Source organism: Lathamus discolor, chromosome 13 (genome assembly GCF_037157495.1).
Source record: "Lathamus discolor isolate bLatDis1 chromosome 13, bLatDis1.hap1, whole genome shotgun sequence".
NCBI lineage: Eukaryota > Metazoa > Chordata > Aves > Psittaciformes > Psittacidae > Lathamus > Lathamus discolor.
This window is the reverse complement of record NC_088896.1, coordinates 6,563,132-6,847,879: the sequence shown is the minus strand read 5'-3', so window position 1 is coordinate 6,847,879 and position 284,748 is coordinate 6,563,132. Positions and strand designations below refer to the sequence as shown.

The following is a 284,748-nucleotide window of genomic DNA, read 5'->3' as shown; positions in this document are numbered from 1 at the left end:
CTCCTTGCTAATTCCAGCCTATGTGCGGCTCCAGCAGGAATGAGTGTATTATTTTTGTTTCAAGGCACTTCTGCTCCAGAGCATAAAGTTACTCAGCATTTGCAGGACCAGGTCATGGTGGGTATTTTTATGCCGTGTCTATTTTGCTCTGCCTCGGACTGACCCCATTACTGATGCTTCCAGTGAGCAGGGGGTGAACGCAAACAGTGCTTTGCTTGTACTTTGCAAATCAAAAGAGTTTTAGTTCTGTTTGCAAAAATGTATTCATGTTCAGATGTTCTTTGTGCAGAACTGAAAGCACCTGAACCCCTGCCAGGGAAGGTTTGGTGAGCAGAGAGTGTAGGAGCCTGGCTACCCCATCTTGTATAAACACGCTGGTGTTTTTGGAAGCAGACCTAGAGGAGTTTGCAAATGCATTTATTTAAGCAGCCCAGCTGCTCCTACCAATAATGGATTCACAGACTAATTGTGTATTTACTCAGCTCACAGGCCACTGAGTTTTACATGTTACATGATTTGCACAAATCGATGAGTAGCGTAGACACACAAGCTCACATCTGGAGCACATGAGCCGTGAAGAAGGGATTTGCACAGTGACCTAGTTAGCACCTAGCAGCATCTGGATCTTCAAATCTGATATTTGTCTTTCTTTTCTTGCAATGAACTGTTAGATGTTATAAGGCAGATTGCAGCAGTGCCCATTTCATAGGGCTGCATGACTCCTTCAGGATGCAGCTACCCAGAGAGCGAGGCTTGGAGCTGCTTCACTTCCCTGGCTGGCCAAGAAGGAAAACTCCAGATTACATATGACCGTAGCACAGCTGGACTGGGGACCTGTCCCACTCACTGCTTTGCCAGGTACATGGAGGTGCATTTTAATTCTAGCTATGGAAAAGTAGGGAAAAGAAATCCTTAGCCAGAAAAACTAGACCCTTATATGGGACATATGGAACAGAAGCAAACCCAAGGTCCTATATAGAAGTACCCTTCTGAGCCCTTCAGGGTGTCTGAATCATAGGATCACAGAATGGTTTGGGTTGGAAAGGACCTTAAGGTCATCCAGTTCCAACCCCCTGCCATGGGCAGGGATGTTTCACACTAGCCCGTGTCACCCAAGGCTCCGTCCAACCTGGCCTGGGGTCCCTATTTCTAGTTATGTGTCCATCTCAATGTTTACAAATATGTAAAGGGTTGGTGTCAGGATGATGGAGCTAGGCTTTTTTCAGTGATATCCAGTGATAGGACAAGGGGCAATGGGTGTAAACTGGAGCATAGGAAGTTCCACGTTAACATCAGGAAGAACTTCTTTACTGTAAGAGTGACAGAGCACTGGAACAGGTTGCCCAGGGGGGTTGTGGAGTCTCCTACACTGGAGATATTCAAGGCCCGCCTGGACAAGTTCCTGTGTGATGTACTGTAGGTTACCCTGCTCTTGCGGGGGGGTTGGACTAGATGATCTTTTGAGGTCCCTTCCAACCCTTGGGATTCTGTGATTCTGTGATCTCCCATCGCTTTCTCCTCTGACAACCCCTGAGGCTCTAGAAACCCCCCCTTCTTGCCAGAATCCTTTCTACAAGCAGCACTTTTCCCACCTGGCTCAGGAATGCTTGTGGAATGCAATCTCAGATGGTCGGGCATGAGCGATTGCCCTGGAGCTTGATTTAGGGAGCTGTGCTCGCCCAGCAAAATCCAGGCGCTGTTCCTGCGATACGCTCGCTTGAGCAGCCTGGTGAGAAAAGTGGAGGCCAGGAACTTAGATTTTATGACCTTGTAATGGCCAGAGGCTCAAACCCGTGATGGAAGCCTCACTGGTCAAGGCAATTACTAAAAACATGAGGAAGGAAAAAACCCCGCAGCCCCCGAACCTGTCCTTTCTCCAGATTGCCAACTAAACAACCTGTGAGCTGCAATAATTCTGCAAAAGATGCTCTCAGGAGTGGTTTTTACAGAGAAAACGGTCATAAATAATGATAAAAAAATGCATGTGTGTGTATTTTACAAAGCAAGGGGAAAAATTCCGTCCTCTTCAAGCCCATGGTCTGTGAATAATTTGTGAACAAGAGAAGCAGCTCCATCTATCTTGCACAGTGTTTGTTACAAATCATTTGCTCAGGTGTAAATCTTCCTGCCAGGGTGGGAGCAGCAAATCCTCCTTCAGTTTTGGTCTGCTGAAAAACTTCCATAGCTAAACATGAGAAATTGGATCAGCAAGTAACACATTTAGAAGGGCATCGTGGGATGGATCTATTCCTGGTGCCCGTGATGGAGGTGCTGGGTGATGGTCCTTATGAGGGGTGATGGTCCTTATGAGGGGTGATGGTCCTTATGAGGCTGGGGGTGGCTGTGGGGCAGGATTCCTGGCCGGCACACATTGCTGAGCCACAGAGGCTTTTGCAGGCAAACAAAAGCCAAGCCAAAAAGACCATCCCCAAACCCCTCTTCCCTCCCAGAACACCCTCAGCACGCAAGCAAAGAGCTGCTACCCAAGGGAAATGCATCAGAGCATCCCATCTCTTTTTAGAGCTCATGGAAAGTCCCTAGGTGTCAACCCTGCTCCTCCTGACCCTCCTGTGAGTCTCATCAGGATTGATAGAGCTCCAAAAGCTCCTGCTTTGGAGATTCTGTGGCTAAGTGAGGCCTTAAACTTCCATTCACAAATAAAAGTGAGAAAAAGAGTTTAATGCTGGTGGTGGCAAAGGGAAGTGTAAGCCTGGGAGCGCCGAAAGGCTCTGCCATCTGAAGGCAAATGAAAAGGGTGATCGCAGCACCCAAGAATTTATTTATTTAAAAGCTATAACAAGGTTCCAAAGTGACACTGGGAGATGTGACTCATGGTGCCTAAATGCTCCTGTTTGCCAGCATGCTTAGATGTTGCTGGGACTGATAGGCCAACAAATAAGAGTTGCAGAAAGGTGGCTCAGCCCTTCCAGCCTCTATGGCAAAGACCAAGGATGTTCCACTGGGCAGAGGCACCGAGGGACCACTTGCTCCGTCCCATCACCCATCTGTTTGGGCTGTACGCTCCACACAGGTGAGTTGCAGCTCTCCATCACTGTTTGCAAAGTGTGACCCCTTCTAGGCAACCCCGTAATACAAACACATTAAGTAAAACCAAGCACAGATGTGGGCTGGACAGTCGAGGAGAAAAATGCCCACCATGGTATCTTCAGCACCATCAGAGACCCAATAGATAAGGGGATTTTGGTGTAAGTCCTGTTTATCACACCTGATAGATGAGTAGATCTGAGGAAGCCATTAACTTTTTCCCTTTTAATCTAAGCTTACTCTGTGCTGACTCTGGTCAAACCTGCTGTATCCACATCCAGCCCCTCCAGCGCTGCGGCTCTGGTGGCTCCTTCCCCAAAATGCCAAACCAGCTGATAAAAGCAGCAGTTCCATTATGTCAGAGATAAGATCCTTTTGCCCATCTCTTGATGAGATGACTTTTGGAGTGAGCTAGCACAGTAAAAATTGTGAATTGCAAATAATATAATCAAATCTACAATTTGAGTTTCGTCCTGAGTTAATTACCTCAGTACTGTACATCTGGTAGCTACAACAAATCACAGCAGAAATGGAGAATCTGATTGCAATATTCACTTTTTGGATGATCTGCAGGTCAAGTATTATTCACTGAAGAGATTCATGAATAATTCTGCATAACTGGACCAATATATTTAGAAACTGTGCAATCTGCAAACAGGGAGAGGAAAAAGCCTCAAATAAATTATACATTGTGCCTTTTTCCTGCAGCTCTGGAAATGGATTTGATTGCCTTATCACACTCCCTGCTATGTCTATTTTTCCCCTCCGATAAACCCCAGTATCTCTCCTGATAAATTACTAACCCAACAAGGATTGAATCAGTCGAACAGAACCGGTCATCCTGCTCATAGCGAGTTGCTTTCCACTTGGAAAATCTAAATCATCCAGCCACGTGTGTGTGAAGCAGTTTGATTAACTGGGGCGAGGCGAATCTAACCCCAACCGGAGGATGCTGCGCTTCAAAAGGCAAAGTAACCCAGGCGCAGGATGCGCGGAGCGGTGCCTGCGAGGTCCCCAATCCGTGATGCCACACGCCACCTCGTGTCGGGCGCAGGGAGTAGCTGGGTGCTCCTGCCCCAATTTCCAGCCATCTGACGTCATTTCAGGGCTGCGGGGGGAGTTTTGCTTGGTTTTATTTCTTTGAACCCTTTGGGAGTGTGAGGAAGAGCTTGGGTCCTCCATGGTGCTGCTATTGCATGTTGGGTGCCGGGGCTTGCGTTTGGCTCATGTAATTAAATTACATGTTGGATGGAGAACCTGACCCGGCCTGTTTGTATGGCGAGTCCTGCTAAGGACACTGGGATCTCTGCCCCGCTGCTGTGTATTATATCCTACTTGTACCTTGCTTTCTGTCCAGGCATGGAGTGACTTGGCCAAGGCCAGCTTTGGAGTCATTACCAGATGGGGCTTCGTGATTCCCAAGCACCATAGACACAGGAACTGGAAGCACCTTTTAAAAAGACTCCAGGCTCCAGATTTGGAAGGATTTGTGACTGTGACCATTGTCCTTCCTGCAGCACCCGTGTGTGCTTATGGAGACAGACGGAGGTAAGGTTCCTATCTTGATGAGGTTTGACTTTATGGGGTTGGGATGTGGCTGAGATCTTTCTGGTGATCTGAGGAGCAAGTCTCTCATAGCAAGTAGCATTTTTATAGCAAGGTAGTAGCCAGCCTGGTCTGGTGTGCAAGTGCTGCTGGGTTTCTCGGATGTCCGTAGGCTTTTGTGCTTGTAAATGGGAGTGTTGCAAGTTGTCAAGCTGCTGGTGCTGCTCTGAGAGGTGTGATGTGCAGGGCCTGCTCAGAGGGCTGCCTGCATGCTGGGGGCAGGCTGGGCTGGCTGGCCTTGTCAGATCCGTGTGAGAATGGATCAAATGGGAGCAGCTTGTCTGAAGCTGTCATAGGAATGCGCAGCTAGGACTTGCTTTCCCCCCTGATGTGTGTATTAATCAATATTGCATTTCATCTGCTGTTTTATCATCCTGACACCTGGTATTACGATGCCTATCTACAGTTCCTTACAATCAGCTTGTGTTTTTGCAGCCCTAAATAACTTGATCTCAACAACAATCTTTGTAACCCACCCCTCTTCCAGACCATCTGCATCAGGCAGCCCAGAGCCTTGCACAGGTCCCTTGGGATGCTGCCGATGACTTCCCTCCATTGTGAAAACTGACCTTTTGGTCTCACCCTTTCTTTCCGATGTTTCAGCCAGTTGTCGGCTCAAGGGACTGCCTTACCTCTCCCAGCAGGACAGGTAGATGTCTTCAAAAGCCTTGGGTGAGGAAGTTACTCTGAGGCTTTGATCCAAGTCAGCTCTATCAGCTGGACCATCTCTGGCCTCATGAGTGCTTCAGAGAAAGTTCAGTGTTCGGGAGCATCACTTCCCTCCGTTAAAGGCCACGGGCTCTTTCCATCGTATTTATCATTCAGCTGTGACTTTTGTCCTCTATTACGGTTTCTACCAGACGTGCAAGGCTTTCATACCCAGCTCCTAGGAACCCTTTTCTAAAATTAGCCCCATGTTTTTCACCTCTGGTCCTGCCACAGACCGAAACAAAGGTTATCCACTGCGGTTAATGGTTAAGCAATTTTTCATGTGAGCACTTTTACCCTTGGGTGAATACGATCTCATCCTGGGTATTTATTACTGTTGGGTTTCTATTTATTTCAAGCAGTAGAGGAAGTCATGTCCTTTACCCATGTTACAATACTCCCCCTTGGTTTGGGTGTGTTAGGAATGGAGGGAAGGAGGAAGAGAAGGCACAAACCCCTTTATGGGTAGTTCCTTTTCATGCCAGTTGATCCAGTCCAACTACCATGTTGTCATGCCAGGTTAAGGTGAAACAATGCTCCCCCTCCTCCCTCTAAAGGAATCTTTTTCTCTTTTCTCCAGCCTCTTCCTTTCCTCCTGCGTTTCTTCCCGTCACTGGGACAGAAAACACCAAAATCACAGAGTTTCCTGACTTTGAACCCCCAACAGCCTTTGAAAGACTTTCCATTTGCTTCTTAAACACTCAGGCCTGAATATCACATCATGTGCCCAGCCATAAATAGCTGTGAATTAAACAGGCTGCGCTGCTTTTTTGGCTAATAGATATGTCCACTATTGCCGCAGCGTTATCTTCACATCCCACCGGTGTTTGCGTTGTAGATCAGGAGCGCCAGCTGACTTCTCCTTTTCCAAGATTTAAAGAGCTGGAAGGACACTTGCTCAGTTGCACAACCTCCGTTCAGGGTGTTTCTCAGGTCCTGGCCATGGGGCTCGGTTTTTGTCCTTTGACAGCCCCTGTAAATCAATAAGGCAGTTGGAGGTCACTTGTAGTCAATCAGTAACAAGTGCTGGCGGAGGGGAAAACACTAAATATTTGGTCTAAAAACAGGGCTCTGAACTCAGGGCGAGGTTTTCCCAGCCCTGCCTTTGGAAACCTGGCTCGGGGCAGAAACCCAGCCTGGCCGTGGTCTCCTCCTGGGAATTACCTGCGCGGGGAATGCCACAGCAGTGCACACTGCCTGACTTACAGCAGCCCAGGGTGCAGCGTGCTTTGGGTGGAGGAAGCGGGTCTTGCGGTGCAAGGTGCTAATTCGGTGCCAGCTGAATTACCCGTCCTTCATCAGCCACCTCCTTCAGGAGCCAAGACCCATGGCCAGGCAGTAATTCTCACAGGGGTCCCGAATTCCTTTTGAAACAACTGGGAACTAAGCTCTTAAATACCTTTGCTGCCTGAATCATATTCCAGTGGCGTCAGCACCTCTGTTTGCTCCCAGCTCTGGGGCTGGTTGCCTGTAAAATCTTCTGCCTGAGCTCACCTCAAGGCCCTGCAATGAGAACACACTCAGTTCCCTCTTCCCTTTGACCTCAGCTGCTCTGGGCTTTGCAGCGATGCAGGATCCTATCTCTGAGTAATCATCCAGCCATCTCTCCATGCGTGCTCACGGGGGGGCCCTCATGCCCTGCACCGCCAGCTGTACAAATGCATCAGGCTCTATATGTAGTCTGGACGTGCTCTAACAGTCCGGGCAAGCCATCACTTTTTCAGTGCTATTTTCCCCCCCTGTTAATAGATCTGGGCTGACAGTTTGCACAATAACCTGTGACTCATTTTTGGATCCATATGCTGGTTTCCATTGAGATTTAGCGGCAGGGTTGGCAGATTTATGTGTTGCACGTTACATCTTCACTGCAGAGGAGGTGGGCACGTTGTGCTGCGCTCTCCTCCTGCCTCCCAGAACTGTCCATAGCATCCATCCCTGAGTTCCTGCAGGTCTTGGGCCCAGCTAACTTGGGTCTGCTCCCCTGCTGCTTCCCTGGCCAGTGTCTGCACACAGAGGAGAGCTTTGACAGCGGCCACTGGCCATGGCCACATGGAGCTGGCATCCTTCCTCCAGCTCTTCCTCGGAGCCTCACGCGGGCACTCCTGCCCCTTCCCACCCTGCTGCTGTGCAAGGAGAGGAGTCAATCAGGCTTTCCCGTTTCTCTGTCTTTCACATATTTAATACAAACTTTAAACACTGGCATTGCCTCCCAGCTTTCTGACAACCTAGAGAGATGTGCCCAGAGAGCAGGGTGGAAAACCGAGTGCGTGAGCAACACAAAAGGGATTTTCTGATCAGGAGCTGCATGCAAGTACCTATTTAGGCTTGCAAAGGCTTTAACAACATCCTCCAGTGCTTGCCCTGTGCGTAGGTTTTCCTCAGGCGGGCTGACTGGTCAGACTTGAATTTTAGGCTTCTTAAGGATTTAATAAGAGGCTGAACTGGAATACTGGCTTTGACTGGAGAGCTACATTCTTCAAGGTCAGAAGGTGGAGAGGGTTAGTCCTGTGCCATGGGGAGGTGCGGTGCTCCCAGGATGGCCCAGTGAGCAGACAAGGGGATGCCCATTGCACTTCTGCAGTGACATCCTACAGGCACCACAGGGCTCAGAACCCCACAGGCTTGGGCAGGAGCTTCGCGAGTGTGGCAGTTCTGTGTCTGGGAGCTGGGCTGGCCTGTTCAGTGTCCTTCTTCCACTGCACCACATTGGAAAACTGACCCAAAATGTTCCCCATGCAAGGAAGTCCTTGCACACCAGAACTGCAGCAGACCATTCGTGCTTAAGAGTGCAGTGAGCATGCATGCTTAGTTCCCAAGGGTTTCAACCAGGAGTAAAAGCTAAGATGGCATTTTAGACCCCAGGCTTACGCACCGTAACGTGCTAGCTGGAGGAGCAATGAATCGTGTGCTTTCTCCTCTCAGCTACATTTGCATCCCAGCTCTTCTGGAACAACTGGGTACACGTCTCCCAAGTCCCTCCAACCCTCCCACACTTGCAAAATCCCTTAGCTTTTGGGGAAAAAAAAAGAGCCATATAAAGCCAGTCTTTATTAAACCACTCTCCAATGCTGCTGTGTTAGAAAGGATGGCAGGAACATGCCACTTCCTACGGCTCGCTTGCAAAACGACAGATGAGCCATCGGAACAGCGGCACTTGTCACAGCCAGGGATGATCCGGCTGAGGTGCCAGCTGCTCCAGAGGGCATCTCCCAGGGGCCTTCACAAGGGCATGCACAAGCAGTATGGATCTTTCATTGGAGTTTTTCTCCCATAGGAAAGGTACAGCTGAAACCCAAGCGGGTGTTTTCTTGCTCAGCAAATCCAATCCGGGCTCCTCTCCCTCCCGCCCAGCTATTGACATTCTACAAATAACTGGAGTTTTAGAGCATTTTGGGCATAACCCAAGGCCAGACCACTGGGAGAGGAACCCAGTTCTTCATCACGCTGTGGTCTCTGTCTATGGGTCAGCTGCCAGTGCAGGGCATGGAAAGCCTTCACAGGAACCAGAGCTGGACTCATATTCAGTGCTGTTACCCTCACTTTCTCCCTTGAACAGTGAAATCCCCACCATGCACAGGCTTCAGGGGGCTTAGAGCCCCACACATCGTACTGAAGGCCAGCATCTGCCTTTTTAATCTCTTTCCCTTATCATACCAAGCCCCAACACTTGTCTGCATCCCCAGCACTGGGCACCAACCCGTGATGCAAGCCCGTTAGATGGCACCATGGGGTAGTGCTCGCTGCACCTTCCTTCCTCTCACCCAGACGTGTCTTGACACTGGTCCAGCCTTGAACCGGCCTTTTGTGCAAGGCAGAAAGCTCTGGGCACCGCCGTAGTAACTCGCTGCACCCACCTAACAAAGAGCAACGATAAGGCTCGCCATGCCACGCTCGCGCCTCTTCCCTGCAAGGACAGTCCTCAGCAGGGATTTTCCAGGATCAGCCTTTTCTTTATTGACGGATTTCTGCATAGGCAAATGTTACACTGCTGGGGACACACAAATGTTAAAATGATCAATCCTACGTGTATGCACACGCTCACTCCCACAGCCCGTGCTGCTGTTCTTGGGGTATTTGAACATGTGTATATACAGTGGCCTGGAGGGAAATGTTTGCTGTGGTTTGAAGGAGTGTTCTAACAGGGTCTCACTGATGAATGCCTCTAAAGAGTGTCCCCTCTGTGTGTCTGTGTCCGTGCAGTTCAGTTTCAGCAGCTCTGTGTCTGTGTAACACAGTCTGCAGAGTGCGTATTGCCCTTTGAGTTCTGTTCTGACTCCTCTTGCTTTACTCTTTCACCTACAAAAGAAGGATTTCTAATGAAAGTAAGCAATACATTGCTGCACGAGCTCAGGTGTAAAGGGTTTTCACAAGCAGGACAACTGGCAGCACGCTGCCATCCTTCTGCCTTGGAGTTTTGTGATAGAGAATATACTGATTAAAGCAAAAATAGGGAAGTGCAATGCAATGAGGGTGTTTGCTGACCTTGTTCTGATGACTGAAAAGTCATTTCAGGGTGAGAATGTGCCTTGAGCTTCTACAGGGACCTGTTGTCCTGGGCATAGGATCAAGGGAGATTTTCATCCAGTAGGGATTGCAAGATAGGTAGTAGTTGCCATTTAAAAACGAGGTACGTTCCAAAGAAAACAGCTAGGAAGGTTTCAGTTACAAGAAGCAAATTCATAATGCGTGGATTGGTTAAATGTGCACAGTTGTAAATACAGACAATAATTTACAAGCTTTTCTCTTGAAATACTAGTGCTGCTATAAGGAGACAAGCATGTGACTTACTTATAAAGACTTACCATAGCATTTCCATACTGTAAATGAGCCTGATTAAGTTGACATTAGCTATTACTTGAGCTGCGTTCCAATTAGCTAAACAAATGCTATGAATTCCGTCATTTCTGATGGAAGCTACACAAAACTTCTCTAATTACTGCAGTGAGTCATCTAGTTAAATGGTACTTCTATACGGACAAATTGATTTCAATGCGAGATTAATAGCCTTTTGCTGCTGTTTTACGTGCTTGCCAAAGACCATACTACATTGTTGCTAAGCATCATTAATGGATTAAAAGAAAGGTTCTGCATAATTCCTACAGTGGATCTTCAAGCAGCTTGTTTAGTTCGTGCACTAGCCTAGCGCTTGTTAGCCCTACGTAACACATGGGTCTGGGAGGCCGCCACGTGTGAAAGAGGTTAATGCAATCCCAGGAACTCTTTCAAAAGCTCACAGGTTTTCTTATGGATGACTTCGCGGAGCTTCCGCACGCGCCGGATGCTGGAGGTGCCCACAAAGCTGTCTGGCTGCAGGACAGCCATGCCGTTGTGGACGTCTCCCATGATGATGAGCTGGCCATCCACCGTGGTCATGTTGGGACATGGGCAGCTCCAGTCCATGTTCAAAAGGGTGATTTCTAGGGGTTCTTTCCCCAGGAATTTTAATCCCATTTTTTCATCTTTGAGAATCTCCTCCACTGTCACCAGGGCATGTCCCGAGTCTTGGTCTTCGGTCAGCTCTGTTATCCGGCCCAGGATAACAAAATCACTTTTGCAGAAGCTGGTCACCAGCTTCTGGCGTGGTTTGCAAGCTTTGCAGTGCGTGTTCTTTGGGAAAGGGCACATCTCTTCACAGGCCTCCCGGCTCTCGAAGTTGTTCTCATTGCCTCCACACCCGCCATAGATGAAGGACTGGCACTGTTTCGTCAAGCTGTTGTAGGCCCATCGGGGCTCATAGGCTTTGCAGTGCCCTTGGAGGGCTGGCAGGTTGCAGATGTTGATGGGGCCGTTCATGCACGTTAACATACAGTTCTCGTAGGTCTCGAAGTGGTTGAGGTTGCTGTTACAGTTCCCGTAGATGAAAGTAAAGCAGTTGTTTTTCTTTGCATCGTAGTACCACCTGGTCTGCTCTTCCCCACAGTCTTCGCTGTCCGGCTGCTTCAGGCACTCATCGGTTGGAAAATGTGTTTTGTTTTGGGAAGCTTCTTTGGATGTGGGTTCCCCTTTGATGACTGACAAAGGGAAATCAGCCCTGAGAAGGCCACCGCTGTTCTGGGCAGTGCAGGTGTAGATGCCAGCATCTTGGAGCTGGGTGTTGTAGATGACCAGCTGGGCGATGTTGGTGACCACAACGTTCCCTCTGACGTGATTTGGTTTCATGATGACTTTGTCTTTCCCATCGACCTGCTTCTCCCATGTGATTTCTGGCTTGGGTCTCCCTGTAACGTCGCAGAGGAAGCTGACGGTCTCTCCCACATAGACAGACTGATGGATGGGGTTGTTCACCAGAGCAGGGGGCAAGATATCAACGACTGTTGTCTCAGAATAGGCAGTAGTAGGGCGAGCTGTTGTTTCTGGTGGGATAGGGCTGGTGTTTGGCCAGGTAAGGTGGTACCTACAGGTGACTACGTTCAGTGTAATGCCTTTGATGCAAGCTTCTGCATCCATGTAGCACTTGTTGTAGTAGGTGAGCCCATCAGAGGCACAGGTGAAGCTCGGCTCCTTCTCACACCTATCCTTGCACTTGCAGACGGGTTGCCCATCCCAGATATCACACTCTGAGCCTTGCTGGATGCACATGAAACGGTCACAAGTTGCCTCCTTGGGCATTCCCACCGGCCCTTTTTTCCCCTTGACGTCCATGTACCGAGCTGCCACGCAACTCTTTGTTCCACAGACATTGGGGCAGCACTTCTCAAAGGTCTCACATTCCTGTGGGGAAAGAACACAGCCCAGTCATTACTGGGGGCAGAGCAAAGTCCTTTTTAGAGACTCAACAAGCAGGGAGCCCAGAAACTCCCAACGTGTTAGCTCAGGGGACCTGGTCGGCCCCAGGGATCTGTGGTCTGAAACCCAATATCCCCAATAATCAGTAGAAACATCCCCCCAGCACCTCCTGAGTGGTTTCTAAGCACACTGGGGGTTCTGAGTGCCTCAGGAGAAGACTTTTGAGGAGGAAAATGGATTTCTGTTTCTTAAACACTAACCTCATCATAATTCTTTCCTAGAGTCACATGGACTGCTCAACTACTGAACCAACAACCCCCCTTCTGCACTCTCCCAAATGCCTGAGGACAAGGCCTGAGAAACAAAAGCGGATGGAAAGTCTTATCATATGGCTGTAGGCAGTAATCCTTCTTATTTTCCACAGAAGTATGTAAAGTATTATTTGAATTCCCTGAGACTAACAGCCTACTCTTGGAGGTGAAACTGCCAGGGATTTGTAATTGTTCACATTGTAGGGGAAATAATAGAATACCTCAAAAGTAAGGAAATTCTTGCTCCAAAAATACTTTTTTCTATGGTATTTAGGAAAACAAACCCAAAACAACTCATTATGGCTTCTCTGTCCTATTTTAGTCCTATTTTCAAATGCATCATTGCTCTTGTAGTGATTTATTACACCCCATCTCAGCTACAGTCAGCTCTAAATTGCAGTTAATTTTAGCAGAATTTTCATCTTCTGTGCAGGAAAGGTATTTGATACGTGTGACCGCAGCTGCTGGGCTGTCATGGATTAAGGGACCACGAACACTGGTACCATGTACCCAACGGGGCACACTTCCACCGTGTGTCAAACCCCTACAACCCCCCTGAAACCCAGTGGCTTTCTCCGTAAGTGAGAACAAAATGTTTCTTAAGCTACCAAACCAAAAGCTTCCCCTGAGCCCAGTGTCCTTTCCTTATTGGGAAAAAGATGACCTAATAACATAACTCTTTCCCCATTTCCAGCTGCACATTGCTGGGTTTCAGAAGCAAAGTCAGAAACCAGAATGGGTAATGTTTTCAGCTGAGGTTGAGGAGCGTGGCTCTTTAGAGTCCTTGGTGCTCACAGACCACTCACTGCAGGCAAGTATTTTTAACCAGTGGCTTCTGGCTTTCGGTTTTTGACCAGTCAATTATTAAAACATCATCCCCTGCTCCTACTGCTGGGGTTCTGCAAGTGTTTTTATATCCATTGCTGCACCTGGTAGCTGGAACAGAGGAGGCTTATTTGGGAACAGTGAAAGTAAAAAGAGCACCTTCATTCGCAACACATGGGATCCATCTGAGCAAATGTCTTTGTTTACTTGATGGCCAGCATTTTTCTCTATCATTTTTTTTTTCCTCCACTCCTTTTAGCATTGCAAAACCAACGTGGCTGCAGAGCATAAACCCAAGGACCTTTTTCAGCATGGTACATGTTGCTGGAGCTTTGCTGTTGGACATGATGTAAGAGGCAGGATGAGCAGGTATTTTCAGATGCCAGCTTGAGCTGGCAGTGCTGACAGGTTGAAAAATGAATCTGGGGGTTGTAAGCTAAGCACATTTTGAGCTGGGAGCATCACAGAGAACATCTGCCTGGTCATTTTAACTGTGCCCCTGTTTTGCACTCCAAGCACGCTTTGTGTTTCAAGTGCAGCAAAGGCTGATGATTTACATGTTAAATCAAACCATTTCATTCAGGATTCCTCCCAGGAATATAAAGCACTGATGAGGGCCACCAACAACAAAGAGCATGGTGACACTGCTAAAATACCATGGATTGGCCCCAGGGCATGCTGAGCTCTGGAGTATCAAATTCAGACCTTTCCTTTGACAAGAAAGCCAGGAAAATGATCAGAGCGAGCGCTGTACCCACATCAGCGTAAGTGACAGCAGCCTCACACCTCCCCACCTAACTGATAACTCATCAAACCTTTGCTATTTTATACAGATCACGGGTTAATTAAATACATGCACTGTCTGCATCGAGTCCTGCACGGCGCCGGCGCCTTCCCAATGGGAACAACCCTTCCCATAGGGTGCAAACAGCCCATCACCAAACCCCATCGCCCGCGCCACGGAGGTAGAAACGTGCATCACTCACCAGGTCAGCTTCGCATTCTCTCTTGCAAGTGCTCTGCGCGTCTACCCACAGGTTGGGGTTCATGTCATTGGGGCATATCCCAGCGTGGGAATACCGGATCGGAGGCAGAGCTCTCCCTTTCAGAGAGACCTCCAGAAGCAAGAGGACACTGCTCTTCCCCAGCAAGATCCACATCCACCGAGTGAACAGCACCACCAGCATCTCAGAACTTCTCCAGGGCAATGGCAGGCACTGAGCTGGAAGTAGTTCTTGTCTGCCTGGGGCTGCTTTGTTTTGTTTGTAAGCCTTAAATTTTCGAGGAACCCAAATGCACTTGACTTCGGTAAAAACTTCAGCAAGCTCCTCCGCTGCCTCTGCTGATAGTGCAGTGTGGTCTGGACCTCATTGGATTAAAGGTCCTAGGAAGTTACCCCCTTATTTTAAGAGAAACGCTAATAGTCTGAGCAGAGTTAGCTCTATTTATACCCTGCCTCTGTTAACAAGTCAGAAAAAGTAAACTTGATTTCTTTGACAGGCACACGCTTCCTATGTCCTGGTGGCAGTCAGACAGATTTGTTGCAAGAAAAAAAAGCTGGAAAGAGTTCAAAAGGCTGGAACTGGCATGGTGGGACCCCTGCATGTTTCTGAATGCAGGGAGGCCTTCTTAACCCCTTTAGACCTAAAGTACTTCCCTATGCTAAGAATGGCATTTACTTCTGAAAGAGTACTTGTCTAAATAACACGGACCCGCGGGCAGGGGATTTCCCCACGGCAAGGGGCTACACAATCACTTGCTAAAAGGAGCAAGTAATAGGATTGAAGCAATTAAAGCTGGAATATCATATTTTAACAAAGGAAGTGGGGAAGAAATAACTGATTTAAACGCAGGAGCGACAAAGCTGTCGTCTTCACTGCTTCTCCCGGGGCTCCTGCGGGCTTTTTTGCTTCTCTTTGGTGGGGAAGGTTTCCAGGATGCCGAGTTTCATGCTGCCCTCCGAGCCCACCAGCAAGATGTTAAAAGTGTCTCTGAATTCCTCCACATTTCCTGACAGCCAGATCCCATTGTACAGTGCATTGCTGACCCCTTTAACAGCAACGACAAAAAAATAGTACAAGTTCAACTCTATGGAAACCTGCATAAAGGAATGTACAGCATTTTTGCATCGGGGGGCAGGGGGGAAATGCAGTCAAGCTGAGTTCCTCGGTCCCTGATTATTACAGCAAGGGGCTGATCCTGCTCATGCTGAACACGTGCCAAAAGGCAGGGACGAGCGGCAGAAGCCAGAGTCGCTCAGCACCTTCCAGGATTAGAGCCTTGGGGCTGAGCTCTGGGCTGGCTTGGATGGATCCTGTGCGGTGCTAAGAGCCAGGTGAGTTTGCATCCCACGTGGGGGTACAGCAGGGCCAGACCAGCAGCGCTGTGCTCTGGGAGGAGGCAAGTTTGTGCCCCATGCCCAGTGCTGCAAAGCCAACAGACCCGGGCACAAGCAACCCCTTCAGCAGAGCTCTTCTGTTGTGTTTATTAAAGTGGGGCTGGTTTCATGGCTGAGCCTGGTCCTAATTCTCCCCTTAGTGATGACGGCTCCCAACCAGTACAACCAGAATGAACTGGGCTACGTGCAGGCAGCACCCCAGGGCCATGGGGCTCCTGCTCCTCCCCAAAGCTCAGCACCTGGGAGTATCCCAAGGATCACCTAGGAAAGGAAAGGAAAAGAACCTGGATCCAACCTGCCCTTGGCTGTGGCATTACTGTGGCAACGCAGGCGTGTAGAGTTCTGATTTGTGTGGCCGCGTTAACGATAGGCACCGCATTTGAATTGCATGGGACGTGCAGGGAGAAGTTTTCCAAGCGAGCTATTTATGAGGAGCAAAGTCAACCACCAGGCAGCAGCTTCTGCCGCTGATTTATCCCCTCTGAAACTTCGGAAACCTGCACGGCACTCGTGCAAAGCAACATGTTTTATTCAGTGCTTGTTTACAAAGACGAGCGCAGCGCCCTGTGATGCCTAAAAAAGCCGACCAAAAATGACACATTCCCAAGAGGTACTTAAAATTCTTACAGCTCTATTAACAACAAAATCACATGTGCCAGTGGTTCTGTTGACTAAACAAAGACACTTTATGTTGTAAGACTGACTACAGATCAGCTTTGAAACCAGCTGTATGTGGGTCTCAAAGAGGGTGGGTATCCCGGGTGATGGGATGACCCCAGCAGCAGCTGTACCCACAGGGAATTTGCCCTCGGTCCATGCCTTTGCCACCGTGTAGCTGTGGATGGCGTTTTTCCCTCCCATATGGAGTCTTTAAGGGCTGTTTTACCTCCTTACCCACTGAGGCAGAGGTAGGGAGCTGGTGAGTCCGTGGTGCTCTTGTAGCCTCTATCTTCTTGTGACGGAAAGCAAGCTTTGGCCATGTTAAGTGAGAGAAGCACCAGTGTGGACACACACTCCATGGGACTCCCTTCCAGGGAGTACAAAATAACACTGTCTTCTGTTTTTCCCCTTCTCAGACTAAGGATCCCTGGTGTGCATTTCAGCTGCAAGGGAGCAGAGTGAGTCTCTAAAGAGTCAGAAACTGGTTTGCATCAGAAACTGGTTTGCATCAGAAACTGGTCTGCATCAACTGCTTTGCTGTGTCCTCCTCCATCCACAGGGATATTCCCCAAGGACAGGTCAGTCCCACTGCTGCTTTCTGCTTTCAGCTCCCAGGTATGGTGTTCAGTGTGTGACAGCCAGGATGGTGGAGCTCAGGAGGTGACAGGTTAGCTGGAAGGAAAGCGGCATGGGACATGCAACCCAGCTGATTTAATTGTGTCCCTCTTGCAGGTCAGTGGGGCCGTTCAAGGAAAGGCCATTTGAATGGCTGGATTTGATGTGTTGTCACCCCAAACACTGGGCTAGTGCTTGGCACAGCGGAGAGGGGCAAGGACATTCCACAGAAGCTTGGGAGAAAGGGCAAAGCAATTATCATTAATGACAATGATGGTTTTGTTGGGTCACTGTGCTATTAGAACGAGGCACAGGAAACCCCTGTTCACTGAGAAATCGTGTTTCAGCCGAACTTTTGCATAGGAAGCCTCTTAGGGAATCAAATCCTGGCCTAATCCAATGGGAACCGGATAGACACCGTGCCCCTCTGGCTCCCGTTGCTCCAGGAGCAGGGAGTGCTCAGCCCCATGAAGGATCAGGCCCTCGGCTGCTTGAGCACAGGCAGGAGAGAGGAAAACAGCGCCATAAATCTCACTGCGAGCAGGGGCGGGGAGCTCCCGGGGTCAGAGGAGGCAGCGAGGGCTCTGAATAACCCTCGACAGCCCCGTCCCTGCCAGCGCATCCCAGACACGCGGTTACCCAACCCGAGCGGGAGGGGACACCAGCCCCGGGCTGCCCCCGGCTGTCCCAGCATAGCCAAGCTCTGCCCAATGCACTCGGTACCTCCTGGGCTCCATTGAGAGCTGTTTCCTCGCCTGGTTTAGGTGAGTTTAACTCCACTGACCCCGTGCATCTGACTGGGTACTCCAGAACAAGGCCAGTTGGTGCCAGGTGTGAGCTGGGGGCTTTGCCAAGCTCCCTGGGCATAGCTTTGCTGTCCTTGTTTGTAAAACACAATGCATTTTGTCTTTAGTATGAGACAAAATAATCCTCATTCTCCATTTCTATGAACAAATCTATTATGAACACTGATTTTTGGCTCATCTTGTTTTCCTCATATCAGATACTGATGTGATAAAGAGCTTCCCAAATGAGTTCAAACCTTAGAAGAAACCCAACTACTGCCTCAAAATCCCCCTTTCTGACCAAGGTGTGGGTCTGGGGCTGTTGGATGGGGAGCTGGGATCAGCTTTCTCTTCATCCCAGCTGGATAAACCTGAGCCCTGATGGCACAAAGGAACATCCAAGATCTGCTCCCAGCAGTGGGGATACAGGATCTCTGACCATCCTGTGCTCACAGATGCCCATCCAACACTACACCACACTCCTGAAGAGGCCTGCTAGGATGCCCAAGGGTCCTGGTTAGGGCTGTTGATCCAGAACTGGCTTAACTGCTGCTGGGTTTTGTACATCACAATTTCTTTGCCCTTTTTCTTACTCTTCCAAGCTCTCCTATAGGATGTCCCTGCTCTTCTCTGCCGCACCAAGTGCTGACCCAGTGTGATCTCTTCTGCTCAAGGAGGGAAATAGGATTCTCTGATGCACAGGGAACCTGGTACTAACTCCCTGCTCCTTCTCCCAAACAGGGCATTAAACCTGCCCTGCTGCAGGGACCCTGCTCCCACAGGCAGCCCCAAGGACATGCTCTTCTTTAGCCCCATCATCATCATTCATGCTCCTTATGTGGCTCCCCATCCATGCACAGATGCAAATGTGGTGCCTGAACAGAAAAGTACTTTTAAAAAAGCCCCTAATTCTGTCTCATTTAGGAAGTAACGATGCTCCCCTCTGTGTGTAAAGCTTATTGCACTTAAAGCTGATAGCCAGACATTTGAGAGGGAACATCACTGCCAGATCCCTTCTGAAGCGCAGCTGCCAACTGCTTGCCTCCAGCAGGAACATTGCCTCCAAACCCACAAAGAAATCCAGATAATGCCTCAGGACCTCAGATTCAGCTTACTTTGGACTACAAAAGGCCAAACCTTCCCCTTCAAGTGATGCCCCACTCCCACAAACCTTGGGAGAGGCTGCTCAGGGGGTGGCCAGGAACCCAGGATGCCTCCCCACATCCCTTAGAAGGGCGCACATCTCATGCTGGCCATGAGGCTGGCCGAGCGAGGAGGATTTTTGGCAGCATGTGCTGCACCTCTGAACATCAAAGCAAAGGCCAAGGCTGCTGTGCTGGCCACCTGTGTTGGAAGCACACAGATATGAGTAGCGCAGATTTGGGCCGAAGCTATGTGATGGTAATGGTGTGCCTGGATCCTACTTTCAGCGCTGTTCACGTGTGTAATTACCAGTGGAAGCATATTTCAGTTTCCCCCTAGTGCAGATCTTTGTCTTGGCTCCCATAAGCGCCCATAGCGAACAAACACTGGTTTTAGCTTCTGAGATAACCCATTTGAGCAGATAACAGCGCGTACAGACTGGCTCGGGGAGCCAGGGGTACACTGAGAGCAGCGATTGCTCACCACAATGAGCCGCTGTTTCAGAGCGTGCTGCCTTACATGCAGATGCTCAGTAAGCAGAAGTTAATGTAGTTAGACAAAAAGGGCTCAACTGGGGGGGGGGGGGGGGAATCAATAATGTCAGGGAGTTTATTACAGGGTTATGGGCCACCTGCTAGACCCCAGCATTAGGCAAGCGTGATGCTGTGCTTCGGAGAGGGCTGATGGTGCTGCGCTCAGACAGGGCTAGCGCCAGGATTATTATTTTATGCCTCAGCAGATGGCTTCTGCTCAGGGGTTTTATCTTTGAGTGCAGGCACACGACTGCTCATCATTTGCTTTCTCTTGCTCTGCTAACGTAAGCTGGGCAGGAAGCAATTGCCAGTTTGATGATGGTTCATTATTGCTAGGTTTATTCAGTCTGAAACAGCGCAGCGAGAGGCAAAGAGGGCACAAAGGAAGACACTCAACCAGTTAGCAGTGAGATATGGGGAAAAGCTAGGCTCAGAAGCTTGCCTTCCACTGGCCCCTCTCTTTCTGTCTCTCTTTGGGTATCCCCATAGATAATTCGGGCTGGTATCTATTGAGATTGCAAGGGTCAGATGTTGAGAGCATTAGAGCAGGAGGGTCTCGGTCACTTCCCAAAGTCCCTTCCAGCCTTGTTCTCTGGCACCCTCAGTGTGGAGTGAGACCTGCTCCATCCAAGCTTCGAGTTAGGGAAATCTGAGATCTGTGCTGCAGTCTGGAACACTGAGAGACAGAAATCACAGCCGCATTGCAAGGCCAGCACTGTTCATGTCAGTTACCTGCTTCCATGATGTACAGGCTGGACAAGAGCACTGTCACCTACTGAATATGGGGAGATATATGGGGATATATGATATGGGGATGGATCCATCCTGCACTGAGGCACAGCTGCACCAGAGAGGCTCAAGCACCTCACTTTGTTGCAGGTTTTACTAACTAGCAGTCAGTTTTGTGGCTAGCTCAACTAACAGCACTTCAGGAAACTCTGGAACTCCGGCACCCATTCCAAGGTGTGCAAATGGAGACGTTCCCATGTCTTGCAGCAGCCATAGCATGAAAACCTCATTGGACTGTTGTATTTGCTGCTGTTGTTTCTGATTTTCACCTTTGGTTCTTGGTTCCAGGTCAGTTTGAATGAGGATAACAGCGAGGTGCAGGCCTGGCACGTGCTCAGGCTGAGTGCTCAGCACATCTTTCACCAGAGCCGGTGATGTTTCTCCGGGAACGTGAGTTAATTTAGTTCCACGTGTAGGAGGCTAATGAATATTATTAGACCCATTGCATAGATTGACTTCAGTCTGCAAATGACCCTCGTTTAACCTCCCTTATTTACTCTAAGGAACTTAAAGCAGGGAGGAAACCACTTACTGAGTGTCACACAGCAGCAGCCATGGAAGCCTGGAGCCCCCAGACCCTGCTGCCCACCCCATGGGCACCATTTGCTTGTCAGAAAGCTAGTTCCATGTAGAAATGTCACGTTGCTTTTGTTTGTGATGTGATTCAGCTTATTAAACAGTAAAGTTTTAACCTGCTGTGCTAATTTAATTTAACACAACCCCATCTTCCTCGAAAACCCAGTTCCTCCTGGTTTGTGCTATAAGCCTCAACTGCCTGTGACTTCAGCACGAAGGTCCCATCTCACTGTCACTTTGAGCTGCTCCTTTTAGAAAGCTTAAGAACCTATTGGTGGATGAGGGTTTGTCAGGTGAGACAAATGTGAGATAAAAACTGCTGCTCCATTGCCGGGGTTTGTGCTTCACTGTGAGGCTTCAGCGAACCCCTGAATCCATTGAAGTTTGAAGCCCTCGCTGTGGCTGGGAGCCTCTCCAGCTCCCAGCGACTGGGCTTTTCATCAGGCAACAAGCCAAGGTTGTTGGCTTCTCCGGACAACCTGGAAGTGCCAGAGCTGCTCTGAGGGTTTGGTATCCAAAACTTTGCTATAAACAATAATTAATGTTCACAAAATGGAGCTATTTCCATTTCTGCTAAATACCATCAAATCCTTTTAGCGTCAGTTCTGTCTTCATGGAATTTAAACCTAAATTAGGACAAAATTCCTTTTAACTGAAGAGTTATTGCCTTCATTTGCCTTTGCTGGCTGTTAGTGGTCCCGGCTGCCACTCAGTGCATCCTCCAGCCATGCTCAGTGTGACCTCTGCCAGGAGCAGCCCGTACCTGGTAGCTTGACCCTGTGTACCAGATAGAACACATCATATGGTCTGCACTGCTGGAACCTAGATGATGGCCAACAGAAAGGGTGAGTAAATCTCTTCTGGGCCACGGACACCCCGCTCAAAATGCCCAAAGGAGACTAAATGCATATGTGGCATTAACAGGGTGCTCCTCTCCTGGCATTCATTCAGCAGCTGATCTGAACACTGGCTGGAAGTGCAAGTGATGTCTGCAAAGCAGTGATGATCTACTTCCATTGAGCTTTCAGGTACCAAGCCACCCCTGCCTGCGCTGGTATTGGGATGTTTGTGTTCATTAGTGGCTCATTTTCCTTATAGCTCTTTCTGATTTCAGCGAATTCAACACACGTTTGCATTTTGATCTTTTATTGTTTGCAGTATGAAGAGAGCACCTGCAGCCTGCACCACAGCAGGGTTCACTGAGATGCAGCACTTTGTTATCCACAGCAGCTTGGTCCTCAGTTGCCTGAGGTGATGGTGGCCAGCAGAGCCAGTGCAGGTAACGGGGCAGAGATTCATGTGGTGTAATCGTTATCGTTTCCCCGTGCCTCCAGGGCCTGCACGTTATCTACCCAATTGCCAGGATTGTGTTTTAATGACAGACGCAGCAGGCTCCTTCGAGCAGGGAGGTACAAAGGGATGGGAGCATCGTTAGAGGCAGCGTTTCAAACGCTCCGTAATGGCCTGATTCCTCCCCGATTGAAGTCGATGGTAAATATTCTGCTGACTTCAAAGCGGAGCGGGGTGAGGTTACAGCCAACCGCTCTTGGAAATCCCACCCAGCGCTTGAGTTTTCTTGACCTGAAGGCCAGTTCAGCAGCTCTGCTCCCACAAAGCAGCTTTCAGGAGTCCTGTAAAAGCCGCTGCAGTGATTTGAGCCCTGGTTTCACATGGTAGCAGCATGTGAACGGTGGAAAACCCAGAGGACAGCTCAGCCCTCCCAGGTTCTGACTGCTCTTCTGCAGATGTCGGGCTGGCAACGCTCTGGCTCTCTCCTCATTGGCTGGGGGCAAGTCTAGGGCAGTGGGATTCCTGATTAGCTCCTTTGGTGAAGGTACTTAGGTGCAGGGGTACAGGGGTGAGCTCCTGCGGTGGTACAGGAGGATCTGGGGAACCCTCACATAGCCTTTGCCTTTGCTGTGCATCAGCCGTGAGAACAAGCCGACCTGCGTGCTCGGAAAATCTTCACGCTATCCCTTCAAACCATCTCTTCCCATCACAGAGAAAAAGGCCTTGAGTTCGTTTTTCTTTGGTGTTTCTTCTTTTGTAAGTTTGCACGTGTTTCTTTATAGTGTTTCTGCAACTCCGCAGTCACAAAGCTCCGTGCAGGGTGGAAAATCAGACCTTTTAATACATCTCCACACATTTCCATCAACTACTTCCCTTTTAAAATCAATTAGATTTGTTGATATGGAATTGTGATCAACATGGGACCCGTTCCTGCCTCTGCCACTGTGAGCCTAGACCACTCACTGCCTCTGTGCCACAGCCTCCACCCCTCCGAAGGGGACCATAAAGCTCACAAGTGACATCAGTTTGTCTCCTAAATCCCTGCTTCTTGCCATTGCCACAGAAGTGATGTGTGAGTGCGAGGTGTGATCTGCTGCAACCCCAAACCTGCCTGGAAACTGTACCTACAGCCATTTGTTTGCATGTCTTAAGCTGCAGCTTAGGCAGGACCCTTTCCAGCTCACACACACATAGTTCTTTTTTTAACTTTGCCATGGCTTTAAGACTAATGCCATTGCTGTTTCAGAACATATACTGGGTTTGGACTTTCTCAGCTCCTTCTTGGTTTCCCTGAGGAATCTGGCGTACCAATGGCCATGGAAAACCAGGTTAAGCGCACAGTAGAGGCTTTCATGGCCCCTAATCTTGATGACAAAATTATTTGAACAAACACTTCTTGTGTCACCAATATATATTATGTAAAACCTTGTGACTTTGATTATGTGTCTATAATACAGATTAGTCTGTTTGGGTGTTTGGTGCTGACCTCCAATAAGCTCCTAAAGTATTAGCAAGAATTTGCAAGTGACAGGCAGGCAGAGGTGCTGCTCTGCCTAATCCCATTCTCGAAACTCAGGCTATATATGTCTGAACAGTTTCTGTTGCTTTCCTTAAGGCACGGGGTTATTTCTTTCTCTGCCCCCTCTGCCTTTGTCCTACTCTTCGCTGCTTTGATGTATCACAAATGTTGGAAGATTGAGCTAACCTTGTGGATCAGAGCCAGGAAGACAGCGAGAACAAATTTAGAATAGGAGGCAGAGAATGTACCAGCTGGGAGGTGATGCTGTCAATCTCCATGGAGACCTCTTTAGTTACAGCTTTGCTAATTGCTCTGTTGAGTTGTATAGCGTCTGGTTGAAAGCCCGTCCAAGTCAATGGGGAGTTTCTAATTGACTGCCCATGTCTCAGGACCACGAAGAGTGCACAGGGCACAGCCCCTAAGTTATGATTTGCATTCCTGGCTTTCTCCTTGATGGCCAAAACACATCCTCAGGAGAACCCAGACGCCGTGATCTGGTCTCCTGCACGGGGAGTCAGCTCCTGGGACAAGATCCACAGAAGCCTTTGGCTCCTAACACTAAATAAGACATGGCCCTAGGCCAGCTGCATACATTTGCCCCGGGTCCCCACGATGAGCCTGTTTCATGGCTTGGAAGAGTCAAGTGAGGGACCGGAGGCACAGGCAGAAAGGAATGCCTGGAGAAAAAGCAAAGGCAGCCCCTTGTATGCTCAGGTTCCTGGGTTAAGACATCTCTGGGCTCACAGGGGCCTAGGGACCCTCCCCACAGCTGCAACACAAACAGCAACAACCCTCAAGGGGGGAAGTTTGCAGCTCAGGCTTGCAGTTTGAAGCCAAACTGGCTTTAGACACTAATCCACTGAACAATTTCCAGTTGTTATCAAAATCTATTGGACTTCTTAACCACGAGTCCCTGAGCTGATGTACCACCCCCCCCCCGGTTCCAGTGCTCCGGCCTGATTGTTCAAAATCAGTTATTTGCCCTACAGATAGGAACAGTGTTAAATTAACAAACGGGAATCAGCCACACACCTGATGTCCGTAGGGATTTGGCTGCAGATAACCATGCCCCAAATAGCAATGCCAGTTTCGACACCACCCCCATCAAATCTCACTCCATCCTGCATCTGTGTGCATGTGTATGTGCACACCTACTAAGGAATCCCTTTCTTAGGCACTCAGTTCCCCCATGAGCCCCCGTGGGATGCTCAGCAGGGCTGAAAATCCATGGGATAGCCGTTTGCTCCGTGATTCAGGGATGCTCCCCGTAGCTCAGACCTGTCCTAAATCCCAGCCCCCTTTACCACCCTCAGCACTGCAGTGCCTGGCTGGTGATTTGGTGAGAAGAGCTGTGATTTAAGGTCAAATGAAAGATGACCGATGAGTTCTCTGCAGCTTTGCAATGGAAGGATCTATTTATCTCATCAAGAACAGAGAAGTTCTGGTAGAGCTTCCTGCCTGGCACTAGAGCTGGGAATTACTGGGTTCAAAGCTCCTGGGTTACCTTTAGCTCCCGTAACAGCAGGCAGGACACAGCAGGCACCTCCAGAGGATGACTTGTCTGTGTTGTTCACCCAGGACGAGGTGAACCCTGTGCTGCGTGTTTTGTCCCATAGGCATGAAGCGAGCGTTGGGTGACGCAGGCTCAGACTTGAAAACGTGGAGCTTCAAACTGAACCTAATTCGCCTACAGACTCTCACACAGGGAGACTTCCATGGGGCCAGCACAAAACCTGGTGTAATATAAATCAGTCCTCCCTTGTGGCTTTGCCTTCCCCTTTTGAGATCATCCCCTCTGCATTCACACACTCATTGGAAGGCTCAAAGAGAGCAGCTTAAATGAGTTTACACCTAGGTGAATATTTAGCTTGACTTCTAATTCATTCCATCTTTATTCTCCACCAGTCCTGCCATTTCCCAGAGCCTTAATGCCATAACAGCTTTAAATCTCTGTCTGTGCCTGAAGTATGAGGTTCAAGGTTCTGACTGTCCCTACATCTTATTTCTCACACCCTTCCAGAAGTGCAGGGTTGGTTGAAACTCCCAGCAGTGTTATTCTGGTGGGCTGCGTGAGGACTGGGTGCTTCAGTTCGATTGCAGCACCGTGTAACTGGGGATGAAGCCTTTTAAAAGATGTTCAAGAATAGTTTTCAATGACTGAGAACTTGGTTAAAGGAAACCCGAAATGCAAAGAGAGTGGCAAATTTCATCAGCCTGAAAAAACAGGAGCAAAGAGCAAACACAGACCATGGTTTCTCCAAAAAAGGAGAAGAGAACCAATGCAGAGGTTCAGTCACAGCCGGAAGCCTGCAGAAAGACAGATATTAAAACTAAACCAATACAATCTGGCTCACTTGCTCTGAGGACAAAGAACGGCCCAGCTATTCCTTGTGGTTCCTTCAGGCAGCAGGAGGATGTCCAGGCGTGGCTCTGTGCTGCCAGCCATGCCCAGTGCTCCCAGTGATGCCCAGTGGATGCAGTTCCCCCTCGGTGGTGAGGGTACAGGGAGCTCCTGTAAATGCACTGTGCAAGTCACAGAGCAAACACACCAGCACTGATCTGAGCTCCATCCAAACTCTGGCTGTGGCTCGGAGCTCTGTGTACTCCTACTGAAGGCAAAGGGACTGGGTGCGATCCCCAACATCTTCCAAACGGGATGGCCCTGTACCAGCACCTGCACCGCATCTGCATCCGCATCCGCACAGCCCATGCTCTTGGTAGGGTGATCTATCCACATTGTGCCCTACATAGGTATAGGCATCATGGGGGCACAAACCCAGCAGCCATGCGGGAAAGGGAAGGAGCAGGGAAAGAGCACGTCCTTGGTTTCGCTCGGGTTTGGTGCGTGCAACAGGGCCGAGGCACGAGCAGGAAGGCTGATGGCGGCAGCAGGGAGTTTGAGTCAAGTGAACTCGCTGCTAATCCTCTTCCACACAGCCTTTCTTGCGGGAGGAAATCTTATGACTGCAGGGAGAAGTACATTGTGTAACCAAGCAATGGTGAACCCGAGGGGCATTTAACAGGGCTTGGCACGAGCACGACACAGTGGGATACTCATCCCGAGAGAGCGTGAGAGAGACCACCTCAGTGCATCACCCGCCGCCTTCGAGTCCTTAAAAGCCCTGGTGCGGCCTTGGGAAAGGAGCCTAAAAGAGAGGGGAGAGAGCCTAAAGAAATAGAGGGGGGAGAAAAACAGGCAGAAAAGCCCCATAATCCTGCGGGAACCAGCTCATTGCACAGGGCTCCCCCGCGCCTGTGCTCGCAACACTGCACAATGTCCCTTTGCAGCGCGCAGGGCTTCGGCACCCGCAGGATCGGAGCCGCGCTATGGACGCACGCTATGGAGGTGCCCAGGCGAATTCAAAGGCGTTTTACAATGGCAGCACAAAGCCGCGCTGCGCGCTCCTCCGCCTGTTCCGCGCTGACATCTAGTGGCACAGCGCAGTTGTGCGGATGGAGCAGGGCCCGCTTTGACGTTTTCAGCCCTCCTGCTCCTAAACAGCTTTTCCCCAGCGGTCTGACACAGGTCACCGTTGGAAGAGGCTGTTTTGCCTCTGTATCTGCCTATTGGGGTTTGCTGGACTTAAGAAGCTGAGATTTAAAGCTTTTATGGTGTGCAAGACAGCGTTCCGTGTCCTATAACGCGTCGCCAGGTCTATGCACTGGTGTGCCTCTGCTTTACAGAAGGGATCGTGGGTGATCATTTACGATGGTTTTACTGAGAGCTAAAGAGATGTCGGGCACAGCAGTGCCCAGCTGCAGGCCGCCCGCCTGGTTTGCAGTTGTCCCTGGGTAAATCTTGTTTGCAAACCATTCCCTGTGTTGGGAATCAAACTGGTTCTCACAGGACTGTTGTGTCCTTGGGTCCGAGCCGGGCAAGGCTTTTGCTCAGGCTGTGGTGTGAGGCCAGCAGCGTGTGATCGGTGCCAGAAACCACCACCGAGTCACTGCGTCACCTCTGCCATAGCGACAAGGTCTGGTGTGAGGTGTCCCTGCCCAGGGCAGGGCTTGGAACTGGGTGATCTTGAGGTCCCTTCCAACCCGAACCATTCTGTGATCCTGCGCAGGATGTGGCCGCTGCTCGTGTGCTCTGTGTTCGGAGGGAGGGCGGCTGCAGGGATGCTGGGCACTCGCTTACGGAAACGGAGAGGCCTGTGGGGCTCAGCTGTCCCAGCGGGTTGGCAGGAAGGCGTTAGCTCTGTTTCGCTGCGCTCTGAAGCGTCACTTATAGTGATGGATAATCAGGAGCTGTTTGGACGGGTACGGTCTCCCCGTAACCGCCACTTCTGCCACGGTGCTGTCAGTGATGGCACCCCAGGCCCTAACTCAACCCGCGTGTTAAAACCAGCGCTGCTGCTGAGGGCAGCGAAGCACTGAAAGAGAGGCAGTGAAAAGCCGCCCGCTTAGCGCTGATGTCCCATGGGTGGCGGGCACCGGGGCCAAGGCAGAATCGCCGCGGTGAGAAAGGCGCTCCCCGCACGGCCTTAACCACGACCTGGGGTGCGTGGCGAGCACCCGACGGGTCCCGCTGCCAGCCCAAGGCTTCGAGCCCACCCGCGGGGGCCCCGCCGGGGCGGCCACACCACGGCGAGGGGGGCTCGGAGGCAGGAGCCGGGCTCCGGTCGCTTCCACGCCGCCCGGCACCGCCTCACGCCGCCGCTCGGGGTCGGGCCCCCCCCGCCTCGGCCCCGGGCACAAGATGGCGGCGTCCAGAGCGCAGGGCCGGGGCCGCGGGCGGCGGGGCCGGCCGGGCCCGGCGGAGCGGAGCTGAGCTGAGGAGGAGGCAGCTCGGCCCCCGCCGCCCCCTGAAGGGCCCCGAGCGGGGCCGGGTGCGCTCCGGGCCCGGCCATGAGCGGCGCGGCGGAGGCGAGGGAGCTGGAGGAGCGGCTGCGGGAGGCGGCGGCGCTGGGGGACGCGGAGGAGGTGCGGCGGCTGCTGCGGGCGGGCGCGGACGTCAACGCCCGCAACGAGATCAACGGCTGGTGAGGGGCGGCGGGGCACGGGCTGCCGGGGGGGGGCCGGGTGCTGGGCACCCCCGGCCTGGCGCGGGAGAGCCGTGTCGGGGGCTTCGGGTTGTGCTGTTGACGGGAGAGGAAGCGCTAATCTGGGGAGGCTTTGAGGTTTAGGGCCAAAGAGGATCATGGTGAAGGGAGGGCAGTGCCCTGCCACCGGGCACCACAGCCCTGCTCGGGGCCTCATGGCACAGCTACCTGAAGGGAGGATGGAGCCAGGAGGGGCTGGGCTCTGCTCCCAAGGAACAAGGGATGGGACAGGAGGAACCGGCCTCAAGCTGCACCAGGGCAGGTGTAGGTGGAGCTGAGGAACAGTTCCTGCCCCAGAGGGTGCTCAGGCACTGGAACAGGGCAGTGCTGCACTCACCGTCCCTGCGAGTGTTCGCACACTGTGGAGACGAGGCCTCAGTGCCATGGGGCAGCGGGGGTAAAGGCTGGACTTGATGTTAGAGGGCTTGTCCAGCCTGGGTGATTGTATCATTCACCAGCAGGGCTCACTGGGACAGCAGCAGTCGCTCTTCACGCTGTAGCAAGGCAAAACAGGGCCTTGCCCTGCAGAACTTGAAATAGATGCATAGCTTTAACAAGGGATGCGGTGAAGGAAACTTTATTCCCAGTTACTGTCGCTTTGTGTATAATTCAGGTGAATTAGGATGGGGGTGTGAGGAGGACCTTGGAGCAAGCTGCTCTAGTGGAACATGTCCCTGCCCCTGGCAGGGGGTTGGAACTGGATGAGCTTTAAGGTCCCCTCCAACCCAAACCATTCTGGATCCTAGGAGCAGGGACCACAGATCTGAAGCTGACAGTGCAACCTCTCCTTCCTTGCCTGCAGGACCTGCTTGCATTGGGCCTGTAAGCGGAACCATGTGCAAGTGGTGTCCTGCCTGCTGGAAGCTGGAGCAGATCCGCACATCCTCACGGCCAAAGGAGAGCTGGCTGCACAGCTGACTGCCAAACCAGACATCCGGAAGATACTGGGAGGTACCGTCCCCATCTTAAAGGTCACCTGGGATTCTAGGACTAAAGACTAAACCGGTTTTAGTGCTTTTAGCTGAGGCAGTAGACTGGCAAAACTTTGGTTAGGACTTTTGTGTCTCACTAGATAGCTCTGATTTATAACTGTAATTCATACCTTTATTAGTATGGCAATTAGACATGGAGTTTTCAGGTAGGAAGGCCTTTTATTCTGCACGGTGTCATCAGGAGATTGAAGAGCTGTGTACTTTGGAAACACGCTGCTGCAGTCCTGTTTGCTGTCATTAAGCAGCAGGTAGCATGTGGGCTGCAAAGAGAGGCTTTCACCATTGCATTCTTACGTTCTCTGACCATAAGAAATGCTACAAATCCACTCAAAACAACTGCAGCATTTCAGAGGTTACTGCTTCTGAGCATGTTACACTGCGACTTGCTGCAGTATGGTTGATTTTTGCTCCATAGCTGTGTCATCTTACACTTTCCCTATGTGCAGGAAACCTGGTTAGATGTATGAGACACTCTTGCACACTGTTAGTGCCTATTTCCATCAGCATATGGGGACTGTGCTCCAGATCGATTTTTAAGTGCTTCACCTTTGGAAATGTTAACTCACCTTTGGAAACGTTACCTTTCTATCTCCTGCTAATTGCACATAAACTGCTCTTTATTATGATGCACTCTTACATTAACAGTTCATGGTTATCTTAAATGAAATTGCAGCTAAATCACAACTGAGGTCACAACAGTCACCACTGCAGGAATGGCATGTTATTTGCATGAGCATTTTTTGTGTTCTTTGGACAAGGTGCTCATCTCTTTGCCTTAGTTCATGGAAGATGACTTGAGTTCTGTTGTTAACCTCTAAACTGTCAAGTGTGTGTGAACGCTGTAGTTACCTTGTTTTTCTGTCCAGCTTTCATGTATTTCCTGGGGAATAACACATATCACTTATATTCCCCTAAATAGTTTTATTCTGGGAGTGTAGGGCTGTTGAGCAGATCTTTCTGAACTGCCTTGAGTATCAATGTCCTGTAATCCTCAAGTCAGGCCAAGAATGGCATTTGCTGCAGTACTTTAAGGCAAGAGAAGAGTTGGGTTGGGTATTACATCAGATAGTCACTTACCTGAAGAAATACTCAGTTTAAATCACTGGCATGAGTCATAACAAACTATTTACAGCACTGTTAGTAAAAGCATTATAAAATGAATTTTAGCAAAGAACTACTGGTCATACAGTTCCTTTGACAGCAATGGAATAACACTGGTGGAAATGATGTGTCCTTCAATGGTTATTTTTTTCCCACTTTGCTTTTAAAAAACACAATATATTGTAGGAGTCTGTAGATTTTTCTTTCATTCTACAGCTACTTGCCATTCAGCTGTTAACATGCTTGTGATACATTAGCATCTTCATCAGAATGATGATGTTTTAGGACACAATAGGAAAATTATATTCAAAATGAGAAAGATCTATCCAATATGCCTCATCCCTGGCAGTGTTCTAGGCCAGGTTGGACAGGGCTTGGAGCAACCTGCTCTAGTGGGAGGTGCCCCTGCCCATGGCAGGGGGTTGGAACTGGATGAGCTTTAATGTTCCTTCCAACCCAAACCAGTCTGGGATTCTGTTATTCTTTGATAATAATATGGTGGGATTTTTTTCTCTCTTCATCCCCTAATCTCATTTTTTAACTTCATTAGTAGAGGAAGAAACGGAATGTCAAGGAATGAAGGATTTCAATTTGCCAATTGTTGCAAACTACTTGGCCAGCCCTCCATTCCCTTACGTTTACACTGAAGAAAGCATTCCAGACAGCCCGGCAGGATCCCAGAATGAAAGCGCTTCCATCTCCTCTGCCTCCCAGTGTGAAACCAGCCCTTGTTCATCAGCAGCTCAGGTTGAAAGCATCTGCACCCCTACATCCTGCAACAGCGAAGATGACTTCCCTGCACAAGCCATTGCAGAGCAGCTGCCCACCTCGCCACCACCTCCAGCAGCCCCGGAGTGCCCCCAGCCAGCAGTGCCCAGTGTCCCCCAGCCATTGGTACCCAACATTCCCACACCAGTGGTACACAATGTCCCCCGGCCAGTGGCCCCCAATGGCCCCATCTGCCCATCACCTGCGCTGGCAGCACTCGAACAGGCCAGACCTCTGCGAACCACCAGTTCACCCACTGGCCCTGCACCATCATTCCAGCCCTTTTTCTTTACTGGAACTTTCCCGTATAACATGCAAGGTAATGAAATGTAATTTCGCATTCTTCTATTATATTCTGTTCCATGTTTTCGTTACTGGGTCAAAGATGAAGAATCATTCCACTTTCTGACTCATGTGGAATAGAGGCATAGATGTTGAATTCTTTGGCCTAAAGTACATCCTGCAGTGCTAAGTAAAATATTACAGTGTTTTAAACATGGTAATACTTTGCAAACTAATGGAAAGATCAGTCCAAGCAATTCAGATTTTGCATCGTATGACACAGCATGAAATACATTTCTGGTAGTTTGGTCACAACTTGATTTGGAACTGGATGGATTAGATTTTTAACATTCTAAACATGTTTTCCCTGTGTATTTTTGCTGTTCAAATGGAAGCTTCTATTAACTGCTCAATGAGATAGTAAGTAGAGCGTTATAAAACCTGACTTCAAAAGATAATGGTAGATAGTGTTAGATTTGGGTTGGGGTTTCTTTGGTTTGGTTTGGTCTTTTGGTTTTAATATTTTTGTTTTCAAATCAGAACTCGTGCTTAAGGTGAGAGTCCAGAACCTCAGAGACAGCGACTTCATTGAAATTGAACTGGACAGACAAGAACTGACCTACCAAGATCTGCTCAGAGTGAGTTGCTGTGAATTGGGAGTTAATCCAGAGCAAGTTGAGAAGATCAGGAAATTACCCAATACACTCGTAAGAAAGGTAAGAAATGAAATCAGCTTCATTTGACTTGCAGTCATTAGAGAAGGTATTTTTGTAATGAAAATTGACAAAACATGGCCTTGTGTTAAAACCGAACTGGCTTAAACTCACAAATCCAAAAGGATGTTGGACTTTTCTTAGAACTTCGTAATTTACCAAAAAACATCCTTGTTGAAATAAGGGCTGAGTATGTCGCCTCCTATTTCAGGATGAAACTAGTACAGCTTGACTTTTTAATGTATCAGAAGCAGTGCATTAGTGTGCTTTTAACATAATTGCCATGTTCTACTTCACCGTTCGCTTGCCTAAAAGGGACAAATAGTAAGGGGGAACCCCCCCCCCCAAATTGGCATGTGAAGAACTTAAAGATGTCATTAACAAATTAACATGCTTTTCTGTTCCCAAAATGCTTCCTGGGGTCTGGAAATGAAATTTGGTCACAACTCTTATTTAAGTAACATGTAGAAGTGCAGGCAAATCATAATGAGGTTCAAGGAGAAATAATTGTGTAGTTAAAGTAGGAAAAAAACCTAAATATGCTTTAAAAGAAAGAGCAGATTTCTTCCCATTGTTACTTATTCCTGTCATTGGAATGAATGTGTGTGGAGGTGTGACCTCCCTGGAATTTTAGTTTTTACTGCCTTTGGCTATTACAAATAATAACCAGGTCTGTTTAGAGTAATGCATCGTTCTGTCTGCTCTTTACAAGGACAAGGATGTTGCCAGACTTCAGGACTTCCAAGAGCTGGAGTTAGTCCTTGTGAAAAGTGATGGCTCTCCTTTCCGAAACACTGCATCCACTTTGATGGAGAGGCCATGCTACAACAGCAGAGCATCAAAGCTGACGTACTGACTCTTCCAGTGCAGCTGGAGGATGGAAACCTGGTAATTCTCTGATGCTGCTGCCTTTGGAAGGCAGTAAATTAAGCGTGTGTAAAACCTTAAGTTATTGTTAGGGTTACTATTTTAACTAATAGTTTATCTTTTGTATTTAATATCCCTTTTGCTTTTATTTTTTTATTGATACTGGATTCAGATACGGGATACCTCATTCGTCTACTAAAATCACATGCTTCCAATGTCTTTCAGTGAGGTTTATTGGTTGTATTTGACAACAGAGGGCAGGAAAGACTTAATAATCACTGCTGTGAAAAGTGTGTTTACTCCACTCTTTGATCAAATAGGACTCATGGAAAAGATTCAGGAAACTCTGTGTGTGTATATATATATACATATATATATTTCTTTAAACTTCCTGATTAAGTTAAACATCAGAGGGTATCTGGCATACCATGAACAGGTGCTCTCTATTGATGTAAAACTTGCAAGTCTTTGTATAAGTTAGTCAGTCTCTTGCCCCTTCCCAAAGCCTTGCTAAGGTATGTTGTCTTGCCTGCTGCCTGCTAGGGCTGGAAATATTTAATGCTCCGAAGTGACACATAGTGTCACAAGAAATAACTTCACTGGGCTGAAAATAAGTGGAGAAAGTGTCACATTCAAATGTTTCTTTCCCATATTGTAGCTTAAGTGATGGCATTGTTCCACCTCCACAACTACAGCAGCCTCTTTAATGCTCAATTAAGTCCCAAAGCAAGTTAAAGTGTTCGGCTGAAAGCCTTTCTGTTTGAGGAGCCAGGGAAGGGATCACAAATCCATGTCCATGGTTTTAATTAATTATTTTCCCTGAGGGTGTAAGGAGACTGTGCATTACTCCAAAGCCAGTCCTGTTAAGTCAGGTAATGTCCTTACAGCCCACCCTCTCAGACCAGTTACAGGGTGCGTGGTTAGTTTCTGCCCTGTGAGAAGCAGAAGCACAACAGTATACTCTTGAGGTATCACAGCTATGAGGAGCATCCCACACTCTTGATTAGCCATACTAAACCATTAGCAAATAACTAACCTGTAACTTTACATGTTGCAGAGTCTACTATCACTTTTACGTAATGTCCATAGTTTTAGCTGGGTGAGTGCTGAAAGGGCTGAATGCCTCCAAGTGCTTCCACCTCATTTTGGGGGGCTAGGGGGTAACGAATTGTGGTTAAACTACATTAAACTTAACTTAGATTTAAGCAAGTCAGTAATGAAAACATCCACCTATGGTTTTATGAATGGCAAAAGTCAGCATTAAAAAACACCCTGAAGTCACTCCCCCTTCTGTCTGAACAAGGTATTTAAGTTGCAGCATTGCAGGAGCATTAACGTGAAGCTTTTCCTGTTAACGTGGTAGTCTGCAAAATTACACCTTAGGAAGCATTTAGGGTTTTTTTTTTTTTTTTTTTTTTACCAAAAAACTATCATAATGACCATTGCAGCAGGCCCCTTAACTGGGTACTGAGGGGGGTGAAGGGAGTTGTGTTTTTCTGGGTAAGAGCTGGTGCTGCTTTTCTTTTCCCCCAATAGTATTGATTTTCCTTCCATCTCTGCTTTTTTAAGCTACACTAGAGCAGAGTTTCCACACAGCTGATGCAGTTCGCTGTTGTTGAGCTGGACTGAGGTGTTGACATTCAGACCATCAATAGTACAATCAGTGTGTTTTGGTAGGAGCAACACAGTTGCAGCTAGGTTAGCAAGAGCTTTGCAAGAAGATCATACCCTTAACTCTGGGTTCAGCATTGCACTGTGGTACTCAGGCTTATAATTCTCATTTAGTGCAAAGTAATTACCCTTTTGCACTTGCTCCCATATACATTCTCCCACTTAAACTCTGCTAACCCACCCATTCTCAATCTTGGCCCTCCTCTAGCCAGGAGCTGGGCTATTTTAGAGCCCAGTTCAACTCCTGGTGAGCTCAAGACACAGTACTAAGTGTAAAATTTCCTAACTCTGGCTCCTACTGTTTTTCTTGTAGCACAGGAGAGGAGTTTTTATTTTACCAATTGTCTATCTTTTCAGCACAGCCTGGTGGCTAGTTTAGATTACGTGCAATAACTTGTCTGAAAAACAGTAGTAGTTACTCAGAGTAACTAATTCATTTTCAGCTCCTTTGTTTAGGAAATCAGTGTAAAGACTACTGACCATTCAGCTACGGGAGCAGCTGGTTTAAAAGCTTTACTTGCTTTAGCATCCACCAGGAATAACAGTTAATGTGATCAGACTAAAACTTTAATCATGATCTGACTGTAATAACAGTAAGTCTATGCATTCAGAGAAATATTTTTGTATGTTTTATGCAGTTTGATAAACTCTAAGGCACACTAGTGTTATGTTAACTGTGTTTTGTTGTTTTTTTCCTTTGAATAATAAATGACTGAAACTAAGTTTACAAAACTTACTGTTCTTCCTAGGACAACTTTGGCTTGCACTACAAACTTGTACTGGCCTGACATTGCTACTCTTCACCACCATTAAAGTAGCAGTTGTTTAAAGTACCTAGATCTCTTCCTTTGTGAGGGGTATGATGTGTGTGGGGATGATATGTGGTCACTGGAACAGACAGGACACGAACCAGGATGGAGAAAGCATGGAAGAGCTCACTTAAATAACCTACTTCTGTTTTGCTCAGCATTTCTAGAAAATCCCAGATGATATTTATGTTGGGCTCTAGCTGTGAAGCTGATACTTTTCAAGCAGCTGAATCTGGTGTGAAGATGCTCATTACAGCCAAATCTGAAGGTCCTATAACAAATATGTGCAAGACAAAGATTTTTGGCCACTGAAAGAAGTAGCACAGCCAGGCAGTAGCTGAATCAAGTCTCAAAAGGAAGAGATGTTCATGCAGTGTCTGCAGTTAGAACTTGGTTACGATTTCACTTGCCTCACCTGCATTAATTTTTCTCCAATTGCACCCCACCTCAGCTCCTGTGCCCCTGTTTGGCATTTGCTTTACAAAAGTAAAATTCAAGAACAAAAAAACCCCTGCCCTCCTCTGCACCAGGGGGACTGACACGCAGCTCCTTTTATGAGTGCACTTCCACCAGTAGCCTTTTTTGTTGATGTATGGCTGCAGTTGCACATAGAGTCAAGTCCTGAATACTAATATGAGGGATAATGCTTTTTAGATATTTAAATTCAGTGCTTTACAGACACTTCACTGTCTCTGCTGACTCACTAGTACACAGTGCAGTCCTTTCCCAGTAAGAACTATGCTCCCTTGGTGCTGCAGGCTCACAAGAAAGAATAAGGCATGGCTCTGCTCCCTTGTATCTGTCCGTGCATGCTCACCAACTTCACACAGTTGTTAAGTAATACTCCAAACTGATGCTACAAGGCAGACTTGCAGTGGCATCTCTTTCACAATGCTGAGAAAGTCTGCTTTATAAAGGCTTAGGGCCTATATTGTGAGATTGCTAGTTTCTTAACCATCTGCAGCATAAGCCATTTAGCTGCTGAAAAAGCAGGCTTGAAACTCAATACTAACTAATAGCACCAAAAAACCCCAAGCCCACAAACACCACAGAATAACTAAGCATCCAAATTAATGGACTAAGCTTGAAGACAGGAGTAGATTTATTAGGAAAGAAGCTTGCTTAATATTAAATGTCCAATGACAGAGGCAATCGGCTTTGTAACAGAAATTCAAAGATACTTTATTTCCATTTCTCGTATATCAAGAAGCTAGGAATAGCTTAGTTGTAAAAATGGGATCCGGTTTAGTTTGATTCACACAAATACTAAACATTTATTCTTGTGTTTTAAAGTCCAAGAATGAAAACTCGCAATTAAACACTGAGCAAGCCACGTGTTCAGGTTATGTTGGTTTCTTATCTTAAAAAGTCTTAAAGAAAAGAAAAAGGAGACAGGACTTATATTCTCAGTAGCATTATGTGCTCGTATCAACACATCTTTCTGAAATCTCTGGGAGGAAACACCAGTCCTGAATTAAATCTTTTATATATATAAAAAAAAAATAAAATAAAAATACTAACTCAACTTTATATTTTTCTACGCCACTACAGCTTTCTTTCACCTCATTTTAAAGCAGATCTTCAGTTTAAGCTGTCTTCCTCTGTCTTCGCAGACTCTTCATGGAGTAGTCCTATAATGCAGAAGTTTGGGAAAACAGACAATTAGACAGCATTAAGGGCATTTTGTTGTCATTCCTATATATTGGCCCAGTTGTTAGCTGGCAGCTTAACTCTACAGAGATGTCAACATGACTGGCTTTAGAAGCAATAATGTAGCATTAATGGTTTAATAATCAACATTAAGTGTTTAAGACTTCCTAACATAAATAATAAAGCTACAGTAACAAATTATGTTGCAAGAAGCTCATTTATCAGCTGTACTCTCCACTGTTAGCTCCTTATTTGAGGAATACAACTAAAGACCTTCTGTAACAGTAAGAAAGCCAAGTCAAGAGTGAGGAAAAAACTTCCAGTATTCCTTTTAATACAGTACTTATTTCCTAGTGTTTAACTGTTTCACTTCCAGCAACCAGTTTTTCAGCACACATTATTGCCATGAACATTGTAATCATGTGGTGGCATCTGTCTTTGCATTTAATTTGCCTCAGAAGCCTGTTATCAGCCATTCTACCTCTCTGTATTATGGCTGACTGCAACTTCTCCTACACAGTAGGAAATATTAAACACATACCTCTTAAAGACTTGCATTGCATTGAAAGTAACCTGTAGTGTTTATTGCATTTTAAACTCTTTAAAGATATCTAATTCTGGGCAGCACTGCATCCCTACACACAGTTGAAAGAAAATTCCATTCTGTTAACATCGGCTTTTACAGTATTCACACAATACACAAAAGATCCTTTTCACTATCTTGAAAATCAAAAAAAAACACAACAGTAAGCTTAAAGATTACAGGCAACAGCATTCAAACATGGATGTGGGTAGAGAAAGGAGTACCTGGCATGAGTACCTGCTTAGTTTGACTGAATCCTTGATTTTTAATTTGGCTTTTCATGGGCCGCTCACAACACCAACGCTGTGTGAGGTATGGTAGTCAGCTGCAATAATTCATAAACCCTACACTTCCATCAATCCAATGCTACTGGCTCTCGAGTTACAGAACAAACTGCATTAGAATGCAAGGCAATAAAGCAAAAAAAAAAAAAAAAAAACTAGAAACATCCTTGACAAAGAAACACTAGCAGTTTATATGAGAACAAAGTAGTCCAACATGTGCCTCCGATATTAAAGTATTAAAGCAAAAGGTTCTGCTGATGTACCAACACAATATGGACTTAAATACAAAAACAGTTCAACTTTTTTTTTTTTAAAAAACGATAACAAAATCCCTAAAAAATAAAAAAAGAGGAAAATTAATTTTGCTATGGTGACTATATTACAAATATGTCCCAAAGAGGCACACTAATGGGGGGGCACGAGTCTGCTACAAAATAGCTGAGACAAAACAATGTACCTCAAAATGTTTTGCAGGACTACACTGTCTTTTCCTTCAGAAGGTGCTTTAGTATGTCTTCTTACTTGGCTTAGTTCCATCTTCATCTGTGCATACTTACGCTGCACTGTTAAACAGTAACAAAAAGCCCTAATCAAAGTTTGAAATAATGCACTTACCTCTGTCTGATCTGAGGTCATATCAGATCAGTTTTAATTGGACTGAGTGTCACCTTCAGATTTAATGTCTTCACTGGTCCCATTGACCTCATTCTTAGTATCACTCTCCTTCGAGTCTGTATTTGTGTCTTCACTCTGCTTTTCTCGACTACTGGACTTCATACTACTTTTTTTATCATCAGATCCCCTCTTTTCTGCCATGAAAGAAGACATTGACCATGGATTTCAAAGTAAAAAAAAACAAAACATTGCACATGTGAGATATATATTGCATAAAAAATGGGACAATTACTTTCTAAAGCAGTAACAGTAAGTAGTACTCCAAAAGTTACAGAAATTGGCTTCAGACTACCAGGCTGGAATGGAGAGGGTACCAAAAAAAAAAAAAAGAGTAAGGGGACAGCAGAAGGTGGGGAAAAGAGAAGGGACAGAGGCAGCTACTCAGCTCTCTGCTGAAACACACAAAGTGGGGTAAAGAAGCAGTCAAGAAGTTAGGCAAGTGTATCATTATGGTGCATGGCTTCCTTACTTATCATGGGACTGTTATTTCTCTCCCCCCCCCCCCAAGTTTTAATTTGGGATGTGTATGGCTTCTTTGGGTCACAATTCTCATTAAATATAGCTCTTCAAAAGAGAATCCAAAAAGAGCGATGGGACAATGCATCAGTGCATTATCAAATACATCAATACTTGCCAATTCAAAATACAGCAAAACCCCAAACAATCAAATACTTGGGGAAACAATATTAAGCATCAGTTTTGAAGGTGGGGATCACAGTGACAATCAAACCTAACTTTACTGCAGTTTGGCACATGACTGTCAGCATTATTAATTCTCCATTTTATAAAAGCAGCAAGAAGTTACAATCCACTCATTAAAAATCTGGTGGGGGGGACAGTTTCGAAGGTAGATAAAAAGTGCCAAAGGAACAGCAAGATGGGAAGGACCCCACAATTTCAGACTGAAAAGTCTGCTGCAGTGCTGAAAACCTCATCTTTTCCTCAAACATCTTCAAAGAAGGAAGGAAGCCAGAAAAACATTTCCATGGCAACAAAACCATTCAGTATTAGAGCTGTAAATGCAGTGTTTGCAAATGTCATAAAAATATAAATTCTTTATTATTTCATACCATAACAGTCAACCTTTGATCAGGAAAGACACTTTGGAGAGAAAAAAGGAAATAATCCAAAAAACCAACCTCTCAGATGCCATCACACAGAACAACATTCATGCTCTTTTTTCTGATTATTCCCTGCTAGCTGGGCAATTAAAATGAATCATATAAATATATCATATCCCCAACACAGGAGCACATAGATCAAGCACTCTGACAAAGCTATGTTAAATAATGTGATCACCTTGACTGGCAGAACACACTTTTATATTCCAGAAGACAAAGTAGAAATTAAGCTTTAAAACAGAAGCAACATCCCAACTTGGTTTAAAACACAGCATCAGAAGGAGGGGTGAAGCCCCTCACAGAAATGAGGGCAATTGCCTAAGGAACACCACTACCGAGGTTTCACCTGAAGCAGCACATCCACTGCATGGTGCCTGGAAGACACAGGCACCAAGGTCAAAAAGCTCACTGAGGAACTAGTCATTTTGTATCTGTCTGCCCTCGGTTTTGAACTCCGCAGGTAGATTTGCACTCTAACTAACCTTGTTAAAAAGTCGTCTTTTTGTGTCTTATAGGTATCTCCGATGCACACGTAGATCCACTGAGGAATAGTAGTCTTGTTTCCCCGCAGAGGACTAGTAGTCAGCCCAATAATCTTATCTTCTGTCCTATGTAGATATGGTAGATCTTAATAGCCCTATGGATGTGCAGTGTGCAGGGTTTTGTGTCTTGTTTGTTTCTTGAATTTGGTCAGGAAGGTTAATTTTGTTTAAGGTTACAAAAACCTACTATTAAACTGTGGTATGAAAGACAAAACTCTTCTAAACCCCTTAATAATAAAATAGGTTTACCATAGCAAACCTCCAGTGTGCCAAGCAGGACTGACAAAGTATACTCCACAAATAGTCCAATGACTGAAATTCTTTCAACTCCTGGAATATCTGCAAGCAGTTAAGTTCCTCCTCTCTATTTTCTACCAGTAAGATTTCTTTCTTTAGAAGCACATACAATTAGCATGCTGTTGAAACTGGGTGGATTATTTCATCTGGGATCTATTAGGTATAATCACACAATATTGACTTTGCTTGCTTCCTGATTCAACACATGCACATTTTTCCTGATTGAGATTGTGTGGGCAACTGAGATGTATTTTGTGAGAATAAATACCAAGATAATGTGAATGCAGAAAATCAGTCAAACCTAATATCCAGTATTACTGAGGGTTAGGGTGTTCTGACTGTATTTGCTGAGGTTTAATCACCAACACAAAAACACGATCACAAGCGTAATTACTTTTATATAAATGTATGAATCCAGATTATGGAAGGTAAAGAGCCAAGTTAAAGTGGGCTGAAGGCATGTTCCAGTATTAACTCTTCATAAAATGAAGGTACATGCAGAACAGAAGTTTTCTTTCTCTTAAAGAAACCCCCCCTATTTATTCCATCTCCTCCAAAGTTATTTCCTTGAACACTAGTTGTGTTCTGAGGGTTTATATTAAGCTAATGCTCAGCTGGTGTTTATGGCTGGTGGCTCCCGCCTTTAGCAAACTCATCCCTGTTCCTGAAACTTGAGTCAGAAATTAAGTGTCTCCATTTTTACACATACCTTTTTCCTCACAATCTTAAACGTTGTTGTATTCTACAGTGTTTTATGAACAAGAAACCAAACTTCTTTCAAAGTACAGCACTAATTTAATGTGTAACAGGAGGCAAGTCTTGGGCAACCAAGCCTTGCTTTTTGTCCTGTTGGGATTCATGTTTATAAAACAGTTTGAGATTTCAAGATGAAAGGCACTATATACCATAAGGAGTTCCAGCCAGGTCTTTGCTGCTTACTTTTATTAACTGTTGATCAATGCTGGATCTAAAGAAAATTAGTCTGAGGCTAGTATTCCCAACAGAGCAGTAACTGCAATAAGACTTAACTTTCACATTACTACTTTTTGTGTAAACAGCAGAGCAGGTAACCAGCTTCAGATATATGAACCTCTAAAGCTGACTACTTACCTACCTACAATGCCACACTGCAAACATAAGGATGTAATGGTGTTTACAGCTCCATCACAGAAATTCAATGCTTGCTTCTTAAATACTACTGGTTTGGTTTTTCCCCTCTCTTTTAAAGGTTTTCCCATCAAAGGGAAAACCACAACCTTCTTCAGCGTTACAGTCCTGCTCTAAGGCCTATTTGTGCTTCTACAAATGTTAGAATCATATAGTCAAAAAGAGTAATTGATTTTCCCAGGTGGAATTTTCATCACAGCTCATAGCATCATCTCACTGTTCTTATTTCTGGAGGAAGAAAGTAGCAAGCAGCAAATAAAACAGCCAACAAGGAAATTGGTTAGAGTTAAAACTAAAAATAATGAGATGCTGAAGAAAGTTCTCTAGTTCCTCTATTTATGGAAGGATCAAGGGAAGAGCTGAAAAGCCATTAAGCTCAAAACCAGACCAAATTTGAATAAATAAGGACACGGTTATTTATACGCACAGATACACACACAATACTGAATAGGACATTCTTGACCAAGTACCAGAAATCTGTTCAGAAAGCAGCAAAAAGGGCACAGTATCAGGTAGGAATAAAGTAACAGATGGACAGATACAGGCTACAGTACTGAATCTCAGTATAAACATCAGTTCCACTGCCAGTGAGCAAGCAGCTAAGAACCACTTGCTTGGAAAGAGCAAAGCAAAACGAGAGAAGAATAGATACTAAAGATGCACCACAGTATAAACCAGGAAAGTGAAAACGCTCCAGGGAAGTCAAGCAAGAAAAATACATTAAGCATCACCAACATTTTGGGATCTGCTGGATAAATACGGGAAAGTAAGGGTAGGGCAAACAGGCCTATGCAATCCAGAAACATGCACATAGCACCTTTCATTCCAGAGAACCTCAAGAGTACCTTAGAAAGAGAACAGACTGTTTCATCCACTACTGACGGTCAGCTCAAATAGTGAAGTGGGGCGACTGTTTCAGACTGGGCATTAGGCAGCACCCCAACAGAGCCAGCAGTTTAGGCCTGAAGTTAGTATTACATTTTTCTAGAAGACTTTTAAAGGGGGAAATTTAGCAATAACAATGAATTAGTGTCTTTTCACAGAATGTGAATCTGTAGCGTTCTCTGTGCAGCCTTTTTTAATCCTACTTAAAGCTTCTGAACACCAGCCTTTGGTGAAGCAGTGAGTCATCAGCAATGATGTTGTATGTGGCATGACCTGCTATAAAAGCATTCCAAGGACTAATAGAGCATTCCTTGAGACTCACCTGAATACTGACAAAGCAAATCTCACTTCCTCAAAACAGAAAACACAACAAGGGGGAAGGATGGGGAGAACAGCAGGAGACTGGGGAGAGGGCATGAGATTGTAATTTAGAGCATTACAGAAAGTCTGCAAGATTTCTCTTGGACTGCATTCATGGATTAGAGAAAAAGCACTGTTAAAGGAAAATAAAGGCAACATGATAGTGTAGAGAAGTAACAGATGGTACAGGTGAAAACCCAGCTACCAATCTCCCACAAAACATGTACCAGCAAAGGGTAACTACAGCAGTACCTGCTAATAGTAGGAATAGAAAATATTCACTCTTATGAAAAGCTGACTACAGGCTTATGTTTTTCTGAACGTAAACAGGTCTTAAGATACAACACAATCTCACAATTTGCAGACAAAATGGTAAGCTTTTAATAACTGCTGTGACAAGTAAGAGGTGGACACTGGGGTGCAGGTATGAACACAAGTGCATTAACAGTAACTGGAATTAACAAAACGCTTCAAATTGGTTAAGAGCAACACATACAGCTTATAAAACCAGATCTGGTTTGATCCTAAGAAGAACTTTCAGTCACTCACTAACTTAAAAGCTTTTGAGACTCTAAGGAAACATCAGAACTTGATAGAAAGATCAGAACTCAGTCTTCACACAAACATACCTTTTTCTTTTGACTTCCTGTCTTGTTCTCTCTCTCTGCTTTTGCTTCTGTGCTTGTAGGATTTCCGCTCCCGGCTTTTTGATCGTCTCCTGTCCCTGCTGCGAGACCTATGTTTTCTTTCTGATCTATCATGACTTCTGCTTCTTCTTCGGTCACGACTCCTTAACATTCAGAGAAAATTGCAGAGAAGAATGTGAATGTCAGCTGGTTATTTTCTCAGTAGTAAAACTACAGTACTTCCTAATACACCGATTATTTGCAGAAAGTAAGTATTTAAAACAAGCCTTAGCATGCTGTATACTTCTCAGTATGCAAGACCTGGCTTCATATTGCCTTCTTCACTTAGCCAGAATACAACCACACAGCTTAAAAGCATCTACTACTAGGAATCAAAGACCAGCTGCAGGAAAAAGCAAGATCCTGTATTTTGAAAGTATATGTCTACTCAAAGCTCCCTCGTAAGACTTCTTACACCACAACGGTGTCATCTACTTCCAAAACTTGACAGAAGACAGTGAACAGGCAGTGAGAATTTATCCTGAGAACCAGTAAAACAGAAGAAAAGGAGAAGCTAACAAAGCAGTGATGAGACTCAGGCTGACGGATTAACTCCCCATAAGATTTTTACATTTTGGGAAGTTGCAAGAAAATTCACACACACACACACGTACCTGCTTCGTCTTCTTTCTCTGCTTCTTGATCTTTTGTGGTCTCGTGAACGGCTGCATCTTCTGTCAGATGTTCTGCTTGAATGTCTACTCCGTGAACGGCTCCTTTTACGTCTCTCTCTATCACGAGCCCTCTCTTTTTCCTTTTCTTCTTCCTCCCGTCGCCTCTTCCTTTCCCGCTCCTCTCTTTCCCGTTCCCTCTCTTTCTCTCGCTCTTCTCGCTCTAGTTTCTCTTTTTTTAACCTTTCATCACGGTCAGGTTCCTCTGTTCTTTTTCTTAACTTCTCCTTAAAAAAAAAAGTTCACAGAAAGAAATGAACATTGCTCAAGAGAAATCATCCAATGTAACTTTATACATTCTGAGGCTGTAGAAGCTTAAGTTTTTAAAATACTTCAGTTTTCTAAGGAATAGCCTACATACAAGCATTTTAAAATCCTTGAAATGGAAATCCTTCGTCTTGCAGAACCTTTTTTGCTTGTCATTCTCACAAGAACACACTACAGTTTTTTACAAAAGCTACAGAAAACTCCCACCTGAATTTGCATCTTTGCTTATATCTAATCACAACAAAGAATGGCAGTGCAAGCACAGTGCTAAATGCGCAAGTACAGAACTTCATTTGATTTTTATATACCATCTTTGGAGTATTTTACCCGCTTTACAAAGTCCACTGGACAGCCTTTTATTTGCCATAGAAAGCCTCCAAGCAATCTGCAGATGTTCAGTAACTGAAGGAGATGCTTACTTTTAAATCTTCTACTGTAGCTTTTATTTTGGCATAACCCATGTGCTGCTTTCCCATCAAGTGGTCATCTACCCTGGACTGTGCATCTCCTACAATTAAAAAGGCTCCACAAACTTCACAAACTTCCATTTGTTTTTCTTGGGCTGCAAAGCTCTCAATTGTCTGAAAAATAAAAGTATTTGATAAAGCAAAAAGTTTTAGCCAGAAGCCAGTGATGAGGTTTACTGTTACTGTTATCAAATCCGAAGCACTAGAGAGCTGAAAAATCTTATCTGCATGTTTTGTCTTTGAGTACTGCACCTACTAGGATGAGCCGTGCAAAGAGGCTACACAGACCCATTCCTCATAAGCCCCCAGGAAAGAGTTTATTAGAGAATGCAGAAAACAAGCCTTACTCCTCACAGCAGAGGGTTAGTACGTATATGCATATAGCCGTATCTGCAGCTTTCTTGCACTCTCATGATTAAGGAAAACAAAAATCTCCTAAGATGATTTCTTTGGCATCAACTGAAACGTCTGGAGTTGCAGAATATCCATGGAGTATGTCTCAAGGAATTAAAAGGCTAAAATAGCCCATGAAGAAACACAAAAAGGAATGCTGTGCTTTACCACCAAAGGCTGGTGGTTGAATTAATTCACTGTTTCAACAGACAGTCGAGAAATACACTAGAATTTCAATATAAACCCTAAAGGTTACTGCTGTGCAATGTTCATGGATCATGTAGTATGGACACAAACACTATTGCCTGCAACATTTTAAAACTTTTAAAAGAAAGTCTTTTAACACTGGATTAACACATTTAAATGCCCCGTTATTGTCTAATAAATTCTGCATGGAATTTGCATGCCTTCAGTTTAAGGATAAGGTTATTATAAACAGAGTGTTGCACCAACCTTTTAAGTAAGTGTGACACCACTACAAACATGTTACTTACTGAAGTCGTAGACCTCAGCAATTCTCTCTCTTCCTTTAATTGTTCAACAAGTTTCATCATTCCTTGTGCCTCTTCCACCTTCCCTTCGGAACCTAATTCTTCAATCTGAAGGACAATTTAAAAAAAAATCAACTGTAATTTTTAAACCAGTAGAAAAAGCAAGAGATGTCTGGTGAGGGGGAGGGAAAAAACCTTACCTGTTGTAGCAGTACATCAATTTTGTCAGTTAACACCTGAATCTTCTCTTCGTTTTTACCAGTGGGTCCCGCTCCCTGCCAAACAGTGCAAGTGTTTTTTTCTTTATTTTCTTTCAGTTTGGGGTTTTGGTTTCTTTTTTTTTTTTTTTAGTTAAAATAGCTTTAAAACACATTAATGTCTTCTCATATTTCAGAGACACTTCAGGAATAATCTCCTCCTGCCTCTTCTCCCATAAGAGCCTACTAATAATAGCCTAGTCCAACATAAAATACTCCTCAACACAGCTCAGTCCTCTCCTGCTGAATGAAGCAAGTTATAGTCACACTAATTCCTCCTAAATCAACAAAAACATTCAAGGCCCTGGCCCATAAAAGGTAAGACATCTGAGTTCAAAGTCCTAAATTTAAACCCTGAAACTGCCACGCAGCTATTGCATATCTTTTCAGACGCTCCACTATGACTTAGCTGGTCGGTGGGCTCTGAAATCTTAACTTCTGAGCACAAGTACAAAAAGAATCTCCCTTCATCTGAAGTACTTGTTGGCAGTGTAATCTCTGTAGGCTGCTGAAACAGACTTAAATCTGCCTCCCCCTCAACCTCTGCTCTACTCCACAGCCAATAAGCTCTCTTAACTGGATACTGTCCACAGCTGCTTCTGAAGCAACTGGACTTTGCACAGAACAATTAACTGCAGCAGCAAGAAGAAGTAAGGCTACCCTAGCAGTCATGAAACAGAGTGCAGGCCACAATCACTGCTCCAAATCCAGCAGTGGATAAGAAAAAACAAGTGGACTAAACATGTAAAATTTTTCTCCCAGTCAGTTTAAACTTCCCATTAACAGCTCTCCAGCACACAGCAAGACTGAGAAAAGCTGCACAGAAATAGTTCTCTCGAACTCCTGCAATTCCATCATTGCCTGCCAATGATGGTGCTGGAGCAGGAAGAGGCTACTGCATAAGTGTGGCAGCTAACAGAGATTTAGCTCCCTCAGCTGCTGAAAAACTCAGCACTGCCCTACTTCAGCTGTATCATCATGATGCAGCTTACTAGTGAAGTGGAAGAGCAACTAAGGGTGAGAAGGTAAACTGAGGTTAACAGGATTTCTAGGGTGGAAAACAGATACTGATTCTGTATAAAGAGAGGCAGGACTGCTGCTGACTGCAAAGCCACTTGGCCTGTCCATTAAGGCCAGATGCAGCCTGCTAAGTAATGGCTGAAGAGACTTATCTAATGGGAATCTTCTGGAAAACTCTGTATTTTAGCTGAGGAGACAAGGTGAAGAGAACACAAAGACAGTGGCTAGGAGAAAAATTGCCTGACTAATTCCTCCAGACTCACCCCAGAAGACTGTTGATTCTGTGACAGTGCCAATCGAGCATGGCCTCTTCGAATCCTGCGCTCTACCTCTGCCAGTAAGCTCTGTAAATAGCGTAAGAAGTCTCTTTCATAGCCCACTTTCATAAAACGAGAGCTCTTCTCATACCTGGTAAGATATATTTAAAACAAAAGCTCAGGTCAATCCAGAATATATGAAAAACAAGTAACAACCTGCAGTGTTATAAAGTCTTGCTCAAGGTAAGAGAATATTATAAAAAGCAGTTAAGTTTCTCATGGTTGGGGTGCCTTCAAGAAATTTCAAGCATACCAGAAACACTATTTGCATTAACATATCAACCAACATACTTACTGTTTACGTAGATTTTCATCATGTATTTTTTCACAAGGACCTAAAAAGACCACACAAATGTTTTAAGCTTGCATTCCTGAATGGTGTACTCACATTCCATCAGCATTTGTTTGTGCACCACGATAGAAGAGAGCTATTAAACACTTCCCAAGGACTTTTATGCCTGCCTTTCTGCTTCCTTTGCTTGGAGTTTGAAAGACACATTAAAGAAAAAGAATGCCAATATGGTTTAGTAATTAGAAAACCAAAAGATATTTTGTGTGACACAGAAAATAGGATTTCCAGATCAAGTTCTACATGGGTAAAACTACACAAAAAAATACCTTAAACACCTGGGGCCTTAAAAAGAGAAGAAAAATTACATATGAAGGGTAATTTCACCAAGCACTTTCTAAACTCCAGACAGCGTTCTCTGTAATAACCTGGCTACTGATCTACTGAGTAAACTTAGGAGGTGTGTGGTCTCAGTTCATGAAGGCAGTCACATTAATATTTCCCACCTCCCCCAACCCATCAAAGTCTCCAATGGACTTGGAAATTAATGCTAAGGAACCTGTTTTTCCTAGTTACCTTCTCTAAACTACATGTTGTCCACATACTATCACTTGAAATCTACTAATAATTTAGAGATAGCCTTCAGTAATAACTACTACAGTAAATGAGTCTCTAAAGTAAAGAGGCTCAGCAACATAAAACCCCACAAAAATAAGTTGTAATTAAAAATAAAAGTTCTATGATTCTATGATTTTTTCACTTAGAGAAAGTAGGATCTGGAATAAATATTGCTCTTAACATACTGTATCACTGGCAATCCTTTAATGAAAAAACCCTTATTTTCAAAGTCTTTTGACAGAGCATTACACAACAAATATATAGCCTGTAAACAAAAGTTAACTGTAATTATATGAAAGTTAATGAAAATGACAAGACTTACCTAGATCAGAACGGGTGTTTGTAAATAATTCAGCTGGACAAAAACCACAAAGGTAGTATTTACAAACCTGACAGAGAAGAAAGAAACAGGTATCATTTTTTTAACTCCCAAATTGTCTATTTTAGGTCATCACTTCTATTTTCTAAAACACAAAAATCCCTTTGTGCAATGAGAAATTTCTGTGTATTTCACGCATTTATGTTACCTGGTAGCAGTATGTGCCACCACGTGCATCTTAAAAGACCAAAAATCTTACTTTCCATTGCAATAATAGTATTTCTTAATTTTAATGCTAAATATTTAAGATTACAGGAAAGTGTCATCTATTTGTACATACAAAACAGCATTTGGTATTTCCAAATGAATTCAATCAGATTGAACCAATAAGAAAGGTTACAATTCCTTAACCATGATATCCTACAAGGGGTGAGTATGTCTGCCATGAAAGCATGAGAGCAAGTTGCTCTTAGCTTGCCCGTAGTAACCGTATTCAGCCTTCATTTCATGAATGCTACTGGCCAGAACATGAGCCATCAGCATTCAAACATCAGGTACTGCCTCAATGATGCTTATGCCAATTCCGAGACTTAAGATCATATACAACAACTATCCAAAAGCTTCCCCATTACAATGCTTTTAATAATCCCTACTTTAAGAATGATATGCACAGAGACACTGTACCTCTTAAGGCAGACAGAGAAGACATTGATTTTAACCTGGTTTCCTGCCAACTAAGAAAGGGTTTGTTTTGTTTCTACATAGTCTATTTTTGAACTAAGAAGCCAGGTTCTTTTTTTATAACAGAAAAAAACCCCAACTGTTAGTCTAGCCAGTAAATACTTAACATATGATGGGATAAAACCAGCTTTGGTTAAAAAGATTATCACCCTCACCCATGAGCATGGGTTTAGCTAATCAAGTTGGTCAGTTCTTGAAGTTTGTAACACAGAAATACCTCCTGTCTATCCATCAGGACACAAAGATAATAATCAGAAATACTTTCACCCCTAACTTCATGGACAATCTTAAAGTCTTCAATAGACCCTTCCCCTGGATGTGACTGCCATTAACTAACTGAAGTGTCAATCCAAAACTAGCCTGGACATTCTTTTATCATCTTTGATGTTAAACCAGTCTCTAGTATTTGGCAAATTAATAACTGCTACTGTGCATTACAGCCTAGTTCTCATACTCTCTCGTGGTGTGGGCAAAGATTTGTGACATACTACTTCTAAGATCCATTTTGAAGCATCTTAAGAAATTGGGGTGAAGAAGCCCAAAACTTATCCCATACCAACACCTCAATGAAATGCCCCAGACACCAACTGATGAAACTAGATCAGTCCAACTTATTTTTCTACGCTGTCAGACTGAAAAAAAAGACTATGGGAGTTAAAAGAGTACTGACTGCTTTGCAGATTACACAGAAAAACAACCAAGCTTTCTACTAAGCCAAGGACATAAAAAGTGAAACACCTCTTATAATACAATTGGAATACTTCTCTGATTAGGACAATGTGACACACATCTGAAGTCATTTATAAAGAACAGTCATGAAAGAAAAACGGGTGGTGTTTTCTCAGGAAGCAAGGAGAAAGTTACTGCACAAAAAACTGGTTTCAGAATGTGCTCTATTCTCTGAAAGCTGCAGTACCCCTTCTTTTAATAGCAAGTTGTTTCAAGACAGCAGCTTCTGGGATGAGTTTCTGTACTAGTCAATAGAAATACAATTTCTCTCTACATTCTCTTTCTCCTCAATTTTCTCATGTTCCTATCAAAGTACTAGGATCAGTGAGAAGGGATGGGTTAGACAATTTCCTAAGACACACAGAACACAATAATGGTTTGAGCATTTTACGATGTAAAGAGAGTCGCAGAACATCTTCTGTCAGCTCAAAACCTACATAAACTGGCCTGTAACAGTTCTAAAACAAGCAGCAACAAAAGAAGCAAAATAAAAGTTATTAACGGACAGAAGTATAACGAATTAAAACAGAAAACCAACAGCAGAAATAATTACAATAATTTAATGTTGCAGCACTGCTAAGAAAAGCTTGCTCTTATGAGCTGATAGTTACAGCCAAAAAAGGTAGTAACCAATACTAAAATGTGCAGCTTAAACATACGTGACACATTGCATTAATTATTCAGATATATTAAAAACTAAAACAAAATCAAAACTAAACAAAACCCTCATATACTGGCAAAAACTGCAGTAGTTTTCTCCTGACTGGCTCTGGTTGCTATGGCTTCTAGCCAATTACTTGACATTCTTGACTAAGACACATCACAGTGGTCCAGACTATTGTGTCTGCAGCATTTCTCCCTCTGCCTTACCTATGTCATGCTCTGCAATTGATTTCACTTTAACAGAAAAATATTACTTGAGAGAATCTTGCAGAATCTTGAAAATTATCATTCTGATCTAGCTTCCCCCTGTGGTACATGCACCTTGACAGGCTGGAGATGCTAGTCAGCTACACTAACAGTCCATCTTGAGTAATCAATGATGAGTGCTAACAGAAAGGGCCAAGACACAGCTGAAGCATTACCGAGCCATTAAAGCCCTGAAACATAGGCGATATGCTTCAAATGGCACCACTGACCCATGGCTTATCACATTGCTTCACTTAACACAAGTTAGAAGTAACATGGAAGTACATTCCCTATTTGGAGGAAAAAGCAATAGGCAGTTTAGAATCACAGAATTAGAGGAGATACAAGCACTTATTCCTTTTTGCCAAATTATTCTGACAGCTCCACTACCGAAAAGCTGTAACAGAGAGGAATGTTACTGTCAAACTATTGCAGCAGAATTAGCCACAGCTTGTGCCTCGAAGCCTTTAGGGTCTCACATTTCGGTAAGACACTAGAACAAATACAGATAAACGCTTGGAACTTTCCACTCTTCATCTCAAATTCACCAATCCTTGAAATCTCTTGGAGGTGGGAAAGTAGTACACTTCACCTCAAAGTTGATTTAAGCAACAGCAAGAACGGCTACCTCCTCCACAGTCTGTGAACCAAGACAAAGCCTTTCTATATAAAGAAAGTATTGACAGCTCCATATCATTAACACTTCTACATTGACATGTTTCTCTTCTGTAAGAAATTATTTACTGACAGACAAGTATCAGTGTAACTGTAATAAATGATTTTGTAAGCAAATTCCTTTAGGAAGACAATTCCTAGTAAAAAGGCTGAAAATAAAATTCAGCCGGTTGTGGCTTACACACCAAAAAAACTAGAAAGTTCCTTTATATAGATGAGTTCTTTGAAACCCTTAAAGTTCACACGCATCAGACAACAATGCTCACCCACCCAAACTCAAACCCAAGTCCTTCTCCTCAAACCCCACTTTTAGAGATAACCTTCCATTACTAACTTTCTTTCAGTAAAGTCCTCTCTCTGCTCATCCTGTGGAGGATTAAGTCCTGAGATTCTATCATGATGCAAACCAATTTAGGTCTTTAGCATTAAAAAAAAAAAAAAAAAAAAAAAGAAAAAAGCCAGTATTTTAAATACAGATCCTACATTTGGAGGAACTGCATTCCTAATGGAAATAACTTTTCAAAGTAATTTATCCCTAACAGCTCCTCACCCCTTCCCACTTTCTGAAAACACTGAATTTACCACAAAGGAAACATCACAATCTCAAAGCCTTACAGGAAGCACAGGGTAGTCAATGCTGGCCTTTCTTGCGCTACAGAACAGCCTCAGAGCTCTTACACAATTGCTGTTTCCACGTGAACTTGTTTTGTATCAGCAGCATATTAAAGCAAGAATGCATGAATCAATAAAGTTACTGTTCCAGAAATATACTTTGTCTATGGGTATGACAGTAAGCACAAAGATTAAAATATATGATACTAATAATTTCCTCCTGCAAACAAAACAGAAAGCCTTTATGTCAAAACTAGAACTGATCATCTAAGGACATGCTGCAACACTGAAACATAAAGCAAGCAGGATCTCATTTTTTTAAGATTAAAGGCTTTAATCATGTCAAAGTTTCAAAGAACTTAAGCCCTGCAAAAGGCTTTAAAATACATGATCAACCTATTTCATTAAAACGGCAAATAAATGCTCAGCTGTCACAGGCTCTGCCTCCACACCTTCAACATCCACTGTCTTGGATCTCATTGCATCTTCCACATAGTTTCTGACAGCCACCCAGATGCAATTTACAAACAATAAAATAGAGACAAGCCTGCTTTGATAACTTTTCATAGCTGAAACTGATGGATTGCAACACAAAATCCTAAGCTTTGGTGTGAATACACAGGTTTACACTGAAAAGGCCACATGTTGAGATATGTCTAATCCTACAAGAAATGACATTAGCATATATATTTCATCTGAAAAGCAAAACAGCAGTCAAATAGATGAACTAATGTTACTAGCTGATGTTACGACCTTATCTGCATTTTCTGTCTGATAAAACACATCAACATTGCAGATTTCATCTTTAGGTTATGCAGGAAGTCAAACAAACACATTTTAACAGCAGTGATTTTTTTTGTAATGAACTTGGCAGTAGGAACTTGACTATGGGAACCCATGAAAACATTCCTTTCAGATAGGTTACATTTAATTACAGCCCTACACACTTCATAAATAAAAGCAGGAGCAGAGAAAACAGCAGCAGTTCCTGCAAGACTGAAGCTCAATCCTAAACCTGTGAGTTTCCCACTAGTCTTAGACATGGAGAGCTCTCCCCTTTCCCAATTGCCAGCAAAGGACTGGGAAGAAGAAACAAGGCCCTGTTTCTATAACAACAAAACTGAACAGCTTAGAGACAGTCCTATAGTCTCTCTCTTCAGTCTGAAATGGAAAAAAATTACTCACTTGAAGATGAAGAAAGTAATCCAACTTTGATTAAAGAAAATGGGTAATCTTTCTCACCTTATGAAATAAATCAAAACAATTCTCTTTCTATTCTACATGGACCAACATGACTCAAGCTATTTACTTTGTACTGCCAAAGCAGAACAACTCTTTATTTTGAGTTCAGAATCAAAAGAAAATATGTAACTGGACACCTAACTCAATGATGATATTGGATTCATAAGGGAAATCTAAAAAGACATTAAGATGGACATGAAAATTTGCTGAACTCACAGTTTCCTCCTGACATGCACAGCTTACTTATAGCAGTATTCATCAGTGACAGGACAAGAGGTAACGGGTTCAAACTTAAACAGGGGAAGTTCAGGTTAGATGTAAGGGAGAAGTTCTCTACTGTAAGGGTGGTGAGGTGCTGGCACAGGGTATCCACAGAAGTGGTAAACGCTCCATCCCTGGTAGTGTTAAAGGACAGGGTGGACAAAGCCTTGGGTGCCCTGGTTTAGTGTGAGGTGTCCCTGCCCACAGCAGCAGGCTGGAACTAGTTGATTTTAAGGTCCTTCCAAATTCTACTCTATGATTTTTCAAATAGGGGGGAAATTTAACAGCATCCCAAGAAAATGTTAACTGAGGAGGAGCTAACTGCTTTACGCAGCTTAAGCCACAGAACACCAATTCCACAAGTAGTAAAAAGCCTACTGTAGCTGTGACACTGTCTTCTAACATATACTATACTGTAACTCAAAAAACATATAACGAACAATGGGGGAGGGAGGCCAACAGGGAGAGAGGGAGAAGTATTTCACCTTTCCCAAAGCAGCAGCTATAGCAACTTTATTACTACTGTTGGTGTTTTGTGAAACAACTTACAGTATGACTACAATGGATGTCACTAAAAGTCATCATTCATTAAAGCTCAGCCTCACTCAGGAATAAATAATAATAATCTTGAGTTTTTTATCGCAGAAAATTAATGAATCACCACATTAACAAAAAATACGTACTACTAAACAATCGTACTGTTTAGGTTAATCCCCCCTAAGAGCTGCAGAATTCCTTTGACTGAGGAAGTACAGGAAGAATCAAGCTTTTATTAGCAAAATCCTCTGTTTCAAAAGTGTTATGGCTCTTCCTTGCACTACAACCTCCAGACAGTGAAGTCAGTAGGTCTGTATCCTTCTGTTTCCTCCCCCAATACGACACTCGGGAAGAGATCCGAAGACATTTGTCTTCCAAACTACTAACGTCTGTCTCCTGTCCCTTCGTGCACGGCAGCAGGTCTCTATCCCGAAAGAGGGTATACCCACCACCACCACCCTCCCAACACAGTATTTTCCCTCTCCCCCACGGCACATTGGAGACCCCGGCCACCAACAGGCCTCTCACAAGCCCGCTATTCCCGCTTATGGGCACTCCGTGCAGAACACGCCGAACACAAACACAAGGCCTTCCTCCTCCCAGCAGCCCAAACAACAGCGCAAACCCTCTCGCACAGCCCGGCTATGGCGGGACGCTCCTCCCCGCCGGACACCCGCTTGCTCCTCCTCGCATTAAGGCTCGACGAGGTTCCCGCGCAACGGCCCGGGCCCAGCGCGCCCCGCGGCCGCCATGCACCAACCCCGCAGCCCTGGGCTCCGCACCAACGGCCCGGCCCGCGCCGCGCCAAGGCCCGGGGAACACCCCCCGGGGCCGGCACCTTATTCCGAGGCGCCCTCGGGCCGGGGGAAGCCGCAGCCCCGCACCCGGCGCCTGTGTCGCTACGACAAAACCGTGCGAGGGGGATGGGGAGAAGGGAGGGGAAAGAAGGCTTCACTCACGCTCTCATGGTCCCACCGCACGTTGCTGCGCTTCTCATCCGGGGCCAGGTTTCTGTCCCGGCCCATAAGCTCATCTAGGAGCTGGGCGGCCGATATCATGGTGCCTTCCTGGCCGAGTGCCCCCTCACTAAGCACGGGCTCCGCCGCCTCTCCTCACGAACCGACCGCACCGCCGCCGCGGACGGTGACAGAGACAAAATGGCGGCGCGGCTCCTCGCCCAGCCCACAATGCACCGCGCGCCTCATAACCGCCTCTGCGGCGTTGGCCCGCCGGCGGCCTAGCGCGGGGCCTGCGGACGGCTGCCGGCCCGAGCTGGCGGCCGTTAAAACGGCGGTGGAGCCGGGCCCCTTCCCGCGGCCCGGCCTCGGGGTGTCCTCATGTGCGTGGTTGCTGTAAGGGCCTGCCGTGCGAGGAGGCAAATAACGCCGCAGACAAACAGCAGTGGTGTGTGACGGGTGTGCGGGACACCAGGGTGCTGCCCCGGCGGTGGCAGGGCGCTGGGGCGCGGCCCGGGCGCACGGTGCTGCGGTGGAGGCTTGCGGACGTGCCTGTGGCCGGAGGCAGCGGACAAGGGGCTGGGCAGCGGCTGGAGGTTATCGCAGACCTGCTGTGCCATGGCGGGGACCAAGGCTTAAATGGTTTAGGAGGACATAGTGATGGAACAGGCAGGAATGACTTTATGTTGACAGAGAGGGGAGACTGAGATGAGCTGTGAGGCACAAGTTCTCCCCTGTGAGGGTGCTGAGGCGCTGGCACAGGGTGCCCAGAGAAGCTGTGGCTGCCCCATCCCTGGCAGTGCTCAAGGCCAGGTTGGACACAGGGGCTTGGAGCAAGCTGCTCCAGTGGAAGGGGTCCCTGCCCGTGGCAGGGGTTGGAGCTGGATGAGCTTTAAGGTCCCTTCCAACCCAAACCAGTCTGGGATTCTATGATTTTGACTCCCTATAAATTGTGAATTTTTCCCCAGCTGTTCCCATATCTTGGTTTAGGACAAGCCCGCCATGGTCAAACCCAGATTTTCAGAACAAACAATGCAAACTGCAGGAATTACCTGCACTCTGTCCTTTTAATTTTCAGGTGGATGTTGATCTGTTTGATTTTAGGGATTAATCAATTGTGCTGACAAGAAGATGATGAGAACTCCCTGGACAGAACAACAGTGTGAATCTAGCACCTGCAAGAACAAGTAACAGTGCAGGGGACATTCCTTAAGCAATTACACGCGTACCGAGCCATACAATCAACTAGGCTGGAAAAGCCCTTTAAGATCATAAAGTTCAACCATTAAATACACGGCCCGGCTGTGACCCGGAACGCGATGGCCGGGCCGCGGGTGTCACCGGTAACAGGGTCCCCCAGCGGGGACCGCCGCGGGGTGGTACCGGCGCTGCTCTCCGCCGGTGCCCGGTCGGGTGGCGGACATGAGAGCTCATCCCGGCCTGGAGGCGGCGGCGGGCGGCGGCGAGATGGCGGCTCCGTGCGCCGAGCGGGAGCGGCAGGAGCGGCTGCGGGAGGCGGCGGCGCTGGGGGACGCGGCCGAGGTGCAGCGGCTGGTGGAGCTGGGGGTCAGCCTCAACGCGCAGAACGAAGTCAACGGCTGGTAAGAACGCCCCGGGCCTCCCGGTACTGCGCTGCCCTGCGTTCACCCCTTGGCGTGAATATGGAACCGCTGTCACCCGTCCCCTTCCGGGCTCCTGGGTGTCCGCTGCACCCTCAAGTCACCATGTGGTTACTTTATATTGATTTTATCTCTTTGGAAGGGCACAGGCAGCCAGATCTCAATCGTGTTCACATCTATCCGAAAATACCTTTATTAACTCCTAAATCGGGTTTGGGAATGACTTTTCTTTTAAAGCAGGGCAGTTGCAGGATGTTTCAGTGTTATATATAAATACTTCGGTTTTGGTATCTCATTCAGACACTAAACCCAAGACTTTCCTTTAATAGGCGCTTGTAAAAGTGGGACTCTCAATGAACATACACACACACGCACACACGATGTTACTTGAAGCAGGATTTACAGGGAATGCTCAGGCATTTCAGCAGTCTGTTTCCCCTAAGTTTAACTCGGCTGTATTTGCTGTGCTGTATTGGGCTTGAGGTTGTAACTGAAGTAGGAAGGCTAAAATTAGGTGAAAGTTCAATCAGCAGCTTTGAGAAGCGTGGGGCACTTGCAACTTGAGGTTCAGCTTGTGGTGATTCAGATTAGAACTTGTAAAAACTTATTGATTTATAAGATTCAATATCATCTTAGTCTGCAAGATAAACAGGTACCGGTTGTCAAAATGAGATTGTATCTAAAACTAAAATTGATGAAAGGAATCTGGCATAAAATACAACTGTTTTTAAAGTGATCTAGTCATTTGTAACTATGGCAAGGAATGGATCTTCACTGTGATTTAAGTTTGCTTGTAGAATTAACATTTCTTCAGGGAGACTCTTAGTATGTCTGATGCTGAGAGGTGCTGAGTACTTAACATTTTGATGCATGTCAGGTCCATGGGTAGATGTTGCCTTTGTATAAGACCATGTGGAATGGTCAGGATGGATTCCAAGATCAGGCCAATGCTCCTCCACATTCCTTCTCACCAAAGCAAACCAGTAAATTGTGCCCGCAAATCAAACATGACCATGCTGTCTGTGCCTTTTCCCTCCACTTTGGTCCAAACCAGTTTATGACTTGGCAACGTGCTAATTCTGAGTTCACGTGGGCTGTTCACACTCATTTCACAAGGAGAAATGTGTGAAAAGTCCAGCAAACACTGCACAGGGAAACTAAACAAACCTCGTCTGAGTTTTGTGGATTTGTCTCAGATAATGTGGGATCTTTGGTGTTAAAATGTCAGGAATACTTTCTGCCGACAAAATCCCTGTGAAACGGCACTTTCTAGCTGAAATGGACAGCCCAGCCTTGGTGGGAGAACACAGGACTTTACAGTATTGCTGACAGTACCATCTTGGAAACACAGATCTTGTAAACATCCTTCCTAGGATAGCCTATGAAGAAAAATAATATGTATACATACACTTAAGATTCCTGTTTCTTCAGTTAGATGTAATTCTACATAACCTCTTGCTGCAGTGACTGGTGACCTTTACTTCAGGCATACTTTCCGCCATCAAGATGCATTCATTTTAGTAAGAAGAAGTTGTAGAACTGAGGTTTACTTAAGTCAGGATATACAAAAATGAACAAGGTTTTGCAAGTTACCTTATTTACTTTTGGGTTTACCTGATTTGTATGCCTCCAAAGATCAGATTCTCTTTTTTTCCTTGTGTATTTGCACACAAGAAAACTCAAAAGAGCCCGATTTTCTATACAAAGTTGAGAGTTACTGGTTAAAATACAACTTTGCAGGCTCTTTTCTTAACAACAACTCAACCAACCAACCAAAAACTGAAGTGGAAAAAAGCCTTTTGGAGCTGGACTTTCAGTGGAAACTATTTTTCCCTTATAAGTTTATTATTTATCTCTGCTTTATTTAATTCTTAAACAATAAATAATTAAACTTGGAGAAGGGTTCCGTGTGTTCATCTTTCTGAAGTTTCCAGCAGCTGGAGCTAGAGAATTAAAATGCAAAAGCTAGGGAAAGATCAAACATCACTAGAACCTGGGTTAGGGAAGAATGGTTAAGACCATATAACGAGTTACAGTGTGTAAGTACCTAAATAAGCTCAGTAGGTTTTAGGCTGTTTCTTTACTCTCTAGGTCAGCAGCTGCAAACAGCGATTTGAGAAACCAGACAAGTGGTTTGTTCTGTGCATCGACAGATTGCTGAAAACCGGTTGTGTGCAGAGCAAAGCTTAAGAGTTGCTGCTGCAGTGAATAGTGACTGGGCAAAGAACTGTGTGCTTAGAAACTCTGCTTACTGTATTCTGAACAGCATTTACTTTCCAAAAAGCGCAAGTCATTGCGCTGACAGCATTAATTAAAGAGTAAAAATAGCATCCTAGGGAAGGCTCACATAAACACACACAGAATCACAGAATCACAGAATCACAGAATCCCAAGGGTTGGAAGGGACCTAAAAAGATCATCTAGTCCAACCCCCCTGCAAGAGCAGGGTAACCTACAGTACATCACACAGGAACTTGTCCAGGCGGGCCTTGAATATCTCCAGTGTAGGAGACTCCACAACCCCCCTGGGCAGCCTGTTCCAGTGCTCTGTCACTCTTACAGTAAAGAAGTTCTTCCTGATGTTAACGTGGAACTTCCTATGCTCCAGTTTACACCCATTGCCCCTTGTCCTATCACTGGATATCACTGAAAAAAGCCTAGCTCCATCATCCTGACACCTACCCTTCACATATTTGTAAACATTGATGAGGTCACCCCTCAGTCTCCTCTTTTGCAAGCTAAAGAGACCCAGCTCCCTCAGCCTCTCCTCATAAGGGAGATGTTCCACTCCCTTAATCATCTTTGTGGCTCTGCGCTGGACTCCTTCAAGCAATTCCCTGTCCTTCTTGAACAGAGGGGCCCAGAACTGGACGCAATATTCCAGATGCGGCCTCACTGTCCGAGATTAAAATAGCATACACAAGCCTTCTTTTTATAGTTATATATTAGAACCTTAATAAATGACAAATTGAAAAGATCTTGAGCTTAACAATGCAACTGTGGTAATTTGGTATCTAGCATTAGAGCAAAGAGAAACTACATCAGCAGGTGTCACTGCAGGCTCCAAAACCAGCCTAAATTTCCAAGGAAGATTGCAATTGAAGCCTCTGTTAGATATGCACTGGGTCTTGTTCTTCTCCTAGGTAGCAAGAATGGGTGGAAGTTAATCTGCCATAATTCAGGATTTAAACAGTGTTAACATTTTCCATGTGCAGGACTTGTTTGCACTGGGCATGTAAACGGAACCATGCTCCGGTAGTGGCTTACCTGCTGCACGCTGGTGCTGACAAGGAGATCCTCACAAAGAAAGGAGAAAGGCCAGCCCAGTTAACATCAAAGAGAGAGATAAGGAAGATGTTGGGAGGTAAACCTATACAAGACTGTAGCAAAAGGCTGTTTAATGCATGTATGTTCCAATCTTTATTTTGCATGTGAAGATACTGTGTTTGGATCTTAGTAATAACTGTGACTTGATTTCTAGAGTGTTTAATTGGTAAGAAATCAAAGTTTAAGAGCAAGATTACCAACAAATTCCATATTCAGCCAGCCAAACTTTTGTTCTAAACACTGAACAATTAGAAAAGCTATATTTTGAACAATAGCATGATTAAACCAGTGACAGCTAAATGCAGCTTCCTATTTTCAAAAGGGCAACAGCAAAAAAATCTCTCATTTATATGAAGCCCTTATATTGTAGAATCATAGAATGGTTTGGGTGAGAAGGGACCTTTAAGCTCATAGAGTCCCAACCCCCTGCTGTGGGCAGAGACACCTTCTGCTTGGAGCAGGTTGCTCCAAGCCCCGTCCAGCCTGGCCTTGAACACTGCCGGGGATGGGGCAGCCACAGCTTCTCTGGGCACCCTGTGCCAGCACCTCAGCACCCTCACAGGGAAGAACTTCCAATGTCTAATCTATCTCCCTTCTATCAGTTTAAAGCAATTCCCCTTTGTCCTGTCCATACGTGCCCCTGTAAAAAGCCTCTCTCCAGCTTTCTTGTAGCCCCTTTAGGCACTGGGAGCTACTCCAAGGTCTCCCAGGAGCCTTCTCTTCTCCAGGCTGAACCAGCCCAGCTCTCTCAGCCTGGCTCCACAGCAGAGCTGCTCCAGCCCTTGCAGCACCTCCATGGCCTCCTCTGCTTTAACAGCTCCATGCCCTTCTTACATTGGGGTTCCAGAGAAACACCTCATTTCCCCAAGGTTTTCTGGAGCTTAGACACTGTGTTGAATAAATGGAAAATTAGCAGCCCAGATAAACAGCTCATTAAAGGACATTGGTAGAGCATTTTTACCATGGTTTGTAACTGCTGGTGTAGGGTAGGCTTTGCTGCTAGAGGTAAGTAAATTGAAATGTGGTCAATTAACACCCTCTTTCCTCTCCTTTGTATTCCCTCATCTGTTTTCATTATTGTCTCTCAGCTGTTGAATTGGTAATGTTTCAACTCTCCCAGTACTATGTGTTCTTTTCCCTTTATCCCCTGCCTTAATATTGAACAACAATATTACCCTTTGGTTTTCATTGCCTTATACATTATGAAGATGATAGCATTATACCACCAGAGACCATGTTACAACATGCTGGCTATGGATTAAAACAAATCAAACCAAAACAGAAGTATTGCAGTGTTTAGAAGGAAATAGCCCCCCTGGAATTACTAGAATCAGACTCTGCTTTTATGTTTACTGTATCACAACACGTGAGCAAGGTTCTGTTAATGCAGGAAAAAAGGCTTAGTGCTTCTTGATTCGTCTTGTAACTTGTGGTGCTTTTAATGTACCAGTCCCTCCCCATAAGAAAAAACAACCACCCCCAATGCAATACCAATACTTCTCTTTTCCCCTCAAATCAGTCTTGGAGGATGTCGGTTTGTTTGTTTTACAGTGGAAGAGGATGAACTGCCAGACTTAAAGAAAGAGTCAGATCTGCCAATCATCCCTAATTACCTGGCTAACCCACCTTTCCCTTACGTTTATAACACCATGAGTAACAGTATTCCAGATCCCTCCATGGATGGGAGTATCTCACACTTAGAACCGCGAGATACCGACTCTGCTTCCTTACCTGATGTGGAGACTTACAAGCATGCACCGCTACACCTTGGGAATGCTGCTCCCGAGGTGGCTGATACCGCAGGCACACCATCACTGCCCTGCGGGTCTACTGTACCTCCGCACACAAAACCTGTCCTTCAGAGAGGTCCAATGTACCAGGGATCTGTGTCTTGGAGCAGAACTGCCCCTTCGCCAGTTGGATCAAATCAGTCTGTGCCTCAGCAAGAGAATGGCTCCTGTATGGGGCCTGTGCCAGCGTTTCAGCCTGTTTTCTTCACTGGAGCTTTCCCACTTAATATGCAAGGTAACAGTAAAAATCTCTTCTTGCTTTGTCTTAGGAATTACGTCACATTGGGCAATGAAAATAGACAACTCCAGGTTATATGTATTCAAAGCATTTCCAGAGATTTTCAGGTTCCCATGGTTAGGCATTCAGGAAGCAGTTGAAGGGAATTAAAGAGGCAGATATCCTGTTTCTGCTGGAACTGTTATTAAAATATTGGTGAAAACATTTGTTGTTTGTCTCATGCTCTAAAAGCATGTAGACACCAGTGTAATTAATTCCTTAAATAGCATACTCCAAGCTGCAAATAAGGAATGTGACTACACAGCCAGTGAGCTCAAGAGAGAACGTGCCATGGCTCAGTCTGCAGACCTGAGCCCAGAGGTGCACAATTACCTGATCTGCTATTTCTGCAGGTGAATTTTGCCTGCCCAAAGAGGGAAAGCTCAATTTCAGCTTCAGTTCAAAAGTTCATTCTTGAAATAAAAGGTGTTCTGATGCCATGAATTAGCAATGAGAAGTTAACTGATGACCAAAAGGACCAAAACCTGATAGGCCTGATCTTGGATTACTCAGGAAGTTGATAACCAGTATAATCTGCTTTAAGTTAGCTTAAATCCAGTAGGGTATGTGTCCATTCAAAGGTTTGTACTTGCATTCACACACACTCTATTAAATTTGCAATGATTTTCTCATATAGGTTGATGAAAGTCAAGCTAATGAAAACCATAGTCATGCAAGTCCAGTTGTTTGCTTTCTGAGGATTCTTGTATTGTTAGAACTTATACAAACAAGGTTAATAAATCATAGAAATATTTGGAAGTTACTATAGAGGTATCTTTCCAATTCCTTTATATATTTGCCTATTAATGTAGCTTTTTATTTCTAATAGAACTGGTGCTTAAAGTTAGAATACAAAACCCTAATCTCAGAGAAAATGACTTCATTGAAATTGAACTGGACAGACAAGAACTGACCTATAAGGAACTGCTCCGAGTGAGTTGCCATGAGCTGGGCGTTAACCCTGAGCATGTACAGAAGATCAGAAAATTACCAAATACAATGTTAAGAAAGGTAAGAACTCTAAACTTTGAAGTGCAGTAACTTATAGAAAAGGTTTTTAGGTTAACATTAAAAGGGATGTGTTGGTCACCTGCATAGGCCCATGTTGAAAAAAGCCCCAGAATAACAAAAAAAAAACCCCAAAGAAAATCTTCCTTTCAGCTATCAGCACTCAGCAGTTGCTTAATTTGGGGCTTTTAGTAAAAAAGTTCTCAAGTTTCTTGGTCAGTTTTTTTCACAGACGTTTGGTGTTGAGCCCAGCTCATATCTGATTTCTCAATTATGTTCTTAACTTCAGTATAACACCACACCACTGTGAGCTGCCATCAGCATTTGAAAGGCCTGCAAGTCCTGACCGAGTTTTGCTGGGTTAGTGAGGACTGTGTGCAGTCTTTTCAAGAACCAGAAAGGTGTTTCAGAATGATTGAGTGCAGGTCTCTCCATGTAACTCTTTTCACTCCAGTGACTTACCTGTGCAGCAAACAGGACATGGACCTGCTGACCTGTTGTACTGATTACTGTTGACCTTTCTGTTGCTGTCAAATCCCCCTAGAGTATTGTTGGCGTCAGTCATGGCGCTAATCTGATTAGTCCTAGACTAATAGACTTCACTGTATTGCATCCTCACTGACCATATGACGACTTATTCTGTGTTAGTCAAGAAGTGAAAGGAAAATCAGACAGACATAAGTGATTCTGTCACTTGCCAACTTCAGTTGTGTTGAAAGGACTGGTTTTACTTCCAGCTCTAATTACTCAGGTTCTCTGGACCGCAGGACACTTATTGTTCCTTGAGGTGATACAGAACTAATTCTACTTAATGCTGTTTAGCAGCAGGGTTCTGCTGCAGCGAGGATCAGAGCTCAAGCCTGTGCTGTGGGAGGGTGTCTTCCCTTGCTCTTCCATTGGAGACCCTTGCCAAGCCGCTCTACCACCATGCTGGTGGGCTGCTCTAGAGGAGGCTGCATGCAGGACCTTCTCGGGCAGATGCAAGGATCAGTTCATGAGCTTCTAAGAATTACCAAGGTGGGAGGGGGGAAAAGAGGAAGTTGGGGGTGGATGCAGAGGATCTTTATAGGCGTAATTCCACTAATCACTTGCACTCGTCAGTGTTGCATTCCTTCTAAAAATAGACTGAAGTGAGTAAGTGAATGGGATTCTAGAATAAATACAAGATGCAACAGGATGTCTGCTTTCTAGCTTACTGTAAATTGTCATATTTACAGATAAATACATACCCTGTGTTAGCATGAGCCTGTTATTTTAACTTACCTCTGCAAAATTGAAGTTTATCGCCTAACAACTTACTGTATCTATTTAAAGGACAAAGATGTGGCAAGGCTACAGGATTTCCAAGAACTGGAGCTTGTTCTAACAGTAAGCGACAAAAACTTACTTTTCAGAGTCCCAACACTTTCTGAACGGAGTGGTTATAACAAGAAGGCATCAGAACTTACGTATTAATTGTTTAAAGAATAAACCGGAAGATTTGTAGCTCTGATTTTAAAATTAGATTTGAAATATACTATCTATAAGGGCTAATCATGTAAAGAAATCTATTTTGTTAACCATGGAACGAACTAAAATTGTTATGCACAGTTACAGCCTCTAGTTAATCCAAGAGTAATGAGTCTGATGTACAAGTAGCTTAATGCAAAGGAAGTATTGGTAGAACTATCTGTTAATGCATCACTTTTTCTTACAAAAAGATAATCTTGAAATACTGCAGAGTTAGCAGCTCTCAGGGAAAGGCTTACCTTAAGCTGTTCTAATAATTTGTTTGCTATAAAATAGCAGAGGTACTCAAGCTAAAGAACCTGCCATGAAACCCATTTAATATTTGTACTGAGTCCATTACCATTAACATTCACTGTTTGGATTATGCATTTTAATTCATATCTTAGAAGGAAAAAAGCAGAAGGGTTTGAATCTGTGGAAGAAGCACAAAATTATGTCTACTTTAAATACTATCAAGTGACTTATTACCTTACAAGTAATCACTTACAAGTGATTTCTTAATCCCTGTTTACACTTTTCCCTATTTCTCAGGTTGAAAATAAAAAGTGATAGCATTTATCCAAATCATATATATGCTCTCAACCAAAATCCCTTTCACTGTCAGTAAACAGTACTGACATGTGCAATTTAAAATACTATTTTTCTTACTGTGTTGACATTGCATTTCTCTGATGCTTCAATTTCCCCTTACGAAAGCACAAAAATTGTATTTTCCTTTTACCTTTTACATTCCTGAGAAAGGTCACATCTTGAACATTTAAAGTTGCCTGTGTAAAAAGAAACTATGTATGCCCAGGGTTTTCTGGGCCGATACTAAATCTTGATGTTCCTATGCAATGTACTTTATTTTCCCACCAATAACTTGTGTTTACCCATGTTGTTTACTGAAGAAGAATTACTTTTCCTGTTCCTGCTACTTAAAATGCAGAATTAGACTACTTTGCTATGAAATTCTGTAATAAATAAATTGAAAAGTATTTAAGAGCTGGATTTTATCATACTTTTTAGGGTTTTAGTATTTACTCAGTCATTTGCATTTGAGGAGGAGTTCTGTTCTGGTAGCCTAACTGTAAAAGTATGTACTACCTAAACCTAAAGTATGACATGTATGTAACAGGCAAACAGAACATACCAAACTGGATGGAACTTCCCTTTGTGTCTTCATCTTTCCCCTCCCTCCCCACCATTTTTTTTGGAAACTACAGCAACCAAAGGATGTTATGATTGCCTTGTCCAAGAATTTACAGCCCAAGTAAAATGTATGTGGCTCTATAAATGGGATTTATAGAAGTAGGATGCTGAGCAGGGAGGAAACACAGGTGAGAACTGCATTTGTGGCTCCAGATGACTGGAGTTAGGTATCCCCCACAGCCTTGTCCCCTTTCTTGGAGGCTGCAGCAGGTAGAGAAGTTGGTTCTTCCCCTGCAGTCAGAGCAGGCACCTGTATTACAGCTGGCACAAGAAGAACCAAATTCACCCGTGCTCTCTCTTTCCCATCCAGTGACTAGTACTTTGTGCAAAGGGAAGCAGCTTCAGCAGCAGATGAGCACACAAGAGGGAGCCCTCTCCCAATATGCCCTGTAGTCGGATTGCCAGTGTTCACCTGAAAGCGCAGATCCGTGCAAACACTCCCGTGTACCAGTCAGCTAGACCGAAGCCCAGTCTCCTAAGGGTAACAATAGAACGTTTTGTCACAGCAGAATAGCCCCTTCTGAAAACTGTTGGAGGTCAAATGTGCTCTGAGTCATTGCAATAGCTGGGGTTTATAACAAATTGCTGGTGGTATACTTACTGCTGGAATAATAAAACCATTGCTCCTCGTATCACACTGTTGCATTCTCCCTGGCACAAAACAGATGCGGTTTAGGCATCTGCTGTGAATGCCAACTAAACCCATGGAAGTACCAGGATTAACTGGTCAGACCTTCTATAAGGAAACTCAGCTTTCCTTGTTACACTGGTTATCCTGCAGATGCCAACTGCTATCTATGCATTCCAAGGAATATTTTTATACCTTATGTAGTTTATACACCGAACGTATTATTAACACTGCTAACAATCTGATCAGTGTATAATCATTACATTACTGTGTATGATAAATAATTCATTACTTTGGGCTCTGCTGTATGAACTGTGAATGGCAAATGAATGCTTGGCTGTAGATTCTTGTTTCTATTTAAGAAGTCTCATTTGTAAGAATGAATAAATGATTATTTTTGTCTTCTCAAAGTCTTTCTGAACTTTACTTATGGGGAAACAGTGGAACTTTTTCTTCCTGGGTAGGTTTCTAGGGTGCTTTGTGTAGGGAGCGAGGAACTAAAGCAAAAAGACATTCTATCTGATTCTAGCAGCACATGTTGTTTAAACACAGGACTCCTTTTATCTGAGGAGGCTTCATTATCAATAATAACGTAGATATTTAATTCTGCAAAACAAATCACACATTATTTCAGGTGATTAAGTGTTGAATGAGAGAAATTATATACACATCTGCTCCGCTTAAGTGGAGTCTTACTCATAATGACTCCATGTGCAAGAGAGATACAGCAAAATTTTAATACTTCTGTGCCAATCATGTCCCTGCAGGCTTATGTGGAGTCTACCACACTGGTAGAAGCTGTGTAGTTAATGATTTATATTAAGCCATCTGCAGGTTTAGTTTTAAATACATGTTACTTGTAATTCTTAGGCTGAAGAGGAATTCTGTAATGCTGAAGTTGCCCTGGGCAGGGATACCAAAGGTCCTGGAATAGCTCACAGCCTTGGAGCTGCTGCATTCAACTCCATTGTCCTGGGGGAAAGACTGAAAGGAAGAAGTTGGAGTCACACAGAGCTTAAACATTATTTCATTGTTTTTCAGCTGAGTCATTGCTCAACAGGGCTTGTTTCCACTTCAGAACCAATGAATCCTTATGCAGAAAACACAGAGAACAGGTGTAATTTTTAGTACCGTTAATATAATTTACTAATTATAAACCTGAATACAGCACATATTGCCCTGTGACACATACATTTGCTTGGCAGAACGTTTGGCATTCTTTGGGAAAGAAAAAGCATATAATAAAATAACTTTCTGTATATAGAAAATATTAAAAAATATAAAATTCACTTTCTGGTCCTTATAATTGTAAAATATTTTGTTCACATATCACAAGTTCAGCCTACTACAAAAGCTGTTGGTAAATTACAGTACATTCACAAGTCACTTTTGTGCCAAGTCAGTAATATCAGAAAAAACTAAACAAATACAACAAACCAAAACCCCAAAGGGTCTTCTTTTCATGCCAGTCCAGCATCCTTGGCCATACTGTAGAAAACACCCTTTGATGCTATAAGGTTTGCGGGTGTATCGAACTCAGCAACTGTTCCGTTGTCTAGAACAAGAACCCTGTGCCAAACAAAAGATGATGATGGGGGAAAAATATGTTAGAGAATTCCTTGCAAGAAATGAGATATCCCTTTTTATCACAAGGCACACTGTTCTGATTGTTGCCTTGGCTTTGTTTTGCTCAATTCTTTTCACACACTGAAACACAATGGATGATAAATGTTCTACCTGAGCTGCTGTTTGATTTAAAAAGGCACTATCTCCCAGGGCCAATAAAGGGGGAAAGTACCATATTGGTAGTTCTGGAATTGAAAATAGGGTACCAGAAAGCCAAGGAGATAAAAGCTCATGAAGTAAAATATATATATATATGAGACATTAATTTTTTTATATATATATAAATTTTAAGGTAATTAATATGATGTGAGTAAAAAAGTTACAGTAGCTGCTAGTGCAAAAAGGATCCATAAGCTTGCTGACAGTGCTATTAATGCAGCTGGGAAGTACGCCTTGTGCAGCTCTGGTTAGTGAATATAGAACCTATTTATTACACCATCAGAGGCATAGTCAGGTCTGGATATTCTAGGATTATATGGCTTAAACATCACTGCTTACATACCACCTGACAAAGATCATCAGTGTGACTATCTAGGGACAAACTGGACCCTTTCAAGGGATGTTTCAGGTACCCCATGAATGACTGAGCCTCCCTGCCACGCACCATGAAGAGATTTTTACCTTGTGTAATCCATAATCGTGTTAAGCCTGTGCGCTATTGTCAGCACTGTGCAGTCTTCAAACTGGGTCCGAATTGTCATCTGGATCAGATCATCTGTCTCGAGATCGATGGCTGCTGTCGCTTCGTCTAGGATCAAGATCCTCGTCTTGCGGAGCAGCGCTCGTGCCAAGCAGACAAGTTGTCTTTGGCCAACGCTGCAAGCAGAGATAGGGTTTCACAAAGATGCCCTTGGCTCTCTGCTGCTTACAATCACTTGTGCTAGAACAGATTACTCACCAGGTAAAGTTAGGGAACAAAACCCAATTGTATTTAGCAAACAGCCTGGTCTGTCAGCCCTAGAGCCAACATCCATCAGCATTACTCAGCTAATTTAGTGTATGTGTTCACTTACTGCCAGTACTGACAGAGCCAGCAAATGCCCCTTTCAGTCAGTGTGACAACTAATGATTACAGAATGATTACAGTGCTTCGGCCCGAGTTTTCAAAAGCACACACTGAGCATGTGCAAGCTTATGAAAAGAGAAGAAAAAAGGAAGAATAAAAACATTCTGAGGTTGTCAGTCCTTTCTGCCATCACAAAAACATCCATCCCATACATAATGTGGTTACGGCACAGCCTTAGGAGCCAGCGCAGAGTATCAAAGCATGGCATTTTATCATTCTTGTTCATGTCTTCATGGGTCTTCCAAATAATAATGGCAAATAAACATTGCTAAGGCGTCAGTTTAGGCAGAGGACTCCTATTCAGCACAGCAGTTATATATGTTGCCATAGTATTGCCCTTCCTACCAAGTTTAAGGAACTGCCTATTTCTAATACCATGTCCCCCTGAGATTTCTTTCTTTACTGGTGAGACAAGATTTTGGTTTGGGAGAAACCCTTCCCAGCAGCAAAGAAGAACCAGATCATTGGTGGCAGAGGCAGAACAGTGGGCAACTGTTTGAGCCTTAGTGGTTCTCTTGAAACAGAGGTATGTGGATAATCACTTCAGACACAGCGTAAACCTGCGCTCAAGCGTTACTCGCTGTTACAGCTCAGTGAATGCTCAGTGTATGTTTCTAGTCCAAGCATTCCTTACCTAAGATTTTCTCCACCTTCGGAGCATTCATAGTCCAGCATGGATGGCTGACTGCTGACAAACCTCTTCAAATGAGACAGTTCAAGAGCTTTCCATATTTCTTCATCTGAATACTTGTTAAACGGGTCCAGGTTCATCCTCAGTGTTCCAGAAAAGAGAACAGGATCCTGGATATAAACCCAACGTTCATTAGACAAGTGCTTTAGCTGTATAAGTACAGATATTATGAATTACTGCTTTGAAGTCTCCACTGCACTGCAGGTAGGCCACCTGCCAATCCCATCCACTCTGAAACTACATTACTTCAAGCTCAAAATCCAACTGTAAAGATGCTTTATCCTAAACCTTGTTTTATCACCCAGCATCAGCTTAGAAGGTGGCCGAACAGCATCACTTAAACTATAAATAGTGTTTTCTGAAACAATTTTCTGAGTGTAACAAAGCATTTTCCTCTGTGGATAAACCATTATTTATGGCTTGCTGTGCTGTGAGAGATCCTTCCCTTACTGTGACACACAGGAACCGTACCTGAGGAATAATGGTTAGCCTCGATCGAAGGTCATGGAGACCAATCTCTGCAATTTTCACACCATCAATCTTAATTTCCCCTTTTGCAGCTTCCAGGATCCTGAAGAGACAGAGCGTCATCGAGGACTTCCCTGCTCCGGTTCTGCCAACAATCCCAATCTACATCAAATTGCGGTTTGACAACAAAGCAGATGATAGTTAAAATGAGAACAAAACCTAACAAAAGATCCTGAAACAACCTCCCAAGATGCCTCTAAGATATTTGACACAACATGGGAATCTAAGACAGAATGTAACCACCCTTCCCTACAAACCCCATGTCATACATTGCAATGTGGATATCGCCATTCCCATCATTTGAATGGTATTCATAGAATGCCAGACTGGTTTGGGTTGGAAAGGACCTTAAGGTCATCCAGTTCCAACCCCCTGCCATGGGCAGGGACACCTCACACTACACCAGGGCACCCAAGGCTCTGTCCAACCTGACCTTGACCACCACCAGGGATGGAGCACTCACAACCTCCCTGGGCAACCCATTCCAGTGCCTCACCACCTTCACAGTAAAGAACTTCCTCCTTAGATCCAGCCTGAACTTCCCCTGTTTCAGTTTGAACCCATCACCCCGTCTTCTATCACTACAGTCCCTGATGAAAAGTCCCTCTCCAGCATCCTTGTAGGATATTATTGCATATAAATATGTACATAGGCCTAGAGCCATCCTAGGTAACGTTGGGTGATGAGCTGAAGTCCCCATATTAGGAGTGCAAGGACAAGAAAGAAGGGCCTTTCAGAGAGCAATTCCGACTTTATGGTAACCACATGTATCTTCATTCCAGAAGATGGTTGTCATCCTGTCTGCTTAGTGTAAGGATAATTCTCTTCTAGTATCAGCCTTTACGTGGGGGACTTTCCCATGCTAATTGCTCTGTCACCAGCACACAAACACCAGAACTTTCAATTGAAGCGTGAAGAAATGAATGTCCCAGAACAAAGACAATTTCCTGATTAAGCAAGCAAAGAATGTCATATCCTTCCGTGCCAGAAGTTTCACAGGGAAAGCCAGGGAGCGGAAAAAGCTGGAATTCCTTCTGCCATCTGCACTGCTTCAGAAAAAACTCTCTTGTCACTGAATTTTTGTCACTTGTGCTGGTGCCTCCTACACCATGTACAGTAGCCTGTTGCCAGCTTAACTTGGGAAGTCCAGAAAGCCCCATGCCATTGGTCCTGCTGCTTCCAGCCTGGAGGATGCTGCCACACCAACAGCACGGGTGTCAGTGCTAGCTCCTGCAGTGCCAGGAGCAGGTCTCCACCACTGGGGCAAGTGTGCTTGTAGACCCTGTCCTCTACTCCGTGGCTGTCACTGGCAGCCCAAGAGCAAAGGTCTAGCAAAGACACAGAGCTGGTAACTCACCTTTTCTCCACCGTGCACTTGGAGGTTCAGACCCTTCAGCACTAGATCCAGGCCCTTCCTGTACCTCACTGAGTAATTCACAAACTCCAGCTCTCCCTTGGATGGCCAGTCGTCTGGGGGGCTCTTGCCTTCAATAACCCAGGGAGCCTGAGGAAAACAGAAGTCAGAAATGCTTTGTAAAGGTTTAAGGAAAAGTAACTCAAACTCAGATACAAACATTAACGTTTGTGGGTTTCTGATAAATCAAATCTCCACTACCAAATACATTTAAATAATGAGGCAAAACCATGGGTTCTGAAGCATCCACCCATTTTGGTGTGAAGTTTACAGAAAAGAAGTCTGAGCATATAGGGCCAGATCCTCAATGGATATACATTTACATTTTTCCCATTAACTTTATTAGAACACTGCCTGTTTCATGCCAGTTCCAGCTCTGGCTTATAACATGTACCAAGCATCTTGTCTAGCTTCATTTTAGCTTTCAGATTAAATCCTTGATCTCCAGAACCTTACACTGCAGTTCTCCTCAGATCCTTCATTTCCTCATTAGTATCCCATCTAACAGACCCCAGGATGTCTGGAAAGCAGCAGATTTCCCAGCATAGCTCCATCTGCCTCCTCTAAAAGTCTCTAGCAACAAAGGTAGATGATTGGATGCTTTCCCTGGATTTGGCAGTACGGTGTTCCTAGGTATGATGGTCTCTCATGGGAGACGAGGACTGATTACGCTGATTAAATAGAAATACTACTGAAAACATGTGCACAGCCTGATAGCTGCACTGCAGCTGTGCCCACTATCAGGATCACAGCCCCGTCAATGCAGGTAGGACTATGCATCAAACGCTTCAAACCCAATGGGAGCAATATTCTGATGGTGAAACTCATCTCTCTTGTGCTATAGGCACTCACAGTAGCAGCAAATGAGATGCTGAGCACAGGCTGCATAAGCACAGTAATAATTTGGAGCTGTGATAGCATAAATTACAGTTCAGAGTGTGACATTTGTTCAGGTTAAATGAGAACACTCTCAGAGCAGGAATTGTCTCAAGAGTCTAAAGAGAGACCATGTAAATGTGGGCATTAAAATTTCACCACACTTGATGGTGAGCATGCTTGATGCTCGGTAGCTGACCTCCGTTTCAGTTTCTGAGTACTCTTTTATTCTTTCAACAGCCACAATGTTAGTCTCAAGTTCAGAAGTCATTCGGACCATCCAATTCAGAGACAAGGTCACCTTGGAGAAGACAAGGAGCAAAAGTATCACCCACAGAGGAATAACAGGTTTAATAATAACAACAACAAAACCAGATGCTGCTATTACATGGATTCACATTTATACTACAAATGGAATAATTACCTTTGCATTGACATTAATCCCATTACTGGGACAAGAAATCTACAGAGAATCAAGTGCTCAGGTGAAGAAGCTTCTGCATCCTATGGTGATTTAACAAATGGCCCTCAAAAAAAGCTGGTTGGAAGCAATTTCCCTGGTCACGGGTCTCACTGGAAAACTGAGGCCATTAAATCTGCTAAACTGCCCACAGCTTGGGTGAGTACCCTTTATCTTGCCTATTTATGAATCCTATTGATCTGCCTGTGATTACCTGGACACTGATCACACCCAGCAGGCATGATGCAGGACACATTAAGCCCATACTGCTCAAATACCCTGTTCTTGTTGGGTGCACCTCGCACTTCCTGAGCTTCCCGCATGCTGCTGCTGGGGATACTGGGGTGCAGCACAACCGCAATGCCCCCAAAGTGCCCTGAAATCCTACTGCATGAGAGCTTGCTAATGGTCTGTCAGCATTCAGTGTAAGTCTCTATTGTTTCCAGATGTCCCACAACTCATTTTATGATTTCCTTCTTAACTTCAGCTTTAACAAACTTAAATGATTGCCAATATATCCAGACCATCCACAACAATGCAAACCCATCAACAAACAGAGAGCTGTAACACATACCTGTAACGCATATGATACTGAAAGTCCTACCAAGCCAGCATTCAGGCTGCTTTTACCAATCACAGCAAAAAGGGCAGCAAAAAGGACAATACAGTTCCCCACAAATTCCACTCGAATGCCCAGCCACCTGGGAGAAAGGCAGATGCAAGCAGAGTGGTAAATGGTCGCTTGGACCAGTTAGGGATGCTCTAAGTGGAAACACGACATTGTATGCCTTTTTACCTGTTTGATATTATGCCAGGATAGTAACTCTTCTGATTTTCATCCATCCTCAGGTCACTGATGTCTATGAAGGACTTCACTCTGCCGTAGGCTCTGATGACACTGGCCCCTGATACTGTTTCTGAGAAGTGGGAGTAGATGGGAGATCTGCTCACGGACTCCAGGCGCTTCAGCTGGCGGGAGGTAGCAACGTAGAAGCGCTGCCATTTTGGGGAGAAAATGGAAGGAAACATGAAATGCTTTATCTTTTAATTAACAGTGAAGAGTTTGTTAGGTTAAGGATTTGAAGGAGATTGTTACCAATGCACTTCAACCCCCTCAAATATTCTCTATACTAAGAATTTCAAGAAAGCTATCTTGGCTCCACTTCACAGCAGTGTTGGGTAACTGCAGTTTCTATAGACTGTAAGTAGAATTTCTTCATGTCGCTTTCAATTTAGTTAATATAGCCTAAAATAACGAATCCATTTGTAAGAGCCTCATTTTTCAAGATGATGAAGCACAAATCTGCGCCTCCATTATCAGGTCTCTATTTACACTCTAGAAAATAAGCTTCATTTTTGCTCAGAAATCAATAAAATTGATGCTTTCTATTTTCAACACTTTAACTCCTCACCACCTTAAGCACTTGTCAGTATGTCAAATATATACACACTTCAATATATTGAAGTGCACTACGGCTCTACCTCTAGCAGTAGGCTTACTTGTTTTTACTTAAGAGCAAAAAAGAGTTATTCCATGGTCACATCTCTCAGGACATTTTCTGAGAGAATGATGTTCTGTTTACACCAACATATTATTACTGCAGATATTTCAATTTCCCCCCAAATTCGTGTTGTTTGTTCCTAAAAAGAAACACCATCAATGGAGTGAGAATCATTGCAGTGGTAGTCAGGTTTTTTTCCAGTTACCTGCACAAAGAAGTACAGAATTGCAAGTGGAACTATAACCACAGCGAAGAGCGGGGTACTTGCTATAATTACAATCATCGTCGATACAGAGGTGAAGAAGGTTCCGAGGAACATCAGGATGGTTGGCGGGATCACTTCATCGATCACATAGATGTCCTTTGAGAAGCGGTTGATGATCCGGCCGGTGGGAGTCGTGTCATAGAAGGACTGTGGGGTGTGAAATTTGTTCTCCAGCAGGGCAGTGTGGAGGGACCGGGCTGCATTAATGCCTCCCATGGCCAGGGTGAAGGAGCTGATGAGTACTATGAGGCCTGACACGTGAAGAGGAGACGTGTTAACCAGTGAACATGATGCGCCCAATTCACAGCTCTGACTCGCTGCAGTTTGCTGTGCTAGAAGCTTGTTTTGCTTGACCGTATTCCCTGCCCACCCTTCTATTACCATGCACATTAGCACTGCAGCACTGCAGCCGCTGCTGCCTAAGGCACAGGAACATGTCCTGTAGGATTTCACCATGCTGTCCACATCAGATGGATGCACAACCATCTTCCCTCTGCTTTCCTCAAGCCTCCATGAAGTCCTAACGCTACAACTTCACCCCAACCCTTCAGTCTCTTCCGCACCTACATTTGCATGTTTTCTCTCCAACCTGCCTCTCTCAAGCATCCCCATGACCCCCTCCAAGGGCTTCACAACAAAATTAGAGGTGTTGGGCTGAGCTCAGACTTTGTAGGTCCAGGTTACATTACTTCCCTTTCTGAGGATAGGATCTGTGGGACAATTTTGGGCCACAGCAACTGCTGCCATGACATTCCCACTTAATTCCCCTTTACTAAACATTGAGACATCGTGATTTCATCTGGCCTCACCTTGCAGGAGGCCCAAGGCAGCGTAGACCCCGATTCGCATGGCTGTGTTGTGCTGAGACCCATTTATCACAGGCTCGTTGGTCCAGTCACTGAGCCACACGTTGGCCCCAATGGCAGCAGCATTTTGACAGCAATATAGGAAACATATCACTAAAGAAACGACAGGGCCGACAGCCTTCATGTATTGCCAGAACACTGTTAGCTTTACCTGCAAAATCACACAGCACAACTGGTTTGTACAGCTTGCACAATCAGGAGTTTAAACAGTGTAAAAGACACAAATTCTTCATCAGAGAAACTGCTAAATTCAAAACGGCCCCAAGCCCTAACACACCCCAGGGAACAGTTCATCCATCGGAGCTCCACGTCAGGGTAATGACATCGAAAACAAGTCAGAAACTCCTCTGAAATCCCCCTTTCCTCCATTTTGAGGTATTTTATTAGTTTTGTAGGGGTCTAGTTTTTAAGACTATGAAAAAAAGTAAGAAAAGATGTAACGAGAACAGGAGCCAAGTTTTTCAGGCAAAAGAAGCAACTTGGCAGGCTATCGAGCTCAAGACTATTTTAAGTGGCCTATTTAAAGAAAAGTGCTGAATGTGCCTCCATTCAGGTGCCTTTGCAGCAGCTTAACTGAGGTACCAAATGCTGGAGCACCCCAATAGGAACATAAACAGATGATGCTGCTGGCAAAAAGTAAAGATGCTGCCTCTAAGATAGTGCATAAAGGCAGAGAAGCAAAAGGAGATAGAGACTCAGGACCAAACCAAGTCTTATAAAAGACCAGACCCATGAGAAGGAATAATTAAAGGAACAAGTGTTGTTGATTAGGGACTTTGTAAGCTAAAATAATCCACAGAAACAGTTAATTAGATGTCTGTGCTATGGACCATGTACATCAGGCTCAACAGGACACACTGAGCCTTCTGAAGCAGAGGGAAGGGGGTTGCTTTAACAAAACCTCCTGCTCTCTCTCTGACTTTGGTATTCCCATCTTCTTTTAATTTCTTTTCTCTTTTTCCCTGCTCCCATTTCAACTCCCTGGCCCTGTTTGGGAAGAGTACAGCCTCTTTTGTACCTATAAAATGCTCTCAAAGATGGGGTGGTAGGTATCCTTTAGGCAGACCAGACCCGCTGGCACACAGCAGGCAGCTGGCTCCTATAACCCACTGCTGCGGTTCATCAAACAGCCTGTTCTGCAGCTGGACTCAACAGCAGCCAAATGGGTTTAAAACCAACAGTGCTGAAAGCTCTGCAGCACAAAGCAGGGCTGACAGAGCACAGAGACACGGGATCAGGCAACTGTGGCAGGAGCTGGAAGGGATTTTTTCCCCTTTTCCCTAAGTACATAGCCCTTGCCAGGTGCAGAAACCTCTGCCAAAATCCCAGATTTTAATGATCCGTGGCCACCAGGTTAATGCCTAAAGCCTGCAGCCGTGATTTATACTTTACATTTAACAGAACTGGAGCAAGTGTACAAATAAACCAGAAAAGAATGCAGGAGAAGGGAGTGGGGAATCAAACCATACCGTTCCTGTTTCAGCTGTTTCAGCCTGAATAAGTTTCTCATTCTGTTTTTTTCTTGGCAGAGGAGGCTCTGCTGGCTTCTTTTCACAGATTCTTCGTTTCGTTGACATCTTGTTGGGACATTCTCCTCCCTCAGAAGATATGACACTAAGCTCCCTGGTTAAAACACAAGAGTCATTAGGAGAAAAAGGGCATATTTTGGCAGTGCTACACCAGGAATGGGACGCAGCACATTGGACTTATTCCCAGCTCTTCTGCTGAGCTCCCATGCCAGCCTCACTCACAGCCATAGGTGCCTGTACCACCCCTCTGAATGTTCAGTGACGCTCGATGACGCCTGAAACATGGTACCCAGCAAAGGTACCTGGGCTCTTTAGTAAAGGCCTCTAGAGGCTTCATCACAAGACAGACATTTCGAAACTAATCCCTGATCTTCTCTGTTTTGACATCAACAGTAGCTGGACAGCATCTATGGGTATGGTTATAAACACTTATCAAGATTTCCAAGATTCCCAATGGAAAGGCACAATGCAAAGGGTTTATTTATCATGCAACTCATGGCAGTTAATTGTTGTGTGGGTTCATACATGCAGTGGTGTTACCAGAGTTACTTTAGGGCACTGGACTGCAGGAATAGATGTTTGATCTTTGCATGTTGTTTCACACTTATTTTCAAAAGGGCACCAAACCAATTTATTTACAAGAGGAAACTAAAGCCCCCACTGAGCAGCCACACATGAATAACATCTTTCAGATGTGTTTCACCCCAGACACACGCACATGAACCTCATGTTTACCTAAGGAACTGTTTGCGGACCTCATTTGTCACCGGTTCGTTATCAGCCAGATCGGTGTGGATGCTGAGGGTGTCTTCAGCTAACAGGACTTCCTCCTCCTCCAGCACTGCAAAACAAGATCTCACCTCAGTTTCTGCCGAATAAAGCAGACAGCACAGAAAAGAGGTGGCCGTGCAAAGCAAGAGTCATGAAAACCAATTCCATAGCAGGAAAATCATAGTGCATAAACTTGCCAATAGTTTTGCTTACATCATTTCTAACCGAATTGTATAGATTTGGCTGCTGACAAATGAATATATATCACATTCATTTAGAGCATCAGCAATGTTAAGTATTAGTATTAAATTCACTTCTAGGGCATGCTGTAGGCATGATTTTGGGATGAGGGAGTCATGCAGGAACTACTGCAAGCCTCTGTTGCTGCTACAAGATACCATACATGTTCCCCTCTGCCTGTCTGATGCAAAGAGCATGGGAACACCCTCACGCAGAGGAAACATTTACTGAAATGCTCTTGTCTTTAATTATTTCATCAGAATCAAACCAAGCTGAAAAGTAACCCAGACGAAAATCTCATTTCCACCTCACTATATGAAAAACAACAGCAGCATACTGAGGATAAATACCGTACTCTGTGCAGCCCCTTTGACAGCAAGTACGGTTGGTTCCTGGCTGCTCCATTTTCCTGCTGAGCTTGACTTTGTCAATTGGAAAATAAATTGCCAGCTTTCAAACTTTCATGATTTTAAAGAAATCTGTGGAAACGTTTATCAATAACACAGACCTGGCCATAGACAATGATTTTCATAGCAGGGCAGAAAGGCAAATGCCAGGTTGTCATGACGAAGCAGGGGCCCCTTTATACAGAGAAAATATCTATAATCTGGTTGACAGAAAAAGACATGTTTTAAGAAAAAGCAACTCTGTACCTGTTGGTTCGTCCTCTTCGATGTCTTCATCAAGTGAATAATTCCGCAGGAATTCGGCAAAGGCCTTGTTCTGTTTCAGAAGGTCTTGGTAAGATCCCATTTCGGAGATTTTGCCATCTCCCAGGACAACGATGTGGTCCACCTGAGGCAGGAAGCTGATCCCATGGGTCACCAGAATTCGGGTCTGGAAAGGGAAAGAGAGAAAAAGCCCCCATCTCTCAGCTGTTACTGTGAGGACTAACACTACTCAGCAAGCCAAATCATAGAATCATAGAATAGTTAGGGTTGGAAAGGACCTCAAGATCATCCAGTTCCAACCCCCCTGCCGTGGGCAGGGACACCTCACACTAAACCATCCCACCCAAGGCTTCATCCAACCTGGCCTTGAACACTGCCAGGGATGGAGCACTCACAACCCCCCTGGGCAACCCATTCCAGTGCCTCAGCACCCTAACAGGAAAGAACTTCCTCCTTATTACCACATCTTTGGGACAGGGAGTGAGTTATTGTGTCAAGGTGAAACGCCAGGGGAAATACAATGTCCTTTTTAGCCAGATTAGCCTGGAAATATGCACAAGAACTCACCCTGCTTTCAACTGCTTGCTGATATAACCACAGGGGGAAGTAAACCAACTGAATGATTATTCCTCTTCTCCCTTACACTGATTTTCGTTGCAGCCCTTCCCTTTGGAGCTCTGAGATAGTCTGAGATCGTAACAGGAGTAAAGGGGAAGCAAAGAGCCTGCAATTTGATTGCAGGCTGCCAAAGACCTCTGTAAAACCAGTGAGCTGTTACAACTTCCTCTGCACTGCCTCCAAGTACCAACAAGCAGCACTACGCTGACAACCTTTGCAAGTTTCTGCAAATGCCTTGTTTTTGGAGATCTTAAGGTAGGGATCTTAAAAGTCAGGCCAAGTTTCTGCCTCTACACGTTCTGACTAGATCACATCACTTCTGGGCATGCCTGAATAGCAGCTCACCACAGCCTGTGCTGTGGGGAAAAGGTGCCACATTGCCAATGGAACACAGGAATGATTCTGCACTTCCAGCCTCAGTGGTGGAACAGCTTTCCTGTTACCCATCAGCATTTGTGTGTGTTTTGAAGAGGATCTAAACGCCAGCTTTACCTTTCCTTTAAGTACCCCATCCGGACCAATAACTTTGTCAAAGATGTGCTTGGCAACATGCGAGTCCACAGCAGAAAGAGGATCATCCAAGAGGTAAATATCAGAGTTACTGTACACTGCACGAGCCAGGCTCACTCGCTGCCTCTGGCCACCGGAGAGGTTGATGCCCTGGGGGGAAGAGAGGAGAGAACAAAACACATCACACAACAGCAGCTATGACTTTCCATGGCTCTCACCCAGTCAAACACTCAGATACTAAATCGAAACATAAGATGCTGAAGAGAATAACCCACTCAGAGCCAGAGACGGGAACAGAACGCCTCTAAATCTGTTTGTTCACTGCCAAACTTCCACTCACCCAGCAATCTGGAGATGGAATAAGCCTCTTGCTTAATAAGCTCCTAAAGGGAGCTGTTAAAACACAGAACTATAAAAAGGAAGACCATCAACCAGGATGTAAAATGCAAACATTCAAAGCAGGGCTGCAGCACCTGGAACATCTTCCTTATCTCTCATCTTACACACAAATCCACATATCCACCCCATATCCTGGGATCTATCTTGAATTTAGTGGCCTATGAAAAATAAATAATCTCTGTTGGTATCACAGATGTAAAAGTTTCTCATTAAAATGAGGTGTTAATGGATGATCATATCACTTTTTCACTTGAAGCACACCATGTGTTACCTCCCTTTTTATCCCTGTGGGAAAAGGAAGGGCTTTACATATTCTGGACAGATGCACCTTTACAATTGGACAACAAGTGGAAGATGCTCTGATCTTGTAGGGCTAGATGTGCAATCATGCATCAGAGCATGAACACATACTTAAAGTTAGGAACAAGTTTAAGTCTAACTGCGTTGCACAAAACTGCTTTGAGTGCTTCAGTGTTGATTGTAGCAGGGATGCTACTGTAAAGATCAAACGATACCACGTGCTGACTTGCCTCTCTCTTAAGCTAGAACAGGAATCTCCAAGCAGGTCTGACTTAAATTACCTATTCAAGTAAGTTACCTTCTCTCCTATCTCAGTCTGGTCTCCTCCTGGCAGCACTTCCAGGTCAGTTTTCAAAGCACAGACCTCCAGGACATTTTGGTACTTTTGTTCATTAGGAGCTTGGCCAAACAAAATGTTATCTTTCAGCGTGGCATTCTGGATCCAGGCTTGTTGGGGCACATAAGCAACAGAACCCTACAACAAGGAGGAAGAAAGGAAACCCTTGGCTTGTAACAAGCAGCAATTCAAGCTTACAACTCTGATTAAGATCTGCAGCACATACATACAGCTCCTGTTTGATATACATCCACATCATACATATATGTGTACTAAATGTAAATGTATAGATGATAGAATCAGGAAAGTTATTCCATATAAAACACAACTGAATAGGTGTGGCCAAAGCCCAAACAAACACACAGACAAGCTGCCACAGGAGCAAGGAGGATTCCCTCTCTAGCCTGATACGCACTATAAGCGATGGCAGGCATAAGCAGCGCATTTCCATACCATCATTAAATGGCATCATAAACAATACCAACCTTGACAGCCACTTCTCCTTCCAGCTTTTCCATTTCACCCAGGAGAGCAGACACCAGAGAAGACTTCCCACAGCCAACCTGGCCAACAACGGCAACCAAAGCACCACTGGGGACCAACAGATTTATACTGTGGAGGAAACAGGCTGGAAATTAATTAAACATTAGTTTACTACAGACATTATGGGTCTTTAAACCAGGGCTGAAATACACAGTGACAAATCAGCCTGACTGGGTACAGCAAGCATAGCTTGGTTGCTGGTCTCCTCTTCCTTTTCTTGTGTACAATCAATTGCAACCAGAACTGTAGGGGTAAACAGAAACCCAGCATTAATCTATCTTGTTGGTTGTTAAAGAGGCAGGATTGATAGCAAGCCCCTTTGCTGTGTCATATCAGTCCATCAGCAAGTCAAACAGGGTTAACAGGCATTTTGATAGCAGACATCTTCCAGAAGTCTTTTGGGTTTTGATTTTAAAACCAAGATCAATTGTACAAAAGTAGTGGATGAACGCATCCCATCTAAAAATGTTCAAATCACTTCAGTACCCTGTTTCCAGTGCTAGTAAACAGGGTTCAGAACAACACAAGAAAAACAAAACTTTCCCAGTTAAAATCCTTTATTGTTTCCCCCACTGTGATCTTGAAGGCCCTGGGTTTGAAGGTGAACTGATACAGAAACGACTGACGGACACAGACTCCTTGCCATCAAAATGCCTTTCACTAATGAGATCAAGCCAAACTTGTGTTTGTGATGCAGAACTAGGGCTCTAATTCTTACGCAGATTCTTACCAAGCAGTTAGTTGATGTTTTGAACAGTGAAAGTTTGTTCCTTTGCTTGTTTTAAGGAAAAATTCAAAGCAGAAAGCCTCAAAATCACTACAATTTTGAATCTTTTTCATTATTCTTTTCCTCTGAGTTTTACTTTAGTGCTCCTTTAGGAAGTCACCATGTAACTTTTAGGCCCAGATGGCTGACAATTTAAGCTAAAGACACACAGTTCTTTCTGATGTAAACCCCAGAACACTGAAGTAAGCCTGGCTGCAGATCTGGTTGCCAGGACGAAACTGGCTGCCTTGAACTCCAAGCACCTTGCTTGCAAGTTACCCATGTATATAAAACCTGTTGACATAATACACTCAGCACGGCAGCACGAGCAACTCAGACTGAGCATTCTAATACTTCTCAGGTTTCTGTGATTTTAATCTGACAACAAAACCTAACATAAGGAAGTATTTGCTTCCAGGCATTTGATTTGTTTTTATTCCTTCAAATTGGCCAATGAGCAATATGTGCACCCGCTTTGTTTGAAAATGGTCTATCTACAGCCAGAGGGATGAATCTGCCACAAGACGCTTAGAACAGGCCATTGATGGCACACCCAAATCCAAACCCTGATAACCCAACTGTCCCCATAATTCATGAGATTGATTTGTCCAACACTTTAGTTCAAAAAAAGTCTATTAAAGAAACTTATGCAGCCTTTCTGTCCTTTAACAGGTAACTATTTTATGCTATCGCTGTGGAGTTAACGCCTTACAGCACTGTTCTGTAAAGCCCAAATACCATGAGGCATGAGGATTAGCTCAGGGTTTTAAAGGGAGAAGAGAGGCACATGTGATGTGTGGAAATAACCTTTTCCAGAAGCAAGCTGCAGGTATTACTAAGCATCTTTCAAAGAGACTGCCCAGAAGCCAGAAACCAGGAAGCAGGTAGACGTTGCACTGCAACTGCATAAAGGTATCTTACTCTTTCAGAGATGGCTTCAGCTCCTTTCCCCAGCTGAATGATGCATTTGTTACACTGATGGCATTGCCTGTATGACAAAAACACAATAACAGAGAAGGCAGGAAATGTATTACACAGAACAGTACGGCTAAGAAACCAGCAGACAGAAGAATCTTTATTTCTGGGTGTTTCATGTACACTGCAGTTTCCTTTTCTACTGGCACGGGAAGCACAGTCTCATGACTGTGGGTCACAAGATAGGCTTCTTAAGAGTGAAAATTACTGATTGCAGCTTAAGCTATAGACTGGAGCTTACAGACCTCTGGAGCTCAAAATCTGCCCTCTTTACCCTGCCCTGGTGATGCAGGTCTCAACATTTGCTGCTCAGAATCCCTGTCCAACTGTTAGCACAACTTCACTTAAGAAACCCCTTTCAAGTTGGTAGGAGACCACGGCATGCTGTTGGCTTTAATGTATCCGATTAAATTTCCCTCTGAGCAGCTTTTTTCTTGCCACACTAACAAGTTACAGATCTGCAGGCTTTCTTTACCTCCTGGTGGGGTGATGTAGCACAGTATCTGCATGACAGCCACACAACCATCCCTTCTTCTCTATGGCATCACACACAAGAGAAGTTTCGAACCACAGTATCAGTGAAGTGTACTACATGAGAAAACATCTTTTGGAGACCACCTGGTTTGCTCATTTGTTTTGGGGATACTGTTTCCATAAGAAGAAATCAAAACTGTTCACAATGGTCCTGAGCATTTGTGCAGCGTGAAAGGTTTGAACAGGTCTTGCTGTCCCTAGTCAGTGGATGCACTTCACTATTCAGTGCTCTTAGCATGCAGTACATTGCAGATGCAAACTCAGGCCCAATGACTCAGCTCAAAGCTCAAAACCAGGCAGCAACTTCTGTAGTTTCCACAGTCTGAACAACAAACATGTACTTTTCAAAGCAGCAATTTCTTTTCATTAAAACCAAGATTATTATTGTTCTTTTCTTTTTGCCTTTTTTCAGACCTCAACCAGTCCAAACCAAATACAGAAGGTTTATTGTATTAGCACAGTGTAGAGAAATACTGATGTCTTTACCTGGTGCAATCACTTTTGTTTCCACAGAATTCGGATCAAGTTCATCATGACTCAGGAACTGCTGAATTCTCTTTAGGGAAACACTTGTCTAAGAAAAGGATGCGAGTTATTTTATCATTCTTTTCATGGGGATTTAATGCTCTTACTACTGAAAAAGAAAGCATGCAGAATGGCTTAAGCTTTCACCCCTGGGCTTCCTCAGCAATGACTCATTCTTTCCCTGCCATCAGTCTGATGGTGAAATTCAAGCTTTTAAATGGGGAAATTTCTCAGCCCAAGCTGAGTTCATCTGAGCAAAGCAAAATTCACACAGGCAAGAGCTCGCTCAGGAGCCAGGCTTTCCAATACAGGGCAGTGGCAGAGAAAGGGTATCAGAAAGAAAACCAGCTCACAGGCAGACGCAAGGGATCTCTGCATGCCAGAAACCAGGGACATCTGAGGCTCTTTTTGTTCAAGCTGTTGGAAACAACTTCTGTACCAGATCCTCCTTACCTGCACAATGTTGCTGATGACTTGCGGAAGCATACTGAGGGGAAACTTTAAGATATTAAACAAGGAAAGGGAGACAAAAGCCTTTTCTGCATCCAGGATATTCTTCTCATCCACTGAGACATACACAGCAAACGTTGTCAATGCCACCTGAAAGCCAGAAAATGAGTTTGCTGTGAGATGTGTAATATTCTGACATTTTCAGAAGCAGTCAAGCCTGATAGGCATCTTTGCAATAAAAGTATCAACAACAAAATCAGGCAAATTCTCCCTTTCTGACCTTTTCAACATGCTTGAAGAATGACAAGTCACATGAGCAAGTTGATACAAAAAGGGCACGTGGAATAAAATAGCTTTTGGATTACTAATGGCTACATTCAGTTGGAGACTCAAGAGGCGAACTACAGAGCTTGGGTAAATACAAATGAGAAGCTGTTATCTGGCTGTGGTTTGGCCGCATTTCCAACCTCACCCAACCGAATTTTCCCATTGTTACCTGCAGGCTAAGCAAACAAGGCTTACTGATCAGTAGGAAAGGAAGTAAAATCCAGGTTTTTTGCTGGTTCCCTGCATGACAGGGACAATCCACGACCATCCTCTGCAGTAAACTAATGGTGAGCAGGAACGAGGATGTGTATTTTAGGAAGCTCATTTAAGGAAACATGAAAGAAGCACGATCTTGAAGCCATTAAGAATATTTCTCCAGGGTTGGGCCTTCAGTCTTAACAACTAGGAATATTTTTGACGAAGCACTTCTCTGAATGCTTTTGTTACCCATTCTGGAAAAGGCATGAAGTGGAAAACAGAGGGAAAGAGAAAAATTGAGGAAAAAAGCATTTCCGAATTGGCAATGTATCATTTGGGCTTTATTTTTTTACATAGATCAATCTTGGGTTCAGATAGAATATTTTAGAATTTAGGTAGAATAATTTAGCAACTCCCTCTCCCACTAAAACAAGCAGAGCACTGTAACATAAAAGGTAGAAGAGAGCTAAAGGCAGACGTTGTCCTGATTGACTCAATTGATTTCTTCTTGCTATTTTGGCTATGCACAGATATCTCTGAGCTTTCAAATTCTAGTTTCAATTTGTTACGGCAAGTATTCTGAAGTGGTTGGAAATTCTCCAGTGACAGCAATTCCCAGCTTCCACTGGCAGGCTTTATCAAGAAATACTTTAATACCGATTAACAAAGAGGCTCTGGAGAACAGGGAGCTTTGCTTCAAAGCATGTGAATATGAGGGGGTTTTTAATAGTATTTACATTTTATTCCTATGTACATTTAGCAAGCAGAAAGCCCCACACTTATCCTTCACAGATGCACTTGTCCATGCAAATTCCATTTACCAGGAATGGTGCGCTGATCCATGCAAAGTTGGACAAAGAATTGAGGTAGGCAGATTTTTTGAGGACTCGCAGCTCATTCTTTCGTATCTCCAGCACCTTCTCTGAGAACGATGGCTCCCAAGCATAGAGCTTCAGCACTTTTATGCCACCCAGAATCTCATTCATTAACTTAATGCGGGAGTCTTTGTACCGCATTTGTTCCACCTAGGTTATTAGTAAACACAGGAGACAAAGTGTCACAGGAGAAGAGTTTTCCATGTGTTGCCTCACAGCTCTGATGGTCCTTGGGCTATTTCTAAAGAGGATGCACAAGGTAAGTGAAGAAAGACAGACTGCTCTCAGTATTACTGTGCAAGTCTATACCTCCAAAGTAATCAGAAACCAGAGTACAAAAGCTTTCCCCTTATCTTCACTATTATGGTTTCAAAACCACCCTAAAGAAGGATTCAGGCACTTCACAAAAATACTACTCTGCTTCTTCCTTTGATTTTCCTAATATGCATAGCTGTATTTCTTGGGGTATCCCTTGACAATTGTGGTTACTCCCAGCTTATTTTTGTTCCTATACATTAGAATACAGTGCTTCATGCTTATTTAAACAACATAAAAAATCCCTGCTCAGCTGTATAGACAGAAAACCTGCATTCACACACATGCACACCAAGTTAAGCAGCTCTGTGGATCTTATAATGGGCCAGGGAGAAAAGGAATGTTAATACTAACGTGACAGCATCAAAGAGATTTCGTGGGAAGTCTGGATGTCTCTTTAAGGCATGTAATAATAGCACTCTGTTACTAAGGCTGTGCTTAAATGGCATAATTTATGTTTGTTTTCCAACTCTTACCTTTATACATTAACAGAAGAAGATTTAACAAATCTTCCATAGAGTCACTGATAGGTTTGCACAGCACAAGCCACTTACTACTTTTTTCTAGCACAAAGCCAGAGGGCACTATTATATTGGTTTTTTCAGCCTTCCTTGACTAGAGACTACAAAGAAAGGAATAAAGGCTCCTTTTACCTTAAGACACTAATTCAACTTTAGCCCAGATCAGTAGCAGCAAAAAATCAACACTGGCTATTAGCATAAAACCCAGGCTGCCAGGTTTCAGTTCCCATCTCTGAAAACAGTCATTCACAGCTTAAAGAACAGCATTTATTTCCCTTTTCTCTAGATGCTCCTAGAAGGAGCTACCAGCCAAAGGGATATGGAGACAAAGAGATTTGCCAATCCCAGAAGCTGATCCAGCAGTATGAAGAGCCACTGACTCAACGCCACACCTTTCCCTTAAACAGCATCCAATTCACTATGGAAAACCTATCTGAGAAGATACAGTTATTAGTTATTATTACAGTTACAGTTATTATTACTATATTAGTAAGATCTTACTCACAACTAAACTGGTGCAAATGGCAGCTCATTAATGGCCAAGACAACCACTGATGCCTTAACTTCTCATAGCACAGCTGCCAATTCAGGTAACATCACCTTTTCTGCTGGTACCTTACCTGGAATGCTCTGGTTTTCATTGCTATTGCAGAGTTAAATGGGATAAGTAAAACCATCACAGCAACTCCTGCCAGCACAGAAGGCCCTAAAGCCTTGATTGAAAGAAAAAAGATAAGTTGTTGTTGTACCCAACAGTTGTTGTGCTGCTGTTCCCTATGGCAAACACGAAAACAACAGCAGGTTATAGAAACAGAAATCAATGTCTTACATAGAGAAGTTGAACTCCTCCCAGTGAAGTGTTCTGAGTCTACAGAACAGGTACGAGGAGGAGACAGAAAAATATCACAGCATCCACCTTGAATTATTATTGTGCTCGTATTGATAACAGCAGAGTGGTCTGAGATTTACCTGTTAAGTGGTTCCTAGTGGGAGGGCAAAGTAAGTCTGAACTAACGGAAATATAGACCTATTGATCATGTGTTTCTATGATTCTATTGAGCAAATGTAGAAAGGGAATAAATAAGCCACACAGAAGGAGTTTTTCCATTGACTTCACTCTGACCTCAGGAACTGCAATTACTGAATTAACCCAGTACCCTCAGTGTGAGTAAATGCATACAAACTGCTAGTTCATGCCACCAGCAGAGCAGTAACTCATAAAGCCGCTGCAGCTTAATGGCTTTCAAATCTAAATCAATATGGTTAAGCTGGTGCTACGGTTTATGCAGTGAAACCAGATTAATTGCATAGAAACATTTTAAGGCTGAAAGGCAGCACTCCAACTGAACCTGGAATAAACCAACTTCACTGTTGCAAAGGAAAAATGATGGTTATTCCAGGTGAGATTTGTTTCATGTTGCTCTGCACAAAACTTCTTTATATGGTGTGATATAATCTTTATATATGGCTTGCATTTCTCATGGCCAGGGTTGTTTTTCTGTTTGGTTTGCTTTTTAGACCATTTTCTTCAAGCTCTCACTTGTATCAACTACTACGAATGATGTGATCAGTCCAAGACTGATCCTACCAAAGCATGATAGGGACAGAGGAGACATAAAGCCTTCAAATGCCTTCTCTTCCTTACCAGATGAACATAATAATTAAGAAATGAAGGGTGTACACCACTGCAAGCTATTTTACTAGTGGGCAGAGAAGTAAGCGTCTAAGAAACCCCCCGAAGAACCAAAACCAGCAGTAAAGGGTCAAATTAACACCACCACCACAAAAAGCTTGCACATCATTCAGACAAATCCTGACGAAAAATGTCCCAATGTCTGTACCTGCCAGAGGAAATACAAAGCCAGGAATATCTGGAGTGGTGCAGACCACAGCATGTTCAGGAAAGTCACCAGGTCCATGAACCGCTGGGCATCCACTGACATCAAGTTGACGATTTCTCCAACGGTAGATGAACGCTTTGCTGAGTTTGTGATGACTAAGGACTGAGAAAGAGGAGAGATTCAGTAGTTTCACAATCCTGATACATGTGGAGAAGCACAGAGGAGAAACCCTCCATTATTATCCAAAGATACTCCCCAGAATGTGCTTCTCCAGCAAGAATAAAATAATTCACATCTACATCAATTCACAATCTCCAAAGAACAAGACTTCATGAAATGGATCACTCTATCTCAAGCAGTGTGCAGCACTGTGAAGAAAACCTAGTTGCATCTAACCAACCCGTAGCACAGACATGCTATTCTTCCGGATCCCATTTCTGAATAAAGTGAACCAGCAGATGCCTGTGATATGGCTGGCGATCAACCAACATTTAAATTGCTGATCACTAGAAAATCCCATAAAGTATGATAGAGGTACTCCTAAAAACTCACCAAACCCCCAATCTTTTCTATTCCAGGAGGCTATTCTTCAATATGCCTGCTCTTCCCTGAGTATTTCAGAATGGAGGCCACTTGCTTGGCTCATACACTGATCCTCCAGCCCATGAAATGACTCCAGTCTTACCTTTCGGTATATCACTCCAGTGATCCCAGTTCTCAGCCGCATCCCAGTAACAAAGCAGTACTGGAAATGCTGGTGAAGTATGAGTGTCTGCAGCACAGCACAGATAAACATCAAAGCAGCAATCATAAATCCCCACCAGGCTGGGGCATCTTTGTTCTTAATGAAGCCAATTAATGCACTGTTTTTTTTCCAGGAGATTGGGGAAGGAAAAGAAAAAAAGAAGCACAAATAAAACACATGCAGCAAGTTCCATGGGACATAACACAGCTTCTCTCAACTGTGGCATCGTGCCACATCCTCCCTCTAACCACAGAAAGTAAACAGCTCTCCAGGATGCGAGCTGAGTTACGATCTCAGTCAAACAACATTGCAAAGATCCAGCAGTAAAACCCTAGGCTTTGCCAGTGAGTAAGTCCATTTGGAAATGAGGCTGGAGAAAATGAAATACTTTAGGGTTTCCCCTGAGATCCAGCGTTTAAACACATGGCTCACTGTCTGAGCTCGGTTAGGCAGCCCCCCAGGGCAAGAGGTGAATGATAGGACACAGTAGGACTGTTGCAGTAAAGCAGGCGAAACCAGCTTCTTACCCAAATCCTTTTTGAGCAGCCCAAGTGCTTCTGCCTGGGGTGTTTTCCCATAAAAAGAAGCTAGATTAAAAGACATCCTCCTGGATGGATGCATAAAGAGTTCTTCACTCCTTTTTTGGTACTGTTAAACTGGTGCGTCATCTTTTATTAATAAGCCACTTCTTACTGCACACAGCTGCTCTCCCTGCACACTGTCACACAAGGAGGACAACATATGGCAATGTCCAGTGTACTCAAAAATCACACTGGTGATTTCAGCCTCCTGACCAGAGTACTGGATGGTTAAAATATGAGAGGAACAAAGATTTGACTCCATGGTTCAAATAACCAGCAGGGGGAAAATACACCTGGAAGCTACAAATCAGGCTCCAAAGCCTTGTGTTAGAAGCATGAGGTTGCTACATCTTTCTCCTTCCATTCCATAGAGATATTCCTTCTGCACTGCACCAGTTCATGCTGTAAGTGGACAGCTTCAGGAAAACCTCTCCCTCACAGTCCCAGCATGGGATTCAGCAATCGTTTTAGAAACAGAAAACTGTCTTCCATGCAATACGGCACACAGCCACGGCTGCTTCATTTTCTCTTACCACTAGCAGTGCATTTTCCAAGGCTGCAGGAATTTAGCCTTGAAAAGAAATTCCCCATCATAAGCCTTGAGATACCAGTGGCAACATATCCAGGAATTCAGGCAGATTTGAGAAATTCCCAGAATAGATCATACTTAATGTGTTCCCAGGAGGAAGCCAGCTGCCCCCTCTTCACGGGGGACTCCAGGAGAAGAGACACTGTAAGCTATTAAATGTCACCATACTGGATTGGACCCTCTGCTTAGCATATTCCTGGGCATGTCACAAACTACCCACAGAACAACATGATCTCAGAACACAGCTCCACACCAGTGCTATTTTAAGAGACACTCATATAGGAGCAGGGCCCTTTCTTTCTCCCTTCCCCACATCTACTTGTGGCCTCCATCCAACCTCCATTCCTCTCTCATGTATTAACAGGACTATGTGCTTTTCCATTGATTTAAAACTGGGAGAATAATTGCTTGAGAGAAATGCTGGTATTTCCACTGTTTTGTTCTTAGTTAATGATTATGTGGCGAGTTTCTCACTTGAAGGATAATACAGAGAAAAAAATGCAGGGATCATGCAAATTCCATCATGGATCAGGCTGAGCAACTGGTCTCTCCTGGAATTGGGAGGTATGGATGTTCCTCATAAAGGAGCATCTGAGGACACACCACTTTGTCAAGACTGCTCTCTTCCTTTCTAATAGAACCACAATTTACTTTCACATGGAAATTGACTGCAACTGTGCCTCACACATTCCCATTGCTGTGCACAACTGAGAACACGTGAGCTCATTTAAATGGTGCAAAAGCTTTCCCAGATTACAACATCAAGGCCAAAGCACCACGTACTTGAGCACCACACTTCATGTGTACATCAAGTCGTGCTACAGCTGTAAGCACCACCCCTGTGGGCAACACATGTGGGTATCAGACGTACAGAGACTACTGGATCCAGCGAGCAGTGCTTCGCTTTGATTTCATAAGTAATCCTTTAGACATGGGGAGAAATTGCTTTGCATTGCTGCGTAGAGCAACAGGTAATTTGCAATTCAAAGCTGTCTATTGGTGATGGGTGATTTATGAATCACCGCTCCAGTGAAGCTTGCCAAATTTAGAGCTCAGTCCACAATAAAGAACTCCTGTTTTCAGGCAGTTCGGTGGGAAGGTGAGGGAGCACACACATGCAGCACTGTGAGGGGAAGCTAGCTATGCATTTGAAAAACAAATACTTCGTGCCAAAGCTAAGCCTCCATAGGGATTATGCATAGAAACTACTCACGCAGTGAACCAACCTTAACAGCTGAGGGTTGACAAAAGAAAGCAGGTCTTGTATCAGCTTGAAGAAGGAACCGATTAAGAAATATGGCCCAAAGGTCCTCAACAAAGCTTTGAGAAAGGAAGGTTTTCTATTGTGCTTTTTGTCTCCGATCAGAACTTCTGCTTCCTCCGGACCATCACCAGTGTGATTCAGCACATTGTTAGATTTCTTCATATATGTCACATCTTCCTTCCTAGAGGAATGAAACTAGCAATTAGAGACGGCTGACAATGTCACTGCCCTATGTGGACAGCACTGCGGTAGCATCTAAAGTCTGCTCCTTTCTTTGCTCTGCTACTGATGAACAGCAAGACTTTCAACAAGATCTCGATGTGCTCAGAGATAGGCCACTCTTGTGTAATAAGTATTCTTTTTCTGCAGTACTTACTTACAGAGTGCACTCCCTAGGCCAGAAAATCAATCACCATGGGATGGGAACATGGCCCAAAGGAATAGGAGATGAAGGCTTGAATTCGTTTAGCAGATGACAGAGTTGACCTTGAATCAAACAATTTCTTGTAAAGGAATTCTCTAACAGTTGTTATTTACATACCTCAAAAGGCACCCGCACCTATTCTTTCTGAGACTGTATTTGTTACTCAATTAGTAGCTGTACTAACCCTTTAGCCTTATCTGATGACACAGCTACTAGCCTGAATCTCTGGAGAGACAAGCGTTGAATTACATGCCAAGCTAAGAGAGGATGCAGACACAGCCCTCTCTAAATAGAGCTTTGCATTCCTGGAAACTTGAAAGATAACAAACCATAGCACCTCCAAAGCTGAGCCACCTGGGCCATGGCTGACTGAGGTTCCTCCAGGACCAAAACTTTGGGTTTAGGTGCCCAAGTTTTCCTCAGATGCCAATTTAAGCATTTAAGCACTGTTTGGCTGTGTCCCTTTCTTACTTTGTGCCTCTCTTTCTCCATCGGCAAAATAAGCCAACAAAAGTGACCTCTTCTGCAAAGCTCTTTGATGAAAAATGGACCAAACAGTCCACGCTGCTCTCCAGGCCTCCAGGCAGGTGTTCTGGAAGCACCTAATGGGGTTTAGGTGCCTGACTTCTGTTGCCCATCAATAAAGAGGGGATGCTCTGGGAAATTATTTCCTCTATGAATTGCTCTCAAAGAGCAGCTTTTCCACCAGCAAACACCGAACTGCTGTTGTTTCTTGGGGGCTAAGGGACCTAAAGAACAATTTCCTGCATGTCAGCCAGGAAGGTTAGGTCCAGGTGGAGCAGGGAGAAGGAAATGAGTCTGGGGCACATAAGCCTTATAAGAAGTGACAGATGGAAGAGACAGCCTAGGAACAGTGAACACTTAACAAGAAGGCATTTGAAGAATAACTTGTAAGTACAACTGAGTGAGGTTGGATTTATGATTCTTCATAAAGAGTGCACAGATTTCTTGGAGCTGGCTGGCTGCAGAGTCAAATCATTCCAACAGCCTATGAGCATTCAAAAATGATCACTGTGGCTAACAGTCCACAGGTAGGAACTTGTTCATATCCTTTCAAAACAAAGGCATTCGCAAATCCCAATTTCTTCGCAATAAAGTTTAAGGGCAGGGGGAGAACCTAAACCAGACATTAATTTCCACTAACCCCCTCCCAGGCAGGAACAAACAGTGCTGTCTTTGTCCTTCCAGATCAAACCTGGAGAGTTTATGAGCAAAGCCTTATTTTTCTAGCAACCAAGACTGTTAAACTCATTGAAGGATTTGAAGAAACAAGACTACTTGCCCTTAGCTTTGTGCTATTAAAAAGGTTTATTACAGTGAGCTAACAGCAACGCAATAGTTCTCTTGCAGTATAAAATCCCAAAGGGAGAAAATGCACTTCTAGTGTTTACTACTGGTAGCTAGGTGAGGTCAGGTTTTCAGCAGCGTGTGGGACCGCTCACACCCAGCTTTTTATCAAAGCAAAAAGCATGTGCCTGGTTTCCATTATTTATAGCAGGGCAGATAATAGAGGGCAATTATCTCATGGGAAAAAGCACAGCCCTCTCAATGGTGATGACAAGGCTCTGCATCTTCCATTCGTCTTCATAAGCATAGTATTTAAAATCTGAAGATAACTAAAAATGAGGCAAAATGGGTTCCAGATCTCCCTTCTCCATCCAGCACGGCTCTTTCTCAGAAGCAACTGCATTTATCGGTAAAATCAGTGAGTCGAGGCCTCAGCCATACATGTAAAGAGAGCAAAGGAAAAAACACACTTTGCACACTCTGTAACAACTTAAATCCACACTGAGCTCTCCTGTTACGCATTAGTGGCAAATGAATTATTAGCAATTATTAAACAGTAATTCACACGACAGCTGTGAAGCAAAAAAGGGTTTATAGGTTTAGGAACAATACAAGTGTGCTAATCATTACCATGCAATAACTTTAAAGCTTTTCCTATCCCAGAGTTGCAACTGATCAAGTACGTTAAAAGAAATTACTACTACATACACTGCAAGCATTTTCCATGACACTTGCAATATGTGTACAGCTTGACACAGCGTTTTTAATGTCATAAAAACTTGCCCAGAGCAGCTTTAATGAGTTAAAATAAGTATTTCCAACGGCTGCCAAGCAACTATCACTAATGTTATTTGACATGAAGTAATTGAGAATACCTACTTGTAATTGAGGAATAAGCTGAGCCATGAAGCTTTCAGTGTTACGTGAAACCCAGCAATATGGAGTACAGTGATTTTCTTTGTTTTTGTTCTTTTCCCCACCTTAGAATCATTAATACAGTCGCCACACACTTTTACCTGAGCTAAATACAAGCCAGAATTTACAGTTTAATTCATTGCCAACTGGCCCCAGTTTGTACGAATCACTTCCAAAACGCAATGAATCCCACGACAAAACTCCAGGCACGGTTTCTGGTTTCCTAGCAAAAGTTTTCCTGGACCCTTGGCACTTCTGCACAAGGGCTGTGCTCTTACTATATTAAAAGCCTGAGGGGAGTGAGATTTATGTCTGTGAAAAAAGAGCAGGACCCAGACAATGCACGTTATTCCATGCCGTAAAAATAGAGACGTTCAGAGAACAATAAAAACCTGAAGTATAAAACCACAACGCACACACACACCGAGCACTGGTGGACAAGCTGCTGGTGTTAGTGCTGGAAACCTTTCAGATCTGAGCTGTGAAGTGGAACTCTCCAAATCATATTTAGCCTTGCCAAGAACCTTACAACCCTCTCCTAATATTATCACATAATAGGGTATTTCCAATTTGGCAAGGACACGCACAGAAGAGAACAGAGGAAAGCCTCTACACGTTAAAAAAGTCTCCACAATGAAAGGAAATGGAAGTGCAGGCCTCCTCCTTATTGACATTTTTCATTTGAAACACTCTATTATCACATCTATTTGTTTGGAAACGTTTTGGACACTAACCAGTGGGAGAAGGAAATACAGTTGCACAACAGATTATTTCTGAAGATTAAATTAGGACAGAACATGCAATAAAAAGGATATCCCCCCCAGCATGGATGTAACTACATGCAAGTTCTGACCCTCCCCATTTCCATCAGAGACTATGAGAGTTTTGCTACTAACTTTCTAGACAACATTAGTAGGGCCTCAGCAATCAAAGCAGGATATCTGCTGCCCTCCTGCCCTTCACATGTGTCAAGTTTCCTGTCTTTACTGCTCGGAAGTAAAGAGTTGCTCACTCTTAAAGAGTTGCTCAGTCTTAAGAGCCTTAAGGCTAAAAATAGGCCAAAAAACTCATGATGAGGATGATGAGGAATCCCTTTTGGTTTATGGTGCCTAGAAGTTGTGCTCTAACATGCCCCGGAGGGATGCAATTATGGGGTTAGACATCTACCAGCTCAGTGATTAAAGATGTTAATTTTCTGCAATCCAACCAACTCAATCCCTTCTGCTTATGCATTTTCAGCCCTTCTCCGCATGGGAAATGGCACTACCTGCACACGCAGGCTTTAAGCACCTAGCTAAAAAGTGTGTCAGTGGTACACAAGCCCCAGAGCCTGATTTCCTCTGCCTTGGCATATTAAAATAGGCCAATTTGACTGTTAACTTGAAGGAAGAACAGACGGGTTGAAGAGGCAGGTGCTGTTTTTAGTTGCCTTATTTTCAGAGACGAGCAGCTTATTTAATGTTGAGATGACTCAGATCAATCTGTTTGCAGACTTGGTTGTATACTTACTCTTTGCACATTGCTTTTTCTTTGTCCCACTCTTTAGTTAGTTGCTGCACAATAACTTTTGAAGTATCATCTTCATTCAGGGACCACAAATCTTTATCTTCAAGGGGCCTTTTGTACCCAAGAATTGCCATGCTGCACATATGGAGGAAAACAGTCCGATTCAGTTTAGCCAACAGAACTTAAAGCACTGCTAATAACTCTGGGACTATTAAGCTAACAAAAGCAAGAAGATACTTCTCCACAGGAAGGGTGATAATTACACCCTTTGTTCCTCTTATATACCCATCTCCCTTTGTTCCTTATATTGAAGCTTGCAATTAAGGAAAGGACATTGCCTTGATCTGCTTGCATGTATTTGATTGAAAACATCACTTCAGGAAAAAAGAACAATAAAAACCAACCACCAGAAGCATTTAAATGAACTTGTGAAGCTTTAGGAGTGAAAATAAATTAAGTCTATCTGGAATAACTGTCAGAGGTGAACAAAATGCAAAAGAGGAGCTCATGTAAGTGAAAGGAAAACCAGATTTCTCTGAAAACTACAGTTCCTCAACTGTGACAGGAATTTTGTCAAGGGATGCAAACGTGTAATTGCCAAGAATCTCAAATGGAGAAGATGAGAGTTCAAAACTCTGAAGTTTAGAAAGATCTCACTCTCACTTAAAAAACCCCTTAAAGGGCTGTTGCCAGGACAATAAAGTTACACAGGTGGAAGAATGAAGATCTCAACACCCTCAGCCACTATGGAAAAACTGGATCTTAACATGACCTTTGACAGCTGTTCCACCTCTTTATCATGGAGTACTAGTAAGCCCTATCTCAAGTTCCCATCTTTAACACATATGCCTTTTGACAGCAGTATCAGTTGGTGGCAATCATTTGTATACATAACCCTTTTACTTTCCCTCTTGCGCAGAAAATGGCCTTATAAAAGAGCATTCACCCACGAACCTCAACAGCAAATAAAATGCACTCTCAGGTGGGTGAAAGGTTGCATTAGTTAATCTTGTGGAACAGCCTTCCATCCTGGTTTAGGTTTACTCCAGCACGCAGGAAGCACAACCAGACTGTCTACACTATTAGTCATGCCACAGTTGTTCCCACTACCACTCAGCGAAGAAGTTTGAGCAGTATGAGCACTCCAAAAGCTGTTTCTGAAAAGGCAACAGCAAGAAGTGCTGACACCAGTGTGGATGAAAGAGCATCCAACTTCAACTGCTGTCAGGGGAAAAATCTCTGTGTTGCTAACGCTGTATAACATATATCACAAGTAGAGTTTGGGGGTGTCAGCTGTCCCACAGCTTGAGAAGAGAAGCTTACCTTGTAAACCACCAAAATGTCAATCTTGAGAGGAAGCCTGAAGTTAACTCTGGACATGGATTCTATAATAAAGTTATGGGGGAAAAGAACACCAAAATAAATAAAGCAAGATATTTACCATTACTTTAATAAGATGACAGTATACTTCGATCAGTTTTGGTATATTATATGGTATATCACATGTATGTACCTATGTCCTAACAAGACACCAAATTGATTAAATTTCCCATGTCTTCATCTTTAAAAATTGCTTTATATGTTGCCTTTAAATTACACTTAAAGTGAAATGTCACTCTATAGTTTCTGAAATGTTCATTTTAAGAAACAAACTCAGCTTCTCTCTCAGCTTGGTTGAAACACAAATCCAATCATAGACACCGTTTTATGAACTGGAGAAGAAATTTAACCTGTGATACCACTAATCTCTTCTGTTATTAATGCTTTTCCATGTCTACTCTCAATACATATAGAACTCATTCATTAAGACAACCCTTAGAGACTTTAGCTAACTCTAAATGAATGTTAAACAAGCAGACCAGCATCTCCACAAAAACAACTCTTGAAATAATTCCTATTGCACTTCAATGTTCATAAATGTAATCTAAAGTGCTGCGAAGCAGCAAGTAGGAGCGATGCTTTCACTAAACAGCATTAGTCACTAATGATGGCACATATAATGGAAAAAGGCTTCAAACCCCAATACTGCTCTCCATACCCAGTGTTCTGTAAGGGGGTCACTAGCTACTGCAATCTCAGTGACAGCCCAAAGCTGTTTTCAATGACAAGTATTCTCAGTGGAACTCTTAAGCCATGATCTAGTCTGTCAAATGCAAAGAAAGCAAAGTAAAAATACTTACAGGATCTGTATTAACAGGGGAAAAAAATGGAGGCTTTTCTTTAAAACATGAAAGGATCAACTCCATGATTATCAAAGCAAAGTAGACGTAAAATGTTGTAAACCTGAACCTTTCGTTTACTTGGCCCTAGAGGGGAGCAGAAACACAGTAAATGATTGTTTTTATTGCACTTCCCACCCCCCCCAACACACACACACACATATACACGCTCCAGCTCCTTCTGCGACACTTTTTCACAGCTTCTTTTGGCAATTCATTTCTGCCTCTACAGCTGAACATTGCGAAGTCGTTGCTAGCAAGAATTATCGTACAAAAATATGCACGCACTGTGTAAAGTGCCTAAGAACATGCTTATCTCCAAGCTTTTTCATTAAATTATGTCAAGTTCAAAGCACTTCTACATCTTCAGTGCATGCAGACACCCTCTGGCATCAGGGCTGCATGACATCCTTTTAAATTACCTCCAAGGGCTCTAGCAAGATCACGTCTTACGCATAGGAATTGTCAACCCAGATCAGAGAACATCCATTTACTTTGGTACCTTGTCACCGACAAGCAGTGTTAAATACTTTCAGAAGAAGCTGCAAAAACCCACTGTATTGCATAGTAACAGTTCTAACCGCTCTAGAGATATTTCCTTTCCTACTCATATAAGTCTGTGGTTGACTTAAAACTTCTTGCTGCAAGGGTATGGCTCTTATACAGCTCTTTCATACCCTAATGTAGCTGTGAATGCTCTCATTGTTCACTTAAAAGGTTTAAGTGCAAGAGAAGAATATTTGGTCCTTGCAGTTGCAAGAACAGGAGAAACATTACCTATCCTAAGAACATACTGTTCTAAGGCTCTGCATTCATAATTTTACCCTAATTAAGGATTCAAACATGGATAGTCCAATATTTATACTTATTCACCACTACAACAGCTTTAGAATTGACTTTAAGTGGTGTTTGAAAGGGTCTCACCAGGATTGCAGCTATTTCCCGAAGAAGCTCTGCACAAGCTGTCATTTAAGGTTTAATTCAGCCTCTGCTGGAATGTTTACAATAGCCTGGTATAGCAAAATCCTTGCTAAAAGAATGATGCTCCTAATTGTTACCAAAAAGTAAGTATAAAACCCCCCAGAAATCACCAAACAGAATCTACGCTGATTTCACTGAGGAGAAGCAATCACCTTAATGTCTTTCAAATACTCTTTTTCCACTCCCAGCCTTTGATGATCTAATCAGTGAAGCAATCTGCTTTGCCCTACTTAGAGAAATTTGGTCCTGTGAAAAACAGAACAACTTTCTTACTGTGGGAGAACCTGCTATGTTTTCAAACAGGAATCATAACAGCCCAGGTTTCTTTCCTCTCCCTCCAACTTTCTGTTCTCTATTTACAGCCACAGTTGGAGCCAAAATGCTGTCCTCAGCACATCAGGAACTGACAAAGGAAAGCCTATGGAGCTGTACAATGTGGCCAGGCTGCCTAAGCAAAAAGGGAACATTACATATTAAAATGTGTCATCTCCAATTACTACCCACCCCCACTTAAGTATGGCAGGGAAAGGGGGCTACAAAAGGGAAAAGGGAAAAAGGAAAAGAGTCTGTTCTAATATACGTGCAGTGTTGGCACAGCCCTCACGTGTCTATCAGGTTTCCAGTCTAGCCTTGGGCTAAGAAAAATCTGCTTTTCGACATTGCATGAGAAACCCCAGCTCCCTTCCAGTTGCCCAAGTCTGAGTCAAGGCAACGGAACCAAACATCTCTTTCTCTCTCACAAAAGTTGGGCTCTGATCTGACTCCAAACTGGGTGAATCACTCCCTTCACTAAGATCTTAATGCTACATTTCCTGTTCTCCAAGTGCTAACAAGGATGGAGCCTTACCTGCGCTGCTGTAGTCATGATCTTAGACCGGAAAGGCCCCACGGCACAGAGCACAGACAAAAACCAGAAGATAATGAGCACTCCAGAGGACTGAACTCCTCTCAGCCTTTCATATTGAATAAGCAACGTTGCTAACAGCTGCAAAAGTAAATACAGGAACATGTGAACATAACCCCATCCCACTGCTCCCCCTATTCACACTCTCAGTTGGCAGCTATTTCACTCATCATCAACAATGGGACCTCTATGAAATAAGGTGCCATAATAACTTTCACAATTCAATGGGAAAACCTCCTCTAAAGAAAGCAATGAATAACTTCCCAAAATAATTTGGTTTCACACTTTTCAGAACCTTATCTCTGGAATTCAGTTTCCAAGCCAGACGTTGTACCTCAGGGTACACACAATATTAGCTACAAATGCTTTAAACAAATGTAAGAGTTGTCCTTTCTCCAGTGCAGATGGACAAGCCTGGCTTGTCTGGAAAATAAGCTTTAAAAATCTAACCAAAGGAATTAAAAGCTTAATGGGCAAATTTCACTGCTTTATTTTGCATGCAGCAGCCACTGTTTGTCATCCTAGGCAAGGCCAATTTGGTTTCTGTGCAACAGAGGAGCAGCCACCAGATACGAGAGACAGTTTTGCAAAGCCCAGTACAACACTGAACAATGCACAAGCCACGCTCTGTCACATCTCCCTGTTTAGGCAAAGCCATATCCAAATTCTCTCCACACCTGGATCACAAGCTTGCAGACGAGATGCAAGATGGGAGGCAGAACAATCCCTCCATTATAAAGACTTTAATTTACACAGCTGAATCTACATGAGGGAGAGATATAAATATGGTCGTTTTGGTAAGCAAAATTTGCTTCAGTAACACAACTACTAACAATCCAGTTAAAAGAGTACAGTATAAGGCAATGAATGCAAAGGAACCCTTTTCCTCCTTCATCTGCCTAAGAAAGAGTTATCTTTATTAAACGCAATAAACAGAAACGGCTACGAACCACAGTGATGCCAACAATCAATGGGGTTACAAAATAGACTGGTGGAGGCGTTCTGTTTTGCAGGAGCTCGTGGAAGGAGTAGAAGAGATCTGCCCAGCTCACGCACCACAGCAGGACTCCAAACAGCTGAAAGCAGTCAAACAGACACAGCATTTGGTAAACTCCTCTCCAGGGGCACTCAGAGAGCAAGCAAAACCCTTATGATTCACAGATGCCCAGCAAATCAAAGCTGTGTAAACACAACAGCACTGCTGCATTGACCTGCTGCTGTCAGGCTGATGGCACTATCCCACTGCACTCAAACCAAGGATCTCATCCCAACTGTCTTCCAAGGGATTTGCAAACGCAACCAGGAGAAAGATTAATGTATTTACCTGCTTTTTGTTCCATACTATTTGGTTTTGATTGGAAACACAGGCAGCATCCAGATTAAAGGCAGACATGCCCTGAAGCACAAGCCTGGAATTTTTCTCCAGGAATAACCCAGATCTCTCATGGCCTATGGAAAGTGACTTGCTTGCTTTCCTTAGATCTAGCCATTTATAAACCAGAGGTGATGCTGACACCAGCCACCTCTTACGCACAAGATGCAGATGAAATCACACATCTATTGGGTGGGTAGAGGAATTGAGATTGAAAAAATACCTTCTTGTGCTTACTTTTCATGATGCAAGTCTCACCAGACCTAACTTAAGATCTTTGTTTTGCAGCTTTCAGTGGTTGAAAGCTTAAGTAAAGGTAAAGCAGCATAGTTCTGGCTCAACAAAGGGGTGAACACTCAGAAAGGTGCACTCGCAAGATGGATTTCCTTACAGTTCAGCTCTTCTTCAGTATCCTTCCTCAGAAATCTGTATCTACACTGTTGTTTCCTGTAAAATGTTCTTTGGTTCCCCCATAAATAAGATGAATTTTTGTTTAAACCTTACTTCAGCACTTGCCTGGATACTGAGCCCTAATTGCACGTTGCTCATGGAGCACTGCAAAGAGATCTTACCGTCTTGAACCTGCTCAACACGGAAAGCACAATGTAGCCTCTTTTGTTGTGCTTTAGGTAGAGAAGATAAAAGGGCAGTGCACTCCATAGATAAATGCTGGGGATCCACGCTAGGATGGTATTCTGGAAACACGGTGTCAGGTCTGGATTATCAGTGTGTACCGAAAGATTGGAATCCTGGAAGAAAGATGGGAGACGTTTATTAACAGGGAGGCAGAAGCATTGCCAACTGGAACATCTGCTTGGAGAAGTTGTACCCAGGTTCAGGTATTAACACACGGCCATAGAACAGAAGAGTTAGAATAGTATAGTAAAAGTTTTCCCCCAAAATATCTATCCCATCCACTTGTGGTTATTCTGCTATAGCAAAAGGGCTAAGTACAGTTACAAATAGTGGGCAAAACCTCTACCTGAGTTGGACTTAGATTTTGTAGCAGATAAACTCCTTGTGTTTCTGGCTTTACTAAGGCTTAGCTCCAGGTGCTACCATGATGTTTCTCAGGCATTCCCAGCCCGGAGTGTAACTGCTAAACAAAGCTCTTGAGGCAAAATCCTTAACCTGAGAACTCATCCAGCAAGAATGTCCAGTACTGGAGAAAATGATCAGATTGAGATCAACCATACACTGCCCTGGGAAAACCCCCTCCACTGATGTCTAAAATGCTGCCCTTATTCATATCCCTCCAAATAGAATTACTTCCCTATTCTAAACAAAGTTAAAAGGAACGTATTGTACTTGCAGGTAGGAGTATGGGTTTTCTTGCAAACACTGCAAGCAATGCTTTCCATATGTGACCCTGGACACCACAATTCACACATGCAACTTGTACCTAAGGATTTGAATGCACCACATGCAAACACACAGTTACACAAGTGCAAACTAAAATAGACATTTCAGCACAGTTAAGGGGAACTTGGTTTTAATCAAACCTCCTGGAAATTCACAACTTGCATTTCCCCATCTGATGTGTCATCTTAAATGGGGTAGATAAATACTTACTTGTTGGAAATGTAAAATAACTCTGTTGTACTATCAGTAACACGCAGCTGATAAAACTGAGATATCTCTGGCTCAGGTATGCCTTATCTCTGCACTAGAATCATTTACTTGTACCTAATTATTCTAGGGTATGAGCTCTCACTAGAAGTATGTTTCAGTTAAGCTAAACCACCTCTTATAAATGAATGACTAAGTCTGAATACGGATTCTTCTGAAGTATTCCCAGTCCTGCTTCTGTTTACCAGTACAAAAAAGACCAGATGCTGAAAGCAACGGTTGATTTTAGGAGAACTGAAGAGCCACAGTCTTTCCGTTTTGGTGATGATCTGACAGAGGATCATCAGTCATCCCTGCATCACTGCATCAGTCCACATACACACTGAATTGCTCGTAAGTGTAATGAAACTACAAAGCCTTGGCAGGCTGCAGGATGGGCTGGTTCAACTGTGACAAGTTTGTCACTCAGTACTTCAGCTTTGGCACAAAGCAAACCTCTGGCAGTGGTGAAGGTTGGCACAAACCCACGAGCTGTGCATCCGAACTGTGCCCTTCAATGCAGTTAGGGCCTCTCCAGTGAGAGATGGCTCATTTGGAGGCACACAAGCACCCAGCTGGGACTAGCGGAATAACAACATCCCCATTTACCTAAACGGGTTTGTCCAGACAGAGGGGAAACTTCAGCCACAAATCAACAACACAGGGGCAATTACACAGCAATTCAAACACGAGATCAAAACCAAACCAAACTCCAACCTCCCATTCAAATATCCCTGTGTTTTCTCCCAGTGAGCAGGTCTCTGGCACCAGAAAGGAAGATAATGGTTAAACAGCACCCATTTTTGGCTCATCATCAAATCATTTCAGCATCTCTAACGTGATAAGCTCCCCTAGCAGCTCCCCTGCCAGGAGCAGGAGATGCCCTCCAGAAGCTTGGAGCTGAAGAGCTCTTCAGTTCCAAAGCAGGAGCTTATCTACTACCATTTAGTCAACAAAATACTAATTTCCTCTTTAAATTACGTGTGGTTTAGCAATGTCTTGAGAATGTTTGCAATTGTGCTCCTTTCGCTTGCTGGAAAAACATCCTGGAAAAGAAAAGCTGAGGGAGAACAGCAATAACTGGGCATAGAATAAAACAAAGATTCTGTTTAAGGAAAAAGTTATTGGGGGACAGGGGGAAAGCGCTCTTAATTTAAACCTTTCCTAGAAGAGCAAAATGTCCAGAAATGGATTTCTGTCTGACAGCAACCTAGAAACTGTCCCAGATGTCCATTAACTTCAGGCTGAGCACAAGCTGACTATTGTATCCAAGACACAGAGTGTGTAGCTGCCAAGCCATTTGAAGGTTTTCATTAACTTTTATTTAAACAAGGCAAAAGACTTGCATTTCTGAACGTATAAATAGAGCTGGCCAGAAACCAAAGATCCTGACCTAAGAAAACACGTGAGAGTTTGAGATTCGGTTGAATTATCCCTGAGAATAAACGTGGAACATTTCCAAAGTTATCTGGAAGTACAAGAAGCAGCACCCACCCAATGAACATCAGGAGCCTACTGCTTTCATGGCAAATTGCAAACAGGGATGCGAGGTGAAGGAAAAACCCATGCCCAAGATGACAGACCTGACTGCTGGCTATGTTTGTCATGTTTTCCAAGGTCCAATTCTGTCCTGGACCAGATAAACAAGCTTTCCTAGAACAGATCTGCTTCTGTAAAAGTTTCCTTTTCAAAGAACTGGTGTTTTCACAGAGCAGACTCTTCCCATCCTTGAATACAAGGAGAGGGGCTCCTCTTGGAAAACACAGTACCTAAAACATTTAAGCAGTGTAATTCCACACAAATTACTTGCTCTTCCTAAGACTGGACCACAATGGACTAACACTGCTGTGTCCTGGTTTCAGCTGGGATAGAGTTAATGTTCTTAGTAGTAGCTGGTGCAGTGCTGTGGTTTGGATTTAGTACGAGAACAACACTGATAACACACAGATGGTTTAGTTACTGCTCAGTAGTGCTTACTCTAAGTCAAGGACTTCTCAGTCTGACATGCTCTGCTAGTGAGGAGGGGCACAAGGAACTGGGAGGGAGCAGAGCTGACCTGAACTGGCCAAAGGGATATTCTATACTATAGCACATCATGCCCGGTATAGAAAGAGGGGGCAGTTTGCTAGGATCCACCACTTGCTGCTCAGGACAGTGGGTGGTGAGCAATTGTGCTGTGCGTCACTTGTGTTTATTGGGGCTATTTTTCCTCTCTATTTTTATTGTCTCCCTTTTCATTACAACTTTTATATTATTATTACTACTATATTTTATTTTATTTAAACTGTTATCATCTCAACCCATGGATTTTATCTTTTTCCTGTTCTCCTCCCATCATACTGGAAAGGGTGGATGTGAGCGAGCGGCTATGTGGTACTTAGTTGCCAGCTGAGGTTAAACCATGGCCCTATGCCATGTGGCATGTAGTAGGGACTCTGCTATGAATTATCATTATTACTTTCAATCTGTAAATCTGAAAGTTTCATTTCTTACCAAGCTGGACGTGTTTTCGCAGAGCTCGCAGTTCCACTTTATGGCTTTATAAATCACCACACTGACAGCGTATATTCCAACATGCACTCCAACCTTAAACAATGCATTTTGAGTCAGAATGTGACAAAGTCTTATACATTCTATTCTGACCAAGCCAACATTGTCAAATATTGCTAAATACCCTTCAATTCAGCAGTAATGTTATGGAACTCCACCCTTGAGAACAAACACAAGCAGTCAGGGCAGGAGAGACACATCAGCTCTCTGACTCCTATCTTGATGGCTCCTGCTTTAATCTGGCTTTGTCTTTGCAGATTCTGAACTCTGTCCTGGTAAGCAGAGCAGTTTAAATGCTTCTTGTGTCCCATTCTTATTGAGAATGAAGATACCCACCTTGGGCTGTCTGGGCTTGCGGGTTTGCTTTGGACTTGCTACTGAGAAAGGTCTCTATAGGCAGCTCGGTGACCCAGAACCAGAGTGACATATCAACAGGCATCTCACAAGGGGAAATACTCAGCAGCACATGCTGGGAAACACCACTTTCTCCAAGCAACTCATCCCAGGGAAACATTAACAGCCAGCACGTCCATCACAGCTAACTAACATCACTGCCAGCTCACATCCCCACGAGCAAGTGTTATGGGCTGCAATCTGTGACCTCTTCCTAACCCAGATTCATTCTCTGGGTGATGAATGCTCCGTGGCTCCTCCAGACTGCCAAGAGCTTTGTCTTGGCAGCATTTCCTTGGATGCAGTAATATGGCTCAGGTTGTAGGCTCTGCTGTTGAGATACAGCATTGCAGATACAACAGCCCACTGTACCGAACTCCCTGGGCACACAATTTGCTTAATCTTGTAATAATACTTAAATGCAATCTCAACATCCATGGGAAAAGAGATTAGGGATGCTTGTTACAGCTTCACAGCAGACACGGGATCCCCTGGACTCTAAACCTTACAAATTGGTGGGGCTTTCTGCTCATCAGTTAAGAATATCATTGACACTGTCCCTTGCAGCAGCTTTCAATCACACCCATCACTCCAGTCACAGCTTTGGATAAACACAGCCCTCATCTTAAGGGCCATCTGTGCAGTAGGACTTAATTTAGATGGGCAGTTTTAAATACATGATCTTCATTTAAGGGAAAGTATTCAACAGGGGAAGCTCTGAGCAACATTAAATCTGCTCTAATACCTAGTCCTTTCTATTACACTTTCCCCTCTGGAAAAGAACACTGCTATTGAAAAGGCTATCCTTAAAACTAGTAATGCCTTTAATGGAAACAAAAGTTCAATGCAACATATCTTGGGGTTTCTTGCACATTATCCCTTACAGCTTCCAAAGAAAAGGGAGAACAAACAGAAAGCCTAAAGCTAAGCTGAAAAACAGGAAAATTCCTGTCTATCCCTTTCCCAGACCCCAAGGATCATGTGAATAGAGTCTGCTGAGAAAGACCAATAGGGGTTCTGGCCTTATGCTTAAGTCTCAACCAGCTTCTACTCCACTACAGAAGTTTAAAATCAAAGCCCTTCACATTGACTGTAGCCAGCAAATGGCTGATGCTGCAGGAACGCTCCTTAAACAGCCACAATGGAAAAATACCAAACTCTACAGAAAACCAACAGTACCTTCTGCAGCCTCAAGCAGCTATGTCCATGGCATGGATAAATTAATACATGTTTCTCTCTAAGCCTCTATAATGCAGAAAGAGTCGGGAAAAGCACAGGAAACACAAGACCATTCTTCATCTGCTGGGAATGTGAAGGCCACTGCGCTGACATCATTCACACTGTTCCCAAGGTTAACACACGCAGCGTTGCTGATTCTGTGTCAGTTATCGCTAGCTGGCACGTTAGTTAAGATTAAAAATCACATTGGAAAGCTGGCCAGGAAGGTCCACACAAAGAGTGAACGATAGGGAAGTGAATAACTGAAAGTAACAACGCTCCCCTTAAGTAAATAAACATGGAAACCGTATCTTGTGTAGAAGAAATTGTTAGTGAGAACTTAAATGCAGAGGAGCATCCTCCTCACCTTCTTTTACCCCTACATCCGGTAAACCCCCTGCCAGTGAGTTGCACTTGCACTTGCACAGCCTGGCAAAAGTAATAAAGGGATAAAAAGAACAATGTTTTTCTCTTGGCTCTACCACTCTGCCTCATCCCAAGAACAGGGATGGCTCTGAACCACAGCACCAAAACTATCAGGGCTCAGTCTTAGTTACAGCACAGGCTTCATCTCAGCCTCTTCATATGTCACCTCCCACTTCCAGCTGTTTTCCATCTCCTCTGTTTGGTCCCTGTTGGTAAACACTTCGGGAAAAACTCTATTTAGAGCACAAATGCAAACAAGGACCCTTGCTCTGAGCCCCCAGAAGGCTGCCAGTTTCAAATGGCCTTTTCAGAGCATCCAAAGGAACAATTGCGCCCTTAAGCACAGAAGGAGTAACACCCCTCGGTTATCCACAGAGGCTGCTGCACAGCTCAGCTCCTTCACGTGATGACACAACCAACCTTTCCTTGCTACTCGTTCCCTTAAGGGCAAGAGATAAGGACATTTCCCACTGCAACACTGCTAGGAAGAAAGGTGCAGTGGAGAGGACATAAGTTTTTCTAGTACTGCATGAGCCATGCAGTTAATGACCAGAAATATCTTTCTGTCTACAAAGCACCCTTCGAGTTATCAGCACCATTGAAGGGCACCATGCAGGACACTGAACTTCCTCTCCCAGCAGCAAAAAGATCTTTAGTGGCTTATCTTAATGGATCAAACAGACCTGGCACACATTCACAGCGCATATGAGCTAGATTGTGGTTGTGCAGTAACTAGCCACAGGAAATCATACAGTGTTTTGCTTGAGTCAGAGACAGGCCAAGGGGGAATGACTTTAAGCTGATAGAGGGGAGACTGAGATGAACACTTAGGCAGAAGCTCTTCCCTGTGAGGGTGCTGAGGCGCTGGCACAGGGTGCCCAGAGAAGCTGTGGCTGCCCCATCCCTGGCAGTGTTCAAGGCCAGGCTGGACACAGGGGCTTGGAGCAAGCTGGGCTAGAGGAAGGTGTCCCTGCTCATGGCAGGGTTGGAACTGGATGAGCTTTAAGGTCCATTCCAACGCAAACCAGTCTGGGATTCATGAAATGGTACCAACCACACAACCCACCTGAGAACTGTGGACCAGACATGCAGAAACCAAGCTATGGCCATAGTGACAGGGGTTACACAAAACAGTAAGTTTCACTTTCTTCTCTTCTTAGTTATAAAGTTCTAATATTAGAAGTTCAGGGCTTCATGAATAAAAATCAGCAGGATGAAAAGAAGTAGGTTCAGTTTCTGCCACAATCATGCAAGCCCAGAAACAGCATCAGAAAAGCATCTGTAGCATAAGAGAGTTTGTAAAACAGAAATTGACCACGGTAAATATATACACCCAAGGTACACCTGAAGTGAAGGCAAAATTCGTCTACTTCAGCTGTCTTAGTAGCAGTCACTCTTCTTGCCTGGCCAGAGGTGAAGGCATAGTGCAACCATGAAGGTACATGACTCAAAGGCTCATGAATCAAAAGCAGGATTGAGAGGAAAAGGAAACAGGATCACTCCTTCAGAAGAAGGTCCCTGTCTTTTAATATTGATGAAAACTATATACTGTAACAGAGAAAACTGTTATTTGCATCATCAAAGGCTTCTCCTATGACCTTGTGCAGGCACAAATAAAGGAGTGGGTTGCCCTGTTTCAGCCCAGGGGGATGATGGATGCGAGGGAATAATCCCCGATTTGAGCCATCCTGACTCCTTCCAATTGAAAGGAATTGGGTTAATTCAAGGATCGTAATGAACATAGATCAGTTAAGAAGAGGTAGGAACAACTGAGACAGTTCCTGCTTGATTTTGTCCCCTTTCCCACCCTGACTCCTGTGTTTTAAGCCAGCCCATCCAGCTGTGCTGCTGTACAACAACAATAAAAGGGATTGTCACAAAACGTTGTCACTGGTGCTGCTCTGACACTCCACCTGCCTCGCAGGAGCTGGAACCGACACATTGACTGCAGCAGTAATGAGATCTCAGTGTCTTTAACATGACAGCAGTGTGGGGCAGGATCCAAAGGTCACGCTCCATCTGAAGCACTCAAGGTTGGTCACACTCTTCAGCTGCAGGGACACTCATTAGAGGAGCGCTAAGAAGTCAAACGCAGCAGCAGGATAGAGGGCAAGGACAGACTCTAGGTGCTAATGAGCTTTAATGCCAATATTAAGCCTGGTTTATCACAGAACTGACCCTGAGCTCACCTAACAGATGAGCATTATACTCTCTCTATACTCTCGGAGTTAATTTGCACCAATCATTCTCATCTCTCAGTCTGCAGAGCTACTTATTTCAGTCATTTGTATTCAGAAAAACAGTGAAATCCACAGTCTGGGGCTGGAGAAAAAAGGGGAATGAAGCAGCAGGCAGAATAGCAATCCTGCATATGAGGATTACCACTGTCCACAGGTTCCCATCTCATAGATCTTCCAGTAGCAAATTATTTCCCCCAGAAGATACACCTTGCTTTTTCAAAGCAAAAGCATACAGGTTTTTACTGCTTTTTGTTCCACTTTGCCCCCTCTCTCCTCCCCTTATTGTAATGAAGGGATGAAACCCAGAACACGGAGACTTTTTCCCTGTTTATTTTGCCGTGTTTCCAAATGTACATAATAACAAAAGGAAATTAAAGGAAAAGACCTGCGCATGTAAATAGGGGAGATTTTAGACTACAAGTCATTCAGCTGGGGGGAAAGCGAGAGAGCAAAGCAAGAAATGAGAATTCCAGGTGTCAAATGTACTCTCAGAAAGAAGAAATGATTACTCTGGAAACCAAATGACTTCGACATTTGAAACAATTCCCATGAAACAGTTTCTGCTGTCCCCCTCCTTCACGTCTTATTTCTGTCCTCATTCAAAGCTTTATGACACCAGCATGTGATGTTACTGTAAATGATCTACATTTTATTGTACTGACTTCGCCTCTCATGATTAGCACAGGGACAAGGGGCCAGCTCACACAGGCCCAGCATGGAATCAAGGCTCTTGGCTGTACAAAAGCCTGAACGCATTCATGGGAAGATCTCTGGCTCCTTGCCGTTTATGCTCTCCTCCAGCTCCGCCAAATAACGTGCGACTGGATAATTGCCCATCACATTCACGGCAGTATCAGGAGACAAATGGAGCATTAGCTTACTGGAAAAACCAAAGATCCTGTTTAATAGGTTTTTCAATGGGATTTTTTTTAAATGAAATTTTTAAGAGTCCCTTCACTTTAATACATTACACATCTACACACGGAGAAAGGAAAGGATTGTCCCTCCGGTGACACAGCAATTTGCCTACCAGGTAGGGCAGGCCCATCTCAAATGTTCTATTCTTAACAGCTGTGATTAAATGAGTCCATTTTAAAGAGCTCCTCACGCCACTCTGAATTTATTTCAGGTATTATTTCTTTTCATATAGCAACATTTACAGTGTTCCTAAATCCCAGATACCACATCTACCAGCTACGTCACTTAAGCTAAAATGGTCAGACCCATGTTCAGAGAGTAACAGTTGTGTCGAAAGCTGAAGAATATACATGAATGAGTTTTGCTACAGAGAAGTCTCCCTTTAAAGGAGGCTTTAATCCTCCATTAAAGCAAGTTGGGCTCTTGCCTCCCTACCCCCTGTCGCATTTCACAGCATCCTCAAGTTTTACTGTCCCACTCCAAGGAAGCACATGGAAGGGAGGGACAAGCAGGCTTCTGTGTCCAGATGCTCACGAAGCATCTCTCACAAAGCCACAGTGCACCTGGGCAAAAAAGAGATTCTTCTTCCCCCCTTGGGCACTTTTTTTCCCTAATCCTAAATCCTTTTTCCTCCAATTCCAGAATTCTAGACAGGATTTGGCCATGCCGGTGGTGACCATTTTATCAGCTGCCCCCCTCCTCCTGCACCAAGGACTTTACTGTTCCTTTGACCCATCAGTGTGCTGGTTGGAAGGAAATGGCAATGACTGTTTCTTTGAACAGCATGAACAATCCCATTCACACATCCTACTGAAATGAATGTCCTTTTCATGAGCTTCATTAATTGACACTGTCACTGAAGGACTCCATAAATCCTTGCTGTTGGCAGACTGTACTGGTAGTAAGTCTTGCTCACAACTCTCCAATCCAGACTTTGTCTTTTCCAAACAGATTCAAATAGTCTGTTATGCCATTTACACACAGATGAATGATAACAGGTTCTGGATAATACTCCAAATGTAATGATTAAATATTTATACTGCTCCTGACATTGAGAATCTGAGGCCCAAATCCTTTAGCAGCAGCTTCAATTCAACTCAAGAATCTTTAAATCTTGGAGGAATTTGAGCTTGAATACTTAACTGCTTTTATGTTCAGGATGTTACCAACACAGCTACCCTTTGAGAGAGCAAAACTTCATAGGTCTAATGTATGAAGAGACCATTAAAGTTACCTGTTTTGATCTCTTACCTACAATAAGAACACAGATATGCAACATGACCATTTGTGAAGGGACTTACACAAGTGGGACTTGGTTATCTGAAGTTGGATGCAATTGACAAAGATTATGTGCAGATCTGTATCATGTTTAAATATCTATAAACACTGAATATTCTGTGTTTATCACCGTATGGCAGAAGGGAAAGCTACTATATAAAGAACAGCCAGTCTGGACCATACCATCCTACTGCAGAATCCCTCCTTTGCAATGACCTGCTACCACCTTTCCCTATGCTATTCTTCTGCTGGAACTAATTTAACTGAAAATATAATATATTAATTGAAATTCAGTGTTTTATTATTAATTTAGGGACAAATCATATAAGTTCTGTGGATTTTAAAGTAAACTTGTACATGCTACAAGGAGTTCATTTATCATCCTCCTTGAAAGATATTGTTCTTCCTTACTACAGCTATCCTAAGTCATCTTGAACTACAAAAAAACCTAAGCATGACAAAGCAAAAAGGGAAACTATGCAGAGGGGAAACTGGTGGCTCTTTGAGCCAATAGAGCAGGAAGTTGCATTTCCAAAGAACAGCATGACTTTTAGTCCAAATATACCAAAATATCATTGAATGACTCAAGGTGAAGGAATATTCACAAACCTAAAGGTTAAAGGGCTGCCTGTATGATGATGTCTCCAAGACAAGACTGAGGTATTGTTTACTTTTGAGAGTTGCTGCAACTTCCTGTTGAATTACTCAACAGGCTCCGGATGAAGAAGGAGCCAGGACTCTACATAGGAGAGGAAAAAAAAGGACATCTGTCAGGACACCAAGACCCAAGGTAAGCAAGGCAAGGGAGCTCTGTCAGCTAAGCAGGACCAAAAGGAACAAGCCTGGATCACATCCAGCACTGAATAGAAGTTGTGGTCTCCCCTTTGAAGTGCTCTGTCACTTGTCTTCCCATTTCCTATGTATGCTGTTAAGAAAAAAACCCAAACCACGACTGAAAACACAAGCTGCTGCTTAAGCTTAGGCACACTGCCTGTAGGCCAAGGTGCTTATGACCCATCATCCCAACAGTAACGAAGAAAGACAACGTGCCTTTACACTAGGGTAGAATTTGGTGTTCCAAGCTCATGCTGTTTCATCACTAAGTCAGAACACTTCTACAGCAAACACTCCCTAGGAAATCACTTTGCTCTCCTCTCGGAGGAACTGCTCATGTTTTACTATAGTGGAGGATGTAAGCAACAAGCAAGCGATAATTCACCAGTATCTCATCTCAAGAACAGAGATTGTGGGTTACATTAATTGGCACACCTATCTAACACACTTTCTATCACATAGTAGATACGTGACACAATAAATAGGAGGTAATTACGGGCAATAGTAAATAACACACCCATCTTGTGTGGGTATGCACTTTCACATTCAGCTCCCTGAGCACATTTGGACAGGAACAATTAGCTTCAAATTCTCAATTGAAATAGATAGTTTTTAAGTGATTGTTCACAATCACTTAAATGTTTTTTTAAGAGCTTGTTCACAAAGAGACGGCTCATACTGCATTTGGAAAATGCTCTGATTGTTCCTCTCTTATATATAAATACCCTATATTTTAGTAATGACTTAGTGATTCCATGTCCAACAGCTAATGCAGTAGCTCGAAGCCAAAAGCTTTTATAGATGTCTAATGTGACCTACAGCTTTAATTTCTTATTTCTAAAATGGGCCGAGCAGGAAATGATTTTGCCTCTGTACAAACACAAAAAACCCCAACCTGTTGACATTTCCAACAAAATTCCCCACCCTGCACCAGGGTGAAAAGTTGAAACCTTCCCACTTCTGATAAGCCCCAAAAATCCAAGCTAAATCAATCATCTGTTATAGTCGATATATTTCAATGTAAACATTTTCCTGAGCTAATTCCGAACTGCCTTGTTTTGATTCGGGCCTCCTTTTAACAGAAAAGAATTGTAGTTGATCTAAACTCCAAAACAGAGAACTGTTTAAATTGGAGCAGCGCATTTCCTTTCACTCTAAACTGCTTTAAAACTGACACCTATGCCATTCAGCTTCCAGAAATACCTAGGTTTTCTTTGACAAAGAATACGGAAGGAGTCTAAGCTTATCAGCTATGAAAAGGTGAATATGAATGTTGGTTCCCATTTTATCAAGCTCTTGATCTGAGTTGCAAAGCTGAACACCATTAGTTTGCGTGCACAGGTAAGTGACTGCCTTTCACCTTGTTCTTCCTTCTTCAAGTGTACAGCAGCATGAGAAACCTTATGGGTTTCCCTCATGGGAAATATGCATGGGGGGCATATGTCAAAAAGAAGCATCTACCTACGTTTTCTTATGGAACAGCATATTTGCATGGCAAATCACTTCAAGGTAATTGTCATCTATATGGTCATTACTTGAAATCTCACATTAAGTCAGTTACCTGTATACACACTCCTGTTAACAGAGAAAATACCACTGAAAAACAACCTAAAATAGGGTGTAAGACTCTTGGTCACTGAGCTCAAGCTGCTGGTCCCTGGGACACATGTTCCATTTCACACAGTTATTGAGTACCATTTCTTCAAATAACTACACAGATGGAAGGGGGTTTTGACTCTAAACAACTCTGGATCATTCTGAAGAAACAGACCAGGTCTACCTTTATTACTAAGCTTACCCATTTATTTAAGGAACACTACTCCTCTCTTTTCAATCAGTCTCCTTTTATTCCTTAGTAATATGTTGAAGTATGTGATAATTACATAAAAAAAACCCCACCAGGTTTCTGGAGAGCCTTGTAATACGTACCTAACATCTTCCTTAGAATCATAGAATAGTTAGGGTTGGAAAGGACCTTAAGATCATCCAGTTCCAACCCCCTGCCATGGGCAGGGACACCTCACACCAAACCATGCCACCCAAGGCTCTGTCCAACCTGGCCTTGAACACTGCCAGGGATGGAGCACTCACAACCTCCCTGGGCAACCCATTCCAGTGCCTCACCACCCTCACAGTAAAGAACTTCTTCCTTAGATCCAATCTAAACTTCCCGTTTAAGTTTTAACCCGTTACCCCTTGTCCTGTCACTACAGTCCCTGACGAAGAGTCCCTCCCCAGCATCCCTATAGGCCCCCTTCAGGTACTGGAAGGCTGCTATTAGGTCTCCATGCAGCCTTCTCTTCTCCAGGCTGAACAGCCCCAACTTCCTCAGCCTGTCTTCATACGGGAGGTGCTCCAGTCCCCTGATCATCTTCATGGCCTCCTCTGGACTTGTTCCAACAGCTCCATGTCCTTTTTTATGGACTTCACAGACTCAGACAGAAAACAGGTTCCTCTGCCAACCAAAACTACCATTTTCAGTTCAACCGCCATTAATCACATCTGAACTATGACTTGGAGCAAGGCTGAAGGTGTATTTTTAAATTATTATTTATGCTTTGTTGAACACATTTAGATCCCTTCATCATTTACACTGTAAGCAAACGGGTAGTAATGAAAGTCTCTTCCCTGGGTTACCTTTAAATCACTTCCCACAAATTTAGTCTCCAAAAGCTTTGCCAATATCAAAACCTGGATGCTCTACCTGAGCACAGCAGACACCAGACACAGCACCACAAAGGGAATAGTGCTTGGGTGTAACTGTACTGCATGAAATACAGGATGACGAGTTTATCTCCTACTCAAAGCCAGCAAAACTGCCAAAACATTCCATATTAATGTATCAATAAGCTGTTATCAAAAGCTTTGGCTACAGAGAGTAGCTGCACTCCACGCTGCCCCTGAGAAGCTAAGACATGCTTCTCGAGGCAGACAACAAACGGGTGAGCAGTGCTGAGCTGTTTGTGCTTGTTCGTGTTCTATAAGTGTTTATAGTGGAAACAGAAGGTGAAAATACTTGTTCAAGCAAGCTTATCTGCCAGCTGTTGTAGCAGAGAGTGTGCAGAGAGCTCAGAAATGAAAACTGGGACCAAACGAAGTGTAACCAAGGGGCTCAGGAGCCTAAGTCCTCTTTTGAAAAGTAATGTTGGACCAGTTTGTGAAAGGCAATTAGTTATCTGAAGATGGAGCTGGGCATCAAGTCCTCACAGCCAATTTCTTGTGTTAGCCTTTAATAGCTTCTAGCAGTGATCCATCTTCAGACACTCCTTTTCATTCTTGCTTATCTTTCTTTGGGGAAAAAAAACCTCCCTTGGGCTAAATCAGTGTAAGAGAAAGGCACATGTAAAGATTGTGACCTCTTGGAGGGCAGTTCCAACTTCACCCCATGGCTTCATACAGCAAAGAGAGGAACACAGCACACTGCATCTTGGGGAAATACTGCCCCAAGTACTTGTTACAGCATTTACACACTTCACTATCAGAGCAGACAGCAGCAGCTAATTCCAAACTTCTGCAACCCCAGTGTGTGCTGCAATCAGCCTTTCCAGAAGGGTGACAGCTCCAAACACTAACACAAGTCACTGCAATCCTCCAAGGCTTTTGGCCACCTTGGCTGCTGCGAACCCATCCCTCTTTAGCAGTAACAAAGCACTGGGCAGGGAGCACTTTCCCACTCATCAGAGTAGTTCTGAGGAGCAGCAGCAACGCTAAAACAGGACCCTCAGAAGGCGGCAATGGCTAAAACAGGACCCCTAGGAAGATGTTAACAGGGTCAGAGGTGGACTACACCTGCTAGGAGAGCTGAGGAAACACCGCATCTCCTGCGATAAGCCAGGAGCTGCGGGGTCTTGGCTCTAGCCTGGAGATGTTGAACGCTGAAGAGAGAGGTACTGCGGGTCCTGCTCCTAAGCCGGGTACCGGACCAGCCACCGCACCGGCTGCTCTCGGGATGCGGAGCCCCGGCACCAGCGGGCAAGAAGCAGCTCAGCCCCTCCGAAGCCGCAGGACCGACCTCTCCCTGCCCGCTGCGGCCCCTCCGGCTCAGCGCTCCCCGCAGCCGGCGCCGAGGGGGCCGGTCCGGGCTGCCCGGCCCCTCCGCGAGCTCGTCCCCATCCAACTTCCCCGCGGGGCAGGAAGAGGGGACGCAAGGAAAGAGGCGGCGCCGGCGGCCGCGCTGCTTACCCAGAAGCGGGACCCGCAGAAAGCCTCCATGTCCGCGGCGCGGAGCCTCCTCCGGGCCCACGCCAGGCACCAGCCGGGGGAAGAAGCCGGCTCCTTCCCTCCTGGGCGGGCCGGGGGCGGGGAGCAGCGGGCCCGACGCGCCCCGTCCCACCCTCGCCGGCGGCGGCGGGAGGCGCCAGCGCCGCCGCCCCGCTGCCCTCGCCCCCTCAGCCGGGAGGCGCCGGCCGGGGCCGCGCCGCAGTGGCGAGGACCCCTGGGGCCGCGCTGAGGTCCGAGCGCTGCGGGGGGACCCGCGGCTCCGCTGGGCTGTCCCTCGAAAGGGGGGAGCGGGGATGCTGCAGTCCCTCCGCCCCTGGAACCGGGCACTGCTTTCCAGTGGTGAGCTCCCTAGGGAAGGACCAAGCCCCCAGGAGACATTTCCGCTCTTTGGTGTGACTTGCAGGGATAACCAGCCCCCTGCTCTTGGAGGGGGGCACTGGTGGTACCCGCATGGCATGTGAAAGGCACCCAGAGCGGCTGTGTGGAGCTACGGCATCCCGTGGGGTTTGTGGCTGACCATAACCATCCATCCAGGCCACTCAGACTAATGTCAACATCGTGGAGACACTTGTCTCCCCTTTAGAGTGTTATTGGCTCAGCAGGACTTAAATAAGCATCACATCCCTCAGCCATCCATCTGCAGCCTCTTGCTTCACTGATTCACAGAAGCTGATTGCTTCTGCTGCAGATGGTTAAACTGGTGGCATGGACCTGTTTTGGAGATCTTCCAATCAATAAATTTCACATATATGTGTAACTAACAGTGTTTGTTGTGCAGCACCTTGGACACAATCTGTATTTCACCGACCTATGATGCAGAAGCACTGTTTGCTTTCCTCTTGGCCAGGACTTCCCCTATGGCATTATTGACGTTCCAGCACCTGCTGTATGTCCGCTCACTTGCTGTCGCATCTGGTTCAATAACATCATCTTATGCAAAGCACCACGCTGCCACAAATCTACTTAAATATCAGGAGGGTTTGAGTTTCCTTCCCCTCTGGAAGGCAAGGAACCATCAGGCAGAAGGGTGTTGTCAAAAATGCTCACCGGAAAGGGAGACGAGAAGCACCGTATTGCTGTGTCCCAAAGCTACGTAATCCCTAAGAAGAAAATACCCTGCGTTTATGAAACTCTAACGAAGACCACAGGGACGCTATGGGTGACACCACTCAGAGCACTCTCAGAGGAAGCCATGTGCTTCCCACAAACAATGCTGAGAAGTTGGTTTAGACATTTACTGTAATCTGGCTAAAGGGAGGCAGCTATTAGTGTGGGAAGAGAAGATCTTGTCCGAGACAAGGCTGTCGGGTGATTGCCTGCAAGATGTGAAATCTCAGGCTGATCAGCACAATCACATTGCAGCCCTCTCAAGGAAATACTAGAGGAGCCTTAGCCAACAGGGTGAAGGGGAACAACTAAGGATATTGTGGGCTGTCCTTGCAAGTCTTGCACTGAAACTTCTGTTCAGTGGAATTGCATCACAGTAAAATCTTTAAGGCAGGAATAGCTCCTTAATGTATATTATTATATTGTAACTCCTTAATAGGGAATTACTCCTTTATGGTTTTTTAAACCTTCTCTCCTCCAACAATACATTGCTCCAAGAGAAGTGCTGAGATTTTGCTCTCTTTTGACACGTGAACGTGTACCCCTGTGTTTCTTGCACCAAGGAGCAGAACATGGTGGAGCTTGAGAACATGCCCAAAGTTAAGACCAGCTGTGACATAAGATATCACAGGTACAGAGGCACCTCACAAACAGCTGCCATAGGCTGTGTGTACAGGAGGGGAGAGGTTTATTTTATCAGTGTGCTGCACAGCTCCATTGACAAGAGCAGTGTGAATCAATCCCTGATTAAATTATTAACTTCAATGGAATTGCTCCACTGTATCCATAGAGGGAAGTCCTGTATTAGGGTATTGCTCAAGACCCTAAAGTAGCAGGTCCTAAATGATTCTGCCTCTTACTTCGTGCTCCTAATCCATGGTGGGAACCCTGCCTTCAGAAGGAGCTCATGCCATTACATAGGGCTGGTACTGATGAGTGGGTGCCAAATGGGTTGCCTGTGCATACCCCAGGAGAGCCACCAGGCAGCCAGCCTGGGCCTTAGAGCAAACCCTTCAGACTTGCACTGACTTTGCAGTGTAATTGCTGAGTTCCAGGCAGAGCAGGTGAGCAGTGAAGGAAAAATCAAAGGCAGGAATTAAGGAAATATTAAAATCTCAGACAGACAAGATGGGGGAAGCTTAAAAGCTCCTGGGAAGTGCCATGGTAAAGGATTCTGCTGAACCTGGTGCAAAGTGAAGCCTGAAGCACTGTCTCAGGCAGATCACTTTGGTCTTGCTTCCTTTTGATGATGGAAGACAGAAGTACCTAGAATGTGTCATTACTCCTGTGATGTTCCCCCAAAAGCAGGCTGGCTATGCAGGAAAATGAAATGGCCCCTTTGGTGTCACTGTCAGAGAGGGAGGCCATAAATTTACCTTTTCTCACCAAATATTTATCCCTGGGAGTGGCAAGACCTGATACTGGTTCATTCATTAACGTTTTCTAATCCTCTTTTCCATGCCAGTGCCCGGTAAAGGACTTTTCACCTGCTAACACATAGAGCAGGTCAAGTCAGAGCAATCAGGAAGCACCTTCAAGGCACACCCAGGGCCAGGCTGCAGCAAGTTAGCGACCAGCCAAAGCGATTGGCAGGGGCAGGACTGGACGAAACATGAGAGGGAAGCTGTTTGTGTAAGCGCAGGGCCAGGTATGAGGCCCGCTTCTCTTCACATTGCACCTCATTGCTGGTTTGCACAGCACTGAAAGCAAAATGAAGTGTGACCGATTCCTCCTGAAATCCATATGAAGAAGGACATTGGGAGTTGAGGGCTGGGGACAGCCTGAGCATGTGCAGCTCTGGAAGTCACAGTCTTATGGTTAGTGACTATAAATATCACCTTCTTTCTTTGCTTGGAACCACAGACGCTCAGCTTTCTTTCCAAGACCCACAGAGGTGTCACATTTTACAGATGGCAAGAAAAAGAGGCTGCCAAAGTATCATTTACATCAAGTCCCTATACATTTACATTATAAGAAAGGGGAGGACGGCTTGTTTTAACACATGCAAGATGTGGACTTGTAACAAACTCTGTTTGAAGTCAACACTGCACGAGTAGCAACAGACTTGGTGTTTCTTCTTCGACAGTCAATGGTGTTGCATATAGTGTGCATCTCTTCTTGCAAGAAAGGATTTAACTTCCATTTCCTCATTTCTGGAAAGCTCAATGAGCAGTATAGAAGTCCCATGATGAAACAGAGGAGGGAGTGGGCTGGGAATTTGCAGTCCCAGTTTTTACCCACAGGTCAGGTTTTGGGTATGCATCAGCTACACGGCTTTGTAGGCAAGGAGTGGAAGGCAAGATTCCCCTGGCTGGAAAGACAGTGTAGGGAGGTTGGGAGCACCAATCTGGCCTAAAGCTGCACTGTAACAGTCATTCTGTTCCCTGTGGGGTGAGGTGGGTCCACCTTGGTCCAGCCTGTGCACCAAGGCTTTGTAAAAGGAGAAGATGGTGTGTGTATGTATGATTGCGTTTAATACCACTTTCCCCCAATGCACGAGTGCTCCTACATTTCGTACTGAGAGCGATGAGCAGAACCCAGGCATGATGAAAACTGCCCAGGTCACCCCAAAGTGATCCTGGAGCAGCTCCAGAACTGACTCTAAACACACTGGGTGGCTGATTCTCACCTGATAACTCCCAAGTGCCTGCAAATGTGGATGGAAGCCACAGAAGGAACTTAGAGTGATGGACAAACAGCCACAGACAAGCAGCACATGGCACTTGCCCCTTCCTGAGCCAAGATCTGCAGTACCCTACTTTAGCCTCTGACACAGTTGCCACAGTTTATCCTCTCACCCTGCCAACTCAGCCACCCCACAAACCCCTCCTAGTTTTAATGGCCTGAAGGATTTCATCACAAACTCAGCACACACAATTCAGTGGCTGCAGGAATCCAAACATCAGCTCCTGCTTTCTTGGAATGAACATGGATTGGGCACCAGCCCTTGGCCATACTGAGCTGGTGGCACCCAGCAGAGTGGTTCTGCTCTGCCTTTGCAGGTGTCAGCACGGCACATGCTGCCCATTGCAGTATTATTTTCCTTGCTGACTCCAGTATTAACTACTTCCCGATTTCCCCCAAAACAGCTGGATTCCACTTTCTGTTTCCGTAAAATAATTGTTAGCACAGTAAGTTATTAAGTGGTTTAACCAACCTTTTCATTTCCCAGCTGGAGCTGCAGGGGTCTTTGGTTGCATTATTTAGAGCATTAAATAGATATGGAAAGATAATCTATCCAGGACCTTTGAAAGCTTGACAATTATAGCATCCAGTGACTCATGCAATAATAGAAAATGCCAGAGGATGTTGCAGGATTATACAGCGCGTTGTAAATATATCCAAAGCATTGAATACAACGTGTAAAAACCACTTTAAAGTTCAATCACCCTCAAATGCGAAAATGCCAGTGGGACAACGGCTTCTGCTGATGACACTGAAGACCAGGCCAAACCAAACAGAAACAGCAGGTTATTGGGGACCTCAGGTGCAGCCTGAACTGACGCACACAAATATCCCAGCTAAATCACTTCCTGGCATTGCCATCTAGTGACAAGCACTCAGCCTGCGCCCATGCAAACCCTGAACCTCCGAGCAGCTCACCACACGCCACCTAAGACGGCACAAGACCTGCTTGGTTATCTCCAAGCAGAGGTTAAGCGCCCCATTCGAGCTCCATGGCTGTAGATTATCATAGCTGCTATGTGAGTGCACAGCCCACACAGGACTGGCAGGGACTGGCACGCACAGAGAGGAGTATGCGCCAGGTTGCGTGCTTTACACATGCTTCAAAGCAGGCATAAGCATGTGCAGCGACAAACGAACCTCTTGTGTGCTGCCACAGCCTGCGAGGTGCTGGGCAGCCCTGGGACTGCCGCTGGATGGGCTGTTACCTCCCAGGGCTTGGCACAAGCCTGAGCCATGCGGGTGGGGAAAGGTGATGCCGAGGGTGTGCGCAGCAGCCTGGCTTCCAGCAGCACCCATGAGCACCCAGCAACGGTGGCAGCGTGCTCCTGAATCTGGGAGAAATCCTTCCCCTCTGCCTACTGCAGGAAGGGGTTGGTCACGGAGGCATCACCAGCAGAGATAAAGATGACATTGTCCCGCTCAGTGCTTTTTGGGTCACATCTGGAATACGGTGTTCAGTCTTCATCCCTACTGTGTACATATTATATACTCATATTGCATATTTCATATATAATATGCAGACAAGCTGGAAAAGGTCCAGAGAAGGGGCACAAAGATGATCCAAGGACTGGTAAACCATGTGAGGAAAGGCTGATAGAACTGGGTTTGCTCAGCCTAGAGAAAAGAAGGTTCAGGGAGACCTTATCACCACGTTTCATTATTTAAAGGGTGGCTACAAAAAAAGATGGCGACTCCTTTTTCCAAGGAGCTACATGGAAAAGACAAGGGGTGATGGGCACACCTGGGGAGATTCCAACTGGAGGCAAAAGGAATATTTCTCCCAATGAAAACAACCAGCCACTGGAATAATCTCCCCAGGGAAGTGATGGGCTCCCCAGCCCTGCACACTTTCAGGATTCAGCTGGACTGGGTGCTGGGACATCTAATTTAGGTCATGCTTTGCCTAGAAAGGTTGGATGATCCTCGAGGTCCCTTCCAACCTGGGATTCCTTGATTCCATGACATAAACTCAGCGGCTGAAAATCCCCACAGAAGCAAACCCCCCCCCCCCCCCCTTTTATCTTTCTCGCCCCTTCCCTGGAGCCGGGAATCGCGCTCCCGGTAACGGGATGTCCCAGACCCGCTCCTTGCCCCAGCCCACTAGATGGTAGCACAGCGCCGCGGACGGGCGCACCCGACCCCGGCCGTGGGCTGCCCACGCGGTCAGTTCAGGCCTCTGGCCCTCCAACCTTCCCTGGCTTTAACCCTTTAACCTGCGGGCTCCTCATCCCCTAGAAGGGAAGAAGAGGGAGCCAGGTGCATTGCTTCAAATTGCCTTTTCCTACCTTATTTTGGGGAGGATTCTAGCACAGATCGCATCGTCTCAGTTTGTACCTCTGGAACATCCACAATACAAAAGGCACAAACAGGCCTTTCCTGTTTGCAGCTCATGTTCGTGCAGCTCCTGTTTGCAGCTTTCCTGTTCATGCAGCTCCTTGAAGGGTTTTGCAGAGCTCCAGCTGAGGGATGCGCTGTGCGCACGGCTTTCCAGATGGGACACTGCACTGCAAGACAGTTAGCCAAATTCACCCAAATGTCTCAACTCAGCCAGAAACAGATTAAATTTGAGGGACTATTTCCCTAGTTGCAGCTGTAATTACATAGAAAACAACCCAGTTTCATGCAGCATCCAAATTACTTACCGGAGTAACAAAGTGCCATGCCCAGGCTTTGGCAATTTGAGAGCATACCCGCAAGCAGCCAGCCTGGGTGGGATCCTTCTACAAACCACAGCAAAAGAGCTTCAAACAGGAACACTTACAACAGAGAGCAAAGAAACAAGGTCCTGTGAAACACAGCAAGGGCAATAAAGGGATTTGACATTCCTGATAAGGAGTTAACACAGGTTAAACTCATCTGTGTGCAGAGAGGTGTGAAGTGCTTGAAGCTGCGAATTGCTCTGCTTTCCTGTCTCAGCTTATCTTAATGACACCTGGATCCTCCAGCCTTGGAGGGGTGAGAAGGCAATGCAGTGGATGCAGCCTGGTGGGGTTGGCCCTGCAGCCCAGATAGCACAGATATGTTTCAGAGCTCACCCCTGGAGTCCTGCACTGTGAGGATTTGCATGGGATTTTACATAGATCCACATTTCTCCCTATTTAAGTGCTAGCTGTGTTCCTGCTGTTTTCTACTCAGAAATGACTATGACAAAGCCTTTATCAAAGCACCCTCCAAACAATTACTCTGGATGTCAGGTTAGGGTTCCTCCTGCTGCAGAGCAATCATCAGGTCGTTCACTGCAAAGTGAGAAACAAGGCTGCAGAGAGCCCAGCTCTCTCCGATGGCCCCTGCCCAGGGGAGAGGACACTCCACATTAGGAAGTCTTATCCACTAAAGACCACTGAAGAGGGTGCCGAAGCGCTGGCACAGGGTGTCCAGAGAAGCTGTGGCTACCCCATCCCTGGCAGTGCTCAAGGCCAGGTTGGACACAGGGGCTTGGAGCAAGCTGCTCCAGTGGAAGGTGTCCCTGCTCGTGGCAGGGGTTGGAACTGGATGAACTTGAAGGTCCCTTCAACCCAACCCATTCAATGGAATGTTTCAGGTGGTACCTAAGCAGCATCTGGGGTCCTCACCTGCACTGCCTTGGAGCACACAGTCTGAAGCTCCTGGAGCAGTGCCATCTCCACCAACTCCTGCTTTACAAGGAACTAAACGCCTGCAGAAGTGGTGGAGAAGAAGCTGCTGTGCTTCAGGCTGGAAATCCTGAAGCTGTGAATGTGTGGAAATGCCCAGCATCCTCCTCTTCACAGCAACATGTGTTCATGGACAGATCAAATGTGCCCCTTCCCCTGACTCCTTCCTCTCCTCTGAACCTCTGTAGCCTTGTTAAGCAACTTGCCGAGCGTCCTTTGCCAGTGTAATACAACAGACACAGAGCTGATGGTCTTGCTGGTAAAACAGCACATCCTGGGCCAGATTCCCTTGCGGTGTCAAACCAAATTGCTTCACAAAGGGCAGACGTTTCACAATCTTCCTTTCAACTTCCCGTCCGCCGCTGCTATACAATACCTACCCCAACTGTTCGCAATTAAAACATGACCAGGGATGTGACCGCTCTGAATGATACAGATTATCATCATCATCATCAACAACAACAAAGGGAAGTGCACGGTTGTTTTCTTTTCAAAAGCTTTTAATAGGACACATTTGTTTTTGTCATTTGTAAAGATTTACACTCATTTTTTGTCTTTTTTTCTTTTTTCTCTTTTTTTTAAAAAGGAACATTTTAACCCAATTTTCCCCATGAATACCACCTCTTGTTGCCCTGACCAAAAGACCTCGTTTTGGCCTATATACCTGATACAGTATAACAATATATTAACTATTAAATACAAAGTTCTATCATCATATATACTAGGTTGTTACGGACATTGCAATGGTACTGTGCCTACTCTAGTCACCTTGTGTTATAGTGTACATGGGTTATTATGGCCAAAGGGGCAGAAAAGGGGAGCCTGGGGCATAGCCTAATTTACAATGGTAATGCTTTTGTTTTCGTTTTCTCCTCGAATACACCTTGTGCTGAGTGCAATCCACAGAAGTCAAAAACAGTGTTTTCCTTGCCCTCCTCCAAAATATCTACAGTATAAATGTCCTGTAACCAAGCTATGAAAAATCAGTTCTGTGTGCGAGGGGCTGCAAGAATGGAATTCCCATCTTTCCAGACACATCTGCAATCTCTTTTTCCCTATGTGTCAGACTGGCAATAGCAGAATATCCTCCTCCCACCTGTATACAGTAAATCCACAGTAATAAAGTGCTGGTGTGCTTGAATGAATTGGATAGCCATGCGACTACTTTACCATCGATAGGGGCTGAGTTTTGGGGGTGGATGTTTTATATGGGTACAGTTCTCCAACAGTAATAGCACTGCAATATTGTAGAGCTTGAGCTTAGCTGCTTACTTCTAAATGCGACCTGGATGCAAGCTCTGAAACTAGGCTATACACGCTGTAATACAGTAGGTTTGGCTCCAGGTTTATGTAAAGAAACTTGTAGATAAGAGCTGCTTCTGTTCCCAAGACGCTACGCAGACTTTTAACAATTTCTCTATAGATTTCTACAAAAATATAAAAAGTTCTATCAACATAACCATTCTACAGAATTCCGGTGGATTTTGTACATTTTGCTTAAAAAAAGTCAAATTCTATAAAACCCCCCCAAAAGGTATTTAAAATTAGCTTAAGATTATTGCACACGCTGCAGTACATTTGTATTTGTCTTTCAAAAGGGCATCTAGAAAAAACTCATCTGGCTTAGAAAACAAACTATTTTACATGGATTTCTTTTCCTGAATGCATCATCTTAGAGTAGTTTTTTTACTGGCTTGTCGTTACTGAATAGTCACGTGTGATGTAAACTTTTGGTTACTTCCACGAACTTTGTCAGTGGGCAAACCCTCAGGTATCAGAAATAGAAGAGCCTTTAGGCCTCCTGTTACATTTGGAGTTGAGCATTTGGATTAACATCACTGTTCTGTGCCATGATTTCAAGCTAAAATGTTCCATGGGGTTTTCGGTAAGGAAGGAAACTGTACAAGTAGTATCATTCCAGCTATACAAACACAATCCCAATCATTAAGGAACCAGGGTTGGCAATTTTAGTGGCCTAGCTATTTTCCCAAATTATTTAGTACATGTGAAAGGAAAAGCTAAGGCTCATTATGAGGGTAAAACCAAAGAGGGATTAAGAATATTTTTCAGGCTTAATACACTGTAATTTTATTATTTCCTTAAATATGATCTGGGTGAAGAAATGATGAAAGGTTTGTTTGAAATCATTGCTTTGAACAGGCTTAACTCTGGATTTGGACTGGCATATCAAAGAGAGCGGTCTCCGTGTGGGCCTGTGTTGAAGAGGGGAAAAATGTCCCAGCCAAGAATTAATCTAAGTGCAGTAAATAGTACAGAATGTTAATCCTCCTACCTCAAATACACCAATTGCCTGACTTCCTGCTGAAAGCCCTTACATTTCTCCAGGACATCTAAATCAATAGGGATTGTTTATGGAATAAACGTCCGCAAGTGGAAATAAAGGAGCTTAAGACCTCACATAGGCTGTTAGGTAGAACAGCATCTTCTTCTTGCATGGATACTCGAAGCTAATGCAGACAGATGTAGTCGTAACAGTCTAATCTCTGACTGTTGTGGTGATTTGAAAAGATCAGTAGTTCTCCAAAAGTTACAAACTCCCAACTGACAGAATTAGCACAAATCCTCCTCTTGCCTGTGCTGGTTTAAAGACATGATCCAGCAAAGCCTTATCCATGTACGCAGTTTGAAACTTGTGACTATTCGCACACTTCAAAGCGTGCCTGCAGTCTTATTTAACCTACATCTGAATGTGATTTCATGGAAGTTGAGTGAATTAATGCCTGGTTTCCATCAGTGAAGAGCGGGAGGTGTTGAACCGGGCCGACCTCTCATGGTTTTCAAGCTGTGCTGTCCAGTTTTACAGATTGCTTTTTGCACAGGGCATTAGCAGGGAAGTAAACAGTTAATTTCTGAGATGAATGACATGAAGGACATGTTATAAAGTAAGGACATGAGTTCTGGTTTTATCTACTTTGTCTCATGATGTCGCTGCTTAAGGCTTTTGATAGATTGGAAATAACATTACAGTCAGGGTCATGTAAATTAACTCTAGCAGTGACAGCAAAAAAAAAAAAAGGACTTTTTAACTGAAAATCAACAGTTATTTTGGTACCTACAGACCTTTTTACACATAATCTGTAAAATAACTTGCAGTAGGCCTCAAATCTGTTGAACACAGAAGCATATGATATTAATTTTCAAGAACTACTTAAATATGAACCAACCTCAAGGCAGTTTAAGCAAGAGCTTAACTTTAAACATGTGCTTACGCCCACTGTTGTGTCATGTCTGCACTGAATTCACCCACCAGATCTTAAATATGGCTCTACCCTCCTTTCCTCATGGGCATGGAAAGGAGTAGCTCCACTGCAAACAGTGGGTTTATAGAGGTGTAAAACTCAGCAAAAGGAATAGTCTGTCTTGGAGACACTGGAAAAACACCTCAGGAGCGACCACAGGGTTCTGCTGCCTCAATTTCCTGGGAAGGTATGAAAATTAGCCATTGACATGGGTTTGTGAGTCATGATCTAAATATCCTTTAGTGACTCAGTATGGTGTACGGTTAAATGGCTCTACATTCACCGTCTTCAGGCATCTATCCGCACGTTGGACCTTCCTGGGTTTATGCATTTGCTTTCACACTGGATGTTCATTTTATGCAAGATTGGAATATTATTCTGTTAAAAAATTGCCACTGCATTTCTACACTACCCAAAAAATCGTCTCCCCAGAATATCATTGGAGTCCAAGGGGAAAAATAAATTACATTAAATAATCCTTATTTACTGCTGACTGTGGGATACATTTCCTCTGTAATGCACTAATTTGCTACATTTTGTGCTTTGCAAAACAAAACAGAACCCAAACAAAACAAAACCAAAAAAGAGAAGGGATTAAATATATATTTTTTTGTTTGTTTAGGTTAAAATACTCATAAAAACCAACTTTATCTCAGAAATATTCTGAGATACATAAAATAGAAGAAAATTAAATGAGTCTTTAGTCACAAAATGTACTACATCCCGCAATACTAGATTCAATTAATTTAATAAAATATAATATACATATAGATTCTGCACATTGTATTGCTTTTACCTAAGCAGAACATATGCTTAAGTAAGCGTGATATAGGTTAACCACTTCTTTAACCAGCTGGTTCTTTAATCTTTCTTTGGAAATTTGTTACCCAGTGCCATTTTGGAATACAGAGTTTCTTTAGGTTTTTCTTTTTCTATTACATGAAAGGAAGAAAACATTTGGCACCAACAGAAAAGTAGCTCAGGGGTCCATTTCCGTCTGATCAAAGGAAAAGCTAGGAAGTGTCAACAAGTCTTTCTTTGGGGTAGGAGATGTTGACATACTGTCTGGAAGCAACGAATCCCCTATATCCATGGAATCCTTGGACTCACAAGATGGAGCACGCCGTCTCAAGCAAACGTCTCCACTGGCAGGTGAGATGCTGTGGGGTCCCCTAGGTAGCAAGCTCTGTCCATCAGGTGGATCTATAGATATACATGGAGGGCTCAGTTTTTTCTTCTGCCGTGTCCCTTGCAAGCCTTCCATTTCACTTACCACCTGACTTATGAAGCCAGAAGAGCTAGAAGTGGAATGGTGCTGAGGGCTGTTTTCCATCGAACAAATTTCAATTGAATGTCTCCTTTGATCATCCAACCAAGAGGGTGGTTTTTTGAGAAGACCCTGGGTGTCTACACTGTGGTACTTCTTCAGGTCCTTCAATGTCACGTTGCCGGTATTGCCTATGTTCCTCTTAGGAGTGAGAGGCTGAACCTCTGAACAGGCACTCGAGGCTGTACAAGTTTCTGAAGGCTCCGAGGAACTGTTTATTTCAGACACTTCTTGGTCCACTGAATCTCCAGGTGTCTCCTGACACGAGTCTGCACAAGCAGCACACGATGCTGGTGCCTGCTTTGAAATATTATACTGATTGTGGGAATGCTGCTGCGTACGAACGCTTGCCTGGCTCCATGCAGCCGCCTCATTCGCTTCTGAAGGCCTCAGAGCCACTGATGACTCCTCCTTGGGCACAGCGGGGACATTTGGGTCAGAGAGTTCACTCACCTCAGTGTGGAGATTTTCCTTGCTGTCCAAAGAGTCGTTCCGGATAGCCATCTGCATCGGGGCGCAAAGGGATTGGGGAGGAGGGGTGTTGCCACATGAGAGAGACAGACCAAACATAGGTTAGTAGCAAGCAAGGCACAGCATTTATAGGGCACTCAACTCTGCTGAGATACCTCAGCACAGACCCACTGACTCCTATAATGACCTGTGTTATAGCTTCTAGCAATTCCCATGCGTCAGAGGTCTGTGTATTTATCCCTGTGTAAGCAACAGCAGAATTTGGCCCTTCAGTCTTCATAAACGATTGACTTTTAGTTTTCTCCTCTAAGGATGGAAGGCTGCAAAACCAGAATGCCTGCGCCCAAACTGAGACCCATTCTTGTTATGCAAAGGATGAGGGTCTACAGCAAAGCCCTTTACAATTTCAGCAGCCCAGGTATGAGCAGGAGAGGGAAGATGTGCAGGTGAGCCTGTGTATTCCCTTCTCTAGCTCAGGTGATGCTGCAGGCATGGAGCAGGATCCCCAGAGCCAGCAATGCCAGAGCAACCACGCTCTGTGCCAGCATCAGAGCAACAGCCTGTCCCTGGCTTTGGTCCCCAGGCTGGAGCCACAACTCTGCACCATCTTAACAGCAGGGGAGCTGGAAAAGCTGGAATCCAAAGCTGGACTAACAATAATAATAACCTCTAATTATAACAGCTTATTCTGATGCTTAAGTTCAGGCTTCCTAAGGCACATTTTGCCTTGGCTGTCTTGAGCCATATGCAGCATCAGTGCCTGCTGGCAGAGAGAGCCTACAGCTAATTTTGAAGGTTTTGTCTTTTCACTGCACTGCATCCCTTGTTAAAAGGGTTTATAAATCAACCTCATTAACTGGCCCTAAAAGGCAGAGTCTCAGTTTGAGAAGTCTCTTAAATGATCTTAAATATTAAAAACTTCCCAGAGAAATGAGTAAATGTGTGCAGCTGGTCTCAGTTTTTACCAAAGTGGAAGAGATGGAAATCCTCACGCTGAGGAACACTTTTGTGACAAATCTCCCCAAAATGATATTAGAATTTAGATAAAAATTGTCCCGCAAGGATCATATGAGCCAAATGATCTCTATTGAGGCAAAACGCTCATCAGCTGCAGTACGCATGTGTGTGTGTGCAGAATCACGAGTCTATTGCTGTATCCACACATTGGGCTCCCTTTGTCATCAGTGAGAATATTTAATATGGCAAACCAGTTTGTCCAATGCTGGTGAATCCTTTCCAGTTAGAATTTTAGAGCATAATCCTGGCAACTAACCACAGTCACGAGTGGAGCTAATTCTGGTCTCCTCAATGCCAATAGTTTTATAGTGAGTGTTTGCGAGAGGAAATCATGTTCATGTCCTAAGAAGAGACACAGACCACACAAAAATAGTAGAATACAGAAGCAAAAAGTAATTATTGCCATTACTTTTGCTTCTACACCAACCTGTGTTGCACAGAACGACAGTGTTAGTCACCACCAGCTCTTTCTTTCCCTACAATACCAGCATCTTTGGTAGCTGTTAGGAGTAACTGTTTGTACAAATGTGTTACGGGTTTGTTTCAAAATAAAAGGACCCTCTGCCATCCCACTGGGCTGTACACCTGTAGTAGCCACAGCTTGGAGTGGACTACACCTTGGATACACAGTCCTGGAACCAGAAAATCAATATCGTTTCAATTTCAGGTAGCATTCCCTTGGAGAAAAAGCCTTTGTGCAATGCACTGCCAAGGAGCGTGTTCCTCAGCAGGGGCTGTTCTCTCAGAGCATCCAATCCCCTCATCTTCATCTGTGAGTGCATCGCTAATTGTCAAACATTCCGGAGTCTAAACTGCACATTACTGTGGGGATGTTGTTCACTCTCCAGCACTCTGGAGGGAAAGGGAGGTTAAGCACACAGGTTTTAATGATGGAGGAAAGTGCACGGACCAGGTATGTGGTGAACAAGATTTATCTATACACAGATTTAGGAAAGGAGAGAGGGGGGTGAAGGGGAAAGGAAAGAAAGAAAAGAAAGAAAAGAAATCAGAATTACATGCAATATATGTAACAATAAGGAAAAATGGGTACTGCAAACCAAAATGCTTTGCTAGCTCGGGCCATTATGGTGTGCTAGTAACAAATTAGTGGTGGCAATAAAAGGAGCCAAGCAGAGAGCACTTGAGCAAGCAGAAGTGAAGGGAATTTTGCTTCTTCAAGGACTAAGTTCCACAGTGTCTGGCTATCTAGACTGCAATTAACAGTAACAGCAATACTGCTCTGTTGCCAGGAACAACCTTAATGCTCCCATTAGCCACTGTAGGAGCTCCCTGCTACCTGGGAGGGTGCCCAAGACAGCACCTCACTAACCTTCAGAGGGACCTATCTGGCCTGTGGACCATATCTCCTCCCTGTCCCAGAGCTTTTTACTCTCTGAAATCTCATTCCAAGAGCATGCTCATGTCACTGCGTGAGCAGAGAGGGGCGGAAGGGGAATAAATTAACATATACATGAAAAGGCTGAGAAGAAGCAGCCTTCAAAGATATGAACAAAATTAGGCTGAGGAAGATGGCTAACATGGTAATTTATTACAGATAGATCTGTTCAAAAGGAAGGGACTGTTATTCATTAGAAAGCAAGAGAGCACAGTTATGAACTTGAATCGTGACATCAATTAGTTTCCCCATTAGCAGTGATTGGGGTAGCTGCCCGGCCCTGTGCAAAGGCATACATGCTAGGAATTTCTTATGTCAATTTAGTATTACAGACGAATGTAATTGTTAACCTTGGTACTTCACACTCATTTTTTAGAGCTTAATGAATCAACTGTCTCATTTGTCAATGCTGATTAAAAGATTAAAGAAATGGGAATATTTCATGCAGGTAAGAAATTGCTTTGGAAAAAAAATAGAACCGATCTGTTTTGTGTATATAAAATCAGGCATGAAACTACCGAAGAAAGCAGTTCGGGAATCAGATGTGCCTCTGGTCCTGATCCAGCTGCACAAGGAAGTATGCTCAAAAATGTGAGAGTGAAGCACAGAAGTTTAAGTATTTTACTATAAAAGATAAATTTAAACTTATGCTTCCAATCAACCAGACTGGAATCTTTGATTGGATCTCTTAGATCTTCAGTTGAATCAGAATTTAAATCAATGCCAGGCAAAAACCAGAGATGAAACCGCTTGCAAAATAAAATATGTTCTGTTCTGTGTATACTCAAACTTTTCAAAAGCACACAGGAGATTGAAAAGATTCAATTCTCACTGTAAAAAACATGCTTTCCGTGGTGGCTTTTCATAGGAGACATCCTGCTTCCTTTAGAGTTTTCACCTTTCGAGAAACCAGAGGAGTCAGAGGAAGGGAGACCTGGAATAGAGTTTGCAATCCCTGTGTCCTTTCAAGCACTGAGAAAATCACAGCAGTCAAGAATTAGTTCCTTAACCCCAATGAGCCCCTGGGGAGCATTTGGCTGCATTTATGAAGAGGACTGAAAGAAAAAGAAAACCAAGTGCTAGCAATGTGGAGAACATTTAGGCACGTTGCCAAAGGAGATGATACTCATCATGCACGTTCTTTGGAGACTCCTGGATGGCTTTCAGATCGAACTCCATCAACCTTTTAGTTATTTCTGTAGGAGAATTACAGTTCTCCCGAGGTTTCTCTGTGAATCCCTCCTTGAATTTAAAGCATGGTTAACCTGGAAATGCAACAATAGAAAACCTCTGCACACTCATGATCGTAAGTCTGCTTACCTGTCTGCGGAGCAGCCTTTCAGCAGAAGGAGAGTGAACCTGCTGGGAAACCTGGGGCTTGCTCTCCCTCACCAAATAGTCATGAGCTCTCATGTAGTGAAAATGGTCTTTTGGGATTTGCAGGAGAGAGCTGGTGTCCGCTGGCTGTGACTGCACCGATGCCTTGGAACCTTGCAAGAGGGAGAAGAGACAGAAACGCGATGATCCTCTGGGGATGTGTCCTAATCTCAATGACCTTTCACAAAACACTGCTCTACTGCACCTTGGACCAGACAGGCATGGCATAACCACTGAATTCTGCAACTGGTTCTCCATGACTGGGAAAAAGCTCTCACTTGCTAATAAATTATTCCAAAAGTGTCTATCATTTCATTTTTCTTGGCATCCTCCCCTGATAAAACTGGGGCTAGCTCCTGTTGAGAACAGAAGATTAGGAACTAGAAGTTCGTCCTGACTGGCAACTTCTACATCCCTGCTTTAGGGCCAATAACTTTGAAGGCATCCACACATCTCAGCACCACAAAGATCTGACTTTGAAAGACTCCAGAAAAGGATGTCTCCATACCTGAGTGTTTGAGACAAACAACTGGGATCTCAAAACCAGTGCACACACTGGATATGAAGCGAAAAGGGAACGGCACCTGGCAGCTTTCAAGGGTAGTTCTCCAAAGCATCCCAAGAGAAGGAAGCACATACTCCCCAGCCTCTTCCTGACCCTTTGTGGTTGCTGGCTACTTCTTCTAAAAGGTTTGAAACTCGGCATGCTCCCCCCACAAAACAGGCTCAACGTTTCTCAAAACAATTCATTTAACCTGGACCGCATCCCAGAGAATCTCGTTTGTCCTGGAATCTTTCCCAGAACAACAGCCCCATAACGAAGGAGTATTCAAACAAATATCTCCTGCAAGTGCCAGTGTTTCTGACAACAAAACCTTTCTCAGCTTGAAATATGATGGCTTAGTTGGGTGACGAGGGTGATTTATCAGAGGCACCTGGCACCTCTTGCAATCTTCACAGCACTTTATAATATTACAAACTGTAAACAGGTAGGGGTGACTTCCGCCGCCCTGAAAAGCAGTGACATTGGAGGTGGAACAGGACAAAGATGCGTACACCAAGATTTGGGCACCTTACCCATCTCTGAGCACTTTGGCCTGCTTAAGACGATTGGAATTTCAGCAGCAGGAGAAAAAGGCAAACGCTTTAATTGCTTAACGTGGTTGTGAACAAGACATCACCTTCACAAAACACTTCTCCTGCATCCCAGTGGAATGGTTTTTCCTGTGGATTTATAAGGGTGCAATGCCTGCCCTCCCCAAGCCAGGGCTGTCAGAAGGGGCTATTCATCTTGAAGAAAGAAGGGACTCAGAAATTACCGATTTTGGTCAAGTTGATGTTTTTGTTGAAGACAGAACAAATGCATCTGAATTAAGGGTCAAAAACGAAGCACTGGAAACTCCCTCTGTAACAAACAGGATTCTTTTGGGATTCTCTGGGATTATAACTATGAGGAATTTCTCAGCTGTTACAGAGAATCATGAATTCTGGCTCCACTGAAGGCAATGGGAGCCTTGCTATTGGCTCAGTGGGATTTGACCAGGCTTTTAGCTGCACAGTTTGCATTATGTGCAAACAGGTTCTTGAAAGGACAGCTCTTGACCTTGAAAATCCTGTGGTATGGCAGTGATTTCTCACAACTCCAGATTCATCTTCCTCCACTGTGTCCACATTTTTGCTGCTGTTCAACAGTCGCTATTCATCCAGATTCTTATTACTATGCAAATTTCAACATCTTATTTCTAATCTATTCAAATCTCCTCCCATTCCGAACAGTGCTGAAATTATGTTCTGCTTTAGAGGCTTTCAAATGGCAATACTTGTAAAAACTCCTCTGTCTTATCTGTGACAAATGTCTAAACTGATGGTGTGTACAGAAGAATTAAAGACAGCTCCATTCATTTACCAGCAGAAGGTAACCCCTAGAAATTAGAGTAAATGAAAGCACATTGATAAGCACCAGGAGGCACCTGCAAGTACAGGTACAGAGGTGCACGAAGACAGTGAGCCTTTGGTATCTGCAGTACACTGTATCTAAGAATATCTCCAAATTTAGCTGTAAAGTGTATATCTCAGCCACGCACACTGGGAAGGACAATTCTGCACTCTTATTTTCCATTCATCTCACACTGAGATCTCTCTCAATTCAGCACATTTATGTTCATTTTGCAGGCATTTAGAGACACCATTTCCCCATATTTCACAGATGTTCCCATATAGAACTTTCAAAACCTGCAAGAATAGGTACTGTTGCAAAAAACAACTGACATGAGGAAATATCTTTCTGCTGGGATTTCTGCTCTGGGGCCATAGCTAGCTTAACATAGGTAGCTGAGATGGATGGAGCCCAGGCTGTAAGGACTGCAACCTTCAGGGAACAAGACAGGGGGATGATAAGCATGGAGCCAGGGCAACTGCTCACTGTCACATTGCCAAATAAAAAGGTCAGAGGAAAGGAGTTATCTTTAACAACCTGGACTTTGCAAGTTGTGGAGGGTCTTTGCAAAGCCATTCCACAGATCTGGACACCAACAGCTCATTGGAAACCAATGGCAATGGCCAACAGCCAATGGCAATTTGCTGCCTCCTACTGAATAGCTTGGAAAATCCCAGCTAGTGCTTTGTATCGGAAAATCCTGTTCCTGTCCCAGCTGGCAGACACGTACCTGATTGGGACTTGTGGTGTGCCGGATTCCTCTCACCCAGGGAAGCAGGACAGGGGCTGGAGTACGGCGGCTGGAACATGTAGCTGTCATTTGGCAAAGAGTGTGTGCGCCCCACCGAAGGCTTCCTCACACTCAGCAGGTCCTTGCTGGGAGACAGGGTCAGCGTGTCATCTTTGGAGCGGAGATCAGCCTATGGGGAAAGGCACAGTGAGGAAGGAAGACGTGATGGGATGGGGAGAGGAGAAGTGCCCAGAAACGCTAGCGACAGCCATTGCAATCAGTATGGCACGATGGGCATGCACATCGTCAGTATGTACAGGTTGCACGAATGGATCTACCAGGAAGCTCTACCCCTCATTTTGTATTGTCAATAAATTGTCACACAGAATGAACCACGAAAACAGAGGAAGCAACACTGTAGTAATAAACCATGACTATTTCAGGGGTATGCAATGAAGGCATCATGCCTCAAGGCCAACAAAGGTCACATGCTTTGCATAACTTTGATCCTCTGCAATAAAAGTAAAGCTCTTTCTATGTGCCCTCATCAGCAAGTCAGACTTTTGCAAAGGTGAGGAGTTTCCTCTTCTAACAATAAGAGAAAAGAAAACAAAACCAAATGCAGGAACCAGTTTACAGAAAATACTCTCTAGTCCGGCTCCCAGCACAGTTTTATTGGTTTTCCTTCTCACATAATGAGTAACTAAACCCATTTTATTGAAAGGGATATCTAAACCTACTGCTTCAGGGTTAAAGCCATTCTCTAATTAGAGGGGATCTAATACAAGCAAGGGTTATTGTATATATGTTGGCTGTGGAGCTTTTACAGCCAAAGAGTCTCTTAGAATGGGCAGCTCCAAAGCCAGTATCGAATGAAGTGGATTTGGGTCTGATATCATAAGGAAATATCTCCATCCCACAAATGTTCTTGGGCGTTATTTTGTTGGACAGTATGAGCAAAAATGGAAGCAAAGTCAGCTTCCCTGGGTGCTTCTAATGAAAGAATTATTTCATCTTTAAAAGGTCTCCATTGAAAAACACAGAAATAAGATGTGACACTGTAGTCTGATACAGTATATTGCTGATCAGTTTTGGGGAACTTTAAATCTTATTTTCTGAGAAATCTTCCCTGCTCTCAGTGCATTACAGGTTTCCTGAAATCAACACTGAGGTTTTTTTTTTCCCCAATTTTATCCTTCAGTCATAAAAACAAAATTTCACCCTGGCCTTTTGTTTGCACAAGAAACACGATGAGATAAAAAGGAATTACAAAAAGGAAAAAACTTATGAGGAATAAAGAAAAGGAAAATAAAGGAAAACCACCGTTGTAAATTTAGTGGAGGAAATGGATCTGAACTGTCATGCAGCATTAGTTTCAGTCCTCAGGAACCTGCTGATTTGGATATAGCTTGGATACAGCCTAGATAAGAGAGACTGCAGTCTCCTGATACAGCACAGGGAAGGAGAAAGAAACCTGTGCTGCTAAAGCTGAGACGTGGGCTCTTGGAACGTCTCTGTTCCTCCCTGCCTTCCTCTTCTGAGCAGCATGTTTATGCTATTCAGCTTTCACATTATTTTGCTTAAAGCAAAGATGGCCCAAAACCTGAGGTTTCAAATTCAAAACCATTTGGATCTGAACACAAGTATTTGGCTTTGAGATCCTACCCAAACCCAACCTTTAATGAACCTTTAGGTTCATTGACAGGATCCAATACCACAGCGGGCTCGTTTCCACTTTCTGATGATCTCGAGGGAAATCTCATGAGTGAACTCCATGAAAACCAATGGCTGCAGAATGGCCTTGTGAGCCCAGCTCACAAACAGAGCAGCGGAAGCACATGACTGTTTGGTTCACTGCTAGGTTTGAAAAACACATTGTTTTGGCTTGACTGAAAACCAAATCTGAGTTTTCCACGAATTAACCCCCCCCCAGATCCCAACCCGAATCTATTTTGAGTCAAACAAAACATTCTGAGAGAGTTTTCAACTAAAGCTGTGTCTACACGAAGTGTAAAAATGCTGCATTTAGAAAAGATCTCAATAAAAACTTGCAGCGTTTCAGGAGTTTGGGAAATTGTTTTGACTTTGTTGGTATTGACACAAATCCACAGAACACTTTGTTCAACCTGGATTTGCATTTCATTTTATGGAGAGAAACCATCCCTCTCAGTTATACCCTTGGGACTGCTGTGCTGTCAAAGAGATTTGTCTAATCGCAGCCCAGCTCTCCAGACTAACTGATTTTGAAGCCAAAAGGCCCATACAAGTGTTAAACGTAGCTCACAAAATCTTTGGCACGTGATGCCATGAAGCATGATGGGAAATATTGTCACGGTTTAAGAGGTGTTTCCCAAATAAGTGCTATTAGGATGGCAGTCGACTCGGATGGTAGGAAATTTATCAACAACACAAACATCCAAAGGCAAGTACATGAACAACAACAAAGAAAACAAGAATGATCCAAAAATGCTGGAGAAGGAGTTATGTCTGTTGTACAGCAGAAAAAAAGCACTTGACTGCTACACAGCTAAAAATGTCTAATGTTTCAAAGAGGAGATGGTTAAGGCAGGGTTCAAAATACTGGTTATTTCATTCAAAAAGACACAGAGGAGTCCAAACATTGTTTTGGCTTTTTGGCTTGATGGCTGCTAGTAAGAATTCCCAAAACAAGCAGCATCTCGGAGAGATCCCCATCTGATATTTGTAAAACAAACAGTCTGGCACCAATCACACAAAAAGCCTTGTGGTGCCTGTGCTCATAAAGACAAAAATCCAGTACTAACCAAAGGGTTGGAGATGATCCCTCAGCAGAGGACACGAGCCATTAGCTCGTGGGTGTCGCTTCCACACAGCATCACTGATTTGTTTCAGATGGGGAGGAAATTTCAACCTTGTTGCTTTCCAAAGCATTTTTTCACTATTTATTTGGCTTGTCCAAAACACACTGTTTTTACATAAGACACCAAAGGAAAAATAGAAATAACTACTTGTTCCTCACAGGGAGCCAAGTCTGTGGACAAGAGCGATAACAACCCAGGACCTAATGGCATTAAGGACAACGTCCTGTTCAGGGGGAAGGTTGGTGCTATTTGGAAACGGGCTTGGATGGAAAATGCCATTAGGCAGGTGTAGAGAGGTGGAAGCAGTATTTCGAACCCTGTAAACATCAGACTATACAGCGACCAGTGTATGTACATTGCTTTCCAGAGCATTAAGTAAGTGTGTGTTAGTATCATCAGGAAAAGAGTCATCCGTCAGAGCTAAGGACCAGGACTTTTCAGAGAGAATATCTGACGTCAGAGACAGAGCCTCCATCTCAGCTAGAGGGATCTAAAGGGAGAAATGATTAAACATAAGAAACCAGGACACAAATCTTTTGGAAAAGAAAGAAAACAAAAGGTATCATAATCTACATACTTCTAGACATAGAGCAATAAGCCTGCAGTGGGAGAAGCTACATCATGCACATTGTTACTAGGGACAGAACGTTAAAGAAATGAAATATAACAAAGGAATGAAATATAGAAGAGCGGGACATTCATACTTAAATGCTCACCAATGATCTGAGAGGGAGTTTAAAACCATACACTAATGCTAGCATTGTATTTTGCTGTTCTCCTGTCTAGATGAAGAACCAGAAATAACTTTATTTGTTATAAAGAGAGATTTATCCTCTTGGCTATAATCAAATACAAGAGGCTTCAAGATCTTCGGACTTCTCTGAAGTTGTTCCTACCTGATAACCACACTGTTCTCTTGGCTGCTGGGCTAATCCAATTGAGTCCACAAAGATCCCCCAAAATCATTTTGCAGGTGGGGTACAGAGCATGCCCTTCCCTGCACTCTAAAGAGGGCATAGAGACATCCCTCTCCCCAAGAGGCAGATGGGACCATAATTAAGTTCCTAATGGCTAAACAGGGACAGGGAGAAACTTAAGGCTTGATTTCAGTCAGCAAATGCCTTCCTGGTGCCTCCAGTGGGTTTCGGTCTGCTAAATAGCCTCCAGTGCCTGGGTAAGCACCAATAACTGTCCTACTAAAAGAACTGCCTGCATCTTTCAGCCTCCCAAATGCCGCCCCAGCCCTGGCCCCACCAGCCTCCTCCAGCTATGAGCAAACCCTATACCGATGTGTCTTGCATGAACGCATCCCTGCTGAAGGCATTCAAATAGCTGATAAAAAATCTTTATCAAAATGCTGATGAAGCCCTGTCCCTAGACACAGAGCTCTTTACATAGGAAATATGAAACATCACTTGTGGTTTTTGGAGAGGGAAAAAGGAGACTGCAGCACCTCCCCCTTGAGCAGCATCCCTGCTGCCAGGCACTGCAAAGAGGGGTGTTTGCCCTCAAATGCAGGCTCAGCCCCCTCCAAATCCCACCCTGGGTATGTGTCCAAGGCTGGTGTCCAGGGCACTGAGGCAGCATTTCATCAGGTGTCCTACGGACGTGGCCAATCTGGACAAGTTCCAGGTGCTTCCTTTCACTTCTCACTGTGCATTTCTTTCCCTATCCTCTATGCTTGAAAAGTCTTTCAACAACAATATATCTTCCAAGAGAAACCACAGAGGCCCAGATCTGTTGCACTGAAGCTGTCAAAGGGCTGGATTTCCTCACTCTTAGAAATGGCATCGGTAGGGTGAAATAAACCCAGTGATGAGTGAACCCTGAGAGACTCAAAACTTCAGTTATGGTAAGAGGGTCGGGCTCCTCTCATCTAACCTTGGGTTTGATATCTCCTCTAACACAGTCATCTGCTGGCAGTGGATAAGAGAGATGCTTTGAAGGAGCTCCTGATTTCACATAAGGCTCCCCAAAAAAGGCATCACTGCAGAAGCTGCCAGCACAAGGACAGTGATCCCTGATGGGAAGGCACCAGTCGGTGCCCAGGCGTGCAGGGAAAGGCTGTGCTAAAGCCTGGTGGACACCGACAGCTCCTGCCTCACGGAGCCGCTCTGCTGGAGCTGCTATTAATCAGGTATCTTTCAGCAAGTCCCAGCGCTGCTCTGCATTCCTGACTTGCCTCAGAACATGACAAATGGTGTGAACAGGAAAGCCAAAATGTAAACAAAACATCAAATTCCCCCTTCAGCCTCCGCGCTCCTGAAATTGAGTTTGAAGCCGTCAAAACATTTTGTTGGGAATGTTCAACAGATTTATACAGGTTTTAATTATGGGGGGGGGGGGTGGTAAAGACCCTCAAGCTTGAATTTTGACAGAAAAAGCCAAACTGGAACGTTACGTTTTTTTTCATTACAAAAATGTCAACCCCCCTTTTTTTCTTTCTGCAGCAGCACTTCCCGTTGAAAACTGTTGGGACAACAGATTTCCAAACAGCTCTCACTGAGTTCAGCACTGACCCTCTGCCTTCCCTGCCAAAGCTACTGTCTCTATTCCTCTTAGTTCTTAGAGGCAACCACTTCCTCTATAGCTTAATAGACCTCCATCTGGAAAGCGATACACGGCAATCAGAGGGAGACGTTATCCTGCTATATAAATACCTGCAGTAGGATTTCATTTTACCTGAGCTTGTTCCTTTCCTCTAAATGAACCACTGAGCTGGATAATTTAGTGTCAGTGAGCTCATAAATAAGCAACACCAATTTAACATGAAAACTGCTATTTTTAGCCAGAAAGGGAGGGGAAAAAAAATAAATATATGAAGGAATATGGAATTTGCTCAATTCCAACTGCAGGGAAAACTAGGTATGTCTGAATTATTATTATGGTTACTGCTGAGATTTAGGGAAAATATTTGCTCTAAAGAATAACATGCTTGAGAAAGTAGGTATTTTATCCTGAGAAGTAAATGAACTAATTTCAAGCAAGCATTACAGCCCCTGCTCAAGAAAGCACTGGAGCACACCATTACTTAAGTACATCATTAAGGGCTGCATCGCCTTCTAAAGTCAGTTTAGATCAGAGATGGGGATCTAGTTTACAATGACCCACTTGCAAAAAGCCTCTTTAAGAAAATCATTTGAAACTGGATTTTCATGCAGTGTAAGTAGGCACAAAATGTAAAGAGCATTTTACGTTCCCCACCCGCTCAGGCTCTGCTCTAGGGAAACCTCACACCATACTTCAGGCTCTGCAGACATGTCCTGCCATTGCTGTGAAGCCCTGGTTGGGAACAAAAAGCCAAATACAAGAACCCCACTGAAGGATGAAGAAAGGATCTTGCATATTTTCCCTACAACACTCCTGAACAGTAAATCCCAATGCAAAACTTCTTACTGTGTCGGAGAGGGAGACTTGGAGCCTGTACTTTTCCTCTTATATTGATATACAACATCATTAACCAAGACATTATCTCGACTCCCACAGAAAAAGCCAAAATGACTTATGCTTCTACATCCCTGTGACTACATTGCATAAAGAACATTAACTCTCTACTAAAGGTCTCAGTCACATTGAGTTTGGATGGAAACTTTGCAGGAAATTAGGAATATTAACCTGGTTCTCAGAGTTGTAATATTCGGGAGCTGGGAGGGCATAATGATGGTACACAGAGCCTGACAGGTTGTCCATCAGCTTCAGCTCTCCTTCCAGAGATCCCTGGATCAGCAGTGATATGGTATCAAACAAGTGCCTTTCCTAGGAGGGGTGGTGTATAACATGCAGAAGGAGAGAGCAAGCCAAAAAGAGAGGAAAAAGGCGAGGGACAGAGGCAGAAAAAGGACAGTGTACAAAACCCAACAAACAAAAGGGGGGAGAAATGGAGTAAGAGAAGGGGTGGGAAAGACAGGGGTGAACAGCAGGAACAGAAACAACAGGAGAGGTGAGGCAGGAGAGGAGAGAGAACAGTGCAGTAATATCATGGTGAGCAGTGACAGCTTTCTCAGACCCTCCTGGGGACAGCTCTTGGTCTCTGCAAACATGGCCAGTTACTGATCTGAGCTATACAAAGGAGCTGGTAGAGGAGCATCTTGGTACTTTGTGCTGTGAACACTACAGCTGTAAAGTTTCTATACCCATTGTCCACATTTCTGAGCTGTATGACCCAATACTTGAGACCTAAATCCATATCCAGAGGGCACATCAATTAGAATAACCTGACTTGAAGAGAAGATGAGCATCCTCTCCATGAAAGCTGCAGAGCATCCTCTCCATGAAAGATGCAGCTGATCAGGATGGACAAACATCAGGCGACTAATTCATGTGCCAGACATGGGTTGAGGTGCCTCAGTTGTCCTGGCCAACTTCAAACCAGCTCGCCACAGCACAGACATAGGAGGTGATACAGAGCAGGTCTGGCTTTTGCAGGCAGCATGGGAGCAATTTAAGGATTGCACTTTTCACATAGGGAATGCCTACTGCATACAATGGAATGAGGACCATCATTACAGTCAAACAGCACATGGTGCAAAAATCCTGGGGAATAGGCAAGCAAAGAAGCATGCTGACCACATATCCTTGCAGGGTCATGTCCTGGGAATTGTATTCCTCTGCTCTCGTGCTCAAGCATCAGATTTGTCCTGAAGATTTTGGCTGGGAGATCAAACAGAATAAAATCTGGAGGTTTTTGAGGTTTCTTTTTTGAGTGAATCACACTCTGGAGATTATGACTGGAATAAACCCTTTCCAAAGCCACCTTCAGAGAGGGCAGGTTTAACAGCCTGAAGAGCTGAGGGCATCCTTTCCTCTGATTTGCCCTGCAATTTTGCTATTTCTCTTTTTGCCAGTGTGCGTACTGATGCAAGACAACAGTGCCGAAGACAGCTTGCCAGCTCGACATGTGCAACCACAGCTGGGTCATGATGTTTCTTCCTAGAGGACGTGGTGAATCTGGATTTCCCCATATTGCCCTGAACTCCTTTTTCCTGTGCCAAAGAGCAGCTTTGGCCTCCATCTCAGACTTCAGTGACTCCTAATGGCACCAGAAATTTCCAGTAGCTTAGGAATGTGAAACAAAGCTTAAGCAGGGATTTACTCTCTTCCACCCTTGGACTAAAGAGCATAAATGAGTTTTTCATGCATTAGAATACTCATTAGTCCACCCCAGGCAGAGGCCAAGACATGCCGTTGTGAAATCATGATGTAATAAAAGCTAATGGAGTCTGTGTAGAGTTTAACCCGATTTGCAATCAGCTAAGCCTAAAACAAAAAGCTGGACCATTTTTCTTGTGTAATTCCAGTTCCATTCCCTCCGGAAGGACCTGTCTGGGTCTTGACCTCACCCCTCTCATTCCTCAAACTGAGTCTTCATCCAGAAACTGTGCTTTAGAGAGACTTATTGCAGCTGGTAGCAGCTACCACATCACAGCCCTGCTCTGGCGCTGTTCCTGCTGGTGGGAGTTTTGCCACCAGTTCTGGTGAGCTCAGGTTTGAGTCCCCCCTGGATTATTCTATTGTTAAAATAATCTTTTCTTACAAGCTTGACAGTGGGGATGGATTTTAAATTGAGGTTACATAAAACAAATTTAATACTTAAGCAAAGATTAGCCAAGTTTTGTTCCTCTTTTATGTTGTGGTTCACACTCTGCATTAGAAAAGCAAACACATTATGCTCGTGACTTATGCTATCACAAAGGACCTAGCCCAGACTCTGGATTAGAGCAAACTTGGAGCTAGCTCTGAACTTGGCAGCTGGGGCACACCTCCAGAACTAATTGCAAAGCTCTCTACCTCCAAACAGATGCGTCAAGGTGGGCTGGACCTGGAGCTTCAATTCCCACACCACGCAACAGTCAGTGAGCAGACAGTGAGGAATACAAGCCCTGGACGTACAGTTCACTCGCTCCTTCCACTGACTCGTGCATGTCTTGTCCTAGCAGATATGCAGGTCAAGCCCTCTTCACCCTCCAACTGAGATTCTCACTGTAGGGTAAACTAATGGGAGCTGAGAATCTACCTTGATTTGCATGGGATTGGTACATCCTTGGGGGCTCTCAGCTCTCTCTCCACCAGCACTGCCTGTCCATGCAAAGATGTCCGAGGGGCTGTGTTGGCCGGGGGTGATTGTCTTCATTTCCATCTCCAGCTCTGCTTCCAGTTCTGCCTCCTCCTTTGCCTCCTTGTTGCTCTCCTCCAAGTGCTTCATAAGCACAGCAATCACCACATTCACCAGGACAAACTGGGCCGTCAGCACGAAGGAGACGAAGTAGATGGGTGAAATGACGGTGTTGTAACAAGTAGACTCCTGGTCACAGTCTCGCAGCGTGTCCTAGAAACAAGGGGGAAGTGATGGAGGGATGTGAAGAGGTTCCAGTATGGACCTCATCTGCATCTGGTCATCTGGCTGCAATGGGTTCTCTCTTGATGAAGAGAACTGAGAAGATTGGTCAAATTTCATGTCTAGAATAGCAAAACACATGCCATTAAAACCTTGTTTCTGTGTTAGTCACCACAAGCAGACTCAGACACAATTGTTCGCGATGCGTGTGACAACAGACATCTATACCCTGCTGCTCCTAAAGGAAAGGCTGTTTTACCAGGTTAGACAAAAAATACTCAGGTGTGGCAGACAGATCCAGGGCAAAGCTACAACCCACCAAGTATCCCAGAGCAGCTGAGCCTGCAGACACTCATTCCTCAAGTTCACACCCCATCATTAAGTGTTTGGTCACCTAACATATACCACAGGCCAGAAATGAACAAAGAAGTGATTCCTGAAGGGTGGCTAGCACCCTAGTTCTCATAGACCAGATTTCTTCACAATAACATGCCTTTATGGATGTTCCCTAAGAAAGACTCTCTCTCAGATACATGGGTTTTCCCAGAAACAAAAACACCAAAGTAATACCGATAAAGGTAAAAAATGAAACCAATGCATGTTACTGAGCTGAATTTGTGCCACTTGAGATAAGTTGCTTTCTTTTTCTCCCTTCTTTTTGAATTGCTCTCTCAGGGTAAAAAAGGGAATATACGGAGCACGCTAAGAGCCTGCAATCATAGACATGGCATGGCTGGGACAGAAATGTTAGAGGCTTTACCCAGTGCACGGATAGACAGTCCAGATCGTTGCAGGAGTGTCCTGCTTGAGTACTGGTACCAGTCTGGAGCAGAGTGGTCAACTTCTAATGAAGCAGTTATAGGCAGTATTCATTTTCCTTGGGTGTCTTACCTTCATTATCCCATTCCAGTTGTCTCCGGTGGATACTCGGAAGAGGGTCAGAAAAGCCATCCCAAAGTTCCGGAATGTGGCATGCCGTCCCAGCCCCTCGCAGGGATGCGTGTCATCACACTCTGTGGGACCAAGCACAGCCATGAGACCCCCCATTCACACACCTCACCCACCCCTTCCACCGGCACGGGAAGACTCACCAAGGTCTCCAAACAGCTCCACTCCAAGAGCTGCAAATATGAAAAACAACAACATGAAGAGAAGACCCAGATTCCCCACCTGGAAAGAGAAAAAGAAACAGGGAGGGGGGGAAACACAAAAGAAAAAAAAGAACATTCATTGATTTTTTGTTCCAGACCTGTTTCCTGCTGCATTCTTTAATCCAAAACTTAAATTGCTTCAGGGGAAAAATGACCTCAATGTGAGGACTGTATCTCAGATTGTGCTTCGGAAGGGAAATGTGATTCTCTAATGACAGTAAAGACAAAATGATTCGCATTCCTCTGCAATAGGAAATTAGCTCTGGCCAGAGGAGATGTGGTTTGATATGGCAGTGGGTTACCTGGGGCAGTGCTTGCATCACGGTGTCCAGCAGGGCTCTCATCCCTACAGCCATCTTCAGCAGCTTCAGCACTGCGGAAAACACGTTGGGAAATACGGTAACGGCAGTGTTAGCACGGAGGCACAAACTCAGTCCCTCTCCCAGGAGCCACAGATTATAGGAAGAGAAATGTGAAATCATGTCAACTCTTCTCCATTAGCTGCTATCATCCTTGGCCTTTTTACATCGCTCCTGGTTGCTTGGATACTATCAAAACCCCATGAATAGCAGCATCACCTAGCCTGAGATGTGGAGAAAGCGTTATCGTTCTCCCTGGCTTTTCCCTTCCTCGCGTTATCTGTGTTGGACCCATCTTCTTCCTCCAGTTATTATGAGCAGTTACTTTCCCAGCCCTGGGACTACTTTCCCATTTCCATAGGTTACCCATTTTCATACATGATTCACTGATTTACACATCTCTTCCAGAAGGTTGCCTTTCCAATTGGAATCCATGTGTACTTTTAATTCTGAAAGGGATGCAATGCACTGAAAACCACTCTTTTCCCCCACTTTGAGAAACAGCAGCATTTCGTTTCTCCTCCAGTTCCTTTGCTTAGATGAAGGCTGCAATCAGAGCAATTATGCCTTACAGCACAACACTGCCCTTCAGGAGGGCCTGAGAGTACTTTATTAAGGGCCTGAGCGCTCACATTGTACATCTTCAGCATTTGGCCCATCCTGTTCTGAAAACTCAGGCCCTGCAGAAGCTGGCTTCCCCACCCAGGTACGTGTTGTTACAAGTCTGACGGGACAGATGGATGCAGAGTGATGAGGAATGCTTTGTCACCAAGTAGTGAGATGTAAAGTCCCACAGGAAATTAAATTTATTAGATGCTTGTCTTTTAAAGCCAACGTACTTGAGCTTGTGTTCTCTAATCCCCATTAGAGGCGACTTTGATTTGACTGGCATATTTTTTCCAGGTTCATCTCTGGGAATTACAGCCATAGCTATTTCTCGTGTATTTCTAAGCTCTCAGCCTTCAGGTCCTCTTAAGATAGAAACACATGGTCAGTTGGCTCAGTTTTTTGGCTCCTCTCAAGTATTTTCCCCCATTGTTTTATTTGTTTATGGCCTGTTGATACCAGCGCTATGCACATTGCGATGGGGATGTGCCCCAGAACCGTTTCCCAACGCTTGACTCTCCCTGCACCTCAAACTGAAGTTAATTCTGTTTTATTTATCTCACCTCGGGCAATCCTGAGAACCCTCATGATTCGGATAATAGTGGGGTTAATCGGTAGAGAAGCGTTCACCTCAATCTCTTCCAAAGTGATGCCCATGATAGACAGCAGCACAATTGCCAGATCTAATTGGTTCCATCTGGAGACAACACAAAATGAAGTTTAACATCTACCAAGAAGCTGGCAACGGGAGGTGGCTTGTTTCACACAAATTCCAGTCATTTCTATGGTTCTAGCACTCAAATGAATCTGCAGCATTTTTCTGAGGGTATTATACAAATGCAGTTATGTTATGAAATCATTATAACTAATGCATCTCATTAGAAAATCAGCCAATTCCAGAGATACTCTTGATTGAGGGGAAGCAGAAACAAAAGCTTGGCAGTTTCCTACCCTGAGGCTGCAGACATCAGGGGAGACGCTGTGGTTTCTCTCCGGCCACTTCTAGACATGACACTCATGGACCTCAGCCCTAGAAAGAACCAGCCCCTCCATGTCCAGCCCATGCAACAAAAATCATGCTGGGAGAAGGAAAGACCCTGAGGCCAGACCAGAGAGAGGCATAATCTCAACATGAACACCCAAAACGTGGGGAGAGGCGTGGAAGCGTGCCCTGTCTGCTGAAGGGATCATGTCAAGTCCTGCTCGGTGCCATCTCTCTTGGTATTAGCATTGAAGGAGGCAAAATTGGGAGGAGAAAGATTCACCAAGGACATAAAATCTGTATTTGTGAGGTAAGAGAGTGAACATCTAGAAGAAGTGACTTCATCTGCTGCTTCACATCTGCCTCTGCATAAATCAGGACCAGCTTCTCTCTCTTGGCATATGTTTTGTCACTTCACAAGGTCATCTTGATTATATGGACATGCAACTGGTGTGAGAAGAGAACCAGCCACTTGGTGTGATTCTCACTCCTATTTTGTCCACTTCCAAGGTCCAAAGTGGTGCAATTACACTCCTTGCCATGCCTGATCCTTTCTCCAACTCACATCCCAAGCCTCCACCTACCCGGGTTTCAGCCAGTCACACTACAAAGCATCCACACGTGTCAGTGACAGCTCCAGGAAAAGCATCAGTATCCAGGACACCGAATCTGGGCAGCTGTCTCCAGAAACCTCCTGCTGCTTCCCCCATGAAGAAGACAGAGCTTTTGTTACCTGTCTTGGAAGAAGCGACGAAACCCAAAGGCAATGAGCTTGAAAACAGACTCCAGGACAAAGATAACGGTGAAGATGTAATTGCAAATCTTCAGGGCTTCATCAAGAACCTGGGATGTGGACACAGAACGCGAGTTAGACACTAACATCTGCTGCCTGCAAACCTGCCCTGCTTTCACCAGTTACTCAATTCCAAATGACAGATAAAAGGCTCCAGCTGTGGTCTCTCTCCAATGATAAATGTCCAGAGAAAAGCCCCAGGGCTTCAGGGAGTGCACAAGCTGCATTTCTGCTTGGCCCCAGCCCAGCTGATATCATTCACAGGAGAGGCTGACAAAAACCCATGGCATTACTCAAACCCCAGGGCAGTAACTCAGCCCCAGCCAGGATCACCTGGGCAAGTGGTAAGAGCTGCTGCATTTGCAGGTGTCAGCAGCTCAAAACACCCTCGTGCTTTCAGAAGAGAGCTGAATTTCATCCCACTTGCTTATTTGTGCACTGCAGCACGAGCTATGGGCTGGCTGTGTCCGTGAAAGTGCTGGCCAAATGGCTTCTTTGTGATAGTCTGTCATTCACTCCTCACCTTCAGCTTTGGCAAGGAGCAGGAGAGATGGATGGCATGCCAGCAGGAGTGAGTGCCTTGGGTTTTCCTCTTCCTTCTGCAGAGGTCACAGCCTGGCCATTAACTACAGGTGTCTCCTGGCTGGGACAACTCTTTCACAGTCAGACATTAAGCCACATCAGTGGTGATTTCATCCCAAAAGTCCTGCTTGTGAAGGAGCACTGTGATAGCAGCATCCTGAGTGGCCTCATAAATAATTTCTCACTGCTGGCAAACGGGATGGTAATAACTGTGGCCAGGGCACTGTTAGGGAATTGGGAAGTGGCAACAGAGTGCTCTCAGACCAGATCCAAGACTTGCTGATCCCCGAGCAGCAGATACCAGAGTAGAAAGGGTTTAAGCCGTGCACTTTGCCTGCATGCTACAGTTCAGCTTCACGCATCCATGGACACAACCCACCTCACCTGCCTGAGAATGACAAGCCCAGCCACCAAAGGAAGCCATGGCTCTGAATGAGCTTCCCTGTCATACTGCAGGGACCTGGGCTCTGCCAGCAAATTCATTTGGCAAAGCAGATTTTGCCCAGTAGCTCTTTGCTCAAACCACCTCTGCACACACTGCAGCCTCTTTTCCCTATGGGCAGCATTTCCACCTGAGATATCATTCGCAGGCCATCCGAGGGTATCCCACCACCAACCCTTTTCAGCACCAATATGCCAAGCAATCATTAGCTTGGATATAAAGCTCCCTGGTACATTTAAGCCGTTCAAGTATCTGCAGAATCCCAGCCACCAGTCACCCAGACCAGAGCGACTTCAGGACTCTGATTCAGCAAGGCTCTCAAGCACGTGCATGGCTCTAACCGTGCTGTCAACTGAGCGTAGCCCAAGCTTGGAGTTATTACCCAGATGCTGCATACCAGAGGCTTAGAGACAAAGTGTTATTTTCCTAAAGAAAATTAAAAACAAAAGCCTGCCCAACATTTTTATAATACAAGAGAAAACGTAGCTGCAAAACGACTGCGGTGAGACGCACGCCCTAGAGCGGTTCCAGGACAGGCTCCTTGGCCAACAACCTTTTTCATCACCAAATGACTGAATCATGCAATGAGCCTTCCAGTATTTAAAGGTGACCTGAACAGAAGAAATAAATTGGGCTTGTGCCCTTTCACTTTTTGGCTTCTTTACGATAGGCTGCAGGATATTTTTCCCCTCGTTTACCCATCTTACTTGTTTTTTACATTAAGTATTCAAGTCCTGTCTAGTCTTGAAGAATATTTCCTCCTATTGTGTGCTACAGTTATTCAAGCTGAAAGTGGCTAATAAAGTACAAGTTATATGGCAAAGGCAGCTATTTCCATTTCATTCTTATGCACAAGAGACTTGACATACCAGGACAGGCTGTTTTTATTTTCAGAGTATGACAAAGACCCAGGAACACAGTGCACTAATATGTTAAACTGGTTTTTAAAGACCACCATGGAATTCAGTGCCTGTGAAAACCAAGCTCTATGGGACACTGGGGATTTAGAAGAAACTTTGCAAAAAAAAATTAAAAAACTAACAAATTGTTCTATTATTTTTCCTTTTTCTCCTTTTCATTTTTTTGCTGGAAAACTTAAATCAAATGAAAGAGTTCTATGAGGATTATGCTAAGCAAACCAATCGTGCTCCCATCCTCATTTTCAAAGCAGTTCCATTTGCATTTAACTAGAAGGGAGAGGTGAAATGGGATCCAGGTAATGAAAGCCATGGTTTGAGCTGGAAGCCAGCTGCAGGATGGATATCTTCCATGGAACAAAAGGATAGGTCAAGCATGGTGAATGGGGACCCAAAGTCCCCATTTTGCCCCATAAGGCAAAAGTGGCCTTAGCTCTGCCCATCAGCAGATCCCCCCATGGCTGGCTATGTTCCTTCTGACCTTCCCCCCCCTCTCTGTGCCAGTACCTTTGGTTGCTGGTAGTGCTCCATGGCCATGGTGATCACATTGAGGCCAATCACTCCGGTGATGAACAAGTCCAGGTAATGGCTGGTGCACATCTGGTGGATCAGGAGACGGAAGCGGGAGTAATCCGAATAGTAGGGCTTACACTGTGCTTCTGCAGCAGGGAGGAGGAGAGCGGAGAGGCACGTCAAGTCATTTCTCTGCGTCTTTCTGGAGTCAATGCCCCCTCACTTTCCAACTCCAAGGATGATAAATTCTAGACTGATTAGAGCAACATGCTGTCTTTTTCATTTCCTTTTTTCTTGCTGGCATGTTACCATTTTTAATACACAGCAGGGCTCCCGTCATCTTACATCCATTAAACATCTTCAGTGGGACATGCACTATACTCAGCCTTACGGCATCAGGGATGAGGTGAGCTGGGTCTATTGTGCTGCTAAAGAATGTTTTCCCTGCAAGGAAATTTAAACTAAAACAACACTTTTTGTTTCTGCTGATCTTAAATATGCCCAATCTATGTGAAAAGCCCAATTAATGGTGAGGACAGATTTCACTAACTACGGCTAAAAATACAGGCCATTGAGTTAGTGGTGGTCTTTGAAAGAGATGTAATCCAGGCATATTATGTTCTTTGCAATAAACTGTAGAGAGAACAAAATTCAGCACTATCAGAGCCCTGAAAAATGGTCCATAAAAATACCAAGGAAAACTGATCAGTCAGCCTTAGCGATTAGAAAATAATGATCCTCCATTTAGACAAGATTATCAAAGTACAGATTTCACTGCTCAACTCATTCCCGTGTTCGGCTGCCTCAGGGATGACACATGCTCTTTAGACCCCGAATGTTCCTAGAGATAAACTCATTTACTCACCTAATCTCTAATGAGGAAATGCCAAGGCTGAGTATATAATTCAGTACAATTTTCAAGGCGGCATTATAATGCAGATTGAAGTGGAAAGGACTGTCTTGAATATGTCAGGGTATAATATTGCTCTCATAATTAGATGATCAACTGGTTATGAAAATTATCGAGCTGTAAGAATTACATGGCTTGATGTTTAGTGCTGCTGAGCAAATGTACAGTTTGATACATGATTCTGAGCAAAAGAGTTGGGCAGAATGAAGCCAGGAAGCAGAGGTTTGGGTTGCCCTCAGGGAAAACTGGTTTTAGAAGGTTAAATTTTGCCTGGAAATAGAATTCACTTTGTCAGTAGCCAATGACATTGCAATGAAACCCACAGATTTAATGGTTTCATGTGCTCCCTGCTTCATAATGGGATCCTGAAAAATCAGAGTTTGGTTCCTCCATAAAGACAGACCTTTCCCTTGCAGCCTAGGTACCAGAGAGACAAATCATTCAGCAGTTTTATTCTGTAGGGATTTGGAACACCCAAACATCTGCCTTGGTGTCGTCAAACGAAAGGCAAAATGAATATGCACTTTCTGATCTGCAGTGTGCTTCAGGTGATCTGTACAAGACTGCTAATGCACAATATTGATGAACAGGTCTATAAAACGGATTTTCATGTGAATCTATTAAGTGCTTACAAAAAGGCCGGCTGGTAACTGCTGACTCACTCCTAAGACTTTGTCGGGTATCTCAGAATCTGCATAAATCTCCATAAAGTCAAGATATCTCGATCACATTATGCTGAATTATAAGAAGCAAATTAACTAAAATGTTTGAATACAATTAGGTTAGGAATAGGACCTATTTTTATGAACCAACTTATCATTTCGGAAAGAAACACCATTGTAATTGGATCACTCACTTCTGCATTTATGTATAATTCACATTCAAAAGAAAAACGTCAATGTTTCTGCCTTTTCTTGCAATGGATTTACTTATGAATAATTACACTGGAATTCTAATTTTTTCTTAGCTTTGATTGGCAGGTAATTCCAAATCCCACAGAATAGCACCGACTCTGTTAGAAAAGAGAGAGGATTTAGAGAGAGGTTATAAAATGTCTCCTGTGCAGGGCTCCTGCACCTGGATTAGCCAGTGCATGACCCCATAAGCAGGGTTGCTAATTGTTCATAGAGCTGCAAAGGCTTCTCCCCCTCTCCCAAAGCTCCTTTTCAACCTTTCCCAGCACATTTCCCCAGGTTTCCACAGCCAAACATCTCTGGATGCTGCTCTTGCAGATGCCTTTGCAGCCTTGGAAAATTACCATTAATAAATGTTTCAGCCTTCCCCATTATCTTTGTTAAGAGGGGATTTGTCAACCCTGCTTATGAATCCTGCCACCACTCCACTACATCCATCTCCGCATGCCAGCCATGCATATTAGTGCAATAGAGATACTACCACGAGATGAACCACACGCAAGCTCACATGCTGTCCAAGGACTATCAATAAATACCTACTGTGTCTAGGTGGGCAGGGAACTTTCTGAACAGATAAATCATTTTCTTGCTATTGTATAAATTCCATGTATTTAACCCAATCAGTTTTACAGAGAATTTGGGTATTGCTCATGTAGAATGACCCAGGTACAAATCCCATGCCCCTTATCACACAGTATCATTTCTAATTAATGCAGTAAAGATCTAAACAATACCAACATCTTGGGAAATACAGACATCTGTTAAACTCCAGGTGGTGAACTCCACAACTAACACAACACCACATTACTGTACTGTTACAATACACTGTGTCAAGAACAACAAGAGCTCTGGGTTAGTCTTGGTTATTACTGGAAAGGTTAACTTGGCTTCCCGGCACACATGGCGTTAAAGAAAAGAGAAGGAGAGCAACCGAACAAAGAAGAATTGGCAGAATGAGAATATGAGGAGATGGGGAAATACAGCAAAAGCCCACTACGAGACATTAGGCTGGTAAACAGGGTGTAAATCAAGCTGCTTCACCATGGCTGGAGGCCAGGAGAGAGGAGAAGTGGCTCAAATCTAGATTCCATTACAGAGGAGAAGATCAGCTCAGACAGCGGATCCTGAGCTATCTCCTAACCCAGGTAGGAAGGAGATTTTGCAGCTCAACTCAAGCTCACATTCTGCACTCCTCTTGGCATCATCCTGCAGGATAACTGATCCCCTTTTCCAGGGCTGGGAGGCAGAGCACGGCAGCCCCAGCCTGTGTCCTGGGGTGCCCAAGCTCATCGCCATCCTCTCCTGCCCATTTGGAAAGGCAATGACACTGCTGTTGCACTATAAACATTTCCCATTCCTAATCCCACTCTAACTTCTCCCAGGCCAGGTGCCCTTTGGATTTAGTGATCACAGCCCAGGTTTGGGGCATTTAACCCGCTGCAGCTCTTCTGACAGCTCCAGGATGTGACCCGTGAAGTGGCACCAGTGTCCAGCAAAGCAGCACTAAAGGCATCATTTCCGCCCTGCTGTGCCACCGCCAGAGGTTCTCAGGGCTTGGCCAGTCTCTGCCATCACCAGGGGACATGAGGCTGAGGCCACTTTCTTCCCATTTACTGTATTTTCTTAGGGGGAATCAGGTTGGGCATGAGGCTCCAAAATATCTCTGAATAGCAGCAGCCTCTGAATATAGCCCTGTCAAGAGAGAAATTGCCACTTTCCCCGAGGTGGCTTTCAACCGGAGGTGTGTGGGCACAGGAAATTGGAATTCACGAGAGTGGGACAATTCCATTACTGTCTCCTCCAGTTCCTTCTTTCTCCTATAACAGGGAAATTAACTACTTTTCGGGTCTGAGTATATCTGGAGGACAGCAGCAAACCAGTGAGCAACGAGCCTGTGACGCAGCTGGATTTACAAACTGTATCAAGAATATTATTAGGTTAAGAAGTAGTTTGCACTGAAGGAACTTTTTGTTTTAAACACAGTGTTTGGCTTGGCTTTTATTGTACTGAATGGATTTACTGAAAAATAACAATAAAATAAAATCAAAATGGAAAATGATAAATTATTTCCACTGAGAAGATTCCAGTTGTGATAGAATGTAGACTTTGGGGGGGAAAAAAAGGAAAAAACGAAATTATAATATCTCACTAAGCACCAGGCAGCAGCACACACGCACACACACACACAATACTCCATTGCGTCTTCACAGAAAGAGAAAAGAAGCCCTCTGTAAGTGCAGAGATGTGTGGAAGCTTTGGGGTCACAACTTCAGATTTCTCACTGAACCGCAGGAGGTTCATCTACAGCACCCGAGACCGATTCCTTAATATTCCCAACAGTGAGGTTCTGAGATAAAACCTTTCTATTCCCTCATGCCGGTGCCTGAAGAGCAGCATGGCACATTCACTACCACTGGATCCAAAGAAAAGGCAACAAAAGGAAACACAAAGCACAGACCTGACAATTGACCAGGTTTTAAAAGCAAACTCCAAGTGTTTCTGAGCCTGCGCGAGAGAATGAAGGAATTTGGAATGAGTTCAACGCCTTAAAAACAAGGCAGCCTTGATGTGGCTCTGTAGGACCAGGAGAGGTTCCACAACCAAATAAATAGAAGAACAAATAAACAGACCCCAAACCCAGTGACAGCACATCCCCTCCCGCTGCCCCGTTTCGCAGGAGAGAACAGGAGGCCTACCAAGAACAGCAAGATTGAAAGCAGAGATAAAAATACCAGGAATGGCAGTGGGAAGGAGATTCAGGATTTATTAAAGCATGTTGTGATAAAGTTTAACAAGGCCTTAGAAAGACAAGGTAGGAACCTCTGTCTCCCCGAGTTACCCTCTGCAGTGAAGGCCAATAGCCCTCACCTTTGTACTGAATCAAACTCCCTGCAATATGTGAGATGCATGGAGCCTCGCTCCCGTCTCAAGCAGTGGGAGCTTGTTCACAGGTGAGAGTTTTAATGGCACAATTTTCCTAGCGTATTATTTTTGTCGAAAATTACAGCTATATTTGTTTCTGTGTTGGCACCTCTTTAATTATTCAGGCTAATATTCGTAAGTTATGAATTAAACAAAATGCTTGCCAGATCAAAGCTTCTCCTAGAAATAAAGAGAGCAAAGGGGCAGATTTGCAGCCCCAAGCATCATCCTGGTGAGGAGGGATGGGAAAGGGTGACATGAGCAAGCAGTGGGTCGGGGTAACCAGGTCAAGCCCCTAGCAGTGTTTAGCCCAGCTGGTCCATCCCCACCAAGACATGGAAAGGCTTTGAGGTGGCATCTTTATCTCTTTCATTTCACAAGATACCTCATGGATCAAACGACTTCCAATCAATACAAAGAATTTACAAGCTGGGCAGCACTAGGGCTGAACCCCAACCCATGCTGAGGGCTGGTGTGGGGTTGAAGCTCTGCACTACGCTGAGTTTTACCCTGCTGACAAAATGCTGTGCCTCCCTGAAGCGAAGCAGTGAGGAAGGGCTGGAGAATAATGGAATAACTTTCCTAAGCGAGACTGCCTGCCTTCCAGAGACAATCCTGCCACAGACTCCGAAGTTGGTGGTTAGGAAGCTAAACAATAAAGGGCCCATTTCACAGTCCAGTCATTATCCTCTAAGAAAAAAACCAAAACCAACAAAATAAAAGAGAACAAAAATAAAGCCATGAAAAGTCCAAGAGTGACTTAATGAAAACCAGGAAAAAAAAAAAAATCATACTGAAGAACATAACATGATCAAGGGGTAAATTAAGGGTTTGCAAGTGTCAGTGCTGAGCCAGGTCTGCAGACCCGCAGCTCAGAATGATATGCGTGTGCCATGAAGTAAGCAAACGAGCTTTGCACCACACACACGGTTTAGTGGGATGCCTCACAGCAGCGGTGGCCAGCCGTTAGTGACACAGCACTGCCATTCAAGTGGGACGAGACGTGCCGACTTCCCAGTACCTTGCACTGCACTGGCTGAGCTCTCCATTAATACATCATCCAGCATTAGATCTAAAAGAACGAAACGGCGTTAATCACCCGGCAGGACACACGGCAAGACTTCCCTTCCCCTGCAGAGGTCCCTGCGGCTCTCAGGCTCTCCGTTGCCTCTAATGGGAATGGTTCCTTGCAGGACCTTCTCCTGGTGCCTCATGGAGAGTGGGCTCAGGTACACGGTGGAAAACGGCTCTTGTGCTTCTCCCACATACACAGGTGGAAGCCCAAGAGATCCCTCAGAACCCCGTCACTTAATGACGACGAAGGAGAAGACATCTCTGAAGGACAGACTTTATACACGTCCTGCTGGGCCAGCACCTTACAGCAACCACTCCTGCATCTGCCTACATCCTGTGAGCTGGGATTTCACATGCTTTTCTGGTTTCCAACTGTTCAAATGCATTTGTAGTGTCTACAAGCAAAAATGACTGTGCAACCAGTTAGATGTCTATGTCTGACATTGGTAGCTTGGTTTGGGCATCTGGGGACACTCAGGAAGCCCAGCTAAAGGCACTGCCATGGAGTTGCTGGCATAATCAAAGCCCTAGTTTTGGTGTCATCTGCAAGTTCCCACCATGCAGAATAGAGCTAAGCAATGACATCTGTTGCCTCAGAGGCAAAGCTGGACACGGTCAATTAAAACCAACGTTTCACTGAACGCGAATTGGGAAAACTGTTTTGAAGTGATTTGGAGGGCTTCATACTTTGCTCTTGAAAGGTTTTTATGGCAATTGAATACTCAGCAATATTTGATCCTCAGTAAAATAGCTGTTTATTGCCTCTTTAATTAGACATTTCATAGGACTGAATGAATAACTACATCTCCAAGGATGGTTTGTGATTCCTTCCCGCTGGGAAATTGCCCCGGCTTACGTCTTTTCTTCATCTAGCTCCTCTAGCATTATAAATAAGGTCATTAATAATAACTAAACATCTATTTCTCTTCTACAGAAATGCCTGCTTTCCAAAATGGCAACTTTAAATAGGGATCTTTCTATCCAGCTTTTAACAACATTTTCTAACTCATCAGCCTGCAACTGTGTTTGGGAGCTTGGACTGACTGAAAGAGCTTTCTAGGCATTTCCCTGATGTGAAAAACAGCAGCAAAAACCTCTTTCCATCTGTATCCCACTTAACTGAGAACAGTCTAACGTGTCCTCCACCGCTCATGAGGGAAGCCTCCATCTTTCCACTGACCATCAGGGAAGCCAGGCTCTTGGCATAAACTGAAGTTTGGTGTCCAGAGGCTGGTGTGATACATCCTATTGGTTACACAACCTGTGAAGCTCATGGGACTCAAAGAGGTGACCAAAGGGAAGTGCTGGGTAAGTGCTAAACTGAGAGAGGCTGAGACACTGCTGTTGTACGTGGTTGCATGGTTAAGCCTGTCACAGCTATTTGAACACCTTTGAGACTATTAAAAGCAATAAATCAGACTTAATATTACCAGCTTTCGGAACAAGCGCCTGATCAGACAGCCTCTTAAACAGTACTGAAGTCTGTCAAAGATAGAAAAGAGACGTGAAAGGGGACACGGAGAGAGCAGCAGACGGACTGACCAGGGAGGGAAAGTGTGAGGCCGTGGACACAAAGGGCAATGGAGAAAGTTCAGTCAGAGGACAGCATGCGAGAAGAAGAGGATGTCGACCTGTGGCCTCTGGCTGACTTATTTCTTACTTATTCAACCAACAATAAAATAACAAAAAGACTAAGAGACAAGTGTCAGGTTGGAGACTGTTGGCAGAGCGGAGGTCTATCCTCCTTTCACCTGTAAAGCCATCTCTAGGCAGGGCTGCCAGCTTGCACATCCCTTTTGGAGTTAGGTTCAATTTGCATCAGTGCTATTTTGCCTAGTTAGTTACTCTCCTCAACAGCTTTTTTTTCTGATCTGTATTTCTCAAGCAAATGCATTGATATGTTTCTCTAAGGGGGTTTTAAGCATTACTAGAATGAGATGGATCCATTATTTTATTACACTCTTGAATAGCAGTGGTGCTACTGCGCCAATAAATAAACTGGCTTGATAAATGGGACAGGTAACATCACTGTGGCATTACAAGGCTGTAATAAACTAAATAGTGAATCCAGTTATCAAGCAACAGTGCTCATGACTCAGAAGATTTATGATGCCATCCGGCACTGCTGATCTTTGCAATTGTCACTATTTGTGTAACACTGAGCTCTGCTATCCAAGAAGCTCCAGGTCTGATTTCTATTATATTTTAATTTAAATAACCTCCAATGGAAAGGTCATTGCAAATCATGCAGCCATTAAAAAGGCTTCTATGGCTCCTTGCTCAGCCTAAAACGATGCTATTTCCTTCATGCAAATTTTATAGCTGGACATGCTTTTTGGGAGAGGAATGATCACCAGACGCGAGGCAGGGAGGGGAAGGAGAAGGGGATTGTGTGGAAGGTCAAGCAGGACTCAGAAAGATGTGGAAAGACTACCGACCAGCCATCTGTTTCTCCTTACTCCTTCTCTTTTTCTCCAGCCGGCGAAGCCTCTTCTCCTCCCGCCTCTTGGCTTCTTCCTCCTCCTGATGCTGCCGACACTTGTGGAAGTTCTCCACCACTACCCCCACAAACATGTTGAGGACAAAGAAGGCCACGATCAGCAGGAAGGAGATGAAGTAAAGGAGCATCCATGGATTGTAGTTCATGACTGGCTGCAAAGTGGAGGAAGGCAAATGTCGACTGAACCTCAAAAAACCAAGAAAGGAGCATGCTGGCCATGCAAAAGCTGTGGGTGCCCCTTTCAGGCAGCTCAGTGTGCTCTGCTCTTCACAGAAATTAAAGCTCTCTAAGACATTTTAAATGAATGTTCGCAAAACACAAAGAACTTTTGAAAGGAACCACTTCTGTTCTGCCAACAGCAGGACAGCTCTGCAGTTATTGTAAATCCCTCACTGAAAACCTGTACCTACACAAAGCACTTTTCTCCTGAAATGCCCAAATTGCTTAAAAAGTCAAACTATTCTTTGATAGGTGCAGTTCTCCTAATGCTCGTTACATCAGTCGTGTTGCAAAACCTGCATGAAAAAGGCTAGGTCCAAATCCCAACTTCTCACTGGACTCCTTGTCATGCCTGAAGAGTTGAGTTAAATCCCTCCCTCGATCCTAACCCCATAACCCCATTCGACTGTGGAAGCCAATAGTACTTTGGAAAACAAGAGCCAGAATGTGCAGCCTTTGACAACTCAGTTCTCACAGAGCATTTGCTAGAACACGTACCTGCTGGTCAACTCCCACTGCATCTAAGCCATCGTACATGATATCCACCCACCCGTCCTTGGAGGCCAGAACAAAGAGAGACATCAGGGCCTAGAAATGCATGGGAAAAAAGTTAGACATAGTTGCACTAAAGTTCTTTTACTTTGCCCTTTCCTGTCTGAGCATTATCATTACCTGCCTGATAACGGGGCACTTTGATGCCCAAGGTTTCTCCTGGCAGCATGAACCTGTCAATACCCTTGGTTCAGCAATAAGCACTAATTCGGAAACCACAAAGCAGAAGACAAAAGCAGTTTCATTTCTACCCTCCAGGTCTCCACTGCTCCCCACTAATTAGTCCTTACCACGCTACTAAAATAAGGCTGTGTTGCAGAGAAGGTTGAAATTGTGGGGCTCTATTAGACAAGCCCTTCCGCAAGATATATTTAGTTTGTTATGTAGCAGTGAAGCAATTAAGTACTCCACAAAGCCACATGTGCTTGTTCTGTTCCGAAAAGAGGTGTATGCCTGCTTGGAAACACTACCTTTGGGATTTACAGAGACAGAATGCTGTGTATGTGAACTGAATCTTTACTGCGACTGGTAGTGCCCTGTAAGAAAATCCCATGGGATAATAACACACAGGTTTTAAGGCAAGGAGGTAAAGGAGCAAAGAAGCAGATTACCATTCTATTAATACCTGGCCGAGATTATCAAAATTATACTTGTGCCGGACCCATTTGTAGCTTGCTTCTGTACAATCCGATTTATTTGTGATGTTTCTGGTGTCCTCCCCCTGGCAGACAAAAAACTTGCCTTTGAAAAGCTGCAAAATATGCAAAGAAGAGGAGAACTGTAAAGATTCAGCCTGCAGATGATGGGCATTTCTCCCTGGGTACTCTGCACAGCCCACGCTGACCAGAGCAGCTAAAGGAAATGGCCTCATTCGTGCAGGTTATTAAGTGTGAGCAGCCTGTATAATACACACCTAATGAACAAATGCATGATTTCACATCGTTTAGGACACCCACCTCATGTATTAGGTTGTCTGGTTCACTGATCTGAGAATGCCCTAAAGGCCTTTGCTTCTGGGTCGCCAGCAGAAGTGTAGCTCCAGCTAATAGCCCAGACCAGCTAATGGTTTCTTACCACTTGTGGAACGACTCCAGCGACTCTCAGCCCAGTTAATGGTGCTGGTTTTAAGAGTCACCGACAAATTAAGTGTAACAGGGGCCCTCTGTCAGCAAAGGAAAGGTGGCACTGATGAGCACGGAGATGGACTAAGCTCTGCTCTTAGGGGTCACAAGGGAACATGTCAAAGAGGAGCCAAGCTGCTGCGAGTGATGTTGGGCTCTTGTTGAATCAAAACTACTGCCAGTACAGCCCCAGTCTGATCCTGAGCACAGTTCTCCAGCCGTCATTAGGCTCTGAAGTCTGTGTAGGGGTCTCTAAAAACATTCCTTGGGCTGAGCTTAAGGAGCCAAGCCCAAATAGCACCGGGTACCTGACCCTGAGCTTGTTTCCTTTGGTGTAAGCCAAAGGAGATGCAACTCCTGGGCAGTCAGCTCGTGATTTACACCTGCGTAAGGAACATGAGCCTCCTGATTCTAGACCTGCTGCTTCCTCTACACAGAGCAGACTGGTAGGGGATGATTACTGCTTCAGACAGGGTGATTGATGCTAGCAGGTTGGATGGTATCAAAGCCCAAGAGACAACCGACAAATCTGGTTTTATTTGCTGACAGAAGCTATTGACATTGCTGGTTTTGGGGGAAATGGCAGCCTGCTCTCCAGGCTCCTTAAAACACCACCTGGGTATACAGAGAAAAGACACTGACGGATTTTGATCTGTTGTTTTAGACAAATATCAGTAGAAATAATAGTGAACAAGATAAACCACACATTACTCCATGGGTTTCCTTCAGCAATCAACAGCAGAAGGATGTTCTCTAGGCATGCAAAATTAATCACCACTCAACGCAGCCATAAAACCTCTGGATGCAAAAAGAGAAGTATTCCCTGATCTTTCCATGGAGAAACACTATCCGTGGGTACGGCAGACTGGGGAGATACAGCCTTCACAGAGTAAAGCTTTAATTAAGCAGGAAAGTAAACAACTGGTTTTATTATATTGACTATAAATATAACTTCTTCAGGAGCTGGCCTGTAATGCCACTCAGATGGGAGCAGTAACACAGCTACTAACGGGGTCTGGAAATGCAAAGCTCTGTTTGCAAAAATGCTGATTCCCATCACTGCTTCAGATTGCAGCACTTCTGAAAGACCCAGTGCTTCCCACTGTACTCGTTCTGTGTATTTCTTCTGTGTTATTAATGACTGTTCATGCGTGGGCAAGCTCTACACCAAAATCAGTCTTGCTAAGAGGAAATACCATCAGAAATGTGGACAGCTGAATTTTAATAGCATTTAAACCCTCTGGTTTAATCCTCAGTTTATATTTACATGGGAAAACCAACTGTAACTTAGAGAGATCATCTTTTTATAGCAAATAGCTATGGCCCTAATCTTACACCTAATTAGACATGAATATTAACAGAGAACTTTGCATCTGAAATACAGGATCAGTCTTGCTTGTATCTATCACTTAAGCACATCAGCAGTCATGACAATTTAAGCTAAGACTGCAAGTCACCAGGGAAAGCAATCGCAATTAGCAGGGAGGAAACTCACAGAGCATACTGCAACTTTTGTTGCTGGGCATAAATTTTCCTGTGTCTGGGTTTTATACTGTTTTACGGGATATACTTTGTTTTATTAATCTGTTTAGTATAACGGAGGGATGTCATTGTACTCTAATGCAAAGCCAATCTAGCTGCTGAGGTGGTTATGCATGGCACGTTCTCCATTTATTTTCAATGCTGTATTTATTATTTAAAGAGTATATTAGTATAAAATATTACATCAGACACCTTTCTAAACCAAAGACAAACAGAGCTGCTTTCCAAAGCTGGCTGGGGCAGATCAGATAAACTTCAGAAAGAAATAAGTATGTCTGAATATTTATATGAGACAATCTCTTCAGGTGATGAGAAACCCATTGCATTGGAAACTCTGCCACTTTTCCCCTGGGTTCCTGCACTTCTGGGACTGCGGATATTGCCAGCAGAGCTGGCAGGAAGCAGACTCAGAAAGCTCTATTTCTGCAAGCTTTCAGTTATACAAGCTGTCAGAATCTGAATGAATCTCTAGGTCAGGGTCTCTCTGGAGTTTACAAACCAACAGTTTCAGCTTTGAGAGTTTCTATTTCCCCATAGGTTTATACCTAGAAGAAAGGTGGAGGGGAGACATCCCTATGTTACCTCTCAGACAGAACAGGAATGGGATTTAACGGCTTCCCTAAGTGGAGCTTTTCTGGTGGTACATGTCATGCCTCAGGCCTGACCCTTCTGTGGTGTGGCTGGGCCAGGAGAGTGGACAAATGTCTTGAATCACATCCCACTGCAGGCAGAGCAGAAGTCCTTGAGGTGGGGAAAGGATGAAGAAAGCCCATTCTGTGCTTTTAAGGGGGTCATCATGTTGGCTTTTGTAATCACTGCATGCAACAGGGAAGCTTCAGGAAAGTTCCAACACATCAAGTGACACAAAGCCAAGAGCTGGAAGTCACAAATAAATGTGTCTTGAGAGCACTTGGAAGGCCATGCTGTGCTGCTGGGGTGGCAACTGAGGGATACATAAACCCTTGGGTCCGAGTCATTCCAGGCTGTTGACTGTGGCAAAGCTATGGATTCAAAACCAACGTGCATTTCTAAAGCTGGGCAGAGGACCTTGATGGAACCACAGAGGGGCAAAACTAACCCTACTAACTGTATCTAACCACTGCTCCTTCAGCTATGGCTGGGAATACATGCTGCTGGGTCACTGCTGTTATAGACTGCAGTTGTTAATGAGATTTTAATGGCTGATGAATAATGGGAAATCTGCTTCCTCCTCAGTAGGAGCAAGGAGCCTTCCCCAAGAATGCCAAACAGCCCATTGGTTCAGTTTCAGGAAGGTTCATAGTGCGCTATCAGTATAGATACCCAGATGTGGGGCCATGTGTGCCTCTTTACCTCCTTGGGTTAGGTGCTGAGGCTTACAGGGGACTCACCTGAACTCCCAGGATTCCAAAGATTATGAAAAAGGCACAGCAGATGACCACGATGTTTCCAATGGGCTTCAGGGATGACATGAGAGTCTCCACCACCAGCTTTAGTCCTTGGGCTCGACTGATGACTCTGCGGGGACATGTAAACATAAAAGCTATGTTAGTCCTGTCCTTGCCCTGTTCTGCCTCAAAATAGATGTGGAGAAAACAGCATTAGGGAATTTGTTAGAATGGCAAATAACTCCAAGATCATGATGGAAGAAGCAGGACATCTTGAGGTTGCTCAGAGCCGCATCCAGCCTGACCTTGAACGCTTCCAGGAATGGAGCATCTACCACCTCTCTGGGCAACCTGTGCCAGCACCTCACCACCTTCATCACAAACAGTCTCTACGTGTCCTTACAGTGCTGCTGTGCACAGAGCCCTGAGCTACCCCTCAGTATCATCACAGTCTCTTTACACCCACAGTACAACCTCAGCTACTGAACCAGTCGTGTTCACCAATCCCAGGCAACTAACCTTATTTCTGTAGCTCCTCTCTGTCTGGTACCACACAGAATTACTGTACTATACTCTCAAGGACAGCACTACAATAAAAGGACAAGGCTTGTGTGATTTAGAGAAGCCATGTCAAAATGCTGGGCAAGATGAACGAGGTACTCAGGCTCACAGACCTGAAGATGGAGAGCTAAAGGACCGAGAAAGGCATCTGAAGAGGTTGCACACCTCCCTGCTCTTGATGCCAACCGGAATTAAGCATTTCACTAGCGCTGTAAATCAATTTGTACTGATGCCATAGAAACTGTGTTTTCCCAAGGCAGAAATAGCTGTCTGCTGTGTAAGTCAGAGGGATACTGGCTGGTGACTCCTTTGAACACTTGGCACTCAAAAGTGCCATAAAATTCCCCACCTTCCTGTTTCTGCCTAGTTCTCCCTCCTGCCATGGGAGACCTCTCATTGCCCCCCTGTTTTTCCCCAAGCCTGCCTGCACCACCTGAAGCACAGTTGGAGTTTTACTGATGGGAGAGGATCCAAGTTCTCCTCCTCTTTCCTGCTTCCCAGGGGTGCTCCCAGGAGAGGTCCCCATGGGTGCATCCACCTGCCCAATGCGCATGGCCTTAACCTGGGACTACAGCCAAGCCTGCACCAACCCTCCCTGCCCCAGAGCCGGCCTCTTCAGCGAGCTGCAGTGTTCAGTGTACAGCACTAGGGCTCTGAAAACCAGTTGGCTTTAAACAGAATCCTGAAAAGCTAAAAATTATTATTTCCCTTTTTTCTGGTTAAATATTTACTCAAAATGTCAAGGGTAACTCATCAATTATCATTTAAAAAATAAACAGATGGTGGTATTTATATCCACTCCCTTAGCAGTGAAGCACAAAAGGCAGATGCTGCTGCTCCTAATGCCTGATGTCTCTTCCAGGTAGCTGCTGTGGCTCCCCATTTCAGACACCTCAGCTTTCCTGGTGCTCAGATCTGGGGTATTTTAGGGGATGAGCTAGCAAGTGAGATGGCTTAGGGAGCAGAGGGCTTGCTCAAGGCTGAGATGGCTCCAGGGGACACTGTGGACCCCATGCAGCCATGGAAGCATGGAGGTTGGTGTGAGACGCCAAAACTGCCCATGTGCATTACCCCAGGCTGAGGTTCTCGCTGGGGCAGTGATGCTGATGCATTGTACCTGCATCAAGGCTGACAGGTGATCTGAGGGCAGCTAGCAGGGGTAACTGGACAACAGGTTGATGTGCCCTACTCAGTATGGTTAATCCAGCCTAACTGGCTAAGCAAGGGCTCTTCCAAAAGCAAGCATTGGGATGGACAGTCTGAAGCTGAATCTCTTTTCTAAATCCTCAGATGGTCTAAAGACTTTGCCATCCCTCACGTGTTACCCTCAGACCATCCTGGGTGAAATACTACAACTGCCAAACTACAGATGGGAAACTGAGGCATAGGAAGACAGCAAGCCATATTCTCAGAGGTATGCAACAACTCCATTCCAATGATTTAAATGGAAATCAGGTACTTTGGTGCCTTTAGGGATCCTCACTATGTTCTGTCCACTGTCACACAAGATGGAAACAAAGTCAGGTCTTCTCAATTGAAGGCCTATGGTCGAAGCTACTGGAGCATCCTTAAATTTTGAGGAACAGGAAAAAAATCCAGCCTCCAGAGTATAAAGCTAATAATCTTCTCCAACACTTATTAAGAAAGCCTATTCTAGAAATAATAAAGTGATTTCCCTTGTGAGATACTATTCGGTATCCAGCAGAGAAAGAAAATAGGAGGTTACTTGTCTGACTTCACAAAGCCATGTGTGTTGAGAAAAAAAAAGGATGAGAAACTGCAGCATTTGGCTGCTTTCAGTGTTTTGATCAACCAGGGAATTCCTCAAACGAGAATGCATGAGGGTAAAAGCTGCCACCAGTTTAGCTCCACGCCAGAGCTGTTTCCAGCCCTACAGGGAGAGACGACTTTGAAAAGAGTTGGAAAAGTAATAGTTCTTACTAATGAAAACCTTGGAGCTCCTCAGATTAAGGGCTTGATCCAACGTCAAGGCGAGTCTGTGCGGACTCCTGCTGCTCTCCTGAGAGTCTGTTAACTCTCTTAAGAGGTGCCAATGAAATTCTGAGCCTTTCCAGATTGTTAGTATCACCCTCAACATGTCAACATGCAGCATCCCCACACCTCATCAATGTTGCCCAACGTCCTGCTGATAGCAGGCTTGTAAACTCTGTATTATCTGACACACCACTCCTGCTATTTATCCCTGAAGGATGCAGCTGATTTGGAGCCCTCAGGGTGTTCCAGAGCCATAGACCCACTGTTCAGGACAATTCCAGTCTGCATTTGGCATATGACAAATGGGGAAACTGAAATGAGACCATTTTGCCTTTTTTTTTTTTGTCTTTTCAGTGTGAAGAAACGTTAATCCCTCTAGTTCCTCCTGGTTCTGCTGGTCTCAGCATTCCCAAGGCTGTTAAACCCCTGGTGTGAGACACTCCAAACCCATTGCCAGCCTCATCGCAGCTGGATCACATTTACTAATGTTAAGCCCGCTAGCCTGATCAGAGCTCTCAGAAGTAGCAGCAGCACTTAGATGAAGTAGCAGATCAACATTAATGAAGACCTTCCCCCACAGATTTAAACAAATAGCAAAGATGATATGATAGATAGAAGAGAGTCTCCAAAATGACTATTTCATACGGTGATGCTATGAAAAGTGAATAATTTAACTTCTTTGGAAGTTAAAGCCCAGGCTCTGTAGAGAGTAAAACAGCACTGAAGTCCATTCACATTAAATCCGAATACATTTTCCATTTTGATTCTTCTTCTATCTTCAGCTACAACTCTTGATCCCAACAACAGCAGGTTGAACGCGTTAGGAAGGAATGTTATTGTATAAGCAAACCCTCTACTGGCTGAAACATCAGAGGGTCATGGAAATATCTTTAAATGTCACTCCTTTAAGAATGTGTTTTTGGAATTCTAGACATAAAGCTAGGCTGGAATGCTCATGGATTCAATTTGGAGGCTGATAATCAATCATGCAATCAAAAGCCCATGATTGGTACACAGGCCAGTATATTTTGATGTCTTGGTAAAAGGCACAAGCACTTGTGGGTTTGCGTGCTGCATAAAGCAGCGGGGTTGTTTTCACAGGAGAAAATAAGAGGCAGAATGAGGGAGGTCTTTTGCAAGAAAAGTTCCTTCAGACCATCAACCAAGAAAGCCAAAACAGATACAATGAGGGCTGTCCCTACTCTTGAGTGATGCCATGGCTTGGCTTCTAACTGAGGGTGTGCTCCCTGCTCACAGTGCTCACAGAAAGGGAGGACAGAAGGAGCCGGGTTAGCTCCGCTGTTGTGGGGACAGAGCATTCGCTTTGGTCTCTGCCTTATGCCTTCCTGGAAAGAAAAACATTGGCTTGGTCTCCACAAGGAGCTTCACGTGGGCACAGCGACTGGATATGCAGGGTGTGCAAAGACCTCAAGTCACCTGTCCCAGCTGTCATCTCTCATTGATCCAGCTGAACATCCCAGGCAGTGATGATGTGATCCCTGAGCCGCGCAGCGCAGCCGCCAGCAAAGGCAGAGAGGGCAGCGCAGGGCAGCCCAGATGTGCATCGCAGAGGCAGATGGGTTTCCACATGTGGAGATTTATGACTTACTGAAAAGCCCCCAGTTTGATGGCTGCTTTTTCATTTCCTACAAATCTAATTACAGGGGAATAGAACTGATTGTGAACATATTTAGGGAATGGGCTTGTTGCTGCCTTTTTACGTTTCCTTTGTAGTAGAAAGCAGCATGTTGGCTGAAAACATTCACACACTCTCTTGAGAAAACATATCAAATGCCAACAGGAGTGGAATAGCAATGGAAGAGCCTAATCCTGTTCCAGATGGCAGGTCTTCCTCCAACCTGCAGTTACTCATTGGATTATTTCCCTAACTGCAGAGTACTCATGCATATAGGTGACTACAGAGAAAGGCTCTAGTAATCAAAGACCCAGGTCCTGGCCAGGCAGGCCTATAGATCAACAGAAAAGCATGCAGGGTTTTTACTAGGTCAGACAGGTAACTCTGGCAGAGCTCAGCACAACCCAAGCCAGGTGACTCTAGTAGGGTTCAGCACAACTCCAGCCTCTTCCTCTAGATCCGATTTAAACACACCACCTCAAAAGAGAAACTTGGACTCCCCAGTTCAGAGATGGGAAATCAATCCATCTCTTACCCAGAGCTCTACACATTATACTGTAGGTTTTCTTAAACCAGGTCAAAAATCAGCCAGAATAGAACAACTGAACAGTTCTATCAAAGCAGCAACCTGGCAGGAACTACCCCGAGAAACCAGAGTTCACACGGAGATACGAGGGACACATGAAGTGGAAAAAAGTCTGAATTGGAGTCGTGTAGGACAGTCCATTCACATGGTCACGGAGCTGCACCGCACCAGCGGCACTGTCTGTCCAGATAAAAATGATTAAAAGCAGCTCACATCCAAAAACTCACCAGGCACAACATACACATTGAGCAATTTAAGAGAATGTCTTTCGTAGCTGTTGAGATATTTGAAGGATATATGTATAGGCACGGTCATTGTTATTTAGACTTATTATTCACACAGGGGTAGTAAAACAACATCTTCTGTCAGAAGCAGGGTCCTATTTTTCTGTCCTGAAAGAGAAAATCCTGACTCAAAGCAAACCTTTGATGAAGGAAGCAGCAGTAAGATATGACAGGCGCACAAAGATGCTTTGAGCAGGAAGGTTTATTAGCTGCTGCATAACAAGAGCGGCAACAATGGTATTAAAGAGGGACTGCATTTAGCATGGAGAGAAACCTTCATGCCTTGGGGTACAGGACAAAACAGTTGCCTGCTTGGAAGAAGCTGGTACTTGGGCAGGTTCTTGTCAGAGGGGTGCCTGCTGCTGGGGCATGGGATACCGCCTGCTGTCAGAGCTGGGGGATCAAGCTAGCAGGACAATTGCTTTCATCTTGTCTGGGCAATTTTCAAAGTAAACGTCTCTGTAAAATTAATGGGGAACTGAGAGGGAAAAAAAAGCTTCTTTGCATTCTAGGTTGAGCAACAGTTGAGTCTCTGCTTCCTTAAAAATGATCTGCCACCTGCTACTAATTTCCTTCTTTGTTACGAAAGCCATTGACTGCCTGAAGGAAAGGGGGAGAAGAAGCTGTTAAGCTGCACTTTACACAGAGCAAATGAGAACACAAATAGCAGGGGATGTGTGTTTTAATGAGCAAAAGGAGGCATTGATCAGTTTACTGCTGCACTAGGAGCTGCTCCCAAAACACGGTGAGCACCCGGAGCTACTCGTGGCACCGCAGGACATGAGGATGCTCATTGTCTGCGGAGCAGCAGGAGGCTGGGCACAGCACTGGTGACAGGCACCCTGCCCATGTCTCATCACCCCCTTCCCTTGCACAGATGATGCTGCTTGCAGGAGAGGCACAGTTCTCCTTTGTCACACACACCCTATGCTCATTTAGGTCTTCTCTGCTTACCTTAAGGGCCGCAGCGTCCTCAGCAGCCTCAAAACCCGCAGCATTCCCAGGATTTTCGTGCCGCTGTCCGACACCATTGAGACCAGGATGTCGATGACGGAGATGAGAACCAGCACCCCATCCAGCACGTTCCAGCTGCTTTTCAAGTAGGCTTTCTCCCCAAAGCACAAGCCTAGTGCCACCACCTGCTCGGACACCAAGTTGCAAGAAATTATGACTACTGCCTCCAATATGTTTCTTCCCGTTAGCAACCTGCTGAGAATGCAGTATTTACAGATGCAAGTTTGTGAGTCCATTTGCTTCCCAATATAGAAGTCTAATTAAACAAATCAACATGTTATACTGTGTGAATTATAAAAATACCTCTGCAGAAACATCCCAGATTGTCCCTTACAGCTGATGTATTTTTAATGCAGCTAAATGTAGCTGCAGAAAACTGTTCCTGTTTAGCTTTGGCATAAAAAGTTTGATCATAATTTATTCCTGTAGAGTGCTGGAGCAAAGGTTCAGAGTGGCTGACCCAAGCAATCATTTATGAGCTTTGCAAATAAAGAAACTAGAGAAACTTCCCAAAGAAAGAGCAATTGTTCTGCGAGATGATTATGAATTACACAAGAGAGATTTACAGCAATGGGTTTCTGAGCCTCCTGCCTCAAATCCAGCAAAGTGTTTCAACGTGCTTAATTTTAAGTCTCACCCTCCTCAGGAAAGCACATAGCTGCTTAGGTTGTTGAGGACAATTGGTTGTTGAAGACAATGGGTCTTACATGCATGGCTGAAGTTAAGCATGTACTCAAGAGCTTTGCTGAATAGGAAAGGATTGCTGAATTGAAGCATCCCATTGCTTGTATAATGGTGTAAATCAAGAGCAACTTCACTGAAATTGTTCTGATGTAAAACGTGCTCAGAATAAGGCATGTGGTGGGTATTTGTATACAATGCAGAAGAGGAAAATATACACCTCACTGGTAGCTGGTAGACCTACGGGTTTTGTGAGTCCACAGCAATAAAATATCACTGCTATAATACAGGCACACTTATCCTCCACCTTCATTTACCTTAACTGTCATCTCAGTCAGGAAGATAACTGTAAAGATGTAATTGGAGAGTGTTAGGAAAATCCGTTCCTAAGGAAAAGAAAATGAGAGACAATATCTTATAGCCTGCTCTCTGCAGCTGTACATCTCCCTGTGCATATTTGGGTGGTTGCTAACTGTTTTCCAGCTTCTGTGCTGAAACAAGTTTTGGACTGTTTGCTCACAAAGGGGAGAATCCTTAGAGAATCCTTAGAAAACATTTAGACAACTCCAGGCGTGAGGATTCAGCACAGCCAGTGCCCGAGGCTGTGTCAGCACCATGGACAGGGGCACCCAGCAGCACCTGCCACGAAATCCGTCCCCTTTTGCCCCCAAATCTCCCCATCTATCCCCAAATCCACACCCCCCTCCAGCATAAACAGGGAGGACTCATTCCCTTGGAATATGCTTGACAAATCTCTACCTGCCCCTCACCTGCAGACGTCACCGCACAGTGCAAATATCACTGAGCTCCCAATTCTCCTAGAAATTGAGTCAACATTCGATTGGCTGTGCTGCAAGGCTAGCAGGACCCACGGGATGCTGAGGCTCAGCTGGCATCAGTTGTCACAGCTCCACTGAAGCCAGCAAAGCTCTGGGGGTTTATGCCAGCTGAGACCTGCCCCCAAAAAGTTGATTCTCTTGCTCAAAGCCACAGGTTAGACCTGGCCTGAAGCCCAACAGTCTCATCTCCCAGTCTCCTGTGCTATCCACCAGACCATGCAGTCCTCACTGCCACCAATCTGCAATAGCAGCTAGTGATTACAGATGAGACCATGGGCTGGTTCCCTCTCTGTAGTTAGCAGAAACCTTTCTTTTTAATGATGATCATTAAATAAATTACACTTTTCCCTAATCCCTAAACAATCTCTGATTGCCTGTACTGAGAAATGGACAGCAGAAGGCTGAGGCTGGAGGAAAGATGATATGTGTGCATGTATGCATGTACGCATACAATTGAACCAGCCCCAGTTCTGCTAATAGCAATTTTGGATTTATTTCTGCTGCTCCCTACAGAGCAGTCCTGCAGGAGATGCAGATCTCGCTCAAAATGAGATGCAATTTAAACAAGACAAAACACCTTGGCAACTCTCTCGCTTGCCAGATCATGATTTACTGAAAGTGACTCAGGAACCACAGAGTAGCTTGTTTCCATCCAGGGTCCATAATTAATTAGGTCCTAGACCTTCACTGTGATTGCGGGAGCTGTGATAGGAAACATCTCTGGCTGTTAGCTGACTGCCACACAAAAGACTGCTGTAGAGGGGTAGGCAGCATGCCGGAGAAAGAGGGTAGGGACCCGCTTGTGGAGCTGGAGATAAAACAGCAATAGCATAGAGGAGAGACTGAGGATATTACATTCCTCTCTGGCAAGCTCGTGGTTATTTTGAAGGATAATCTCCCCGACCCATGTTGTGCACTCTGCAATGGGGAGCACATGTTGGCTAGCAACAGCATCCCCCGCTCTGATAAGCCAGCTGAAACTGGGACAGGGAAAGGGAACTCGCTTGAAGGAGCTGGAAAATCCACAGCTCGGGGAAGCAAAGTACAATTATTTCAAACAACTCAAGCTAAACTAACTCTCCTGGTTTCCAGATGAGAGCTCCCTCAGTGCAGGCAGGGCCTGCTCACTCCTCCTGGCTCCCCTGCTCCTGCCCCACAGATCAGCATCTCCCATCTCCTCTCTGCTGCTCCCAGGCTGCAGTCCACTGCTGCTCCGCTCCAGCCCTGGCTGATCCAGTTTGGTTCCCTTCACTATAACCTGATGCTGATCAATCTCACACCAGTCGTCTCTCCACTCCTCCAATGCAGGTGGACACCATATCCTCCTCTCATGTATGAAGTACTGGGTTTTTATGCTACACCTCTTTGCTGTGAACATCTCAGACCATTCCCTTCATGCCTGTGTAACTACAGCTCCTTTCAGAGCCAGTCTTGGTGAATGGTAGCTCTCTGAGGACAAAGCAAGGGGCTCCAAAGAAGCATTTGGGATTTCAAGGGGAATACTCAGGGTGCCCCATTTAGGGAACAGCAGGGTGATTTGTTCCTGCTAGATCAGCTGGCAGGGAGTCCTGTTCTCTTCTTGCAGCTGTGAGTCAGTGCACCACGACTGCACGATAAGCAAAAGAAAAGGATTTAGGGGAAGGACCACTGGGCAAACTATTACAGTAAGGAGGACTACTAGGGAGAGCTTAAAATAGGCACAGAGCAGCCAAGGCTCCAGTTTTAAGGTCTTACACTGAAGATCCACAAAAATGAACAGCCTGACACGCCTACATCAACAAAACAGGAATCTATGTGATATGAGCAGTCTTTTGCAATACATCAGCAAGAACCCAGGGTATCTCTGAGCCACAATCTATGCTAAAATAAAAGAGCAATGGGATTCTGCCCCTCTGACTGATGGATGTTGATGCTGTGAAGGTCTGGTTTGAGAAATCCTTATGTAGTCCATTAAACAAAATTGTTTGGGGAAATGGCATCACAGTGCATGTATCAATTCAGGGTTTTGTGTCACAACAAAGCTGATACACAAAGGAGAGAGAAGAATATGAAATGAACAGCTTCCCCCATTGCTTTTGCACCACACATACGTGCCGGTGGAGAACAGATGGAAGAAACGAACATTGTGTTGAGAGAGGAAAAGTGTTTGAAGGTTTATCAGAGAAGGAAACAGAGACAGATGTCATGCTTATGTGCTAAAACCTTGATTGTACTTGCAGAAATCGGATAGTCGATCTACGGTACGCCATGAGATCTGCTCTTATACTCTGACAGGGCACTGGGTAGGGACCAGGGTTGCTGCTGTACCTCATTCAAAGGATACACAGGGATTGTTGGTAGCTTCCCATTTAGAAAGAGAAAGGAAGTGAGACCAGGTGCACAGCAGTGAGATCCAAGCCATAGGTGTTGGCTCCACAAGGAGCACAGGAAAACGTTAACCTCAGAAACTCACGGCACTGTGAGGCTCGATTTTGGGTCGTTCCATGGCGATGGTAATGCAGTTCAGGAAAATGATCACCAAGACGATATGATCAAACATCTTGTGTGTGATGATTTTATTGCACATCAGACGGAATCTGCAAGAGAAAGAAAAAAGAGAAAACAAAAAAGGGGGCACAGAGACCAGCTATTAATGCTCGACTGGATGGGGAGGACCACAGCACCTCCGTGCATGGCAGGGGAATCAAGCGCTCAGTTTGCAAAGCAGATGAGCTACGATCTCCCAATCCCCTCCCTGGCAGAGCCGCACGTTGCAGGCAGATCGGGGTATGAATAGGAAAGGATCTGAGCTACAGAATTCGGCCGTTAACTTCAAGCCCTGGTAATGTTATAGGGGGCTTTGGGTCACTTGAAACACAGCAGCTGCTTCCGTAATTTGGATATGTGGCCAGGTTTGGATCTGACCCCCTGCCTGTTCCATAGTGCTCAGGTTTAGCTTAAATAAAGGAAGGAATACTCCCAGCAAGCCCGTGAGGGTTGAGCGCACATGGGATGAAGGGATAAAAGCTATTTATTGTGACAGATGGCTGTACACTGACCCAGGATTTATAATACCGAATTACATTTCCCAAAGTCTGTTTCCGAAAATCTCTCTAATCTTTGTGTGAATGAACTCCAATGCTGTCCTGGCCCATCAGCTCTAACATGGGAAACCCTCATTGAGCATGGGTGCATGTCCAGGGGAGCATGTAGGAGAGCATGGAGCCCAGACAGCACCAGCACGGGTGGGCTTTGGGAAGGCAAGATCTGGGGGCCTGCAGGGAAAGAGAGAGGGAAGGAGGAAGTCCAGGCTGAGAGGTAGGTCTAGGAGGCCAAGGAGCATCCTTTGCTGTGTTGTAAGTGTGCAGCAGGGCAAATTCAGATTCCTCTGCCTAAACAGTACCTCTCCCCCTTGCTTCATACTCCCCACGCTCCACCAAGTGAAAAGCTTGCAGAGCACTAGCATCATTAATGAAGGAAATGATGAACTTGATAAAGCTGCAGCCATGCCCTGGGCTATGGCTCTTTCCTGGATACTCCTATCCTGTGTGACCCTTGTCTAGTGCTGGAGTAGGGGAAGGGCTGGGAGTTTGGTAGAGAGAAGCAGAGCAAACCACTGTAACAAGGGCTTCCATGCCCAGCACCACCTAAGCGCAGCTGCCTTACCTTGAGTGAGGAGGGAAGATGTAGATGGACCAGGAATCTCTCTCTTTGCAGCAGGTCGGGAGCCGTGCCCGTACCCATGCCTTCATGCGGTCCTTTTTGCTCTAGGAGGAAAATATACAGCAGAACAGGAGGAAAACACAGAGAGAACTGTTAAAACAATAAAATCCCACACTTCCAAGTGAAGGACTCAGGGCAGTTTTTCACTGAACACAGATCTCCAAGTGCTCAGCAAAGCTGAAGTACAATGCTCTCCCCACCAAAAAGGACCCCTCTGGGGAGGGGAAGGAGCTTTGGCAGGCAGGTGAGGGCTGTGCTGGCCCTGTGATCTCACAGGGTTTCATCTTGTTTCTTCCTCAGCACAGTAACTGCATCTGGCACACAGTTAGCCAAGAGGACAAACATGATAAATAGACCCCTTGCCCAGAGGACTGATAACCGCCTCCAAAATAACCTGCTCTGGTCATCCTCAGTCCCTCCAGATACTCATCAGATGCTTACCTGAATCTTCTAAGGGCTTTTACTGTATTTTTGGGGGGCGGATTGTTGTCTAGGGTACTTTTAAGGGTACAGAATACTTATATCAGAGGTTATAAAGGGAGCAGAGGGAAGGATTCCTGCTACTTCCTAGGCCAACCCCTATGTCCCTGCACCACTGGGAGGCTGAAGAAATCATCTGGGACCTGAGTTTTGCTCCAGGAACACAATGGTGAGCATCTGCCTCTCATTCAGCATGAACAGATTAGATGGGAGATTATAAAGCCAGAAGGGAATGCTGTGGCCAGGCTGACCTTCTGCATGAACACGGGCCATTCGACTCCTGCAAATTAATTCCTACTTGAAGCCACGGCGCATCCTCAGCCGCACAGACTTATGCTTTAGATTGTCTCTAAGGTTATTTAAGGTCAGGAGGCCAGATTGTAAAAGCTTTAGCCAGCAGGTCAACTGAAGACATCAAGAACTGGATGCTGAGGGAAAACCTCATCCCCAGCTGCAACAGCCTCTGGATTAGGTTTGTCACCTTCTCATCCATAGGTCTCCGAGGCCAGGTCAGGATCTCTAATCCAATTGACACCGCAGTGCTAGCTCCTTCTGCATGGACAATCAGCAGAAGCCAGGCCAACACCTCGCCCACCATGCCGGGGCTTTCCCTTCCAAATCAAAGCACCAGATTATAAATCTACAGACTGACATGTGCAGTGTGCACCACAGTGCTTTGGATTTACAGACAAATAAAACCAAATCACAGCTCTTTCACTACTCTTACTTCTCTGCTACCACCTGGGCTTGGACTGGCATACACATGGGAATGTGACTGCACGGGCTCTCTGAAGCTTTCTTTTGCAGATGCTCAGAGATGTGAGCATGAAGCACTGCACAGGAATCACCACTCACAGCCCAGGAGCATCAGGACCCCAGGGCTGAAGCACTTCTGTTTATCTCACCCTGGAAACAGGGAGCAGGGATTTGTTTGGAGCCAAACTGTAAGCAATTGAAGGTACTCTGGGCTGTAAAAATGGGATTCGTTAGGGTAATTGGGTGGAATGGGGGAAGCATTTTCTGTTCCTCTACGCACTCAGCCAGGGGTCTCATTAGCAATGGGTAATAACTGGTGTAATGTCCGTTTTAATGAAAGCACTTGGTGACAACCTGAACCCTTCATAAAAGGAAAACCACCTTGTGAAAATAACAAGAAAAGTTTGAATAACAATAAAAGACGAGAGCTTTCTGCCCCTCTCCTTTAGCTGCCTGTCCTTCCCTCACCTTCTCTGCCACAGCACACCAGTAGGTTTTGGCCATGTTTTGGCTCTTTTCACATCACTCTTCCAACTCCAGTTAAGGAGTCAGAACTGTTCCCTACTCTCTAAACTGTATTTAATAGCGTATGCATCCTTGGGGTTGTCTTATCCCTTCAAGCAGCCTAGTTAGTTTAATCATCCATAGATTTAACGAAGGTAAATAAATGAGTAAAGATCAAGTGTCTGCTCAAAGTTGTAGTAAGAACAGTGATTGCTGCCCCTGCCTCTGGACATGGAGTAATAGCTGCTACTCAGTCCAATTCATTTTGCAAGTTGGAAGGTTTCCAGAAGTATCTATTATTCAAAGCAGTTCTGGTATTTATCATGGGGATTTGTAGTGAATAGTAATGCGTCAGCAGCACAGAATGCTTCTTTATATTCCTTTTGTCCAATTCTAATGCCAAAGATATTTTGGGGTTTGGCTAATTGTTGCAGCTTGCAGTTCATGGGCTAAATCAGATAACAAAGGCAAAAAGTGATCTTCCATCATGTCTCTCTATTCAGTGTGGTAGAGTGAGGGCAAGCACCAGGGTTTGGCTGGGGCCAGCTCAGCCAGTGTGCAGCCCGGCTGCTCTGTATGGGGTCAAGTACATCCACAGAAATCTAAAGGCAAAGGAATTATTCCAGATTTCCACCAGTGGAACAACGCAGTTCAGTTAATTTGAGCCAAATGTAAGATATTTGTGAAATAAAACCTGAGCATTTCCAGCCTAAGTCCCATCAAATGCTTTCTCCACAAGGTCCAAGCACACATCGAGTGCTTACAATCAGGCTGATTGCTGCTTAAGCCTGCATTATGTTCAAAGTGATCTATCAATTACGTGGTTTAAATCATATCTGTTTGTTCATAAAACACACCTGGACAGGATGAATAAAGACGTGGGGGGAGAAAGGAACTTCCCTTTAACTCAGTTGCTTAGAACTTAGACAAAATCTCGCTGGATAAGACCACCCAAACTCCCCCCACCACACGCAGGCGGGGGGTAACAGGCAGCAGCAATGCTGCCTTCACCTGGCAATGTGCTAACAGGGCCCTCTGATCCCATACCAAGGAGAGCTGCTGATAAATAGCTCTTTTTTTTTCCCTAGGACTTTCAGATATTAATGTACTTCTGAGGGCAGGATGAAAGGCAGTTGACATTAAAAGATGACTGATGCACTCCTCAGAGTAAAGGGAGAGGCTTAGATTTATAAAAGATTTATTATAAGGAATAGGGGGGAACTGCTGAAAAATGCTCTGTGAACGGCAACAGACCTCGAGGCAAGCTGTAAGCTGCAAAGAGGCACTCAGGACCTGATTTTTTAATATTAAATACAAAGCAGGGGCAGGAGGAGAGGGTTTGGGATGCAGCTGGACTGCATGCCATGGAAATAGCAAAGGGGAAAGGAGCTGCAATTGCAACGTGCCATTAGGTTTTAGGGAGGAGGGGACACATTGGGTTGCAGATTCAATATTTCTTTCACTTTGTGCTCTGAGCACTCAGTAATTTAGGCAGAAAAGCACCCAAAAGGATGCAAAATCCAGCAGATGTGAACAGCAAAGACCTTGCAGCAGATCCCTGATCTCGGTCGCAGCCACGTGAACCCCACCAGGCAGCAGATCTGCATTCAGGCAATGAAAAGTGTCTTTCAGTCCCCTGATTTTGTACTTCTGGGGCCTGATTCTGGCTGCTCACAGAGATGTAAATTCGGAATAAACTCATTGAAGGCAGCAGAGCAGCACTAATGTAACAGGAGCCTGGGAGATCCAAACGAAGCTTTTGCACTTCCTTTCATTTCTACGCAGAGGCAATCAAAACCAGGCAGCAAGGAGAGATGTGAAGCTTTGTTGCAGAAGGGCATATTTAGGATTACTTTGATCCGAATAACAGTCGAGTTCTTTTCTTCTTTTGTTGGTGGGGGAGTTCTGAATTTTATTTTTTCCCATTTAAAAAATAATTACTTTTTTCCCCCTGCCTTTGTCAAGGCTAATTTAGGGGAAAAGCGTCCCCAGAAACGTCATGAGAATATCACAAAGGGAAGCTCCACAACCTGAGGGCTCATTTTGCTAATCTAAGCAATATTTTCCCATCCATCTGGTTTAGTGATTTGCAGTGAAGACGTATTTTTGCACATAGAGAAAAGCACCAGCTGCGGATGTCCCAGTTGTGGCTTACGGGTGAGGGCACAATTTATTTACCCTCTTTTGCCTATTCTTTCACTAGACATTTGCTTCTGGCCACTCCATGAGAGAGGACTGAGGGACCTTTGGTCTAATCTTAAATGGCCAGACCTTGGTACACAGCAGACAATGTTTGGTTTAAACTAAAAGCAGCTGCTATAATAAAGATGAAACACGTGCATCTCGTTCAAGCTTATCGCCAGCGTGGGCTGGTGGGACAGGAGAGGAGGGACATGTCCCATCACACCATGTCCAGCACAAGGGAGGCTGCTGAATTCTGAGCTTGTGGGGAATAGGAAAGAACCTGTGGGATGTTTGGACCAGATGAGCTAGAAAAGGGAGATGCTGGAGCATGAAAAAGAAATCCCTAGCTAGCAATAAGGAGCATGGGCTCTTAATTACTTTCAACTGTGCTTTCCCCAAAAATAATTACTGCTCGTTTTCTCAAAAATTAAATTTATTTTATGGAGGTTAAAAACCAGGTGAAGACAATCAGTAAAAATCCCAGGCTGAGGATCCATGCTGGAGATGTAATGGGATAATGGCTTTTTTTAAAGGCGGTTCATGGCTGAGTGACTCCATCCTGCCGGCATTAACCCTCTTCCTCCTCCTGTTCCTTCTCTGGAGTTACCTTTGCCTTTCGCACCCCTTCTCATGCTCCACATTCCATTTTCATTCAACAATCTCCATGAAATACAGTAAAATCATGTCCACAAGCACAACTTTCCTGTTCTCGATGCTGCCCCGGCTACCATCACATGGCTCTACCCAAAAGCCATCTGCTTCACCAACAGAAACAGTCACCCCTTGGGATAACACATTAGACAATCAGATTTTTAAGCCTGAGAACAAGGTAAAGTGAAATAAAGAGGTAACCCGGGAAGAGCAGGAAACAGCCCAAAACCATCCCAGCCCGACACAGGTGTGACAGCCAGCACTGAGGGCATCCTCCTGCCCAGGTCAAGCCCCTCTCACCCAGCCATACAAAACACCTTGGAAAAGCAGACAAATTCCTCTTATTCCCTTGATACACAAGCATTCACATGGAAAAAGAGCCAGGGACCCTTGTCCCTCCCCTTTGCTTGCAGCCCTTTTAGTTAATATTTCCTAAATGGCACTTTTCAGCCCCTGAAAGACACACACTTATTGGCCTAATGCCTCTTTCATATGGAAATTAATTCAAAGGCTTGAACCCTGCCCTTTCCTTGCCTGTGGATGTCAACAGAAATTGTCTGCTGCTGTGTGTGAGGGCAAAAAGCTGAATAATGGTTGGAGAGCAGGGAAAGTTACTTGGTTTGGGTTTTTCTTAAAGAAAAAATAAACCCAGAAAAGCATATCCATCCCAAACTATCGTATTGGATATGCTTCCAGGAGACAGCCTTTACTCTGCGCCTTTTAGTGGAAACTGGGGAGTTTTGTCCTGATCTCTCCATCATGAACCAGCTGATAATGCACTGAAATACTTAATATAATGGCAACTGCATTTCTGATGGCACTCACAGCCCAGAGACCTTCTGGTGTTCTTCCAGGGCACTCAGTCTGGTGTGGTGGTGATGGTGAGACCTAGTCCCTGCACAGGCCATGGCTTTGCACCCACTCATGCTCTCCTGAGACAGGTACAAGCTTCACTTTGACAAGGAAAAAAGGCCAAAATAAGCGCTTGGCATTGCCTTACCATGTTGCCTTCATCATCACCGTCATCACAGTCCTGTCGGGGGTCATCCAGGTGGAGCTGGTGCAGCAGCAGACCTGGAGAGGTCTTCCCATTGCAGTCCTGGTGCTCGGAGGTGGTGGTTCGGCTGCTATGCATGCTGCTGGTCCGGTACAAGGAAGGCACCTGCAGCGTATCCTGGAGGTCGAAGGAGCCTTTCGTTTCCAGTGACTCCATGCGCTGGGGCAAAGAGCCATTGAAGCTGCCGGCCCGGCTGGAACGCTCCTCATCCGAGCTCTCCCCTTCCTCCGAGCTCTCCTTCCCTTCCCCGGAGAGGAGGGACCTGCGCTCGCCGCTCTGCCCGCGGCGCTTGAGGCTGGGGGCTCTGCCGATGCTGTTCCAGCTGGAGCGGCGGCTGTTCCAGCTGCTGCTGGCGCGCCAGGGGCTGTGCGGGGAGCTGCGGGCACTGGGCTGCGGGAAGGACAGGGAGAGCATCAGCCCAGTGCCACCCGCCCCGTGCTGCTGCATCAGCTGGGGCGGATGGATGGACAGCCCCACAAGACCAATGGAGGTGCGGAGCATCCGCAGGAGGAGGTGATGGGAGTACCGGGGACTTGAGCTCGTAGGCAGCGGGATCCATGGAGACGCCGCTGGCCCGGCGGGACTCATAGCCCTGCGCTGTGTCTCCAAACATGGCACTCTTGGGCATGGGCATCGGTGTGGCAGCAGTGTGTATGATGAGTGGTGGGGTCAGGCTCTTCTTCAGCTCTGGGTAGTCACTCAGGGCCATCACTGGAAGATACAAGTGGGTTTGAGGTGTTGCACCTCAAAGAGAATATCTACAGTGTTCTGGATAGACAGCCGAAGCTGCACAGGGATCGCTCCACTCCAAGAGTCAGGAGGATGGAGGATAAAAAACCCTTCTGGAGAGCTGAGAACCCATCCTTCAGCCTGTCAGGGGGATGTAAATCAGGAATGGGATCAGATGCCAGTGGGACTGGGCGCAGTGGGAGAGGAGGCTGTCATCTGCTGCCCCCAGCCTTCCAACCAACACCCGTCAGCTCCATCCCTGGGCTGCTGCTTGCCCATGCCCATTCCCTCCATCCTCCTTCCTTGTGGTTCCTTCATTTATGTCTCTGCAGAGACACCCTTAATGCCCAGACCTTGGGCTCAGCAGGGAGATTACAGCTCAAATACCATCATGTCTCTCTGTCTGCATCCCACAGTCCCACCCCACGCCGCAAGCCTGGTGCAACGTCAAGCATGCCACGGCTTAAAATACACCATTCTCTCTAGGAGGACCTTTTCCTTTGGGACACATTGTTTTCCCAGCAAAGCGAGGTCTCCGTGGAAAGGGCCTGACCTCCTGGGGTTGTTACTCACAGGCTGGATTTGACAAGTTTTTCTTAAGTCCTTCCTCCTCTTCCAGGCTGCGGTGATAGAGATCTCCCTCCGAATCAGACTTGGAAGCATCACCCTGGAGCAAAACAGAAGGGATTCAGCAGGGAGGGTGATGGGCCACTGTGCATGGAAACCCCTCTGAAAAACTGGATATTCCCGTCTCCAACACCACACCTACGGATCCACTGAATTTCGTACCACGATGCAACATCACCTTTCACAAAATGACGCATGCACATATTTATACCACAGACTAATTAACCTCCTACCAGGAAGACAGACTGCCTCTGGCTCCAAACGCGGCCCCAGAAAGGGATCAGGAAAAAGAAACAAACCATTGCTGAGTTTTTGCTGCTGGAATTGCATTCTGGGCAGATATTAGGGAAGGGCAGCCATCTGATGAGCAATTTCGGGGCAAAACTTGACCCTATTCATCTCAATTTATGCACCATGGCTTAAAACACTCTGTGTGTAGCTCTTTCTAGTGATGCTTCAATGAAGCAATCCAGGGTTCAGAAAGGGCACAAAGGACTCTGAGTTTCCAATGGGGACGTGTCGATGGATGCCCCACCAGCACAGAACCTGGTAACGACTGCCATGGGTGGCCATTCCCCTCCCAGCTGCAACACACAACAGAAGCAGAAGCTTTGGGGATTTATGCTGTATCATTTTGGGGATTTAGATTCCCCTGTAGCATTTCAAACATTGGGGTTGAGCGAGAGCTGCCTGCTCTGACATGTGCCCATCCTTGGGAAGGGAGAAAAGTTTATCATTGCTCGCAGTGTGGTGCCTGAGCTCTGTGGCATGGACCTCGTTAGGGATGTCCCTGTGCACCCCACTGATTCTGTCCATTGGCACTGCAGAAAGGTGCTTAGGATGTGGTATAGTCAGGATACACCTGACGGGCAATGGTGCTCGCCAGAACGATACCCATCCAAAAGAGGAGGAATTCAAGGCTGAAACCGCTGCTCTGGCAAAGGGCACCAAGCCCCGTCGTGATGGAGGAGAAGTGGAAAGGGAGGGAGGATGCTGGGATGAGAGAAGCCAAGCAGATCCTCAGCTACTTCAGCTGGTAGAGACCCAGGAAACCCCACCAACACTAAGCTGCATCCCCAGGAGCCCTGGCCAGCGCTGTGGAGGTTTGGTGCTCGGGTACCTGTTGGTTGTAAAAACCCAGAGGCGCCCCAGTGTGGAATGGGAGGAATTGCTGGCACCTGACACAAGGTCCAGTGCCCTGCTCCTCTGTTGAGCAAAACCCCAGAGGGATGAGCCCTAACACTCCCAATGGGGTCATTAAACAGTTAAGGGGATCTTTTTCCCATGCGGACTGAATACTCTCAGTCCGTTTTTAAGGCAAAAGAGATTGTGATGTGAAGTGTTGGCTCAAAACTTCCCCTCCTGAGGATCCAGGACTTCTGTGCTATTCAGGGAAGCTCATCCTGCGAGACACAGACTGGGAAGGTCAGGAATGCACCTTGCAAGGGGGAGCAGTAAAGTCAGGCTGGCCTGAGTCAAAACCATGTCTCCGTATGAACAGGGGCTCCAGCTGGCTCCAGGTACGCTCCCTGTGGAGGCTCCCAGCTCAGCCCGTCAGTGGGCCTGCCAGGAATTACTCATTCTCCCTAATGGATTATTAAAAAGGAATAAATAACGGGAAGAATTTTATGTGATTTGTATTCCTGGAGTGTTCTTTAACAGCCTAAAGGAAAGGTTTAGGGTGCATGATGCGTGCCGAGATAGAAAAGCAGAGCTATGTGAGGACTTCCCACCCCCTTCCCCAGCACCAAACCCCACATCTGGAGGGCAGAAAGCATCCCCTCCAAAACACCACGTGCCAGACTCAGAATGGTGCAGGCAAGCATCGCGCAGCCGGGGCTGCTGCCCGTTACCTGGTCTTGCACTCCCAGTTTGCCTTTCTGGATAGAAAAGGGGTTATGAGAGAACAGGGAGTTAAAATCCTTTTGGGGAACGAGGGTACGTCCAGATGGACCAGATGGTGCAATGGCTAAACCGGCCTGTACCGAAAGGGACTGACACACTGTGGTACGATGGGAAAGGGCTTTTGTGCTGAGGGAAAAGCACAGACTTCTTGGAAAGGACAGAAAGGGAAGGGGGTGGTAAAGAGAAAGGTGAGGGTGGCAGAAGAGTAACGCTTGGGGTGTGCAGCACTTCAGAGATCCACAGCTTCCTCAGACCTGAATGGGACCACGTCACATCCTGACCCGTGCTGTAGTGCGGCATCTCACTGGCAATCCCAGCGTCCCGGCCAGCCTTTCTGGGACACACTGCCGCCATCCAACCCTGTCCTGCTGAGCACGGGGCTCTCACACACACGTGTCCACGAACAGACTTGATTCCAGGTCCCTTCAGTCCCAGGCACCCTCCTCCGCCTGCGTGATGGTGTGAGTGCTTCAGCATCACCATCCGCATCCCTAGGGAGGTCCCTGGGATGGGACTGTGCTGTGTCAGCCCCACGGGGAACCTTCCTCAGGGCAGGCATCCAGAAAGGGGTTGGTGAGAGCGGGGGTTGAAGCCACCCCAAAGCACCCACCTAAATTTACCTGGCTCCCCCAGAGAAGGAAGGGACTTGAAATCAGGGCTGACTTGAAAATGAGGACGACAAAAAGGAAACCAAAACCACCCCCAAAACACCCAAACAAACCCCAAAAGAATGACAGCTACTACGATGAGAACAGCACCACGGCATGTGACCAGGCACCACGAGAGAGACAACCACGGTGGGTGGTGGGATGTGCTGTGTGTACATACCCCCGACGAGTCGACAGGCAGCTGAATACAGCTTAACTGCCCACTCGCGTCTTCTCGCTTGGAGATCTCCTGAAGGAGAAACGGGGGGAGGAAAGGGGGAGGAAGGGGAAGGGGGGGTTCAATTGTCACAGTTTCAACAGTAGGATTGAATGGGGAATCAAAAAACACATGAGAAAAGGAAGGAAAGGAGAGGGGAAAGGGAGAGAGGCAGCATGTGGCTGCGATGGAGAGCTGGGCTGGGACACCCACTCCACTCAGCACAGGGAAGGGCTGGAAGATCTCAGGTGGAGTGAAGCCGTTCGAAGGGGCCAGCCTTACCTTTAAATTAAGTGTTTCAAACAGAGCTTTCTTCATCTCCTAAGTGATAATTGTGCTAATGAAACACCAGCTAATTATTGAAAACATGATTTTTTTTTTAATTCTTTTTCTTTTCTGCAGCTGCATAATGGGATCTTTATTTATGACGCCTTCATTAAACGGCAGTGGAGGCTTTTAATGAATGTTTGATTAACACAACATTAGTCCTCTTACTGTCAGGTGAAATACCTCATTTAAGGAAAGCCACCAGAATCTGCTGTGAGTTCAGATTCCTCCTCAGCCCCGTTAGTGGAGACACCCATTTAAATCAGTGCGGCGGTCAAACGCGGCAGAGAACAGTAGACAAGGAGGCACAGCCCTGTCCTTCGGGGCTTTGCCACACAAGTGGCCCCAGCAGCTCCTCACAGCACCAGTCCCTCCCTACGCGCTTGGAAAGCACAGGCCATTTTTCATCTCATTGTGTCTCCCCTTCCTCAGGGATGGCTCTCCCAATGCTCCAATGCTTCAGCAGGTTACACACTGCGGGAGGGCATGGGCTGTCCCACGAGCTTGCCTGCAGGGCAATGTGACTTTCCTCTGGTTGCTACACAGGATACAAAACTCATCCCATTCTAGACTGGGATGAAGAGTTTAAGAAGGACCGATCAGCTTTGGGGTCTGGATGTTTGGACAATGGTGCCTTGCTAGTGATAAACACTTAAATTAAAGTCTTGAGTTGTAACAGATAAAGACACGGAAAAAGCATTGAAAAACATGGAAAGACTTTTCTTTCACAAGGAAAATCCCACTGGAACCATTAGGAATGCAAAAGGTAAGGGATGCAAGAAAAACACCATCCAAAATCCCTGCTGCTGGAGAAAGGACTGTTAAAGCCCGGAAGAAGTCCATACTCCAGGTATGCTACATCCGGAGAGCAGGCAATGTTCTGCAGAGGAAAGGACAGAGGAGCTGAAGGACCTGTGGTACTAAGGAGGGAAGAGGCACAAAGGAGGGGAAGGAACAAATCCACAAGTGAGGATGGCCAGAGACAACGGGACACAAAACTGGGAGGATTACCAATGGAAGAATACCCTTTGGAGATAGTATTGTTAGAAAGTCCCTTAGAAAAGGAGCTTTATGCCTGACAAAGAGGAGTCGTTCTTTGCTTCAGAGGGAAGTCCCCTGGGCAGGGACCTGAGAGGTCAGGCAGCAATCTCAAATTAGCAGCTTGATCAAACGGAGTCCCCTGCTCACCTTCCCCACACCAGCACCGGGCTCCACTTAAATCAGAGGACACGCAATCAAAAATAACCACACAAAGCCCTCTGTGTGCCTCTCGCTACAGAGAAGCCAGTGACCAAATAGAAAGGCAAAGAAAAAGAAACTCAATGCTGCAAAAATACTGCTCCGTATTTAAAGTTTGGAACAGGTCCTTTTTGTTTCTCAACTGCTTATATACGTCTGCTGCCTAGCAACTGGGGCTGCAAAGCCATGCACTAAAATTAACGAGGTGCTTGCAGATTGAGGAAAGGCACTCAAGGACCCGGGAGATAAAGGCAGCAGCCCTGGGGTTGTGTTTCAGCCCTGAAATCTGAAGGAGAATGTAAGAAAACATCCAACAACCCAACTCAGAAGGGTCAAGTGCAATCACGGGAGGGAGACGCTGGGGTTTGTTTACAGCGAGAGATGATCTCTCTATTCATTCTGCTTAGGAGAGGATCCTTTGTGTGCTGGCTAGCGAAAAACAGGACGAGATCTGTTTGCAAAGCTACACATCAGCCAAGCTGAATTAACATAAACCAGCAAGGCCAGACCTGGCTCTTGACCTCCAGCAGATGTTTGCTCCCTGTTTGCTGAGGGAAACTTGGCTTGAGTCAAGGGATCTCTTGAACCCATCGTAATTTATGGGAAAAATTGTGGAGAACACAGAATAAGAAGGTTGTGGAAGAAAGATTATTATTAAAATAATCCCAAAAGATAAAACAATCAAAGCCCAAGGTAAAAAATAGCACCGTGATCAGTCATGAATTACTAAAGTCCATAGACATTGCCATGGTTGGGCAGAACTGGCCAGAAAGGGTTTGGTCTTTGGAGGCAGCTGAGGGATCCTGGTTCCCTCAGTAGGCTCTGGATGCCAGCACAAGCATCCCTGCCTTCAGGCTCTCTCAGTGCTTCCCTGACTCAGAAGTTACTCCCTGATTTACACTGCACTTCAAGCACATTTACAGCTTACACAGAAACCCTGCAGAGGAAAGCAGGGGCAGGGATGGGGCAGCTCCGCTGCAAAAAAACAGCCAAAAGCAAACCTGGGGAATGCTGCAGGCGGTTCCCCTGGCTCCAGGGGAAACAAACCCTCAAGGGCATGGTTATTGGAATCGAATCACAGTGCATTAAGCCAGGGCATGAGTTTACAGGGAGATGTGCCATGGCACCAGCTGGCCGCAAGCGAGCGTGGGATAAATTGCTGCTGAGGGAAACAGGCTGGCGGAGCGGGAGCATGGGATGCTCTAGCATGAAAAACCAGGCTGAGCCAAGGACCAGAGGTGTCAGCCTCCCTTGAGGACCGGGGGTTGGAAAAGGGGTTGCTGCATTTAAAGCCTGCTGCATTTAGAGTCTGCTTTCTGTACGTAGCGGATGCACCAGGTGATCTCCCACTTTGTCGACCTTCAGAGAATCAATTTGCTAGGCTGAACAAAGGTTCGGTTTCAAAGCCATCATCACAAGCAGACAAGGAGCTTTGTACCTCTTCTCGCTTGGGCAAGTGAACATTGTGCTATTTGGGAGAACCTGGAAGTGATCTTCCCTTCGGCTGAAATGTGGAGGGGGTTTACAGACAGAAACAGCTACAACAATAACAATTAGAAAAGCATCAACATGGAGAGAGACGATACAAGAAATAAGAAGTATTTCTTCTTGCTACCTCCCAGTACGACTCCATTACCTCCAAACTGCGCTCCAAAAATAGTAGTAATAATAGTAAAAATAGTTCTGTGCAGAGATGTTCATAGGGTGGGAGGATATTATCATACACAAGCCATAGATCTTAAATAATATTTAGTCACCCCAGAGTGCTTATAGAAATCAGGGACAGTGTGTAAAAGCACAGCCTGCATGAGCAGATCCCAGCAACCAGTTTTCACGTTAGATTTACCTCTCCAGCACCCTGGGCAGGGTGTTAAAGTCCCCTTCCCTTACTGATGTTCATAGACAGTCAATCTTTGCAGAGAGCGGGTGGGCATCGCAGGTCCCCCACCATGGGGACATGCTCACTTGCTCCGAGTTGGACAGTCGGGAAGGCAGTAGGATGAAAAATAGGTTATGTTCAAACCTAAGTGCCCCCCTGCCCTTCCATGAAAGCCTCCAGCAATCTGGGATGTCTCATGGAAGTTTGCAGCCCAATGAAGCAGATGGCAGAGACCTGAAATCATGTACTTTAAAATGTGCAGAGCATTGCGGGGCTGGGAACAGGAAGAGCTCCATGAACACATACCATCAAAAAAAGATAATCATGTCACTAATCTCTTACCAGTCTGCGTAAGTTTTCAGGAGGGGCTTTTAATCTGGCTGACAAACGCAGTGAGAACTGTTTCAAAGACACTGTCATAGCAGCGATCCCATCCGCAGTGCCTGACTCACTGCTGAATTCCCACTCCTGCATCAATGCTAACAATGCTTTTCATTTAAGCCCTTCGTGTAAAGGGCTTGCTGTATTAAACTGCACCGTGGCTAAGAAGGAGAAAAAGAATAGAAAGAAGACTTAGTGCTTCCCCCCACTTTTTTCATGTACCACTCCTGTGAGCACATTGCTGTCCATCTCAGAAATCAAATTCCGGGATCTGGAGGACCTGAAACTTTAGAAGAAAGCAAAGGCAGGAGCGTGAGGACATTACCTCTGTCTGGAAACCCTCTACCAGGATGGCCACCAGCAGGTTAAAGAGAACATAATTCCCAAACGTCATGAGAGCAATGAAGTAGAGAGCAGCCCAGGAGGAGGTTGAAGCCATTCCATTGTAAAGAACCTTGTTCCAGTCTTCCTGGGTCAAAATCTGCAGAGGATGGATATGAGGAAAATGGAGATGCTGGAGGATTGTGTGCTGTTTCCTCTGAGCCCAGCTGGGTACCTGTGCAAACTGCCTGTATCAATTATGAGCTGAAACCAGGTTCTGTCCTTTGTCAAAAGATCACTGCAAGTGGTCCTGATCTCATCCTCTCCATCTCCACCTTCTGCACTTACTTTCACCCACCCAGCCCGTACCCTGCAAATACAGGTGCCTCCTGCCTCAGCAGCCCCTCCTCATGAGCTCCACAATTTATCCTGGAAAACAATCTGAAACCCCCCATGTTCCTGCACTTTTGGTTTTGGGTCCTCTCCCTTCCATGGCAGGGAGCTTCACTAAGCTCTGTTAGATGCTTTGGAAAACAACCCCAGCCCTTGCAGCCCCCCAAAACACACAAGTTGTGGAAGTCCTGAGGTAAAGGTTGGACTTAATGATCTTAAAGGTCTTTTCCAACCTGGTTGATTCTGTGATTTTCCATTCTGTACCTGGAAAACGGTGACGATGGCCCAAAGCAAGGAGTCAAAGTTCTTCCTGTCAGGCAGCGTGTCCCCATCTCTCTCTGAAGCAAACTTACAGCCAAAGAGGTGCATCCCCAGGATGCTGCATGGGAAGGAAAGCAGGGGCTCAACAAGAGGACCACAGTACAAACCAGTAACCACACAACAGGGCTGACTCTGTCCTAACTCCACTTGGGCAATTCCTTTTATTTTCTGTTAAAGAGGAATCATCTTTTCACTGAAAAACGCACCTCAAGATCACGCAAACCAGTTGTGAATTTATTAATTGGAATGGGGAAGAACCTCTGAGTTTTGACCGAAAAGCATGCCCACTCCTTTTAATTCTGCTTTGTTTTTCCTTTTAAGTCAAAACATTGTCTTTCAACATCTCTCTAAACAAAATGTTTTGACTTTCTGTTTTGCAATGACACATTCTCAGCAAAATATGCTTCAATTGAATTAGGAAGACGAAAAAGAGTTTCTGTGAAATGCCTGAATTAGACATATCTGGGGACCTGAAACAGCTTTCTCAATTTTGACAAGAAAACAGAATACTTTTCATTTTAGGCTGATACTTAAAGGATAATTTGCTTTCCCCTGTTCTCATCCAGTAACCTGAATAATCAATTTATTCACAGCTCTACTGAGCACCACAGCTGCAAATGGTGGGTTTGGAGTGAAGCGTCTCACAGGGAGATGGGACACCATTCCATGGAAGAGACTGGCTTTCTCCAGCCTTCCCGGAGCTTGGAGTGCTGGAACACCGGAGTTGGCTGTGACAAGGGGACAAGTTCTTCTCAAAATCTAACCCGAAATCCAAAATCTCAGGGTTATGCCAAGCCTATTTCTAACCACTTCTTAAAGAGGCCATGCAGGAACACAAGCACCACCAGGGCTGACTTTATTCTAGGAACATCACCCTCTTCTTGGCAATATTTTTAGCACTAGGCTTTCTGGTAGGCTGTAAGTAATGGGACTGCTGTCTTGGGGTGGTGTCAAGGAATTATCCAGCTGAAAGACTTCCCTTGTAAATCATCTTGCAAAGACACACGTCTCATTTGGCCACAGTTAAGAGAATTCAGGCAGGGCAGCAAGCCACTGCCAGCGCTGGCCAGCGATGCTGCTCCTGGGACCATCCAGCTCAGCCAAGTCCTGCTATTGACTCTTACATCTCCTCACCTTGCCACGAGATCCTACATAAAAACCCAGAGCAACCTCAGGATGGGGAATCAGAAGCACTCACCTAAAGATGAAGATGAAGAGCATCAGCAACATGCAGAAGGTGGCCACATTGTCCATGGTCTTCATGAGGACTACGAGCTGGCGCTGGAGGGCTGGCATGAAGCGGACCAGCTTCAGAACTCGCATAAGCCGAAAGGTCCGCAGGACTGACAGCCCCCCTCCTTGCTGGCCCACGATCTCCCACACACTAAGGAGGAAGAAAAGGTCACTGAAGGATGAGAAGACAAAGCCACATAGGAAAGGAAGCAGAGGGAGGGTGAAATTCAGAGAGAAAAGGGATGGCAAGCAGGCAGAGACACAGTTGCCAATGCCCCTGGTAAACTGGACTCCATCCAGGCTTGCAAAGAGCAGAGCCCCACTAGAGTGTCAAAAACACTCCTGCAAATCAGTGGCTGCAGCTGCAGGGGCAATTACAGCCTTTGCACAAGCCAAAAAAACAGAGAGCTGCTTAATCGGACACTGGTTGTACCATTTGGATGCCATCAGGACATTGGGACTGATAGCTTTCTGCTTGAGCCTCTCTAAAATGACTATAAAATAACCCCAAGATATGTATTAGCAATTGTGTCTAAGGGCATTAATTTACAGCAGAGAAGCATAAAATGTCACAAGAAGGTGTTTATGCCCACTCTCCATTACTTTCTGTTTAATTAAACAGTCAAATGAGGGGAAACACACATAAAGAAAGCTCTATGTTTGTACCTAATCACCACGATGATCCCATCAAAGATGTTGTATGGATTCTTAATGTAGCCAAAAGGGCCATAAACAAGGACTTTCAATAGCATCTCCAGGGCAAAGAGGCTTGTGAAGACTATGTTGCTGATCTCCAGGGCGTTGGTAAGCTCCTCTGGCTGGGGAAAGAAGGGGAGGAAAGGGAGACAGTAAGGAGCATAGCTCCATATCCAAAATTATGTCTGGAAATACAAGCCCCGATACTGCAAGTGTAGGGATGCCGATGCTAATGGTTCACTCCAAGCCCAGGAGAGAGAAGAAAAATACTATCAGAGTATTTAAGGCTTATACACCCATTGTAAAACAAGCAGGTAAATCCAGACATGGACTTCACTTTTATCGCAGCATTAGTACACCTCAGGAGGTTTACACAGAAGTGGCATGTACTGAGTCTTAACACTTTCACATCCTCCAGATCAATTTGCCTTATGCAGGAGGGATGCTTTCTAACATAAATACACTTTTAAGGCCTGAATTTTTGTTTAGTATCTCATCCAAAGATGTAAGCTAAGATTTTTCGAAACCAGAGACTGGAGGTGGTAAAACTGGAATGGCTCAAATAAAAAACCATTATCAGGAGACCCCTGCTACTGAAGGAGGGCCCAGTCTTGGCATTCCAGCCTGGCAATCTGAGGCATGAAAAACCCTTAACAAACAGACATCTGCTAATGTTAGACCTAAATTAATACCTTTCATGTTCTTCTAGCACGTTTCACAGGCTGTTCCCAACAATGCCTGCAGACACCCAGCGCTTTCCCCAACAGGTGGGTGGGCATTATTGGAAAACATATGGCAGAAGACAAAACACGGTGGTGTAATCTGTTTAGGATCTGGCAAGTCGGTGGCAAAGGCACAAACAGAATCTGCAGCACCAGATCCTTTCTCCCCATCTAACCCCAACACGCAGCTGCAATTGCCATGTTTCTGTTTAAAGGCTTCATTAACATTAGGAGCCATCTGCGGGGTCATGTCGGCAACGCTGAGGTGCCCTGCAGGGCACTGGGCTGGCGCAGGTCAAAAAGCACCTTACATACAGTAGGTGCTTGATTCTTCGTAGGGGTAGTTTGACACTTAACTCACCCAGATACTCTTCTAAATCCCCACATGTAACCACATGCAGCTTTAGGTGCCTGAACACCATGGTGGGTTATGGCCAGATGTGCTAACTCACAGCAGCTATACCGCGAGCAGAAGCCAATGTATAACATGTGCTGTTGACGACTCCCACCACTCACATGAAACACCTTGGTGGCTGGCCAAAAACTTAGTACAGTTTCAACCAGGAGCTGCCATGCCATGGCACAAGTGGTTGGATTTGGCACGAGGTGACCCAGAGGTGGCTCAGAGGCAAGGTCAATGCTTGATCAACTGTGCTTCAGAGCCCCAGGAATCTACAGCGACCAAGGGCTTCACTGATATATACTGGCAAATAAACAGATAAATCCACGTAGGCTTTCAACCCTTTCCTTCTCAGGGTTGAAGTCTCCAGGTACAGCTGGCCAAGCCTGTGCAGCTCAAGCTCTTCCAACCCAGTGTGATGGTTGATGGTACTGCAATCCCTGGGGACTTGCACTGATGCTGGTGGGAGCTTGTGATGACACAGGATAGCAAAGGGGGAAACAGCAGCATTGAAAATAAAAAGTTATTAAACAAAAGGGTGGTGTTGAACACTTTCTATAGCTCAAACGTCCTCGCTGATGAATGCATCCCTTGGCTAGAGTTTGACAAACACCCCGAACATACATCCCAAATCACCTTCTCACTGATCTACAGCTAAGATACAAATGCTTCAGCTTCCGATATTAAATTCAGCTCTGGTTTAAAAATCATATACCTATGGGAACACTCGGACACAAAGTAATAAATAGGCCGAGAACTTGTGTCAAGCTGCACTTCAGGATAATTTCAAATAGCTGAAAGTCTACATCAGTCACAAAAAAATGCCAACTCATTCATGAGAGCCCCAGCACTGAGGCAGGCTGCGCTGTTATCGTTACTGCAGCAATCCTGCTGGAAAGGAAACGTGTTCCTGGAAGCTTTCATTCTCATCCATCATCACCACTAACCTGGGCCCTCAAGGCTGATTTCCACCCTCTGTTCTCCCTCTGTGACCACGCTGCCAAATCTAACTGGCCCCAAAGGCACAGCCTGGTTAAATCCCTCGATGCGGGAGCAGCGCCCAGCATCTCCCACAAGCTGTGGCATCCCTTCCCCATGGGGGCTGACATGGAAAACCCAACCAGCCCCTGCAGGGATGTTGTGTAATTAGCATGGATTAATGAAACTTTGCACTCTGTGAGCACCTTCTGGTAGAAGATGTTATTGGGATGTATAAATCCAGATGGGAGGCACTGGCAGGACACAGCTGGGTAATGTGGGGAGCGCCAGGGGGAGCAGCGCTTATGCTGCAACTGCCCCAGGGTGCCCAGCATGTGCTGGATGGTCCATGACCAGCCCATGAAACATCCCTTGCAGCACACAAGAGCCCCAGATACTCCTGGCACTGGCACAGAAGGGCTATGGGTGTTGGTGCTATAGGTGGTGATGCTCGCCACCCACAGCAGCACCAGATCCATCCATCTCCCCCTGCTTCATCCCAAAAAAGCCGCCTGGCCCCCCACTCTTCCTCCGCACGCGCTTCTCCACTTCCCTCACAGGAAACAGTTTTTAATATCCGAGACATCGGATGCCCACAATAAAAATGAAGAGTGTGATCTCCTGAACCAGAGCTGGGGGAGGGCGAGGCGAGCATCTGCTGGAAGCACGACACAACCAGACCCGCCTGAAATCGAGGAGCTATTTTGCTTTGGGAAACAACACATCCCCAGACGGTTCAGACAGGGCGATGAGCATTCCTCACAGGGTTTTTGCTGTGGAGCACTCTTCCTTCTCCCAGGCCTCTTGCTCCCTCCCAGGGGGTCCCCAAGGGAAGCTCATGAGTCCCCTGCAACAGCTCCACATCCTCTCAAGGGGCACATCACTGCAGCCAGTCCATGGGACCCCTGCCATGAGCACCAATGGGAACTGTAGGTAAAACCAGAGGTGGGCTGAGATCATGATCCTGCCCAAAGGAATCACAGCCAGGCAGTGGCGATTCAAACACTTCTGAGAGTACCAGCTCAGAATTCCATGCAGACATAGATGTGCATAGATAATAAGACTCCCTATAAGATGCTTCTGCTCTAGAGAAAGCACAAACATGTCCAAGACATCTTTCCTTAGACATCATTACAATACAGCAGGAAAGTGACTTTTCTCTCCCATGGGGATGGAAATTGTCATCCCATCCCAAACAGGAATGCAGCATCTCCCAGCTGGTGAAGTGGAACACTTTGTACCCAAAACTTTGAAAGCTCTCCTCTGTTTCAGTCCCTATTCCCTTACCCATTTGATCTCTATCATAAATCAACTGAAATTAAAAAACATTTTAAAAAGTCAGCTTGAAGAGAACATGGAACTTTTTGTTCCCCAGCTGTTCCAATGGGCATTTCAAATACCTCAGACAACTTATTTCAATAAATTACTCCTTTTTAAAGACAGTTCACTGAAACAGCTCCCCTCCCAAGCTTCAAGTTTGATAAACTGCCTTTTGCTGACAATAATCATCTAATCAAAACAATATTGACCAACTGTAGACATAATGTACCTGGGAGAGTCACTGATTTCTGGCACAAAACCCGCTCCATGGTTCCTTGCTGGGTGCAGAGGAACAGAGCAGCTTTCCCTCTGAGGGGCAGCCAGGGCAGGTTGCATCCTTCCCTTGACTTACTTGGAAAACAAGCCCCTCCAGGACCCGCACTGGAAAAAGCATCTTGTGGGGATGCAGAGCCTGGGGTTTCTTTGCAGCACCCTGATTCCCACCACCCCAATTACAGCACATCTGCCTCAGCTTCCCCATTAAAAGGAGAGTCTGCTAATTCTCTGTCAGTAACAGCAATGACTTATTAAAATGAAAGCATCCTGTAATTAAACGAGCAATACCCAGAAAGAGCAAGATGCAAGTGCCATTCAGCTGTGCACAAAACACCAGCTCTTCAGATGAGTCTTCGGTAAATACTGATTTCTGTTTCCAAGACATCTTGCCTTGCTGGACACACAGACGTGGTGTCCTGGATAAATCATTCCCTGTTAGCTCTCTGTTTGTGTAGTGTCGATTTGTTGATGTACCAAACAGCACATTGACAAGCTGTGGCAGCACATAAAATAGGAGCAGACAGCGCAGCATCTCCCATCAACACCACGAGGCAAGCGAAGGCGGCGGGGAGGAGGTGAGCCACGAGCACCCATCCGGACACAGCCCTGCCTGGCAGGGTGAGAGCCACACTGGCGAGGAGGGGATGCTCTGCACCCTGCCTTTGGGCAGGACTGCCTGGCACCAAGCCGGGCACTGCTATGGGGACAGGAAAAGGCAAGGGAGGATGTCCCCAGATACTAAACGCTGTGTTGAAGGGTATCTTTGTGCTAGACTAGCGCCTTGCCCTTTTTCAGCATTCAGAAATAGGCTGTAACTCATCTCTTTTTTTTTTTTCTTTAAGCTACATGTACATGCTCACAAATGAGGATTCCAACGGCAGAGAGATGTGCTTCATTTCCACCTAGGCACAAGACAGTGGCATACGGTACTGCTTCCTGCGCCCCGGGCTCCAAGGTGTCTGCTGAGCAAGCATGGCTGCAGGCAATGAGTGGGAAAAAAGGTGAGAACAGGAGCTGGGGTTATTAAAAGCACAAACTCCTGTGGCTGTGTTCCCCAGTTCCTGAAAGACAAACCCTGCTGCATGATAAAGTGCAACCAAGGGCCCTGGCAGATGGTGCACAGGGCTTACAAGGCTTCTGCTCCTGCCCTCCTCCAGCCATGACCCATATAAGGCACAGGCTCTTCATCATCATCATCGCCATGGGAATGTCTGGTATGGATCCATCCATCACCATTTCCCCCTTGCCCAGGCAGTGAGCTCCAGGCTGTGGCTGAGCCTGGTCTTGCCCAGCCCCTGCCCCAGGGGATGTCAGCACAAAAGAGCACAAGCACCCCAGGGTCTTTCCTCTCTGTCTTGCTAACAATGAAATTACATAGAAAAATCACTCTGTCTCTCCACAGTACAGAGGGAGAGACGGGGATGACCGCCCAGGAGGCAGATCCCTCCTGATCCTGAAGGCTCTGCTTCTGTGAGCGGATCCAGAAGACAGTGAAAACTTCTAACCCATTCAAACGGCTGCAGAATAAACCCCTTCTGAAATCATTACCATGGCAACCAAGGAAAAATAACACAGAAAGAAAATACTGACCTCAGCTATTTCACAGGAAACACCAACAACATTTTACTGACTCATCACTTGCAGACTTTTAAATATATATACACAAGAAAAGAATCAAATGGGTCACACAAAGATGCGATTTTCAACCTGACACCGGTCCATTAAGATCCTCACCACCCTCCTCGTGGGTGCAGACACACGTCGGGTCTGCCTCAAAACAGGAGCCAAACCATGAATCTTGGGACCAAACACAAGGAATTCTGATGAATGGGAGCAGCTATTAATTAACAAAATGAAGTGCACTTTCTTTGCCCTCTTCTGCACCTGATTCCCCATCATTTATAGCTCATGGCTGTGTCCTCAGCCAACCAACAAGCCTTCTGCATGCCCTGCCCTCATTGCACCCACATTCTTAACTCTACCTTAGTGCACCCACTGAGTCACAGCCATCCTGAAAACCACTTTGGTTCCCTTCAGTAAATACAGCCCCTCTCAGCTCCAGAGCCACTTGCTACTTTATAAATAGAAACCCAATCCACACATATTTTCAGTGATTACATTCATTGTCTTTGGGGCTCCTTAAAAGGCACTGGGCTTTCGCTATTGTCCTGGGTCCAGCAGTGTGAACCTGAGTCATGTTTAATCAGAGCCTGATAGACCGACAGGCTCCCTCTTTTCATCCTTTGCCAAGTTGGTTAAAGGAAACAGTAGCAGGATAGCAGAGGGTTTTGCTTTGCTCCTCCCGGAGCTGGAGACACGGAAAGGGCAGCGTGCTTGCTGCTCGGTGGGCTGGAGGACTGCTGGGAAGTTCAGGATTTGAAGGCATTCATTAAAAGGAAATTACTTTGACAGACAAGCGAACAAGTCCTGTTTCATCCCTTCGCTGCATGGGAAAGGAAAGTTTTGTTACGGGCTGAATGGAATGCTGCAAGAAAGGGAGGAAAGCAGTGTTTCATTTGGAAATACGAGAGCTGTCTGCACAGGAGGGACTCCCCTTCCACCACTGCTGTTGATCTCACCTTCAACCATTCTTCCCTGTTGATGTCCCTTCCCACCCCACACCTGCAGAAGGAAGGAGCTGAGACCCATGGAAATGGCTCCTTCTGGTGCAATGCAAGACCTTCCTCTCCACCACATCCTTGTTGAGGAACCATGGCCAACAAATGAATTCCCTGGCCCTTACTGCCTGTAAGTGGCCATATCCCCATGCACTTCTCTCTGCCTTTTGTCATTCCAAACCTGGGGTGCAAGTAAGGGGACAGGCCCCAAGCCTGATGGAGAAACTCATTACCCAACCCTGAAGGGACATGCCACAAACCATCCCTGCCCAGGACCAGAAGCAGGACCTGCAGACCTCCCACAAGCCCTGGCACTGAGCAATCTTTACTGCTCTCAAGAGGCACAGCAGATATTTCTGCTTGAACTCCTTATCTCTCTCAGTTTGAGATCTCTGGATTAATATTATCCCAGAAAATGCAAGAAAAACATGAAGTAGCTCATCCATCTGCCCAGGTTTTGAAGGAGCTTAAGCTGAACAAAAGCTGCATTTCCACTTGGTCACACCTTGTAAGTACTTGAGATTTAAAGCCCTCTATTTCTAGTTAATCTAAACCAAGTTGGAAACTTATCTCCCCATTAGTACTTGAGAAGGACTGGGGGAGGGAGGAAATAAAAACAGAGAAAGAAAAAGGCTGTCTCTGTAGGGCTCCTGCGCCGTTCTGCTGAACCGGGGTTTCTGATGCTGGTAACACTATCTCTAATGCTGACAGGCTTCCAGTGGGGAAAAGCTGATCGTTTCCTAGCATCAGCAAAAAACCAATTATAACAAAGAGATGAAATCCAGCAGAGACGAGGGAAAAAGTGCTCGGCTCCTGTCCTCACTCCTACTGGGGACTGAGCAGGATGCGAAGGGGCATCCGTGACAGCAGGGCAGAGCCATGGGCATCAACACATTGGGACCAACCTCTGCCAGGAGAATCTGTGAATAAAGGGACTTATCCCTGGGAAATCACCAACAATCAGCAATCAGGAGCACTTACAGACAAAAACATTTGTTGGTACAAGCTGAGGATACTCCAGAAGCTCGAGCTGAATTTGCTGGCTCTCACCCAAGGGGAACAACCACAATAATCAAAGAAGGAGCAGAGAAACACCCGGCTATCTGCAGAGAGCAGCGATTTTTCATCCTCATGGGGATGAGGCGAGTTTCGAAAGCACACACATCATTTTCCTATTTCACTGAGCTCAAATCCCTTCTCAGCACTGCCTGAGCAGCGATAACATAAAGGTACGGATGGCACCTGAAACAACAGCTGCAGTGATAGGATCTAAGGCAACCCAAGTATTTCCAGCTTCTGAACTAAATTAACAGGAAAGGATTGAGGCTTACGTCTCCCCATCCAGGGAGCTGAAGAAAACTTCAGTAGATGTCAAGGAATCCACATAAGCTCATCACTAAAGCATGCAGAGAACTGAATTATCTGATAAAAAACCCATACACCTTCCAATTGCATGAAATCTCATTTTATTTTCCAATCATTCAGTCTGCAGAGCCAGAATAAAGTTTGCTTTATAGGCACAGCCCATTTTTTTAAGGCTATGAGGGCCATGGTACCCATGTATTTTGCCTGGCATGCTGGAAGAGCTTTGTGAGTGAGTCAATTAAAACATCCGAGTTCCTACAGGACCTCATAAACCCTTTCAAATCACGGAGGAGCGGAAGAACCCCTCAGGTCTATAAAAAGAATTACCCCCAGTAACAAACAGAGAGCTGGTTTTTGAAGTCCTGGTGATTAACAGCTCTGATGACTTCCATTAGCGTTGACTTGACTCCTTCAGTCTCCAACAGCAATCTGTTAATAAGAGTAATTTCTGCTCAAGCAGGAGCTAATTGAATACAGCACGTGCGAATCTATAGGGCACCTCATTTTCCTACCCTGGGAGCACCCTATGCAGCTGTAGCGCTGAGGAATTAAGTTGATGCTAGCTACAAGCCCTGCTTCGGGCAAAGCCAGCAAACACCGAGGGAGGGAAAGCCTCGCTGCACTGCCAAAGCTTTGATCTCTTGGCTTAGAGTGGCTGGCACAGGGCTGGAGAGATGTGTGATGGAGTTAAAGAGAGACATGGGATATGCACCAACGTGGAAGTAGAGATCCCTCTAGGAAGAGAAGACAGTGCATGAGCGTGGGACCTTGTGAGCTCCCAGGAAGAGCCCGGAGCAGATGGAAGTTGCCCAGGGTAATGCTGTCTCATTGATCGGAGGGATGAATGCACATGTGTACGCGTCCTCCTGAATCACAGCCTAATGAATCAGATTCATACTGGGAAGCACCAAATTAGAACCTTCACCAGAGAGAAGAGTTGGGTTGCACTATTAAAGCCACAGTTGGAGTGAAGCAGCTGGGATGCAGCATCAGTTTGCATTGGTCTATGATGCTCAGAGCCCCTGGTGCAGCACCAGCTGCTGCCTGGATATGGGACAGGTCTTTGAGTCACTGCATTCATAAGAAACAATTCAAAAGAGGTGCAAGAGATACTGGCACTATTTTACAATTGATTCCCCTCCTTCCTGACCTGGAGGCTTGACACAGATCCAGATGCATGAAAGAAGCCAAAATTTAGATGTCCTGGATTGAACTGATGCAGAACCATGAAGGTTGGAGGGGACACGGTATTGCCCACAATCACCCTATGCAGCCAGGCAAGGGTGAGCCACTGCAGCTCACCCCTGGGTCCTGCACATGCTCCTCTAGTGCAAGTGTGTCCTCTCCCCTCCAGAAAGGTGCTGGTAAACAAGGCTTTTGACATAGCACCTTAAAACATGTCCTGAAAGCATTTATCCTAGTACAGCCTGGGGTGCCAGAGTGCTCATGTGAAAATCCCAAGAGGTAAATATTCATTAAATAAGCAGAGAGCTTAATATAGAAAGCCGTGGAGTCAAGTACTCTTCAAGCCCCCTCATATCTTTGCAAACATCAGCCAAAGAAGATAAATGTGGCGTGGTTCATCACTTGCACTTTAGGAAAGGCTCTTCTAACAGAAAAAATCACATTTCAGTGTTTATAATCTCTGCAGCAAGGCCTGGTCCAGCATCTCTTTCCTCTAATTCCTGCTCTCATAACTGTCAGATTACGAAACTGCAGACTATAAACCTCCAGAGATTACAGAAAAACACCTCTCTGCTCTCTGCTGCCACTTTGAGCAGATGAACTAATAAAAACAAGCTCTGCTATTCACTCCAAATGCCTGGGAGAAAGGAATCTGGAGCAGTAGTAGCTTCAAAAATACCGTCAAAGCAAGCAACCACCCACAGCATCTGGAGTCCCCCCACGCTTATCCGCTCCCTTCACCTTGTTACCCGGAAACCACCACAGAAATCTGTCACTTCCCGTCCAGCTGCAATGCTGGGGACTCACCACTGGCCAGGGCAGAGGCCAGCATCCCACTGCCCCATTTCCCCCAAGCCAAAGAGTTAAGGAGCTGTGTTGCCTTTAGGGTGTTTGATGATGGAGCTTGCTCAGCCATGCATCCGCAGGAGGATGTACACGCAGGGTGGGAGCCTACACCAGCATCTCCCAAAGATGCTCCTGATAAAGAGCAACAAACCTTAACAATCCCCACCTCGGACAGACACAGGGGATCTGCTTTCACCTTTCAGCCAAGGAAGGAATATGACTGTTCATTGGTTTCTGTGAGCCACCTCCCCCCAGGTTCTTAGGAGATTATCTTCCTGCTATTATTAAATAAAGGTGGAATCATTCAAGCTTCCCTGCAGAGCTCCCACCAAGGGCAGAGCATGAAGGTGAAACCTGCAGGACTGGAGAGCGCATCGCTGTTTAATGTGTACTGAAAACAACGGGTAGCCAGCCAGACTGTATTAGGATGTCGGGGAGAAGGTGCTGGCTGGAAGGGACACATTTAGCACAGCCATGTCTCCCTGGTGTTCGGTCACTGAGGCATTAATGCCACAGGGGGACACAGGAACTTGGAGTCGATCTCAAGCCACCACCACTGCCACTGTGGGAGAAACACCTCTGCATGCAACGAGCCCTGCAAACATGAAACATGCCAGGAAGGGAGAAGAGTAAAAAGCCATCACTGAAGATATGAGGGAGGTCCCAGCAAAGGCCGGTGCTGGGATAGGGGTGGCTGTGTCTGTCCGGGAGAGGAGAGGTCTGGCATCCCAAGGAGCAGCACCATGCTGGTCAGTGGGAGCCCTTGAACATTGCAGGAGTATCTAACAAGGTTTTGCAGCATCTCAGCGTTCCTGCTAATAAACTCATCACCCCAGATACGAAGTGAGCACCTGCAGCACCAAGCCACCTGATGCCTGCAGCAGGACCAGAGGCACCATGCCAGGCGCGCTGCCAGCAGCACGCCACAAAACCCTCATGAGACCAGACCCTGCAAAAGCCTCCCTGAAAGCAGAGCTCTTGTCATCCTTATGGAGATGTTTCAAGAGGAATGTAGCAACTCCTTTCCTTAATGACTATATATAGCTAAAAGCTCTGCTAGGTGACAAGTGTGCGAGAGGCTGGAACAGAGGCAGCCTCTTGCCTGCAAGGACTCAGATAATCAAGCAGAGGAATAGCCAGAGATGAGTCTATTTTGGACTATTGCTGGAGCGTTCACAGGGAAGCAAAGGCATTTGTTACCTCCTCTCCAGGGACTGTAAATTCAATAGGTTTCCCTGCCTGCAGCTGCACTGACCCCAGAGCCTGCAGCCAGCACTGCTGGGCTGGCACAAACCCAGTGGCAAACGGCTGGTGCCTCTCCTTGGGCTCTGCACCACAGAACCCAGCAGGGCATGGTGCTGATGGCCATCTCGGCACAGTGCTGAACATCCCTGTCAGGGCTGGGATGCAGGAGGCCACATAGCCAGGCACCAGCTGGGGTGATTGCTGCTTGCCCCTGCCTGCAAGCTAAAAGCATGCTCAGAGAGAAAAAGCCAGCCCTGCTTTGTCCTGAGACCCTTCCTACAGCATCCCAGTGCCTCTCACCATCCCGCTGGGAGGTGGATTCAGACCCACATTACCGCCCGCATCCCCGCTGTGCCAAGAGCCACTGTTACAGCACTCACCTGCTCATGGTACTCGATCCCCATGCTCAGCGTGTTGATGAGGATGGCCACCATGATGCCACGGCCGAAATACTTGCTGTCCACGATCTTGCGGAAGGTCTCGCACACCACGTGCCAGAAGGCCAGCACCCGGCTTGCTCTCCTGGCGCGGGCTCTGCCCCGCTGCGGGTCCCGCTGGTCGCTGTAGTGAGCATCCTGCGTGAACTCGTAGACCCCATCGCTGTCCGAGTCGGCTGTCTCGTTGTCCGTCAGCTCGGCTTCACTTGCCAGCGCCTTGAGGCAGTAGGGACAGCTCTCGGGGCTGCAGGAGCCACCGTCCAGCTTGGTGCAGGGGCTGGAGATCTTGCAGGAGCTTTGGCAGGGCCCTGAAAAGCCAGTGGGGCAGGGCCATGGCAGCCCATCAGCCATAGGAGCAACCCCCAGTCCCCATTAGTATCAAGCTGATGCCCTTGACAAGACAGGCATTTCCTAATGGGAAAAGGGCTCCTTCTGGGTTAAAGAGCCCTAGGCAAAACCTGGGCTTCCCGAGTGCCTTCTTCCTAGTAACAGAGCCCTCTTTGCTGTCCCCAGGCAGATAGAGCTGTCCAGGACCCTAAGCTCAGCTTGTTACACCTCTGGCCATTATGGCTAGGAGAAAGCAATGCTCTCTCTGGCCCTGTCAGGCTCTGGGCTGTAATTATCAGCAGCACTGCGGTAGCAGCCTCCTTTCCTGCTCCCGCTGTTTGCTGCTCTGAAATCACCAGCTTCCCCCTCCATGTGCTGCCCTCAGCAGCAGCTCCCAGCTGCCAGGTGGCTCCCGGGTGACAATACCAGCAGGATATTCCCCCCGTATCCCACCATCTGGCCAAGGGGAAAGGCAAAGCACGTGCTTGACTCCTGCACAGCAGCATGCCGCAGTGAGAATAAAACCCCAGCGATAAACCAACTCAGAGCCCGGCTCTGTGTGTTTAGTCTCTGGGCTGGGGACCTGACTTGGTCTCTTCCCTGCACAGCTCCTGGCTGGAAAGGTCAAAGCCACTGTGGTGGGATGGAAAAGGAATTCACTGTCTGGGAAAGCCTGGCCAGAAATGCTGCTTGGAAGCTGAGGGGGTTCGGATTAGACTGGCCCAAGCTTCCAAACCTCAGGATGTGGAGGGGGAAAGAGCATCTAGCAGTGAAGGTATGAACCCCTGATCCAGGAAAGCTGCGTTCAGTGCCTGGCTCTGTTATGGGCTTCCTGAGCAAATCACAGATTCTTAATACTCAGCATCTGCAACTGCCATTGAGCAAGGCAGACACCTGATCTCCCCAAGCCTCCTGTGCCACAGGGAGCAGAGCTACGCAGTGCTCAGGGATGTGCTGGGACTCAGATTTGCAGGGTGCCCATCCCCAAGCTCTGCCGCAAGTGGTGGGCAGTGCAGCCACCTCCAGCCCCTGCATTTCAGCAAGGAATGTGACCGTTTGGAAGCAGCCAGGCTCAGTGTCACTGAGCCCAGTTCTAGCTGATTTGGGAAGTAATCCCTGTAATTGCAGATTAAGTTAGTTTGGGAGGAGAAATTAATTGCAGAATAAATTGATTTGGGGGATGGGAAAGAAAATGGGTTCAAAGAAAACATCAATTTCCCTTGGATGCTTGCAAGTATGAAACCTAGGATGCTAAAATTCTCTGCTGATTTTGGCTACAAAACACATTAGGTAGGTCAGACGGTTTCTGTTGGCCTCACCTGGGAAGCTATCGCCTTTCTCTGTAACGTGGACTGAAAAGAACCCTGTAGAAAGAGAAATAAATCAGGTCACAGCTTGTATTTCTACAAGGCAACCCTACATTGACACCCGGCCCCAGGCTCACCCGTGCTCTGTGTCTCCAGCAGTTTGTGCATGGTGCTGTACGGCCCCGGTGGGATGTTGAGGCTTGTCAGGGTGCTGCTCCCACCACCGACCGCTGCTTCCCCAAGGTTCTTCTCCTTCAGCATCTCATGGGAGGTACTGGGGTGCACCGTGGGGTACACTTTGCTGCCCACAATGTTCTTGGGGATCCCCTCAGGGCTTGGCAAGCCAAGGCCTGGCTGCGGAAGGGATGACCGGCAGAGCACCGGCTCGAAGTGGCAGTCAGCATGGTAGATGCTGTGGACAGACTCGGTGTTGCTGGGAGCAGCACTGGGGGCCCCATGGGCAGTTGATGCCGTAGGGGGGAGCATCAACCGGTTGGTCCCATTGTGGAGTGAGCTGGTCTCCACATCGCTGATCTCGGGGCTGGCACGAGGTGCCCGCAGGTTCCCGTTGCCCAGGTGATAGTGGTGGTGGTGGTGGTGATGGTGGTGGATAAGGTGGTGCACTGAGGACCTCTTCCTCCTCCGGTGCTTCCTGGAGCGCCGGTCAGACCCTGCTTTGCTCGTGGGGCTGGCGAGGAAGCCCATCCTCACCCCCGCCACCCGGTAGAGCTCCACAAGCTGCTTGCTGCCTTTACGGACAATGTAAACCAAGTACTTGAGGAGTTCATCGTAGCAGCTGCCTGGCTCCGAAAAGCTGGCGAGGGTGCTGGCATTGGACAGGTAGCGCACCCGCTGCTCCTTCATCAGCTGGCTCTCGCGCTGCTTTGTCTCAGAGAACTGCGTTGCTATCACCACCAGGCAGAGGTTGATCATGAAGAAGGAGCCCACCTAGGGGGAACAGGAGCCATCAGCCAGCTTTGCTAATGGAGCAAACCCCATCCAGCCCCGTCCCCTGCATCACCCAACAGGGACCATCAGCCAGCACCATGGGGGGACTGAGTCACTCCCGAAACCCTCACCCCAAGGACTTGCACACCAGCGCTCCACGGAGGACGTCACAGATCAAAGACGAGAGCAGATTATTGTGACAAAAAGCTTTTGCTCTTTTAAGATGATGTTTTTCTCCCCCCGCAGACAGCGGTTGTAATTATCACAATTAGTGGCATTACTGATGAATGCACTGAGGCTTCCTGATAGGAACGTTCTTCCTGGCAGAGTCAGGGCAGCCTGCAAGCAGATCCCTTTGCCCTGCTAACGGGATTTGCGGGTGACTGTTACGCAAAGGCATTCAGCGGGCTGTACCCACAGCCCAGAGGGTTTATTTCCAGCCAGGGTTTCATGAGGTTCTGCCTTCTGCAGAGCCCAGCCTGGATCACAGGGAATTACTGACATGCTAAAGGACTATCACATACTGTTAACGTTACTCGCACGGCATCTGGGAAAGCACTGATTGTCCTTCCTCCTCGCCATTTCAAGGATGCTGAGAGCAAGGGATGGTTTCTTTTCTGGGGAAGCTATTAGATGAGCCAGAAAAAACATCATGGACTAAACGACCTCCTATCTTCTCTCATCAGGGTTTGAGTCCTGGTTTGATGAGGAGCAGAAATCCCCACAACGGCCTAATGGACAACGTGCAGCTATTTTGCTGGGCTTAGTCAAATTAGAAAGCAAGAAAGGGACTCATCTCACTTATCTCAGATACATCCGAGTGAGACACCTAATGATCCTTTAGAGTCAAGAGAGAAATAGGCACATCAAGTCTGCAAAGCATCTAATTTATTTTGGATGTCTACCTTTGGAGGAGATGAATCACTCCCTTAAAGCACCTATTTTTCTCCCTTGACTATAAAGAGTCTATACAACGAGCTCAGCCACTAAGAGCAGTCGATTCTGCTTGCATGGATGAAGCCCTTCATGGAGCCCACCCCACAGATACTCTTTGTTGGCTCTGTTGTGGGTGGTCTCGGATGATGCTGTGACATGTGGGTGGGCTGTGGGCAGTAATCTCTTCCCTCCTTTCTTAATGTGCTCTCTGAAGTTTGGGATTGTTTCCCTGAAATGTCCTCTCTGTCCTTCTACATGGGGAATTTCTGGGAAGCCTCCTCCCCTTCCAGAGCTCAAAATCTGACTGGGGTAAATTTGCCTGCTTTTGAACTTAAATTCAAGGTGGGAACTAAGAGAGAGAACCTTGGAGCACAACAGAAATGCATCTAGCACAGCTTAAGCACATCTTTCCTTCCTTTATGTTCACAGCAAAACTCAGCTGCAATACAATGTATTGAAGCTGGACATCTTCCAGCAGGCTGGTTTCTACATCAGCTTTTGCATTCACTGCATTATCTACCCTGCTCCTCTGGGTCACTCCACATGCCAGGAAGATGCCCGTGTTCCCCTAAGGCCACTCACAATGATCAGGAGGATGAAGTAGATGAAGTTGTAGAAGGAGTGTGCATCCATGACAAAGTACATGATGTCCACCCAGCCTTCCAGTGTGATGACCTGGTGGAGGCAGGGAGAGAAAATGGACCCGTCAACACTCAGTTACCACACCAAGAGCACAAGCAACGTTTCTCCTGGCTGGGTCACTTCTGACCACCCCACAGCTGGTCTTGGTGCAGGACAAGACACTGAGGAGCCAAATCCTGCTCCTGCCAGTGCCAATCACCACGTTATAGCTGCCCGCGCTCACCTGAAATATCGCAATCCAGGCATAGCCAATGTTATCGAAGTTGATGGCTCCCTTGAAGGGGTTGTGCTCCCCGGCGGAGCAGTTGGTGTAATACTGGTTCCAATTGACGCAGGATGTGTTGGTAGTGTCGTTGTAGGAATAATAATCCAGGGTGCACTCAAGACCCTCCTCCCTCCGCGTTGGGATACTCCGGCAGTAGCGCATCCCATTCTCCCTGGGCTGGGAGCAGATGAAAGGGTTCTCATCTTCGTTCTCTGTCTGGTAGTATCGCTCCAAATCCACCGTGTAGGGGCTGAAAGAGTCCAGACAAGGCTGGGGTTTGCACACTGACTGCAGGCAGTCTGGCAAGGTAACAACTGTGACAGCAAAGTCCAACATCGGTCATTATGGATCTCAAAGCTTTGAAAGGGACCTTGTTGGGCTTTCTGTAGCCCCACTGGGTGAGATGATGTCAATAACTGGTTTTGGGAAACTGAGGCAAGTGCATTTGGCCACTCAGCAACCTCTCTGATGACACTGTTAAGAGTAACACATCTGGAAGTGCTCTGGCTTTGAATGTAGGGGACTAAGAGCAGGATTCAGCCCAGCAGGGCTTCACTGAAATGCCTTTGCTGCAGTAAGATGGCAATCAGTCAGTTTAAGCTCCTGTATCTCCTGTCCTCCTGAAAAGGCTGAGAATTGCTTGGGAAGACTCTATGTACAAGGACCTCCCAAGCTTACTAAAAACCAGAGACGGCCTTCATCTGCATGTCACAGTGCCTGTTCAGTGCATAGATAAGCTCTAAATTCCCTCTGAGGGTGGCCTTACCACAGCAAATACTCTTCAGGGAAATGAAACAACCCATGGCCAGCCAGAAACTGGCTTCTTGCTCTGCACACAGCTATCTCCTTAAGGCTGCCAAGACTCCCACTAAAGCTTGCAAAGATATTTTTAAGCCTAGTTCAGCCCGGTTAATTCCTGCAGAATTGCCTTTAATACCCCTCAAAGCTTATCTAAACCCCTAGAACTCTGGCTCAATTAAACAGCACCCAAACCTGTGGCTCTATTGGATTTACTCAGCGGTGAGGCAGTGCCCCTGCTCTGCCGCCATTTACTTAACAGGGACGTGCCCTGGAAATGACTCTTCCAACTGTCCTTTGAGGGCATGATCTACAGCAGGGGTGGCATTGATTAGGAGATGTGTGGGAGTGGATAAAAGGCGCATCATGCCAGCTCCAGACCTGAGAGCCAGCCCAGCCACAGCAGCAGCATTGTGATCCTGCTGTCTGCAAGAAAGAGGTTTTGGCATTGCAGGGCATCTCCATCCAGGTATGGATTGAGCTGAATCAACTCCAGGGAGTCAACTGAAAGGTGGCGACAGGGGTGTTGGAGCTTGGTAGAGCAGCCATCAAGGGCTTGCAGTACCTGCCCTTGTAGAGGGAGGGAGGTGGTGGGAAAAAGCAAGTAGGTAGGAGAACAGGTATGGAAATTCCAGTCTCAAAGAGGCTGATGGCCACCAGATATTTCAACCATTGTTCCAACATTCCTACATCTGGTAAGCTGGCTGGCCAGGGAACTGGGTGCTGCAAAACCCCATTTTATCACAATAGTTCTCTTTGCTTTAAAGTACAGGGATCTGAGAAAACGGACACTTTGGGACCATCTCTTGCTCTGAGACTGAGAAGGATCTAGCATCTCAAAATGTGGCAGCTGTAGCTTTCCCTGGGGTTTAGGTGGGACTACAAATGCCATACTAATAACCACCACCAGCTGCTGAATGGGACTCAGCCCTCAGGGTCCTGATGGATGCAGAAGAGGTCACGCACTGATGACATGCTGAACTTAGAAAGCCCGAACTCTTATTCTCAGGGGGGTTTTGTTGGCTCTTATCAGTCAGAGAGGTTCCCAAGTGCTGGCGGAGGGTTTAAGAGCAGTCCTGCAGGACTTGAATGGCAAACTGTCACAGCTCACTGTCCTGGCTGTGTGTGCCTGAGCAGGACTTGTGATGGCATTTAGGAGCAGGGAGCATTTAGAGAAGGCGAAGGCTTTTTAATGGATCTCCTTATCTCCTGAAGGGACAGACTCGCCCAAGCTGCAGAGACACTTTGCTGCCCACACAGACTCACATGCTGAAGTTCTCGGGGAGGAAGCAGCGGTTCCTGAGCAAACCTGCCCACAACTGGACTCCCACAATGCCAAAGATGAAGAAGACGAAGAAGCAGAGGAGGAGGACGTTCCCCAGCATGGGCAGCGTGTCCAAAAGAAGCGTCACCAGGATGCGCATACCTGAAGCGAAAAGCCCACGCTGAGTTTTCTTATTCCAGCTCTGTCCTCCTGACCTGTTCCCTTCCATCCATACTTTTCCTTGCACTGCCTTCCCAACCACCATCCTTGTCAACCACGCATGGATTCAAACACCTGCAGATCCCGGGTCCCATCTGGTTTTCCCACACAGGCCCTGGAAAACCTCCCTGCCTCTGTACCCTGCTCCTGGGCACACAAACAACCTTCGCTGCTCCTCTCCCTTCACTCCCTATATCAAGTCCTCTCCTCCTAAAGCTCTCTAGCAATTACATGTCTCCTTTCTTCCCTGAGACCAAACTCTGACATTCTCCCTTGCTCAGTCTTATTTGTTTCCCCACTCAGTATATATTAAAATTCCCTTTCCTCCCTAATTCCGCTCATCTGCCCTAAATCCCCGCTCTTCCTTAAAATACAAGACTCTCTCTGGCAGTTAATTCTCGCAAGTTCAGGAACAGCCAGTTCTGTAACAAAGACAAATTGAGGGTGACTTCGACTTGACATTTACACACAAAAAACTTGATTTCATCTGACGTCTCTGTAATATTCTGCTCATCTCTCGCTCTCCTCCTTTCCACATCTTCTGCATTCTCTCACTCGCTTATATTGATTTTCATTTAAAGAAACCTTTACTGTTGCACCCTTTACTTGGATACTTCAGCAAGAGTTCTTTCTCTCTGCCTGATGCTGTCACCTCCTTTATCAGGGTTTTTCTTCTACTCGTCTTCTAGGGAACAACCACCTTGCATCAATTCCTAATTAACTGAAATGACTTTCTGTGGTTACTGCATTTATCATCGCACAAACCTCTATTTTTTTCCCCCACCTTACATTTCTATCCTGTTGTAACTGCGCTGCAGAGAAGCCAAGATAAATTACCCGGGGTTTCAAAATACATTAAGTGAATTACATCCCCAGTTAGACAGTGGTGGATAAATTCAGCCATCCATCAGGTCAGAAGCAGGGATAAAAAAAAACCCATTGCAAACAGGATTCTGAAGCTACCGTAATGATTGGAACAGCAGCAGCAGCAAAGCCAGATTAAGTTCAAGAGTCAAGGCCAGAAAAACAAATAGACCTCAGGCACCTCCAGCACCAGCAGTCAGAACTGAAGCTGATCAGTGTTCATCAAGGCACTGGGGCAGTTTGGACAGGGGAGTTTGGACTTGGATTTAATTTGGCTAGAACAATGCTGGATTTGATACCCAAGATAGTAGGATCAGGAAAACGATGTTTCTGATGCAGTTGTACTTAATACACCTGATCCATACAGCATCCAAGAGGGACTGCCCAGCACCTCTTAGTGCTCCAGGCTTTGCCCAGCACTGCACAGCAGGAATGGTTCCCTGGGCAGTTTGGTCGGGTTTGGAATGGCCAATGCCTCTCAGTACACAGGGCTGGGTTACCACCATCTGCTGCCGTGCAGGAGCAGCCAATGCCACTCACAATAAGACTTCCTCACCCCCATTTCTCCAGGTATTTATCTATATCACATATACATATTCATATATACATACTCCAGATATATATACCCCATAAAAGGATAGGGCAACACAGGGAGGGTGGAAGCTGCATGGCTCAGAACCCTCTGCCCCTGCTGCCTTGGCTCTGTCAATCCCTATCACCTTCATCCCTTCACCTTAGCAGCCTCTTGAAACCCTCTTCAGATGAGAAAGAAAGGTGTCTGAAGGCAGTGCTGGATATCTGACTGACTAATGGCTCATCTCTGATACCACAGGTGTCAAAAGGAATATTACTTAAGGCAGAGAAGTGACAGGCACTGGAAACCAGAGCGTGGGGCTAGGACCTGGCACTACCACACTTGTGTGAACCTTCTGAGTTACAATGTAAGATTGCATCTTCCATCTTTAGGGCACAGATACAAAGAACTTGCATCAACAGGGAGGAATAAGGATCTGACTTACTGGGGACCCTGTTAATGGCCCTGAGTGGCCGCAGGACACGGACGGTGCGGACCGCTGAAAAGCTGACGTTCTGCAGGTCCAGGGAATACTCCAGCATCCTGTGGGAGACACGAATGCGGAGGAGCATGGAGAACTGTTAGATTATCAAACATTATAAATCAAACATTATATGCCAGCCGCTCACAGGGGGACTTGTTACTGCATCTCTCCCACCAGGAACGTTTGCCAGAGGAATTAATTAAGGGTTGTTTGCGTATCAAATAAAGTCAATGAGCAAGAATGTGAAACACCAGCTCATACAGACACAGATTTTCCCTCTCTGTCATCTGCGTTGGTTACTCTGTTTTGCACAGGTCCAGGACAAAAGCTTCTGAAAGTGGTTGCACACTCCAGAGGGACAACTTCCTGGCAGCCCCACCTTTAACAATTGCACAGGTTCCTTAATGCATCTGGGTTTGCTGTGTTGAGCACCACCACAGCCCTGAAAAGGAGAAAGGAGCATCCCTTGGTGCAGACCCTTTCCATGGGGCATGGGAGGTGTGCAGCACAGGACACTGAGCCACGCCAGTTCTACCCAGCAGAGACCATTGGCAAGTGGGACTCGGCAAGCACACAAATCAGAACTTATGACACTTGTAGATAATAAACGGAGCAAACGCGGACCAAGAAACCTTCCAGTGCTCCTACACTGTGCCTGATGGGGTTATTTCACAGCTCATGACACTGAGGAGCAACCTGCTCATGTCTTAGTCTGAGGATGCACTTGGACTGCTGCAAGCTTAGGGTGCCCCAGCACTGTCTCACTCTGCTCAGGGCACAGCCAAAGGCAACCACAGGATAGGAATCTCTTCTGAAAATACTCAAGTTCTATCTCAAAGATGGTTGGGTGGTTCCCTCTCTCCAGCTTCGATGGTTAGAAGCCTAACTTCCAACCCTAATTTATTCAGGACAAGCCATAGCCATTTGTTCCTGTGGCAGTGCTGTAGCTTCTAGCTGATTCTCTAATTCTGTAGCTGTTTTGTCCCTGGTATTTACCCACCCAATGTATTTACAGAGGACAAATCACGTCTTCTCTCAGCCTTGATTTTGCAAAGCCAAACAAAATGAGCTCTTCCAGCCCCATCTTGCAGACAGGGGCTCTGCTTCCCAGTCACAAACATTCTTGACACCTCCCCTAGCCTGAATCAATCTTACCTGATCAGGCATCAGGCTTCTGGAGGAGGCTTTGCTGGTGCCTTGCACTAAGGCATCAGTGCTGCCCCCTCCCTCCCTGCTGGAAATCCCACAGGATTCATCAGGGAATGTGTTAGCTTTGCCACGCCGCAGCACGATGGAGGATTCTTTCTGCTCTTGCTGTGATCAGCCAAACCCAGTCTCCTCCCTCCTGGCCATCAGCAGGTGAGGAGCACCCAGGTGGAGAAGGCTTGCTCTTTCTAACCCCCAAATACATGACTGCACGCTTGATGAGGTGACACTTCATCTGATTTCTCTTGATAGGCTCTAATGAGGATGACGATGCTCAAACCGTATCCAAGATCAAAATAACCTCAGCATATTCCTCGGCATTTAGCTGACACCCACAGCCGAAGGACAGTCCCAGACGTATGTTGGGTGTTAAATAGTTGTTCTCATCCTCTGACCACAGAGGAAGGCAACGTGTCCACAAAAGCCTACCTGGCTCCAGTGACGAAACCAGCCCCTTTCTCAACGCGTAGGCCTTACCATATGGTGTAAGCTTCGGCTAAGGTACGAGATGGACAGTAATTCTCCTGGGATTTAGTGGTTCTGAAGTTTCACTCGTTGTCGGAAAAGATTTTGGCACGGTTTGCAGCCTTCGGGTAAAAAGCCCATGTCAAACATACAGCTTTTCTTTCATCCATTACTAAAAACAGAAGCTACCAGCAAAATTCAGAGCAGCAGATGGTTATCTGCACCAAGACAAATCATCTTCTGATTAATGACAGCTCTAGACTCACTCCCGGAGATACATGTGCTTGTAAACTGCAAAGGGCACTGCTGTAAAATGCATTTTGGTTTAACATATTGAACAATTATAAATCAAAATTCAAAACCCAACCGATCAACCCAAAAACTTGAACGCCAAGAACCAGGATGTGCTCTCCTACCTCTGCTGCTGGTCACTGCTACTGGTGTTATAGCACCACAAACTGAACCCCAGACCTAGACTACAGGATCCACACAGTGCTGATAGCTAATAGCTCAAGAGCTTTGAGAGAAGACATTATTGGGGGAAACAAAAAGGGGGTTAAAATCAGTCACCCATTGAGAATCCCATCACTTCCCAGCTCGAAGGTCGCTTCCCAAGGCAAGGGGATGCATGGAAGGAATCAGGCCATGTCCCTGGCAAGAGAAGATACCCAGGGAGAGTGAGTGTCAGGATGTCACCGAGTGGCAAGACGACGTGCATTTACCAGCGTATATAACATCTACACTTTGGAAGTCTGCAGTGTAAAAAGCCCCCAATGGATCTTCAACTCAAATGTCATTTCTGTTCAAATGGCAAAGCACGATGCCTGTCAGCGCCTTTGCCACGCACCCGGGTGCCCAGACAAGTTAAAGGCTCAGGAAAATACTCAGCATTAAATAGGATGGATTGATAGGAAATGCTGAGACTCGTCAGAGCGATCAGCAGCCCCCGATCGCTGGAGTTATTCAGGAGGAAAGCGGAAATATTTAAGGCTTTCTAAGAATAAAAGCAGAGCATCTGCAAAGGCAGACGTACAACGGGCTGGCGGTGGGATGCAGAGAGAGCGCTGATGCAAACCTTTGGCAAACACTCCTCTGAGAAGGAAAACTCCCAGGTCTGAGCAGACAGACACAAGGGATGGCTCAGGATGGACGGGGCAGCTGAAATGCACTCCTGTTCTGCCTGGAGACAGAGAGACTCAGAGCACACTGGGGTTTCTTTCACGTAAAACCCTCAGCGTTGGGAACAATCTCCTAAGCCCTACCTGCAGTGAAAGGCTCACGTAAGTGATGCTCAGAAGCACCGCAGGAGGGGCTTTCTCACCCAGAAAAGCCCTTCCTACACCTACCCAGCACCTCTGTGGCCTGAGCTCTGCTCCCATCCCCAGGATCACTCCTGCTCAGGAAGCAGAAATGGTGCAAAGACCCATCAGAGTCATGGAGTTTGTGCTGAGGGCACGTAGCAAGGAAAGCTTGAACTCTCCCTATTCACAGCTGAGCGCTGGGGATGCTGTACAGCCAGAAGGTGTGACCAAGGTCACAAAAGGAACCCAGAGCAATGCCTGCAGGCAGGGAAGCATCCCTGAGAGCTGCCCACCCCTCTTTCCACAGAGGCAAAGAGCTGCCACTCATTGCCAGCAAGAGATAGGCTCAGATTTATTCAGTGTTAAAAGGTTACCAAAACTGAGCATAGAGACACCCTTTATCCGCAAAGTGCAGTTGTCAGTGGATGGTATTAAGCCACTGATGCTGGAAAAGACAAGGGAACATTATTTAGGCAGCACTGCTTCTTCAGAAAGCTGGAATGAGGCTTCCTCCTGGCCCTCACAGGCTTTACTGTGCTCCGCTTTTGCTCAGGAGCTGCTTTTTAAGTCTCACCACATTCGTGGGTGTTGATTACTTTTAAAACCACTCATTTTGATCAAGCTGAACAGAATGAAAAGAACTGGAGGGAGCATGAACCCCGCAGCCTGCTGGATCCAGCAGCACCGCTTGTCCCAGCCAGGACACTTGACTAATGAGGCTTTTGAAGCAGCAGCAAGTTCAGATGAAGAACTGAGAGAAACTTGAGTGTTTTCTCTCCAGAAAGTCCTAAAACTTGCAAAAGATGAGGCTTTTCATAGGTAGGTTTGAGCCAGCCCAGCTACAGGGGAGGCTGCTGAGGGTTTTCTTTTACCCAGCAGGTTTCTGAGTCAGGGATGTGGCTTGCTCAGGATGCTGTGCTTCGAAGGCTCCTGCATGGAGCAGGAAGCATTTCCAGCTGCAGGGCTTTGCTGGTCCCTGGGTCTCGGCTGCTCTTCATCCTCCTAGAAGCCACTTAAAGCATCAAATTGCAAAAGTCAGCCCCAGATTTTGAACCCCAAAGGTTTGCGATTAAGAGCATCAGCTTGATGTGGTTCTGCCGCTGCTGCTTGGAGCAAAGAGCACCCAATTCAGGATGCAGTTGGGACCCGTGAGGAGGCTCCCAGTTTTCAGGACACTCGCATCCATCCCAGAAAGCCCAGCAGGCTCCTGGGAGAGGGTTTGGTGCAGCTTTCACTGCCGCTCAGAGGGGCTGCTGCTGTGATTGCACATTGGGTAATTGCATGTGCAAATCAGCCACTTACACGGGCAATTACCCCCCAGCGCAGAGGGCATATCTCCAAGGTGCTGCTCTTCAGTGCGAGAGCGATCAATACAGGCAGAGGGGATGAGAAAGCAACATTCAGCTCTGCCTTTCTCTTACTTTTAAGGACGAAGTGACTAATACCTGGGGAAGGAACAGCCTTTGCAGTCACAGCAGGAGATTGCAGCAGGGACTTCCCATAGGCAGTCCCATGCCAGCCTTTTCTTCCACATCTGAACCAGGGAGCTGAAGCAGCCCCTTGATCAGCCTGGTACAGATGAAGAGGTGTTCAGAAGAGCCCTGCCTGCCTGTGAAGTGAACTGGCACTGACAGGAGAAGGCCACGTGCTGGAAGCTTCACCCAAAGCACCCAGCAGGCACCTTGCTTCTGGGGCTGCTGCAGCCACATGAACCCAGTCTGACGGCATCACCCTCATCCCATTTCCTGAGTTAAAGAGCTCTTCAGAAGCCATGCAGGTTTAGATGCAGCAGCGATGGACTGCGCCATCCCTTTCTCTCTATGAATACAGCAAGGCTTCCTGCAGCATATTTGATCCCTGAGATTCAGCACTCAAAACCAGGAGGGAGCAAGACATCCTTAAGGGTTGTTTATGATGGGTTCAGTGGAGCTAACTCTTTAATATAGCCTTCAACAGAGGGAGGAAAAAATGATAACAAACATTAGAAGTGTTCAGGAAGCAAAGAGAAAAAGCAGCGGTGTCTGTTTCTGCAGGAAGCAGCTGCCAACCACCTCCAGCCCCAGCTCGGCTCAAATTGTAAGCAAAATATACCACAAGTGTTCAACTTTCCTACAAAGTCTTTTAAGAGGCCCGTTACCATTACAGTGAGCAAAGCATAAACAGGGCTCCACAGACTTGGCCAAACAACTGACTGATCCCAGAGTAACAACAGACCTGCACAACCCAAACACGGGATGATGCACAGCCCTGCTTGGAGAGAGCAGAAACACAGGCATGGATCCAGAGCCCTGCTTGACCCTAGAGAAGGCAGAGAGGAACCCTGTAAGCTCCTAAAGCACCAAATTATCCCAATTTAAAGCTTCTCTCATAGGAAAACAATTAACCACTGGGGCTTTTGTTGTTTTGGGGTGGTTTTTGATGAGGATGGTTTAAAGCACATCTTCATCTCTAATCCCTGGGGATGCAGAGATTCAGGGAAGTCCTTATCTGACCAAAGTCAAAACAAGCTGGTCCTGCAGCAAAGTGGCTGGGGATGGAGACAGCTCTAGCTGGGAAGCATGTAGGTCTCAATTTGGGGCTCCCCTCTTCCCATAGACTGAAGAAGAGGTGTCTGCGCCCTGCCCTCCAGGGGGTGCTGGGTCCTGAAATGACAAGCCAGGGCACATTTCCATCCCATAGCTCCAGTTCACCAGCCCAAGCCTCAGCCAGCACTAAGCTGCAATCACTTCTGCATATTTTTGGATGTAAACAAGTGTTTATCTTTGATACATCTCCATCTTATGCTGGGAAAGGTCGAAATCGTGTTGAATCTTCCTTAGAGGGCAAGAGCTGGCTCGCACTGCCTGCTCACCTTCAAGTGTGCTCTGAAAAGTGAACTCCCCAGATCCTCTCCTTTAAAATAACACAGCATAATTACGCCATTCATCACTTTTTTCCCTTTCCCTTTCCCCATGCAACTCCGCAACCTACAGCCAAAGCCGTGTTTCACTAAGCTGAGTTTTGATAATACAGCGCTATTCTCATCTCCAGCAAGTTTTACTGTAATTACAGAGATGTGTTGCAGACATTACACACTCTACAATTATCGCTAATTGCATTACATTGTCACAAAGAAGTCATTTACTCTCCATGAGCTCATGAGATTGGTCTGGACAGTTTAACAGAGCTGAGAAGTACTTAATGGCGTGACACGAAAGTGGCCGGCAGCGCAGCAGGAGCAAGCGCAGCACCTGAGCGATTCTCCCTGCCCTCTGCAAGCGGCAGATTTGGGGCAAACACGCACAAAAAGGTTTCTCTGCAAGGTTAACCTCTGACAGGTCCAAAAACTTTGCAAAGAATGGGGAGGATGAAATGCCAGAAGGGTTTTTGGAAGCCTCTCCTTAGACTGGTAGTGGTTGGGAAGGGTTTCTATGGATGATGTGCCCATGGGAGCGTACAGGCATGCAGCACATCCCACATGTCCCCCACTGTGACATGCCTTCCCCACCCAATATCACACACACAGGGTTTGCCTCTTCTCCTCTTCCCTTACCATCACTTTCTGCATCCCAAGGGAAGGGAAGCACCAGGGAAAGCAGGAGAGCAGGAGCCCAGGACCTGCTTCCCTCTTCCCATGACTTGCACAAAAAGGGGAGGGAAAAAATGGGAAGGCAGTAGCAGAGCTACGTCATTGTGGTCTCCAGGGCCTCATGGAAGCATCATTTTCGAGGTCTCTTCCCTTGTCATTTCACTGGGGAACCTGGCTGAAGCCCTTACACAAGACCTACGTAAAAACAAGATGCACTTCATCAGGTATCCAGCAAATACAGCAGATTTGAGGATTGCCCTGGCACATGCTCTCCTTTAGGGTAATCTGTGGGAACTGCAGGGCTGCACTCAGGCTGCTGGAGGAATTTCCCTCTGTCTGGTTGGGATTTGCCCCTGGAGTGTTTTTTTCTCTTATTTTTACTGTGTTTTTTACCTACATCTTGAGTCTAATAAAGGGCTTGGGTCCCTTTTTTTTCCCCTCTGCTACAGCACTGACCCATTCCTGCAGCCCCCTTGGCTTTTCCTGGTCCTTGGCCCTGCTGGGGATGGCTGAGGGAGCCTCCAGGATGCAGCGATGCTCCGAGTAGGATGCAGCACTCCAGGATGGATGGGCAAGGGCTGCAGGAGAACACAAGGGCATGAAAGGGAGCAGAGAAAGTTAGCGCAGGGGGAGAAGAGGCTCTGCTTTGTATTTAAATCCAGTTCGATCCTTTGCCAGCTGAATTGGTTTTGACGGGGCCCAGATGGGAACAGCTCATGCACATGAAGGAAAGAGCCATCATTTAGTGAGAGGCAAAGCCAACATGGCAGGAGTCACAGGAGGGGTCAAGCTACAAGACCGCAAAACCCCTGCAACAAATAAATGCCTCTGCGCACTCCCAGGGATGTGAGAAGAATAGAGGGTACCCTATCCATGCTCTGCATGGGAAAGAGGTGGCTCTCACACATCCAAACACCCATCCATGTGCAGCAGGTGATTTGATGATTGCTTAAGCAAAGTGCAGCTATATTTTGAAATAGGAATTGTTTCTGCTGATGTCCCTCTAAACCGAGGTACCATCATGGGGCAGGGGGGGTTCTCTATAGAAGCACATCAAGGATAAACTCCAGCTCCAAAGTCTTTGCAAGCTCAACAGGGATGGCCAGGACCGGGCTGGGAGGGGAACACAGCAGCACCCAGCACCATGCCCCCCTCAGCCTCCTCATGTGGATGCCTGGCCTTGCTTGGGTCTGGTTCTTCATCCCACCTAATTCTAGTGTGAGAAATAATAAAGAACTAAAGAGTACACCAGGTAGCTTTAGCAGGCTCCAGCCCTTGGCCGTGCTGATGATGTTTACAACCCTGCCAACTGGACACCGAGTCCCACTCTGTCCAATGCTCCATCACTGCAGCCCCTAATGTTGCTCAGACACTTCAGGAGGAAACTCTGAGCCTTTTCCTAAGGGCTGTAAAAGCTGGAAAGCAGCTTTCTGCAGAAGATGTGTTCCAGGGACAGTTACAGCGCTTGGCCTTTCTGCCCTCCATCTCTGCCTCCAGTCTGTGGCTTGAGCTTCATTACATCCTTTGGTCTCTGTAGCACCCCATGGCAATGAGTTTTCCCAGGCCAAGGATGCACTGGGAGCCCTTGCACCTCCTTACTGGTTTTACTGGGCCACTGCTTTGGCTCTCCCAAATGCCTGCTATGACCCTATGGGGCCAACAATGGACCATAAGCAAAACCTGAAGTGCTGCCCCTTCTTGGGGCACACCAAACCCATGCCAGGTAAACAGCCCAACGAGGAGGGCCCCCTGCTTCTTTCCAGGAAAATCCAGTAAATTCCATTGCTAAACTCTATCAGAAGACGAAAACCCCACTGTTTTCCCAAAGGAAAGGCGGGGAGGGAAGCGAGGGCTGGCGAGAGATTCATGTGTCAAAGAAACTCGGCTCTCTGGCTGGGGGCCAGGGACTTTTCATGTGGATTTCCAGCCTCCGCCAGGAGACTCTCGGGTGCTCAAAGATCCTTTAATTCAAACCAGGTTCCTCTGAAAGGAAAACACTCAAAAAGGCAAAACTTGGTCTTTCTCCCTCAAGAAAAGAAGTACAATAATGAGGGCAATCATGCACACTGCAGTGAACTATCCTCCTGGCACGCCGCTCCGTGCTCCCAGCCGCCCGCTCCTCCACCACCTCGCCTGATGGAAACCACAACCACCATCAGGGCTGGAGGGAGAAGAGCCAAGCCCAGGGCCCTGTGAGGAGCCCCAGGGCATGGGCTGGCCGCAGTCCACCACAAACAGCTTTTGCCACCCTGCCCTGCTCTCTCCATGAGCTGAGCATCAGCTCTCCCACAAGCTATGAAGAGGACCGCTGTGATCCAGATGATTACCCAGATGGACAATACCAACAGCAAACAGTGCCAGAAAGCTCCAGTCTTCAGGGCTGCAAACCTTCCCTCAAATCCACTACATGCCAAGTATTCCATAAACAACATGAGAGGCGCAGGAAAAGGGAGACCCATTGCACCGGGCTTACCCCGCGATGACAATGAAGAAGTCCAGGCGGTTCCACGTATCTCCCAGGTAGCATTTCTTCCCAAAAATCCCCAGGGCGATCATCTTGACGATCATTTCCACGGCAAAGAAGGCAAAGATGAAATCGTCGAAGCTCTGCAAAAGAAAGGAAGGGAGCAGGGATGCTCCTGCGTCATTGCATGCACAACACTAGGGCAGAGGAGAAGAGACCTGAGCTCAGTAAGGTCTCCTCTTGCACCACCAAGAGCCAAAATCCCGGAGCAGAGGCAGCACTGAGAGCAGCCACACGTCCTCCCCCAACCCAAGACTTGCCAACACCACACATAGCGCTTGGATAAAGGGACAGGTATATTTTGGGCTCACTATGGATGGTTAACACTCCCCAAGCACTCTAAACAAATCTTGGTTACATCAGGGCTGGCACAGGGGCTTTGCCTTACGACACACGTGCTTTCATATAGAATCACAGAATGGTTTGGGTTGGAAAGGACCTCAAGATCACCCAGTTCCAACCCCCTGCCATGGGCAGGGATGCCTCACACTAGACCATGGCACCCAAGGCTCTGTCCAACCTGGCCTTGAACACTGCCAGGGATGGAGCATTCACCACTTCTTTGGGCAGCCTGTTCCAGCGCCTCAGCACCCTCACAGTAAAGAACTTCTTCCTTCAATCTGAGCACCAAAACAGCGCTCTTTAAGTGCCGATGTGACCCCAGTGCAGGCAGGACCTAAACATCCTGAGGCCCCCTCCACCACACCATGCTTGGTACCTGGAGGATCCTGCAGCGCGGCGAGTCGCAGGCGATGTCCTCGCAGGGGTGGAACATGCCCAGTGTCACGCAGTTGAGCAGGATCACCAGCATGCTCACCCTCTCGAACCACCTGCACAGAGCCCATCAAGGAAGCAACAGACCTGGACGAGCATCCGCGAACAGCCAGCACTGCATCAGAAGGGTTATTCTGGTCTTTATTCAAGGCACACACCAGCTCCTCGAGGTCAGACTTTGGGTTCGCATGGAAACCTGCCTGCTGTTTAGGTACACGCACAGCAAACTGATGGTGCGCTCTCCCCATGCTCACATTGGAGGCTATAGCTAATGTGAAAGCCACTACAGCATGAAAGTTGCATGGCAAGAGTGCTGAGCACTGATGGGATGGATTAAAACATTAAATTAAAAGAACTATGTCAACTTTTAGGAAAAAGAAAGAAAAAAACCCCAGACACTTAATTTCCTCTCCTGGCATTTACGGAAAAGCACTCTAACAACATCACAATTTTCTATTAACCATGTTAAAGTTTATCCCAGGAGCGTTTCCCTGAAGTCACTGCTTGAACTTTTCATTCCCAGTCCAAATTAAGACTGTCAAAACCATTAACTAACTACCAAAAAGCCTTTAAGACTATGAGGGCCAGCAGAGCCCATCCTTACCCTGGCTGCTGCCTCTCGGAGCAATTTTAAAGAGCCAAACTGCTGGGACACACTTTGGATGCTGTTACTTCTGGGGCAGAATAAAGTGCGCTGCTGCAGCGCATCCTCATGGGGATGGTTCAAACCTGGTACCCGATTTCTGCATCCTTCTAGGGAGCATTTCTTGCCTATGGCACAGAGATGTCAAACCCAGGCGCTGGTGCAATGTGGTGCTGGGGTTGTCTTCCAACCTAGCACAGAAAACACCCCATCGACTGCCACAACCCACAGGCAGTCGGGGCCACGCTCCCGCCTGGGTGCAGGCAGCAGCTTCCAGGCTCCAGGAAAATAAGCGTGGCTCTTGCCAGACAAGAGCTTTCGCTGCAACGCGGTAGCGGGTGGTGTTTGGGAGCCCGTGCTGTAGCGTTATCAGGCTGGGGAAGAAGAAGGTGAGGATGAATCAGCAGGTGCCACCCTGCCGTGTGCGCGGGGTTGGAGCTGGCAGCTCCTGCCACCCATCCTGGGTGAATTCCTGGGAAATCACATGGGGCTGAGTCACGGTTTCATTGTCAGCAATCTGGATGTTTTAATCGGAAGAAATGTTTACAGGATATCAGGACAGACATTCCAGGTTGGAATATTTAGCCCAAATATAGTCCTGTGGGGGCAGGCCTGGAGGGCAGCTGGAGGAGGGGGCAGCATCCAGTGGGGATCCACAGGCATTCCCCAGCATAGGGGGCTGGAAATCATCCCCCTGCAAAGCCAGCCTCATCCAGAGCTCTGCCAGTGAGGAACTGCAAAGCCCTTCAGAACATAAAGAACAGGTGAAAAAAAACCCTGTAAGATCCCAAACGGTGACAACAAACACGTGTCTGCAAGGGCTGTGCAAGATGCTCAGCAGGGAAGGGAGGAGGCTCAGGAGTAGCTTGCTTGGTTGGGTCAAAACCTGCAGAGACAGATGGATGCTTCCCCAGACAGGCAAAGCTACGTGCAAAGTCTTTAGTGGTGGTGGAGTAGACCCTGCACTAGGGCTGGGTGTCCTCCACGGGCTCCATCTCAGCTGGCCACAAGACCTGGGTGATGCTTTCGCCACAGTGGGCAGCTGGTTGGTGCTGGCTGGGATTCCACGCGAGCAGAGGTGAGCTCACAACCATGATGTGCATCGGCTTAGAGCCACTTTGATCTCATCTGCTCCCTCTCCAAGACCTAGAGCAGCCCTAACACACACCCAGGACGGATGAGTAGATCCAAGCTCATCAAAGCCCCATGTCCAGTACAAAGGGCTGAGCCTCTCAATGCCATCAGCATGCTGGCACCAGTGACTAACTGCAAGCAAAGCCTTAAAAGCTCTCTCTTAAAAGTAGCCAGGAGAGTGCAGCCCCCAGGATGCCACAACCTGCGGGGCGATGTGCAGCCAGGAGGCAGATGTGGGGACGAGCACCAGATGTGCACCCGCCAAAGGGCCCCTGCAGTGCCCGCATGTAGCATCAGTCCTTATCTATGTAAACACCCACTGCCCAGAGCGAGGCAATGGCAAATGCCCTCCTCATCCCATTGCATCCCTGCAGCTCTGCCTATGCCACCAGCCCAGGGCTGGTCCCTGCCCTCCCACACTCCAGCTCCCCCCTTGCAGTAACAAACCTCCTGCAAGCAGGAAAACAGCCTGTGGGGAAGGAGAGGGACCCGGAGAGCAGGAGGGGGGGGGGTATTTTTCTGCTGGCAGGTTTATTTTGCCCAGCTTAAACCGCAGACCCACTTACCAGCATATCGCTCCCTCGAGCAAATACGTTTCAGTCCAATATAACACATCACCCTGATTAAACATTCCCGGGACAGGGACCCTGGCAGTGCCGAGGGCGGTATGTTAATGCACAGCTGATACATCAGAAGGCTGGGGAGGGGGAAGGATATTTTTTTTTGCCTCTTTTTCTTTCCATCTGAATGAAACTTCAAGCTCTTTCTTCTGCTAATGGGATTTTCAGAGCCACGCAAAGTGCTGATGGCTATGGCTTTGTACCGACCCTCCTTTGAGCTGAGAGCCTGACAAAGGGAAACTCTTCAATTAGCAAAAGCAGAAGGTGCTTTATTGAACGCTGCCGGCTGCTGCTGTGTGGGCAGTGAAGGGGCAAAAGGGGCTTTGGGAAGCACTAGAGACAGTGGCTGCTCCTCAGCCAGCAGCTAAGGTGAGGAGGCGGAGGCAAAGCTCAGGGTGAAGGGCACACTGAGCTGAGCCCACAATCCATGCTGCATGAGATAAATATTTGCTCAGGCTGAGCAGGCAGGATCCATAGGGCTGATATGTAAAGTAATAAAGGGGTTCACGTGCACACAGCAAGTACAGCAGCACACAGCAAGTAATCACCCTGTACACTCCGTACCTTGGGTGTCAGAGTCCCTCCTTTCCAGGGTCACCTGCTCACTCATTCTACCATCAGGTTGGTCAAGACAGACAAAGGGCTCACGGATTCTTTTCAACTAAAAGAAATCTGTTTCCGCTACACAGAAAAATCCAATGACGCTTTTGTTGCAACCAGACTCTTCAAATTCACAAGCTAAAGCACCAAACCCCCCCCAGAAAATACCCAGAACTCACTCGCTTGTTTACCAACAGCATCCTTTGCACAGAGCAAGAGCCCTCAGCCCCCTTCACACCACAAGCCATCCCTGTGCTACCTGCCTGCACTCGGCAGAGCCTGACCTTTCCTAATTAAGAGGCAAGAGCCCCAGATTCAATTAGCCAGCGCTACCCAGCTTAATCTAATTGAAAGAGGAAGATATTGCATTACGCTTGCGATGATTTGGTTGCAGAAGTTTAGATCAAATTCACCAGCAAGTGAATTAAATGCAAAGCTGTTGCTCGAGGGCAGCGCCAACCTAGAGGACTATGGGCTCGGTGCTAGGTCCATCAGCAGCACAGGCTCTCTGTGCCGAGCCTGAGCACACACTGCTCTTTAGATTGGGGATGGGGAGAGCAAGCACCACTATGCTGCAGCATCACCCATCCCGCAGAATCATGGTCCCTTCGCTGGGGGAACCAGGCACCCAGACCAATGGGTACAGAGGGCAGAGTATGGTGATGCTTTACAGGGACACTCTCCTCCAGAGGATTAATACGAATTACCTACCTTGGCGCTGTGCTAGTTCTAGGTGGCTTCTGCCATTCCCCCTCTCCTCCTTCCCTGCATCCTCCTCTTTCCTCTCCACCTCCTTCCATGACCCCCTCCTCCAGCTCTCCCAAAGCAGTGCCAATGCTCCAGCAAAGCAGCAGCTCCAATAGAATGTGTTGCTGCCCTGCCATTGCTGGAGATGGGGTGGGACCCCCCCAGAATCACAGCCAGTGTGATGGAGAGCTGGGCTCCATGGGCAGGCTGGGGACCAGCGCTTGGGCAGCCCTGCAGTAAAACTCAGCCACAGAAATGCATCAAACTCTGAGTCCATCCAGGTAACCCCTTGGCTCGGCTGCCTGTTTTCTGGCCATGGAGAGGTCAGTCAGACCCACAGACCATAACCAGGTCCCTCGTCACCACCCACAGTCTTTTCCCTTGTGCTGGGCGAAGCCTCGGCTCGCTGGGACGGTGGCTGGTATTTGACAAATGTGCCGACAGCACTGGCAAGACCTGGGAATTTTTGTGCAAATTGATGTGAAAATTGGGTTGAAATGACAGCCTTCCCCTGCAGCGTCACCAAGTCCCACCAGCTTAGGAGTGACACTGGGATAAGCTGCAGACGTTAATGAGAGCGGAGTTTTAGGATTCATTCATATCATCAATTCCAGAAATAGCCCCTTTGACAGGAGCATAATGGGACTTCCAGGGTCTGGCCTTTTGGGGGGCTGGGAGGAGGCAGGGACTGAAATCCTAAAACATTAATTCAGGCAAGGAAAGTTGGAAGTCTTCAGAATTAATCTGCCTCATGGATGGAAATAGTAACCCTTTCCCAGCCTCTGGCTGCACCGGGCCAACACAAAAAGGTTCTTCATGTCAGACCCAGTTGAAAGGTTACAGGATTCCCATCACAGTCCTGGACATTCAATTGGATTTTGGTTTTTTCTCCCATATTCCATAAACTGGCTCCCATCTTTTGCTTTTAGCATCTACAGGAAACATTTGCATCCCCTTGGATGTTGCATGCTAGAGGTGCTCTCAGAGCATCTTTACCGGGTGAATCCACTTCCCCAGCTTGCAGCTGAGCACTCACAGGGATCTGTCTCTGGTATGATCCTGACACAATCTCTATTCCATGAATTTGCCCTTCCGGGTGCTTTTCCAAGCTTGGTACCTCCCCTCCCTCCAGGGAATACAAGGGTGGGATGAAGCAGGGAAGATGCGGCAGGTTTGCAGCATCACAGTACCGCACCAGCAGCAAACCTGCTTTTTCCTGATGGGGTGGATAACACACTGCAGGCACGGCAGCCCCAGGTATGCTCATTGCTTGCATGTGATGAAGCGTGCACCTCCTGCCCTGCCACCCACAGGGATTGATGCCAGGAGAGCCCAATCGCCAGGGCATCCCTGGAAAGCAAAGCCGAGAGGCGCTCCTCCAGTGGGGCTGCAGCAAAGGGGGTTATAGATTCAATAGAGAGTATTTCCATGACCAACGCATGGCCCATCCTGCATCACCTTATCTGGGAGCCTGAGGACACACTGCTGGGACTTAGGATGACCCACTGAGCCCAGCACATCCCCAGCCGCAGGCACTGAGCTGGGAAAAGCCAGACAGGGAGCATCCCTGCCTCGTCACTGCTCTGCAGGTCTTCAAAACGCTTCCCTCACAGCACAGATAGACCCAGGAGATGATTTTAGTTCATGCAGCTTCACAATTAAACCTGGGAAACCAAAACAGGGCGATTATTCATGCCAGTGTTTCTGGAAATGTAATCTCTAATGTATTTTCCCTTGCAGATGTTCCAGGGGATGCAGCTGCTTCCCTCTGCTCTGCTCCATCCCTGCAGGACCACGGCTACACGATGGTCCCCAAAGGCCCCATAACGTGCAACGGTGACTGTAAAGCCCAAAAGTAGAGGCAAAAGGGGATTTTAGGGAGTAATCATCTTAATCACGTTATCATTTTTCTCTCAAAGACTTAAAAATTGCACTGTCAGTTGCAGGCAGGAGATGTTCTTCTCTGCCTCGGAACGCAGCCACCTCTTAAAGGGGGATGTAGGATTTGCACAGCAACACAGAACCACCCTGCTGAGCCGCCCAGGTGATGAAGAGAAGAATGATGCTGCATTTAGAGGGGATGAAGCCTGATGAAAAAAGACGTTTTGTCATAGAAAAAATCCTGACAAGGTTCTTATTTGCCTTACTGTTTCAGACCTGTTTCTCTATCACCTTTTAGATTTGTACTTTAAGGGTTTTTTCCAGCAACCAAAAGGGTTTAAAACCTTATTGCTTAAAGAGAGAGAAAAAAAAAAAAAAAGAAGATAAAATCCTGCAAGCTGAGTGTCTTGCGTAATCTCCAAACTTCAGGAGCTGGAGGTTTTAAGACAAGCCCTGTATATTGCTTGCAATTAACTCCTGAGCTGGGAGGGCTTGGCCAGCCCAACCATGGGACCAGCATCTGCAAGGGTGGGTGCTTTAAAAAGTAAAATGAAATAGAATGTCAAGCAAGAGCACTTTAGGCTGGATTTATTCTGGCTTCTCATCCCCGTCCTTTGTTCCTCATCACGCCCCCCTCAGCATCACAGAACAGAGAGCAAGAAACCAGCCGAGAAATGGACTCGCACGAAGGGCAGGACAGTGCATGGCCCTGCTGAGAAAGATGGGCCCGGGTTGAAGCGCACAGTGCTGGAGCTCACCAGCTATTCCACCAACTGATGCCAAACACCAGGAACATGACCCTTATTGCCCAACGTCACCAAAGGAAGAATAGAGGAGAAGCAGGTGAAGTCTCACTCACCCAGACCGAGCCCAACAGAAGCTCCAGCTTCCCCCAGCCTACATCTCCCCCTGATTTGGCACCTTCTGCTGACATTTGGGTGGCTCAGGGACGGGTTCTCCTCCCGCTTGCCCACCAAAGCAGGGTGATGGAGGCAGGAGCGTGCTCTGCCACACACGTGCCTGTCCCTGTTCTCCTCCTAGACCCAGCTCACAGCTCAGCCTCCACACCAGTCATCACCTCCCCCATGATGGAGCCTCTGGGATGTGCTCCCTCCCTGAAGCTCACACGTGGCATTAACAGAGATGTTGTGAGTAGTAAAACCCTTCCCAATGGACTCTTCCTCTGCAGGAGGGACCCAGGGTTACCAGTCATAACACAACGAATACGCCAAAGCCACTACTGGTGCTCCATACTGTATTTAAGACCTTTTCTCCCACCATGCCTTATCAAGTGCAGAGTGGATAGACACTAACTCCCCGTGTATATATATACTTTTAAACTTACCCACTGTAAACTGTCCCTCAATAGCTCCTGCCCTTAAAGTTCAGTGGAGCAGAAGAGTGGATGCTCAGCGCAACACATCCACACCACCCACAGTGCCACCCCACCATGATGCACAGCCCCAGCCGTGGTTCATGATGTAGGAAAACCCACGGAAACCCAGGTAAATGCTGCAACACAGGCAGAGGCATTCCCCTCATACTCATGCACAAAGGCACCTCATGCAGAGTTGCCAGAGGCTCTCTCTCCCTAACAGACTTGGGATATTTGGGATACTATGAAGTTTCTACCATCCCTGATTCTGTTTGCTGCATTACTCGAGACAAACACTGTTATGCAAGGTTTCCTAAACAAGTTGCAGTGAAATCTTTGTAACATCCTACACCGACACATAGTTGGGATATGTCAAGTATTTGTCTTATTTTGTTCCTCCTTTGTCCTTTTTTTAGTCTCCTACTTTTTCCCCCTTGGAAGTACGCTGGTTCCCATGGAAACAGTGATGTTATGGGTATGGACAGAGCTTCAGTGACGTCCACAAGTTCAGTATAAAAGCGGATTTATGTAACAGTTGGTGAAATGAAGGAATTGAGGAGATGATGGCTCTGCATGACCACACATGTGGCATCGGTGCTGCTGTGCCAGCAATGCTGCACTGGGCAAGCAGGTTCACACCAAAGCAAGAAGGAACAGGGCAGAGATGAAATCCTGGACACATGGGAAGGTGAATGAAGGTAAAATGTGCCCTAAACATACATATCTATAAACATCCTAAACATACATATCTATATTTTTATATTCATGTATTTCCTTGGAGAGCATCTCTCACCCGTCACTGCTAGAGCAGAAGGCAGAGGGGGGACCAGGGTATGGGCTAGGTCCTTGTTGTTGCCCCAGCCCCAGAAGCTGGCCAGGATGAAGGCCATGGAGCAGCAAACCCCCTCCAGCACTGGCAGGCAGTGCCTGCCTCTGTAGCCAGGGAAGGAGATCCCTTCTGAGCCAGGCTACCCCTAACAGGGAAGGGGAGCATCGCCAGGAATCTCCTGCAGGCTTCAAAGCCTGAGCAACACAGGCACATTTCCTCTTTTTTGCCAGCCTGTGGTTTAAATCCCTTCCTAGGGCAGCGCACATATGGAGGGGATGTCTTTCCTCCTCCTCCTCCTCCTCCTCCATTGGTCCCCGAGGAAGAAGCTCAAACACCTTCCAAAATGAGACATTACCATGCCCAGAGATGCCACATCAAACCCTCTTTCTCCCCACAGAGGTTTTGCTGGCAGGCACCATACCACCCAGAGCCAACCCCCCCAAAATCAATGTATTAATAAGCCGGGGAAGCGACAGGCTGATTACAGCCCTGCTCCATCCCGGGGACGTGCTGGTGAGAACAAGCCTGTGCTAATTGTCTTGGCAGCTTCTCCGCTTCTCTTACAATCCCCAACACACTCTGGGAAGCCTCAACAGGCTCTCTGCCCCATCACGGCTGGATTAACCCCCCTTGGCTAGGAAAACCCTGCACCCATCTCTGCAGAGCCAGAATATTCCCTGTGATGCTAAACTACTCCCTGCCAATATCAGCAGCCCACCCAGTGCAGGTGATACAGGCTCGTCGCATCCTCCCGCATCCCTCTCACTGGGGACCACTCTCCCCAGCCGCTCAAGCACCCTGAATTCAAACCCAGATCCAGCCTATTAAATATACACAAGCAAGTGACTGAAGGATTCATCCATGGCAGGGAATGTCAGCAGCTGCAGTGAGGAATGCAGAATGGGCAGCTCTGCAGGATCAACAGCAGCCACCGATTAGCTCAGTGCTTCCCTGATCACCCAAGCAGCAGGACGGCACCAAGGTGCGGTACCCAAGTGAGGACCACAGAACCCTGTGAGCCTGGGGAGAGGCGGCGATTACAGCCCATCCTTGTGCTCACTGTGATCCCAGCTGCAGCTGGAGCTCAGGCAGAGACAGGGAATTCCCTCTGCTGACTGAGGGCCAGGGGAAACCTCGGAGAGAAGAGCTGTTAGCGAGGAGCTGGGATGCAAGCAAGCTGAACACATCGGCTGCATCATCATCTGAAATGCATGACCCATATCTGTGCCTGTGCCCGCCCCCCAGCCCATTCCAGTCCATCTGCAGACACCCAGGTTAGAGATACTCATGGGTGGGATTTGAGAGACAGGGAAATTGGGGTGTGGGGCAGAAGGGATGCACCAGAGCAAACCCTCCCACAGCAGCAGAGCACCCCCTGCATCTCCTGCATCCCCTGCAGCATGGCAAAGCCCTCAGCCGAGACCCTCCACAGCCACCCGACCTACAGAGTCCTTACCAAGCCCTCCAGAAAGGTGAGGAGGCACAGAGACATTTCAAAACCCCTTCCACCAAGCATGGAAACACATCCACCACACCAAGACAAACACCTTCCAGGGCCTGAGAGAAGCTCAGGCTCTGGGGTTTGTCCATTTTGTGTACAAATAGGCAGCCTGGGTATCAACAGAGGAAAAGGGGAGAGATGGGGCTGATGCAGGTGAGCCCTGTCTGCCCTGCTCCAGTATGAACCGAAAGCACCCAGCTTGCAGCACATCTGCACATCTGCAGCATATGGGTCCTTCTTGTCCCCAGCCAAGTATTTTAACTGCAGAAGGGAATGAGCTCAAAGCCCCTGAGGAAACCTGGCCAAGCCTCGCAACAAACTCACAGGACAAATCCAAGGACAATCCCTGGCATCATTTTCACCCTATGGACCAAGACAGGGCAGAAGAGCTAGAGGAACCCATGCCCCACACCTCTCCCTTACCCTTCAGTGGTGCCCTCACCTGAGGACACCAACCAGCGGGGGTCCCAGGAGCTTCTCAGGTTTTCCTTAGCCAGCGCTGGGAATAACTTACCATGCAAAGCTTTCCTGAGAAAACACCGCTTTGGGGTGACTCAAACTACCCACAAATATTTGTGTGTGTTTTGTTACATGGCTTCAAGTTGGGGGGGGGGGGGAGGGAATTAAATAATTAAAGAGATTATGTTTTCAAAGCCCAAATATGATGTTGATTTTCCAACTGGCCTGTTCCAGTGTTTCACTTGGAAACAGAGCCAACATTTCATTTCTAAAAAAAACATAAATCAATGCAAAACACAGTATTTTGTTGCAGGTTAAGTACTTAATTAGGCAGAAACCATCTTACACGCTTCAGAGTTTGAAATCCATGATTCAAAACCACAAAAACAGGGTTTTTCAGTGTAAGCGCCACAGAGCTTTCACAATGGGGACGGGCATTAAGGTCATTTTGCAGGTGGAGAAATAGAGGTTGAAGCCATGCTCGCCCTCAACCCACTGCCTTTTCCCTGTATGGAAGAGGTTGCTCCTGCTCATGGCACACAGGGAAGGAGCAGCCGGTTTATGACTGTACCAGGAGGTGCTTGAGGAGCCCATCTGCGGGAGATGCTCGAGCCATAAGCTGATGCGCCTGACTCAGTTCTTGAGGCGCCTACAAGTAACTTTTGTCTGCATGAACTGGAACGTCTTGACACCACGTCAGAGCCACCATGACTAAAAGCCATCACGAGCACTGGGTTGATGCGCAACGACTGGGTGCAGCAAGCTGCGGTCCCCAGGGCTAAGCTGTCATGGGAGGGGGAGCTGGAGCACTGAGGACTCCAGTTTGCTTCCCAGCGCCTGGCGATGTGCTTGTTCTCATTGCCCCCTGCACAAAAATCCATGGTTGGGAGCTCATGAATTAGCATCTCAGTGGCAGAGGGAGGAAGATGCAAGAAGACAGGGTTGGGACGGTGCTCGGTATGCCATACTGCAGAGCTGAGCTCCACCATGGCATTTGCACAGACATGGCAGGAGATGCCACCACAAAACACCTCCCAGCCTCACATGTTCGTATAAGCAGCCCAACACAAAAAGGGACAAGACCAGCTTAAAAGCAGGATCCACTCCACACACTCAAACCCAAACCCTGGACTGAGCTCACACGTGATGTCCTACACTTGCCGTATCCCACTGCCTACTGCTACTGCCAAAAAACCACCAAAAGTAGATACGGAGGGTAGATGTTCAACCCCAAGAAGCAAAGAGGGGTTTGTGTGATGGAAGTTGGATGAAATAACTCAAGGTTCAGGAAAGACCACAGAAAAAGGGGCTTTTTTGTAAAGGTTATGGTGCATCTGATAGATTTCTCTTGCAGGGATGACACAGCCCCCATGGTTTCCCTTCCCTATGCAACTACAAAAGGAGGTGGCAGTGAGGACTTCGGTGCTACCTGCATCCCACACTGCCAGCCATGGAGAAGGGGCTAGAGCCAGCCAGGTCTGTACCCATGTCTCCCACTCCTATAATACCCTCCTGCCCCTTGGGCACCCTGGTTGCTGCTTGAGGCAGCTCAGGCTTGTGCTCTCCATGATCCCGGCATTCCCAGGGGAAACAGGCCAGTCCAGCCTCCCCTCCAGGCAAGGAAAGCCAAGGAGAGGGAGACTTGGCTGGCAGCAAAGGCAGCTCCCACCTTCCCAACAGGCAGAGCACAGGCTCTGAGCTTCCCGGGGGCTTGGGGCATCGCACGGGTTCGGTGCTTTCAGCAGCAGTGACAGCGCGTTGACATCTCCCTGCAGAGATGGGAAGCGAGGGCGGACAGGGGGTGTGCACCGGGCTGGCTGCCTGGTGGTGACAGGGAAGGGGAGAGGAGGGGACACAGCACCACTGCATGGAGCAGATATTAGCCAGGAGCAGTCAGCCTGCTCCCAGCGTCTGCAGATCCTCCTGGGGATCCCGAAGTGCAGCTAACCCAGCAAGGGAGCTGCTCTTCCAGAGGATAACATAGCATCACACAATGGTTTGGGTTGGAAAGGACCTTAAGATCACCCAGTTGCAACCCCCTGCCATGGGCAGGGACACCTCACACTAAACCAGGGCACCCAAGGCTCTGTCCAACCTGGCCTTGAATACTGCCAGGGATGGAGCACTCACAACCTCCCTGGGCAACCCATTCCAGTGACTCACCATCCTTACAGGGAAAACTTCTTCCTTTTATCTAACCTGAACACTCCCTGTTTCAGTTTGAACCCATTACATAGACAAGCTTATCAGGGGACAGGGGTGTATTCAAGCACATGGGGTAGCGCCCATGGGGATGAGGGGTGCAGAAGATCCACAGGGGCAGCCACCCTGGTGCTGCCAACAGCCAGCACCACCAGCAGCGATCCAGGCAGCACCCTCTGCCCAGCATAACTCAAGTCTATTAAACACAAAACACCCCATTTAATTAGCATCAGGCTTCATCAGCAGCTGACAAAAGCCAGGAAGCTCAGAGAGTGGGTAGTACATCGTCATCTGTTTCTGACCCACACAGCTCCTCCTGTGCTGGCATCACCGCCAGCGTAATGTCACCAGAGCCAAACCTCAATGAAGGAAGAGCAGGGACTGAGCCATTGCCATCTTCTAGTGCCCATCACCAGTTCATAACCTGGCATGTCAAATGGATTTGTTCCATTCATTCATTCCTGCAGAATAAGCCCCAGAAAGCACTAAGCCCCAACTGCCCTGGGAGCTGCTTGGCCTCGGAGAGAAACCAGGCAGCCACAACCATCACTTCCAAATCTCATCTTTGCTGGGAATGAGGTCGGTTTGAGCCTATCTGGGTGGAAATTGTCGCTTTGGGGTCCTGCTGCAAACCCTGCCAGGAGACCTGACCTTCACCATCAGCAACGCCCAGGCTAGGACAGAGGTGGGAAACACTCAAGCACCATCCCTTGGTAAGCAGCCCTCCCTCCCTTCCTCTCTAAACCTTTACCAGATCAAATCTGGACCCAGGCACAAGGTGAGCCCTGCTCCCATGGCCAGATCCAGCCCCACACACCACTGTGTCCTGGCACAGCCCCAGCCTGCTCTGGAAAAGCCAGGGCATTTGACCACATCAGGAGCTTTAAAACCGAATGATTCCTAATGGATTTGATCTCAAAGGCTTAGTGAAAAATGCACTGAAACCCCCCAGGTTCCCAATCTCATGCACATCACCCACACTAACTTTGGTTTTGGAAAAGCAACAAGGACAACCTTTGGCAACCCAAAACCCCCGGAGCTGCTAGCTCCCAGCCCATCCGATCACATCCTCATTGGGAACCCATATCCAGCACCAAGTGCTGCATACACCTCCCATCCCAGCATACAATTACAGGTTCAAGGTGCAAAACTCAGCTCCAACTGCCCGCAAGGCTTACCAGGCAGGAGAGAGGACACGACACAAAGCCAGCCCTTTAGTTTGGCACAGCGGAAATGCGATGGTCACTCCTAAGATCCAGGTCTGGACTCAAACCTCAGCTTTTTCTGATTTTAGTTTAGTTTCTTGCTCCCCTCCCTGGACATGACTCATCCTGGGGCAGCATCTCCAGCCAGCGTGCTGCTCCTGATGAGCTGCTATTGATTTACTCCATGTGCGGACAAGCTTATTGGGGAATAAGGGCGCCTTGTTCCTCTTCCAGGATCCGCGTGTCTCCACACATGGAGTTAATCGAGAAAGAGCTCTATGTGTAGGCAAGCACCTAACGAAGGCACACAGCCCTGGCACCTTCCACATCCCTGCCCCAGGGCCTGAGTGATGCTCAGTGGGTGCTATAGGAGTGGTAGGGTTGGGGTGATGGCCTCGGGGCAGCACCCTGCTCCCCCAGCCTGGACACAAACATGGGCCCCCCCAAAGCCTTTCAAAGGGCAGCTCCTCCCAGCCAGCCCCATGCTGTGGCAGTAAGGCTGTAATGGGAGCAAAGCAGGCTTTAAAAATTAATGTGGAACAAAAGAACTTCCACAAAATAAAAATTGCAGTTTCTTTTCCATTAATAACATATTACAAGCCTCCCTAAAGAGGCTGCAGGCTCCAGCTCTTGCCCTTCTCTGTCCTGTCTCCCTCTCCATCACTGCTCCCTCTGCACTTTCCACTTCTGCTATCAGCGCTCCGAAATGGCTGAGAAAGCTCCAAGTTCCCCGCCGCTGGTAACCCTGATCCCGTGTGATTTCATCATCTGCCCTCTAATGCAAAATGGATGTTCTAATTCTAACTAATAAAGTGAAAAGCAAGAAAGAAGCTGAAAATAAAGCCATCAGGCACGGGACTGAGCTGTGTTTGTCTTCTTCCTAATTCCATTACTGCTTTGAAACGAGCTCTAGATATTACTGCTCCCTCATTAACAGCTGCTCCAGTTTCCCTTCAAACCCCGGAGACTGGACCCTAATGAATCTTGTAGCTTGAAGAAGGGGGTTTTTAACCACAACAGCAGCATCACGGATGGAAACTTGGATTAGAGCATCTCATGGAGCTAATATTTATCTTGAGGAGACAAGATAACTCTGGCGGAGGAGGCGCAGAAGCGCGCGCACGCACGGAGCCGAGCGGGACACGGATGCTTTCAGGCACTCACAATCCATTTACACCTCATAAAATTCTCATTGCTTTTCCCTGGAACAAGTGCAGTGACTGCACTACCCCTGACTGAAAATGCCAGGATATTCTGCAGCAGACGGCAGGAGCACTGGGTCCGGGTGCTCCATGGGTCCCAGCACACTACAGGAGCGTTTGATGCTCAGGAGGGAAGCACTTTCTTAGAACCAGGGGTGTCAAATGCCTCGTTTTATGGCATAGGAGATTCTGGGGTGATTTTGGACTCCTTCATAACACTGCAAGGTGCGACCAAACCAGGTTCTTCAGGGCTCTGTCCTTCCTCATGTCCCTGTACAGGGCAGTGCTCTCGGGTGTCCCCACTCTTCTCACTGAGTGCTGAGCTAAGGACAAACAACTCTGGGGCTTCCTAATGACTGTTGTCAAGCCCAGGGAAACCTGCCCAGCACCAAGCCCCTTCCCTCAGCCCAGCACTACAGGCAGAAACACCCCATGGGTACTGCCCTCGTCACAGAGCCTGGGGCATCGCTGCAGGCAGGGGCTGTGAGGTTTCCCTGCCTGCATCCCTGCCACCAGGAAGGGGGCACGGATGAGCTCAGCACTTCATTACCCCACATGCACCCAGTGCTGAGGGTCTGGGGACTCCCATCGCCCCCTCCAAGCCGTTGCCAACCCTGTGCCTGCTCCGACACTCCTGCCTTTGGCTGCGAACAGTTGCTCTGACCGTGCTCGAATGCTCCGGGGACAACGAGCGCTGCCAGCAAATACATTAGTGAGAGCAAAGCAGCTGGGGGGAAGGAGATCAGCTCTGCGCATCTTGCCAGGCTGCTTTCCTCCTGCCTTCCCTCTCGGCAACTGTAAATAAGGAGGGCTGAGCCGGATTAGAGGTTACTGCCCCGATTCAAGGGTACTTCTGCATGTCCTAATTCATTTTCCCCTGATCTAGCGTTTCTCATCCCATCTGTGCTGCAGCCACGATTCCTGCTGCCCCGAGTGCCAACAGGCCAGGAGATGCATTTCAAAAGCCCCTGGGAGGTGCCATCTCTAAATGGTAAGAGAGCAAAAGAGGATGGGATTCCCATAAGAGGAGAGAGCACCAGGAGGTCCATGCTGTCCGTTCACTCACCTCCACCAGGATGGGTCCCACTTCCCAGCAATGCCCACGCCCCTGCAGCATGAAGGATCATGCCACCTGACTGATCAAAATGGGAAGAGAGGAAAAGAACAGGCATGGGGCCACCAGGCAGGAGGTGAAAAGCAAAACACAAAAGCTTGGGGTGCCTTCTCCCCACCAGTGCTGGCAAATATTGACCCAGCACACTGCCTGCACCAAGGGTGTCCAGCACTCTGACAGTGCTTGTGACCAGGCAGGGTGCTGTGTGCTGCTGGCACTGCCGTGACCAAAGGAGCCAGACCCATGCTTCACCCCTCACCTGCCACCCCCTGAGCTCCATCCCAAAGCAACGCATGTTTGAGATGGAGGAGCCTTGGGAGCATCTTCCAGCCCTGGACACACTAAGCCCATCTGTCCTCTTCAGAGGGAGGTGATTTTAAAGGAGGACTGTTCAGCCTGGAGAAGAGAAGACTGTGTGGAGACCCCAGAGCAGCCTTCCAGTGTCTGAAGGGGACCTATAGGGATGCTGGGGGGGGGGACTCTTCATTAGGGACTGTAGTGATAGGTCAAGGGGTAACAGGCTAAACTTAAACAGGGGCAGTTTAGATTGGATCTAAGGAGGAAGTTCTTTCCTGTTAGGGTGGTGAGGCACTGGAAAGGGTTGCTCAGGGAGGTTGTGAATGCTCCATCCCTGGAAGGGTTCAAGGCCAGGTTGGACAGAGCCTTGGGTACCACAGTTTAGTGTGAGGTGTCCCTGCCCATGGCAGGGGGTTGGAACTGGGTGATCGTGAGGTCCTTTCCAACCCAAACCATTCTGATTCTATGATTCTGTGACAAGCCAGGCATAAACCCAGACAATGCAAAGAAGATGCAAGTGTCGGGCTTGGGACCAGCATTTGGTCCCAGGAAACATTTACTGCAATTCACACTCATCCCATTGCACAGACAAATCCTGATCACAAAGGAGAGGCTGGTATTGTACCATGTAACTGATATTATCTATTGTTCTTGACAAAGAGATGAGCACAAGTGACCTCAGGCCTGTTCAAGAAGGCAAAACACAAAGGCAGGTATTTTGCCCCATCCTCACATTGCCACCCTGCTGGCATCTCCCCATGGATCCCAACTTCCCCTCCACCACAAGCTGCAGGGCTCAGGGAAGCAGCTTCCAGCCTGGGCAGGCAATTTGGAAGCAGTTCCCACCTCCTGGTGCGAACCAATGGCCCCTATTTGCCCCCAGGTCCAACCTGTTCAGCTCTAGGATCCCAGCTAAGCCCTCCTAATTGAAAGCTCAACTTTGCAAGCATTTCACTGCTTACTCCCAGCAAGATTGACCCTGGAGACCCAGCAGAGTGCTCAGCTGAGCGAGAGATAGCGCTTTCCTTTCAAGGATTTGGGGTTATATTTGGGCAGCAGGAGGACGAGGAACAGAGCAGCACCCTCAGCCCCACCACCCTGAGGTGGCCCATGCACTGCCAAAACTGTCCCAGCACCAACTTCCCCATCCAAGGGGCTCGGATTCATGCGGGTGCTTTGCTTATCTCATTTTCCCCTTTCACCACCTAAGCCATTTATTACTAAATAGATTTCAGAGGTTGGGGAGTGATAATGGGGCTGAAAAGCCTGGATCTGCTTTTGCTTTCCAGACCTAGATGGATCCAGGCCTCCAGCACTACTGAGGGCACTGAATCCACTCGGCTAAAACAAAGCTGCCCCAAAGAGAAACTCTTTGTTCTTATCTTAGGCTCAAAGAAATTCAGATAAATCCCCTCTCATTCACTTCATCATCTGCTCCCTTAGCAAGGCTCGCGGTGGCAATGCCAAATTAAAGGAAGGATGCTCCCTCTCCAGACCCAGGCCACCTTTGCAGACCTATGAAGCCAGACTTGCTGCAGGTTCTACCCCAGAGACGTGACCAGCGGTCTATTAAAATCAGGTCATTTCTTTGGGTGCTTAGATCTGGACTTCAAGTGGCTAAAATTAGCTGGGAAACTTGCACTTTTCTGCCTTTCTCATCCCATGCCTCAGTTTCTAAAACCAGGGAGAGAGAAGAACAATTACTTCTGTCCAACCCTTTCGAAAGCACTTGGAGATCTTCGGATGACAGCGCGATTTGGTACAGACGTATTCATTATTCTTCCCCTCCATGGAGCAGCGTTAAATCTTTCTCCATATAAAGTCATTTTCTAAATTAGGTAAAGACGGTGAGTTTTGCACTGAGCACATGTGGATATTTTTATAAAGATGTTTAAAACTTCTCGTCTGACTTTTCCTTGCCTTGAAGGACAACGTACCGAATTAAACCCTCCTGTGACCCCGTTTCGTTTTGCCCTCGAGGACTTCTCAGGAAGACTTTGCCAAAAAGTAGCATTACTGAGTTTGCTTCACAGCAGATAACAGATGCCAAAGTTTGGGTTCATGTGCTGCTTGGGCTTAGCGGGAAGAGAGGGGCCGGGGATGCTCTGGGACAGCCCCCAAAGGGTTTCTGTACACATCGCTTTCACTGCCTAGAACCAGACAGGTGAGTCCACATCAATCCCACAGGAACCGCTGCCACAGATGGAGCCTCCAGCTCGTCTCCAACTCCCATCCCTACCTCGCTTTGCTCTGTTACAGATGATGCCAAAGCACCACGTGCCTGCCAGCTCTGCTCCCGAAAACGTGTACCAGGTAGAACCATCCATGGCGGGTACCAGGCTGCTCCCAAGCAGACAAGATGATGCTCTCCTCCACCCAGGCAGGCAGGACACGTAACTGGGTGCCCCACACCTGCACTGGGTACAGGGACAGGCACCCCAGGATGTGACCATGAGGTTAAACCTTGAAGATCTCGCCTAAAGAGGGGAGGGATAAGGGGGTTACATTGCCAGTAGCTATGGAACTAGATTATATGGGATGATATAGAGGAGATGGGATAGATCAGCCCTTTCCCTCCAGCCCTCCACTGGGAAACCTATCCCCTGTGGGGACACTGGGATGGAGGCACACTACTCCCACCCTGCCCCAGCTCCAAGGAGCGGGTGCAGGGGGAGCACAGCTGCCAGCACAGCTCTGCATCAGGGAGATAAGACACAATTGAGAATGAGGAGAGGAGCTAAAAGCCAGGAGGACAGAAATGAGAAGGGGAAGGTGGCTTTGGGCCCATTGAGTGCCAGCTCCAAGCAGGGAAGTATCTGCCATCACCCACCAGCCTTACTGGGGGCTGCAGAGCCACAGCCTGAAGCATGGCTGGATCCCGAGCCCAGACAGCAAACACAGGAAAGGTCACCCCTGCTCAGGCCCAGCAGCTCGAGCAGAGCTGCCTCTGAGTCAACAGGGACAAGGGTTGAGCCAAACCGAACTAAGACATCGAGGGCACAAAACGTGCCTGTGCAGGGGTTTGTGGAGGTTTGTGGCTCAGCTGCAAGAGGAGGTCACAGGGGATGCTGTGTCACCCAACAGCTCTGGGCTTTTGGATGGCAAATCAGCCCCTTGGGCTCTCCCCATGCAAAGCTGCTGTGCCAGGAACACATTCAGTAAAGCCCAGCTCCCAAGAGCTGGACAGGGGGAGCATCTTCCTCCCACTCTGCAACCTCTGTCCTAGGGAGTGAGAGGAGCCAGCAACACTGCAGGACCCAACCCCAGATGGCTTTGAAGGGGCTCTGGGTGCTGGACCCCACTCTGCCTCCCTCCACTCACCCCTGCAGCACCCAATGGGCACTGTACAGTTTTCAGGGTTTCCCACAGCATCCCTGTTCCCTCTGGGAACAGGGATGATCCCCATGGCCACAAAACAGAACCCAACACACCAGCAGGCAGGGACTCGCAGAGCCCCAAGGGACACAGTGCAGGGGCATCAGGGATGGAGGATGGCCAGCACTAGCCCTGGCACCCGGACACCAAAGGAAAAGCTTTTTATCCTCTGAAAAAGCTTCCCAAGCTTAAATTTCTGTTATTTTTAACCTCATTGCTGCATTATAAATACCCACCGGGTCCAGCGCTCGCCTCCCAAGCCAGCCACTGCGGGTTCTGCTCCAGCTGGGGCAAACTTTGTGGCTTTACTTCTCTGAGAGCTGCTCCGAAACCTTGGAGAGGAGCCAGAGAAAGGCCTGACCCGCAGGGAGAGGCCGAGGGAACCAGAGCTGCCCCGTGGGGATGCGGGGTCAGGAGGCACCGGGACTGTCCCTAGCTGGAGAGGAAGGGATCTCTGGGAATCAGCCATACGTGGGTGGGAGAGTGGGTCCAGCGGGGGGATGTTTCCCGGGAAAGTCGGGCTTCTCCCATGGAAAGCATCCCCAAAATATTCCAGTGCATTTATGTGCGCATCTTGGTCCTCCTCACCCAGATTTACCGTCATTTCGGGTCCCAGGCTGCCGGCAGCCCAGCTCCCCTGGGATGAAGCCAACACACAGACAGGGCAGCAGGGCTCCCTGTCACCGTCACAGCCCCAAGCAGAGCTCCTGAGGAGCAATATGGCACAGAAGAAAACCCATGGGCTCACACCAGACTGGTGAGCAGAGATGATGGGGTGAGCATGAGAGATGCTCACACCCGGAGGCAGTCAAACCCATGCCAGGGGACACGCTAAGGGGACAGGATGTTCCCCAGCACCTACAGCACTTATGCAGCAGCCCCTGCCAGCGCCCAGGAGGGATGGGTAAGGGCTGCTCAGCCCTTTACCGTGGCCTCTGCCCCCTCCAGCACCCACAGACGGGGCAAGCAGCGCCCCAGGGCAAGGGTCCCAGTTCCCAGTGCCATTTTCCTACCCCCTATCTGTGCAGCAAAGGTCACTGCAGCATCCTGGGCGATTGTTCTCACAGTCTGCAAGAAAGAGATTAAAACCTCTCTGTTTGGTGGACGTGAGCAGCAGAGGAATAAAAAGAACCCCAAGAAGAGCTTTTATTCCAGCTGCTCTGAGGCATGAAGCCAGCCCAGCTCCACAGGGTTCCCAGCACAGTCCCTACAGCACTGCAGCAGCATCCCTCCTGGTCCAGGGGGTCCCCACACCAGCAGGCTGGGGGAGAAGCAGACTGTTTGTGTGCAGCTCGGAGCCTTTTCCTAGTGGAAGGTTCCCTGAAGCGCCAGGAATTCAGGCCCCGAGCTGTTTACTTTGTGTATTTCTGCAGATTTCACTTGTGGTTCAGTGGAATTCAGGCACAATGAGAGCTGCTGCCGCTCACCCGCTGGAGCCCAGCACGGCAGCACCGGGACTCGCTGCCTGGCCAGCAAGGGAAGGCACCTGCCCTAAAACCCACACAGGGAGAGGCAAAGGCTCTGCACTGCCCTTCCTGCACAGAGGTGATAGGCAAGGCCAGGAACTGCCTAGGGAAAGATAAGGAAGGCAGGATCTCATCACTAAGTCAAGAGAGACATCTCCCAGTGCCATCCCAGCAGAGGAACAACCTCTACTCCCTTTAGACTCTTCCTTGCAATGGGAAGACTTGGCTCAGGAAAGGTGCTGTTGAACAACCGCCTCCCATCCTATCTACCCCATCCCATCTATTCCATCCTCCTCCAGCTTCTCCACCAGCACAGCCCTCAGACCCACCAGCCCTGCACACCTCTGATTCACTGGCTATAAAAGACGAATGGGAGCAAACTGAAGCCAAATCTCAGTGGTTCATTAGCTGGTCCTGGGACAATGCTGTGTGCAAGGTGAGAGTGCCCCATGCCAGGGCTCGGCAAGCAGTCTGGCTGCTTCACTCTCAGCTTGCGGCTTTACCTTCTATGTTCCCTGGCCTGGGGATGCTTTTAGAGGGGACAGGACAGCTTGTGCTTCCCACAGGACAGAGGAAGCTGCTCTCCTCTGTGGAAACCTGCACTTCCAGCAGGTATTTTTAAGGATGGACCCCAGCCTGAGGACTGGGATGCAGCATCCTCTTGGGTTATTGCATCTGCTGGACCTCTGATCAGTCTGCAGCCCCCGCTGCACTCAGACCTGCAATGGGGACTCTGCCCTGCATTGCAGCCTGAGATACCTTAGGGGATGCTTCCAGACCCACTGTGCCACACAACCTTTGTACCCAGCGGGACCAAGTGGAACAGGGCTGCAGACGGCCTTGGTCTTGCTCTGGAAGGCTCATGACCAAATCGATCCCCCGGGGAATAGAAAGGACAGACCTGAACCCAGGTCCTGGAAAATGCATGGAGAGCCTGGGGCAGTTTGCACCCCAACACAGCAGAGCTGGACTAAGCAGCAGGTTTACAGAGAGCTTGCTCTAGAGAAGAGCTGCTCCGACCATCGCCAGCTGGGGAGAACTGAACAGCCCAGCCAGTGCGCTCCATCCCCACTGCCTGCTCTCCCCTCGCTTCCCACGGGATCCTCTGGGCTACAGGAACGGCAGCGGTGAGAAAAATCAGGGATTGGCTGTGGAAAACAAACCCTGAACTCAAACCCCCACAGCTGCTCGTGGCAAAGCCCCGGTTCTCAGAGCTGCATCTCAGCCCGGCGGGGGTCAGCAGCCCCGGAGCGAGCTACGTGCCCAAATCAAAGGCAGGCGCAATCAGAGCGGTCCAAACAACACACGCAAAAGGGCTATTTGCAAATAAACAGAGCGAGGCAGAGCTCACCAGCGGAAGCGGCAGGGGAAGGAATGCTCTCCAGTTTAGGAAGGTTGGGATCAGCTGGTGGGCAGCGCGAGGAAGGAATGCGGTGACGTCCGTCCAGCTAATATATTAGTGAGGTGAATTATGCAGGGTGAATCAGTCGCACGGCTCTCCATCCCCGTGATGGAATGAGCATGCAGCCCTATGTGAATGGGACCCCGATGGGAGCCAGGGAACCCAGTGAGGCATCAGCAGTGATGACTTTGGGCAGTTTCCACCCTGGCAGCGGAGTGGAGGGACAACGGAGGTGGGGGATATCGTGCCAAGAGATGTGCGGAGTGCCGGGGCCACACACGTGTTCTCATGATGGGTGACAGCCATGGGCATGGCTCATTTGAGTCAAGGCATCAAGCAGGGACTGGCAAGTGTGGGCAGAGCACCTTGCCACTCTTCTGCCACCTTTGTGGCCATATGGGCTGTGCCCCTGCCCGGCTCTGCCCCCCCAGAGTTGAGGCCACCCCTGTCAGTGACACTTCCATAGGCACTGAGTGTCCTTCAAAACCCCAAATCCTTGCTTTTGGGGCTCCCTCAAAGCAGAGCCGCCCCGCATAGGAATGAATAACAAAGCCCAAAACCCTGTGGCCACACGAGTGGGATCGCTGTGCTCCACACGCGATGTAACACCACGGTCCGCACCTAAACTGCGCAGGGGAAACCTCAGGCATGCACTGAGCAATGCAGGGTGCGCACCCACAGCGCCCCGCTCCCAGCCCTGCTCCAGCCCCATCGGGTTTCTTTCCCTTTTTAACTACCCTTCGCTCCCAGGAGCGGTTTCCTGGGCAGTGACGTGACCCTGCTCCCCCGAGAGCCAGGGCTGTCCCTGGGATTCATTCTCAGGGTTATAAAACCCTGCAGCCCTCCCCGGGCTGGGTTTTCCCTCCATGGGGCCATGCTGGGAACACAGTGGCACGGGGCAAAGGGCAGGAGCTGCTTCCACTGGGGTCCAGCATCCCCACGAGCCTTTCACCCCAGCAGTGAAGGAGAGGAAGAGGAAGGTGACAGCGCTATCCCACACCCTCCTCTACAGCAGCAAAGGGAAACACAAGCATGGATGCTGGCAGCAGGAGGGTTCCAAAGCCATACAGAAGGCAGAAAAAGGATGCATAGGGACAAGCTGAAAAGCCCCTGGTGAGGATGCAAAGCACACGCAACACCTCTGCCCTGTCAATACTAAAACCCAGAGCAGTGCCCTGGGCTGGTCAGTTACAGCCCATGAGCCTACCCCTGGTTATTATTAGAAACAAGACATTCAAATCCAGACACAAAGTGGTGGCTCCGTGATCAGGGACACACTGGGGTGGCCCGCAAGGGAATGCATCAACTGAGATGAGTCCAGCTCTGACCAGCACCTTCAAACACCCACAAAGAGCCCCAGCCCACGGCAAACCCTAAGTGGGGACCAGGGGAAGGCAACCACAGAGGAGCCCATCCTACTGCCAACAGGGTCTGGCTATGGGGATGGCTGGCGGATGAGAGCAAGGGCCAGGCAGGCACACTGCTGCACGGTGCCGTGAACAGCACCCGGGTTTATGAGGCTCTGGGGACTGGGGAAGCTGTTACGTTACCAAATCCCATCCGTCTGGGGAACCAGTAGGTGCTGAGGAACAGCCACTGCCAAGACAGAGCATTTATAGACACGGATATAGGTATTTTAAGAAGTAAAAGACAAAAATTGTCTCTGTGAGCAAGAGGAAGGTCGTGAGTAGTGGGAGAGAAGACGGAGCTGCCAGTTCCTAACATCCATTTCTCATTATCAGTTGAGGATGACAATCTCCCCTGCAATTCCCACATTGCTGATGGGGAAACTGAGGCAGGGCATATTCTGGGATTTCCTGAGCCCCCTGTGATCCCAAGCCCCCAGGAGCTGCCAGTGCAAAGATGAATCCCCCGAGATACCCGCCCCAGACACTGCTCGCACACAGGAAGCATTCCAGTGGGACTGCCTGAGGGATGAGAGACACAGAAAGGGACAAGCCAGCAGAGTCATCCCCCCAAATCTGCTACCCCAGCTGAGCTATAGGGACCCTGGGGGGGTCACAGCAGAAGGACTGGGACACGGAGCGACCCAATGCCCACCCTGTAGGAGCAGCATCACAGGGCCTGCTCAGCCCCGAAGAGACCACCCCAAGGAGGTGGCAAGCACCCTGCGGGGCTCAGCACCACCCCTCCCTGCCCCCAGGACCCACATGAAGGCAGAGCAGGACCATCAGCCTCCCAGTCGGGGGCTCCCATTGCACATCTTCCCATCCCCAGGGGGGAAAGGGGCGCATGGGGCACATCCTCCCTGAGGCCAGCATCCGGGAGCAGCTCCCAGCGCTGCTGCTCCCCGAGGGAGGAAGAGGAGAGGCAGGGTGAGGGAAGAAGAAGGGCACGCATGGAGGGAACAGCATGAGAAAGGCGACGCGCTGCCAATTGTGCCAAGTTGTGCAATGCTCAAATGTCACCACGGGTTCCTCTTTTGTTCCCCCAGCCCTGGGCGGGGAAGCGGGGCCGGACCCCCCTGCTAATGCCCCCCCCCCCCCCCACAACCCCCGCCTTCTCCTCATTTCATTTCTAGCAAAGCCAAAGCCTCTCTGGTTTCCCTGCAGCATTCCCGGGTGCCAACGGAGCACATTAGTGAGGTGTGCCCGGCCTTCGGGGTCACTGCAGAGAGGAACCATCCCCTCCGGCTGCTGCCGGCACACTGCAATCCCTCCCTGACCTCCCTTCCTGGCTCCCTCCTCTCTCCAAGACAAAATATTCCAGCTTTTTCCTCCTTCCAGGCAGCAACTTCTCATATTTCCACAGCTGGCAATGCCAGAGCAGCAGCTTCATCCCAACCCATCCAAGGCAGCAGTGATGCGCAGGATGCTCCGGTGCATCCCCAACCACACGGTACATGTACAAGGTGCTGCCCTATCCCCAGCGCCAGCCCCACCACTGACCCCGCACTAAAACAGCACTTAAAACTGGGGCAGGTGAGGTGATGCAGAGCAGCCCTCCTTGGAAAGCAAACCCAGGGGGAATCTTGTGCCAGCTTAATTAGAGGGGAGAGAGGCAAATGGCTGTAAAGCAAAGAGGAGCCTCGTTAGAGGTTACACAACAATTTCTTAATCAACCAAGGATGCTCCATGGATGCAGCCACTGGTTTGGCCACAGCCCCCTACCCAGGTTGCAGGATGGGTGCACACAGCAGTTGCCAGCACCTTTCCAACAGCAAGCAGGGACATAATGCAAAGTGACAGCATTAACCCTCCAAACATACATGTGTCGGGCCCCCACAGCCCACCCAGCACCGATCCGTCACCACTGCCCCTTCATCTGCAGAGGATGCTGAGCCAAAACCCTCTCTGCCAGCAAGGAGATGCTGAGGAAGCAGGGTGTACAGCGCTCTACCACGGCACCACACGAGCGATTCCTCAATCGGAGGAACCAGCCTCAGCAATTTTAGCAGATGCCAGTTTGCTAAAGCTCCCTCCACACCCCCAACCCTCTGAGCTCTGCGTTATCCCGGGCTCTTATCCGGGCAGGCGTGGGCCAGGCAGGAGGAGCACGGAGCACCCGGCCCTGCCAGCTCACCCAGCCAGCTGCTCCCCCGGCTGTCCCGGCAGCTGGAGTCGTGGGAACACACCAGAAATCGCTAGAAGAGCATGAAAACATAAATCACGCTCCTCGTCCGCAGCTCGCGATGGGGCTGCAGGCAAAGGGAAGACGCTGGTTGTGCCGTTTCTCAGCTTGCTGGCTTTACCAAGTCTATCGGCTTGGAGGGTAACAACAGCCCAAGGACAAGGGGTCAAACGCAGCCCGGGGGTACCTCCAGGAGCAGTGCTGGACTCCCAGGAAGGCAGCTGGAGCACAAACCACACCTGAGCCTTGACATCCCTCCAGCACCAGCAGCTGCCTGGGCTGCTGCACACAGAGTGGTACAGGGGATGCTACCCTGTAGCATCCCGTTACCCTGGTACCCAGCCGCCTCGCACCCTGCAGCATCCTCACCCTCGTACTGGTCACAGGATGCTGCTGGTGGCGAGTGAGGAGGAAACTCCTACTGACACTCCTGGCAGGGCTATGTCCCACTTTTTTAAAAGCAAACTAAAATCCACATATTTAACAGCGATGAGGTATTTCAAGCCACACTCATTAGCACCGGCTGCAAGCATCCCTGATGCTGAAGTTCGATCACCCTGTGTGCCCATGCACCTTCAGTAGTAACAGTTGGAAGGGTTGGGGGGTACCAGGATCTGTGTCACCCTACAGGGAGCTGGCATGGGGACACTAACCTCCTGCACTGCTCCAGCTGGGCAAGGTGAGATGTGATACGAGGGACAGCATAGATCCCTGCAGAGACCTGAAACACTCATCTCCCGCACAACCTGAGCAGGGCAGGATCAGGCCCCTTGGGAACTGCCAACAGCGTCTTCCCCTTCCTCCTCCTCCAGCCCAGCTGCAGCACGGGGCCGTGGGAGGTGGGAATGAGGCAGCGAAAGGTATGGAACGTGGCACCAAACCCAGCCATAAATAATCTCCTGAGCGCAGCCAGGTTTTACAGCCTTTTCCCCACCTTCCTCCGGCAAACCTGGGAGCGTCCTGGATTCCTAACCTGGAAAAACAGAGTGAAAAAGTGGAAATAACAGCGACTTTCTCCCTTCTCCTGAAAGGATGGGGATGAAAAGCAGCAGGGTTGGGGTGAGTTGCTGCCTCACGCAGCTCAGCGGGCAGCACCAGCCACAGCAAAGGGGCAGTGTGACCCATGCACGGGTACAGTAACCACAGCCCCTCCATTGCTTCCCCAACCCAGGAAAATTTTATCTCATGAATAAGACATGGACAGGATTGCCAAGAAGATGCTGCCTCGCGTCACTTTTCCTGTACGCCTGGAGGCAAATCATCTCATCTGCCATATGCATCAGTTCAGCGTATAAAATCTGTGGAATAATAACAACAAGGGCTTTCTTCCTCCTCCCCACCGTGCTCTCTCGTGCCTATTGGGAATGCAGACTCCCCGGCATGGCATCAGCTGCCTGCACGCTGCAGTGCCTGGCGCGTCTGCACCCATGGGTGCCACATCACACCAGCACGTGGTGCTGCTTGGGCTGGCTGTCCTTGGAAGATAGACCAGGCACAAACAACGTAGCCGGCCCTCCCTGCCTTCCCCCAGGGCATTTAACGCTAACGTGATAATCTCCTCTCCCCACGCAAACACGAGTTTTCTTGGAAGAGCAATAAGGGAGAATCAAAATGGGAGTCTGGGAATGCCGGACATGTGCTAAGCCACCACCCTGGCATGGCTTGAACGGCCAAAAGGCAAATGGGGTGATGCCTGCAGCGCTGGTACATCCCAGTGGGGAACCAGGGGGAAACACACCGGCAGCATCGCACATCATCCTACCCCAGTTTAATCCACTTCAGCCTGAAGAATCAGGCTGATGGAAACACAGTGGGTAACGACCACAGTTGGGGGGGATAAGTGGATTGTCACAGGCTGGAGGCAGGAGCTGCCCACCCTGCCCTCACCAACCGGCCTCCAGCTTCATCCCACAGCTACAGTTTGTAGCTTCAGGGCTACAAACACCAAAACCTCTGCCCACACCAAGATCTCCACCATGGCAGCAATTCATTCCAGAAGGGGTCTTAGCAAAAGCATCCCAGGCACTGCACGCACATGAATCCTTGCTGGGGCTGTATTTGTTCAGTCATGCAGACCTATTGATTCAGGAGCATTAATTGGTCTTCACTGTTTAAACACCGACCTCAATTAGAGCCACTTTTCCCTTTTCCCCCCCTTTGCTGGATCCTTCCCCTTGGCTCTGCTAGTTTAAATACCAGAATACCTCCACTGGCCTTGGGGAGGCTCAGCGTTAACTGTACATTTGTATCTAATTTATAGTCAGGCTCTTTGCTGCCTTAAATAAGGATGCCTCTAAAGGAAAGGGGAAAGAAAAGACACCCGCTGCAGGGGATGTTTGCTGCAAGGCTGTCATTATAACGGGGATTTGGAGATGGCACAGCCATGGTGCTCAGCTGGAACAATGGCACAACCTTTCCCCAGCACTTATTCCACCTATGCCATGCACATCCCAAAGGAGGAGCACTGCTATGTCCCACCACAGCCCGCTCAGCCTCCAGCCCCTGATAGCCAGGAATGCAACAACCCTTGAAGCTGCTCTAATTCTCATTATTTCCTCCCAATGATTTCCTACCCATGGCATCCCAAGCCAAAGCCCAGGAGAAAACAGCCGGGATTTCAGATTTAATTAAACCTCCCTCAGCTGGCTAGAGCCCTCCTTGGAGGCCAGCACGGATGCTGTTATCACCGAGCCCGCTGCACACAGTGGGATGAGCCCACACCAATGCCAGGGACCAGAGGAGACAACTTCAGCCTTATGCTGGCAAAGAGTTCCCTACTAAGGTCCATGGCCTGGGGCAAATTCCCACCCCAGAAGCACCCCACACTTGTCAGGGTAAGTAGCCAAATAGCTGGAGATTCTACCCCGGATCCCTATTTATTTTCTTTACCAGCTTGGTACTGGTTGAATGGAGCCCTGGGATCTTCAGGCCAGTGCCAAAACCATGCTGGAAACCAAAAGCTGACTTCCTTCAGAAAGGGAGAGGCAGACTGCACTGCCCAGGGTCTAAAATAAACCCCAAGAAAGCTTTTCCCAGGTCTCCAATGCTAAAGAAGGGGAGAGGGTGCTGCAGGCACCTATGGGGACCTCAGCTCCCCCACTGGCTCCGTGCAGGAGCTCCCCAACAGAGGCAGGAGCACCCAATGAAGCCCCCCAAAACTGCAGGTTAACTCTCGGTCTACGGACATGTGGTGCTGGGAAGGGCAGCAAGGAGGTGGCTGTGACAAGGACCTCCCCAGGCCGTTTTCTCTGCCTGGGGCACAGCAGGCTGTCTACAGAAGGTATCCAGGGTGCAAAGCCTGTGGGAAGTGGAGACACACAACATGAGGTGTGCTCTCCCTTGCCAGCCACCCTGACCTGTTCCAGCAGAACCTGGAAAAGGAGCACAAAGCACCTCAGGGATAGTGGAACATCCCACTTTGCACCCAACATTGCCAGCTAGGTAGAGCAGGAGCAGGGAAAGTGTGACCTGTCCCTCGGGAAAGGCAGAGCACCGGCTTGACCGGGGCTCCATTCCCAGCTTGTCTCAGCATGCTGGGTTTTCACATGGAACCGTTCCTCTCATAGAACCATAGAATAGTTTGGGTTGGGAAGGAGCTTAAGGTCATCCAGTTCTTTAAAAGATGAGCTGGAAAACAGCCTTGAGAGCCACCAGCAGCACCACTGGCCAAGGTGGCTGAGGCCATTGGGGTTATCCTGGTGCGTTACCTTGATACCAAACTGCTCCTTCCTTTTGCCATTTATTGTGGCTATCCGGCTATTTTCCCCCTGAACTCTAAACCATGAAATGTCCAACACAAGCAACAAAGAACTCTGGACCAGTCACATTTCAAGCTACCTTTCACAGGGAACAGGGTGAAATGTGCAGTGACATTTTGGGGTGAAGGGAGCAATTTCCCAATGGGGTAGGAGCCAGGAAGGAGCGAAGGCAGGTGCCACTGCCCTGGGAGCTCCCTTCAATAGGCAGGAGAAAACAGGCACATCACAACAACTGCAAAGGTGGCTCTTTACTGCCAGCCCAAACAGCCAGCAGAGCTCTGACACGGAGATTTTCCACAGTTTTACTGTCCATCACTGCACTGACCTTGCGCCTGACCAGGGTGGACGCACAACCCCAACCCACCTCTCCTGCACCACCAGCGTGCTCTCGGCCAGCATTTATCCAACAGATAAGCCACGGGTAAAACCCCAAAAAGCCTCAACCATTACAGAGCTCCAATCCTACCCAACAAGCACGTGAGCGAAGTCAGAGATTAAGTCTTCCAGAAAAGCTACGTGAGTTGGATGCTGCTGTATGTGTTACCTGTGCCTCCCAGCCTGACACGGACCAAGCACCAACAAAGAGGAGAATAATAAAGAGGGAAAAGGTTGCCCTGAAAGTTCACAAATAAATATTCACCGCCTCAGTTCACAGCCTTTAAGACATCAAATATAAAACCCCCTAAACCTGTAAACTTTCCCAAAGCAATTGCATTTATCCACAGAAAGCCAGAGATACTCCTCAGCACCCGTGCAATGTGGTTTTGGTGGTAGGTCTGCAACAAGGCAGGAAGAAAAGCTGAAATGCATTTGCAAGAAACACTTCAACAGCTCCAACTAAATGAATTCCTAAACTTTTCAGCCTGTTATGGGATAAATTCAAGGAACTTCTGCATTTGCTGAAGTGATCCAGCACAAATGCTGCACGCAGCACGTGTGTGCAACTTGACATCCATAGCACGTTACAACAGCCAGGAATACTCTGAGCTCTTATGGCTTCACCATGGTGGAACCCCAGCAGATCCCTCATACCTGCTAGCTACAAATCCCAATTAACCTGGAATAGCTCAGAATAGTTAATGAGGCGCTGAGCAAGCCATGGGAACGGCTGTGTGCAGAGCTAGTGCATGTCCCGCTGGATGCTGCCCATTAAGGAGCGATATTCCCAGCCTCTACACCACATTTTGGCTGCTTGGAAAACTCCAGTTTGGGAGACTGAGGATGAGGTGACCCCAGACACAGCAAGGAAAACCAGCCGGTGATTGCCTGCAAATATCCTACTGCAAAACCATTTTGCCTGCAGAGAGGTAACTTCCAGCCCTCCAGCCCTGAGCACCTTTCATTTTTCCCCTCCTTCATCAACCCAAAGCCCATTGGATGATTAATCCATATTATTCCCCCCCCCCTTCCCCAAGACCTACTGCCCTCATGAGGGAAATAAAACAGATAAGCACCATGCACCTTCCCATCTTCATCAGCCTGGAACACCCCGCGGCGCTGCACCCCTGGGTCACCTTATGAGCCCAATTCTCACCAACTCCCTGAGGTCCTGCAGCCCCTATGGTCTCCCCTCAATCCCCCCACCCTGCAGCGGTGGGTTCACCTCAGGATAAACCCCTCCCAACGCTCCCCGGAGCAGAGATTTAACGCAGCGATGCTAAAAAGCTACCCAGCCCGTTTCCATGGGTACATGAGGCACATGTTGCTATGTGATGTTCGGTCCGTTACCATGGAGACGGCAGGGATGTCACCACGCAGGGCTTATTAGTTGCCATGGCTATTAAAAGGCACTTGTCCTCTGGGGACCTCGAAGGACTGGGGGCCACCAGCTTCCCCAGTGCCTCTCTCTTGGAGCCGGAAGAGTACCCAGCCATACAGGTCCCCAGAATCACACGGGTCCCTGAAGCCACAGTGGCCTGATGGTCACTTCCAAACTAAGATAATTAAGGAACCCAGCCCCACATTTTCCCACCTACTGTGGCAGGACACCACATGCCCATAGGAGCATTTGACATCTCCATGGTCAGGTTTTCAGCCCTTCCTTCCCTCCTCCTCCCTTCCTCAGCCTGCTGCAATGAGCCACACAACACGGCATAGCCCCTGCCTATTGCCAAATCCCATTTTTCCAAGCACAGAGAGCTCCTTGCTCCTTTTCCAGATCCTGCAGACAACTGAGCCACCAGCATCCAGCACAGGATCCAGCCCCCAGCAGCTCCCAAGTGCAGCATCACACCCTGGCTCAGATCACGGCCCTGAACCCACCGCTCAATCCTCTCTCCAATTGCGTTCCAGGACGGAATGCAATCCAAGAAACACCTGGCTTTTATTTATTTCTACTTCCCCCCACTTTAGACAAAGCCAGGCCCCACTGCAGAGCTTCCACACTGCCTGGCCAGGACCATGGCTGAACCTATCTCTATCTGATCACAAACCATTTCCCCAACAAGCTCAAAGTAGAGGTTCTTATGCAGCCATATAAACCCATGGAAAATACTTACACATTTCATTAAATAAAATAAAGGTATTATTTTCTCATCATTTTGTTAGATTTTCTAGGAAGGATATAATTTTTCATTTAACTCCACTAGATAAAAAAACCCCCACAACTGGAAACCTATGGAAAGGTATATTATCCTGTAGTGGAAAATTAGATTCCTCCTACACAATACTATAGGATTTAAATATAACACATAGGAATATAACATGCTATTAAATTGTATAGTATCTTTCTAGAAAGACTTACAGTATAGGAGTGAATAAAACCCTCCCCAAACCTATTCTGTTTCAATCTAGCCCAGCTGGTTTCCTTTCTATTGCATGCTGCAAGACTTCTCCTGAAAGGGTAAGGTTTTAATTGCGTCTTGAAACGCTGCCGCAATCACGCTCTGAGAACAGCTCCAAACTCCTCTGGATGCAACAAACACCAGCAGGAAACCCAGGCTGTGGGGTGGGTGGGATGGATGCAGGGATGGACACAGGGATGGATGCAACCACATGCTCTGCCACAGTCAAAAAATACCTTTATTGGCAGAGGAAAGAGGGGCCCAGCAGGGCAGAGCTCATCCAGCCCCTTGGCCTCATAGGCGCAAAGCAATTTTGTGTTTCAATTTAACCAGCCCCAGCCCTCTCCCACTGCTCAGAACCCCAAATATTAAGGGGGGAAGCAAATAGTTATTGGTGCCCCAGCATCGTACACCCATACTCTTCCCCCTCTGAAAGGAAAATCAAGGGTTAGAGATAAAAGTTGCCTTTAACTGTTGCCATAGAGACTCAATGGCTCTGAATGGAAACCCCCAAATCTTATAAAAAATGAGAGAATTTAAGATTTTAATCAGTGAGAACACACAGGAGGGCCAGGAGCATCAATGCTTATCCTTGCCTTAGCAGTCTCTGCCTTCACCCCTCATTTAGCCCCATCCTAAGAGCTGGCCGGGAGCAGGGAAGGAAAGAGAAAGGAACGAAAGCAATGAAAACCCCATCCGCTTTCAAGTATTTTCTCTCCCCACCAAAGCAGCCGCTCGCTGGCCAGGCTGATTTCTGGACCAACAACCCACCAGCCAAGCTGTTTGTGTTCCCGTTTCCTTCATCCCCTGCCAGAAAAAGAGAATAAAATCCAACAATACAAGCAAGGCAAAATATTTCCCGGGACCGCCGCTGTTTCTCCCATAAACTTCAGCTCCCAGCAGCGGGGGGAGGAAAAACACAAAGAAAATAAGGAGAAAATCCCCACTTCTCGCACCACGAGATGGTTCTGTGACTGTCTCAGTGCTGCTCTTTGCTGCTGCATCCTCCACAGTTACTCCTGACCCGACATCCACTGCAACCACGAATCAAACACCGTGGGATAAACTCACTGCTCTGGCATTTTCACTGCTTGGCAGAGACCCGGCTCCGGCCGTGGCCCCTGGCTAAGACAAACACTGCTGGGAGCACGCTTTGGTGGCTGTTTTCCCTCTGCCAGCCCCAGCAGCACACTGTGGTGTGCCAAGGTGGCCGGAGGATCCTGTTCTACCACTGCCGAAGACTTGTGGCGAGTTTGGGAAGGGATGGAATCCATCAGCGGCGCAGGAATGGGGCACTGGTTTCACCAGGCAGCGGGATGCTGGGGATAACCAAAGCCACAGTACCGGGGGAAAGCCTCCGGTGCCAAGGGGTGTTGTGTTTCGTGCCTGAGGATACAGAGTTTGAGGAATACCAAAACAAGGAACTTCAAAAAGGAGCAGTGTTGGCCCAGGGAATATTGTTCTATGAGCTCAGCCTCTTCGGAGCAATGGAAAAAATCACGCGCTGACCCCGAAGGGATGGCAGGAGGATCGGTGTGCGGGGGCCGAGCAGAGAGACGTGCCACCAGCATCCACCCAAGGGGCCCAGGGGGGAGCTGAGGGGACACGGGCACCCATGAAAGCACCCTGATGGAGGGGTAGCCCCCCCTGCACACCCCGAGCTGCTCCACAGCCCCAAAGCCAGGGGAGGACCCAGACCTCTGCAAGCCCCCAGCGTGCTGCTGTGTGGAGGCGAGCTTGCTGTTGGCTTGCAGGCAGGCTGAGGTGTCTCTGTGAAACCTTTCACCACCACACAGCCCCTGCTTGGCTTCTCAGCCAGCCGCTCACATTTACCTGCTGCTGCACACCCAGATGCCCACCAGGATAAAGGTTCATTTGCTTTCTGCTAACCCCATCCTTGCCAGCAATGATGGATGCAGGAAGCATCCATACCACCGTCAGCTCCTCCAGGAACCAAGAGCTGGAACCAGGACCCATCTAGTAAAGAAGGCGCTGGAGGGAGTTACAGGCTAAAAGAACCACTGTAGCACCAGCTTGTCTTTGGAACAAGATGACTTTGGTTTGGGGGCTGCTGGGAGAGGAGATCTGTGACTCCTTTCTGTGCCTTTGCTCTTCTTCCACTGCAAAAGCCAGTCTCACCACCATGCTGCCATGCCCTGGGCTCTAGGTACATATACACGGTGAGTACATGTGTATGTACACACACACTGTGTGCAACACTACAACTGCCCTGGAGTCCCTCAGGTGCTCTCAAAGCCACTGCTAGGCTCAAGGACCTCTGCTCCTCTTGGCTGTTCCCACTCCTCCTTTGCCCTGCAGCCATGAGTGCAACCAAGCACCTGCACGGCCTTTGAGGTACAGGGCTGAGGCAGAGGATGCCATCTCCTGCACTCAGATAAAGGCTATGGACCACTCCGAATGAGGGAACAGCTCCTGAGTGCCCGTGCCGTCCCATCCCCCTTGAGCAGCTCCCTCGCCTGCTTTCTCTTGCTGTGCTGTGTGTGGGTGTATATGGAAACGAGATCTTTCCAGCTGAACTGCAAAATGAAATGCAGAGATCACAACTCCTCGAATAGCTTCATCGCGCACACACACCCCCCCCAACCTCCATCCTGCCCCCGATGCAAAACCCAGGCAATAGTAAAAAACACAGGGATGGCAAAATCAAGGTGTTTGGTAGATAAAAGGGGGGGGGGGGGATGATGTGGAGAGGGAAGCACAGCAAAGTGCTTTTGGTGCACCCTTTTGTCCCCCAGTTCACTACCACATTTGCAGCTTGACCGCCACTTGCCCAATCCTCTGTGCTCCCAGAGCAGGCAACGCAGTATCATGGGGCTACAGGCAAAGAGAAAACAAAACCCAGCAGAAAGCCAAGCCCAAAACCCAGCTGCGAGACTTGAACATCCAGAGCCCATTTACTGAGACGAAGGAAGAAGCGTCTCCACCCTCGCTGCGGGTACCCTGCACTGGCCTTGGGCTCCTCTGCTGTTTTCCAGCCTGGTAAAGGACAGGATTCCCCTGTGTTGCTGTCAGGAGCAGCTCCTGAAGAAGAAGGGGCTTCAATTTGCCCACAGCAGGGGATATTGCTCCCATGGGAGCTGTGTGCTGGTGGCTGGAGGAGAGAGGCAGAGCCCAGGGAAAGGGTTGTGGGAGGGGACAGGACATGCTCCATCCGAAGGGATGGGCTGGCAGGGTACAATAGAAGCATCCTAGCAAATACCCTCCCATGGCAAGGCCTAACCCAGGGAAGGCATGCACAGGGGCTGAAGCAATGAGCAAGGGGCAATGGAGAGGGCTTGGAGCACTGTTCATCTGGCCTGGCGACTTCTCTGCTAACATGGGCTGCGGTGGAGAATGGGGTCAACACGCGCTGCCATAAGGGGAGTCACGTAAGCAGCGAGTTACACCCTACATGAAACGGATCCCAAGAGGTGGGAAAGAAACACGTGCCTTAGCTAGAAGGAGGACAGACTGCCATGGCTCAGCCACCCAGGGATGTGCCAGCATCCTCACAAGGGGACCACAACAGGACAGTGGCCCACACCATCACCAAACCATGAGCTTCCCAAGCTGCTGACCCCATGTACACACACATACGCATGGGTACAACAGGTCCAGGACACTGAGAAGCCTACCTGCCCAGGCACAGGGCACCCTGAGCCATGAGATACCCTGTGCCAGCCCCATGGCCAGCATTGCTTGGGTGCCTGGGGTGTCGCATCCACTGGGTCATCAAGACTGGAGCATCTGCATGGCACCAAGGGCTGAAAGAGAAGATCTCATTCCCTTTCCCATGCTCATAGATACCCAAACCCCTTTGCCAGAGCTATTGAGGAGCACATTGAGACCCCCTCAGCTTCTCTCAGCAAGTCATCCTCCCAACAACTGCCTAAGGGGGACAAAAATCCCAGGTACAAGATAAAAAGTGATCAGACAAGAATATGAGGCTCCAGTTGTGATCCATCCTGACTCCACAGCCGAGGAGCTTCACCTGCACCTCTTCCCCAAGTCAGATCTGGCCCTGTGCTCTCCAGCACCAAGCTGGCCATGGGATTACAAACAATAAAGCGATTTATGCAAGGCAAAGGCCTTCAAGATTTACACCATACGCTCACAGTAAAGCGCAAGCACTTTCCCCTCCACACGTGGCCAAGTCCTTTGTCGGAGGAATTTGGGTTTTTGACCCCAGAAGTCAGGCTGAGTCTCCGAAGGAGCATCAGAGACAGATCTGCACTGCGACCCTGAGCAGATTATGGTCTCAGGGGCATACCCCGAGAGATATTTATGGTCCTCCAAAGCAAGATAAGTCAATAACCACACACAGTAGCAGCTACAAGTCAGATATTAATTTAATTCCTCTCCTCCCTGTCTGCCCAAATAAGCATTAATTCTATGGAGCATCAGGGCCCTGTTATTCATCATTCTCACTGGGGTTTCTATTTTCTCCCGTTAAGGTACAATTACTCCAGCCAGGCTATCCGGACAGGATGGTTCACAAATCAGAGATACTCTGCATCTAACACAGGCACAGGGACCGCCAGCCCAGACCCAAGCTTCACGCTATTAGCGGCTAGCGCGGATGCGGAGGAGGCTGGTTTAAAGTGCAGCCCATCAAATGCACTTGAAAGCCTCATTCAATCCACAGCAGAAGGAACATTTTATTCCTGCAGACCCCGGAGCTGAGCAGGAGCCAAGACATTTGCTCCCTTCCCATAGGATGCAGCCAAGCCAGCCCCGGGGGCTGTGCACCCCACCAAGGCAGTGCTCCCACCACCCCCCTGGAGCCGGGTTCTTCCCAAGTCTAGTCTCAACCCAGAGCTAAAAATGAACCTTATTCATGATTAACATCTATATTTGCATAGCGTGGCTGGCAGCTTAACACCAAATAAATGTTTTGGCAGAGGGAGTCGCAGGCATGGGGGCGAGCCCTGCCCTGCAGAAGGGAGCTGCAGCCTCGCCACGGGTTAAAGGAGCGCTTTCTAATTGAATTAACGAATCATTAACAAGTCCTGGTCACCATCTGGGCAGGGGAGGGCTCTGCAGGAGGAGGAGCGAGTGTTAAACCTGACCTGATTAAGTTATGAATCACGGGGAATCCTGAAGGCATAAACCACCACCTACCCCCCGGGGGCGGATGGGCTGCCAGGGTGGGTGAATCCCCAAGCATCCCCTCGGCCAGCTCCATCGCCACCGGCTGTGGGTTTGCCTTCAGCCCTGGAGCACCTCGAGGCCGGGTCATTGGATGCACTGGGGGAAATCTCTTGGAAAAGACCCAACTTGGAGATAAATATGAGGATGCTTTGCACCAGAAACCCTGTAAGTGTGGGGCTAGGCTGTGGATTACAGTAAATAAATCCCCTTTTCTTTATAGACTCATCTATGCCAAGCTCCCACTCTCACCCATCACCTGCTTGAGCATTTTGTTCCCATTCTCGGCCCCCTCCTGCCCTCGCCCCTGGGTTTTGCATCCCAGCAGAGGGAGAGGGAAAGATGGGAGGACACAAGTGACAAGAAGGACTAGAAAATTAAAGAGACAAAAACCCCACAAACCACCAAAGAGCCAGTCCCCCTTAGGAAACATGCTAAAAATCCCAACCAAAACAGCGTTGCAAGCACAGGAACCAAACCAATCGACAATTTCCATTCACTTGTGACTAATGGGTGAACTTCTGAGGGTTGAGTCACGGGCACATCCCTGTCCCACGTACATGTGAGTGAGTCCCTGGCTGCGAGCTCACATGGGACCTGCCCGGCCGTGCTGCACCTTGGGTACATTGTGCTGGTCTTGGCACCCCAAAAGCCTGCTTCCTGTTAGGCAGTACCCAGCGACATGGCAGCCATCACAGAAATAGAAGAGAAGAGTTCAGGTTGGAAAGGGCCTTAAGATCATCTAATTCCAGCCTCAAAGTTCCTCTCAGCAAATATTCAGGCTGAAAAATGTGCTTTTTTCCATCTGCTTGAAGCCTCTTTGCTGGGGCTTTGGTAGGAAGCAGATGTGAGAGCATCCCAAAGCACGATCGGTCGTTACTCACTCTGTTATATAAAACCATGAGAATTTCCTTTCTTTTCCTCTCTATTTCTTCACGCCAGGACAGATTCCTGGGTGAGAGGCCAAGGCTGGTGAAAGCCAAAGCCAAGCAAACCCAGGCTGGGGGAAACCTCCGCATGCATCACCAACCAAAGGGAATATTTCACATCTAGGTCGCTCAGCGGAGAGCCAAGGCAAGGGGAAGGGAAAGCCACGATCTGGCCTCGTAACAAACCCAGAAACACTTCGGTTCCTAATTAACAAGGAAATTCAACCCCCTCCAAACCACAGCGAAGCTTCAAAGCCCTCCCAACCTGACTCCGGATGCTCCATCCCCGGTTCCCCATGGACGGCCCCGCTCCCCATCCACAGCAGCCAACAAAGCCGCCTGGGGGCAAAAGGCTCCCCAGGGCTCCTCTTCCAAGGGAAAATGATTCCATGATCCAAATGAAAAAGCCATCGGGGAGGTTCATTTTGGTCAAAGGTTTTGCTCCCAGCTTCCAGTAAAACAGTAGAGAAAGAAAAGGAGAGCTGAGAGCTGGGCAGGGAACTTGGGGCAATCAAACACTTGGTCTTTTCTGCACGGAAAAAAAAAAAGAGTGAAACAGAGTTTAAAGTAAAAATAGGAAAGAAGCTTTTTGGAGCACGACGCCAAAATATCTGCAGGGGATATGGGGGGAGAAGAAAGCAAAACATTTTGTATGCATCATAAAATCCCGGGCATTTCCAGACCAGCTCAAACACCCAGTGCTACTGAATGGAGGAGAGAGCACAAGAGCAGATCAGGTTGAGAGCAGCGACTCTGCATGGAGACACATCGGCCCCATGGATGAGCAGCGGCTGGGGTGGTCCAGCACCATCCTACATAACCCCCCCACCCCGGTCCCAGGGGCTGTGAAGAGGCTGCAAACCCCTCTCAGGCTCCACGTGAGAAGCCGATCCCTGGAGACAGCCCCAGATGGGAGCCCTTGTTCCGGATTTCCTACAAGGAGCCAAGGCAGAGCTGTCCCCAAGCAGAGCAGGGTCCCCAGGCAGGACGGGGCCACCCCTCCCGGCCGGGGCTCCCCGCGCCGGGATGACATAACCATGAACTGCATGAGGCCGAGCCTTTTGTCTGCGTGCCGGGAGAGAGGGAGGGAAAGCAAGAAAGGAAGAAAAGAAAGAAAACTTCTGGAAGTCATTACGATTCCTCTGCTCCAGTCTCCTTTTTGGCAGACAGTTCCCCTCTCCCCCCCTCTTCGCTCCCCCCCCCCCAACCCTTCAGCCCGCTTCAAAATGCCAGCCTATGATTTTTAAATGAGAAAAAGCTGCGCTGTACTCCAAGCACTTGGATAAACTCCTACACAAACTTCCAGATGTGACACAACAGCCTGGAAGAGGGAATTCGCAGAAGAATCTCCTTGAAAAACACACACACGCTCAGGGAGCAAAGGAAGCGCCTGGCTGCCGGCACAGCCAGGCAATGGATGGATCCAGAGATCCCTGGTGACATGTGGTGTGTTACCCAGACAAGGACCGAGTGGCTCCTGGTTTGCTGGAGAGGCAGCAATGAGAGAGATGCTGGCTGCTGTACCTCTGGAGGTGAATAGCACCCGCTGCTCCCACTGAGCTCCTGAACTGCAGGGAAGAGGTTTTGCAGTTACTTGTCCTCTGTGAGGATGGAAATAGCCACTGCATCCTCCTGCAGCCCTTGCTACAAGGTGATGGGTCCTGTTTATCCCCAAGACGCTCACACAGGAGCTGGTGTGAGCCCAAGGATGCGCCATTAACCTGGGGAGCAGCAGGATGATCCGTTCCAAGCAGGGTCAATGGGCTGCAGAAGCCCCCCCAGCCTGGCATCAGCCAGGGAAATCATGTTCCTCATTTCTCCTGCAGGAGCCAGGGAAGGAGAACACACAGAGCATTTCCACCTGCCCTGGAGGGACCAGCCATTGAACCAGATCACAGGAGAGAAACAAGTTCAGGAGCCCTGGGATGGATCAGACACAGGTGAACCAAACAGATTTGGACTCCTTTGTGGGGCTTTTAAACCAAAAAAAGATCCATTTCAGGTCCAACCTCTCACACTGAAGCTTTTTGCTTTGTTAAACTCCAAAGTGAGGTGGGAACGGATGTACCGAAGTGTAAAGGACACTGCGTGCGCTCTCCCCTCAAAACACACCCTTCCAACAATGAAAAATACACGTTTTTAACCCTGTGCTGCAGTTAAACCCTTCCAACAGCAGCACACGCAGCACCCAGCTCTCCTCACAGCCCAGGAGGGGACCTGAGAAGCTCACCCACTGCCCTCACTCTGGGCATCCCCCATTAGGGAGCACCATCAGGCTTGGGAAGCCCAAACCACAGCACAGATCAGTGGGATGAGCCCTCGTCTCCACCATGCAGGCTCCTTGCTCCAGTGCAGTGGGACACATGGGCATGCTCGTCCAGGGGAGCTGGACTGGGGTGAGCGCAGGGTCTCGGGCTGACCGGCCCCCTCGGCACTGCCTTCCATGCTGCACTGTGCTTCAGGACAGCAGCTCCAGCATCCCATTAGCCAGCCCGGCACACACCTCAGCTATGCCTTGAGGCCCTGAAGGAGTGGCTCCATGACTTCTAGAGAGAGCTGAAGGCACTCATCAGCTCCTGACGATGGAGTCTTTGATCATCCACCACTTCCTAATGGGAAGCGACTGGAGCCTTGCGAGGTGGCTGCTGGAAGAGCCCTCTGGGTTTTAATGCAGACCAAAGGCAGGGCTAGTTGCCATGACTGGTCAGAAATGTGTTTCTCTCCTTAAACCATTTCCAGCACCCAAATCCCAGGGACCATGCAGCGGAGCAGCCAAGCAGGATGAGAGCACTCCCCCCAGTGCTTCCCAAATCTCCCTTCCCAGCCAGGGCACTCACTGCCCTTCACCTTCCGAACCAGGAGGAAAAGAAATGGGATTTCAACCAATTCTGGGGTATCTTCCCCAGCACAGCACCTTTCATCAGCGCTCTGCAGCCCCCCGTTGCTCCAGGCAGCAGCGCTCTGCAGGCAGACACAGCGCGGGGGAAGAGGCAGATTTCAGTACTACAATAGATATCACAAGCCGTTTCAGTTACACTGTTATTTTCCTGTTCAGAGCTCTTAACGCCAAGCAGTAGCATCCTCCCCACTTTCTCCATCCCCGCTCTTCAATCACTCCTCAGCTCTCAAGAAATAGCCTCGTTTCTTGTCTCTGATCAGAGCAGCAGCCTGGCACAGACCCTGTTACAGCCTTTCATCCTCCCAGCTTTCGCAGTGCTTTTATTTTGTAAGTGAAAGTCAAGTAACTAGCTTGCCTCCTCATCTTCCCCCCCGAGAGATGCCTGCTTCTCCTCGCAGTGCCAGCACGCACACCATGACACCCTGCCTGTCACCGCAGCCCTTCCCAGCCCATGGCTCCAGTGCTGTGACCATTAAACATGTTCCACCCATGTCCCTGCTCCTTCCCTTTGACCCAGCCTGTCCTTGCCCAGGGTAAAGCTTTTCATCCCAGAGCTACTTGGGGAAATGTGGGAGGGAAACCAGGCTCATCCCTGCTGGGTCCTCGAAGCACCCAGGATGGCTTTCACTCAAAGACCTCAATGAGGACAAACTTCGTGACCTCTTCCCAGCCCTAAGGGAGAGAAGGATCGGGAGAGCAGTACTGGTCCCCCTATCTGTATCAGACAGCGAGGGAGAAGCCTCCATGGCCCAAGCAGAGGATCCTCTGAATGGAAGCATGGAAGACAAGCCCAACAAACCACCCTGGCAGCATCCTTACTGGACACTTGGCACATCAACCATCACCCTGTCCCTAACCCCGCATCCCGGCTTTGGCTACCATGGTCACACAAGCTGCCTGGACATGGATGGAGATCGGCGTCCCAGGAGTACCAGCTGCACCCCAGGGGCATGAGCACCTCCTAACACCCCCTCAGCAACAAAGTCTATCAACCAGATTAGAGCACCGCAAACCTGCCTTGCCGAGCCAGCAACGCTGTGCATCCCCACAGCACAGCTCAACCAAGAGCCCTCCCATTCCGTTTCCTCAGGGGCAGTCAGTCTCACTGCTGGAAAGGTGAAAACCACCTGGGAGAGAGCAGAAGCCAGCAAAAGCCCCAGATCCCCCGGGGTTGGGGCAGGATTCCACATCCACATGAGCCCAAGCGCTGTCACTGCTCTCAGGGCAGCTGGTGGCAACGAAGACTTACCAGCAATGTGATTATGCTGTTTTAACACCAGGGCATGATCCCTGGAAGATTACAGCCTGAAAAAGGCCACTTTATACAGTCCCACCACACTAAATAGAAGTCACAAATACGAGCAAGCAACGGGCTCAGCTCTGGCACTTGCGCTGCAGAGAGCTCTGCTGAACATCCCAGCGAGTGATGGGATGCAATGTGGGTACCAAGCTGGCCGCTGCCTGCCTCTCATCTCTAGGCTGAACTGCCTTTTATTTGGTGCTGTTTTCACATACACTCTCCCAGTTCTGGGTCAGCGACCCTGAAAACAAGCAGCTGCCTGCAGACACACGACTGGGAGACCCACGGCATCATCCCCCATGGCTCACAGCAAGTGCCTTTCTTTATGGTAAGGAGTGGAAAATTAGCGCCAAGGAAAATCCCAGCTTGCGGGGCTGCACCCAATGCTCATCCCCTTCTGCAGCGGCGCTTGCAGGTACCCACAGTATTTCCAAGAAAAGTTAATCTGCTTGTATTTGCAGCCCCGGAGGAGAAAACACGTTTTAAACCGTTACTGGGGTGGGGCATTTCGCTGAAAGCTATTAAAAACATGCAGGTGATAACACCTGCTTCAAAACAGCATCGTTAGGAATGGGGGGGAGGGAAGAGACTTGATAACGTATTTAAATGAGCAATCATAAATATTATCAGTCATAGGAGGCAATAAGCGCACATTGACTTGCAGCCTGTCATTAATATTTCTTCCCAAAACAGAAGGCTTCACAAAGTTGCAAGGTTTCCTAAGATGCTTAAATAGACGCAGCTTTGAACGGGTGTGAGATTTGGGGGGAACACGGGAGCATTCATGATGGGAAAGAGAAATCTTGGATTTTCCCCTCCTGGGGGACATTTTAGGAAAGAAGGCAGCCAGTTCATCCGCTAAATTACTGCCGAAGCTCAAGTAAAACAACATTCACAACTCCGGCAGACCCTCGCCGCTCTTGCGGGCACACCAGCCTCAGCCGAGATGCAATTCCTAACAGTTCCCACACACCAGGAGCGGAGGAGGACTCACACAGGATATTCTGGCCCGCTCTACCATGGAACATGTCCTCCCCGCCACCGCACAGCCTCTCCCACTCCAGATGTGGGTTTGCTGCCCATCCGTACTCGCCTGCCTTCGCACAGGCAGAGCGGCACAGACCCGAGAACTTCCCTTCGGGCCAGGCAGCGGCTGCCTCTCCCGCACCAGCCCCTGCTGGAAGCCACATCGCTTTGCTTTGCTTTATTTCATTTCGGCTTTTTGTTCCTGCAAATAATAAATGGAACCAGAGTTTGGGGATGGTAAAACACTTGCGATGCTACAAACCGTGTGCTGGTTGCAACTCAACTCTAACGAGGCTTTAAAGGCACCAAGACCGCTGCAAGAAGCATTTTTTTTCTATTGTCTTTTCTATTTTTTTTTCTCTCTCTCTGCTTTTCAAAGCTTAAACTTGAATAATGCAGCTCGGACACGGCCTGTGCTGAAGCACAGGGAGTTTGGAAGCAGAGCAGATGCCTTTGCAGGGTCGCAGCTCACCCTAGAACCTGAGAGACCCTCAGTCAATGCATGCCCTGAGGACCATGCTCCCCATCCTGCCGGACCCCTCCAAGCATCTCCCAAGGGACTGCAGAGCGAACCCTTAGGCTGGCCTCGCACTCCGTGAATTATTTAGAGACCCTGTAGCCGGGCAGCAAACCAACCCCCCAACACCACTGCCTCCCCCCACACTGCACCCCTCTTAAAACCCTCGCGGAAGGGACCGGGGAGCCTAAAATGGGCGAGAAACAGGGTCAGGGAGGAAGAACGGCTCTGCAAGGCAGGGAGATGGGGTTGGGGTCCCTCGGTGTGCCGGGCGGGGGGAGCGGGGACACCGCAGGAGGAAGGGCCGCCCGGGGCTCCCCCTCGATTCCCCGTGGAGCGCCGCGGCTGAGCCCACGGGAGCCGGGGGGCATCGCGGCGGGGCGGCCGGCGGCAGGGGAGCCCCGAACCCTGCAACAGCCCCGAAAACTTCCCGGCCGAGCACTGCCCGAACCCACCCCGGGGTCGGAGGGTGATGGGTCCCCCCAGTACCCGAGTCCTTCCCCACCACCCGGAGGGCTCCAGCCGGGAGGTGCCCCCCGCCCTGCCCGCGGCTCCGGGGCTCGGAGGGGGTGGGGGGGTGCCCGCGGGGCTTACCTCGGCGCCGAGCACCTGCAAAGGATACGGGTTACAGACCAGCCGGAGGCACCAGCTCCGAGGCCGGCTGTCCTGGCTCAGGTAGAAGAAGACGACGGGGGCCAGCGCCGGGTAAGGCAGCGCCTCCGTCTCCGAGTCTCCGCTGCCCGCTTCCCTGTCCCCCGGCCCCGGGCAGCCCCCGGCCCCGGACAGGTCATTAAGGCGGATGAAAGTCTTGGCTTTGCCCGGCTCCGGCTCCTCCTCGGCCGCTCGCGGTCCATCCTCGTCCATCCTCCGGCCGGCGGCCCCGGGGGGAGCCGGGACGACGCGGGGCGAGCCGGTGGGGCGCCTAGAGGGGTGCGGCCATGGCGGGGCCCGGGGGCTGGGGGCTGCGGCGGGGCGGCTTCAGCGCCGGGGTGGCATGGCCGGGCGAGCCGCTGCCTAGCCCCCCGCCGGGGCCGGGCCGCCCCCCTCGCCCTGCCCTGCCGTCTGCGGGCTCCGTAGCTCCTCCTCGCCGTGCCTCCGGGGGGCCCGAGCCGGGCGAGCCGCGGGCAGGGAGGAGGCGGCTGCGGGGCGGCCCCCGCTGCCGGTTGCTGGCCCCCCACCCGCGGGGCCGGGCCGCCTTAGCGGCTCTGCTTGCCCCCTCCGCACCCCAACATCTGCCCGGGACGGGGGGTGCTGCCCGGTGCCCCGGGGACGGGCGGCGGCGGAGGATGCTCCCGCGGGCGGCCGCGCCGAGCCGAGCGCTCGGCACAGCTGGATCCCTCACTCCAACTTCAAGTCCCGGCTCCTCCTCCCCAAGCTGCCAATGGGGGCTCGCCCCCGGCCCCTCCGCGCCTTCCCATTGGCTGCCACGGGTGTCCGTCCGGGCAGCACAGCTGGACGGGCAGGCACGGTCCCCCGGCGGGGCTGGACGGGGCGCACGGATCGGGCCCGGTTGCCCCCGGCAGTGGTGGTGTGGGAGAGGGGACGGATCAAGGGGGAACTGCAGCGTCGAGCACCGGAGGCGGGAGGGAGGGGGAAGCCCTGCGCTGCTTTAGACGGAGGCAGAGCCCGATGGGACGCGCTGCAGCACTGGGAGGGAGGTCAGCGAGAGGCAAAGGGGGGAGACGGGGAGGGGGTGCCGCGCCGGTTCGGCCCTTCCTGCGGGAGGCCCTCCGGACCCAAGGTGCCGAGGGCAGCAGTAACCGGTACCGGGAGCGCACGCCAGCTGCAGTCCCCGGTAGCCGGGTTTCAGAGCCCCGCGGCTCCGCTCCTCGCTGCTGCCCTGTCCGAGACCCTCGCCCCGCTGCAGGGCTCCGGGCAGCTTCTCCCCGTATCCCCCACCGCTTGCACAGGGCTCGGCGCAGGTGGGTCACCTCCAGCTGCCCACCAGGGCCCACCCCTTCCGGAGCAGGTCACCCCCGGGCCGGGCGGGGGCACGATCCCGAACAGCAGCTCCCAGAGCAGGGGGGGAGCCGCCCCCCCCAGCCGCGGGAGCAGCGGGTACCCCGGGCCCTGCTCGGAGGACGCGGCCGGAGCTCCCTCTGCCGGTGCGACTGCCGGCCGCGACGGGAACCGGCCTCGACGGCGGGCACCGCGCCGCAAGCACCCCCCCGGGGCAGGGGGACACGGCCCCAAGCGAGGGACGTACCAGGCTGGGCGCTCCCGGCCACGACGCAAGCCAGAGACCTTCCTTCAGCAGGGCCAGAGTGAAGGGGTTGTCATTTTGAATGCAGCATCCCTGCAGGCGGAGCCAAGGCCCTGTCTCTAAAGGCTTAAGATTTCTTGCCACTTCAGAAACAGCTTTCTCGCCTGTCCCCGGTAGCCCCCACATCACATATCCCCTTGCTGAGAGCTCCAGCTTGCCCAAACCCACCTGCAAGAGCAATAGGAAGATGCTTTCGTCTACACCCAAAATGCCTTCTCTGGGCTGAATCCTGCTGGCCTGGGAGCACTCTTGATCTTGGATTCACAGCCTGTGCTGTCCAACCCGAGACAAATCACATGGCTGTTGGCAAAACCTCAAGGCCAGCCAGGCTCTGCTGCAGAACTGCAAGAGATGGTGCTGGGCAGAGGCAGGGGCGATGCAAAGCACAGCCCCACCACACCAGGAGAGCCTCCTGCAAGGGGGACACAAGTGTGACAGCATACAGCATGTGTGACACCAGGAGAGTGGATACGTATATAAAGTGCTAACGACAGGGACTCCCATTTCCTTACCGGGTTTCTAAGCTATTCCCCGCTCTGGATGCGGTGCATGCACCCACAGAGAGGGCAAGGCTCAGCTGGTCTTTGCCTTTCCTCACCCCTTGCCAAAGCAAGCAGACACACCAACACAGCAGGAGCATCCTTGCTCCCCCAGCAAAGGCTACTGCAGTGGAGGCAGCACCAGCCTTTGTCCCCCAGCAAAGCATAACCCAACAGCTCAAATGCAATGCACAGGAAGGTCCACAAACACATTTGCATGTGCAAGGTGCAGTCGTAGATCAAGCAATTTCCTCACTACATATGTACAGCCTGGCCACAGCTGCTTTTGATCCCTTTCTCTTTGTATCCCGATAATGTACAGAGAAGCCTTTGTGTGTCGGTCTGTTTATTTAAATGGATTTGGAGCAAACATTTCTTTTTTGAAAGCTGAAGCTTTGAGCCTCTAAGTGGGTTACCAGATTATAGCTGTCTCCATTTTAATTACATTTGGCTCGTTTTGTTTATTGCGTGCATTTTCAAGAGCGATGCTCGTCGTGAGAATTGGAATCATTTTGCTTTACAAGATACCTGCCCTATAAAGGGATCCAACATCACACAGCAAAGATGATGCAAACCTTCTCGTCTCAAAGAAGACTCTCCCTCCAACTAGGACAGGAAAAGAAGAAAGGCTCGACAGAGAGCTATATAGCCTCTAAGTTTAAAATGAAGCATCCAAACCTCAGGAGGATCAAGCCAGCACCACCAGTCTAGCAGGATTTTGGCATCAGCAAACACAAGACAAGAGGATGCTCTTGCTAAGGAAGAGTGATCTTGGTTGTGGATCTCAGAGGGATGAAAGCACAGAGCCTGTCACAACCCAGCCAAGGCGTTTGTCATTCCTATCTCAGCCAGGAGCGGAGCATTGGTAACACCCAGAGCTTTGCTGTCTCACCTCTGGTGGGCAGAGGAGTTAAACCAGGAACCCCCAGCACCAGCCCAGGACATCTCCCCAGGGAGCCTTTCCCATCCACCCAGGGCAAACACAGGCATTTGTCCTCCTCACGCACATGATGGGGTTCAGCTTTGGCACAGAAGTGTGGTGATGGGTGAGGAGAGGGAACACAGCTCCAGGCCAGAGCCTTGCTGAGAGGGATGGAAAGCAGCAGAAAGTGACCCTGGAGACCAGAGCTGCACATGTAGGGATTCGGGATGTAAATGAGAAGAAATCTCAATACAGCATAAGAAACTAATGAGGTCACATTCCCCTCACACACAGTCCTGGCCTCCTAATTGTACCAAAGATAGCACAGGAGAGAGGGATGGGGGAGAGCCAGGGCCAGCTCGGGTGACAGCAGGAATCTTAGGGCTGTGGTGGGTTTGGAGGGACAAAAGGAAGAGGGCTCACACGCTGCAACATCAGTTGTGTCCTCAACAGTGGATGCCATGCACCCCAAATGACTCGGCAGACCCCAGCAGGGAGCTGCACCATCCAAGGAGGAGGAAGAGGAAGCAGCCCCGATTTCATCCAGCACAGCCCTCCTGCTCTCCTCTCCCCCTGCAGCAGAGCCGCCCCCCACCATTTTGGGGCTATTTTGGGGGAGCACAGCCCTGCACTCTCATTCTTAGCAGTACTTCTAGGAAAAGCATCATGAATGATGTTTCACATTGTTGGGGGAGCTTTAGCTGAGCTGATGCTCACCAAAGGCGACTCCAGCGTGGTAATGGGATTTGGAGCCGGCTGTACAGGAGCTGCACTGAGCTGTAATGGGAAAAGCCTACATCTGTAACCGTTTTAGCAGGAGGTGGATTGAAGACAGCCTCAACAGAGAGGCTCCAATCCGATGGGAACCGGTCGCTATTTGTTTTGCTGTTGACATACAGCTGCAGTAGCTGTGGGTGATTTTAATAAGACAGGATAACATTTCTATCAGTACTGGGAGCTATAGATTGAACCCATATAGGCATCTGGCTCAGGGCTCAGTGATAAATCACAACAAGATCCAAAGCTCTTCTCATGCCTTGGAACCAGAGAGAAAACACATTTCATCGTGGATGTCACAGTCTGGGGGCAGAGCAGGCCTCCCACCACCGCCTTCCAGACTCGAGTGCTGTTGAAGAGCATTTGACAGCAACAAACCCACTCTGTCCCCATTCTTCAACCCCACCAGTGACAGCGACAGGATGGGAGCCCTTGCTGTGCAGGGGCGGTCCTGGCGGCCCCCATTCACATCCTAACACCATTCACTGGGTTTCATCTGACAGAGCAACAGCAGAGAGACCTCCACATCAAACCCCATCAGCCCCCCCTTGCTCCCCAGTGTTGCTCCTTAGGGTGGATGCTCCCACCCCTCAGTGCTCACAGCTGGAAGAGCACACAGCTTCCTAAGATGCAGCTGAGGACCCGGGACACGCAGGTGACCAGCCCCAGGTTCAACACAGCACAAGACAAGAGCTTAACCCTGCATAACCCCATCCAAACAGCTGCTTTTCCCACCCAGAGCTCATTTAGCCAATTCCCTTTTACACCACCCAGATGGTTTCTTGCTCTCCTCAGTTACTGCATCACCTTCAAGCATCCCAGAGCTCCCCAGTCTGGTGTTGGATGCCCAAACCCCAGGGATCCCCAAACTATCAGCACTAGGAGCCACCATGGAGGGTTTGGGAGAAGCAGTTGCTTAATGAAACCAACTGCTGGAGGCTGCAAAAACAAGGCTTCATCTTTTATTTTTTTTCCTCTGTAATGAATGTTTTTATTGTCCCTCTCAATCTTTATTAAGTGGAGAGCCAGACAAGCAGTTGGAAGGAAAACGTACTACGGCATGGAGCACAACCACTGTGCAGCAGGGATGTACAGGACCAGCGCAATCCACTTGGTGTGCATAAGGGAATTAATAATTTAGGCTGGGGAGTGCTTGTTTTTGGCTGATGAACAGCACTTCCACACATGATCAATGTTTGCACCTTGACTTTTTGGTATGCAATCAATCCATGCCTGAATACAGCCTGAGTCTGGGGAACTGCTACATCTGCAAGGCTGGGTCACTTGGGGCTGTAGCATCAGCACGGCTGAAACTCCCAACCTGAGCACAGATTTCAGCTCCGAGGCTCAGAATATAAATTATAGTAAAAATATAATTTATAATAAAAAACTATCTGCCCAATAACCTTAAAAAATTTGCATTTTCCTTAATAATTGTTCTTACCTCCAGAAAAGAACAAGAGGGGAAGCACTGTCCTTTCAAGACTATCCTGGTTGGGTGTTTTTAGTGGCCACATCCTGCCTCTGATTCTCAAAAGGTCCATGAGCCCCACAAAGACAGCTCCCCAGGACAGGATACAAGGGCCCAGCACCACACTGGACATTGGCCCTACTCAATATCCTCTGGCATTTACTGTGGCTCCCACCGTAGCCTGTCCTTGTCCCCATGCCCAGCCAAGCAGACATGAGGCCTCACACCAATGGCTGCAGTGATTTAGTGGATGGCTCAGATGATATCTACATCTCTCTGAAGCATTAGTAAATAATGAAACATAAGCTTTGATGGAGAAGCAACCTTCAGGAGGGGGGAAAACAACGCCAACTGAAATCCAGCCTTTTGCCACTTGGTCAATCCAGCTCCCCACTCCAGAGGCTTTACCCTGCTCTCTCCTTGGGCATCAAGACCCAGCTCTGCTCCCAACTTACTCCTGCTGCCACACCAGTGACCCTGCTCTGCAGAATGAGGTTCTGGGTGAGCAAGCCCTTCCTGAACCCCCAGCTTCACCCCACTGAGCACACACACAGCATTTCAGCGCAGGTCTCCCCTGCCCGAGCCCAGTGCTGCCCTCCAATCCCGCTCCCACTCTGCAGCTTCAGAGGCTGGAGCAATCCCTAAGCCTCCAACCATCCCTCAAACCCCACCAAATCTGCATTCTTTGCCTTTTTATCCCAGGCACTTTGCCAGCCCAAAAGCCTCCTTTTCCAATGCCTTCCCCTTCCCACCCCACTTGCATCGCTTTTGGCTTTCATCTGGTCCCCATGCAGCGCCAGCACAGGGTGCGAGCGGCATGCCAGCACCACTGCTATCAGCAGCTCCCACTCTAATTGAATCTTCAAATCTTGTCTGACAGGAAGAGACAAGAGGGAAATGAGATGCTTGTTGCCAGGCCCCGGATCCCCAAGTAGTGCTGCCACGAGCTCTGCTGAGCACAGGGATGCTGGTGAGCATCGCGTGGTGCTCCCAAGCACACCCACCTTGGCCCCAGCACTCCTATAAGCACTTCCAGAACCCCAAGAGCTCAGGAAGGCATTGCCACAGCTCAGTGTGGCCCCAGGAAGGAAGGGGACGAGGTGCCAAAAAGCCAACAGAGCTGAGAGGTCAGGTAAGGGGAAAGGCAGAGCCATGTGAACTTGCACCAGGCAGAAGAGGGGCTGCAGGGCTCAGCCCTGGGCTTGGCGTGGATCAGGGCACCAAGGCTTTGCTTGGCACATGCAGGTTTACAACGGAATAGAAACCTTCCGGACAACAGCAGCACATCCACAAGTCTCCCCCCACCAGGCCTCCCAAGCAACTCCAGGCTCAAGAAAAAGCAAACACCATTGTCTCCATCCACAGCAGCCAAAGGCACCCAAGGGCATCACCATCTCTGCTGCCCTGGCACAAGGTACCCAACACCAACAACAGGTCTTGCCATGGCGATTTTGACCAGGCTCTTACCTGTGTGCTTGGGAGCTCCAGCCAGAGAACACCTTCACCCCTGGGCAGCAGCAGCACCTCCTGTCCTAGGAGCTGGCAAGAAGAGAAGGCAGGAGCTGGAGCAGTGATTAGTACCTGCTGAGTGAGTGCTAATTGATCAAAGGTGGAAGGGAGGAGGAGCGGGCATCGAGAGGACAGCAGCTCCTGGTGCTGCTGGTGGCCAGGCTTGAGCAGACTGGGTCTTGGCACATGTGAAAGATTAACCCAAATTTGCCCCTGTAAAGTCTAAAGGCTGAGCTGAGCCCCGGTTGTGGAGGTCAAACACATTAAGCCCCCTCTGCAAGGCCTGTGCTGCTATGGTGAGGAGGAGTCACCATCCCACCTCAAAGAGGCTGATGCTGCAGCCCAGCTCCCAGCCCTAGGAGGGCACTGCACCCCTTCCCCTGTCCCAGAACAGCAGCTTCTCTCTCCAGATGGGGAAAAAATGACCCAAATGGTCTTAAAATAAATATTAAATGAGCACATGGCACTGATAGCAACGACCGACTGATGTGGCATTAATGTTTCCTGTTCTCTGAGGGATGGTGAATAGAAGCAAGTGCAGGGGAAAAATGCACACCTCAGGGGGACCAGAAGGAGAGGGGTCAGGACAGGAGGGAGAGCAGTGCTTTAACCTGGGGTGTGTAGAGGGAAGGGAGACCCTGCCAAGCCAGGGTCCTAAACTGGGATAGATGGGACCACTGGGAATGGGATATGAACTCAAGAGCTGGAGGCATCACAGGGTACCACTGAGTCTTCTGCACCCCAAGCTTGGCTTAACCCCTTTCAATCGTTCATATTCCAGCTCACCCATAACAACCCTTGGTATGGAGAAGGGTTTTATTTTTCCTCTTTCCTTTCTCAATTATTTTTTTTCTGCTGGGAAATCTTTGTAATTAATGGCTCTTTAAAGTAAAATATAATTAAACCCAATGTGGAGCATGCTGAAGCCTGGTGGCAGCTCCCAGTACTGATGGCAAGCAGGACAGTCGAGTGATGCTGACCTGCCACAGCAGTGCTTGGGCTGGGTACCCAATGTAGGATGCTGGCCTCATCCTGACCTCATTTAGCCCTAAAGTGATTCCTCATTCACCAAGAGCACCAGGCTCCATTATCGCACCCGTGGGGACACAAGGGTGCACTTCATGTCATCATCCTATGAGAGACTGGGTTCCTGTAGCTCTGCTTTGAGGAGATGCTGAACACGAAGCGCTGGGGTAGAGGAAGACCTGATCTCACCTCGTGCCCGGGGGAGCCTTTTTGGGTAGAAAAATCTGATTTTCACACTTTCAGAGAGTCAGGGAAGCAGAAAAGTCTTTGCTGAGCCCCCACCAGTGCCTGTGCTCCCCAGTCACCCTCTTGCAGGAGCTGGATCGCTGCAGAAGTGTGCAAATGAGGGCTGGCTCATTTAAATTTAATGCTGATGAGGAGATCTTCCTCCTCTTTCCAGCAGAGAGCAGATGCTCTCGTTTCACATAGGCAAGGCGCCTCTAAATCACTTCCCCAGCAGCGAGGTGGATGGTGATGTCAATTGTTTATAGGTTGTTAGTTATTATTTCATAGACAAATCTGACATTTTTCCCTTTTAAAGACACATAGGGATGGATTCTGGGTTTCTGCCACTGCGAATCTCCTGGCAGGCTTGTCGTTAGCCTCCTTCCAAGAGCCAGGCTGCTTCCCTCATCGCACATAATTAAAACAGCACTTTGAATTTTCAGCAGCTTGCAACATCTCCATGATATACAGGAACCCAGGCAACAGCTCGCTGCTGAGCGCAGCCCCGCCAAGAGACAGTGCCCAGAGAGCATGTATTGATGTGCAAGAAGCGAGCAAGGGGTATATGTGAGAGGAGCTGGAGCAGCACGGTGGCTCTTAGCCAGTTTAACACCTTTTAGCTGAATCACACAGCCTGACCAGGGCCTTCCTATGGCAGGAATCATAATTGCCTTTAATGAATCCCCAAGCATCAGGAACAGCGTGGTGCTGGGGTTTAACCGCACTATGGGCTGCAAGGGTCAGTGCTTGGCAAGGTGGAGAGAGGGGTTTGAGGCTGCCCAGTCTTTGTAAGCACACATAGCCAGAGCCACACAGGGCTGAAATGAGATTCCTGGATGCAGGAGGTGCTGGATCCGGCTGGTTGGGGCTGTCAGTGTGGGAGAAGGGAAGATCTAGTAGGGTACAGGATGCCCAGGGGATGAGTGTAGGACTGGAGAGGGGAGCACAGTGCTGTGACACCCCATAACACATGGGGAACTGGTGCCAGCCACGTGTCACTGCTGGTGATCTGCACACTGGTACCAGCACAGTGTGTCTCACATCCTCCCTTTACTCAGGGTACCAAGTGGGTTTGGCAATTACAAGCTCACAGCTCCAGCCTTTTCCATGGGAGCTCTCCAAGGAGCATCCCAAGTCCCCACAGACCACACGAGGACATAGGCAAGAGACTGGCAGCTGCGCCACTGCAAAGCACAGGGCAGCAGCAGGCTTGAAGCTTGTTCCCTGCCTCTGCTTTGCCACTGCTTCCACTGAGCCAGAGCCGACATGCTCGAGAAGCCTTGCTCTGCCTTAAAACATTCATAACGGTACAAAAAGCAGACTGGGAGCTGTTTCAGTGGGAAACCCAGACCTAGCTGTGGCCCAGATGGCTTCACCTCCTCTGAGACAGACCTGGGCAAGCCCAAGCACAGTGAACCTGGCCATGGAGCTTGGTCACCCAGCACAGCAAGCCTGCAGCGCCTGGGTCAGACCCAGCTCATCCTCACAGGTAGTAACCAGCACCCAAAACTCACCCAGGGCTTCCCCCCACCATGGCCCATTTCACCATCCAAGCCTCTGTTTGTGCCAGACTTGACCCAGCCCCAGCATGGACCAGTGATGCTACAGCTCATGTCCAACCTCGTGTGCTTCCCCACTCGAGCAGCACCACGGCATGGACACGAGCCCAGCTTTATTTCAGCCCAAACCAGACTCTGTTCATCCATTGCCCTCCAAGAATCGAGCCTCAGATGCCTCCTGCCCCACCTCTCACCCATACTGGTGTGACTGGGGCAGCTCCTACCCACAGCACTGCTGGAGCAGACACACAGTACTTGCATGCACAGAGGAGCCAGCAGTGAAAGGGAACATATTAGTCCTCCCCTAACAAACGGAAGGGAGTTAATGACATGAAACTGGTTTGTTGGTGGTGGTTTTGATTATATGTTTTTAAAGCTCTGGCTTCTATCTGTCATTACGATCATATTGCATAACCAGGGAAAAATCTGAATGAAGTTAATACCTGCGGAGTGCGGTGCGGAATATTCATGTACTGGGAACCAGAAGGAGGCAAATGCGAATCTTTATTACCAGTGGAGGTTGTTAAATATTTATATTTTCTGTTTGAGACACGCTGTGACACATGAAACTCAATTAGAATATAACGAAAACCCATGCTAAATTATAGATAAATAGCAACAAATGAAGGCGAGCAGCCTGAGCCCCCCCGCCATGCATAGCCCATGGAGGGCAAGGGGGACAATGTTAGGAGAAGAGGGCATCCCCACCAAAGGCACTGCTGTCCCAGCAGTGAGCATTGGCACAGCACTGCATTTCCTCTGCAGGGCTGATTTTTGCCCTAAGACATCCCAAAGGAGACTCTCGGGGAAGCAGGATGGATCCTGCAAACCACCCTTTGCCTTCATGGGAAGCCCCAGATATCCTGGCCTCCCTGCTGATCCCAAGCAATCACAAGGACCCCCAAGTCCCCCACTCCCAGGCTGTGTTTACTTTAATACAACTGTGTCTAGTAATAAAAACCACAGTGGAAAGTAGAGACAGATGTTAAAGAGAAATATAGATTCTGTGCTGGTGCGTGCAAGGGAAATGGCTGGAGATTTCCATCCCTCGGCTTGCTGAATCCAAGCTAAGGACACAGCCAGGGCTGGGAAATTAGGGGCTGAAAGGGCTGTGGGGTTAATCCTGTAACTGTTTGTTCTGGGAGGTGATTGTCAGCAGGGCTGGGGAGTGGGAGAGGCCGCAGACGTGGGCTTCAAGTGGCTGCTGCCTCTGCACAATATCCGCAGGGATATTGCTGTGGGTGGATAGACAGATGGACAGACAGACAGCCATGTTCCCAGTACAGACAGGCGTTTTCCCCCTGGCAGACACCGTGCAGGAAGCCCCCAGGCTGCTGGGATTCCCCTTGGTGGCCTTGCAAGAGCATCCCTCAGGAGCATCCTTCAGGAGCATCCCTCAGTGTTGCCATGGAGACGTGGCTCAGGAGGAGCACAGGTTCTGTACCCTGCAGCCCTTCCCTCAGCTGTCCCATGCGAGGGAAGTGATCTGGGGACTTCATTAGTGCCACAAGGGTCACAGCCAGAGATGAGCACAGGATCTGTCCTGGCGATCAAAGCCACAGCCCTTATTGGTGGCAATAACCAGGACTGTCATTAGTGTGTGATGAGGAGACAGGAGCAAAAGGGCAGACAGAGAGAGACAGACAGCGAGGCTGTGTGGAAAGAGAACAGCACCTTCCCAGGGGGTTTAGTCTGCACTTCTTAGCTTTCCAAGCCTCAAAGACCCCAAGCCCTCTCTGCTCCCTCCATCCCAATCCCCTTTGGGTGCAAGAGCACCAGCACTCCACCAAAGCAGTGCAGGGAAGGGGACACCGACCCTCTGGGCTAACCCAGTCACGCTGCTTCCCCTCCCCGGGGCACGTTTCCAGCCCGGTTACCTCCTGATTATGTCTCCTACCTCCTTGTCCTCTGCCCCACTGCCCCTGCCTGCCCCCAGTGTGGGTGCTCCTCCCTGTGTGTCCCCATGCTGGCTGTCCCCTCACTGAGCCCCTCACCAGCCCTTGGCCAGCCAGGCCCTGCGTGTGGAAAAGCCCTCATTTTGCCAGCATCGGAAAAACGTGTCATTAGCGAAGAAACAGCAATGGAGAAGGGGAAAAAATAGATAGGAATTTAAATCGAATTTAAATGATGGCTTTGCCAAGGCTCGTGAGAAGAATCCCTTCCCCCTGCTCCCTCAGAGTAATCAGCCACATCCAGCCCTGTGGGGCAGGAATAGTAGATCTCCATGAATCCCACACCTGCAAGGAGCGGATTTGCATACTTGACCTGTGGAAACACACTTTCCATGGGAAGAGGACAGAAACTCAGCTTGTGCCATCCCCTAAAACCCACCAACAGAAGGTCCCTGACCCAGTGAACCCTCCCATGGGGCTGAGCCCACTCGTGTTGGGGGTGCATTGGACCGACAGACCCCATCACTGCAGGCTCCAAGCCCCAGCATCAGACTGGCCTCAGCAGTGCCTGGCCTCAGCAGCTGAGGCTTAATTCCCCAGGGCCAGGATGGCCACTGCAGAGCTCGAGCTCTCGGCCGTGCCGCCAGCACCCCCTTTGCAAACAGGCCTATTATTAATAATCATCATAGCAATAATATCATCATTTCCAGAGCAGCGTCTGCACCAGAGGCTGATTACCTGGCTCTGGCCAACCGCCCCAGGCAAAACAAGCCTCTGCCAGGAACACACCGATCCCTGACCACGGCAGGGGTAAGGAATGGTCAGAGCAATAGGGAGCTACAGACAGGAAAAGCAAAGCCAGAGACCAGCCTCCCCATGGGCTGAAGGGTGCCCAAACACCATAGCGAGACCCATTCCCACTTCCAAACTCAGGCCAAGCTGCCGGGACATATCCAGCCCCTATGGGGCTGAAGGGCAATCCTCCATCAGTGCTCAGGCTTCCCACTAAACCAGGCTTCCCTCCAGCACTTTTGTCTTTGTGTACTCTTTCTAAATTAGATTTTGCTCTATTCTCTGTTATCCCTGCCAACCCCCTAGGAGCTGGGAAATTGCCATGCCCCCTTCTTCTCCTCTTTCATTTCCAGCCGCTCACCAAACGTCAGTTCATTTTCTTGCCTGCTTTTCCGGGAGATAAACACGTCTGTGCTGGTCATGCTTTGCACATCTTGGAGGCTGCTGGCATCCCTGGCATGCTGCAGGGGTAGCAGCTCCCCCATCCCTCAGAAACTGATGGAGACATCGGTCAGAGCACAGACACCCGAGCTGTAAAGCATGAGACAGATGGTGAGGAAGAGGTGCTGAGGGGTGTAGAAAGCCTGGTGCTGTCAGCACCCTGAGCAGGCACCCAGGAGGGATGTGGGGGTCTCGTGCAGGAACAGGGTCTGGTCCAAAGGCAGGACCCAAGAGCTGCTCATCCCCTGCTTCATCACACTGTGGGGCCACAAAACCACCATCCATCCCACCATGGAGCCGGGGGTGATATCAGTGCCACGGTACCCAGCACCCCTGGCTCCATCCAGGGCCCCATGACTAATTTGGGATGCAGTGGACGTTTTTAATATGCTGCTATAAATATTCATGGGCTGTCAGCGATGAAGAAGGACTCTGCCTCCCACCGCACTGCCCTGCCAGAAGGCAGCACACGGGAGATGGAGCAAGCCCTTGCTGGTGGCCACAGTGCCTTGGGGACCACTGGGACATCCCAGTGAGCATCCCATTGTGAGGGTGCCCGATTGCAGCATGCACCTTGCATGGCCTAACCCAACTTCTACCCGGGTTCTGATGGAACCTCAAGCCAGTTTCCTTCACGGCTGTGACATTCCCGGCAGGCACAGAGGAGAAAACACCGGCACGGCGGGGGCCGCCTGTCAAACCCGTGCCTCGAAGCCCACAGAGCCGAAGCTCGCTCCTGTCACGGCAGCCTCCAGTCTGCTGAGCCACACAAACCCCGATGAAAGCCTTGTGCTGAGTTGCAGTTCTGCTTTGCTCGCATGCATCGCCCCAGGGATCGCCTGCCACCCGCTCCTACATCTCCTCCTCTCCCTCCTGAACACATCACTGGAGCATCACCACTGCCCCGGCCCCAGCAGCATCATCCTGTAGGGATATTATAGCCTGTTTTCTGCATTCCTGAATACCTATTGATTCCTCTCTTATGTGCTTCACCCCAACGTATCGATCTCATTTAGCCTCCATAACTCAAAGCAAATTAGCTGCCTTTAATCCATGGATAATTGCAGCAAGCCCAGCTCTGCCTGTCCCAGATTCATGAGGGAGGAGAGCGCTGGGTCATACAGGGACACGCAGGTTCTTTGTCTGTGGGTAAAGCCCCCAGATCAGCCCTGAAGCACTGGGAAAAGTGGCCTCATGAGAGCCATGCTGCAGCCAGAAACCAGATCCTATGGCTGGGGACCCATCCTGCTGTTCCAATGGGAGCTTTGACCCCAAAGCCTGGGCATCACCACCTGGCTTTCTGTTTTGCCCAAGCCCTGGGGTCCCTGGTGTGGGTTTCAGCCTCAGCTGGTACCATCAAGTGCTGCTCCATGCTCCAGCCAGGTTGCAGCACACAAGGGGTTAAGCCCCAAATCCACCCGTGCTGGAGCTTTAGACAAAACCCGAGATGAAAAGCGGAGCCTGCTCCCCTTTGATGAGCAGCCCTGGCTCCCTCAGCATCTCTCGCCTCTAATTTAGCGGCTCACAAAGCACCAAAGGCACTGGAGATGCCACCAGCACCTCACCTGGACTGACAGTGCCTGGGGGTCATCGCCTTGGTGGTGATGAGGCTGGTTGGGGCCCACTGGGGTCCTGGTCCCTCTGTGCACCCTCAAAACCCCCCTCCCACACGGGTACCCACAAACTGCACCTTCCTCCCTGGGCATCCTCCTCCTCCCTTCTGTAAAGCCTCCAGAATCCACATTTAATTGTGATTTAATGCAATAGTTACCAAGGTCAATAAACAAAACCCCAGCCCACCCTAGACCATCTTCCCTGTCACTGACCACTCACTGCACCCAGCAGCATCCCAACACCAACCCACATGCAAGGGCAGAGCCACTGTCCCATCTCTGGGGTTCCCCCACTTTGGGAAGCACTGCCTGAAACACAGCACTTGGGGTGCCCTCTTTATCCTGGATCAAGAGGAGCTGGAGCACAGGGTGGCTCTGGGAGAGGCCAAGCAGGGCACACATTGCGGGGCTTAGGGATGGATAGGAATCACCAGGATATGCTTTCATGGGAGGGGAAACTGAGGCAGCAAGATCCCCCTATAGAGCCCCCCCCCCCCCCATTCCCTGGCACCAATCCACATGGAAAGCCAGCTTAAAAAGGGGAGATGGGAGAAAAAGCACATTTTGAGCAAAATTTGGCCGGCTTCAGCTGCAAACTCACTTGTCAGGAACACTGGAATTAGCGGAGCTGGATGGCGTGAACATCTGTGCAATGCAAACAGCAAGGGGGGAGCGGAGCCCCCGCTGCTGCCTGCGGATGCTCCACTGGGATGCAGGAGGAGGGCAGCTGGGACCTAGCATGTGTCCCCCACCCACCTCCTGGTGCAAGGGGACCCCAAAATACCCTGGATAGGAGGCTGCAGCTCAGGGACTCACCATTGCAGCTCGGTGGCTATGAATTCCCTTTGGATGAATACTGGAGTAACTGGGCTCAGTGGTGCACAGAGGGACTTCTTACACCAGCCCCCCATCTCCTGCCCCTTATAGGCTCCCCTATTGTGGGGATCAGGCTTTTCGGAGCAGCCACAACCCACACTTCCCAACCTCCTCCTGCACCACTGCAGCCCTCAGCTACCAAAACCTGCCCGTTTATGCCCAAAATAACCCTCAGGCAGGAGCTAACCAGCCCCTGAGGCACGAGCAGCTGGGGTGCTCAGCTGTGGGGTAATTAGGTGTTCAGGTGCTGACTAATTGGCCAGCCACGCGGTGCAATAGGGTGCTCAGGGTGACCTAACTGGGTGCTGATGTGTAAATTAGTTGAGGGGTCGGGTGTGAATGAGACACCCACACCCAGGCAAAGGAACTGGGTGCAGAAAACTCATTGTTTTACCCAACTTTGCCCTTCTTGGAGGGGCTGGAAACAGAGATTCCCAAAATACATCCCAATGTGCGTCTCAGGAAGGGGATAAGCACTGGAGCAGCGTTGGACCCGGGCTTGGGGACATCCCTCTCCATCCTCCCTCCTGCACAGATGCAACACCACAAATAGCAAACAGCTTTCAAAGCCCCATCTCTCATTGATGTCACATCAATGCCAACAGAGATAAAAGCCGAGAGACCCAGAACCAGTGCCAGCTTTGCCAGGGAATATTAATTAGAGGGAAAGCCTCATTAGAGTAGCAATGGTGGCCACTGGTGCTACCTCCTCCATGTACCCGAAACACCCCAAAGGGGTACTATGGGTGTCAGTGGGCTGAGTAATGGGGGGCACTGCAAAGCCTCCAGTGTAGGCATTAAACATTAAGATGCTGGAAATGTTGGGGTTCTTATTAAAGAGAAGGAAAGAAGGAAGGGGAAACCTCCCCATCCACAGCCCTTGGGGCTTCCAGGCAAGCGCAGAGCCCCAGGTAGGGTGATAAAACCCCCTGTGCCCTCCAGAGCAGCCTAATGGCAAACCCCAGTGTTTAGAGGCAAAAGAAGCAGCACAACAGTGATTGATTTGATGCATTTTGGGGTTTCATTTTGACAACTTTGCAGCTGAAGAGGAGCAGGGGGAGTGCAGGATGCTGCCTCCTGCTGCCCTGAGCCTTCCCATCCATGGGGAAAGGGGGTCTGGTGCTGCCCCATGGAGAGTCCCCAGCATCTGCCACCAAAGGGAATGTGGGAAGGGGTCAGGGAAATGGACATTGTGAAATGGCACAGGATCCATGAGCACCAAGACCCTGCTCCATCACCCTGCCAAGAGCCCAGCCTGGCCCTGTCCCCCATTAATCACCCCAGAATACACCACTTGCAGCAAACCAGTGGGTGAAATCAGTGCATTAGTGACAGCGTGAGGAAGGTAGCAGCATGGGGAAGGTTTAACTCCATGGCTGT

General features: G+C 47.5%; 6 protein-coding genes and 4 long non-coding RNA genes across 38 annotated transcripts in view; 5 read left to right on the top strand and 5 right to left on the bottom strand.

Annotated features, from left to right (window-relative positions):
- Positions 1–4,468, top strand: part of LOC136021304 (uncharacterized) — a 12,838-nt gene extending 8,370 nt beyond the window's left edge. For all 3 annotated transcript variants that reach the window (XR_010615720.1, XR_010615721.1, XR_010615719.1), the window contains 2 exons: positions 672–858; positions 4,403–4,468. This is a non-coding gene — a long non-coding RNA (uncharacterized LOC136021304). The remainder of the gene's footprint in view (positions 1–671; positions 859–4,402) is intronic.
- A 12-nt stretch (positions 4,469–4,480) lies between these two features.
- LOC136021301 (uncharacterized) lies at positions 4,481–21,542 on the top strand. Of its 4 annotated transcripts, none has more exons than XR_010615715.1 (9): positions 4,481–4,593; positions 12,366–12,478; positions 12,829–12,972; positions 13,090–13,206; positions 13,480–13,589; positions 14,054–15,555; positions 16,695–16,856; positions 20,432–20,533; positions 21,413–21,542. It is a non-coding gene; the product is annotated as an uncharacterized LOC136021301 (long non-coding RNA). The 4 variants fall into 4 exon arrangements; XR_010615717.1 differs by lacking the exon at positions 21,413–21,542 and adding an exon at positions 20,647–20,834; XR_010615718.1 differs by lacking the exon at positions 13,090–13,206.
- WFIKKN2 (WAP, follistatin/kazal, immunoglobulin, kunitz and netrin domain containing 2) lies at positions 10,015–14,874 on the bottom strand. The gene is made up of 2 exons (XM_065693380.1): positions 14,207–14,874; positions 10,015–12,069 (listed from the first exon to the last, which is right to left on the bottom strand). The coding sequence occupies exons 1-2, from the start codon at positions 14,405–14,407 to the stop codon at positions 10,558–10,560; spliced, it is 1,713 nt and encodes a 570-aa protein (XP_065549452.1). The 5' UTR covers positions 14,408–14,874; the 3' UTR covers positions 10,015–10,557.
- A 99-nt stretch (positions 21,543–21,641) lies between the features above and the next one.
- LOC136021426 (uncharacterized) lies at positions 21,642–23,433 on the top strand. The gene is made up of 3 exons (XR_010615770.1): positions 21,642–21,747; positions 21,878–21,998; positions 22,900–23,433. It is a non-coding gene; the product is annotated as an uncharacterized LOC136021426 (long non-coding RNA).
- A 4,794-nt stretch (positions 23,434–28,227) lies between these two features.
- LOC136021273 (ankyrin repeat domain-containing protein 40-like) lies at positions 28,228–35,797 on the top strand. Of its 3 annotated transcripts, XM_065693310.1 has the most exons (6): positions 28,228–28,510; positions 29,373–29,521; positions 31,214–31,750; positions 32,254–32,429; positions 33,139–33,314; positions 35,714–35,797. In XM_065693310.1, the coding sequence occupies exons 1-5, from the start codon at positions 28,377–28,379 to the stop codon at positions 33,280–33,282; spliced, it is 1,140 nt and encodes a 379-aa protein (XP_065549382.1). In that variant the 5' UTR covers positions 28,228–28,376; the 3' UTR covers positions 33,283–33,314; positions 35,714–35,797. The 3 variants fall into 3 exon arrangements, with proteins under 3 accessions (XP_065549382.1, XP_065549383.1, XP_065549381.1); XM_065693311.1 differs by having other exon boundaries at positions 31,217–31,750; positions 33,139–35,797; XM_065693309.1 differs by having other exon boundaries at positions 33,139–35,797.
- Positions 35,798–36,843: 1,046 nt separating this feature from the next.
- LUC7L3 (LUC7 like 3 pre-mRNA splicing factor) lies at positions 36,844–56,056 on the bottom strand. Of its 6 annotated transcripts, XM_065693302.1 has the most exons (13): positions 55,798–56,056; positions 49,136–49,202; positions 48,202–48,241; positions 47,853–47,997; positions 46,513–46,587; positions 46,316–46,420; positions 45,381–45,542; positions 44,638–44,921; positions 43,967–44,127; positions 38,959–39,099; positions 38,748–38,853; positions 38,244–38,309; positions 36,844–37,404 (listed from the first exon to the last, which is right to left on the bottom strand). In XM_065693302.1, the coding sequence occupies exons 1-12, from the start codon at positions 55,894–55,896 to the stop codon at positions 38,285–38,287; spliced, it is 1,410 nt and encodes a 469-aa protein (XP_065549374.1). In that variant the 5' UTR covers positions 55,897–56,056; the 3' UTR covers positions 36,844–37,404; positions 38,244–38,284. The 6 variants fall into 6 exon arrangements, 5 of the variants coding, with proteins under 5 accessions (XP_065549374.1, XP_065549373.1, XP_065549375.1 ...); XM_065693301.1 differs by having other exon boundaries at positions 36,844–38,309; positions 55,798–56,055; XM_065693303.1 differs by lacking the exon at positions 38,244–38,309 and having other exon boundaries at positions 55,798–56,054.
- On the top strand, positions 56,046–67,553 carry ANKRD40 (ankyrin repeat domain 40). Of its 3 annotated transcripts, XM_065693307.1 has the most exons (7): positions 56,046–56,242; positions 56,899–57,395; positions 60,629–60,819; positions 62,292–62,765; positions 63,637–63,818; positions 65,130–65,183; positions 66,826–67,553. In XM_065693307.1, exons 2-7 carry the CDS (start codon positions 57,217–57,219, stop codon positions 66,826–66,828), a joined length of 1,083 nt encoding a protein of 360 aa, XP_065549379.1. In that variant the 5' UTR covers positions 56,046–56,242; positions 56,899–57,216; the 3' UTR covers positions 66,829–67,553. The 3 variants fall into 3 exon arrangements, with proteins under 3 accessions (XP_065549379.1, XP_065549377.1, XP_065549378.1); XM_065693305.1 differs by having other exon boundaries at positions 65,130–67,553; XM_065693306.1 differs by having other exon boundaries at positions 56,047–56,242; positions 60,629–60,777; positions 65,130–67,553.
- A 708-nt stretch (positions 67,554–68,261) lies between these two features.
- On the bottom strand, positions 68,262–118,267 carry ABCC3 (ATP binding cassette subfamily C member 3). Of its 5 annotated transcripts, XM_065693295.1 has the most exons (31): positions 118,138–118,246; positions 103,063–103,239; positions 102,069–102,194; positions 101,062–101,199; positions 99,195–99,320; positions 98,338–98,399; positions 97,018–97,149; positions 92,824–93,042; positions 90,368–90,545; positions 89,683–89,844; positions 88,462–88,554; positions 86,952–87,155; positions 85,609–85,755; positions 85,117–85,204; positions 84,043–84,109; positions 82,298–82,424; positions 81,774–81,950; positions 80,759–80,926; positions 79,631–79,814; positions 78,702–78,807; positions 77,907–78,060; positions 76,381–76,588; positions 75,512–75,822; positions 74,601–74,800; positions 74,379–74,505; positions 73,544–73,645; positions 72,412–72,558; positions 70,998–71,156; positions 70,470–70,636; positions 69,391–69,585; positions 68,262–68,712 (listed from the first exon to the last, which is right to left on the bottom strand). In XM_065693295.1, exons 1-31 carry the CDS (start codon positions 118,165–118,167, stop codon positions 68,604–68,606), a joined length of 4,590 nt encoding a protein of 1,529 aa, XP_065549367.1. In that variant the 5' UTR covers positions 118,168–118,246; the 3' UTR covers positions 68,262–68,603. The 5 variants fall into 5 exon arrangements, with proteins under 5 accessions (XP_065549367.1, XP_065549368.1, XP_065549369.1 ...); XM_065693296.1 differs by lacking the exons at positions 68,262–68,712; positions 69,391–69,585; positions 70,470–70,636; ... (5 more) ...; positions 75,512–75,822; positions 76,381–76,588 and having other exon boundaries at positions 77,973–78,060; positions 78,722–78,807; positions 118,138–118,259; XM_065693297.1 differs by lacking the exons at positions 68,262–68,712; positions 69,391–69,585; positions 70,470–70,636; ... (9 more) ...; positions 79,631–79,814; positions 80,759–80,926 and having other exon boundaries at positions 81,862–81,950; positions 82,298–82,440; positions 118,138–118,265.
- Positions 118,268–120,030: 1,763 nt separating this feature from the next.
- On the bottom strand, positions 120,031–124,731 carry LOC136021402 (uncharacterized). Its single transcript, XR_010615762.1, has 3 exons — positions 124,614–124,731; positions 124,257–124,475; positions 120,031–123,585 (listed from the first exon to the last, which is right to left on the bottom strand). It is a non-coding gene; the product is annotated as an uncharacterized LOC136021402 (long non-coding RNA).
- Positions 124,732–129,590: 4,859 nt separating this feature from the next.
- CACNA1G (calcium voltage-gated channel subunit alpha1 G) lies at positions 129,591–268,477 on the bottom strand. Of its 11 annotated transcripts, XM_065693235.1 has the most exons (39): positions 268,086–268,477; positions 223,405–223,516; positions 222,636–222,769; positions 213,584–213,681; positions 211,484–211,643; positions 209,378–209,669; positions 209,095–209,187; positions 206,766–207,576; positions 206,641–206,685; positions 204,938–205,302; positions 193,573–193,724; positions 192,872–193,057; positions 191,617–191,731; positions 190,964–191,119; positions 186,777–186,845; positions 183,990–184,083; positions 183,214–183,398; positions 182,631–183,077; positions 176,999–177,099; positions 175,806–175,929; positions 172,832–172,900; positions 171,774–171,958; positions 165,761–165,887; positions 162,353–162,478; positions 161,674–161,763; positions 160,895–161,108; positions 158,404–158,454; positions 152,631–152,782; positions 150,123–150,232; positions 148,971–149,104; positions 147,745–147,815; positions 147,383–147,461; positions 147,183–147,304; positions 145,938–146,282; positions 143,573–143,713; positions 140,313–140,447; positions 137,118–137,307; positions 134,395–134,564; positions 129,591–130,694 (listed from the first exon to the last, which is right to left on the bottom strand). In XM_065693235.1, exons 1-39 carry the CDS (start codon positions 268,325–268,327, stop codon positions 129,843–129,845), a joined length of 7,344 nt encoding a protein of 2,447 aa, XP_065549307.1. In that variant the 5' UTR covers positions 268,328–268,477; the 3' UTR covers positions 129,591–129,842. The 11 variants fall into 11 exon arrangements, with proteins under 11 accessions (XP_065549307.1, XP_065549309.1, XP_065549298.1 ...); XM_065693237.1 differs by lacking the exon at positions 140,313–140,447 and having other exon boundaries at positions 145,971–146,282; positions 160,916–161,108; XM_065693226.1 differs by lacking the exons at positions 140,313–140,447; positions 143,573–143,713 and having other exon boundaries at positions 145,971–146,282.
- Between the last annotated feature and the right edge of the window lie 16,271 nt (positions 268,478–284,748).

Excerpts from the sequence above, each read along its gene's own strand:
- WFIKKN2 (XM_065693380.1), bottom strand. The coding sequence starts at position 14,407 with ATGCTGGTGGTGCTGTTCACTCGGTGGATGTGGATCTTGCTGGGGAAG. Across the intron at positions 12,070-14,206 it reads GAGAATGCGAAGCTGACCTG|GAATGTGAGACCTTTGAGAA; the intron begins GTGAGTGATGCA and ends CTTTCCCCACAG.
- LOC136021273 (XM_065693310.1), top strand. The coding sequence starts at position 28,377 with ATGAGCGGCGCGGCGGAGGCGAGGGAGCTGGAGGAGCGGCTGCGGGAG. Across the intron at positions 31,751-32,253 it reads TTTCCCGTATAACATGCAAG|AACTCGTGCTTAAGGTGAGA; the intron begins GTAATGAAATGT and ends TTTTCAAATCAG. Across the intron at positions 32,430-33,138 it reads CCAATACACTCGTAAGAAAG|GACAAGGATGTTGCCAGACT; the intron begins GTAAGAAATGAA and ends GCTCTTTACAAG.
- LUC7L3 (XM_065693300.1), bottom strand. The coding sequence starts at position 55,896 with ATGATATCGGCCGCCCAGCTCCTAGATGAGCTTATGGGCCGGGACAGA. Across the intron at positions 39,100-43,966 it reads CAGGAAGTCAAAAGAAAAAG|AAAAGAGGGGATCTGATGAT; the intron begins GTATGTTTGTGT and ends CTTTCATGGCAG. Across the intron at positions 38,854-38,958 it reads TGAAGACATTAAATCTGAAG|TGCAGCGTAAGTATGCACAG; the intron begins GTGACACTCAGT and ends ACTGTTTAACAG.
- ANKRD40 (XM_065693305.1), top strand. The coding sequence starts at position 57,217 with ATGAGAGCTCATCCCGGCCTGGAGGCGGCGGCGGGCGGCGGCGAGATG. Across the intron at positions 60,820-62,291 it reads CAAAAGGCTGTTTAATGCAT|TGGAAGAGGATGAACTGCCA; the intron begins GTATGTTCCAAT and ends TTTGTTTTACAG. Across the intron at positions 63,819-65,129 it reads CAAATACAATGTTAAGAAAG|GACAAAGATGTGGCAAGGCT; the intron begins GTAAGAACTCTA and ends ATCTATTTAAAG.
- ABCC3 (XM_065693295.1), bottom strand. The coding sequence starts at position 118,167 with ATGGAGGCTTTCTGCGGGTCCCGCTTCTGG. Across the intron at positions 101,200-102,068 it reads TGATTGTTGGCATCACTGTG|CTGTTAGCAACGTTGCTTAT; the intron begins GTTCGTAGCCGT and ends TTACTTTTGCAG. Across the intron at positions 88,555-89,682 it reads CTTTGTATTTCCTCTGGCAG|GCTTTAGGGCCTTCTGTGCT; the intron begins GTACAGACATTG and ends CTTTCAATCAAG.
- CACNA1G (XM_065693235.1), bottom strand. The coding sequence starts at position 268,327 with ATGGACGAGGATGGACCGCGAGCGGCCGAGGAGGAGCCGGAGCCGGGC. Across the intron at positions 175,930-176,998 it reads ATCTTCCCTCCTCACTCAAG|ATTCCGTCTGATGTGCAATA; the intron begins GTAAGGCAGCTG and ends TTTCTCTTGCAG. Across the intron at positions 162,479-165,760 it reads TTGGAATCCTGGGAGTTCAG|CTTTTCAAAGGCAAGTTTTT; the intron begins GTGAGTCCCCTG and ends CATATTTTGCAG.